This window comes from Anolis carolinensis, chromosome 2 (genome assembly GCF_035594765.1).
Source record: "Anolis carolinensis isolate JA03-04 chromosome 2, rAnoCar3.1.pri, whole genome shotgun sequence".
In the NCBI taxonomy this organism is placed as follows: domain Eukaryota; kingdom Metazoa; phylum Chordata; class Lepidosauria; order Squamata; family Dactyloidae; genus Anolis; species Anolis carolinensis.
The window spans coordinates 275,291,452-275,579,809 of record NC_085842.1 but is presented as its reverse complement, the minus strand read 5'-3'; the positions used below and the strand labels follow the sequence as shown (position 1 = coordinate 275,579,809).

At 40.3% G+C, this 288,358-nt stretch overlaps 2 protein-coding genes and 1 non-coding gene across 7 annotated transcripts; 1 reads left to right on the top strand and 2 right to left on the bottom strand.

Annotated features, from left to right (window-relative positions):
* Nucleotides 1-141,078: 141,078 nt before the first annotated feature.
* Nucleotides 141,079-187,603, top strand: rgmb (repulsive guidance molecule BMP co-receptor b). 2 transcript variants are annotated; one of them, XM_008103077.3, is made up of 5 exons: nt 141,079-141,218; nt 144,398-144,484; nt 154,069-154,301; nt 165,389-165,897; nt 183,155-187,603. In XM_008103077.3, exons 2-5 carry the CDS (start codon nt 144,480-144,482, stop codon nt 183,815-183,817), a joined length of 1,410 nt encoding a protein of 469 aa, XP_008101284.1. In that variant the 5' UTR covers nt 141,079-141,218; nt 144,398-144,479; the 3' UTR covers nt 183,818-187,603. The 2 variants fall into 2 exon arrangements, with proteins under 2 accessions (XP_008101284.1, XP_062828303.1); XM_062972233.1 differs by lacking the exon at nt 141,079-141,218 and adding an exon at nt 142,204-142,517.
* A 4,030-nt stretch (nt 187,604-191,633) lies between these two features.
* Nucleotides 191,634-248,193, bottom strand: chd1 (chromodomain helicase DNA binding protein 1). Of its 4 annotated transcripts, none has more exons than XM_008103078.3 (37): nt 247,771-248,193; nt 239,991-240,208; nt 230,034-230,235; nt 228,273-228,392; nt 226,587-226,654; nt 224,965-225,114; nt 223,694-223,959; nt 222,309-222,534; nt 220,017-220,117; nt 219,423-219,601; nt 218,942-219,069; nt 218,272-218,488; nt 214,918-215,007; nt 213,329-213,519; nt 211,348-211,536; nt 211,071-211,233; nt 209,682-209,834; nt 209,494-209,565; nt 208,750-208,899; nt 207,122-207,270; nt 206,265-206,361; nt 206,086-206,181; nt 204,489-204,665; nt 204,215-204,375; nt 203,353-203,394; nt 202,869-202,999; nt 202,112-202,250; nt 201,172-201,322; nt 200,227-200,349; nt 199,825-199,962; nt 197,910-198,167; nt 197,549-197,689; nt 196,169-196,347; nt 194,468-194,564; nt 194,218-194,275; nt 193,184-193,397; nt 191,634-192,647 (listed from the first exon to the last, which is right to left on the bottom strand). In XM_008103078.3, the coding sequence occupies exons 2-37, from the start codon at nt 240,041-240,043 to the stop codon at nt 192,302-192,304; spliced, it is 5,415 nt and encodes a 1,804-aa protein (XP_008101285.1). In that variant the 5' UTR covers nt 240,044-240,208; nt 247,771-248,193; the 3' UTR covers nt 191,634-192,301. The 4 variants fall into 4 exon arrangements, with proteins under 4 accessions (XP_008101285.1, XP_016846436.1, XP_003216425.1 ...); XM_016990947.2 differs by having other exon boundaries at nt 194,218-194,272; XM_003216377.4 differs by having other exon boundaries at nt 193,184-193,394; nt 247,771-248,192.
* Nucleotides 226,318-226,395, bottom strand: mir5419 (microRNA mir-5419). Its single transcript, NR_130019.1, has one exon. It is a non-coding gene; the product is annotated as a microRNA mir-5419 (primary transcript).
* Nucleotides 248,194-288,358: the final 40,165 nt, after the last annotated feature.

The following is a 288,358-nucleotide window of genomic DNA, read 5'->3' as shown; positions in this document are numbered from 1 at the left end:
GTATTCATTTCAGGTTCAGGACTTAGCCAGTCTGGATTAAAAATCAGAGTGGATACACTACCCCAATGACAATGGAGTTACCAACCTCACTTCACTTGGGATTAGTAGTTGTAATCCCCCCGCTATTTTGGCCATTTCTACACACACTCTGAATTCTGCAGAAAACATGGCCAAAATTATCTCTTCTTAGTTTTTCATATGAAGAAGTACACTTTACTCAAACTGTGATCAACATCTTCTGCTTCTCTCCATTGTTAACCTTTTACTGCTCTTTACCAGAGCTTGCTATAACAAGGTGCCTACAGTTTAATATAATTTTGTAAGAGGATGTCTAGAGCAAATAACAAACTTTATTTCCTTCACTAGGGCTGCCTTTTCCTTTAGTCCTTTTACATTGGCATATCTTCTAAAACAAGTTCTCTTCATCCTACCTCATTCTCCTTAAAGACCATTAAGACCAAGTTCAGGACAGCTCCTGGTGAAATTTGAGGAAACTTGGCCACCAAAGCTTCTGCACTGCTGTATTTTCCCTCACTCAATTTCCTTCCTTTTCCTCCAGCCTTTCTAAAACCATAGAGTTCATAGAATCAGAGTCACTCACTAATGTATTACAAATATCAACTTCATAGAACATTAGTCAGCCTTCCTTGACATTGAGGTCCATTTCTCACTTCAAGGCTACTAGACAGGATGAAGCAGCAACAGCAGATGCTTGGGAACAGAGAACAGCAAAGATGTTTGGAAGGCAGAGTGGGCATGCCATCTGCTCTGGGCCAGCTTGACTCCATTCTGAAGTAGTACAAGTGAAGGATGACAATTTACCACTTATGGTGAAACAAGGTTCAGCTACTAGTTCAGCCCATTTTATATATGATGAAGAGACACCAATTAGCCCTTCACTATAGCAAAGTCCAGTCGTGAGCAGAGCTTGGAAAAGTTATTTTTGAACTACAACTCTCAGAATGATACAGCAGACATGACCAAAGGCTGCTCTGCCTGGAGGATTGTGGGAATCCAAGAATAGATTTTCCAATCTCAGGTTTTGATACTGTATGCAGATGCATACAGAAATCCCATCAACCAGAACAATGACTTCCTACACCAAAATCAGCAGTCCCACTCATGGTATAAGAAGCCCTCTTGAAATCTGGACCATCTACCAAAAGATACATATGTGACCTCCTACAACTGGCCTGATTATGCAGAAGACAAGGCTTTCTTAGAAAGAGCTATGCAGCATTACTAGCCTTTGAATTACTCTCTATTTTTAAGTGGCAATCAATAAAAGCCAAGAGGGCAACATTGATGCAAAGACAGAACAAAAGGTTGTACCAGTAAATGCACAAGAATATGAAAACGGGTCTTTTTGTTCTACATTGTTAAAATGCAATTTATTATAAAGACTGATACAACGGTTTTGTGTGTCATCCCATTAAGCTGATTTGTCTCATTCACCTGTTCAGTATTTTAATCTGTATTTTAATCTTAATGTGTTTTAACTGGATGGTATTTTATTTGCTATTTGTTCTTATCCAGTTGTGATACCATTATGTTATAGCTAGGGGACTCCGGTGGCCTAGGGGATAAAAGCCTTGTGACCTGAATGTTGGGTTGCTGACCTGAAGGCTGCCAGGTTCGAATCCCACCCGGGGAGAGCGTGGATGAGCTCCCTCTATCAGCTCCAGCTCCATGCGGGGACATGCGAGAAGCCTCCCACAAGGATGGTAAAAACATCAAAAACATTCGGGCGTCCCCTGGGCAACGTCCTTGCAGACGGCCAATTCTCTCATTCCAGAAGCAACTCCGGTTGCTCCTGACATGAAAAAAAAATGTTATAGCTCCTTATACCATATATAGTTACATTCATTGATTGTTGTTTTTTAATTCTGTATGTTGTGTTCTTTGAGTACCTTTGGCATTTTATAAGGAAAAGAAAAGGGTCAATTTAAGAGTAAATAAACAAAGAAATAATGGCCAATTATTGCTCAGAGGAATAATCTTTGAAACAGTTCTATACTTTATCTTTGGATCAATGGTGTTTGTGTTTTGCTTTCATTCATCCCTATACTTCTCCATGAACGACTCCAGTGTTGGATGTAACCTTCTTTCTCCTGGGCAATTGATGATCCCATCAGCACACCATGCAACCTCCAGTTTCTTCAAATAAACTACTATCACATAACCAGGACACTACTTTTTTGTTAAATTCCACCAAGCAGCTTTCAAAGTATTTAACAAAAAAAGTCTTCATGCAATAATAGGTACATTAGGTACTAGTGATTAAGATCAATTTCATAAGTGTTCTCAGGCACTTAACTGGAGTTTCAGATGCATCAAAGAATGTTACCATTGTATTAGAATGACAATGTGCAATAAAAGGAAATGATAATAACCCACTACTAAAAGTGTTTATCTACTCTGGCAGAATAATTTTCTGTGGTAATTTTTTTTAAAGTCAAAGATTCACAAACATCAACAGGTACTGCTATCTAAATCTCCTTTAGTCTGTTTTATCTGTTGGCAATCAGCTATCTTTTCTTATAATAGACAATTTGCCTTTTCAGAAAAGAATAAATCTTGTACTGTACACTGCTGTTATGTAGTGACAAATATTCTATTGTCAAATTATAGTACAAATAAAATCTAGGAAGCTGTAAACCTGTAAACCATCAGTTATTTTCAATTTAACAAATATTTTTACAGCATCCTCATTTACACTTCATAAGAATTCATTTCCATAATTCTCTGGCTGTATTCGCTTTACACAGTTGTAGCTCTCTGATGACTCTTTTAACTGCCGTGGCTCCATTTTCTAGGATTTATCGGTTGAAGTATTGCAAGGTACTACTTAAGAAATATCTGCAGAAGGGTATAGAAGCATCTTGTGGAACTCCAGATCTCAAGATTCCATACAATGAAGCTATGGCATTAAAGCAGCACCAAACCACTATAATTAGAAATTGTAGATATGTTAAGATCACATTAATAATATTTACACAAAAGACATCAGCTTGAGTATGGATGAATAGGTTAGTCCACACACTTGCTTTTTACTGTTTTACTAAATCTGCATGTTCATTATAAGTTCAAAGTAATGTTTTTGCAGTATTTTGCTGATTACTGTGTATATAATTAATACATTTAGGAAATATGCTTGTTTCATCATGCTGTTGTTAATGGGCTCTTACCCTTTTTTTTCCATTGTTAAGGATTGATGAACACTGAAAACTCAAAACATTTTGTGGTAGGGACTACAAGTTGCCCTCCCTACCACAAAGTTTCTAAATGATCCAATTTTGAAGCATGAAATCTCGAGCACCTGAATAAGCAAATGCCAAGATACGCACTACAAAAAAAGAAAGAACTAATCTACATACTACACTGTTACGTCATTAAAAATATTATGATGAGTTTGAAAGTGTGGCACCAACAAATACATTCCACAAAAAGCATGCAATTTTCAGGTGGAAGTGTGCCACATTTCAAAGATGAATCACAGAAAAAGCAATGATGCACATTACTTCTAGACAATTGAAACCTGAAATTGGCTCCAGTTAGAAGCCTGGCTGCCAACCTTTTTACCAGTTGCAGTTTCCGGGCCATCTTCAAAGGCAGCCCCACGTAGCATGTATTTCAATAATCCAATCTGGGTATAACCAAGACATGGACCACCATGGCCAAGTCAGGCTTCTCAAGTTACGGTTGTAACTGGCGCACAAGCTTTAACTGTGTGAAGGTCCTCCCAGCCACTGCTGACACCTGAGCATCAAGTGTCAGTGTTGAATCCAGGAGGACCCCCAGACTGTGGACCCGTGTCCTCAGGGGGAGTGTAACCCCATTGAGCACAGGTTGCCACTCTATATCCCAATCAGCCTCGCGACTGACCAGGAGGATGCATTCCGGAGATCCACCCCAGAAGGATACCTTGGTTGATGGTATCAAAAGCCATTGAGACATCCAAGAGAACCAACAAGGACACACTCCCCTTGTCTGGCTCTCTGCAGAGGTCATCCACCAAGGCGACCAAAGCCGTCTCCATACCGTGACCAGGCCTAAAACCAGACTGTGATGGATCAAAATAATTGGTTTCATCTAAGAATCCCTGTAGCTGAGAAGCCACCGCATGCCCTAGAACCTTTCCAAGGAAGTGGAGATTAGAAATTGGCTGGTAGTTGTTTAAAACTGTGGAATCTAGGGACACCTTCTTCAAAATTGGTTTCATTATTGCCTTTTTTAGGCTAGGTGGTATTTGTCCCTGATCCAACGAGGCATTTATAATCCTCATGAACCACCATGGACGACAAAAAGACAAACAAGTTCCAGAGCAGATCAAGCCTGAATTATCTCTAGAAGCCAAGATAATTAAAGTGAGATTGTTATATTTTCAACATCTCACGAGAAGATTTGACTCACTAGAAAAGACAATATTCCTTGGTAAGGCAGATAGTAGTAAAAAATATGGAAAAGCACATTACAGATGGATAGATTCAGCCAAGGAAGCATGGCCCTGAGTTGGCAAGATCTGAACAGGGCTTGAGGAGAGGGTGCCTTGGAGGTCATTGTAAATGGAAATTAACTTGACTGCAGTTAACAACAACAAGAAGGTTTTGTGTACAGACTTACAGAAGATTATGTAAAAATAATTTATGCTTCATAATGCTCCAACTGGCTTAATCAGAGTTGTTTTTATACCGTTTCAAATAATAAGTCTCAGAGTCAAAAAGGGAAGTTCTCATGTTGTGCTCACTGGAGAAAAGAGTTCAAGTTTTGAAAAAAAATTAATCTCAATGAACGTCAAATCTGCCACTGCTCTGAACTTTGTGTGTTTATTCTTTTTATTAACTTTCTGCTTCTATTGAACTGATTCATCAATGTCAAGTATATCTCCATTCACTTGCCACTCATCTTTCATTCTTTTTGTTTCAATTATCTCACAATACCTTTTTATTGTTGATCTAAATCTCCCAAGTCCTCATCTGTGCAAGTCTTCTCAAGGACTAAATCCTTCATGGTGTCATCATTACTGCAATCATTGTTAAAAAATTGAACACAATGAGCTGCTAGAGCATACCTATTCTGAACAATGAAATAAGTGGATTTCCTCAATTCTATTCTTTTATTATTTGAGAAGGATGTTTCATCTTGTATTGTGCTGCTCGTAACTGGGAGATTTTCTAAAACTAATGAGCAGGTTGCATCAGCTTTTCATTGCTTCAGTTCATTGACCCTTTTTTTTCCTTGGTATTTCCTGATGCACGTGCAGATAGCTGATTTTTTTTTAAAAAAACACAAAAAAACAACTTCCAAATAATGAGAGAAGAAAGGCATCACATGTGATTGCTCATCTGTGTAACTAATTACACAGATGGAAAAGTTGCTAATCAGAAAGAACATACAAGGTAGGAGACTTTGCAGCAGTTTTCTTTTACCTAAGTCTGCAGGGAAGGGCAAAGTCTGATTTTCCCAGCTGAGTTGAGTACAAACTAATTCTGTGCTTTGGACTCAGTTTGCACTCATTAAAGTGAGCTGAGAGATAATAGGAAAGGAGGAGGAGGAAGAGGAAGAGGAGGAGGAGGAGGAGGAGGAGAAAGAGAGAGAAGGGGGAGGGGGAAGTTGCACTAGCTGGTCTACATTTTCCAATAAGGAGTTGGGAAGTTTTGGCTGACAGTAAAAATATTACTACATAATAATAATAATAATAATAATAATAATAATAATAATAATAATAATAATAAAAAACTTTATTTATACCCCGCCACCATCTCCCCAATGGGGACTCGGGGCGGCTTACATGGGGCCACGCCCAAAACAATACAATGTAAACAGCATATAAAAGAACAGCACAACACAATACAATAAACAATACAGTAAATAATATCCATTACAAAATAAAACAAGGAGACAATAAAAACAAGGGCAGACCACATTAACATTAAGTTAAAACTCGGGGTGAGAAAGACATAAAAATAAAAACCACAGCAAACAGGGTCATAAGGGAGTGGGGTATTCTGGAGGACAGATATTAGGGGGAGCAGCGGAAAAGAAATATAAAATGGTTACTCTCCAAAAGCGCAGCGAAAGAGCCATGTTTTCAAGTCTTTCTTGAAGGCTGCTAGTGTGGGGGCTTGCCTAATCTCCGCAGGCAGAGAATTCCACAATCGGGGGGCCACAGCAGAAAAGTCCCTCTCCCTTGTTCCCACAAGGCAGGTCTGGGATATCGGGAGTGGGGACAGGAAAGCTTCCCCTGATGAGCGAAGGGATCGTGTAGGCTTGTGGTAGGAGATACGGTCACGAAGGTAGGTGGGTCCCAAACCGTTTAGGGCTTTATATGTGATGGTATACACCTTGAATTGGGACCGGAAAATAAAAGGCAGCCAGTGGAGCTCCTTGAACAGGGGAGTAGATCTCTCCCTGTAACTCGCCCCCGTAATTAACCTGGCAGCCGAGCGCTGGACCAATTGTAGTTTCCGGGCCGTCTTCAAGGGAAGCTCCACGTAGAGCGCATTACAGTAGTCCAGTCTAGAGGTAACTAAGGCATGCACCACCGTGGTCAAGTCAGACTTCACGAGGTATGGTCGCAGTTGGCGCACAAGTTTGAGTTGTGCGAAGGCCCTCCCGGCCACCGCCGACACCTGCGCCTCAAGCGTCAGCACTGAGTCCAGGAGGACCCCCAAACTGCGGACCTGTGATTTCAGGGGGAGTGCGACCCCGTCCAGCACAGGTTGCCACCCAATACCCCGATCCGACGCGCGACTGACCAGGAGGGCCTCTGTCTTGTCAGGATTGATCCTCAGCTTGTTCCTCCTCATCCAGTCCGCCACAGCGGCCAAGCACTGGTTCAGCACCCGAGGGGCTTCCTTGGAGTTAGGTGGAAACGAGTAGTGGATCTGTGTGTCATCTGCGTAGAGATGGCAACACCCTCCAAAACTCCGGATGACCTCTCCCAGCGGTTTCATGTAGATGTTAAATAGCATGGGGGATAGAATAGACCCTTGCGGGACCCCACAGGTCAATGGCCAGGGGTCCGAGCAGGTGTCCCCCAGCTTCACCACCTGGGAACGACCCTCCAGGAAGGACTGGAGCCACAGCAGAACCGTGCCACCGAGCCCCATTCGCATTCATCTCTACCCCAACCCATACAGATATTCATTGGTCACAGGGCTTCATTGGGAAATCACACTTATATCCTATCAGTATCTTTATTCTACCTCTCTGATTTCTAGACATCCAAGTTAGCTGGCAGAACCAGCCTGCTTCAAACAGGATCAACTTGAAACAGTATGTTAACCCACAAGCCAGAACCCACCACCCTGGCATTGTACACATGTGATGTAAGTACCCAGATGTCTACATGTAGCACACAAACATCTATAGTTGTACATGGTGTAACTGTCTACAACTAAGCGTGAGTGTGAACAGGCTGCAAAAGACTTATTGTGGTTAATTTTTGATGACTAACTGGGTGTACAGAAGAATCATACAATATCAACTTCTGTATTTTTATTCTTGTGCTTTAGTAAGATTTTTTAAAAGTTATTTAGTATTTTTGCTTGTGAAATTTTATCTGTTTCACACTGTATACTTATTGACCACATTGTTTAGTATAGCACTTTAACTGCTACAATTCCAGCCTATGGAATTCTCAGAATTGAAATTCCAGTATTTGTACAGGATTTGTAATTTTCTGCCAGAAAGTTGTAGTGTCTCAATGAAGTACAGAATCCAGTTTCGGTAGAAAGCAACTATTAAAATGGTGCTACTGTACCATGTAGTATAAACTAGGCCTCAGTCTGTGTTGCAAGAATCCTTGTATTCCATGCTGGGAGAATGATGAGATATAAACTGAGTAAATAGTATAGCTATTTTTTAAATTTTATTTTACATCACTTCTCTCCTGCCTTTCTCACTTGAGGGGACTCAAGGCAGCTTACAAATCTGGCAAAATTCAATGCTGATAAACAACAATACATTAGAATAAAACATAAAGCAATTAAAAACAATTAAGCAATGGCAATAAAACAATATACAAATTTTAAACCTATAAAGTGCTTAAAATTTTTCATATGATATTAGGGGATGGAGCTTTGTGATTTTTTTAAATCATGTCAGAAGTGACTTGAGAACGTACTTCAAGTCGTTTCTGGTGTGAGAGAATTAGTTGTCTACAGAGACGCTGCGCAGGGGATGCCAGGATGTGTTACTGGGAGGTTTCTCTCATGTCCCTGCAAGCTAGAGCTGATAGACGGAAGCTCACCCTGACACGTGGATTTGAACCGGCAACCTTCAGGTCAATAACCCAACCTTCAGGTCAGCAGTTCACAAGGGTCATGCTCCCCCTCTATTCTGCCTTGGTCAGACCACACCTGGAATACTGTGTCCAATTCTGGGCGCCACAGTTGAAGGGAGATGTTGACAAGCTGGAAAGCGTCCAGAGGAGGGCAACTAAAATGATCAAAGGTCTGGAGAACAAGCCCTATGAGGAGCGGCTTAAAGAACTAGGCATGTTTAGCCTGCAAAAGAGAAGGCTGAGAGGAGACATGATAGCCATGTACAAATACGTGAAGGGAAGTCATAGGGAAGAGGGAGCAAGCTTGTTTTCTGCTGCCCTGCAGACTAGGACACGGAACAATGGCTTCAAACTACAGGAAAGGAGATTCCACCTGAACATCAGGAAGAACTTCCTCACTGTGAGGGCTGTTCGACAGTGGAACTCTCTCCCCCGGGCTGTGGTGGAGGCTCCTTCCTTGGAGGCTTTTAAGCAGAGGCTGGATGGCCATCTGTCGGGGGTGCTTTGAATGCGATTTCCTGTTTCTTGGCAGGGGGTTGGACTGGATGGCCCATGAGGTCTCTTCCAACTCTACTATTCTATGATTCTATGATTCTATGATTCTAGGGACTAACCCATTGCGCCACCATGGCTCCTGTTCTGTTTTTGTGCACAACTTTCAGAGAGCAAAGAAATGATTAGCTGGTATTACTCTAGGATTTTCCTAAGATCATAAATAGAGGCAATTTTATCAAAGTATTAGGAATTCATTTAATATTCTTTGAATACACACACACACACACACTCTGCTACAAGATCTCCACTTCTTACATCCTTTTGTATTTCTTTGTGAACCATGTAATGCTGATATGTACCACACTAGACTGGTAATGCACATCTGGGAGTTCAGCAAGTTTGTTTTGTCAGATGTTAGACATTAGACAGAGGTCACCCAGTGAATAATAGCACTCTTGCATACCATCCAATTTAACTGAATTGTCTAAAAGCACTTTGGAGTCTATGCAGAGCACAAGCAAAACTGGTCAACATATGGTCATAAGACTCCTGGAAATAAACCCTTTGCTCATCCTAATATGTGTTAAGTTCAGCTGCTATCTGGGGCTCCATCCTTATTTGGGCAATGCTTTGTGTTTATGGCCAAATACTTATTGTGGATAGGATGGCAACTCTATTTCTTGTTCCTTTAACTTCCATTGAGTTGTGGAGAAGATGGCAGCCCTGGCCAACAGGAAATATATTTTCCTTGCAAACGCAAAGACATATATTTCCTCAACTGATTTTTTAGCTTTAAAAGTGCTTGTTGCAAATTCAATTCAGACCAAAAGCATTTCAAGAGGGTGTTCAGAGTACCTAAGCACATATACACACCTGCCCATAGTCTTTCTCATTCACTCACTTTCTCTTTCTTACTTCTGTACAGTATTATATGCTGTAGTGCAGCTGAAAAGGCTCCCAGAGTGCCTTGCATCTCAATAAAACATACAGCAAACTTGCCCTCAGGCTTACAATTATAGATATATACTTTTAGAGGAAGAGAGATTTGATTGTAAGGAAATGGAGATAACCATTTTCTGCAGAAGTTCTATTGAAAATCAGAAGGATGTCGTTTTCTTGGTATGATCAGAACAGAAAGAGTCCCAATAAAGAAAGACTTTAGGACAAAAATCCATGCTTCTACACAGTCAAAGGCAGAATATAAATGAATTAATACACATTGTCATTATAGAGGATGTGGCCGAGACACAGCGGGTGAGGCCGTTTCACTGCCACCAAATAAATTATATATTCCTTTGCTGCCACCAATTTATATTAGATGTTTCTTTTGCTGCCACCATTTAAATCATGTATGAGTGATGGTTAATAAACAGATAGGCCCCCTCTTTATTAAGATGAACAGTAAGACACACGGACACTTGAGATGAAGTAAAAAACAGAAATATGATGTTTATTTGTACTTGAACAGAAAAGTTGTGTATTGGTTTCAATAAAATAATAGATTTTGCTTTAACAGAAAAGGGTACTTTAACTCTGGTTCCTTAAAAATATGTTCCCTCACACAGGAATATACACAGGTCTTTAAAACCTTTGAATCCTCTCTCTTGAGGCTCTAAAAGCACTCTAATCCTTAGAGGCTCACTACAATTCTTAGCACTTCTCCCTGAAGGCTAATTTAACTTTTCCCTCAAAGAGGTTTCTCAATAACAGTTCCGAAAACCTTCCTTCCTTCCTCTTCAAAACTCATACCCTATCTGACTAATTTCTGGATGAATAGCTTTTACTGTCTTCACCTCTTGTTGCTAAGCAACTCCCCCCAATTTCATCAACCAATCAGACTGCACTTCCAGAAATGAAGCTGCCAGATCACTCCTCCCTCTTAGCTTTGCCTTTTCCAAGCAAGTTTTATGTCATAAACCGTGTGCAATAAATCCCTAATCAAGGCTGGCCCTTTAGTGCCTTGGGTTCTTGCCACTGCCCTTGCCCCCTTTCCCTCCTAAATCCCTCCCTTGGTTGCATACTTTTGTCTTGAGCTGATCCCTATATGACTGTGTGGTTCAGTGGTTTATTGTAATAATCACAACTTCATTTGTATCTCACCACCATCTCCCAAAAGGTACTTGTAGTAATCATGACTAGATTATCAAAACCAAATAGGAGCAGACATAGAATAAATAAGAAGTTTATCAATATACTTATCCCACATTTGCATTTTTGCCATTTGTGGATTTGGCTATTCACCAATTTGATTCAAAAACTCTAGATCCTCCACTGTAACTCCAGAGTCAATTTCTTCCAGTCATGCTTGGGGACTTAAAGACTTCTACGGAGAAATTCAGTGTAAGTCAACCACAGAGTCTATATGTTCTTCCAGCTGATTGTCCTAACTCTATTACGAGTTTCCCTATCTCTATACCTTCCTTTTCCTATCTGCCATCAGTCAAAGACAAGCTTTAGTTATGTATCTTTCTTCTTCATAGGCTCCTCCTTCACAGCATTCTCTGAGCTATGGATGGATGGTTCCAACAAGGCTTGCTTCGCTTCTCTCTTCCCACTATACCAGGGCTGTCAAATTTATTTTCACTGGGGGCATGTCAGCCCTTTGCCTTCTAAGAGCCATTCGTAATGATAAGACTATGTAAATGTAACTATGTTGCTATGGCATTGAAAGCCATAGCTGGATTCAGCCCACAAGTCTTGCATTTGACACATGTGCACTAGACCAATGTCGAGCCCTTTTATATCTCATTAATCCAAACTGGAAAGAGTTAAGCACCAGGTTCTTCCACTGAAATACACGCAATGCTTACTTTTCTCTGGATTTAGACAAGTGAGCAAACATGCATAGGAATGAGTCTCAAGTACTACCTTTCATGAGCATAATTTGTGAGCAGAAGAACATTGTCTATAGAAGGTTGTTGCATTTTCCTTCTTTGTGCTTAAATATTATTTGACATTTGGTGATATCAGTAAGCATTCAACAAAAAAAATAAGTTTGTGCCCATGATAAAGTATTTATTAGCTGAGCCCATTAATAATGTTTATTTGTAGCTTCATCTCCAAAGGTCTGCGAAGCTTGCAGTGTTACAAGAGGGTCCACATCACATTATTATTCCTGCTCAGAATATATAATTTCCTCTGCTAAGCTTCTTTGTGCAGACCCATTTTTAGGTTAAAAGACTCCTAATGGCTTTTAGAAACTTCAGCTTCTGTTCAGACAAATGACTGGGGAATTGAGGATGTAATAAATCACTTTGATTGACAGGTCTGGCATTTCACTGAGGTGGATCTCCAGCAAGGTGCTGTGAGGTTTTTTTTTTTTTTCCTGTTTCAGACTAGAAAACTTGTCAGGAAACATACTTTCTGTCTCTTCAAACAAAACACCATACCCTGTTCCATCCACAACTAGGTCTCTCATAGTTATTTTAGAAACACAGCTGGGGGTCTTAACATAAGGAGAAAAGGTACAGTAGGAAATTTCCTTTAAGAGAAATTCTGGAATTTTTTTTATGAAGGAAAAGACCTACCCTAAAGCACCTTGATGATTTAAACAGATATCAGGATAAATAAGGTATTCAGAGCAAAGGTTACTGGGCCACAAAAATGGTCAGCTAATCAGGCAAATATATACCTAAAAACAACAATTATTTTCTTTCTTTTCCCCATCTATTCTAATCTATGCTTTCCTAGGGTGGTGCTGTGGAGGAGCTGGGCATCATGAGGATGGTGTCCCCCCAAAATTAAATCTATCATACTCAGAGACATTTTTCTCCAGTCCTCAAATGTCTAGCATTGCAGTAACTTCAGCATTCACAGTTCAGGCATTCAAAGGAAAGGGTCAGCCAATACTATAAAGGCAATGCAAAGGAAACAAATGCAAGAGTTTAAGGTGTGAACAATTTTCAAAGACTCACACTGTGCAAAGTTAGAAATTATGGGACTGGAAGAAAAGTTCATTTAGGGAATAAATTCCTCTTTGTATATACAATTCCCTCATTTTATCCATTCTATATAGTTACACCCTGTGCCTTCCCCATCCATTGTTACCACTCAGAACTTTCCTGATAGAGAGAAAATGATGAGAAAAGTTTTGAGTCAGAGCATGTCTAATCATAACTGTCCAGAAGTGAGTGCTAATGTCTTCTTATTGTCTTTTTTCAGAACTACCACATAAAATAGAGTAAATAGAGCTGCTAAGTTTTTAATTTCAAAATTTCTAGTACCAGTGCGGGTGTCTGATAAGAGAAAACAAAGACATTGGTTATCTTCAGGAGATTTGTTGATCAAAATCTTAGTGTGGAGCCAAACCATAGGATTTGCAGGGAATGGCTCCTTCCAAAGATCTATTTCTGTCTCTTAAAGTTAAACTTCCTCCCACGTGGAGTTTTTCCCCACAAGTACTACAAAGCCCATCATTGGATTTGTGCCTGGGGATAGTAGAAGCCTAGTACATCTAGTTGAAGAAAACTATCCCAAAGAACAGGATTTAGGCTTACAATCTATTCACTTCATTTAACAATTAATAAGGCGTGCTTTACTTCAGTTAGAGGGCATTGATCTACCACAAGTATTGCAATAAAAGATTAACAACAAATACCAGTGAGTGAATTCTTTACATGAAATATTTGAAAGTTTCTGAACATAAACAAAACATTTTTCTGCACAACTGAATCATTGTGGCCTCTCTGCCTTCTCTCTTCACTGCTGTCCTGTCCACACAAATTAAGAAATGTGTTTTCCAAAGAGCAATAGTAGAGCACAAATTTTTGTGTCCAGGGGGCAGAGATCCCAAATGCAATATGTTACATCTGCAGTTTTAATGTCCAGATATTGGAGAATCCTACCCATCTTTGCAGCCATCCAATCTTACCAATATAATTAAAAGTGAGGAAAAGAGGATGAGGGTTGTTAAAAGCAGAATAGGGAAAGTGGGGAAGAGAGAAAGTGAAAAAGTTAGAGAGAGAGAGAAAGAAATGGAGATTAATTTGAAGAAAAAGATTCAATTAATGGTCTAAGAGCCTATCATGGTGTGAGGAGCATATTAAAGAACTAGAAAAGGATTAATTGTAGCTCTCCTCAAATAATATTTTATAACAATTATACATTATGCTATAATTTATTATTCAAATTCTTCTGGAATGCTAGCATTCCATGGTATATATGTAAGGTTTGTTGTTGTTTTTTTTAAAAAAGGAAAATCAAAGAAGGAATATTTGAATATCATCATCACTGTAGTCAAACTGGCTTTGATGTCACTTGCAATATAACAAAACAAAGACAGTAAACATTAAAAGCAAATTCACACCTTGAATTACAATTAAGTTAAGCATACAATTCACAATCATCGAGGGTAGGGGAGAAAATACAGCATCCACTTGATCAGAAGCTCCTTTCTCCCTAATGCCTCTCCTAATCCAAAAGTTTTTACTGGCTCATGGAGCAACAACAGAAAAAGAGCCAGCTTAGCCTTTCTTGTCCCTTGGTAGGGAATTTCAGAACAGAGCAATTGCTTTCTGCATCCAGTGGTAGACAGGCCTGTAGCAAGGGGGCGGTTTTAGGGGTTCAACCCCCCCCCCGAAATTTTTCAGGTTATAAAAAAAAACCTGGTTTACTCATGAATTTTAACTGGTTAATCAAATCCCCATGCTAAGTCTATGAGACACAAAACATTAAGAGTCCCTCCAGGCACTATCTCAAGCAGATATCGACAGGTTTGTAGCGGAGCAGGGTGTGTGCAAGGGGTTAACCCCCCCTCCCCGAAATTTTCAAACCCCCCCCCCCCCCCGAAATTTTTTTCTGGCCACGGCCCTGGTGGTGGAGATATAGCTATTTGAAAACTAAGTCAAAGTTGAAATAATAACTTTTTATAATTTTATTTTTGTACCTCACCTCCATCTCCCTGAAGGGACTCGGGGCTGCTTACATATGGCACAAGGTGCCTAAAACAACACATAAAATAAACACACAGTACAATACAAAATAAAACCACTAGTATATAAAACGACAATTTGAACTCAGAACAGCGCCAATAACCTAAAGTGTCATCTGTTGCAAAAAAACATGGCCAACTGTTGTGACTGCGCCTTCGGGGATTATGGTTGATGGTGATGGAATTCGAAGAGGAAGAAAAAACCCTCGTGATGAGGGTTCATTGGAGGAGTTGCGCAGGAAGCGACTTAGAGAGCTATATGGGGGATCTTCTGAGGAAGATTCAGATGGGGAGATGGATGCTGAAGAACAGGTGGTGGCTGGGGAAGCGGGCACTGAATGGGCACAGCCACCGGAGATGTCTGGGGATTTGGGGTCTATTTATACTTCTGAACCTGGGGTTTCTGCAGGAGCTGATCCCAATTGGGATGCTTGGAGAAGGGAGGATGGTTCTTTAAGTGTTCATGGGGCTAAGTGTGGGCAGGATGATTGGGACTCCAACGAATTGCTAGGTACTCCAGATCCACGAGCTCTAGCTGTGTGGAGTTCAGACTCTGAGTAGATTTGGGACACCTGGTGTTTGGGTGTGTGTGTTTGGTCACCCAGGAGGAAGGGGAATAAAATGGGAATGTTTGGCCACTGCACTTTGCGTGTGGCAAGGTGTTGCTGAGGCGCCATTGGGATCTCTGTGCTTTCGTGAAGACTGGACTTGGACTGTGATTCGGATCTGCTGATACCATCTTTGTGCCTTTTCGTGGACCTGGTTTGGATGACTGCACCCTCTTCGGACTCTGGATTGGTATTTGACCTGGCTTCTGTCTTCGCCCTCTGACTGACTACTTTTCCCGGCTTCTGACTACTGGTTTGTCTTTTGGAATTTCTGCTGCCTCCTGACCTGACCTTGGATTCTTCTGACGACGGCTATTCATCATCCCTTTGAGGCTCTCGGCCTAGCTGCACCGTGGAAGCAGTTTTACTGCTTTTCTAGTTTGTTTATTTTCCAGCAATTAACTCTATTTGTTTTCCAAAGCTGAATTGAAGCGTTATTTAGTTTTTTATTGAATGCCAGCATGGGAAATTAGCGTGGCTCGTTTTTGAGTTACTACTGTCCAATCTACTCTCGAAACACTGATAAGTGAAGTGTTTCAAGGATATTTCCTGTGTTTATGTTATTTTTTGGCTTATCTTCGGAATAAACTCTGTTTTGTAACTGGCGTCTGACTCTTGACACCAACGGTAAACAAGAAGAAAAAAAGGGTTGTGCAAGTTGTAGCTAAGGAACAAGGGAATGAGATAAAAGTGCTGCTGAAATAGCACTAATACTAAAAATATCAACTATCAGTCTTATTTCCTTTGCTGACAAATGGCCAATTACTGTATTCATTGCTACCCATGTACAATAGGAGTTACTATATCCAAATTCTATCATGTAACTATTCAAATGACAGGTGTCCAAGTGTTATAACAATACTGCTGTCATAAGCCTTCCCTGACTGTGTGGCCTTGGGTATTCTGCTTCCATTTTCTATCCTATCACTCCCACACTGTTGTCGATGTGATAAGGAGTGAATACACTGTGCTGAAGGGAGGTAATTTTATTTTGCATGAACTCCTGGCACATACGTGGAAGACATCTCAATTAAAGCATGTTTACCACTTTGTCCGCCCTGCAGGAAACTGACTACATCAGTGCCACAAGGCAATTTAGAACACTCCATGTTTCCATGCAGATATATAAATAAGACATCGAGGAGAGATTAAGATTCCAACAGCAACAGAAAGCGAGGGGGGGGGGGGTGAATAAAAAGGAAAGAAGTGGCTCTGATTCTTCTTAATCAATACACAAACTTTTGTCTATACACTTACACACACTTTCTCTTTTTCCCATTTCTTGAAACAACTAGAATATTCGAGTAGGTTGACTTTATCAACTCACTTCATCTGCTACAACTGCACAACTCTGAAAGCTGTGATCATAATTGTACTGTAAATCCTCTACCAACTTCCCTCCATCCCCCGAACTCTAATGCAATTTTTTGAAGCCATACACATGGAGACTTTTCTAAGATCACCTTGTGGTATTCATCACAATTATGCCTCAATTATCCTAATTGCACATTTACTGACAATTAATGAGTGGTGCAAGTAGTCATCCATCAGAAATAATGTTTAAATAATGATATGCGTTCTGATGAAAGTGCTAAGAAAGGTTAGGGTTCAAGTAATATTTGAAACAATTATGGAATAGCATGTCTTTTGGGCTTGATAGTGTGGGCAGCTGAATTTTTGAAGGAAAATTGCAACCTATGTATAATGCCCAAGCTGGTCCCAAATCCATCTGACGACTATGGACCTCATCATACTGGCTGCCGGAATTGCCATGCATTGCCCAGCTTCTCTCCCTCCCACCACCACCTCATCCCATGAGGGGAAATGTCCACCAACCTGTTTCCCCCATTGATTTCTATGTAACATGGGAAGCCTTCCATGTTGCCGCCTTGGTGGCATATGCCAGTTCACCTTGGCTTTTGCAATGGAACTCTAATGGAAGTAACTCTACATCATGGGATGGGAGCCAGCAGACTCAATCACAAAAGGGAAGGTGAACTGGCATGTGCTGCTGAAAACTATCCTGTCTGATGAGGTCAAATGTCTTTAGAGGCAGTTGAGTAATCTTTGAAGAATAAGTGCAGGGATTAATCAGAAAAAGTAATGTCAATAAGAGCCACGAATAACTACTAACTAGTAGAGTCGGTTCTCTGTATCCACTGACTCTGCATCCACATGGAAATATTTTTTAAAATCCAAAATCAGTTCCAGATTGCTGTTTAAATGCTGAATATCTGCATCAGCATGACATTAAATTAACTGCTGTCTTCAAATCTTCCATTCTTGATCCCAAATGGGGATGATTTTCCCTACAGTTTCATAAAAAAACAAGGTTCTGTAACAAAAACATGTGATTTCAAAAGCAGCTATTCCTTCAAGGCCAAGGGATGTCAGAGCATGAGTGATTCATCTTTCCAGTATATGCGAACAAGCAACAAGGCAGGTGGTAGTAGTGGGAAATCTTTGTAGAAAATGAACTCTTCTTTCTTTCATTCCATCCCTTGCAGTTTCCAGGGCCATGTTTGATGGGACATATCACCTTAAGCAGGCATTTGGTTCCAGTTAATTAAATGGAAAGATTTCAAATAAGAATGGCCTTGTTTTCACAGAAAAGCAGTTTCAAACAAAAGATAATGGAAGTACTTTTCTTTCCCCTCCTGGCTGGCAAGGCAGGTGGATACCTTGTCCTGGGCAAGAGCAATCAAAGATAACCTGTGTGCAATTGATTACAGCCATTGTACCCTTTAATTACATGTTTCTCCACAGTGGCCTCGTTTCAGCCTGAAAGTGGATCTCTCTGAGCTCCTGCTAAGCTGTAGTACTTCCTTTGCTTACACGGGTAAATAATAAAGCTATTAGTAAAGCACCACCTCATAGAACAATCCCAGCATTGACTGAGCCAGAAGTTCTCTCACCAGCTATCAGTTGGGTCAGCAAAAAAACAAAATTAAAGAAATTGGGTTTCTTGACTTTCTTATTTCTGATATTGTTGCTACAGAAGTTAAAACAAACAAATGTCCAAGGCAACAATGAAAAAAGGACAACTGAACTATAAGAAAAGGGACACTACACACACACACACACACACACACACACATGGCAAATTGAAAAGATTTCATTGGAAAATAACCAATAGATCTCATGGGCAGGTGATTCCTTTCATTAGCTACTTTCTAGTCAATAACAGTTGGAGTTGGAAAAAACCTCAATTCTCTGTAAGTAAGGAATATCACATATTACTCATCCAGCCTTATGTACAGGCTGAGCCTTTATGTTTTGTTCAGAATAAATCATATGCATAACAATTTATGTACATGGGGGGGGGGAGGTTTCAAGTACAACAGATAGGGAAGAGTACAACAGATAGGGAAGAGCATTCCTGGTTTATATGTCATAATTCAACTATTCCCTTGGCCGTGATGGCCCTTTTAAAATGTCCATCTTTCATTATGAGCACTTCCATACCATATAATTATAATTCCATTTTAACAGCCATAGCATACCAACCAAACTATTTGGCAGGGACGGTCCCAAGTGATCCTATGCTGTCCCACTTTTTCAGATGCTTTTAAAATGCTCCAGTCTTGTAGTCTCAGACAAAAACAAAGTGATGCAGCCTTTCAAAGCTTGTTTATTTTTTCCTCCTTAATTTTTTTTTTCGTGTGAGGAGCAACCGGAGTTGCTTCTGGAGTGAGAGAATTGGCCGTCTGCAAGGATGTTGCCCAGGGGACGCCCGGATGTTTTGATGTTTTTACCATCTTTGTGGGAGCCTTCTCTCATGTCCCCGCATTGATCTGGAGCTGATAGAGGGAGCTCATCCGTGCTCTCCTCGGGTGGGATTCGAACCTGGCAGCCTTCAGGTCAGCAACCCAACCTTCAAGTCACAAGGCTTTTATCCCCTTGGCCACCGGAGGCTCCATTCCTCCTTAATAACTTTTGCCATCTTGATCACACCCTGTGAAATGTTACAGTGTATGCCATGGCATTGATTGCATCCCTTGGAATCTTGGAATTTATAGTAGTCCAAGATTCAGATCTCAGGGTTCAGGAAACAACAAGGTCCAAAATAAGGTTACAGGAGCAACAGAGTTGAAAACAGAATTGCAGGAACAAGGTAAAGTCCAGAGTTCTAATCCAGGGGTAACAGCCAAGGTCCAAGACACGAGTACCAAAGTACGATGATATCTGCTACCAATGAGCTATCTTGTCCAGACCCCTTTTTTATTCAGAGATGTCAGCTGCTGTTCATTTCATTAAGCCTGTGATGCACTCCTCCGGAAGGAAGGTCAGATTGACCTCTTCCAAGCATCCTGCAGTAGCCAAACCAGGCCAGACAAACTGCACTGAGATATCATTCATTAAAAATAATTCTGCAAACTAAACTCTGTATTTTAGTGCTATCTTCCCCAACCCAGAGCCCTTCAGATGTGTTGATCTGTAGTTTAGATTGTCATGATCCTCTGAGCACCCAGTGGGAAAAAGCTGCTTTGATATATGGTCTCTTTTAATACCTTCAGGAATGGTAGCATGCAAACTATGCAAGCTTTTTGTTTCAATTGCTTAACAAATTTTAAAAAAGATATAACCAGATTGATGAGTAAGACATACATGTTTAAACCTGTTAGTTCCACTTGTATGTTATATAAACACCCTATCAGTGCTACAGTGGAATAGCGATATAGTGAGATCTTGTTAATTTTCCAATAATGACTTTGAGAGATATTGCAAATTACTAAATTTGCAAGGTAGTGTTGTTCGAATAGGTACCATTAAAAAAAGCCAGACATAATGTATGCTGAAACTGCACTTTGTTCCTGTGCTATCGGGAAAGCATATATCGGTTCTCATTACTTATAACAGTATTTAATAGTTTCCTGTAGTATAGTCACAAAGCTAATAAACCTGAACAGAATGGCCGAATGGATTAACATTAGTGAAAACATTGCTCTGTGTCATGGAATCTACATCTGCTAAATAGTCTTAATTAAAACATAACATAATATCTGAGTCATCTAAAACCCTGTAAACAATCTGAATAACATGGCTAGTACTTTCAAAACCTGACCACTCCATCTGTCAAAGGATACTTCAATAAAAATAATATATTTCCCTGCTGGCAGAAGGATGATAAAGCAGAGAGGTCGGGAGACAGTGTCACCACCAAAAAGATCTTTGCAGAATCAACAAATATATCATCAATATGCTGTTCATATAGTAGAAAAATTAAATACAATTTAATATATTACAAGGTGTATGGTAGGGTGAAAGATCAATATCTTAAACCTTTGTTGTTCAATTTAGCATCAGTGAGGTGCGGAGCTTGCTTCAGCATCAGCACTATTTTTGTTGTAATGAAAAGGCAGAAATGTAACAAAATCAATCAATCACCACAATGACCTTGAGCTAAAGGAAACAAACTGGACCTTCTAGAGCAGTGATTCCCAACCTTTGGTCATCCAGGTGTTTTGGACTTCAGCTCCCACAATTCCTAACAGCTGGTAAGCTGGCTGGGATGTCTGGAAGTTGACGTCCAAAACAATTGGAAGAACAAAGGTTAGGAACCACTGTTCGAGAGGGACTTTGCTACCAGATGGGTAGCTCTTCTCTCTACCTGTGGAAAGATCTTGTGGAGAGTCCTTCCCTCCATAATGCCTCCATCAGCAGGAAGGAGAAGGGAGAGAAGGAAAAGGAGAAATTTTATCCATGTCTCCAGACTGACTACTCCAGATGGTTTCACCTGGTGTAGGCATAGCCAAACTTTGTTTCTTTTTCTGTTTAATTTGTTGTGTCAGTTTATATAAGAGGACTAATTGATTATTTTTTATAATCATCGTCATCATCATTATGTGAATGTTCAGGAGCAACGTCTGGTTTGATTTGGGGTATGTGGCCTATGTACATTGGCCTTAAGACAGGAGTCTAAAGCTTGATCTGAAAAGGAAGATGAAAGCTCTGATGCCAAACAAGGGGCTGTCTCTCGTTATCGTAGAAATCAGAATTTAGAGGCACAAAAAGATTCCAAAAAGGGATCTGAAGAGCACACAAAAGCAGCAACATGATGAATGTACTTGGGAAAGCTTTTAAAAACTGTCTCCAAAAAGGCTAGTAGTTGTAAATTCTAGTCATGCTGCTGTTATATCAACCCTCTTCAGCTCCTTTGTGTAGTTTTCCCAATGACTGGACATTAAATTAAAGCTCTTCAACTCTAGAAGAGTCAATCTGTCATCCCCGGATAGTCAAAAGTGTGCTTTGCGTTCAAAAGAATATGAAGACTAACAACTCTGTAAATTGGATAGCTATGTCTAAAAAGAGTTTGTCCTTGAAATTAGAAGAGTAGAGAACATTTGCAAGGCATAAACATTAAACAAGCTTTAGCTGTGCTCTCTTTGTGCTGTGTGTTTTTTAAAGTTTTTTGAAACTACATTCAAATCTAAGCTGAATGTTATCATATCAATTTGCAGAAGTATTTCAGACTTCTTTAAAACACTTAATGGCTAGAAGATCCTTCCTTTTCTTAGAATCATAGAATAGTAGAGTTGGAAGAGACCTCATGGACCATCCAGTCCAACCCCCTGCCAAGTAGCAGGAAATCGCGTACTGTAGTTTATTACATATTTGAAGCTGGAACTACACTGCCATATAATGTAGTTTCAGAATACAGTTTAACTGCATTGAACTGAATAATATTGCAGTGTAAACACAGATAGTCAAGTTCAATGCAGTTAAACTGCATTCTGAAACTGCATTATACGGCAGTGTAGATGGGACCTGGTTATTTCGGGATCTGGAACAAGTTGTGTCAGATGCATGCAACTTTACCCGTAAAGGAAGGTAATGGCTAGAGAGGAAAGGGACAGCTAGATGGCGAAATTTCTCAGTGCTTAATGATAGGACCAGCCCTATAGGGAAAGGTGAATGCTCTAGTTAATTCACTGGTGGCAGCAATATTTAAGTATGTTGTCGAAGGCTTTCATGGCCAGAATCACTGGGTTGTTTTGAGTTTTCTGGGCTGTACGGCCATGTTCCAGAAGCATTCTCTCCTGACGTTGCACCCACATCTATAGTAGGCATCCTCAGAGGTTGAGGGGTCTGTTGGAAACCTCACTTACTTAGTTTCCAACAGATCCCTCAACCTCTGAGGATGCCTGCCATAGATGTGGGTGAAACTTCAGGAGAGAATGCTTCTAAAATATGGTCATACAGCCCAGAATACTCACAACCCAATATTTAAGTGGCAGCTCTACTGAAGGTATCAGTCTGATTTCAGAAGATTATATGTTCCCCCTTAATGTACAATTGTAATCAAAACGAAGAAATAAAGCTTAAACATCCATGATTTTTTTTAGCCATGAATAGCAATTTTGTTTATTAAATTGTGTATTCTCTAAAAGCCGCCTATCTGGAAATGTTGCTAAGATGTAAATTCATTTAAATGTAATCAGCCACATAATCATTTGCTTAAAAGATAAGTGATTAATCAAGTAACCTTTTCCCTCAGTCAACAGATCTAAAATTGTGAGGTCAGTAAAATAATGTATCAGGATCAATCAATGTTGCAACTATTAATTATTTATAAAGCATGTAATATAGAGCTTGGCTTTGTAAAATAAATTATAAAAAAAACAAGCCAACTCCCTGCCAATGATTGCAGGCTAACAATGTCATTCATTATGCAATGCTGATGTGACCTCTACTGCAAAATAGAAATTACCAAAAGCCCACAAAACTTTGAAATTATACAGGAGTTCTAAAGAAAAAAAGACATATGGTGTAAACATAGGTATCTCTACAGAAATAAATTCTTCTGTGAAGACTCATAAAATTGCGCACAGCAAGAGGAAGAGATAATAAATACATCTGCATAACGATACAGTATTACCTATTGCTATCTTTCTGTCTGCATATTAAATTACAAACTACAAGGCTAAATTATTTCTAATTTCCATTCCTGCCAATTGATAGGGCCTTATATTACTCAAAAGGAACTCTGAATTAAAATAAAATTGAAAACACAAAGGTTCAGGTGCTGGCACTATTAAGAGGAAATTTGTAATAATATTTTTAAATGTTGAGGTCCTTCCTTCAGCAAAAGGATTAATTTTAAAACAACATGAAATCTTCAATAGGGTGAAAAGACTATCTTCATTTTGTGGGTCTTCTTGCATGTGTAGGTTGTCTGACATTTTCATCCAATTCAGAATTTTGGTTAAGCCTAGCCGTGTCCGACTCTGGGGATTGGTGCTCATCTCCATTTCTAAGCTGAAGAGCCGGCATTGCCCGTAGACCCCTCCAATTACTGTATGGTGCACCGTTAACTTCCCGCCAAAGCGGTACCTATTGGTCTACTCACATCTGCATGTTTTTGAACTGCTAGTTTGGCAAAAGCTGGGGCTAACAGAGGGAGCTCACCCTGCTGCCCAGATTCAAACTACTGACCTTTCAGTCCACAAGTTATCAGCTCAGCGGTTTAATCCGCTGTGCCAATGGGGGATCCAATTCAGAATAGCTGTAGTCAATTCAAGGCTGAGGAAGTGGAGTTCTGCATGTGGTCCCATTGCACTTGTTTCATATTACATATGGTTGCACAAATGTATTGAACACATTTCTGTTTGTTCACATTTTTGGTTGTGCAACAACACAATCAATGAGGGATGGATTGTGCAGCTGCCACATAATTCTGAAAGCAAAGTTATTGTTGTAGTTGGGCCAGGAGGCAATAATACTACTACTAGTAGAACTGCTAGCAGGAGGAAAAGGGCTAATGGTGAGCAGGTGTTTGATGAGGAACAGCAAGCAAAGCGGGTCCGGGAAATACTTATGGCTCCTTTTGAGGATGAAACGTTTGAAGGGGAGTCAATGCTGGAAGAAGATGGGTTAACAGAGAGTAGAGGAACTAAAAGGTCAACTCAGGAGCAAGAGTCAGATGAGGAAAGGGAAAGGAAGAAGATCCGGGATCTACTCACTGCTCCCATGGAAGATGAAACATTTGGGGTTTTTTCTGGGAATGATGGGTCTGGGAGTGAGATGGAAAGTGCTGCAGATTGGACTCAAGTAAATGTGTGTGCAGAGCCAGTTCCTGGGAATGCATCAGGGGATTGGCAAACTACTGATACACCAGGGACATGGGGAGATCTAAGTCTTGAACAAAGATGGAGGGACTGGAGGGATGATGGGCGAGGTTCACGTATGAGATCAAGATCAGCTGTGGGTAATGATGACAGGGCGGAGGCTTCATCATCGTCGGATAATGATGTGTAAGTTAAAAGTGGAGTTGGAAGTACAGACTCCTTGCAGAAGGCAAGGTGTTGTTTTGGACATTGGGTTGTCGCTGCCTGTTCTCCTGTTGGGCTTGGGTCCTGGCTGTACAGCTTCGTGTTCCTGGATTTGGTTTGGCTCTTGACAACAGCATCGCTCGTTCCTGGCTTGGCATTCCTAGCTTCCCCTTCAGCTCCTGAATTCGGCTTGGCTCTTGACGACGGCATCGCTCGTTCCTGGCTTGGCGTTCCTGGCTTCCTCTTTGGCTTCTGAATTCTGCTTGACTCCTGACGACGGCATCGCTACTCTCGGTTGGCTCTCCTTTTGGTTCCTGAATTCGGCTTGGCTCCTGACGACAGCATCGCTACTCCCGATTGGCTCTCCTTTTGGTTCCTGAATTTGGCTTGGCTCCTGACGACGGCATCGCTACTTCCGGTTGGCTCTCCTTTTGGTTCCTGAATTCGGCTTGGCTTTTGACGGCAACTTCGCTACTCCTGGTTGGCTATCCTTCTGGTTCCTGTATTTGGCTTGGCTTTTGACAGCGACTTCGCTACTCCCGGTTGTCTATCCTTTGGTTTCTGGATTCGGCTTGGATTTTGGACAACGGTGTCACCTGCTCTCATCACGGGTGTGCGTTTGGCCCTCTTCTGGCTTTCTGTGCCGTAGCTTGGCGTGACTATAGTTTCAATGAACTCTTGGCTGGAGTTAAGCCGGATTATCAGGCAGGATAATCCGGATTATTTTATGTTCTCACATTTTTTGCCTTTTCTTGAAGCAAAGACCTTTACTTTTATCAGGAACACTGAAGTTAAGTGTTCCTAGGTTCAGAACATCATTTAATAAACGTTTGTTATCTTTACTCATTGTGTGTGGCCCTTTACGAGGAGTCTGTGTCCTGACAGTCATGCTCTCTCTCTCTCTTCAGTATACGATTGTGGCCATCTAGTTATATTTGCATGCCACTTTCCCTCCAATATATTCAATGCCACATAAGTGATTTGCATTCTCCCCACTTTATTCTCAAAACTTATTTGGTGGGAAAAGCTGATAGAGAATGTCTTATCACCCAATAAGTTTCATGGCTCAGTGGGGAAATAAACTAGATTTCCCAAGTTCCAGTTTGAAACTATACTACAATAGTGCTTTGTATTTTGCTGCCTAAAGAGTTTGTCCTTTGTCTAATGGGAATTCTCAGTTGTATGGAAAGTGTACTTAGAGTTCTTTAACTTAGATTGTTTGAGCTTGCTCTGCCTCCTCTAGTAGCAAGTTTATAATTGACCCTTATAAGAATAAGACTCAAAACAGAAGGTCATGCATTCATGCAAACATATCATTAGCCAACACTTCACTGTCTTCTAACTTGATACATTATAAGAGAATAGCTGAATTGCCTCTGGTGAAAAGTACTGTATTGCTCATGCCATATGAAAACTCTGCCTCAGGCTTCAATTTGTCTCTGTTATGTATGAGTTTGCATAGGCATCTTCCTTTGTTCAGTGGATGTATATATCTAGTGATAACATACATGTGCAAAAGTCTGAAGAAATATCAGTTTTTTTCCCATCACCACACATCTACCCCATGTACAATGCTTCTTTAATAAAAGTAGTAAGCTCTACATTATAGCAGTGTGTGGGGTTAAGTAAATGGAGCAGGAACAAAGCAAGATGGGTGGGACAAGATGGAAATCCTTGAAATTAGGAGATTTTATCCACTAAACTTCCAAAACACAGTTCTATGTATGTTTACTCAATAAGCCCAATGTAATAGCTCCCTGTCCTGGCTGAGCTAATCCCAGAATTATAAGGCCACCAACAAAATGTTTCTGTGAATGGTACACAAAACACTTAGCATCCCTTCTCACCATGCCAGAAAAGAGTGCATTGGTAGTTAATCCAGAAAACTTGGAAGATCTGTACAGGTACAAACATTCTTTCAGAGATGCTGGTCCCAAAACATTTTGAATTCTCAAGGCCTAGATAGGGTTATAGATTAATTGGTAGGAGTAAAGCAGTTTTCAACAGGACATCCTGAAATAATTGACTAGTGTTATAAACACTTTTGGTTTTCACAAGATGAAGACATAAAATAAGGCAACATGTAGTCTGTTTCTCCTCCTATGCCATCTCTCACAATGAGAGATCTGTGCAATAATGTGCGTGCCGTAGTGATGTCATGGATAATAGTGTTATTATAACAGTTTTTCTAAAAAATATCAAAGCAAACTAATCACGGAGCACAAAGGGCACATGGGGTGATGACAATAGCATTCATGCAGATAAAGAAACAGTACCAATAACACAATTAGAGTGCAACTGTGGCAATCAGGTATCATTGCAAGTACAGTGTTCCCTCACTTATCGCTGGGGTTACGTTCCAGGACCACCCACAATAAGTGAAAATCCGCAAAGTAGGGGCACTATATTTATTTTAATATTTATACATTGTTTTAGTAGTTATACACTATTTTAAGTCTTTATCAACCAATTGTGTGTTAAATCGCCTCCTTCTCCTCCTGTTGCCACTTGGGCTCATTTTCTCTCCCTTTGGCTTCTCCTTCCTTCCTTCCTTCCTCAGGCTGTAAATTGTAATTGTTTATGATTTATAATAGTATTTTAGAGTTTATTGAAAAACCGTGAAACAGCGAATCTGCAAAAAGTGAACCGCAAAATAGTGAGGGAACACTGTGTAGTTGAAATAGTACAACATGGAATAACTGGGAGGTGTGATTAAATATTCTGGTGATGTCTATGGATTGTGTGGGGCATGAAAGGGCCAGTGGCGAAGACCCAGAAAACAAGGTGGCACTGGAGCACAACCTTCTAGATCCATCTCTCTGGGAAGGATGGGAATCAATATGGCACCATGCATCCATTTCCCATTCCTGAGAAACAATGCAGAATAATATCACCAACAGTAGTGAAAGATGCTGAGATGGTCAGTAGAAGCAACAGGGCATCACACTCTCCATTCCCTTATTGCTAAACAATTTCCAGCTGAAACCAAGGCCAGAAGCCAGATTGCAATAGATGGGTCTAAACAAATAGTGCCTGCTAAGATCCCTTGAAGCTGGCAAATTCAAAGACCAAAACCAACAGACCTAAATCCAACTTTTTCAATAATAGGTTTGCCATTGCGCTCTTCTGTCTTCCAGAAACCATATGATTTCTCAGTAAAGCATTTACTACCAACAGAGTCTATGTAGGCAGACTTCACCAACCAGTAAAAATGATCCAGCATGTATACTGAAATGTCAAAGTCCCATTTGCCTAGCTAAGTTAGTGTGAAATTGTAGCTTTCCTGAGGATATTTTTCTCTTAATATCTTGTTTTTCAGCAATTTGTCATTGGTGAAGCAGCTTAAACACATGGGTGGCATTGGGTTTTTCTGAGTTTGGTTTGTGGGCACATCTTCTGTGGTTTTTACTGAAATCTCTTTTGGGAAGAAAGCATCAACCCAGACAAACTGGAACATGTGGGAAAGTCCAAAGGTATGCTGCTGCTAAACACTGAAGATGACTGCTTAAATTATATGTACCTCAGCAGGCATGACAGTGAAAGGTGTTGGAAAAAAATATCACTCATCCAGCTAGGATCCATTTTTTAAAACACACACAAATAAATGTGAAAGGTACTTCACAAAACCTGATAATATTTAGACAAGGTGAAAGGATAGTCTGCTTCACTCACTATGTCAAGTTACAAACAAGTTCTGCCTTTACAAATCATCCCTCTTTTATATGTGCTGATGGCTGTGTCATACAATGTGATAAGATGGTGACTGATGATGATGGATGGTGAAGTTGATGGCTTGCTAAAGCTACTAGGAATGCCACATTTTACATGATGATTTTGTCTTAACACCGTTTTCAAGGCTGTGACATGGCACTTGCTTATCACTACTCTGGATTGAAACATCCAAAAGTAACTTTTCAAAACTGTATGACATATGTTCCTAACCTACTTTTAAAGCAGATCTCTAGCAGCTAGAAGCAGCTGTCAGAATACGGGGTGCAACCTGTTCTATGTGGAGTAGCACTTAATCTGAAATTGAGAGAGCACTTGGCAATTCTTCTGCTTTGATTCTGGTTTGCCCAACCTAGGCCCCTTCCACACAGCTGAATAAAATCCCACATTATCTGCTTTGAACTGGAATATATGGCAGTGTGGACTCAGATAACCCAGTTCAAATCAGATATTGTGGAATGTTCTGCTTTGATATTCTGGGTTATATGGCTGTGTGGAAGGGTCCTTAGTCTCATTCACCTGCTATGCCCTTTTCTAGTGAGGTCCGGTATAGCAATTGTGATTGACCACAGATCTCAGCACCTGGACTCTCTTTTCTGGTCCTTAGGGCAGTGGGAAGATATCTCAGGCCTTGAAAAGAATCTCTGTCTCATTTTCTTTTTCTCTGTGAGTGCATGTGTGAGAGTTAAAGAGGTTATTATTGTTGTTATTATTATTTTGTATTTAACACCTGCCTCTCCTTATGGCTTAAGGCGGGTCACAACATAGCTAAAATACATCCATAAAAGCACATTTTAAAACATATTCATACTATAATACATGAAACAAAAGTTAAAACACAATAAACATAGAATGTGATTTTAAAATTCATAGTTAAAACTCACTGGATAGATCTGCTGGAAGAGAGAGGTCTTCAGTTTTGTTTTGAATTCTGACAGCATTTTTAGCTGTCAGATCTTTTCTGACAGCTCATTCAACAGCCTTGGGGTAGCCAATGAAAATGTTAGGTATGGTACTGTGTTTTGCTCTTGCAGGCTACTTTGAAGTGGGTATTGTAGACTCTCCAAAGGGCCCATTAGCTCTCTTTCTCTCCCCTCGCTAGTGCCAGGGCTTAGGGGGAGAAAATGGTCACTAGGTGACTGTATCAAGCCATCTGTTGATTTGTGGCAATACCATTTATTCATACTTTTTGTCTCAGACAAGGAATATAAAGAGGTAGTATTGCCAGTTCCTGTCCCTGAAAAAAGTCTACATTACCTGATATTAATTGGTGGCCTTCCATTCAAATCCTAAGAAACCTTTACTCTGATTTATTTCCAAGATCAGACATGACTTGGTGCTTTTAGGTCACTACAAGAAAATATCTTCCCATTGATTTGGGTTTTAAAAAATGTATGCACTGAAAGTTATCGTTGATGTGTGCCCCTTGTGACATCACTAGAGGCTGAACTAAGTTTCAGTTTTGGTTTTGAACACTCAAGGATTAGTATAACCTGTCAACCCTCATAGTCAAAAGTACCAGTTACATCATAGTTGTTAACAGATACAGTAGAGTCTCACTTATCCAACATAAACGGGCCGGCAGAACATTGGATAAGCGAAAATGTTGGATAATAAGGGATTAAGGAAAAACCTATTGAACATCAAATTACATTATGGTTTTACAAATTAAGCACCAGAACATCATTTTTGAAATTGAAAACACCTGGAAGATCAGAGTTGGGAACACACTGATATACTATAGATTCCACTGATATACTGTAGAATCCCACATTGAGCATAGAGGAATGGCAACATTGGAAAACCAAAGTTTGCTAAACACTGATATTGGTCAACTGTCTCCAGAATCTCACCTGGAGCTGGTGGTCTGTGTTGGGAAGGCTTGGCTTGTGTCTTCCAGCCTAGCAGAATGGGGCTGGACTGGATAGCCTCTTAAGGAAAAAAGGCCAAAGTGCAAGTTGCTGTAAGGCTGTCAGAAGTAAAAGCGGGAGGAAGAGGAGGAGGAGGAAGAGGGAGTGCATGGGGGTGAAAAAGGAAGGGAGAAGGGAGAGGGAGAGAGGATCTGGAGCAAAGTGTGTGTGTGCAGGAAGCCCAGCCCGTTGCCTTGGCTTCTCTCCCCTCCATTCTTTCCTTTGAATCATGAGCTCTTTTCTCGCACTGATTTGGGAACTAGGCTGAGCTGGAGAGACGTCTCCGAGGCTCTGCATGCATCAAGAGCAGACAGAGGAGAGCCATTGCGTTTCCTTTTTTCCCTCCTCCCTCCCTCGCATACAAATGGCCCCCAATGGGGCGATTCGCCTCCCTTCCTTCCGGAGATGTGCTTTCCTCCTCCCCCCCCCTTTTTTTTTTGGGACTCTCGCCATGCATTGAATGAAGGCAAAGGGTGCAATGTTTTCAATCTGCCACAAAATGGCATTGGATAATACGAAGTGTTGGTTAAACGGAAGTCGGATAAGTGAGACTCTACTGTAGTTATTTGAAGTATGCCATCTCATTGCTGGAATGGAGACCTTCCCCCCACACCTTCAAAACTCACCAAGAGCGGGAGGGTTGCTGGCTGGGGCAGCAATACAGACCTTGTGTCCTGCATGGAATCTTCTTCCCAGGCTTTGATTGCTGTTCCTGGCTGCCCATCATGGATGGATGGCTTGCCCCACCAAATGGTTTACCACGGATTCTGTCTGTTAACAATAATTTCCCCTATTATGAATTAATTTTCTGTGTGCTGTGATTCTATTTTTTTAATCTCCTGTCAGAACTTTGCTAGGTATGGCATGGGTGCTGTGGAAGCTGGGTCTTGTAACCTATCATTCCATCAGTTCATGAATGTCCCATTAGGGCAGTGGTTCTCAACCTGTGGGTCCCCTGGTGTTTTGGCCTTCAACTCCCAGAAATCCTAACATCTGATAAACTGGCTGTAATTTCTGGGAGTTGTAGGCCAAAACACCTGGGGACCCACAGGTTGAGAACCACTGCATTTGGGGCAATTTAGGAGTATAAGCTTACAGGTAACACATGCCCCTTTCTCTCTACACAATAAACTACATGGTAGGTGTACATCCAAGTGGCTTGTTGGCTGACATCTCCAATGCCTTCTCTTGTTTTGGATCAGAAGTCTCGTTGTCTACCAATTCTTGAGGTCATATGCAGGCCATTGGTCACATTCTACCCTCTGAAACTGTGTTTTACAGTTCCCAGCCCCTCCACCTCTAACACTTGAGGGTACATCATGGAACTCTTTAAAACAATAGTGGCCAGATCAATTTAAAGAGGCAAAAATTATTGGCACAGTTTCAGCAGAATCAGAGTGGGATGGTGTATCCTTTTGTTAGTTCTTGATGTGAGATTCAGCATATAGTGGAAAAAGTTGCCCACCCCGACTAACAGATTGGGATGACCCGAGGAACCTAAAAGCTCATTTTTCTCTCACTGGAGCTGAAGGCCTCTTAAAATAATCTCCTAAGCCTCTCTTGATTCTTTCAACGCCATATTTACCAGGCTGCCCTATACTTGATAGCCTACAATTGCAAGAACTTCCAGTATAGGAAGGCCCTTGTTATTCCATTTAATAGAAGGATTCTCCACCATTTAGTACCTTGTTACTTTACTTGGACTCCAGTTCCCATATTGTACCATTCAGTATGTCCAGTGACTATGATGGCTGGAAGGATTTGGAAGCTATAGTAAAAAAAAGACTTCCATCAAATTTTAGCCTACACATACCTTTACTCAGTCAGAAGTAGAATAGGGAGGAAACACGAGAAAAAGGAAGATGTGTGTCTTGGAGATTCCAAAGTGCTTTGAATATTAGATGTTCACTTTCAAGTATCTCAATCTTTCCGCTGATTTCTGTTCCCTCCAAAACATTGCAGCCCACACCCAGTATCAAAACAGGGAGCCAAACAGTACTTCCCTCCCAATTCAAACAGGCAAGGTCAGCTACTGATTTGCTTGATGGCCTTTTGTTATTGACAAGGTGAATGCTTGCGATGTCTGTCAGTACATTCAATGATAATGGATTTAAGTCTAACAGGGTCACTTTCTTTGTTCTCATCCATCGTTCTCCACTTCACTCCCCCGCACACACATGCACACACCTTTAACCCTCTTCAAATTTACCCTGAACTCAGATTTCTTCATATTAAGTTAGTAAATTAATGGTTTTTTTCCTATTACTGATGGTTTTTAAAAATATTTCTAATGGCAAGAACTTTGTAACTAAGGATAATGCATAATGTTTTATATCACCATGGAATTCTGTCAGAGGTGTTGAAATGTACCAGCATTTATTTTTTATCAATGATCAGAACTGTTTTTCTGTACACATCTACTTATTTAGAAGAAAATACCTCCCCACAGCTTATTAGCAGAATATAACCAGACATAAGCCTTGAGGGTGTTTATAGAATTTCTTTCAAACCAATTAGGAAAATGAAAATTCAAATATCCTCTCTCCCACAAGATAGAGAGTCTTGCTCCATTTCAAGGCAATGGACTACTGGGACTTTGAAATTGGCTATTAACAAGAAAGTCCTTTCATTTTAATATCTGTGGCTCTGAGTAAGTGTTTACCATTTTAAATAAGTTGTTACTCAGACATAGATGATGAACACAATCCTTCATTGTGTAAGTATAAGAGAGCTTTCCCTTTATCTCTTTTTTCATATGCTTCTCCCCCCTGCCCCCTTTCCCAAATAAGCCTTTCTTGAGGGCTAGCGGGACCCCATGTGCTATATCTTAGTGTAGTGGTTCTCATCTGTGAGTCCCCAGGTGTTCTGGCCTACAAGTCGCAGATATCTCAGCCAGTTTACCAGCTGTTAGGATTTCTGGGAGTTGAAGGCAAAAACATCTGGAGGCTCACAGGTTGAGAACCACTGTCTTAGTGGGCTGCAGTGACATGAGGGAACCATTCCCTCACCATTTTGGACTGATGGCAAATTTTGGAGATTGACAATTCTACTGCATCAAGTTAGGCACATATACAACCACAAAGCATACCATGGATTCAAGGCCAGAAAGTCACCATAGCACAACAGATAGATTTTTCCAATAGCAGCCAGTGCAGTCTCTTTACACCAGTGGTTCTCAACCTGGAATCCCCAGGTGTTTTGGCCTACAACTCCCAGAAATACCAGCCAGTTTATCAGATGTTAGGATTTCTGGGAGTTGAAGGCCAAAAACATCCGGGGATCCCAGGTTGCGAACCACTGCTCTACACATTGTCTTTACAATTTGTGCATTACACTTGTGCACATTGTAGTTGTATGTCTCATAGTTGTGCATTGTACTTAATCATTAGCGTATGTTGCACAATGTAGCTATTCTGCATGAGAGCTGCATTGTACTTTCATAGGTTATTTCTCTTTACAAATATTTATGCTATTTTGAGGGGATGTTGAATTAAAGCCAATATTAGATATCACTCAAAAACTCACAAATTCTAGAGTGGGGAAATTGATAAATACACTGCAGATAGCTTCATGGTTCTGCCAGGGTTTGTTCCCGTTCCCAACACAGCAGGAGCTGTTCTGCCTCTTGTGTCCATGTCTGCCATCTTCTCCATTAATGACCTCAGAGTCATTAATTCTCCAAGTATTGATGAACTGCAACTCCCAGCATCCCTTATTATTGGTGATGCTGACTAGGGCTAATGGAAGTTGCAGTATAGAAACATCTGTAGAGTTTCACTTTGTTCATTCTTGAATTAAATTGGACCAATAGCAAGTTTGGAAGAATAGGCAAAGGCTATCTTTTCCAATCTTTCAGTTCACCCCCAGTTAAAGAAAATGAGAAGTAAAGCAGCTAAGCCACTAAAAAACTTGTACCAAAGTCTGCCATCTCCTGCAGTTGAAACACAACAAATATGTAGGAGACCGATCATTTCTCGGTTCTCTTTCTCTAACCTGAACCAATTCTAATAAAAAAAAACTACAGTACAATGGAACCAGTATATGCAGTTTCATTTAGCTACATCTAACAAAATAAGTTCTCTCTAGACATTTTCTAGACCCTCCAGCATTATTCTTGGGCAAGAAGTTCTTCTTTCAACAGGGCTTGCTATTATCTGCAGTTCTGCACATCCATGTGAAGTACAGTAACAGTAATATATCCCTTGCAGATATGGGGATCATACTATACTGACATCTGAGCATTTAATAGTCTTCGGAATGGTGCAAGTAAAGAAAAACTGTGATTTTAAAGGCCTTTTAAAGCAATGCAAGTAAAGAGGGAGATTAATGGGGATGCAGGTAGGATGCTTGGGGCAGGTAATCCATCATTAGAGGTCTTGTAAACACTTTTTTCCACCTCCTTAAAAAGCCATATCATTTTGCTCCTTGCCAGTTTGGTAGTTTTGTCTGAAGGTTATGTTTCAACTGAAGCTTGACTGCAAAGCGTGAGTTTCAACTTCTCTCGGCCCCAGAGGGTGTAGCTAATATCCCCCAGATAACCACAAGCAGCCGTGTGTTTCACAGCTCACTAGCCCTATATAGATTAAATGGTTAAAGTTGCCTCTCTCTGGGGACATCTGTCTGAAGTGGGTGGGAAATTGAACAATTGCTGAATAAGTAAGAAAAATAGATGCATTACATCAGTTGGTCAGGACAATAGACACCCAGATTTCCTCTGATACAAGAAGTGGCGGGGTGAGAGCTTAGGGGCAGGAGGGAGAATAACATTAAGAAACTGAGAAGGAATGGAACCAAATCCATGACTGGAATAGTTTAGCATCGTCAATTCGGCATGTCCTTCTGACTGCTGGAAGGCAAAGCACCCCATTGTTCAGCTCGCACTTTCTATCACTCTCTCATGAACACACATACTCACAACAGCTTGCTACACTCTGGAATGCTGGTTCTGAACACAACCCTTAAGGCCTCTGAATGCAGATCAGATTCAAAGGTCTGTGCCAGATTTCTCCCCTTCGAGCTCAGCTTAAATGCATCTGTTCCCGGACTGGGGAATATGTGGCTGAGATGGCTGGGAAAGAATAGCCGGTTTGTCACAGCTGCAACACAGTAGTCGGCTCTTTGTGTGGTCCTCCGAGGGGAGCATTGCACTGGGCCTCCCCAGCTGTGCCATGGAGAGTGGGTGAAGGTGAAAACGGGAAAGCGGCTCGTACAGTGCTCTTTCATACTGAATAGCTTGGGGTGGGAAGGTAATAGTGGAGAGCAAGAGGGCCAAAGGCCAGTGTGTTCCCACTAGGCTGTGAAAAAGGGGGTAGAGAAATGAAACAATTGTTCACTCTCAGATTCTTTGGAAATCAGAAGCTATGAAGGAAGGGCCGATGCATTATTCATTCCAGCACTTCGGGCTGGTCTGATAATACTACTCCAATAATTAGCTACACTGTTCTAAAATATGACAGGTGTTAAATTTCTTTTGCAGTTTCCTTGAAGAAATGTAAAGTATGTGCATATTTGGTGTTCGCTTTCATATTGGGGAGTAAAAATCAGAACCCATGCAATGGCAATGAAGTTTTATTGGGTCCAATACAATACTGATATTCATAGGGCTCTTGTGTAAGCCTGTTGTATGCTTTAAAGAATGTGAGCCTTTTGTATGAGATCAGTGTAGAAGCCTTGTATTGTATGGCCATTCATATTATAGCAACAGTCTGCATTTCATTTAAAGCCATCTAACAGCTCTGGGTAACATTCTGTAAACACTCATTCTCAGTTTTGATCCTTCCAATGAATTGACACTTATCATTCCACAAGTAGCTGTCTGAAATATTTCCCTCCTACATTTTTGTGGACTGAATTGACAGCTTTGAATGCTCTAGAAACAATGGGCATTAATAAATCCTTAAAAGGCCTCACTGTCAACGCGATTCTTGACCCCACTAAATACCAGAAGCACCTCAACTACTTCAAAAACCCAAATCTAATAGCCATAATATTTTATTGTGAAATTATCTTCCAAAAAAGGATTCATAACCTAATTTTCTAACTTGTTTGCTGTTAAAAACCTGATTTCATCTCTTAACATCAAGATATTGGTGCTGTTTATTCCAAATAATAAAGTATGACATTTTGCCTTCAATGTAACACGATGGAATCATATCTTGGTTTCACACAATGTATAATCTCTTTTATAGTTTTATAAAATAATTTAGAAGAGGATGCTATAACGTATCCTGAACATTAGGGGGGTAATCTTTCTGGCTGTAATTTTAAAATACTTACTTTAGGGGAGGTCTCATAGGTTTGCATTGTCATGACTCAACATAATCTCAATTAACTGCACATCTACTTGCACAGCTTCATGCCATTTGAATTGTCATGCCCCCATCCCAAGGAATTCTTTGATTTATAGGTGACTGAATGAATCTTGAGGATATTGAGGTAGCTTGAGAAAAGAGTGGTTGAGTACTCATTTTATGTCCCTACTGTGGGCAGGAACTCAGAGTATCCTAGAAGCACACTAGAGCTCTGTAGCACATATTTCTAACTACTAAACCCAGAATCCCAAGCACTAGTGCCATAACTTTTACAGTTAACAGCTGCTAAATTCTGTAGTATAGATGACACTTTTCAAGACTATCACAGTTTGGCCCCATTGAAATCAGTAGAGTATGGAAAAGATGGCTTAAGTTTTTCCTCCTGCCCCTATGAAATAATCTTAGGACAAAGGGGTAAAGTGAGAGGAGGGGAGAGAAACTGGGATATTTTGAAAACAATTGAAAATGCGGGACCACAATCAGGACTGTGTCTGCAAAATAGGGACAGTTGAAGGATATGACATAGAAGGGAATTCACTAAGGAGATAGCATATATATTGCTGGAAGTCTTCCCATACTTGTGCAGAGTAGAAAGTTGAATTCATGGATGCAGAATATGTGGATATAGATGGTCAACTTCATATGGGCTTAGGGAAATAAGATCCCTGCAAAACTGAAAAACTGCACACAATAAAATTATTTAAAAAATTGACCTGAGAGAACATCTAAGTTATCCAAGCACAATTGTATGGTCAACTTCAGCTGGAAATTGTACATAGAATTATACTGGAGGACCTAGAGATTAGAGAACACTTCTCCCAGAATTTCCCGATCCCTCAGCATGAGTCTGTGATCACAGAATTGCCCTGGAGGACCTAGAGATTTCTAGAGAGAACATTTTAATCAATCAAATCTGAAGAAGTCAAATCTATAAAGGTGGAGCACTACTGTAGACTTTTTTCTCCCATGACTATCAATGAGTGGGGGAGAAAAACTGCCAAAAGGAAAAATACAGGGGGAAAACCCAGTCTCCCTTCCTGGTTACAGCAAGCAAACAAGGCTTTGGATGTGGCCGTTGCTGTGCTGTGGACTCTTACCACTATCACCATTTGATTGCTTTGGGATTTTTTGTTGTGAACCGCCTTGCCTGTTTTCAGAGCAGAAAATCAAACAAAGACAGATATATTTGTTGATTAGAAAATGTACACAACACCAAAGTTTCCTGTGGCTTCTTAGATGTTGGCTACTGTGTTTGTAACGATGGATCTGCTGATTTGCCAAGGAACACAGCAACTATTGACTTTTCTTGTCTGGGAAAGTTCAACACTAAGGAGATTCAACCGTAGAGGAATCTTCAGAATGTCTGCCTCTTCATTCTACCAAAGACACACAGTAGAACTATTCTTAGGGCAGGCACGGCTCAAGCACAGGGCCAGGTTTTCCGCTCCAGTGTTTTGTTAGCGTCTGCCAGAACATCATGTAAAACCTCAAAACAAAAACAGAACAGAACAAAAAATATTCCCCTCCCCTAAATATATAAAAAAATCCTTATATGTTTATTTCAGTTTCGGTTTTGGGTGGGCACTGCTTTTATTTATTCTTTATTTTGCCCTTGCCACGTTTTTCCTGTCTGTGAGGATAGACTTGAAATGGAGACGCAGGGGTGCAAGTCTAGCCCAATAAAAAAAACAAATGAGAATTATCCCGTATGGGTGATGTGATAAACCCTTTCCCCTCCTTCTTTCAAGAGCACCTGGCTGAGAAGAAGGCTGATACCCAAAGCACACTAAGCTGGGTTTGTTTCTTCTGGAAGAAATCCAAATGTTTATAGAGGTAGGCTGCTGTTTTGTTTTTAATTGTCGATAAAAATAACATACCCTTTCAGACTGAGCTGCTATTGCTCTCTTTCTCCCTCTCTGAAGGATTTTCTCCCTTCTTTCTGGAGGCCTTGCACCTGTTTTTATTGCAAAGTTACCACCAGTTTTATTTTGTTTTAAACTTACTCTTTTTTTTAACATCAGTTACTGAGTGGAGTGGCATATTAGTCTTGATGCTGTCAGTCTGGGAAAAAAATTGCAAACTTGGGGTATGAAATTATGACATAAAGAGCTTGCTAGACTATCATTGAAGCGGCAATAAATTAATCTGAGTCATGCTTTTTATAACATGGAGGTGTAATAAAAGGAATTGAAGCCAACGGTTTATGCGGATCAGTTTCACTTTTGCAGTCCATTTGAGAAATGAATGGAACCGAGGCAAGAACAAAGTTCAAGGTGACCCTCAGAAATACATCCTTATTGAGTATTCTGCTATGTCAGTTTTCCACTACACACACAAACACACACACAAGCCAATGCTGGGCCTGAGCTTACTGATTCATCACACCTAACTATCCAAATCCTTCTGGGCAGCCTTAAGAACAGAAACTACAAAATAGCTCTGAAACAACTGCAATTTTTAAAAGCCCATAAACACTAAGGGTGCATCTACACTGTAGAATTAATGCAGTTTAACACCACTTTAACTGTCATGGCTCAATACTTTGGAGTCATGGGAGAGGAAGTTTTACCAAGCGTTTAGTTTTCTCTGCCAGAGTGGTGCTGCCTCACAAACTACAATTGCTATGATTCCCTAGAGTTGAGCCATCTCAGTTAAAGTGGTATCAGATTAATTTGATATACTGTACATCCTAAGAAGAAAGCAACAGCAGAGATAAAAACTTCATAATGGTTATTGTGGTGAATTCTGGGAGCTGTGGTGCATGAAAAAAAAATAAAGCTCTGGTTCAAGTGAAGCACTCAAAGAATGACAGGGAAATCTTATGAGTGATGGGAAAGATGAAATCTAACAAGAAAGGTAACATAGTTAATCCTGCTTCTTCAATCATAAAGAGTAATGTTCTAAAATGCATGAGAATGTTTGGGTTTTCACCTAGGGCAACGTTTACTATTTCCTTTCAGTGTTTTTTTTTTTAAAATCCCGCATTTAAAGAAACAATTTAGAGAATATGAATGCTGGTAGCTGGAATTTAGTGAAGACACAAAATATGTAATATGTAATGTGTCATTATCATCTCTTTAAGCATGCTTTTTACAGTTTAACTGATAGAGTTATCAAGTTTATTTGGGGTTTATTGAGAACTATGAAGATAAATGACTAACATGTTTTCATGATATATCGTAAGTATGCTCACTTGGAAAAAAGCCACATTGTTTTTCACTGGGGCTTATTCCAAGCAAATATGCATAAATTACTTCCTTAGGTTGCAGTCCTATACTGCCTTAAAATAAGTTTCATGGAATTTAGTGGGATGCATTTCTGAGAGGACATGAAGATTATTCTGCATAGTTCTTCTTTTCCCTTTGGTTGATACCAATTATTAGCCTTTTCTAGGCAAAATCTGCTTGCCGTTAAAGAGTCCAAAAGCATGTGGTATAGTTTTTAAAGATATAGACAATTTGGAGCAGGTTCAGAGAAGGGCAGCAGGGAGGATTAGAGATATGGAGAGAAACGTGTATGAGGAAAGGTTGAAGCCACTTGATTTGTTCATCATGGTGAAGAATTATAGTAAATGCCTAGAAAGATGTTTGGGTCACCTTCTCTGGACTTCTTCAAAAAGAGGCTGGAAAGCAACCTGCTGGGGTTGCTTTAGATGGGAATCCTGCATTGAATAGGGGATTGGACTTGATGGTCTCTAAGGACTCATCCATCTCTATGATTCTAGGTATATGTTCATTGCTGATATTAAGACACACAATGTGCAGTTTGTTCCTGGACAGGAAGCAGCTGTGACCTATGCATGTGACCTTTCATTCTATAGAAAACATATATCATTATACAACATAATGTGAATGTCACTCATAGACAGTAATAGAAAACATGACAACTTTTAGAGATAGGCTATAGCAGAAGTGAGTCCTAACAACAACCACGTTTCCACAAATGTTCCTATTGCTGGAATTGACTTTGAAATTCATTAGAAACTAAAGTGACTTTTTATTGTGTAGATTTGTGCCAAAGCATCAAATATGCCAGACTGTAACTTATACTACAATTACTTGTTGTTGTTGTTTCCTATCCACCTCTCCCCATGGATAGAAACAGAGAGCAACAATATATTAAAATCCAATATAGGAGGTATATCCCTCACAATGGAGCCTTGCAGATTATATAGAGCACAGAGCACATCTTTGTCTTTTGGAAGTGAAGGTGGCAAAGGACACTTTGTATTAGTGGCAAATTGCAGCAGTGATCTTCTTTCAGCAGTGGAAAGTGGGACATCAGGATCTTCAATAACAGCTGGAGGGGTTATCTGTTACTTGAGCCATCTTAATAATAGTATGTGACAATGTGCTATATTTATTTAGATGGACTTCTACAAGTAAAAGAAGAACAAACAGAGTTAATAGATTTGTTTTTCTAGTCAATACGTAAGTCTAAGAATGAAAATACAACCCGAGTAATAGGAAATTAGTCTGCTTAAGGATCATCAGGATGTAATCAAATTCATACCCTCCAATTGTCCTAACCTGGAGGGATAGTTCCAATCAATCCTCTGTCATACCCTTTTTTTCAACTGCTTTTAAAATGCCCCCATTTCGCTCTGCTCCTACCACTTTAGCCCTTTATCTTCAGCAAAAGTAGTTTAAAACAGTAGGCTCAGGCAAAAAACAAACTGCTGCTGCCTCTCCTAGTTTCCATGTTCTTTCTCATTAATGCTTTTGCTATCTAAACCATTCACTGAAGTTGTGTGGTCACAAGTGTCCCAGTTTTCATCCGAAGCATTGGAGGTCAATTACTACCCAGACTATTTAGCCTCAGGTTATGGCATTTCTTTGCTTTCACAGCATACCTCTTCTACATTATACTGTTGTAGCACTCTGATACCACTTTCACTGCCACTGCTCCAGCCTATGGAATCTTGAGATTTGTAAATTGAGTAGACACTAGAGCTCTCTGGTAGAAACTTTGAGATACATCACAACACTGCAGATCCCAGAATTCCACAGGATAAAGCCATGGTAATTAAAGTGGAATTAAAGTGCAGCACCCTCCAACATCTCACAAAGGATTAAACAGGATAGTCTCTGCGAAACTGGCACATCTGAAAAATATAATGGTTGTGCCACCTATGTATCCTTTGTTACAGCCCAAATTAATCTTATTTACTAAACGCTTGCATGCATTTGTGTTCATGTGAGCAGGCAATATACTGACAATGTCGGTTTGATCCCAACATTTGTTCTCCATTTCTTAAACCACTATCAGTAATTGGAAAGGTCACTGAGCAGATGTAACATTGTGTCCCAATGTCCCTTGAGTGACAGAATGAACATCATCAATGCAACTGCTCTCTCTATCTATTTTTCTTTTCTTCTTTTGTCTAATGAATCTTTTTTTCCACCCCTACCCCATCTGGATACTCAGGTAAAATCAATGCAGCTAATGATGCCTGCTTGAGGCCTGCAGTTTTGAATAAGTAGATAGGAGTTTTGATTCACCATTATCCAGGGATGGAAGAAGAACTGGAAATTGAAAGGAGCCATGGGAAGTCAGTACTAATCCTCAAAATTGCTCATCTGGGAATAACATGAGCTGTGTAAAATAGCTATTTTACTGTAAAAATGCAAAATAATAAAGAATTATCATCAACGAAAACAAGGTGAAAACTTCAGTAAGTCCAGGGCTTGCTCTTTCCCTGTGACTCTCCAGGAGCTGCACAAGTAGTCAAAATACCATATCCTTTAACTATCTGGATTTGCCAATGATATTCCCCATTCATGATCTATCATTCCACTTTTTTGGCAGGTTTTAAAAAGTCCAAATTTGTCTTGTCTGTTTCCCTCTTTTGTCCTGAGCGTGTTACAGTTGCTGCAAACTGAGTTCAAAATTTTTAAAAAGCAGTTTGTATGAAGTTTATTCAGTATGGAGGGAAAGAGATGAGGTTGGAAATCTTGTCTCCAATCAGATCAGGCAAAAGAAAACTGGTGCAGTTTCTCCTAGTTTGTATGTTCTTCCTCCAATTACTTTTGCCATCTGATATTGCTTGGCCACATGTGCCCAGAATTGTATGTATAAAACGTTGTAAGATAGTATCTGCTCTTCCCTGCAACCAACTTGAAAATATCTGGAAGTTCATTCCACTTCTGAAGAATTAGATTTTCTTGCTTTTGTTAAAGAATAAAAGAGGGCTTTATGCTGGCTTTCAAATACAGTAATTCAGGGTTTCCAGAAGTTTCCTAGGGAACCGAGGACCACAAAAACAGCTGTGCTCACACACGGCTACCCTGATCTAAAATCTTTTTCATACATCTCATCATAAAAAATATTTTTCCTGTAGTTCAGATTTTGGGTGGCCACTTTATCTTTAAGCCAGCCATGAACGGGATAATAATGTGTTTTTTTTTCCTCCTCTCTTTCTCAACTAGATTCCTCTAAGATGGACAAATGGCTTATCTGGACCTGATCCAAGTCATGGGTGGCATAAAGCATAATGCATCCAGGACTGCATGAAATGGCTAGAACAAAGAACATTTAGAACTTGTACATTTTGAGCCCTATTTGGTGATTACACCTTTGTCAAGCAGATAAGAAATGCATCAGACTAAGTTCATCTATTAATTTGATGTTTTTATGTCACCTTTCTTTACTTCATCTCTGTGTAGCTTCTTCTATTTTTTAAAGTCTCCATCAATATTGTCTGAAAGGATCTTAAAGTTTACATCCACGCTTTATGAAAAACACTATGTATTCTTGTCCCCACGGGCAATGATCTTTTTATTCAGGCAGGCTTTAGGTAGCTGATTTATTTTTAAGAAACTATTTTTGTTGATGCACGTTTCTGTTTTGTTTACCCAACGTCCTTTTGTATTGGTGTGGTCTGATAGGTGTTTTAAGTACACTGAATTTTAATTTTTGATACATTTTAGTTGTTTTTTTATTTAGGGAGATCCAGACCATAAGAGTGTTACTTTGGGATTACACATCCAACAACAACAGCAACAACAGCAATACTCTCCCAGACATCATTGATAGCCAAGGGCTATGTTGACTGGAGAGCTGTTGTGCAAACCAGTAACATTTCCAACCTCTATACCAGTGGTTCTCAACCTGTGTTTTGGCCTACAACTCCCAGAAATCCCAGCCAGTTTACCAGCTGTTAGGATTTCTGCGAGTTGAAAGCCAAAACATCTGGGGACCCACAGACTGAGAACCACTGCTCTGTACAAATCTGTCACACACATCTATGCATTCATATATAAGTTGATTAAATCAGATGTCTGCAAAGAGTATCCCTCTAGAAGTTGTTGAATTGTTATTCCCTGCGATCTTCACTATTTGTCTCTGCTGAGATTTATACTGCCATATAATGCAGTTTGGAATTGCATTGTATAGTCAGTATATAATGCAGTGAAACTGCATTATATGGCTCCACACTGACCAAACTGCATTATATGGCAGTGTAGATCCAGCCCCAGCTGTTAAGATTTGATGATGGTTGTGGCCAACAATATCTGGACAGGCATAGTTTGCTAATCCTTGATGAAATGCCTTCTTGTAGGCCTTGTTTCCATTCTTCCAAGCAGTTCAATGAACACAGTATTACAATGACCTAAATGCCAGAGGGAAAAGCTGCTGCGTGTCAGTAGTTCATCACTTTGATTTATGAACTACTAAAAGGCAACCATTTTGTGAATGGGAGGGGAAAAACTATTGCATCACCTTCTTAATAAGACATCATTATATCCACTATATTTGATGGTGGATGCCATCTCCATCCCCCAGAGTGCCCTAGCATTATAGGCAAGGAGTGTATAGGTTAATCCTATAGGTCAAGCCATGTACAAATACGTGAAGGGAAGTCATAGGGAGGAGGGAGCAAGCTTGTTTTCTGCTGCCCTGCAGACTAGGACGTGGAACAATGGCTTCAAACTACAGGAAAGGAGATTCCACCTGAACATCAGGAAGAACTTCCTCACTGTAAGAGCTGTTCGACAGTGGAACTCTCTCCCCCGGGCCGTGGTGGAGGATTCTTCTTTGGAGGCTTTTAAGCAGAGGCTGGATGGCCATCTGTCGGGGGTACTTTGAATGCGATTTCCTGCTTCTTAGCAGGGGGTTGGACTGGATGGCCCATGAGGTCTCTTCCAACTCTACTATTCTATGATTCTAATACAAAAATGGAAGCTGGCAATTAGTAGAAACTAAGAAAAACTCTTCCAACCTAGCAGTTCGAAAACATGCAAATGTGAGTAGATCAATAGGTACCGCTCCGGCGGGAAGGTAACAGTGCTCCATGCACTCATGCCGGCCACATGATCTTGGAAGTGTCTATGGACAATGCAGGCTCTTCAGCTTAGAAATGGAGATGAGCACCAACCCCCAGAGTCGGACACGACTGGACTTAACATCAGGGAAAACCTTTATTTAAAAAAAAAAAAAAGAAAAAAAAAACTCAGCCACAGCTACTGCAGTTAAAGACCTGTCATTCTCTTCAGGAAATGTTAAAAGAAGAACAATATACACTAAGTATTGCAGATTTCAGCTCAGATTTGGTTGTTGAGCATACTACAGGCACACAATTGGGTTCTTTTCAAGAAGCAAAGCTTGCCAACAAGTTAGCAAGCTTGAGCTGGGTGTTTACTCCAATGCAAATACAACTGAGAGTTTAATACTAGTAGAAGAAGGTAAAAAATGGTTACAGCAGTTTCCTTCCTTACCAAATAAACACAACTTGACCACACACATATGGAACTGTGAAGAAAAGGTCAGAGGATATGACTGACAGATGTGCCTAACTTATGAATCATACATTGCAACCTGGCAGCAAAAGTGTGACTGCCAAGTTGATCCAGCAGTTAGTTATATGCAGCCATATTTTAAAAGTTTTTTTAATTTTCCCCCCAAAATAGCTAACTTATTTTAGCAGCAATTTAAAATGAAGGATTGGAGTTCAGCTCCTCAAAAATGTCAAATGGCAGACTTTCAGCTTTTGGAATATGTGTGGAAATGTGGCTGGTGTTTGCTTTTTTCCCTTGCTATAGCCTGCCTCAAAAGGTGGGCAAGCCTTCTACTACTGTCTATATCCTACACAAAGCTATGTTCATATTATATTTCATAATAATACATGTTTTCTATAGAACTCAAGGCCACATAACTGGTTCCAATCCAGGAACTGACCACTGAGAAATATTTTTCAACTGAAATTTTGGAACACATCTTGATTGTGGGAAGATCCCTTCTCCTAGTTGTGGAGCAAGAGATTAAAGAGAATAGTGGGGTCTTGAACATACCACCCAAGGGGTTTCAAAGATTTTTACATCTCCTTGAGGTTTCGTTTCATTTTGGAAGAAACCTTACTCTGTTGTACACAGAGCCGGCCCTAGGTATTTTTCAAGTGTAGGCGAACAGAATTTTGGCGCCCCCCCAAACCAATCACTGAAAAATAAAAGCGTTGGATAAGCGAAAATGTTGGATAATAAGGAAGTATAAAGGAAAAGCCTATAAAACATCAAATTACATTATGATTTTAAAAATTAAGCACCAAAACATCATGTTTTACAACAAATCAATAGAAAAAGCAGTTCAATACATGGTAATGTTATGTAGGAATTACTATATTTGCAAATTTAGCACTAAACATTGAACAGGGATATAGGGCAGTGTGGACTTAGATAACTCAAATAGCCCTCAGTATTAAAAAAAAACTCTAAAATCAGGACAATAAATAAAGAACAACACTCTGAAAACAGAAGAAATCCAGACAGTAAACAATCAGGGACAGCTAACTCCTCCCAAAAAAAGATTCTCCCAGGCAAGAAGAAGCCAGGCCTTGAAGCCACAGGGCCATTAAATGCTAATCAAGGTGATTAATTACAACATTCACACCTGCTTCAAAGAAAAGTTCTTTCTCCCACCCTGGACCTTCTACAGATATATAAACCCCACATACCTAGCTTCCAAGTTCCTACAGACCTCACAATCTCTGAAGGCCCCAAAGGTGGGCTTGCATGGTGCGAAGGTGGGTCTGCGCTGGCCGGAAGGTCCAGCGCGGCCGCTGGAAGGCCCAAAAGAGAAGGAGGTGGAGAGTGGTGCCCTCCTCCCAGGACGATGGTGCCCCCGGGACGATGGCGCCACAGGCAAATGCCTATTTCACCTTATGGTTGGACCGCCTCTGGTTGTACACAAATCTTTGCTGAAAAACAAGGCAAGTTTCTCCAAACACCAAAAAGTAGACTACATGTTGCTCTTCTAGGCACAATCCTAATTCCAGTTACTATTTTAACACCCCCTTTTTGCCTCGTGCTATTCATTTAGACCTCAAAAAGTTTAATAACTGATACCAAGGTGTTGCACTGACTCAAAAGCAATTGACTGTGTCCTTAAAGCACAAGCAATAAATCAGCAATAAAACCATCTATAAATGTTTGTGTTCTCAAAGGTCAAGTGATAAAAAGAGGCATGTGCCTGGTAATCATTTGCTTTAAAAGAAATTGTGCATTTCTGTCATCAGTTGTAGTAGCAGCAGCAACCCAATTGTGCTATTTGCCGCACACAAATTGGCTGATGGATCTTATAAAACTTTAGCTGCCAAGGTAGCAATTCACAGGATTGGCCCATAAAAGACATCCTGGCTATATTGACAGATTTCCATTAGTGTGAATAAACATTTGCTGCTCACAGATGTTGTCTGGAGTGGGAAATTCTGTTGCACATGACTGACGCTGCATTCATACTAAACAAATTTTAAATGCCTATCAGATTTCATTTTGTAACTTGTGGCTAGTCACATGGCCTATAATGTCAGCATTAACTCTTAGCCATATATAAAACAAGTAGAGTTGACTTCATCGTATCTAACCATGCCATGCAGTTAAAAAAAAAACACACACACACAACAAATTTTCTCATTAATAAAATGTGGTTCTGGATTTCTTAGTGCACGTATGTCAGAAAATAGTGTCCACATTCTTCTGATAGTACTTCTGGGCCTTTAATGAAGGAACGAGGCACCTATGGTCTGCCAGATATTGTTGGCATAAAAGTCCTAGTACAGCCAATGGTAAAAGATGATAGGGTCCCATATAATCTGTAGGGGCACACATTTAATCCTGCTTTAAGACTGACATGGGATAGCAAGCAAACATGTAGAGTAACTTCTGGATCCATATCTCTGAAAATGATAAGCAGTCCTCTCAACAGGAAGATATGAATTAGGCTTTCTTCATATAATGTAGCTATTCAGCCATACAGAATATAAATGCTGTCTGAAATTATGGTGGGAAGTACCTTTTATCTAACCTTTACAGCCCAATCCTATGCAACTACTCAAAAGGAAAGACCTGCATGTTCCCAGGGAAGTTTCCTTTAGGATTTCAACCTTGCTTTAACTGGTTCGTTTTGTCAAAATACATCAGACTGAAATTATTTATGAGCAAATATTTTGGCTTAAGTGCTTTGTGGATCATAGCCAAGGAGATAAAAATTTGCAGCTTTAAGTGTCAGCATGCTGTCTTTGAGTGGTTTATGAATCACAGCCAAGAAGAGGCCATTTTGATCAATGAAACTAAATTACTAAATACAGTGGATTTGAAACAAATCGTTATTTCTTCTTCGAAGGCTTCTACTAAAAGTGCCTGCAAAAGTGTTAAGAAGTCAATTTGCACCCAATATTGATGTACTTGACTGTATAATCAAAAGAATTAAAGATAAAACCTTTCATCTGCTTTGAACAGTGCTTCCCTGGCTTCCAACTGTCATCAGTCAAATTCATTTACGGACTGAAACAGATGGCTTTTAAAGACAATTGCTAACTGGGAATTCTAGCACTATTGCCATTATGAACCTTTCTTTTTACTAATGGCCTATTTTCATAAGGTGAAATTTAAAGCTGTTATGGTTTCAATTTAAATAGAGTCTTTGACACATTTTCCCATTCTCTCTATATTTTGGAATCTGTTAAGCATGGGCAGTTACATTACTGCTATGACATGAATATGTCCATGTGTATATCAGAGTGCATCAGTACCCATGTAATATGTTTCTTGACTTTTGTTTTCAACAGCTGCTGCTGTGTTGCATTGAAAGCCAGGATAATTTTATAAAGCATCTATTTATCTTATTTTTCCACTCATATGTGATTTCTTACTAGAACAAACCATGTTGTTTGAAACAATACATTAAATTCAGTCAAACAAGAACATTATTCAAAGCATTACACAAACATACACCACATCAAGGTTGCAATATTTATACTATATTCTTATTTTGAAGGAGATAATTTAGAAGGGCAGAGCCAGTGATGTGTAGTGGCTGGTTTGACTGTTTGACTAAGGTCCAGAATAGCAGGATCCAAATCTATGCTTAGCCACTGAAATCTGCAACGTAACCTTGGGCAAGTTACAGTTTCTCAGCCTCATAGAGAGACAATGAGATATCACCTGTAAATAAACCATGCCAAGAAAAACCTAATAATATTTCACCTTAGGGAATTGTTGTATATATCTATGTATAAGTCTAGAAATTTTAACCACAAAAACCAACCACCAAAAAACCTAGGTTGACTTATACATGGATCAATGTAAGTACTGTTACTTAACTCTTTATTTAAAAAAGGAATTATCCCTTCTCTAAGTAGAGCAGCAAAAGGCAAGAACTTATTCCATCCTAGGAGAATTAAAAGGAGCACCAACCCCTGTACTCTCTGTTGCATTGTTGGTTCTGGCCTTTTTGAATGCCTGGATGGGAAATTGGCGCAGGCAGCAGGATTTACATGTCATGGGCACATATGCTGTTACTCAATTAATCTTAAACATTTAATTTAGCTTTTAAAAATCTTTGAAAGTATTAACAATTTCTCACATAATCAGAACCATGGATGGAAATAGAATAGAATAGAATAACTTTATTATCATTGTACACTGTACAACTAAATTAAACTATTTCCCCAGCATACATCACAAAAACAATACACCTGACCCTCCATGCTCCAACCACCACCACACAGCCCTCAATGCCACATCAGTGTGAAACCATGGAGTTCAATATAGTTACAGCTCTAGGATAAAAGCTGTCTCTCATTCTGTTTGTCCTTGTCATTGTCACCCTGTACCATCTAGATGGTAATAATTCAGAAAAAGAATGTGCTGGGTGAGGTGTATCCTTATGAATGCTTTGAGCTTTCTTAAGGCTGTAAATAGGGGAGAGGGCAATCAATGATTCTCTGTGCAGTAGGGGTGACCCTTTGGAGCACCTTCCTATCTGCCACTGTACAATTACCAAACCATGCACAGATGTAGTAGGTTAGGACACACTCTATAGCATAGTGGTAGAAAGTCACCAGCAGTTTTTCATTCAATTGTTAGCTCCTTAGAAGTCTCAGGTAGTACAGTCTCTACTGGGCCCTCTTAACCAACGCTGCTGTATGGGTGCCCCAGGTGAAATCCTCCTTAACAGTGAAATTAAAACAGATCATCCACTCCACTTGGTCTTCATTTATAACCAAGGGCTGGATTTCTGGTTCTTTCTATAGTCCACTATGATCTCCTTGGTCTTGTTGATGTTAAGAACCAGATTATTGTCCCTGCTCCACGAGAGCAGCCAATCCACCTCTTTTATCTCTGAAGGGGATGATAGGCAAACTCATCCCCTTCAGAAATAAGCCCCACCACTGTTTTATCATGTGTGAATTTGGTAATTGTACTGCTATGATGGATGGGAGTGCAATCATATGTGTACAAAGTGTAAAGCAGAGGACTCAACACACAGTCCTGTGGCATCCCAGTGTTGAGAGTGAGAGCTGATGAGGTATGATTACTTAATTTAACCCCCTGGGAACATCCAGACAAGAAGTCCATAATCCAGGAATAGACTGATATGACAATCCAAGATCCATAAGTTTAAACACCAGTCTGTATGGGAGGATTGTGTAGAACACATAACTAAAATCTGCAAAAAGCATCCTCACATTGTTCCCCTATCATTCCAGATGGGTCAGAGCAGTGTGGTGTGTGATGGCTATGATGTCCTCTGTCAATCTGTTAGCTCTGTATGCAAACTGATGTTTGTCCAATGTATGTGGAACGCAAGAAACTGCAGACCCATTTTTCAAGGTATTTCATAATAATGGAAGTGAGTGCCACTGGTCTGTAATCCTGAAAAAAAGGGAACTTTTTGGTAATGGAACAATGATGGAGGCCTTCAAACAAGATGGAATAATAGACTGAGATAAAGATCAACTGAAGATCACAATAAAACACCTGCCAATTGGTCAGCACATTCTTAAACTATGTGGACAACAATGCTGTCCAATCCAGTGGCCTTCCTAGGATTCTCAGCGCTGAAAACATGTTTTACCTCATGTTCCTCCATGATGAGGTGGGGAGCTGCAACTGCCTTATGGTTGAATTCCAGCTACCTCTGGTGGACTTTCTTCAAAGCGGGTGAAAAAGTGAGCTGGGAGTTTATCTGTGTTGGTTGGAAAGTATAGTATAACTTGTGATGGAGATCTTCCTCAGCAGGAAGATAGGCACAAAATATTGAGCAACAAGATAGTAGAAGGAAAAACAGTCCTAAGATGCTCTTAAAAGTCTAAAGCTATAATCGCTGAATCATGATACCTCATCACACATGGTCCCAAAAGTGAATTCTGGCATTGCAAACTCATCTTTATGGGAGACAGAACATACCAGGAGAGCCACTCTTTTTATCTCACCAAAGTTCACTGAAAGTGCTTTCATAATGAGCACAGTCCCTACAAACACCTAAAATATTTATTAAAATGTAAAGATGCATTTTCCCGAGTAGTGTACTCTGGGGCAGGGGAGGGTGGTGCATTGATGATTGCCCAACCTTGTTTTGGGCTGCAAGGGAATGCACAAGCTTAAACTTTTGCAAATAGACGATGGACATCTTGCAAACAGTAAGAAGATGCTTAATCAACAAGGAAAGTCCATATAAGTGCCAGGAATTACCCAATTACTTGAATAAAAAAAATTAAAAGGAAGTAAACAGGGCAAAATGGGAAGTTATGGCTTTGCAGCTAGCGGTCTTTCCCAGCTGCTTACCAGAAGCACAATGAAGAACAGCTTGAGGACAGGGGAGTGAAGCTGTAGAAAGTGATGTACACATCTGTCAAGACCCAGGCTGCAGAGCACCAATAACCATACACAGAGGCCAAAATCTATCTAATATCTTTATTGAAGGAGTATATAAAGTTAATAAAAACAAGTGTAGAAAATAGTCCAGAATTAGACCTTTCAGGAAAGGTCAAAATTAGTCCAAAGAAACAATGTCCAATATGAAATATTAAGGTCCAAAGTTGTAATCCAATAACCGAAACACTCACTTTGCCAGGCAAAGTGAGGGGAGATGACAAGGTCCTTAGTCCATGAAACTTGAGCGAGGCTATGGAGTAACTTGAAACAAGGCTTGGTACAAGGCAGCAAGGAACGAGAAGCAAGGACAAGATCCGTGGAATTACTTGGCAAAATCCGGGAAACAAGGCAAGGCTGAGTCCTGGAAAAACAAGGCTAAATCCTAGGAAACAAGGCAAGATCCGTGGAGGTAAACAAGGCTGAAAACGGGAACGAAGGCTTGGAAACAGGAGCGCGCTGTCCACACACAACTTACTCCCGTAGCTGACGAATTGACTCCGCAAGAACCCTTTGTGGGCAAAACACCTAAATAGGGTCTAGTTTTCCCACCAAAGAGCAGTTCTCTGGGGAACCAGAAACGAAAGCTAATCTCTGAGTCCAGATGCATGACTCCTTAAAGTTTCCCATGGAAAGCAGGCTTAATCAGCTGAATACTTAGCAGCTATCCTAGCACTCCTACGAGACGCTGCTTGAACTCCCCTCTGTTGTTTACAAAACTCGTGGCGAGAAAACACAGGAGATTTAGGCTCAGGGCTTGTTTGACAGACTTCTGGAAGACAAATCTCTTGCAGGTGCAAGGTTCCCAAATCTGGCTGGGAAAGTTCCAAATCTGACTGAGACGGTGAAAAACCCAAGTTTTCCTCTTCATCTGGCACTACAGTGCCAGGAATGGGACTACATGGCCCATGACTCATCACACTATCCCCCTCCTCAAGCCCCCTCTCAAACTGGGACTCTCTCCCCGAGGCGCGAGGCCGCGGCTTGGCGGGATAGGTCTGATGGAAGCGGCGGGTTAGATCAGGAGCATGGACTGTGGAAGCGTCTTCCCAAGAGCGTTCCTCGGGGCCAAAACCCACCCAGTCAATGAGCTATTGTAGGCGGCGGCGGTGAAAGCGAGAATCCAAAATGTCCTAAACCTCAAACTCCTCCTCCCCATCCACCCAAACAGGAGGGGGGGCCGGCCGGTCTGTATCAGGGCGCACACCATCCGCCGGAAGGAGCAGGGAGCGATGGAACACTGGATGAATGCGCATAGAGCGTGGAAGTTGGAGTTTGAAAGTCACGGGGTTAAGTTGCGCCACCACTGGATAGGGACCAATGAAACGGGCATCTAACTTCCGGCAAGGGCGGTGGGAGGGCAAAAAGCGAGTGGACAGAAGAACCCGGTCTCCTACCTTGATTTCGGGGCCCGGCTGGCGATGTTTGTCCGCGTGACGTTTATAGTCCTCCTTGGCTTGGTCTAATTGCTGGAGCAAAAGTTGTTGCACCGCTGCGAGTTCCTGCAGCCAGTCCTCTGCTGCGGGAACTTCTGAGGTTTCAATGACAGGAGGAAAGAAACGTGGATGGAAGCCGTAGTTTGCAAAGAACGGGGTTTCTTTAGTAGAAGCCTGGACCCCGTTGTTGTAGGCAAACTCTGACAGCGATAACAGGGAAGCCCAATTGTCCTGCTGGTAATTCACATAACAGCGAAGGTATTGTTCCAAAGTGGCATTGGTGCGCTCAGTTTGCCCATCTGTTTGGGGATGATGAGCCGAGGATAAACGAGAGTCTATGCCCAATAGTTTTTGTAGTGCTTTCCAGAAACGAGAGGTGAATTGGGACCCACGGTCTGTGACCAAACTCTTGGGCAATCCATGCAATCTGAAAACATGTTGGAGGAATAGATCTGCAGTCTCTTTGGCCGTGGGGAGGCCTTCACAGGGAATAAAATGGGCCAACTTGGTGAAAAGGTCCACCACCACTAGGATCGTGGTGAATCCACAGGAAGGTGGTAGATCAGTTATAAAATCCGCAGAGATTATTTCCCATGGGTGGGATGGAGTAGGGAGGGGATGTAGAAGCCCTGAGGGCTTTTCCCTTCTTGTCTTGGAGCGCTGGCATACTGGGCAGGTGTTGACATATTTTTCCACATCCTTGCGGATCTTGGGCCACCAGAAATCTCTTAGGATCAAATGCATAGTTTTAAATAGCCCGAAATGCCCTGCTGGCTTGCAGTCATGACACAAACGAAGTGCCTTTTCCCTGCCCGGTCCTGGGGGGATGTAAACATGATTTCTATAGCAAAGTAGCCCATCCTTAAGCGAAAAGGGAAAATGTAGTCCTTGGCGAAGTTGGTCCTGCGCCCAGGCATCTACTTGCTGACTAGCCCTGATTTCTTGAGCACAAAGGGGCCCTGGAGTAGAGGGAGTTGATTCAATGGGAGTGGATTTGGTGTTTCCCACTGTGAGCGTGGCAAAGTTCTCGGGTTGTAGCAGCTGGGACTCAAAGGTCTCCTTGCGCCCTGCAGCGTATTCCGGTTTCCGTGACAGAGCATCTGCTTGTTTGGTCTGGGCTGGGGTTACATAATGAATTTGGAAGTTAAAACGTTCAAAGAATAAAGCCCAGCGTTGTTGTCTCTGATTTAGCTTGCGGGCAGTTCTTAGATGCTCTAGATTCCAATGATCAGTATGGACTTCAATGGGAAATTTGGCCCCTTCTAACCAATGTCTCCAAGTTTCAAAGGCTGCCTTTATGGCCAATAGTTCCTTTTCCCAAATGGTGTAGTTTCTCTCTGGTGCGGTCAATTGACGGGAATAAAAGGCACAAGGATGAAGATGATCTCCCACCGGTTGTAGGAGTACAGCCCCAATTGCCACATCGGAGGCGTCCGCCTGCACGACAAAAAGGGTTTCAGGATCTGGATGCTGAAGGATTGGCTGGGACGTGAATAATTTCTTTAGTTGCTGGAACCCTTTCTCTGCTTGATCTGTCCAGCGGAAGGGCTGTTTCCCACGGATGCAGCTGGTGATTGGGTCAGACCAGCGGGCAAAGTCTGGAATGAACTTGCGGTAGTAGTTCGCGAACCCCAAGAATCGTTGCACCTCTTTCTTGTTGGTGGGCGCCCGCCATTCCAATACTGCTGAAACCTTTGCCGGGTCCATGGAGAGCCCTAGTGGCGAGACGCGGTACCCCAGGAAATCTACCTCTTGTAGATCAAAAGCACATTTTTCCAGCTTGGCATAAAGTACATGATCCCGCAATCGTTGTAACACCATTCTGACGTGGTTCTCATGTTCTGATTGTGATCTAGAAAACACCAAAAAATCGTCCAGGTAGATGATCAAGAACCGATCTAGATAATCCTGAAAGATGTCATTGACAAAATGCTGGAACGTTGCGGGAGCTCCACATAATCCATAATTCATAACTCGGGACTCGAATAATCCGAATTTAGTCTGGAAGGCGGTCTTCCACTCGTCCCCTTCTCTGATGCGAACTAGATTATACGCCCCCCGAAGATCCAGCTTGGTGTAGACCTTGGCTCCTCGAAGTCGGTCTAGTAGGTCCGAGATTAAGGGCAGGGGATAGCTGTTCCGCTTAGTGATATTGTTCAATGCTCTATAGTCCACCACCAAGCGTAATTCCCCTGACTTCTTTTTCACAAACATCACTGGGGAAGCGGCTGGGGATTGAGAGGGTCTGATGAATCCCTTGCGAAGGTTTGACTCTATGAACTCCCTGAGAGCTTCTTGCTCCGGTTCAGTCAGGGAGTAGAGATGTCCTCGCGGGATCGGGGCCCCCTCCACCAAGTCAATGGCACAGTCATAAGGTCTATGTGGGGGTAATCTCTCGGCCTCTTTTTCATTGAATACATCCCAATATTCTGAGTACTTCTTGGGCAAGGTGATAATGGGTTCAGTGTCTGTGGCATGGCAGACCTTGGCTACAAGGCAATGGTTTTGGCAATATTTTGAAGCAAACTGCAGTTCCCTGTTGGACCAGGAGATGCTTGGGTCGTGAAGTGTCAGCCATGGAATACCCAAAATCACAGGGAAATGGGGAACCTCGGTAACAAAGAAGGAAATCTCTTCCATATGTTCCCTTATCCACATTCTGGTGGGTTCCGACCACTGGCTTACGGGGCCCGTCTTGAGGGGGCGGCCATCGATGGCTTGCACCACACGGGCGTTCTTGAAGTCATGATATTGTAATCCCAGAGAGTCGGCATACTCTCTATCAATGAAATTGTTTGTGGCTCCTGAGTCTATCATGGCATGGACCATGACGGGTCCTTTTTTTGCTGACCACAAGGTAACCACTAGAAGAAACAGGACCCCAGTTGGCGGCTCTTGAGTGGGTTTTTTGACCGGGTTGGCGAGCCTCTCTACTCCCGGTCGCTGGCTTCCCCCGCCGGCTGTGCGCCAGCCGCCTCAGACGTCTTCGTCTCCGTGGAGGACGCCGCCGCCAGACGGGCGGCGGGCTTCCCTTTGGCTGGGCACTCTCTGGCGAAGTGGCCCCCGTTTCCGCAGTACCAACAGAGATTTAGGCGTTGGCGGCGGGCCTTCTCGGCGGCGTCTAACCTGGGACGCACATTGCCCAACTGCATCGGCACCTCCTCGCTCCCTCTGGGGTATGGGGCTGGTGGTGGGGGTCTCCATGCTGGACGCGGCTGGACGCTGATGGGAGCGGGAGGTTTCACCCCAGCTCTACCGCTCTGGCCTCGGACCCATTGTTTTCTGTTGGCCAGCATGACTTCAGCTCGTAAACATTGATCAATGAGTGCTTCAAGAGAGTGGGGGGGATCCACCTTGGAAATTTCCTCCAACATCTCGATGTTGAGACCCTCCCGGAATTGTCCTCTGAGGGCTATATCATTCCATCCGGTGCTGTGGGCCAGCACTCGGAACTCGGCTATGTACTGGGACAAGGGTCTGTCCCCCTGAGAGAGGCGCCGGAGTTTATGGCCGGCTGCCTCCAAATTGTCTTCGATCCCCCAAGTCGCCTTAATGTGATCCAAGAAGTGTTGCGCTGATCTTAGATGCGGGGAAACTTGGTCGAACAGTGCCGTCGCCCAGTTGGCCGCTGGCCCGTCTAAAAGGCTGTAGATCCACGCCACTTTGATGTCTTCTTGGGGGAACTCGGCATTGCGGGCCTCTAGATAAGCCTGGCATTGGCGACGGAAAACATGAACCTTAGAAGCTTCTCCAGAAAACTTGGTTGGCAATGCCAAGGCCGGGAGACGGATTCCGCGTTCCTTCAACCCCTTTATTTCTCCCTCCTGCGCATTGAGCTTATCACGGATGCGGTCCACTTCCTCCTTGTCGATGGTGTAGCTGAGTGGCTGACCTCCCGGTCCGGCTCCGGTAGACATTCTGGCCTAGGTTAATTGGTGCTTAGGGTGGCGGAGTCAAACTGTCAAGACCCAGGCTGCAGAGCACCAATAACCATACACAGAGGCCAAAATCTATCTAATATCTTTATTGAAGGAATATATAAAGTTAATAAAAACAAGTGTAGAAAATAGTCCAGAATTAGACCTTTCAGGAAAGGTCAAAATTAGTCCAAAGAAACAATGTCCAATATGAAATATTAAGGTCCAAAGTTGTAATCCAATAACCGAAACACTCACTTTGCCAGGCAAAGTGAGGGGAGATGACAAGGTCCTTAGTCCATGAAACTTGAGCGAGGCTATGGAGTAACTTGAAACAAGGCTTGGTACAAGGCAGCAAGGAACGAGAAGCAAGGACAAGATCCGTGGAATTACTTGGCAAAATCCGGGAAACAAGGCAAGGCTGAGTCCTGGAAAAACAAGGCTAAATCCTAGGAAACAAGGCAAGATCCGTGGAGGTAAACAAGGCTGAAAACGGGAACGAAGGCTTGGAAACAGGAGCGCGCTGTCCACACACAACTTACTCCCGTAGCTGACGAATTGACTCCGCAAGAACCCTTTGTGGGCAAAACACCTAAATAGGGTCTAGTTTTCCCACCAAAGAGCAGTTCTCTGGGGAACCAGAAACGAAAGCTAATCTCTGAGTCCAGATGCATGACTCCTTAAAGTTTCCCATGGAAAGCAGGCTTAATCAGCTGAATACTTAGCAGCTATCCTAGCACTCCTGCGAGACGCTGCTTGAACTCCCCTCTGTTGTTTACAAAACTCGTGGCGAGAAAACACAGGAGATTTAGGCTCAGGGCTTGTTTGACAGACTTCTGGAAGACAAATCTCTTGCAGGTGCAAGGTTCCCAAATCTGGCTGGGAAAGTTCCAAATCTGACTGAGACGGTGAAAAACCCAAGTTTTCCTCTTCATCTGGCACTACAGTGCCAGGAATGGGACTACATGGCCCATGACTCATCACAACATCAATACATGCAGGTCCCCAACTTGCTGCAACAGGATTTTTGATTTATCACACTACCTCAGCGCAATTAGAAAGTGCTTTCTACAGTCTAAAAATGAGAATCTTCCATGTATTGTAAAATATAGTCTAACAATCAGAGGCGGTCCAACAATGAGGCGAATTAGGCAGTCGCCTGTGGCGCAAAACATACGGGGGCGCAGTCGAGGCGGCTTTTTCTGTTGATTTGTTGTAAAACATTATGTTTTGGTGCTTAGTTTGTAAAATCTTAATGTAATTTGATGTTTAATAGGCTTTCCCTTAATCCCTCCTTCTTATCCAACATTTTCGCTTATCCAACGCTTTTATTTTTCAGTGATTGGTTGGGGGGGGGGGCGCCAAAATTCTGTTCACCTACACTTGAAAAATATCTAGGGCCGGCTCTGCTAACAATTGCTTGCAAACTGTTCATGCGATCACGAGCATTTCTGTTCATGGTTAGGAGCTTCTAACATGTACCTCAACCCTCACATGATAATCTCTTTGGTTGCATAAACCATGTCCTATTGTATCACTAGCTGCATTAGTAATTACAAGTACAAATCTCATACAGTTTTGAATGCTAAACGTAATTTCCATCTGAGTGTGGATGTTATCTATGTAATAATACATATTTATTTATATCCCACTTTTCTCCCTAAACAGGACCCAAAGCAGCTCACAATATTTTAAAGCAATACAAATCAACCATACATATAACAATAAAACCAACTATAAAATAAACATAAACATTTCAAAACCATTTAACAGATTTAATATACTATGTATTACCTTATATTGCATGCACATTTAAAGTGTGTCCCCATTCTAAAACAACTAGTCACACATCAGTTACATATCGTCTTAAACCTCATTACTAGAGCATGAAAATGCTTTAGAAAAAAGTTGCCTCATCACACTAGAGCATGGATCCACTTTAAATCCAGTTTCTGCCTCCTGCAGAATTATGGGACTTGTGGTTTGGGGAGGGGCAGGTTCTGGGCTTCACTAATGAGAACACAGAGAGCCTCCTGTGTTTTCTGAGCAGTGTCTGGGCTGCCAGGACGCTTCCTCTGTGGAACTCTGCTGGAAGTAGCCTTATATTATATGATGGCATCTAGTGGGCTCCATCAAGGAAACATCCTGGAAGTGTTCTAGGACGCTTCCCTTTTTGTGTGTAATGAAGTGATAAGTAAAAGATAAGCTAAAACTTACAGAATATTTACTAAGCTCCAATGACTAGCATCTTGTTGAAAGCATTTTTCCTCCCCAGATAAATATGTTACTGTTAGATTTATTGACTGCTGTAATGGCTATTCACCACACGTCTTGTGGGTGGATGTGTTTGAGAATGGCTAAATCCAGATGGTGTAGCAAGATGCTTGTTCGTTTCATGACCATTGCATCTGTGCCAAGATTATGGCACAGTTTTGTACAACAGTGCAGATTTTGAAACACTGTAAGCCAGCTCAGAACAAATCACACTGTGACAATGCCAGTTTTCTCCTGAGCACTTCCTTAATCAAGATCAGCAGTAGGTACTTTAAAAACTCAGAAATGTTAATTTGCACATTTCAACAGAGACAAATGCAAGATATTCCACTTAGGCAGAAAAAAATGAAATGCAAAGATGCAGAATGGGGGATGCCTGGCTCGACAGCAGTATGTGTGAAAAAGATCTTTGTGATCTTTTTCAGCGGCTAAAAAACTATTGGGATTTTAGCCTGAATAAATAGGAGTATATTGTCTAGATCCAGGAAAGTCATGCTACCCCTCTATTCTGTCTTGGACACACACCTGGAATACTGTGTCCAATTCTGGGCAATGCAATTTAAGGGAAATGTTGACAAGTTGGAGTGTGTCTAGAGAAGGGCGACAAAAATAATCAAGGGTCTGGAGAACAAGCCCTATGAGGAGTGGCTTTAAATAGCTGGGATTGTTTAGCCTGCAGAAGAGAAGGCTGAGAGGAGACATGATAGCCATGTACAAATATGTGAGGGAAAGTCATAGGGAGGAGGGAGCAAGCTTGTTTTCTGCTGCCCTGCAGACTAGGACGTGGAACAATGGCTTCAAACTACAGGAAAGGAGATTCCACCTCAACATCAGGAAGAACTTCCTCACTGTGAGAGCTGTTCTGCAGTGGAACGCTCTGCCCTAGGGTGTGGTGGAGACTCCTTCATGACAATCAGCCTTGTTCATTTGAAAGATCAAGAGTGTCCTTTTTTTGTTTGTTTGTAATTTTATGGTAGAAACAAAATAGTAGATCTGTTGTGATAAAGACCAACATTTGTTTCTGCTTTCAGAAGCAAAGAATCAAAAAGGGTGAGAAAGTCATTGCCTTTTACCCCACAGTTTTACAGAAAATCTATTTTATTTTTCCCATGATGGTCCTGCAAGCTCTAAAGTTGGGGAAAATGGTTAGTGGTGGGCAGAAATAGTTTGTGATCATTCCTGCCAGAAGGTGTTTTGCATGTCCAGTGGTGGGTTCCTCTTCACATGATAAAACCACAAATCATAAAATGGAAAGAAATATGCCACAACTTGATTTGTATGGCTGAAAATATTATTGCTGCCTGAATGGATCTGGATCCAGGCATTGTCCAAACCACAAATCATAAAATGGAAAGAAATATGCCACAACTTGATTTGTATGGCTGAAAATATTATTGCTGCCTGAATGGATCTGGATCCAGGCATTGTCCAACCCACATGTTGATTGATAAGTCTGCCAATCCGGCCCACTGCTGGATCCTATGGGATGACACATGAATTGCCAGCTGGGTGGAACCCCAGCATGGTCACACTAGCTGCCAAAGGGTGGGCAAAGGGTAGGCAAAATGTCCACCCTTTGCGGAACACAAACAGCTCCCTGCCACATACTCTGGGTCCCCCATGAGGGGGGTTCCCCATCCAATTCCAATGGTATATATCCCAGGTCTGTGAACCATGCCGCCGCCACCCAAACATTATGACAAATGTGAACAGAGATCAATCTAAACATAGAGAAGATAGGATGAGGCTTGGAGAGAGCTGTCTCTCTGGCTGGCTTGACATCAATTATCCCCCAACTGACTGCAGTGAAAACCAGATATTTGGGCCACTCCAGCCAAGATGAGGGACACTACCAATGAGAGCTGGCAGAATCGTTCCCCTTGGCTGGCAGCTCAACTGAACGTCAAGCAAGGTCCCCAGAATGAAGAGGTCACTGGAGGGAAGCAGCACAGGAAGGCAGCCACCATTGTGTTCCTTCCACTTCCCACTGCAACCTCAGCTGCCCAATGAATCAGACATCTCATTTTGTTCTTAGCCTGAATTTTATGTATTTTGTTTGTTTTGTTTTAAGAAGATGTGTATGAGCAGATACTTACATATTAGTATATCAGCATTCCCTGCTTAACAAAAAAAATTACATATATTTATACTCATATAGAAAAAGGAAAAAGTAGTGGAGCAGTTACAGCCCTGTGAAAGATTGGAAATGTGGATCATCTCTTAACAGCGAGGTGAGTTTGTCAATGATGGTGATTTCACTACTATGTGGCCGGATCTACACTGACCTGCTGTCCCAGGGCTGATCTGGCTTGGTGTACATTGGATCAGCCCCAAGATTGATTCCACAGGCACCCACCCACTCAGTCACTGCAGTGGTGGGAGGGAATTCTTACTACCCAACAACAGTGAATTTAGTTCTAATCACAAATGTGAATGCTCCAAAATCCGAAACTAGCTAAGATCATGAATCTTTATTTTGTGCTGGTATACAAACTGTGTTTTGTGCACAAAACTATTTAAAATATTGTGTATGAAATTACTTTCATGTTATAAGGAGAATATGTATATGAAATAAATGAATGTCATGTTCAGACTTAGCTCACTTCTCCACAATATATCATTGTGTATATGCAAACATTCTAAAATATTTTTTAAAATGCAAAATCTGAAACACTTTTGGTTCCAAGCATTTCAGATGAAGGATATGCAATACATCATAAAAAAATAATGATGAAAGCATTTTATTTGTATTTTCCAAACCACAGTCTTACTGTCAATTGCTTGGAAAATGAACCTACTGAGCACATCAACATTTTTGAAGAGACGGTTAAGAATGAAGTTCAGCATGCGGGCATCATAAGTAGATGTGTCTTTTTATGTGAAGTCATTTAATAGCAATGGTGTTGTGCTGGTTCTTTTTAACATGGTCCATTTTCCTCTGTTTATATTACAAAGATGGTGGGGGGAATCACTGATAAAGCTGTGGATATATGGTGTTTATCCATTTCATTTCAGGAGCTGGGGTGAATATTCCCTGCAATGTCACCTTGATGTTATGAGTCTTAGATCTAGCTATTTGAAATGAATAATTTGGTCATCAGAATTTATTTTGTGTTGTTCATCTTCAGTTGATACAGAAAAAGTTGATTCAATATTTCCTTAAAAAATGGAAGAAGCTGTAGGTTTATCAGAGAACACATACCTTGAAATATATGTTACACCTTTGCTTATATTAGGTTTTTCCCGCTGCAACTACTTTAACAAGACCATGAAGGCCATCTAACTAGCTTGCCTGCTTTCTTACTTAAATCAGCAACTGCAATGCAATAAATAAGACAAAGAATACAGAATTTGCTAGTTTATTATTATAGTGAGTCCTTGTTATCCACTTATTTTCAGGACCGATTTTGGATACCGCAATTCATGGATTTACAGTGGCAGAATAAAATGTATTTCTATTGGGATTTTTAAAAAAATACTTTCAAGTCATGGGTAATTAAATCTGTGGATACAGAGGGCCAACTAAATATATATAAAGCTACCGTACCATGTGTGTCAATTGACAGATCAGAGAAGGAAGAGGTGCAGTTTGTCTATGTAATATGGATTCCTGTTTCCTGTGGAAGGATAAGTATTGGCAGTATGCAGAACATGGAAGGTCAAAGTTTAATTTAAATTGTAAACAGTTCCTTGGTACTAACTGTGGAAACCTATCTTCAGAAATATTCATAATATTAGTTTTGGCAAAATATGCTATGCTCTTTGCATGAGAAACTGAGCAGTGGCCTTGTTATGATTGAGCCTCATGGCTCTGCTTCTGGCAGACGTGGACGTAAGACTCCTCGAGAGTCAGATACTCTCGAGGAGCGAGAAAGAAAGAGGCTGCGAGATATCTTTGCAGAACCATCTGACGAAGAGTCTTTTAAGGGGTTCACGGAGAGAATGGAGGAAGAGCTGGTTAGCTCGGAAGAGGATGAGATGGATTGGACTCGGGTAAGGGAGGAGTTGGGTGCCACTGGCAATAATGGGATGGAAGATGAATGGGGACCTTCAGGATTAGACCCATGGACAAGCTGGAGGGATGGGACGGGATCCACAGCTGGGGATGCTGTGGGGCGTAGTCAGAGGTGTTCCAGCTCTGATGAGGAAAGTGATGAGGAAACGCCCGGGTTAAGGAGGGCAGCTGATAGTGATGAGGATTTGTAACTGGCATAAAATGAGGCTTGGGAGCAATTGCAAATTGCGTTGGGCAAGGTAATCTGGACGAACGCTTGGGATCTGTGTGGGACGCTTTCCTGAAGACTGGTGTGTTTTCGTGTGCTGATACGTAAGTTGTTTTGGAATTTGGGTTCAGACGGCGGGAGGAATTGTGTGGGCTTTTGTTTGTGCAAAACCTCTGCTTAATCTCAATAGCTTTGACCTTCCGTCGTCTTCTTGACGGACGCCATCTGCTACTCTGGATTTACGGACTGAAAACTGACTACGGGCTCGCTTTCTCCTATTGAACTTGGAAAACTGCAAACGTCTGATTCTGCCTCTCGACCTACGGAACGAACTGGGACTACTCTACTGCTTCAATCCTTGGCTGCTGAGTTTGTATTGGAAATTTGCCTTGCTGTGTGAAGGAGTGACTCCTAGTTACTCAAAACATAGTGCTGGCAGCAGAGAGGCATCTGCTGCCAATTAGTTGCATTCTTTTGAACTCTTTGTTTCCCAGCTTCTGTTTGTTTATCCCCAGGCTGAAGCAAGCTGTTTTGATTTTACCCGGATTAAACTCCGGTTTAATCCGGTTTATCTTTTGAACGTTTTTCTTGCCCCTTTTTGTTTTTAAAGGCTAAAGTTGCCTTGCCCTTGTCTTTTACGGGCATTTTGAGTTCTGTAAATCCAATAAACTCTGTTATCTTTGATCTTGTGGCGTTCTGTCCTTGACAGATTGCCCAACGCCCATAAAAAAGTTTACTGCAGTAATAAATCTCGTCAGGAAGACGATGGATGAGTTAAAGGCTAAGTTTGACCAATTACAGGCGGCTTTTAACGTCAGTCAAGCAGCCCATGCTGTTAAAGGACATGTTTTGACCCCTGAACGCTTTGACGGATCCAGGTGCAAACTGCCAACTTTTTTGGCACAAGTTGAGCTTTATTTTTCTCAGCTCAGTGCTCATGCTTACCCTACGGACACTAGCAAGGTGGCATTTATTTTGAGTTTGTTGACTGGTCCTGCAGGACAATGGGCCACCAATTTGATTTTGGGAAATGACCCAGTCAAAGACAATTTGAATAATTTCAAGAAGCTTCTAACTGACACTTTTGGGGATCCCCTCCGTACGGAGAATGCTGGGTGGGCTCTGTATCGGTTGAAACAGGGAAAGGGGACTGTTTTGGATTACTTAAATAAGTTTAATTTGTACCATCACCAGCTGGATTGGGGGGAAAATGCATTCATGCTTTTGTTTACTGCTGGTTTAAGTGATTACCTCCAGGACGAATTGGCACGCTTGGAGCCGGCTGAAAATTGGGATGCCTTAGTAGCTAAAGTGCTGCGTTTGGACGCCAGGTTCGAGTCCCGTAAGCACTCAAAAGCAATGTGTGCGCCACCTATGCATGTAACCAAGGCACCTGTGGTGATGGGGGAAGAGCCTATGGAGCTTGGGGTCTTTAAAAAGCTGTCTACTGAAGAAAAGAACCGTAGGAGGCAGCTGGGGTTGTGTTTGTACTGTGGGAATGCTGGGCATTTTGCCAAAAACTGTAATGTGAAACCTTCCCAGCTGTCGGGAAAAGGCCAGCCCTAGTGCGACGTGAGTCCAACGCATTAGGGCTTCTAAAGCAGTCAGCTGAGGGGAAGAAGCATGTTTTCGTACCCATTACGTTATCTGTTGGGGGAAAAGAACTTGTTTCTACTTTGGCACTGCTGGACTCAGGGGCTACGGTCTCTTACGTAGATATTGAGTTTGCTAGGAAGCATGGCATTCCTATAGTGCGCAAGGCATGCGACGTGTGGGTGGAAGGTGCGGATGGGAGACTATTGGAGACTGGGGTGGTTAACCATGAGACCTCAGCAGTAATGTGGGAAGTGCAGGGAGTAACGGGAACGTTTGTGTGGGATATTACGAGCTTGCCCAGATACGATGTGATCTTGGGGATGGATTGGCTAGCCGTAGTAAATCCACAAGTGGATTGGGTGGCACGTAAGCTGACCTTAAAGAGGCAGGGTTGTTGTACTCTGAATTCTACTCAGCCTGATATGGAGGGAGTGCCTGATGAGTATGGGGAGTTCGCTGATGTATTCTGTAAAAAGGAAGCGGACAAGTTACCGCCGCATAGGCCGTATGATTGCGCCATTAAACTAGCGGAAGGTGCAAGATTGCCAGCGGGAAGGCTGTACGCCTTGACTGTACCGGAAAGGCAAGCTTTACGAGAGTTCCTAGATGAGAATTTAGCCAAGGGGTTTATTCGCCCATCTAGCTCTCCAACTGCGGCGCCGGTATTCTTTGTGGCCAAGAAGACTGGGGACCTTAGGTTGGTTTGCGACTATCGTATCCTTAACAAATACACCATTCGGGATAGGTACCCGCTACCTTTAATCTCGGAACTACTATCAAGGGTGCAAGGGGCTAAGGTCTTTGCCAAACTTGACCTGCGGGGGGCGTATAACTTAATCAGAATACGGGAAGGTGATGAATGGAAGACGGCATTTAACACGTGTTTCGGATGCCACGAGTTCCGAGTCATGCCTTTCGGACTTTGCAATGCGCCCGCGGTCTTCCAGAGGTTCATAAACGATGTGTTTAGGGACCTAATTGATCAATTTGTGGTAGTTTATTTGGATGATATCTTGATTTTTTCTAAGGACGAGAAAGAACATCGTCAGCATGTCAAGCAGGTTCTGCACCGCCTGCGGGCTAGTGGGCTCTTCGCCAAGGCTTCCAAGTGCGTCTTTCATGTGCCTGAAGTGGAGTTCCTAGGTCATGTAGTGTCAGGTAGGGAACTTAAAATGGACCCACATAAGGTTGACGCCATCAACTCATGGCAGGAGCTCAAGACCAAGAAGGATGTGCAAAGGTTCTTAGGGTTCGCTAATTACTACCGGGAGTTTATCCCGAATTTTGCCAAGCTCACGGTGCCTTTGACGCAGCTCCTGCGTAAGAAACAGCCATTTGTGTGGGGGCGGGAAGCTCACGACGCGTTTTTGCAACTAAAATCTAGCTTTCAATCAGACAACATACTAACACACCCTGATGTTGACAAACCGTTCGTGGTAGAAGCGGACGCTTCTAGCTACGCGTTGGGGGCTGTATTGTCTCAGAAAGATTCTTCAGGGACCTTGCGTCCCTGTGGATTTTATTCGCGGCAACTAACACCATTTGAGCAGAACTATACCATATGGGAGAAGGAGTTGTTGGCGATTAAGGTGGCATTTGAGGTGTGGCGGCACTGGCTAGAAGGGGCGCGACACCAAATCGTGGTCAGGTCTGATCATAAGAATTTGGAGCACTTGCAAACAGCTAAAAAGTTAAACCAGCGTCAAATCCGATGGGCTTTGTTTTTCTCCAGGTTTAACTTCAAGGTGCAATTTGTGGAAGGGAAGGCAAACTTGCGGGCCGATGCCTTGTCCCGCAAGCCGGAGTTTAAGACCAATGAGCAGGTAGTATGTCAAACCATCTTGCCTACTGCCTCTCTATGTGTTGTAGATAATGAGCCCGGGTTACATGACCAGATCATTGAAGCTCAAAGAGAAGATGTGTGGACTCAGGAACAACTCATGCTGTTGTCAGCAGGTAACCGTACAATACTGCCTCACCTACAAGACCAAGACGGAGTATTGGTACGCAGGGGGCAGGTCTATGTACCAGTGGGGGCCCTCAGGTTAGAGGTAATTAGAGCCCACCATGATGAACCCATGGCTGGGCACTTTGGCAGATTCAAGACCGTGCAGCTCATTACCAGGAGCTACTGGTGGCCAAAGATGCGGCAAGACATTCTGCGCTTTTGTGACAGCTGCGCTGTTTGCCAGCAGAGTAAGACGCCTGTTGGGCGCCCTAGAGGGTTGTTGTCGTCTCTACCTGTTCCTGAGAGGCCATGGCAAATCATTTCCATGGATTTCATTTCAGATTTGCCTAAGTCTGGGGGTTATACTTGTATTTGGGTGGTGGTGGATTTATTTAGCAAGCTGGCTCATTTTATTCCTTGTTCGACCATTCCGGCGGCCCCTACGTTGGCCTTATTGTTTACTAAGCACATCTACCGTTTGCACGGAGCTCCTGAGGTGATTATTTCGGATAGGGCTCCACAATTTGTGTCACGCTTTTGGAAACACTTCCATGAGTGCTTAGGTACTAAGTTAAACGTCTCTTCAGCGTTTCATCCGCAAACGGATGGTCAGTCGGAACGGGTTAATGGGCTCTTAGAGCAATATTTACGTTGTTTTTGTTTAGATCAACCCACTGCTTGGGTGAAGTGGCTACCGGTGGCGGAGTTTGCTTACAACAATGTGGTGCACACGTCTAGTCAGCATACGCCATTTGAACTGACTTATGGTTTTCAACCACGGGGAGGTGTGGCGCCGTCGACCAATGTGGTCTCTTCTGATCCTGTGTACCGCTCCTCGGAAATGGCTGCGTTGCATGATGTTGCCCGTCGCTTACTGTTGGAAGCTAAGGCAACGCAAAAGACTCAGGCCGACCGCCGCAGGCAGGCAGGGGAGGAGTTGGAAGAAGGGGATTTGGTGTGGTTGTCTTCCAAGCATATTAAACAGGCTGGGGGAAAGTTTGCGCCTCGGTATTTGGGTCCCTTTCCTATAGTTAAAAAGATCTCTTCCGTTGCGTTTCGTTTGCGTTTACCGTCTAGTTTAAAGGTCCATCCAGTGTTCCATCGTTCGCTGTTGAAATTGGATACCTCCAGTCGTCGTAATGCTATAGCGGAGGATATCACTGCCACCTCTCCGCCTTCGGGGGAGGAGGCCTTTGTGAGAGGGGATAGTGTTATGATTGAGCCTCATGGCTCTGCTTCTGGCAGACGTGGACGTAAGACTCCTCGAGAGTCAGATACTCTCGAGGAGCGAGAAAGAAAGAGGCTGCGAGATATCTTTGCAGAACCATCTGACGAAGAGTCTTTTAAGGGGTTCACGGAGAGAATGGAGGAAGAGCTGGTTAGCTCGGAAGAGGATGAGATGGATTGGACTCGGGTAAGGGAGGAGTTGGGTGCCACTGGCAATAATGGGATGGAAGATGAATGGGGACCTTCAGGATTAGACCCATGGACAAGCTGGAGGGATGGGACGGGATCCACAGCTGGGGATGCTGTGCGGCGTAGTCAGAGGTGTTCCAGCTCTGATGAGGAAAGTGATGAGGAAACGCCTGGGTTAAGGAGGGCAGCTGATAGTGATGAGGATTTGTAACTGGCATAAAATGAGGCTTGGGAGCAATTGCAAATTGCGTTGGGCAAGGTAATCTGGACGAACGCTTGGGATCTGTGTGGGACGCTTTCCTGAAGACTGGTGTGTTTTCGTGTGCTGATACGTAAGTTGTTTTGGAATTTGGGTTCAGACGGCGGGAGGAATTGTGTGGGCTTTTGTTTGTGCAAAACCTCTGCTTAATCTCAATAGCTTTGACCTTCCGTCGTCTTCTTGACGGACGCCATCTGCTACTCTGGATTTACGGACTGAAAACTGACTACGGGCTCGCTTTCTCCTATTGAACTTGGAAAACTGCAAACGTCTGATTCTGCCTCTCGACCTACGGAACCAACTGGGACTACGCTACTGCTTCAATCCTTGGCTGCTGAGTTTGTATTGGAAATTTGCCTTGCTGTGTGAAGGAGTGACTCCTAGTTACTCAAAACATAGTGCTGGCAGCAGAGAGGCATCTGCTGCCAATTAGTTGCATTCTTTTGAACTCTTTGTTTCCCAGCTTCTGTTTGTTTATCCCCAGGCTGAAGCAAGCTGTTTTGATTTTACCCGGATTAAACTCCGGTTTAATCCGGTTTATCTTTTGAACGTTTTTCTTGCCCCTTTTTGTTTTTAAAGGCTAAAGTTGCCTTGCCCTTGTCTTTTACGGGCATTTTGAGTTCTGTAAATCCAATAAACTCTGTTATCTTTGATCTTGTGGCGTTCTGTCCTTGACAGGCCTTGAAGAAACGTATATTGTCCTTCAGTGGGTAAAATTTAGTATAATTTTAGATCAATGGGAATTTTTAAATGGACTAAATTTGATATGAACTAATGGAGTTTTCTGCCACAAGAGAGGATTGATTGATGAAATTTCAGTCATTTTAGCATTTGAACTGGTGTTTGTTTGTTTTTTAATTCTTAGAGTTATAGTGTTTTAGTCTTGACTGGAATTCCAGATTTGTTCTCAGCATTCCAGCTCCAATTAGTTACATTTCAGATAAGCAGAGATGGGGACAGAGTCAGATATTGCTTTATTGCTTCAGTTGGCCAGGGGAATTTTCCAGAATTGATATGCTCTCCTTGACATTTTATAGACATTTGACAATAATAGTCATTGTTCTTATTGGTTCAAAGTGCATTCATTGTTTGCATGTTTTACAGCCCATGATTGTGGAATGGGTATGGCGGGAAACTTAATAAAGTGTGTATTGGAGAAAAACCTCAGTCTATCTGCTGTGTCTGAACCCCTTCCCCCACCGCTGCCACCACCCTTTAGCCTGGAGGGGGTTTCCCAGGTGGGGAATTGGGTGGTCACTGATCTCTATCGGGAAGAGTGGTCCTGGGATAATGGAATAATGAGGAGCAGGATTGTGGTGATGGGCTTGGCTTCCCTCTAGGTGGAATCTACTATAACTGCATTTAATTGATATGTCCTGTGATGATCTACATTATGATCTTATTAATGAGCCCAGAGCTCGGCTGAGAAGAAAGCTCCTGTGCTTTCTGGTAACTTGTGCCTATTATATGATGGTGGGACAAAGACATGTCAGGCAAGGCTTTTCAGCAGGAAGTGTTTTCTGCCTCTGAAATCATGTGAGATTGTCTAACTCGGGGCTCTGACTTTTCAGGGTCTGAGTTTCAGATAACAATAGTGCCCTTTCACTAAATCATTGCCGCACTATAGTTCTCAGAAGGGAGGAGAAAAGAAGGTGACTTATTTGTTGAAATATGATTTTAAAAGAAATCTACTTGAGTGTGGGAATAAAATATTGTATCCAGTACCAAGAACTTCCACAAAATAGTCTGGAGCAACAGAATTGTTTTGTTTTTTTTATTTCAAAAAGCCTGCAGTGACAAATACTGCTGTTCCCTGACAAATTTGGTTGTCTGAAGAAGCCCTCAGTGCGCTAAGGAAGTATAATGTGGTTTTATAAATAGAGATGAGTGAGGATTTCATGACCATTCATTTCTGAAAAGACCACATCAAAAACCATACTTTTCTTTATATTCAGTATGGAAACAACCTGAAGATTTTTTTAAAAAATCCGACATGAGAGAAAGTGTGTTTTCAGGCCCACAGTTCTGAGTGCTTAACCATTAAAATCCACAGTTAGAAGCTTTATTTATTCTACCATGTTTGAGCTGTACAATTAATTTTTTCACCTTTTCTCCTTTGAAATGCCTTATCTTTAACAGTGGCATGACAAGTACACACTATTTGATCCTCTCCATCCTGGGAAAGGCTATTTAGTGCACTTGGCTGGTGGAAATAAGGGAAAGGTGTGTTTAAGCAAGAAAGCTGACCAATTTCCCCACTCCTACTAGAAAACACAGTTAAACACAAGCTTGCCCTGGATCAAACAGTTCCTGTTTCCAACCTCCAATGTCTTGATTGATTATTAATTTCCAATAATATTTTGTGTCACAGCCTTCCAACTGCCCTTTCATGTGCTCTTTTATTCAAGGCACTTCAATCACAATAACCTTTACACTATCAACTTCAATCAGTTGATTAGATGGGATGCAAGAAGAACCCCATGCTGGCTTTATTGATCCTTTGTAATCTTGTCCCATAAAGTACACCATTCTCAGGAACTCTTTTAGTTCTGATTCCCTCTGTGATGAGATACCTCGAAGAGAAAGTAACTCCTTCAAAGTAGGCAGTGAAGCAGATCCTTTGGGTTCCCAATCTAATTTTCATTCTTAACACAGGTGTTAAAGATAGCTTCTCTAGGTAGTGACTTTGGGGTGAAATCAAAGGCAGCATGTGCTGGCTCTAAATCCTCCAAGTGACATCTTCCCTTTAGGAAGCTTTGATGTTCTGCAGGGTGTGAAACCTTGGTTGGGATTCATGCGGATTAGTCTCACTGGGAAAGAAGAGTCACTCTGCATTTGTTTTCAGTGGATGACCCGCTCTCTCTGTCTCTCTCTCGGCAGCAACTGCACTGAGGCATAGTGATGACTATGCTGATTTATGGCTCCTAAAGAGACACAAGTCAACAAGGAAATGCGGAATTCGCCATGAAAGGAAATATTCTCAGCCGTGCACATACATAAAGGGCTGATGAAAGCCAGGCTTAACAGTTTGCCGCAGTTGTCTGGGGCAGAAAAAAAAGAACCAGAAGGAGGGGACAGACATCATAGGCACAGCACAAAACCACTGACAGAAGCTAAAGAATGTTAGGCCCCACTGAAGAAGGTTTATGCAATACACACGGCATATAGTGAATGGCTAAAAGCTTTGGGTGGTGACATGTTTGAACTCTTTTGTCTCTTAATACATTTTAAGAAAAACTTTTCCTAGATTTATGTTAGACATGAATAAAAACATAATGCTTAGAATAAAGTGTTTTAATCCAAAACATTGAAGGAGCGTGAGAAGTCTGTAAACTTGTTCACACTGGATATATTTCTTCTGGGAATAACTAGGTACTTTATTCCCAGGATGAAGTAGTTACCTTTAAAAATAAAAACTAGGCACAAGCCTTTATAATAAGAGAGAAAAATCAGTTCTAAAATATGAATGTGGGTCCTATCCATCAGGAACCATGCATAAAAGTGACTCATTAAATAAAAACCTATGACTGGGATTAAGAAAACTAAATTGTATTGGAAAATTGACATAAGTTAGAAATAGACCTTTTTGAAACACAGACACTGTAAATAAATTTACAATAACAATAGCTACATATACCTGCTATTCATCAGACTTTATATCTACTACTTGGGTTGTCACCTGAAGTCACCAGTTTTGGTGAGTTACCTGCAGTTGACCGGCAATGATTCAAATGCTCCAATTTTCTTGGGGTGAATTTCACATGAAGAACAAGGATGAATGCAAATCCCTGATCAGGCAAAGAGTCTTCTTGCTGGTTGCTTTGTTTCCTGAATTCTGCAAACAATTGGTTTCAATACAGTATTGCAATTTCCCACCAGGAAAATAGGTTTTGTAAATGTATATAGCGTATTTGAAGATGCTGTGATCATCTATGGAAGACACTTAGGACATAACACTTATAGCCATATCTCATGACTTTATAGCACTATTATTCTGCTTTAACTATCATGGCAATAGCCTACAGAACCTTGGGATTTGTAGTTTAAAGAGGGGTATTTAGAATCCTGCACAAAAAAACTTGAGGGTCTCACTCAACTACAAATCCCAGGTTGGATCTACACTGCTATATAATTCAGTTTCTGAGTCCAGATTAGTTGATGAGTCTATACTGCCATATAACCCAGTTCAAGGCAGATAATCTGGATTCAAAAACTAGACTATATGCCATTGTAAATTGGGCTCCAGAATTTCACAGTTTGCCATGGCAGTTAAAGTGGAATCATAGTGCTATGACTGTGTAATGTGAGAGGAATCTTAATGACATCAGCAGGCTCTGCTCATAAGACAAAGCCAGGGACCATCCCTGAAGCACCTTCTACACTGCCATATAAAATCCAGATTATTTGCTTTGTAGACACATATAATTCAGTTCAAAGCAGATAATGTGGATTATCTGCTTTGATAATTTGGATTATATGGCCGTTTGGAAAGAGCCCAAGATGTATGTTTTGGTTTGGTAATCTTAAAGTTCAATATGATCCTAAGTTATCAACCCTATCTCCTACTCCATCAGGTTTGCCCATGATCCAGGTGGTCTCATTGCAGTAAACTGAAGTTAGAGTGGCGACGCATGGGCACTTTCCCAATTTTTGTTCATCTAGCTTCTTTCACAGAAACTCCCTGTTCTAGGTTCAAAGCTAGAAAAATTATTTCAGACTAGATCTTCTATCATCTTTCAGTTGACACTTGCTGGGGAATTCTGGGAATTATTATCCAAAAAGTAACATCTTGTAGCTTTGAATCAGTGTATTGATATCAGTCTCATAGGACTTCATCACATGGGTAAATTTACCCATCATATGATATTTTCTGCACAGTTTGGGGATAGAGCCTGCCAGAACCCATTAAACAATGTACAGCTACTTTTGGCAGAGCTCCATCCCCAAACTGTGCTGAAAATGTCGTACAAGGGTGACAGAGGGGAGGGTTTCCATGTTCATGTTGCCTACACCAGGGCGAGCGCAGAAAGAAACCAGGCAGCAACGCTTTCCCCCATGTGATGGGGAAGGCGGTGCTTCAGGCAGTGCGAGACACATTCCCTCACTGCACCATAGATTTGCAACAATGCCCGGTGAATCCCCCCGCTGTTGCCCGCATTAGGCAGCTTAATGTGATGAGGTCCTTAGTGATATGAAGAGTCCGTTTCAATCCTTTACCCTCCTGTTGTTTTTTTAGTCCTCAACCACTACATACACAATCTCTTCTGGGCCTGAGTCATGAAAATACAGAGCTCTCTTTTCAAAGTCTTTTCCTGTAGCTTGCCTTGGTGAAGCTGCCAGACAAATGGGGGATTAAGACAAAGTAAACCCAGCTTTCCAAGCTCACACCTGCCAAAAACATCATTTACATCACATGGTAAAATTGGAGAAGGGATTTTAATAAAAGCAGATAGATGTAAAAGAAAAATGACTGTGGAACAAACAGACAAACCTCTGAAGAAAGTAAAACATAAAAAACAATTGCGGTGTCGGTAATGGAAAGGGAATAAAATTACATTCCTGTACATCAGATATCCAGAATTTTCTATAAATAGCAAATTTATCGAGTTTGCTATTAATAGCAAAAAAATAAAATAATTAGCCACACCATTAGACTAAGTCACATATCTGTTTTGGCAGAAACAGACTCTATTAATCCTTTTCAGCTGCTTTTAAAACATCCCAATTCCTCTCATTTTCTCCAATGTTTCTCCTGCATCATACTATTTCAGTTGCTGCAAAAGGCATTCATAGTACACAAGTACAGTAAGAATGCCATATACACAGGAGACACAATTACAGATAGTCCACAGTTACTGGAAACCACAGATAATAAAAAATTAAAATGATGTATAGTCCTAGCATCCCACAGAAATGTACTGGAGGATCCAGCATTTCATAGAAAAAGTATTCTCCCTAGGCATTTGTTAGGTCCTCCAGTAAAACACTGGTAATTTCCAGGGAAATCATACCTTAGAATCATACTGGAGAACTTGACAAATGCCTATTTTCCCCAGTTTTGGCTAAATGAACACATGGATATGGTTTCTGTTGTTATGAAGTCTAACTGTAGTTTGTACTTGATTCACAAAGGGGCAGTTTCGCCCTTCCCAGGACAAACACACACTGCTGCAGGTTCTTTCAAGCCTGTATATTAATCCTCATTAATAACTCTCACCATCGTGGCCACACTCTGCCATTGTTTGGCAACACAAGACCTAGTTTGTGTCTATGAAATGTTGGAGTTTATGAACAAATCATCCAAAAGAAATACACAGAAAACACAAGACAGAATTTTGAAAATCAGTGTGGTAAGTAAAGGAGTGGCTGTCTATAGCAATGATATCGTTTTGTCTTAGAAGTACCAGTTACTAAAAGAGCAGGAAATCCCATTACAAGAAAAATAATATGGCTTACTTGTTTTATTTTGTTTGCTGACTTTAAAAAAATATTCTGGAGGCTGAGCCTGACCTCTCTTGAGAATAAAGCCAACAGCAAAGGACATTGGATTTTTCTGTCTCCATCAAACTATCAATTAACTCTCATGAAGATTTTTTTAAAGAAAATCTATTTAGTTCTAGTCTCAGAGATTTTTTATCCTAATGAGAATGTCTTATGGGATAGCAATGTGCACTTGGCCCACATGAGGTTGTGTGGCTTCAGAATGGAATATTCTGGGGCTAGCCAGATTGAGTTCAGATAGGACTTCTTTAAATTTAATTCCCAACAGATCATGAAGTTAGATGATGTACCATAAAACTCAGGTTCAGGCTGGCACTGGTTTGAGACCAGGAAGTTTAAACATGACACCTGGTCTCAAACTACTTTGCAGAGGTATTTTTTATTTCCTGCAATGCACTTCAGCAGGGTCAGGTGTCTACAATTGCTGCAGCTCCTTATTTAGCTAAACTCAGTCTTTTCTGCAACTTTAAAAAAATGTATTATATGCCCTTACATGTGCTCTGCAGTGTACATTGGCAGCATGTATTTTGTGGCCATTGCAGCCACATGTGTCGGTTTAGATGGGTCCTAAAATACCTGTCTTCTTCCATGTTCTAAATCCCAACTTTCAGCTGCAGCCATCCCTTCTCAACTCAACTATTGCCTTGATGGTGTTGGTGATGGGTGGCATTTTTCCACATGATCACATTTGGACATTCCTCCAGTGCTGAGAGCAAACAGCACTAAGGTTTGGAAGGCAAGGAGGGTAAATTCTCAACCACAATTGGTTGCAAAAGAAGGGGTTTATTGACTTAAAATATTGTGAGTTAGGATTAGGAGCATTGTCACTTCATTGTGAAACACCACTCTGCCCTTCTTATAACTGGCTCTTCTTTGTCCAATAAATAAATAAATGAATAAATGAATGTAGAAAGATTATCTTAAAGATCAACCCCCAGCCAATGCAGGAAATTCATTACTACAGCACCTCAACAGGGGGTTTCTGTATTAGGAAAGATTGAGATGAAAGCAAGTTTACTAGTTTCTGAGAGAGTCTACTGAACTATTTGTGATATCAAGAGTGCTCTTTGGTATTTAGTTAAAATTTCTTGTAATGTGAACACACTGGTTCAAATCTTTTCATTTGGACCAAGAAAAAACAAATATTATGTTGTCAAGTTATGTTAGAGAACTTCATATCCATAAGCTATATGTTCCAGGGTTGCTGTTTTGGTCATGCGAAAAATGTATTTATGTCATGTCTGATTTATGGCAACACTAAGTGAAACTATCATGGGGTTTTCTTGGCAGAATTTGTTCAAAGGAGATAAACTTGTCCAAGGTGATGCACTGGATTTCCATGGCCAAGCAGAGATTTGAACTCTGGCCTCCCAGTGTCTAAATCCATCACTCAAAGCACTGTTACTCTGGGTCTCTCAGCTAAAAGTTACTCGTAATACTTTTATCAGGCCAACAGAAAAAACACAAATACATTACACAAGCTTTCAAAGTTCACGGGTAAAGTTGCTGAAAATCATGATGGGTTTTATTATATTTTGCTTCACTTTCATATGACATTCTAGATTTTTTATGATTAAAGCAGATATTTTTGCAAAGTTGGATCCATATTTACAATGTCCAGGAAATGCTCACATTTCCACCAATGTTGCAAATAAATTAAACACTATTATTATTATTATTATTATTATTATTATTATTATTATTATTGCTCTTTCCTTTGTGCCCAGATGATGGGAGTTGTGGTCCAACACCTCTGAGAGGCATCGACCTAAGAAAAAATGGTTTATAAGCCAAGCGAGACCATGGTAAGAGTTACAAGGCTGGTTCCTTACAACAGGACTTCTCTGATTCAACCATGTCAGCATTTTCAAAGTGCTTATTTCCTTAAGAGCATGTAAAACTTTAATGGGTGGTGAAAGATCCTCACCTTCACTTCCAGATGCCCAGAAAATCTTTTTTCCAAAGAAAAAAAACTTAATTGGATTCCTTCACACTTCGTTTTGGCAATCGATTCTATGAACTATGTTTGAAAAGACCATTTGGATTCAGGGGAAAAATTTATTCAAGAACAAAAGTCTGTATGATGGGAGAAGCCTTTTCCAAAGTCGACAATGAAAAACTAAATCCTGTGTATCATATAAAATCAACATCAAAGAGAAAAACTAAGAAAAGCAAAGAAATGCAAAAATAGAGGGGGTAAAACACTGAGCAAACAAAAAGCCCAAAAAGCCTACTAATATCACCCTTATAGAAAAAATTAACGACCCCACAAATTCTCATCTATAAGTAAACAGATGGAATTAAATTAACTTGTATGTTTATTGTAAGACAAGAATACTCCTGCACGTCAAAATGATAGGAATACATTTAATCATACATAAAATTATTAAAGACTCTTATCCAAGGGTACATCTAGGTGCAGGTTATTACCTATAAAGCTCTAAATGGTTCGGGACCTGCCTATCTTCTTGACCGCGTCGTCCCTTATGAACCTACGCAATGTCTGAGATCTTCCGGGGATACCCTCCTCTCGCTTCCGCCTTCTTCACAGATATGTCTGGTGGGGACGAGAGAGAGGGCCTTCTTGGCCGTGGCCCCCCGGCTCTGGAACTCCCTCCCTAGGGAGATTAGGTTGGCGCCCTCTCTACTGTCCTTTAAGAAACAACTGAAAACTTGGATGTTTAGGTTGGCTTTTGGAGAGACAACCATTGGATGAGCAGCCTCACTATAACTCTATTCTGAATTCTACTAGGTCCCTCTTATTTGGGTATTTTAATCTAATGATTCTATTTTTATATTTATATTGCTGCTACAGTCCCCCACCTATGAATTTGACTGAATTGTATTGGTGGTTGTTTGATACTATTACTGTTGTAATAACTTTGGTTTTAACTTTTGTTTTTATTACCATATTGTGTTTTAACCTGTGCATATTGTGTTAATGTATGTGTGTTGTTCTTTTGTAACATTGTAAGCTGCCCCGAGTCCCCACGGGGAGATGGTGGTGGGGTATAAATAAAGTTTCATTATCATTATTATTATTATTATTATTATTATTATTATTATTATCTAACTGAAGGATGGGAAAATATGTGGCTCCACAGAAGTTGCTGGATTCCAACTTCCATCAGAATGGGAAATGATAAGTAACGATGGGAACTGTAGTTCATTTACATCTGAAAGACTGCAGGTTCCTGACTATAAAGGTGATTGTATGATAGCAAAGGTGTGTGCCCTTTATTCCCGCCATTAGAGGGTCAAAACCAGAAATACTTAAGGTGAATCTACATGGTAGAATTAATGCTGTTTGACACCATTATAAAACTGCCATGGCTCATTGCTATGGAATACTGAGAGCTGTAGTTTGGGTGAGACCACAGTATTGTTTGGCAGAGAAGGCAATTCAGGTAAACCGTGATCTGTTTTGGTGTCCTGGGTTTCAGTGGGGCCCCAACCCATTTTTTTGGGTGCCTCCAGAATCTGGGAGGGCAGAAATCTGTTTTTGTTCTGGGGAGCCAAAATATCCGGCCCATTATGAGGAGGGGGCTTTCCATGCTCCCCTCCCCATCATTTTAGGCATTGAAGCTGCTTCCTACTCTAGAGAAGGGGAGTAGAGGTGCTGCAGGCAGACATGCTTGCTTTCTCTCCTGGGTGCCACACACTCTTTCCAAGGCATTTAAAGAAGCCAAGTTCTTAAAGCTGTTTCGTACTATAGAGGAGGAAAGGCACTGCAGGCAGGCATGCATGCTTTCTCTCCTAGGTGCCATGCACTCTTTCCAAGGCATTTTAAAGAAACTTCCCACTTCCAGATAAGGAAGAGTGATGACCTGCTGGAACTATTCTCCCTGGGCTACCTTTAAAAAACCCTCTTTTTTCTTGGCATGCTTTAATCTCCTTTCTGCATTGGTTTTAATGCTTCCTTAGAGCTGTTTCTACTTTCTGGTAGAGGAGAGGTAATTAGGTGGTAGTAGTTTTCAGAGAATGAGGGTTTTCTTTTTGTTTGCTGGAATTAATAAAAAAAATTAAACTGTGATGCCGAATAGGGGAGGAGGAGCCAAGATCGGCTCCACCTTGCTTTCATTGCAGGCGGGTTTTCATATCGGCAGGGCCATTACCATTACATACTCCTGAAGGTACCAAAGGAAAATAAATCTATCCACAAGTCTACTCACTTTCCATATTTGTACCATTTGCTACAACTGTTTCTTTATTGGTAAATCACTGTAGACCAGCATCTGATGGTTCATGGACCAGTCAATGGACCACCACATTGAATTTTAACAGATATGGCTAATAATTTACTGCTACAAAGAGCAAAAATGTATACACAAAGGTAGCTGCACAAAGTACAGGAAAAATAAGAAAGCCAGGAAACAAAATAATGGGCAAAAAAATCCTACATCTCCAAATGCTGTAGCAGAGCTTACCAAAGTAAACTAGCCATTAAGACTAAATGTAACACTTTCTTTATTCAGGAACATATTCTCCTTGAATCTATTTAATTTTGCACTGTATTCTGTCATTCAGTGGGGCATCGAGAAAGTAACGAGGGTTCATTAGGGTTCCATGCTTTGTCTGTAAAATAGGAAAAACACCCAGATCTATGAACAAAAACCCCAGATCAGCCTTGGATGGCACTGAAATGCAACCACCCATAAGCACAATAGGTGTCGGTACTTTGCGTCCTTCCTTATTTGAAGCTCTTTGGATAAAATTGCTAGTCCTGTAAGCTTTGCATTTGATGTTTCTGATTCCTATTATAGTCAGCCTGCTGGAGGGGTAAAATGGGATTCCTATTTAAGAGCCTGACTCTTTTGCAGCTGATGAAAATGTGGATGATGTTCCCCTTGAGAGAGAAGTGACAATGTCACTCAGGATGAGTCTATTGTGAAAAAGAAAAGAGGATAATTTTCTAGCCTAATAGGATCCCTCACACGTACATGCTGCTGATTTTTTAATAAAATGCACTGAATCACTCATATTAATGTAAGATCACTTTCTGCAGTGAGTGAGGCCCAGAAGATGACTGAATAATCAAGAGCTGATGAGGGGATGACAATAGGTGTGTGCTCCTTGTAAATCAACCCATCCCAGGGGCATTTAAAGCATCCCCGGCAGATGTGGCCCTACAGTCAATCAGACGTGTGATTGCATCATGTAAACGGCACCCTCCGGACTTCCCTTATTTGCTCTTATGAATTTCCTGTCAGTTTTTTTGCATAAATAATTCAAGCAAATGGCTTTGGCCATTGCGAGCTGCCAATTATTACAATGCCACCATTCACCATCACTCATTACTCTTATGTCAGCTCTTCCATTACCCATCCCTGGGTTCCAGACTTAAGAAAGCTATTATTCTATTTTTGCTCAAGGGCACTTATTTTCCACCTTGCCTGTCAGCCTTGGAAAAAAAAGTAGATTTTAATTGTCAAAAATATACTTTGCCTCCCTGCCTTTTTTTCTTTCTTTCTTTTTTGAAGACTTGCATGCAAGGCTGTATGACAGTCAGGAAACCGTAACAGATGGAAACCAAAATTTGTTCGCTCCATCCACACTTAATCAGACTGAGTTTATGGGGTCAGATGACTAATCATCTTCCTTTGGGAAGAACCACACCCAATCTTGGCTGTCCAACATCTGAGCATTCCTACTTTGTCACAACTCAGATAGGAAAACAAAGTTAAATTAATAATGCCATGCTTCTCTTGTGTGATTTCATTGTAGTACCATCACTGAAGCACATTACACTATAAAGATTTTTCACTGCCATTCTGTTTATGGTTGCAGAAAAAAATTCATAAGTACTCACCAATCTTCTAGTGATGAGACTCACCATACTTGGCAAAGCTGGCCATTGGAGAGAGGACATACAGTTTGCCTCTATGACTAACAAACCAAACCCGATCAACTTGATCAAACCTGTCATTGCTTTTTCTCTACTTATATACCATTCAAGAGCCTGGAGTCAACTCTACTCCATCACAATATAGAAGAGTAGGCTTTTATGGAATATAACATTCATTCTGAAAAAAGTCACAATGGTGAAAGTGAGCAATTGTTCAGCCAATCTGATTCCTGAACTTCTAGAAAGTAACTACAGGCAGTCCCCAAGTTAGGAAAAAGTTAGATTCTGTAAGTTTGTTCTTAAGTTGAATTTGTATGTAAGTCAGAACAGGTACATTTCTTAAGTTTAACTCCAGCCTAAAATATACATATATTAGTTTTGGGAAGCATAGGGAAGGGTTAACCCCATTGTGGCGTTTGTTCTGATGTCTGTGTCCATGTTCAAAAGATTTCACCTCACTTTCTGCCCCTCTGACAATTGGATTTTGAAAAAAAAATGGCTTGTTGTGGAAACAAGGATTGGTGATAAAGCTTCAACTGAGACATCTTTTCCCCATGATAACTCTTCTAAGAGTGAATTTCACTTCTGAGGGGTAAATTTCTTTCACTTCCTGTTGTCTCAGCCCTGTTCTTAACTATGAGTTGTTTGTAAGTCGGGTAGGTGTAACTTGGAGACTGCCTGTATATAAAACAACTTTTGTTCACAAGAAAGACTAAGGGTACTTCAGAAAGGATATTTACTGTCCTGTTGTTTTAATATGTTCCAATATTTGTTGGCGTAAGTCATCAGACAACTTGAAGGCAGGCACATGCATGCATGCCTGCACGCACGTACGCACACACACTCATGCATACATACATCAAGTGAACAGAAAAGATGGAGTTGTGGATACCAGTCTCTCTTGAAGCATTCGTCACTGTCTGTGTTAAGTAGGGACATGTGTAGAAGGCTTCTTCCCACATCCAAATGAATATTGGAAAGCTTTCTTGAATGTGTGGAGCAAGAACAGTATTTATGCTTCTACCTGTTGGGATAATATTATTGCTTGTGTATTTGTAAACAGATGAATGATTCAGAGACATTTTTAAATGTCTCCAGTGCTCTCTCTTCCAAAGAAAACTTGCTCTGGACTCCATACCTCAGGGCCATGGGGAGTGCCTAACAGTGCTTTCATCTGTTTTAATCTATTAGGAAGAAATGTTATATAGGTTTTTCTTTTTGTTACTTGCCCAGACTTTCTAGATGAATCAGGCCAGAATTTTTTATTCATTAACTAATTCGTCCACTCTAATTCCACAAAGAAAAGAGACACTAAACATAGAAGGAAAAGAGAGATTTGTGGGCAGAGACAATACCATACTTTTATTTTTCAATCAACTTAACTTCACAGGATTGCTATCAGACACAACTGTACTTTGGAAAGTACTATACAAGCAATTACCTGAACTGATTGAATGCAATGAAAAGAAAAGCAGTGTGATGGGACCGTGAGCATCAGACTTCCTGCAAACTGCCAGCCCCAATACTCCAGGATAGTTAGCAAAAGGCTCCTGTAGAGTAGAATGGGAATGGAAGAACTTTGTTAGAACTTCCTGCTGTTTTGTTTCGAACAGACACAGAAAAGACCTTGTGGATTTACTTCATTGCATTCTGATAATAAATACTAACCTTCCCACACATAAAAAGAATGGTCTTGTATTCTGCTTTGCAGATGACAGTGTTTTATTGGAAGGGCTATCAGAGGACAGCCCTTTATTTGAAGGTCTGTCTAGTTTCTTTGAAGGTCTGTCTAGTTTAAAGACTTATAAAGACATAGTACAGTAAGAAAGCAGAGCTGCAGGGGTCTTTACATTTCCCCAACAACATTTAGCATGTAGACAAGAAGACTGAGCAGACACTACAGGTTGCTTTCCCACTATGCTGTGATGCATTGTATTTCCATTTGAATCATTTTCTTGTTAATCAGAGACAAGTCAGCTTGAACTCTATGATTGACAGACCTCCAAGATACTTTGTTATTAACTTCCTTGCAAATCTGTCCTGTTTTGTCCTCTTTGTTGGTGGTATATTTTCTCTCTTTTGTTGGACCTTATCACATCTGTTGAATGTTAATTGGTCTTGAAATGATGCACTTTTATATGACCACCCCCATTTTATCCATCAGTGATGATGCTTGTTTTTTACCTCATTTTATATAATAACAATGGTAGTATACTGTATTCTGTGTTTTAACTGTAATTGAATTATTTAATTGTTTATTTTATTTGATTGTTGTGTGGATACAATTTTTAGTTATTGATACTTGTTTTAACTTGTTATGTTTCGTCCCTGTTTTGGGCTTGGCCCTTTGTTAGCCGCCCCGAGTCGCTTTGGGGAGATGGTGGCGGGATAGAATAATAAAGTATTATTTAAATAAAGTATTATTAATGCAGAATCCAATCAGAGCATTCCTGAGAGTTTCCATTTAAATATATCCAGTACAGCAGAGTCCAATAGCTCCTGAGATAGTTTGTTCCAATGTCAGATAACTCTGTTTTAAATATGCTGACAGCTTTCGTGATTGATGTCACTGAATATCTTAAGATAATTATATATTTATCTGCCATTTGCACAATGTATAAAGCAGTCCTTACACTCAAATGACTATAATTTCCCATCAAATAGAGTAAGCAACCACCCTGCTTTTGAACAGCTCATCACTCCCCTTTCACTTTAGCATCCTCAGATGACAATGATAAAAAGCCATCCCACAAAGTAGGTCCTTTAAGAATCTAGCTTCTGAGAAACTTGCTTCTGCTAATGCAGCTCTTCCTATTGAAAACATAGAACAGAATAGACTTAATTGGCTTTAATAACTCCAGTTATAGAAAATATATGGAGCTGGGTTTTTGTTGTTATTATTGATGCAATCAGGCATAATAGAGCAGGTATGCTGCATTTAACTTTGTGCTTGCTTAGGATGGCATGCAAGCGTGAGCAGGACTGGAGTTTGAATTAGTCATTGACCTTTGTTCCTCAGCCTGAATTGTTATTCTGCAGCGATTAAATGATGCTTTGCTGGTCACTCAGTCAGAGCTGGTCAATAAGCTATTAGTGCCATCATTGCTAGTGTGTCACACTCAAGCCTGACTAGTGTGATTAGTTCCATTATCAAGACCTTAGCAGCCCCCTTGTCAAAGCACACTCTGCATTTCTGGAAGATTTATTTTTGTTGTACTATTTTTTTTTTTAATGGTAGGGCTTTTGCAGCAGCCTGCATTTAGCTAGCCCAACAGATTTTCCACATCCATTATGAGAATTCAGATTTCATCTCCTTGTCAGAAGTCATCTATATTGCCTCTAATCTTTCAACTGATGAATTCTTTGGATTGTGTGCTGAGTTTCCTAGGTCGGGCAGACATTTTATGGCTGGCTTTTACTTGCCTAGCTGAGTTGGAACTAGCCCTCAGTGCTGAAAATGTGCAAACATCTCTGCTAGAGGATATGCTTTACTGGTGGTAAATTGATGCAGCAGGTAGTCTGCAATAGAGAAAAGCCCCACAGACCTTTAATTGTTGGCTCTTGGCATCTCTTTATAACAAATGTTATCATCAGGCCACCAAACAATAAATTCTGCCTTGAATATCACAGAGCCAACATTGCAAATCCCTATGGGTGGATAGTAGGTTCCATGAGGTAGTTGCACACGCCCACTTGGTGAAGCACCTGGAAGATAGCTCTTCACATTTATACAGGGAAGGACCAAAAAGGAAACTAGTCCATGTAGGCATGATCTATTTGCCATCGTAATAAATACAATGAATAGTACAGTAGAGTCTCACTTATCCAACACTCGCTTATCCAACGTTCTGGATTATCCAACGTAGTTTTGTAGTCAATATTTTCAATACATCATGATATTTTGGTGCTAAGTTCGTAAATACAGTAATTACTACATAGCATTACTGCGTATTGAACTACCTTTTCTGTCAAATTTGTTGTCTAACATGATGTTTTGGTGCTTAATTTGTAAAATCATAACCTAATTTGATGTTTAATAGGTTTTTCCTTAATGCCTCCTTATTATCCAACATATTCGCTTATCCAACATTCTGCCGGCCCGTTTATGTTGGATAAGTGAGACTCTACTGTACAAGCATATTGTTAACAGGAAGACTTATTCCCTCGGGGCCCTTTCATAATACACAATACAAAATTATCTCAGTATGATTCCATATTAACTGCCATGACTGCATCCTATATAATCCTGGTGCATTTGATAAAACTGCAAATTCCAAGATTGTTGACATGGCAGTTAAATAGGAATACAGACCTACCTCACCTTACCAAGCATCTAAAGTGATGTCTTTTCAATCCACCCACCTCCCTATTTTTTTTCCTTTACAGTAGAGTCTCACTTATCCAACATAAACGGGGCGGCAGAACATTGGATAAGTGATTACGTTGGATAATAAGGAGGGATTAAGGAAAAGCCTATTACACATCAAATTAGGTTATGATTTTACAAATTAAGCACCAAAACAACATGTTTAACAACAAATTTGACAGAAAAGGTAGTTCAATACGCAGTAATGCTATGCAGTAATTACTGTATTTATGAATTTAGCACCAAAATATCACTATGTATTGAAAACATTGACTATAAAAATGCGTTGGATAATCCAGAACGTTGGATAAGTGAGTGTTGGATAAGTGAGACTCTACTGTATCTCTGTCTAGCTGGAAGTATTTTAGTAGCATCAGGACTGAGGGATGGTAAAGGAGGTTCAAAGAAGCACAGACATATGGTGTTAGGTTGCAGCAACATTAGACAAAACAATAGAGCATGATCTTTGAAAGATCCTATTGTAACTGTCTATTCAGAGCCGGCCCTAGGTATTTTTCAAGTGTAGGCGAACAGAATTTTGGCACCCCCCCCCCCCCCAAACCAATCACTGAAAAATAAAAGCGTTGGATAAGCGAAAATGTTGGATAATAAGGAGGGATTAAGGGAAAGCCTATTAAACATCAAATTACATTAAGATTTTACAAACTAAGCACCAAAATATCATGTTTTACAACAAATCAACAGAAAAAGCAGTCTTGACTGCACCCCCGTATGTTTTGCACCACAGGCGACTGCCTAATTCGTCTCATTGTTGGACCGCCTCTGTTGTGCTTGCCTGTAAGTGAACTATTGTAGTTGTTTATGTGCCTGCCTACAAAAGACAGGGTAAGCAGCAGCATTGTCCCTAAAGCTCATAAAGATTCTAGAACCCATCTTTCTGGTGGCAAGAGTCCATCCACTACAGATAGGCATCAAATGTTGTTGCTTCTATGAAGCTAAATAATTTGGGAGAGAACTGACGGGTCAAGACAAGCATGAGGGAAGGGATGGGAAAGGAAGTTGGAAAGCAGACACATTGTCTCTGATCACCAGAAGCCCTGCTCTATGGATCTCTGTTGGTTTCCATGTTTTCAGCTGCGCTGTTATGATGAGGAATATACATATTTTTGCCTTTTGAAAGCAAGGGTTAGAGCTTATAAAGCAAGGTTTATCATTCCCAAATCACTGTACTTGGCATGCATTTCCATCAGCGTTTCTCTTTTCTTACTATTTTAGACACAGGACCTCATCACATGAAAGTGGAAAAAGTGGGGGAAAGCAGTCAAGGTTCCAGGCCTTTCCATCTTCAGGGATGGCAGAAATGCCATGTTCTTTCCCATCTTTTCCCCATTTCTCTCCAGCGTCTCTCTGGCTTTTCTCATTGGGAGTTGGGAAGCTTTTTACATATTTAGGCTATCCCTCATTGTCTGAGTATGATGGCTTTCCATATGCAGTGTCTTGGCAGTGACTGTAGAGCCCTATTCTTGACCTGCATGTTCTTCCACAGTGAGGACATTGGTTTTCAGGTGGAAGGTGTTCCTGATCAGGGTTGGCTTGGTGCGCCTTCCTCTTGGCATTTTTCTCCCTTTCTCCCTCCATTCATGGCTCTTTGAATCCCACAGCACTGCTGGTCATAGCTGACCTCCAGTTAGAGAGCTCAAGGACCAGGGCTTCCCAGTTCATGATGTCTATGCCACAGTTTTTAAGGTTAGCTTTAAGCACATCTTTAAATCTCTTTTCCTGTTCACCAACATTTTGTTTTCTGTTCTTGAGTAGGGAATAGAATAACTGTTTTGGGAAATGGTGATTGGGCATTCAGACAACATGACCAGTCTAGCAGAGTTGATGGCATAGGAGCATCGCTTCAATGCTAGTGATCTTTGCTGCTTCCAGCACGCTGACATTTGTCCACCTGCCTTCCCAAGAGATTTGCAGGATTTTTTGTAGGCAATGCTGATCAACTCATTCAAGAAGTTGAGTGTGATGCCTGTAGACAGTCCATGTTTCACAGGAGTTGGGTAGCATCTGACTCCTAAAAACAATATTTCCCCCTGTTTTCCTGTGCTGCTGCAACAAAGTCCCACAGGCAACCACCAGAAGTGGCCTTGCATCATGTGATGGCCTCAATGGGACTCCATTTTAGCAATAAAGAGAAACAAACAGAAGACTGTGTGTGATGAGGTCCTTAACTTCTTTCTTTACTGTGGTGCAGATCACTGCAGGGCAGCATCCGTGTAGCAAAAGGTCCTTCTGATGTCTGTGATATTTGTGATGGGTAGCCAAGAAGAAGAAAATTCTTACTATTCTTGAACTGAGTCACTAGAGAAATGTTCCAGCACTGCTGATTTGACTGCTGCAGGGACTCACATTTTGTTATCAGTAGGTCTTGATAAAAATTACCATTTTTGTCCCAGAAGTAATGAAGTAGGAGAGGAAGGCGAAAGTCCAAAGAATGAGCACTGAAAAATAAGGATCCCTGTTTGCATCTGTAGTCTACATATTCTAGACAGTCACATACAATGCTGTCAGCAACATCACTGGGAACAAGAATAAAAATGTGCCATCTATTTTATGCATTAACTTTTCTTTTTTAAAGAGAAAAAGCTGCTCATCCTCAGAGAAATCCAACATACAGACAAGCCCCTTTTGGGACACCTTCAAAGTGTCTTTTGTCAGAAGTGTCTCATTTACCTTGTCAGAATGAAATACGAAGCACGCTCAGAAACTCAGGGAGCACCTTTCTCTCCAGCTCGCCAGCAATCCCCTTAGCAATAATTGACAATGGACACACCATGTAAGGCAACTTTACAAGAAAAGAGCTAAGAAAGAAAAACTCTGAACAACGACAACAAAAATCTTTCTCTTTACTTTATGGCTTTGAAATAGATGTTTAAAAAATAGTGTATGCGTGTGAGAGTGTTCCTCTTGGGGCTTCTTTTGTTTGCTTCACACTCCATTGTTTTCTTTCTCTATAGGCTTCTGTTTTGGTTTTATTTGGAATCTTGTAATGAGAACTGACAGTTTGTCATGGCAGCTGTCAAAAATGTGTGAGGAGAAGACATTTGCCTGGAGGACAGTGGGCTAATTTTCTCCTTGAAATGTGTGATTAAAAGGTGATAAAACTGTGACCAGTTTGTTGGTTTGGGTTGGTTAGGCACCAACAGGTTTGGATGGTCCAGTATTTCAGGAGGAAAACTATCTTCTCTGTTTAGTGGACAAGTAGCATGGTAAAATGAGGACCAGGCAAGAGCCCTTCAATTCATGCCTTTCAATCTGGAACAATTAAAAAAAATCTTTGGTAAGAAAGACCATTCTGTAATCAAGACCATTTTATAAGTACTGGGCAAACATAGGTTTATAATCTCATTGAGACCTATAAAATCATAACTGAGGTCTTAACTAGACAGGATATAAACTTATCAGGATCTATTGTTAAAGATTAAAATGGCAGTATCAGCTTAAACCCTTTTCAATATGGAAAAACCACTGTACATATATTTACTGAAATCTCCATCAACAGAGAGCAACATTTGGCTTAAAGAAACATAAGAACCAGACTAAATGGACTTTTGAAGAGATTGTAGATTTGCTCCTGTTAGTTTCTGGCCCCAAACATGATTGCTAGCATGTTCTGTTGGCACCAAGGCTTTCCTTTTAAAGTTGCAGTACCAAAATCAAAAACAAAAGCAAAGAAAAAAAACACAGTGACCTACAAAAATCTTTCAAAACACAGTGGTACCTTGGTATCTGCTAGAGTTTGATTCTAGGCCCCTTATGGATACCAACATCTGTGGATGCACAAAACTTAGTATATATGATAGTGTTGTAAAATGGTAACCCTTTTATAAAATCATGATATCAAGCTTGAGTTGTGGATTGTTTATAAAATAAAATAAAATAAAATAAAATAAAGCCATGGATAGTAACATCCATGGATGCAGAGGGCTGATTGTAAAGCAATTATTTTTTATCATCTAAAAGTGAAGTCCAAAAGGATTCAGATAAACTTCACATGGGAAGACATTTCATATCCTCCCCATGACTGTCAAGCACCTCTCTACCTAGTTCATTAGCAAGGGACATGAAGTAAAAATCTGTTGAGATTGATATGGAGCAGAGAAATTCATGAAATATTTTGATCCCAGGCTATTTTGTATAGATCAAAACCGGAATCATGAATTCAGCCTGGTGGTTGTCTGACACAAAAGAAGGATCAGATATATTCTGATTTGCAAAGAGATGTAAACTAAAAGAATTTTTAACATTGCCTTCAAGTGGGGAAAAGCATATTTTTTTCTAATCTATTTAATCTGAAGATAACTAGAGGATGAATGGCTGAGGCCAATTTTAGTTCAGAGATGAATTTAGGAGAATATCCCCAGTTATACTTACCGATGGTAATAGAAGACTATTTCAAAGAATATGGAGCTTGAAATGTTAGACATAGCAAGAACCTTTAAAGTACCTTTTTATTTGTCTTTAAAAGAAAATTCTGAGAGAAGCTAGTTCTAGTATTGGTTAGCCTTAGAAGCCACCCATGCCTTCTATGTATTTGCCAGTCTTTGGCTAGCTCAAAAAACTCACTGAATGAAATCCCAGTACTCACAATCCAAACATGCTAGTTCAGTGGTTTTCTGTAATTCAAAGCAAAGTCCAGAAGAACAGGTTTAGTTGACACAAATTTGTTTTGTTTTATCTGCAGTTGTTAGTGTGAATTTGGTCATCAAGCGAGCCCACAATTTAAGTCTCACTTTAGCTCTTAACTAACCCTATGGACTTGCTCAAACTGCTGTACTTTTTTTTGGGAGGGAGGGGGCAACATGTGGACCGGAAAGACTGACTACAAAATTGTTGTGTGTGGTGGGTGGGCACACATGAACCATACTCAGTCCACAGTAGAGATGGAAAATATTTTAAAATATTCTGTTAATGGATTTTTAAAAAGGTTTACTGGGTGCTGGGAAATCATCATAAACAGAATTCCCCCAACCTACACAGCTTCGTAGGTCTGGATTTTTTTGTAGAATATGTTTATTATGTGTTTTATGCAGAAGACTACCTTTTCATGCACAATATGGTCCAAACTATCAAAAGTCAAAAACGTCATTGTTTTTAAGAACTTTCTTATAATTAGGAGGAAGACAGACAAAATATTTGTGTTTTACATACAGGGAAGACACTTGCAAGGAATTATCTTCCCAGTCCATATACTTCTTATAGGAGCTTCCTTACTAAAGTCAAATCCTACTGAAATAGCGCATCCTTCTGATTCTTCTAGAAGGTGCACATCTTTGAATAATCTGTCACACAAAGGGCATGCAAGTCAAAAAATATGTCATTGACACCAAGTTGGTGTTCTATGGCCATTGACAGCATTTGTTGTTTCCTCCTGCCACCTAAAATCTTATTGCAATCCCTAACAGTACTGAAGCAACCACTTCATTCAAAGACATCTTGAACAATGCCAGGGTGAATCAGTCATCATGCCACAAGAACAATAAAAAGAAAGCCGTACACTTGAAGACTGCTGCCTTCTTTTATGCAATCAAGATTGCTTTCAACAAAGCATGAGATGAATGAATTAGAAAAATTCTGATGCCTGCTCCCCAGGATATCTACCTTTAAATGAATACAATCTGTTGTAGTTGGGCCAAGGGGCAGTTCTGGTACTACTGATAAAACTGCTAGTAGGAGGAAAAGGGATAATGGTGAGCAGGTGTTTGATGAGGAACAGCAAGTAAAGTGGGTTCCGGAAATACTTATGGCTCCTTTGGAGGATTAAACGTTTGAAGGGTTCTCTAGTGAAGAGGAGTCAATGCTGGAGGATGATGGGTTAACAGAAAGTAGAGGAACTAAGAGGTCAACTCAGGAGCAAGAGTCAGATGAGGAAAGGGAAAGGAAGAAGATCCGGGACATACTTACTGCTCCCACGGAAGATGAAACATTTGAGGGTTTTTCTGGGGATGATGGGTCTGGGAGTGGGATGAAAGGTGCTGCAGATTGGACTCAAGTAAATGGGTATGCAGAACCAGTTTCTGAGGGTGAATCAGAAGGTTGACAAACTATTGGTACACATGGGGAGATCTAAGTCTTGACCAAAGATGGAGTGATTGGAGGGCTGATGAGCGAGGTTCACATATGAGATCAAGATCAGCTGTGGATAATGATGACAGGGCGGAGGCCTCATCATCATCGGACTCCGAGGTGTAAGTTAAAAGTGGAGTTGGAAGTGAAGGTTCCTTGCAGAAGGCAAGGTGTCATTTTGGGACATTGCTTTGTTGCTGCCTGTTCTCCTTGGGTCCTGGCTGTACAGCTTCGTGTTCCTGAATCCGGTTTGGCTCCTGACGATGACAACGTTCATTCCTGGTTTGGCGTTCCTGGCTTCCCTTTGGCTCCTGAATTCGGCTTTGGCTCCTGATGATGACAATGCTAATTCCTGGCTTCCTTTTGGCTCCTGAGTTCGGTGTTGGCTCCTGATGACGATAACGCTTGTTCCTGGCTTCCCTTTGACTCCTGAGTTCGGTTTCGGCTCCTGACAACGACCACGCTCGTTCCTGGTTTGTGTTCGCTGGCTTACTTTTGGGTTTCTGGATTCGGCTTGGCTCCTGACAATGGCGTTGCTCGCTCCTGACTTGGTGTTTGTTGGCTTCCTGCTGGTTCCTGAATTTGGCTCGGCTCCTGACGACGGCATCGTTACTTCTGGTTTGCTCCCCTGTTGGTTCCTGAATTCGGCTTGGCTTTTGACGACGGCATTGTTACTCCCAGTTGGCTTTCTTTTGGGTTTCTGGGTTCGGCTTGGCTTTTGGACAACGGCATTACTTGCACTCACTACTGGTGAGCGTTTTGACTCTTCCTTGGCCCTTTGTGCATTAGTGGGGCGTGACTCTAGTTCCAGTGAACGTTTGGTTGAGGTTAAGACGGATTATCAGGCCAAATAATCCAGATTATTTTCTGTTCCAGCTTTTTGCCTTTATTTTGCAACACTGACATTTACTTTTGTTAGGAACAGTGAATTTAAGTGATTCTAAGTTCAAAATATCATTTAATAAACATTTGTTAACTCTACTTATTGTGTGTGGCCCTTTAAGAGGAAGCTGAGTCCTGACACAATTCTGACTCCTGACACATGAGTTTGCTCATGTTAAGTATAGTGATAGTCAAACTGGATTCTGATGGCAACACATTTGAGCTTAGATGAAAAGCTATTTCAGAACTCATTTACACCTGATAAATTGTTACACTGGGTATATCTAGTCTGACCATTGAGACTTGCATCATGATGAACAGCCTACAGATCTGCTGCTACGGTCAGCCCTTTCCTTGCCTCTTCCTCATATTTCTTTTCATAACTTAATCAAATCTGCCTTCACAATGACTTACAGATATCAAAATATAGGAAACTGCCAGATACTGTTTCGGGCCATTGGCTGATCTGTCTCCGTATCATCAACAGGAGAAAAATTTCAAATTATCAGCAAGAAAGCTCTAGTGCAGGCATGGGCAAACTTTCTAACTTGGGAGCTGCATAGCGGTCCAGAACAGGGTGGGTGGTCTGGGAGGGAGGCGGTTGTCCCCAAATCCCCTCCCTGCCCTTTTCTCCCCTTCCTCTTCTCTTTCAGAGGCCATAAGTGAAAGAAAGACAGGAAACATTTGGATCCCAAAAGGGTTAGCCTTGGTCAGGATGAGATGATGGATGGGAGGGGGAAAGTGTATCCATAACACCCTGTATTGCCTACTCCTGATATAGAATCCTAGAATCCTTGAGCTGGAAGAGATCCCCAAGGATCATCCAGTCCAACTCCCTGCCATGCAAAGCCTCAAGAGAAGGAGACTCCACCACATTCTGAGGCAGCCTATGCCACTCTCCAACAGCTCTTACTCTCAGAAAGTTATTCCTAATGTTTTCAGTCAAATCTCTTTCCCTGCCATTTGAAACCATTGCTTCCCTCTCCCCCTCAATGGGACACCCCTGTAAATCTTGAAACGTGGTTTTCATGTTCCCTTTCTACTGTCTCTTCTCCCAGATAAACATCCCCCAGGAGGAAGGGAGAAAGGAAAAAGAGAAGGAAGGAAGGAAGGAAGGGAGGGAGGAAGAGTGGAAGGAAGGAAGGAGGGAAGGAAGGAAGGAAGGAAGGAAGGAAGGAAGGGAGGGAGGGGAAAGGAGGGAGGAAGGAGGGGCAGAAGGAAAGACGAATGAAAGGGTGGAAGGGAAGGGAAGTGGGAAGGAGGGAGGGAGAAAGAGGGAGGGAAGACAGGAAGGCAGAGGGGGAAGAAAGAAGGAAGGATATGATGGTGTGAGAGAGGAGGATCTGGGAAAAGAGGCCAAGGGCCACATCCAGCCCCTGGGCCTGGGTTTGCCCATTCCTGCTCTAGTGGCTCACCACATTACAAATTCTAGGATTCCATAGAATGTTGCCTTGACAATTCAAGTGGAATTTGGCTGTTATTTGCGATCAAATCTTCTTTGACTTATGGCAACCTTATGAATGAGAGACTTCCATGAACCCTGGTCATCAACTGCCCTGCTCAGATCTTGCAAACTGGGAGTTGTGACTTCCTTGATTGAATCAATCCTCCTTTCTATTCTCTTCTACTTTCCCAAGCATTATTGTGTTTTCCAATGAGTTGTGTCATCTCTTAGTACTACAGCTTCAATGTCTATGTCTCCTAGCAAGAGTACTGGCTTGATTTGCTCTACAACCTATTCCTTTGTCTTTTTTAGAAGTCCATGATATCTGTACAACTTCTATCCAGAACCACATTTCAATTTCTTTTTGTTCTTTTTCTTCATTGTTCAGCTTTCACAATAATAGATAGAAGTCAGAAATACAATGGCCTGGATGATTCTGATCTTGGTAGTTAGTGATAAGTGCAATATAGCACTATAATTGTGTAGTGGAGAGATTTTTTTTCCACCTGGAGGTGCAGAAGATTGAAAATTGCACTTTCTGTATGCAAAGTAACTGTACCAATGTAGAGGTATTAACCCTTTTCACAATGCAACTCCTCTTCTTTCCAAAGATCATGGGGAGTGTCTATAACATGATCCTGTTACATACAATCCTAAAATTTGACCTCAACATCCAGACTGATCTGGTCATATGAGTCTTCCTTATTTGTGGCAATGCTATTCTTCCACTACTGCCTTGGGACACTCCATCTCACATTCTTCCAGAAGCTCCTGAAGATGATTTTGGGAAGCAGAAGTGAGAAGAAATTCCTTTCCCTCTACTTAGAGCCGAATATATAAGTTGCATGTTGTTGATGTAAAATAGGAATTACAAATGCAGCTGGTCTGTTGTCATTAGCCTGGTTGATTCTATTTTGACAATAGCTGACATTTTACCAGTGGCCTGTATTGTTTTGCTGAACTATGCCATTTGTATTCTATTTTGGATATTCGTATGACATTTTCTTCTTCTCAAAGTATTTACTGGGAACCTCTGGCATTACTTTTCATTCCTACTTCTCAGGGCAGTTTAAATTGACCCAGCATTTTACAAAATGAAACATATCTATATATTTGGCAATCTGTTTGCATCATTCCAGAAATAACTAAAATGGCCACAGCCAGTAATATAGAACTCTTGTTTCTAGGACATGGATTCAGCAAGGATCAAGCAAGGGAAAGAGGAATGTCAGCACTAAAAACAAAGTTATTATAATTTTCAACTAGTTTAATACTGATAAATCACTTAAATACTTTGATTAGAACTCCTGAATAATAATAATAAAATGTCCTGTGGAAATTGCTGAAAATTGATTTCTAAAATGTTGTGTGAGGGAGAGAAGGAAGAACATAAAGGTGAGAGGGAGGGAAACCTAGGATATATTTTGATATAAATTTTTATTGTGATATATGAAAAAAGAAAGATACAAACTTCAAAATGCAACAATCCAAATACAACAAATACATGATACTTAAAACATGAAGGGGAAGAAAGCTTGTAGGAAGAGGAATTAGTTACAAATAGTTGGCGATTTAGAACTAATTATTTCAAGTCAGCCTCTAATATGGTTAAAAGCAGATTCCTACTGCTGAGTATCCACAGAGGTTTGGTTGCCAGACACATATACACACTGTGGGTACCAACATCTGGAGATGCTCAAATCCTATTATATATGGTGATATAGTAAAATTATGTCCCTTATAATGGCAAAATTAAGGTTTGCTTTTTGGAGTTAAAAAAAAGTATTTTCAAGGCTTGGATGATTGAATGCATAGATGCAGAATTTCTGGATATGGAAGGCCGATCGTATTCTTAAACTTCAACATTCAGATTGCAATATGCAAATAACTTCCTTCTTGTATGTCTTCATGGCCAAAATAATGTGTGCTCATCTCAGTTGCTGCAGTGAGTCCATATGATGCGTAGGCTGAATGCGGAGCACATCCTCTGCATTCAGCCATTAATCCATATCAAGGGAACACAGGATTTACTCCAAAGCTTCCTGAAAGCTCTGAAGTAATGCTGCCTAAGGCATATTATTTAAACAGCATTTCTAGCCTTGGCTGTTACTACAATTTTGATCTGTCATATATGCCAATGCTTTAAGGATGACAGTTTTTTAAAAATTATAAGCAGTATCAGCCTTTTTTGGAATTGTTCCATATAATCCTTACCAAATGTCAGCTGTTCTAAAATCCAATATGCTAAAAAGGTATCAACTTCTAAAGACATTTTTTTTAAAAATGACAGAAGGGATTTGTTTACATTACCATATTTTATTTAGAAAAAAAACTTGACAGAACAAGTCAACTACGGTGGGTCGTTCCAAATTACTGCTGAAGCCACAGCTTTCCTTGCAATCCTTTTTTTTTTGCTTTGATTTCCAGCTCTAAGCAAACTAATTCTTTTTGTCCATGGTATTATTAATATCCTGACATTCTTAAGCCCTAAATGGCCACAGTGTAGTACATCTCTGGGTCTCCCACTGTCCCTTTCTTCAAAGCCAGGCTAGAACTTTTTCCTATTCATGGCAAATAATAAAATGGAATCCCATCCCCTTTCCAGAGTCACACTCTGTATCGAAATTTAACTCAATATGGATGATGGAACAACATCCTTTACCACATCAGAAGCATGGGATTCGCTTGGGAACATAAGACCAGGGTGCATGTTACTCATAACTCTGATACCAAGCCAACAATTCCAACTTCCTAGAAGCCACTATATAAGGTAGCAGAAGCAGTCCAACACAAATGGAGGACATCAAGTTGGAGTTGCCTTATCCACAAAATGCAGGAACTTGAATATGGCATAGGGTTTTTTTATTTTACTGTTTGTTTTCCACAGACTCATGTGTCATGCAGCATAGAGCTATGTTTATTGATGAGTGACTAGAATAAAAAGATTTATAAGAAGAAAAATGGTTCTAAAAATTAAGAAATGGGCCATCATCCACATAATGGTCCTCTCTACAAGGACTTGCACTTTTTCAAGGGTTGTGCAGTAATCATGAAAGATGAAAAACCAAGCCATCTCTGTCATTGTCTAGAGGGAAAGACTTCCACCAGTATAGAACTCCAAACAGCCTGTTCCTACAATACCTGCAAGGAGGATGTCTTCTAAAGGTAAATAGTCTGGAAATACCAGCATGTCATGGAACAGGTAAGGCCCCTTCCATACAGCTGAATAAAATCCCACATTATCTGCTTTGAACTGGAATATATGGCAGTGTGGACTCAGATAACCCAGTTCCAAGTAAATATTGTGGGAATTTTTTTGCCTTGATATTCTGGGTTATATGGTTGTGTGGAAGGACCCTGAGTCTCCAAGCATTTTCAGTACAACTAAACCCCAAGAACACTCTGCCCTCATCTAGAAGGTTGACATTGGATCTAGCAGCCTTCCCCTCCTGACACCAGTGCTATGTCTGCCTTCCTTCAGTGTTAGTGTGCCATTTTCTTTTTCATTCTGCTGTCACCATATTTTTGCCACCTTCTCCATTATGTTTACACCTGTGTGTACTCAATAGGATCCCAGTCATAATGTCACTAGTAGAATGATGACACCAGACTCTATCAACCTCATCACATGAAGCACTTTTTGGTGGCATGAGCTGCCTATACTTTTGTGACAGCCCACCAGCCTCCATCTCAAGATGCAGAGCAACTTCCAGTGGTCTCTGCTGCAAAAGTCTAGACAAATCAGCGTATGCTGCCATAGCGGCAACATGGGAGACTTCCCATGTTGTATTGAATCAATGGGAGAAAGCTGGGTGGTTGATGCTTCTCCTTCCCCCTGCTCCTTGGGAATGGGGCAATGAGTAAGTCGGGCAATGTGGGGCATGGGGTGATGGGTTCCCCATGCCCCCGGATGTGCACTGCCAGAATCACCACACATCATGGTATTCCAGTGGTCCACCTGTTGAGGTCATATTTTTCTATTACATCTGAATTTGGAGAAGCTGTACCTGTACCTTACTACACCAGAACATGGAAGTGGGGTAAATGAAGCTCAACACATTGAGGTTAAAATCTGATAAGACTGAAACTTCATGAATGTGTGGTTAAATTATTCAGGATTTGTGTGTTAACATCTATTGGATGCTTTTTGAATTTTTAAAAAATTTGAGACTCTGGCCCTATCTACACTGTCATATAATCCAGATGATCTGATTTGAACTGGGTTATATTGCCACATAATCCAGTTCAAAGCAGATAATCTGGATTCAAAAACTGGATTATATGGCAGTGTAGATCCAGCGTGGGATGACCACATTGGCAACCTCATGGTTGGATTACTGTTATATACTCCCTATGTGGAAATGGGACAGAACACTGTGGTGGAGGTGCTAAATAGAACTCCAAGTTGTGAATCTATCACCACCATGTTGAACAAACCACATTGACCATCTATTTGCTATTAGGTCATCTTCTAGTGTTGTTAAGGTTTAAGGTCTTGCTGGTTTTCCCCTTATAAACTGTTGATCAGTTCACCCAATAAGGGAGATTTTATTAATGGCCCGTATTCTTGCAGATTATTTTAGTGAAGTGACCAAAAGAAAAGCATATTCCATGATCAACTCTGTATTCAGCAATGACTTCTGGTATGTTTTATGTTTTTTTAATCTTGATTTTATATATATATTTAATCTTGTTGCATTTGAAAATATGGGGAAACTGTTCAGAAATATTTTAGACAAATAAAACAAGGAAACTTTTAAGAGCATCTAACTACTTCGCAGCTACTGCTATGATGACAACAGTAACCTGAAACATGATAAATTCATATTGATATTGTTTAGGCTCCCTCTTTGTTGTCTTGACTTTTCTATTCAGGCCAGCCATCAGCAACTAGCTAACTTAGAATGTCTCATCTTTTAAAAAAGGATATCTTGAACATTTTAATATTTACAAATTACCGATTATTACTGCAATATTTCTAGTCTTTTAAATTACTTCTTACTATTATAATATGTCCCAACTTGCCTTATGATACATATAATTTATTGTGTTTCTATTGAAATCTTTATATGCATCACAACCCTGAGAAAAACACAGGCTATAAATTAAACAAAACAGATATAAGTTTTATTATATCAGTTACTATTGCAACTAATCTAAGGAATATTATATTGTCAGAGTAGAATTTTAGAGGAAGTGTTGTCAATGGAGGTAAACCTAGGGTTTCTAAAATATAGTTACTCTACAGTTAATTGATGCCTATAATGTCATTTGTCCATCTTTCTAACTAATCCCCGGGGAGTGTTTGATGGTAAATATTTGAACAGCTGGAAGACCCAAGAACAAGGCATTTGTCTGAGCCCTAAGCTAAAAGAACAAACTTGAGAAGCAATTTTGATGGAAATCTGATTACGGAATTATCCAAATTAAATGGAAAGATTATAAGTGATGAAATACACAGGGGTTTGCCTCATTTAAAGTGACAGAATGGGCAAATACGAAAGGTTCCTTTCTATGAAGCTTAACTATTGATTTGACTGAAACACAGTTTACAAAAATACATAAAATGTACTCCTTTGCCTAGCATCCCTTGTGAACTCTATACCCCAAGAACAAAACAATGGTCTAGCTCAGCACAAAATATATTATTTAGTAACACGTTGCAGAGTGCTCTCTGAAGTGGACAAAGCATGTTACTTGTTCAAAATCTGTCTTTATTTTAGCCTGTGTCATGAATCTTGCCCCTCTTGTAAATCTAATTTCCAGTCAATTTATTTTGACTTACATATCATGAGATGCATCTGAGGAAATCAATTTCCAAACATAGGATTTGGAGGAATATAGAAAAGGACCAGGGATCGTTCTATCAGTTTCAAAGGTGTCTCCTTTATCAGTAGTAACAAGGAACAGGAAGAAGAGCAGCAATCCTCAAAGAACATGCTGGGGACCTTGGAAGCTTCAGAACATTGGAAAAGCCCCTGCTGATACTCAAAGGCGTGTGATGGTGATCGGATCTCTCTACTGAGGGGTACCAAAGCATTAATTTGTGGACATGATAGGATGCCTTGACGGGTGTACTGCAAAAATCTATACTTTAGTATAGGACTTTATCACAGAAAGGTGGCAAGCAGGCAAATAAGCAGGAGCATTGCCTATGGTGCTTATTCCAATCGCACGGCAAAGTGTACAATCAACTGCCAATCTGCTAACTTCATGTGGCAAACCCATTTCCAGATATCAATGGGAAAAACCTGTCAAAAGCCCCTGAATGTCTCACAGTGCCACAACTTACCTAAACTAGCTGGCATTAACACCCCCCCACACACACACACCCCCGATGTGTGACAGGAAGTTGTTGCCAATTGTGAAAGAAATAAGGCTGAACACTGTGAAAGCCACCCACTCTATGGCTATCAGTCTCCTCCCAGTACACTTAAATCAAGGAAAAGTTTTATGAGAACCATCACTCCTCTAAATGTTTTTCTGGAAACCACAAGAATATCCCTATGGGCAGCAAAATCAGGCAATTCCAACTGGTTGGCCCTTCACAAGGGTCTTCCAAGAATGACCAACTTGGAAGTCCTTTAACATACTCAGAAATGGAGTTGGCAGATCTAAAGACAACCTGGCAAAATGGCACTACCTAGAAGAATCCTCCACCCTGCCTCATGCACAGAGGAAGAACTGTTTAAAGCTACAGACAATGCAGTCGCTGTTGCCCATTTTTGGTCTAAAACTATTTAGCAGCTTGTGATCCCTTTATTTTATCAGTTTTAAACTTACCTATGTATGCAATGCTTTTAACACAAAGTAAATAAATAAATAAATCTAACCTGCTTCTGTCCTTTTCTCCCACTTTCAGTGCTGTAATTGATATAATTATTTTTTTTTAAAAAAACAATCCTTAAACTTCACCACAATTCCTTCTATTAAAACAAAAAATATTTTGAAATGGGACCTCCAGACCAGTGGAACTGTCAGGGCAGGGTTCTGCTACTATCCAGGTTTTGAAAAGTGTTGCAGTAGTGCGACACTCAGAAACGTATGATAGTGAAGGTAATTATTTTGGTAAGTTGCTCCTCTCCCTAGTTGCGGGAATGCTGTGGGATAGCGGCTTCAAGTCCCTTAACGCCTGACAAGACTCATCAATCTCATTGACTGTTAACCCCTTCCTTTTGGTCCATGTGGGAACTAATCATACTACAAGGCACAGAGAGAACAGCAAAACTATGTTAAAGAAGATGGGGAGATTAGAGCCACATGCGGCTAACATATACAAAAGTATGAAGAGTCTGGGATGTTCTTTCTTGAATCAGTCAAAAAGTGAGGAAAATGGTTTATTTTAGGACACTACTAATGATCTCTTTATTTGAGATTGAGGATAAGGATCTGGCAAATAAAGACCTCATATCACTTATTCTAGGGACCCCTGATGGCACAGTGTGTTAAAGCACTGAGCTGCTGAACTTGCGGACCGAAAGGTGCCAGGTTCAAATCCTGGGAGCGGAATGAGCGCCCATAGTCAGCCCCAGCTCCTGCCAACCTAGCAGTTTGGAAACATGCAAATGTGAGTAGGTCAATAGGTACCGCTCCAGCAGGAAGGTAACAGCACTCCATGAAGTCATGCCGGCCACATTACCTTGGAGGTGTCTATGGACAATGCCGGCTCTTCGGCTTAGAAATGGAGAAGAGTACCAACCCCCAGAGTTGGTCACGACTGGACTTAACATCAGGGGAAACCTTTACCTTAAACTATCACTTATTCTATGTGCAGCAACCTCACAACCTGTGAGGATGCCTGCCATATGCTGGTGAAACATCAGGAGATAATGGTTCTGGAACATGACCAAACAGCCTGGAAAACTCACATCAACCCAGAAGCTAATAATTGCCAAAATTGGAAGGGAGAAGGGGATTAGGTAATTTATCAATAAGGAATTGATTTAAAAATGGGCTCCAGCCCTAACAGAAAGCTTAACATATCAAATAAGAGCAGTAAAAGGGGAAATGAAAGACTTATTTGACATTTCATGAAAACCGTTAGATGTGCCAAAACAATGGCAAATTTAAACCATGAAATGATCAAGTGAAATTTTGCATTTATAACCAGATAAATACCATTATTATAAAATGCTATGAAAGATACTGAAAATGCAAATAAAAATAGTATAATGCACTATGCAAAGCCCCTGCCCTGAAAATGATCTGTCTAGCTTTGCCTGTGGCCACTCTTTAGAAGGAAGCACACTTGCTCTCCCTAACCTTTTAGTAAACAGACGAAACAAGGGAGACAGCTGCTGTTACTTTGATGGCTGTGTAGGAGAACTTCAGCAGGTGTTGTGTGTCACAAAATCAGGTAACAAGTAAGAGCTGCAGAAATACTCTCTTCTACACAATAATTAAAGATACCAAGGTACTTGCTCTTATTTCACATGATAGTTTTTTCAGGGGAAATGCTCTATGGTGTTTGTTATTGTTAAATATGTGATATTCCTTTGTTTTAAATTTTTTGGATTATTGTTTAAATCTGAGATGCTTTTTAATTTTTGAATAAATTTTTATTGCAAACATTTATAATCATGTGGTTTACAATGAGATGATGAAGATTTGACAGTGACAGTAAGTGAATACATAACCCCAAAAAACAAAACAAAACAAACAAACAAAAATCAAAAGAAAATCTGTGCTAAAAGAAAACATGAATCTAATCAAACAGACAACTTTGCATAGTTACATGACCAAAACACATATTTAATTGTAAACCAGCTTAGGAAGGTGAAAGCTGGGTAAAAAAAGTATTGTATTAACAACAAGGCAATAACAAGGAGGAGGAGGAAGAGGAGGCCCACAAAAAGTCATCAATTCAGCAAGATGTACATATATAGGCATTTGTATTCAATCTTGGATGTTTGCATTTTTAGAGTAGCTTCAGAGTAGCTTCCATTCTTTTAAGGTTAATTTCACTATTACTGTCATACACATGCGTAGACAGACATATATAAACAGAAAACATTATGATATCTGATATATACATGATATCTGATATATCACTGAGTGCTTTTATTTTTGGAAGGCATAGACCTAAGTCTGCTGCTGCATAATTTAATTTTTTGCATCATTAAAAAGGGTGAAAAAGGAAGATATTCACAACCTACTGACCTTTCCAAAACAGCAGCATATGAAAAAATAAATAAATAAAAGTTTTGACAGACCTTCTCTCATCCTTACCTCTTGCTGTGTGATACGTAGTTAGGAGTCGTCCATACTGCAAAACTAGCCCTGTTCCTATGGTTACAACATAGCAGTCACCTACTGTGGCTGGCTTGAGTTCTCCTTTTCTAACATCCATTTCATTAATTTAATTTTTTGTAGTTTGACATTAATTGGACAGCATTGACTTTAAGGAAAATGACAGTGCTGCACTGGAGATGTTTCCAGATGATGGTGTTCAAAATTTGGATGAGATCTGGAAAGTTAACAGCAATCTGAGTCTCATGAATGTCACAACTGATAAAAATGTTTGGTATCTTTTACGAGGCTGTACAAAAGGAGGAGAATGAAATGCCAACACTGACCAACCGGATCTCTAAGGCAGACAGTAAAAGGAGTCAGAAAATGAAGTAAGGAACATAAGAAGAGCCCTGCTAGATCAAACCAGAGTCCTTTCTAGTCCTGATCCTGTTTCCCACAGTGGCCAGCTTCATATCTATGTGAACGCCTAAAGCAAGACATAAGAACAAAAACCCAATTCTTCTCATGTTCCCCACCAACTTGCATTTTTAGTCATGCCGTTAGTGTCTTATCCTTCACAAATTTATCTGATCCTTTTTCAAAGCCATCTTTTATTTGGCTGATGAATGTACCATTTTGGTGATTGTTGGTATAAAATCATTAAAACGATGAATAAATCTGGGTGAGCTTCAAGCAGGGCATAAAAGAAAAAACACAGATCACAAAATAATATTTATCAGAGACCTTATCTTGGCACAAGTGTCCATTTAAGTTCTTATTAATTCAATGGCTTTTTTTCTTGAAAGTGGGTTGTCCTTTCCTACTCCAGAGGCAATGATGCAAAACAAGAGATTCAAAATACAAGAAAAAAAACAATCTGCCTAAACATTAGGAAGAATTTTCTGGCGGTAAAAGCTGAAGAATTGATTGCTTTTTTAGATATCTTCCAACAGTGAATGAATGGCTCTCTCTCAGGAGTGCTTGAATTGTGTATTCCTGGATGTTAGGGGACTGGACAAGATTTTTCAAATCATGTCAGAAGCGACTTGAGAACATATTGCAAGTCACTTTTGGTGTGAGAGAATTGGCCATCTACAAAGACGTTGCCCAGGGGATGCCTAGATGTGCTGCTGGGAGGCTTCTCTCATGTCCCTACAAGCTAGAGCTGACAGATGGGAGCTCACCCCGTTTTGCGGATTTGAACCGGCAACCTTCAGGTCAGCAACCAAATTTTCAGGTCAGCAGTTCAGCCGGCACAAGATTTTAACTCATTGTGTCACCGTGGTTAATTTCCAGACTAGATGGCCCCTGTGATCCCTTCTAACTCCATGATTACAGCATTTATTTTGAAATTTTCCTTAATATCCTACATCAGTGATTCCCAAAGTGGGCACTACCGCCCCCCGGTGGGCGCTGGAGCGATCCAGGGGGCGGTGATGGCACCTATTAGGACACAGGGGCGGGGCCAAGGGAGGGACGGGGCCTCTTCCCAAGTGCCAGAGACAGGGCTAAGCACCTGAGTCACCTGTTAGGACACACAGGGGGCGGAGCTAGAGGAGTGGGTGTGGCTTCTTCCCAAGAGCCCGAGACAGGGCTGAGAATCTATACCTTTCCTGAGGCGCTTGTTGGGACACAGAGGGCGGAGCTAGGGAAGGGGGCGGGGCCTCCTTCCAAGAACCCGAGACAGGGCTGAGCCTCTATACCTCTCCTGAGAGGCCTTTTAGGACTAAAGGGTGGAGGTAGGTGTGGGAGCGGGGCCTCTTCCCAAGAGCGCAAGACAGGGCTGAGCCTCTGTATACCTCCCCTGAGGTGCTTGTTGGAACATGGGGGTGGGGTATAGAGGTTCAGCCCCGTCAGGCACTTGGGAAGAGGCCCCACCCCCTCCTCTAGCCCTGCCTCCTGTGTCCTGGAAGGCACTGCAGGATAGGGATAGAAGCTCAACCCTGCCTCAGAGCTCGTAACTCCGCCCATCCCAGTCCTAGCCGTCCATTTGTGTGTACTTCAATGGGAGGTGGGGGCCTGCTTTTGGCTGATGAGAATGCCAAGTTAATTAGGATTGTTGTTGTTGTTTGCCTTCAAGTAGTTTCAGACATAGGGTGACCCCAAGTCTATTGTTTAGGATGGGGGGTGGCAGGTAAATGTCCTTGGAGGGCCACATCTGGCCTGCAGGCCTTAATTTGGGGATCCCTGCACTAAGGGAAACACCTTAGAGGTAGAAGTATCCAGATTTGCTGTCTGGGCATCATTCAGTGATATGTTATACAGTGCAATGTTGAATCAGTGATGTGCTAGCGATGTACTTGACAGAGTTGCCTTGCGGTAACACATCAGATTTGACACCAACTGTTCTTGAGCTTGGGTGAGCACATTTGTGATGCTTACTTAGGCTTATGTTGTAATTCAGATTGAGTTGTTCAACTCCGAACAGCAAGCCTCACAATCACTGAAGTCTCTGAACTCACTGTTAGCACTTCAACAGAAAATTGTGATAGGCCATGGAAATTAACTGCCCAAGTTGTTATCGGGAGGCTTACTTGAAAGCTTTGGAGAGTGTACCGTTTTATCTGCAGATTACTAATGCACAAGGCCACTTTATCTATCTGGGTTAGTCCTAACATCTTAACAGTAGTGCAAATATGTTCTCAAAATCTGTTAAATCATGATAAGGACAATATGCTTGGTTTTGCTTTTTTCAAAGGCAAACTGTACGTGTGTATGTGTATGGCTGAGCTCTTGCATTTTGACTCTTATAGTTTACATAGCAGCTGCCCTAGACAGATCTTTCAGGAGTTGCTGATAGTATGGTGCCAAACTGCTTATGTCCTGCTCACAAGATTGTTGCATGTCACATTTATTGGTCTTTTATAAAGAATCAGGCACAAGGGCATGATGGTATGGTTCTTTATACTCACAGTTCCTGTTAGGTTTTAAAGCTTTTTTTTCCCCCATGTCAGGAGCAACCTGAGTTGCTTCTGGTGTGAAAGAATTTACCGTCTGCAAGGACATTGCCCAGGGGACGCCCGGATGTTTTTGATGTTTTTACTTAATTTATGTCATCCTTACAGACAGTAAATGACAAGAACTGTGTATAAGGATCCAGGAATAAAATATTGATTTAATAGAAAAAGAGGGGAAAAAATAGTAGGCTTAAAATAGGGTATGTGTAAACCTATTTTAATCATACAAAGGCCTAAATTGTCCTGGTTAACCACAGGATTTATTATGTTTCCAGTCACTATTTAACAATTGCCTTTATTGGTCTATTCTAGTTGGAATTAACCAAAGGTGCATCAGCACTGTAGAATTAATGCAGTTTGACACCACTTTAACTATTATGGTTCAATGTTATGGAGTCACAGGAGTTGTAGTTTTAAAAGGTCTTGATCCTTTGCTGTCAATGAGTCATGGTGCCTCACCAAACTACATATCCCAGGATTCTATAGCATTGAGCCATGGCAGTTAAAGGGATATCAAACTGCATGAATTCTATGGTATAGATGCACCCTAATGCTTAAAGGAGGCAGATTTCAACCATGATGTAGACTCACTTCTGATTTTCAGAATAATATAAGTGCAGATCAGATCATCCAAGTTCTTATTGAGCTTTGGCCCCTCTCCCCAAGAGAAGAAGCAGCGAATGCACCAAGCAGGGGCCTGGATCCCTGACTAAATAAGACCTACCACCATGTTCTTATTGTCTAAACATGTTCTTTTCATTATGTGAAACAAGCTTATAAGTAGACATGACATCGGTATGAGTTTGGTATATTAATTATTTGCATCAATAATGTACATAAATATTTGTATGACTATGAAAATGTGTGAACATGAATAGTCAACAAGAAGGTTTTACACATTTTTTAGAAGGGGGGGGGGAGGAAGGAAATTACATGGATGTTTTTCCCCTCAAATATTATGGACAACTGCGGATATTTAGATCATTCTCACACCAGCCCAGCCAGTAGTGTGAAGCATAGGATGGACCCTCCCAGCTCAACTGGGTTAGAGAAAGCATGGCGCAATAGTGACTACGTGACTCAATTTGGGCAATCTGTAATACAAGGATTTGTTAACTTACAGCATGAGCCAGAAAGATGGGGCGGGGGGGGGGGGGATGTTCTACTTTTCCGCAGCCTGGTATGTTTTTAGTCAAGATGTAAAAACATTGCCCATATTTTCAATCATAATGTCAATTAAATTATTTTCAAAAGCCATCAGGGAGACAAAGAGACTGAAATTTCATGCTTGCCTGCCCCTTCTCTCTTTCACTATTGTTTGGAATAATCCTGTCTTTTTTATACTTAAAATATTTTTATTACTAATACTGTAAGAAGCTGTGTCTGCAGAAAGGTGAACCACTTCATACTTAGAGCCTGTTGTAATGGGTTTATTCCTGGATTTCAGCTGTGAAAAAAAGAATGTTAACTTCTCTCCAAAATTTGGAGACGGCCTTGATAATGTCATCTGTATAGAAGAGAGGAAAGGGTTGTTGATTTGATGGGTCCTGTTCTTTCTGTTTCTGGCATCTTTTCACTTTTTATTTCTTTTATGTTTTTAATTGTACTTTTGTTTAATTTGATTTTATTATCATTTTTCTTCCTGAAAGACTATGTTCTCTCCATACAAGCTTGCCTGGGCTTGAGATCTTCAAGTGAGGTCTTTCTCACCATGCCACCATCCGCAGACACATTTCTGAAAGTCAAGTGCTAAATTGGACACAATTACAAATATAGCATGAGAGCAATTATTTACGATACCACTTGTTCCAACTGTATGGGATTCCTTCCAGCCATTGCTGTCTGAGGATATAAACAAGAGTTTGGAAAAGAAGAGGTGAACATGTGTTGTCGAAGGCTTTCATGGCCGGGATCACAGGGTTGTTGTATGTCTTTCTGGCTGAGTGGCCATGTTCCAGAAGTATTCTCTCCTGACGTTTCGCCCACATCTATGGCAGACATCCTCAGAGGTTGTGAGGTATGGATAAACTAGGCAAAGAAAGGAAAAATATATATATCTGTGGAGAATCCAGGGTGTGGCAAGAGTCCTTTGTCACTGGGAAGCCAGCATTAATGTTTCAGTTAATCACCCTAATTAGCATTGGAAAGGTTTTGTCTCTTGCCTGGGGAGCATCCTTTGTTCAGTCATTAGCCGTCCTTGGGGCTCCTCTGCCCTCAGAGTGTTGGTTCCCATCTACTGTTTTGATTTTAGAATTTTTTTAATACTGGTAGCCAGATTTTGTTCATTTTCATGGTTTCCTCTTTTCTGTTGAAGTTGTCCACATGCTTGTGGATTTCAATGGCTTCTCTGTGTAGTCTGACATGATAGTTGTTGGAGTGGTCCAGCATTTCTGTGTTCTCAAATAATATACTGTGTCCAAGCTGGTTCATCAAGTGCTCTGCTATGGCTGATTTCTCTGGTTGAATTAGTCTGCAGTGTCTTTCATGTTTTTTGACTCTTATTTGGGCGCTGCGTTTAGTGGTCCCTATGTAGACTTGTTCACAGCTGCATGGTATCCGGGAGACTCCTGCAGAGGAGAGAGGATCCCTCTTGCCTTTCTTTGTCTTTCTCCTTGTTTGGCTAAATTTTCAATGTCCTTAAAGGAAAACATTACAAACACATCCCATTAAAATCAATGATACTTTCCCTCCTTGGATTCTCTCATACATACTCCATCAGGGATTCTGAACTATGTCAGAATGTTATTTTTTTTAAGTATACCTCCGATGGTAAGTTAAGCACAGCTGTAGGAGCTGAACTGGCTGGGGCAGGAAATGTGTTTCTTTTCTCAGCCAACTCATACAAACCTTTGGACTACATGCTCAATGATAAATCTTGGAAAAGGTCCGGAGCTTTGTACTATTCCTCCCTGTGTTCAAGAACTAGTTAGAGCAGAAAAAATGCTCTTTGGTTGGCCAGCTGCACATCTGGACTGTAGGCGTATGTTTCTCGAGAGTACATTCCTCACTGCTGCAGTTATCCTCCAAGATGAATATCCTCCAATATTCACACAGTCTGTGTGAAATCTGTGCCAGAGGAAGGTGGGGGGGGGGGGAGAGAGAGAGAGAGAGAAAACCTTTTAGATTCTAATTTCAAAAAGATTACCCAGATTTGTCACACAAAAGAATTCTTATCAGGATATCTAGCTTTGTACAGACACAATTAGACTTGATTTATGTGTTTCAAAATGAAAAGATCAAAGTTGGTAGATGAGGAATGAGAATCTATGCCGCTACAGATAACATTGGTCGATAACTCCTTATACCGTCCAACCCTTCCATTTTGCCAGAGATAGCCCAAGGTCTACCATCCCTCTTTCTTAGTTATATTTTTTTCTCATCCTTCAACGGGATTCAATGGGCTGAATCCACATGAAGCCTGTATCCCAGGTCCAGGGCACAGTATCCTGCCCTGATTTGACCCCATTGGCATCAAACTCACTCATTTTAATGTAAACTCAAACTGGTCTTGAAAGCCAAATTGTCAAGGACAGAACGCCACAAGATAAAAGATAACAGAGTTTATTGGAGTTACAGCACTCGAAATGCCCGTAAAAGACAAGGGCTAGGCAAACACTGGCCTTAAAAGTAAAAAGAGGCAAGAAAAACATTCAAAAGATAAACCGGATTAAACCGGAGTTTAATCCGGGTAAAATCAAAACAGCTTGCTTCAGCCTGGGAATAAACAAAACAGAAGCTGGTGAACAAAGAGTTCAAAGGAATGCAACTAATTGGCAGCAGATACTTCTCTGCTGCCAAAACTATGTTCTGAGTAACTTTAAAGGTTACTCCTCCACACAGCAGGCAGATTTCCGATACAAACTCAGCAGACGAGGGCTTAAGCAGTCAGCAAGGTCCCAATCCGTTCCGAAGGTCGTAAGGTAGATGCAGACGTTTGTAGTTCACCAGGTCCAATACAAGTAGGAGTATCCGAAGCCGTAGTCAAGCAGTCCGTAGGTCCAGTACAAGCAGATGGCGTCCCTCAAGAAGACGACGGAAGGTCAAAGCTATTAAGATTAAGCAGAGGTTGCACAACAAAACCCCACACAATTCCTCCCGCCGTCTGAGCCCAATGTCCGAGATAACTTACGTAGTCAGCAAACGAAACACACCCGTCTTCAGGAAAACTTCCCACACAGATCCCAAGCGTTCGTCCAGATTACCTTGCCCAACGCAATTTGCTATTGCTCCCAAACCCCATTTTATGCCAGTTACAAGTCCTCATCACTATCAGCTGCCCTCCTTAGCCCAGGCGTTTCCTCATCACTTTCCTCATCAGAACTGGAACACCTCTGACTACGCCCCACAGCATCCCCAGCTGTGGATCCCGTCCCATCCCTCCAGCTTGCCCATGGATCTAATCCTGAAGGTCCCCAATCGCCTTCCATTCTATCATTGCCAGTGGCACCCAAATCCTCCCTTACACGAGTCCATTCCATATCATCCTCTTCCGAGCTAACCATCTCTTCCTCCATTCTCTCAGTAAACCCTTCAAAATCATCCTCGTCAGATGGTTCTGCAAAGATATCTCGCAGCCGCTTTCTTTCTCGCTCCTCGAGAGTATCTGACTCTCGAGGAGTCTTACGTCCACGTCTCCCAGTAGCAGAGCCATGAGGCTCAACCATAACACAAATAGTTGCCCCACCCTGAAATTACAAAAGGGTGTTCCTACCATGTTCATGGCTTCGCTGTATTGGATTATTTATACATGAATTGTATATAAATACATTTGCATATCATACAAACCAGTAGCCTTTCTCGTTTTCCTGTTACTTTTACCACTCTCCTGCACTCCTGTTGGCTGGCTTCTATATGGTTTTCTTCCTGACCCCCCAGACCCTTCGTTCCTTTCCTCTTTCCTCTGAAATCTCAAGATCCAGCATATGCGTATAAATGTGTCTATTGGAAGAGTGAAACACTTCATCATTCAGTTTACGCCACAGCACTTAAAGTTCCCCACATGATCTTACTTCAAGATTAGCAGAATTTAACTGTTGGAGGAAAGCTGAGGAAGGGCCACAAACTAACTGGAAAGTCCCACCCCATGACTCCTCTCTTGCATTACACTAAGATGGCTACTGCCATGTTATGTAGAGTTCATTGTGTAGCCCATGCATACATCGAACTTAGGATAGCCACCTCATGACCAATGTCAATTCTAAAATCATTCATTTTGTTGATCATAGTAATTTCTATGAATGATAATTTCTTAGTTTGCAGGAGTCTCTTTTTGGCGTCTGGTTCTAATTCCTCTGATTTAAACATCAGGATTTTCTGTTTTCATTTGGAAAAATGCCTTAGACTGCAAGACTATATGGCAAGAAATGTTTGTATTCTTGGAATTATGCAGCATGATCATACTATTGAGGGAAAGTTCATACAGTGCCAGTGGCTCCACTCAGACAATCATCCAACCGATGGTTGGATGTTTAGCAACATAGTGTACTACATGCTTTTATGTTTCCTCCTCACCACTCTCTTATGTCCTGATTCCTTCACCTGTCATGGTCTGATCTGAAATCTGTTTTAGGGAAACCAACATCAGGATCTGATGTAATAGTCTGAAGCAGTAACAATGGTATATTGATTCTCTTCAATGTCATGGCAAAGTATCTTAGAGAAGTGGAAAAAAAATCTAGGTAGAAAATCAGCATGTGTTCCTGAGCTGTTAAATAAACCATTGGTGAGTAGTACATATACACACACACTCTGAGGATGGATCTGCACTGCATAGTAATAACACAGAGTTATAATTCACTCTCCTGAATTCCTAAGGGGCCTAGGAAAGAGAGGATTGTTGTTGCTACTGCTGCTGTGGTTGTTGTTGTTATTCAAGTCATTCTAATTTATGATGACTCTGAAGTGAACATTTCACAGTGTTTTCTTGGCAGGGTTTGTTCCCTACTCATCCATGAAAACCCACTGGATGACCTTGGCCAAGTTACACACTCTTAGCCTCAGAAAATCCTGTGATAGGTTTTCCTTAAGGTCACCATAAATTGGAAATGAAAAAAAGTACACAAGTCATTAATCATATCTGCAATCCAGATGACATGATTCTTCAGGAGACCTCCAGAGATCCTAGAGCAGTGTTCTCAACCTGTGGGTCCCAGATATTTTGACCTTCAACTCCCAGATGTCCTAGAGTTGGTAAACTGGCTAGGATTTTTGGGAGTTGTAAGCCAAACACCTGGGGACCCACAGATTGAGAACCACTGTCTTAGAGGATGCTCGTCATTATGTGTCCCATTATAAAAACATAACCTGGCAACTTCTTCACCATGCCTTTATGACAGATAATAGAAGTGATGTGGGAGAGGTGAGCAGTAGCAGCTGAAAAGTCGGCTTAGGGAGGAAGCAGGAGGCGATGTATCTGTTTACACTTTACAATATTTTCCCCGATCCATGATATCAACCATTATTTCTAAACCATGCTTTAGGGAAAACACATTGTAACTTTTTAAAAAAAACCCATAACTGAACTTTAAAAAAAATGATCTGAGGTATTCTCTTTTAGCATTATGTTGGGGAGAAGGAGAAAGAGGATAATGCTTTATCCTTAACCCATCCACCCCTCGTGACCAATACACACAATATTAAGCTGTCTGCTGAAATGTTCAGCCAAAGGAATTTATTATAGATTCCCATAATACTGAGCAATGCACATGCATACACACACAACCTTCCATTTGCAGTGAGATTGCTGCCTGTTGTTCTCCAAAGACTTCATATTGGGAAATGGATTGCACGATGAGCTTGCCTTTGACATTGCAACCAATACTCCAACTTGAAAAACTTCTTCTGTCATGTAGGAACTCTTCCCAGTGTTCATTCTCAAGGGAGAACTGAACATGCTTTCTCTTCCAAAAAGGTTCAGACACTTTTCAGATCATAAAATGTCCCTCTGCTTTAAAATCCCTATTAAGTCGAATTATTCAGAATGGAAAAAATCTTCAAAGCGCCTCTTCTAAGTCGTTGCCAAGGGGAATTTCAGGAAGGGAGGGGAGCTTCCTCTCCCTCCCACCAACACAGCAGCATGTTTGGCCAAGGATGACAGCAGTAGGCATGACAAATTCAAAGGGAAACATTTTAATTTCCCAGATAACCTTCACCGCCTCATTGTTCTGGTGTGGCAATGTTAACTGATAAGTTTAGGGCTATTCTAAAATGCAAAGGGCCTTTGCTGATGGCATTACCATACAAAGAACAATCAGTCCTATCTTATTTTATCACTCAGATGGGAGGATAATGGGAAAATAAAAGGGCATAGTTATATTTGTTTGTGAGAGGAAACACAACAATATGTCTCATAGTATTTGAAGACTCCATTTCTTTGTATGGTTGTGAAAGCTGGACAGTGGAAAAAGCTGATGGGAAGAAAATTATATGACACTAGAGGAGAATCCTTGAGTAAATCAAGCCTGAACTCTCCATAGAAACTGAGATGAGTAAACTGAGGCTGTCGTACTTTGGACCTATCATGACGACCTGACTCACTAGAAAAGATAATAATGCTTGGTAAGTTAGAAGGCAGTATTAAAAGTGGAAAACTACATCACAGATGGATAGACCTTATCAAGGAAATTATGGATCTCAGTCTGCAAGTCCTAAGCAGGACTGTTGATGATCAGTTGATTTGAGGGTCCCTCATTCAAAGTGCCACTAACAACAACAAAAATAATTCAGGTTTTAACTCCTTGGATACTCTGTATTTTTTGGAAGTAGTGGTTATTACCAGGAAAGGTATCATGGGGTTGTGAGGAATATATTAATGGAAATGTTACCTCTTCATCAACAGTAGAAATAGTAAATTCTGATCCAGCAATGTTTTCTCTTTTATGAAATCTAGACCTTCAAGGAAGCTGGCTACCTAATTAGCTAGATACTATAAAAGCCAGTCTACCAAGAAGGAGACAAAAATGTGTATGAAGAATTAGTGAAATCCTATCAAAAACACTGGGAGAGAGAAAGTATAGCTGAAGAAGCTTTTCCAAAATCTGGATGCCACAACGGAACAGGCCTTGAAGTCCCTGAGTTACAAATATCCAACTTACAAGCGGCTCATAGTTAGGAAGTGAGAGAAATCTACCCCTCGAAAGGGAAATTCACTCCTGAAAGGGTTATGGGGAAAAGGTGTTTCAACTAAAGCTTTCTCATCAGTCCTTTTTACCACAAGTCAATTCTTTTCAAAAGCCAATGATCACAGGAACAGAAAGTGAGGCACAATCTTCTGAACAGGGGCACAGACAGCAAAACGAACACCACATACGTAGTAACCCTTCCCTATGCTATCCAAAGCATGTGTGTGTGTGTGGAGAGAGAGAGAGAGAGAGAGAGAGAGAGAGAGAGAGAGAGAGAGAGAGAGAGAGAGAGAGACTTAAAATGTGGAGGCCTCGGTGGTGCAGTGGGTTAAACCACTATGCTGCTGAATTTGCTGACCAAAAGATTGGCAGTTCGAATCCAGGGAGCGAGTGAGCTCCCACTGTTAGTCCCAACTTCTGCCAACCTAGCAGTTCGAAAACATGCAAATGTGAGTAGATCAATAGGTGCCGTTTCTGTGGGAAGGTAACGACGCTCCATGCAGTCATGCTGACCACATGACCTAGGAGGTGTCTATGGACAAGCTCTTCTTTTTAGAAATGGAGGTGAGCACCAACCCCCAGAGTCGGACACGACTAGACTTAATGTCAGGGGGAAAACTTTACCTTTACCTTAACACTTAAAACGTACCAGTTCTGACTTACAAATAAATTCAACTTAAGAACAAACCTACAGAACCTATTTTTTCATAACTTGGGGACTGCCTGTAGTTACATACCTTAGCAATACTGCGGAGTATTGTTATCAGTCTTCACCTAACCAGAGACAAGCCACAGTTTTCTTAGCTCCAGCCATGTATCTTCACTATAGGTCACTTGTCAGTCTATCTATCTATTTTATATCTCTACCTTTTCTCTGATGTGGCATCTGCATATAGATTAAATATAAATCATAATGTTTAAATCAATGTAAAATGATCAAACAATCACATTAAAAACAAAGAAAATATTAAAAGAATTTGAAAACATTTCAAATATAAGAACGGGGGTAGAGATGTATATTGTATAGTTTGATGTGTAATTGTTGATGTTAGGTATGTCTGTGTTTATTTGCATTTTTCTGTTTTAATTTTTAATTAAAAGTGTTGGGAAAATAATAAAATAAAATATAATGAGGAAGGAAAACATGCAAGTTTCATCTTTAAAAATAATTACAAAAGAAGACAAGTTCAAAAGGCCATCCAAATAAGAAAACTGTTGTGTGCCACTGAAGGGAGAGCAGAAAGGCGCCAACTTGGCCTCTCATGGGAGAGAGTTCCATAGTCTGGCAGCAACTAAGAAAGTCTTCTCTTCTGTCCTCACCCAAAATATATGTAATAGTGATTGATGTGAGAAAAAGCCTTCCCTACATTGTCTCAGAACTCAGAAAGGATCATATGACAACATATCACCTTGAGATAATCTGATTCTGAACTGTATAGTTATAGAACGTGTTGAGTATTTTGAACTGTGCCTGAAATGAAGTGGTACCTCAAGACCAGCTGCCAAATTATTTCAGATACCCTTGTTATGTATCTCTTTCTATATTATAGAATTTGTTTCCCCATATATTCTACTAGAAGATGTTTTCTTTTTCTCTCTCCCACTCCCCCCCCCCCCCTTGCCATCCTCATGGACTAATCTAACATTTCATGTTTTAGGAGAGCTGCCCAATCTGCTGCATTTCTGCCCCATTCATTATAATGTCCTTTGTTCCAAGACGTAATGTCCTTTATGCCAGGCAGGCAGTTGATAATAAAGTGCTAAGAATTTTCCAATAATCTTTGTGTCCTGAACCTGACAAGTACTGATCCAGGAATTTAGTGCCTCAAAATTTCCGTTCTATTTCAGCACTTAATTTGCTATTTCTCTGTGTGTGTGTGTGTGTGTGTGTGTGTGTGTGTGTGTATAAGAAAGAGAGAGAGGTTTAGGTCTATCTGCCTGCCTTCCCGCTTGCCTCTCTTTCACAATCACAGAGAGAGTGACACACTCTACATACAAATATAACAGTCTTTTGATGATGCAGAACATTATGAATTATTAACAGATTCATATATAGCAACCCGCTGTGCTAAGTACTAATGTGCATACCTGAAACTGAACAGACACACTTTGTCTTTGATTGTTCTATAGTGCTGGGCTGCCAAGAAACCCTCATTAAAAAGCGAAAGGGGATGGAATCATAGTGTTCTTAGGCTATTATTTCAGAACAAACATTTTATTAATAAATCTGCTTTTATGAATCTTCCTTTACAAGCTAGAAAGAAATTGTAACAATTGCAATAGGTACAACAGCCAAGGGAGACTTTAAGGGCAAATCAGCATTGCTAGAGAAATATGGTTCAATGAGGGATCTTGTTGAAATGTGCATAAGAGAAGCAAAGCATTTGAAGCAGGGTAGTTTCTATTATGCTGAATTTCTTAACTGAAGATACAGATCTACCTCCCTTAACTAAGCAGGCATATTTTGGGCATTGCTTCCTTAATGAAAAATTTAATGCCAGAGGCAGAAATCATATGGAAAGTATAGGGATAGATTCCTACCCCACCAAAAAGAAGAGCAGTTCAATAGATTTAAGCAATGTTTTATTCAAAATTGACAATATGTTTGTGGAAAATGAAACAATAAGATCTGGTGAGCTTTACAGTAAGTAAAAAAATTAAAAATTCAACTCTTTAGAGATTATATATAGGCTTCTTCCACAATCCGCCCAGGGATTACTTTTGTTGGTTGATTTGCAGTTTTGTTTGTTTGTTCACTGGCACCCACCATTCCGTTGATTTTAATTTTGTTTGCTAGACTTAGATATCTCTATTTTTTGACATTCTGTGAGTAGCTGCTAATTGGTCTCTCCTTTCTCCTGTTTTGCTCTTGATGTATCAATAAGAATTTCTGGAAGAGGATGCCATTTAACTTGCCAGTTGTGGACAGGCACACATGGCTACAGTAGAATCAGCTGCAGAAAAATCCAACTTTTCCCTTGCGCAAGCTTTGTTTATTGCATATTTTACTGCAGACCCACAACTGCACGCTTAAACTAAAATTCTGTGTTTTTCTATCTCTCCTTCAGCAAACTCCCAACACTGGTAAAAAAGAAAAGACATTTGAGCTACACACTGGGTGAAGAAAATGGGGGGTAGCAAAGCACACAAAGACTTATGAGAATATAAGTAAACCTGGGATCCAGAGAACTCCCTAGAAAATAACCACATAGCTATAGAGAGAAGCACTCAAAGAACATAGTTTAGAAAAGTAACTTCTTGTATTCAAAGAACCCTATTTGAGAGGGTTTGGGAGGAATGTGGGCAGGCCCTGCCATGCATAGTGTGATGGTGCACAGCAGGCCCCATCCAAGCCGCATATAAAAGTGGCAAAATGAGGCAAAAATGCCCCATGTGAAGAGGTTCTTGATTTTTACAACCTAGATGGCAGGCATGTATAATGTGGTTCCTTGCCATCCTGAAATTGCTGTACCTATTTAATATATATATATATATATATATATATATATATATATATATTAAAACCCAGATTGGAGATAATTTCCGTTCAGTTTCCTATTTAATGGGAATTCACCAAAAATGTTCAAATCACATATTCAAGAATGGCATTGGTTTATATCGGGGTGAGGATCATGAAACCCACTAGATATTGTTGCTCTTCATCTCCTGATATCATTGGCTACCATGTTTCCCCGAAAATAAGACAGTGTCTTATATTAATTTTTGCTCCCAAAGATGCTCTAGGTCTTATTTTCAGGGGATGTCTTATTTTTCCATGAAGAAGAAGAACTTACATTTATTGTTGAACAAAAAAACCCGAACATTTATTATATACTGGTGTTCTGTTCGTTGGGCATGCTTCCAAACAAAAACTTTGCTAGGTCTTACTTTCGGGGGAGGCCTTATATTTAGCAAATCAGCAAAACCTCTACTAGGTCTTATTTTCTGGGGATGTTTTATTTTAGGGGAAACAGGGTATGTTGGCCAGAGCTTCTGATATTTCAATAACATCTAGAGCAGTGGTTCTCAACATGGGGTCCCCAGGTGTTTTTGGCCTACAACTCCCAGAAATCCCAGCCAGTTTACCAACTGTTAGGATTTCTGGGAGTTGAAGGCCAAAAACATCTGGGGACCCCAGGTTGAGAACCACTGATCTAGAGGGACACATGTGTCCTTAATCTAACTCATAATCGCAATGAGAGTAAAGAAATTAAATCTATGGGAATTCTAAAAAACATTTGTGTAAATGCTGTTAATTCAATGGCTCTATGTAAATTCAGAGTACTGGCTGGATTTAGGACAAGAGTAGGAATCATACAGTCCTCTAGATATTTTTGAACTGGAACTTTCAGTAACAGTAGACAGCAATTGAATGGTGAGAAATGCTGCATCTTATAGCTCAGTAACATTTAGAGGGCAACATGATTCCTATTCTTCATTCAAGTCTTGATATTTAACCATCCCTGCATATATTTATTCAAATCAATGATCAGAAGAAGAAAAAGGGAACAAAATACAATAAGTACAATGAAATGGAATAAAATACAATACTAGAATCAACATCTATATATATAAATGAGTGATGGCATCACGGCGACCAACAAAACAACAAAACTACAGGCCCCCCAACCTCGAAATTTGACAACACAACCCATCATTCATGCCTCTAGGTTGATACAACAAAAAGAAAAGAAAAATAAAGTCCTAATTAGAGGGAAAGGAATAATTGTTTTTATCCAATTGCTGCTAGTTAGAGGACTAATCTCTGCCCACTTGGTCCCCTAGCAACCAACATGCCTTTCATGTTCTTTGACTCTTGTTTGGGCGCTGCAGACTAATTCAACCAGAGAAATCAGCCATAGCAGAGCATTTGATGAACCAGCCTGGACACAGAATACTATTTGAGAACACAAAAATGCTGGACCATTCTAACAACTATCATGTCAGACTACACAGAGAAGCCATTGAAATCCACAAGCATGTGGACAACTTCAACAGAAAGGAAGAAACCATGAAAATGAACAAAATCTGGCTACCAGTATTACAAAACTCCAAAATCAAAACAGTAGATGGGAACCAACACAATGAGGACTTGACTGAACAAAGGATGCCCCCAGGCAAGGGACAAAACATTTCCAGTGCCAATTAGGGTGATTAACTGAAACATTAATGCTGGCTCCCAGTGACAAAGAACTCTTGCCACACCTTGGACTCTACACAGATATATATTCTTTCCTTTCCTGACTTAGTTTATCCATACCTCACAACCTCTGAGGATGCCTGCCATAGATGTGGGCGAAACGTCAGGAGAGAATGCTTCTGGAACATGGCCACACAGCCCGAAAGACATACAACAACCCTGTGATTCTGGCCATGAAAGCCTTCGACAACACAATAAAAATAAACTTGATTTAATAGCCACACCCATTGCAATATTAGGTAGGGAATCAAATCCAGAGTGGGTAGCTCAAAAATTGGTAGAGATCCATATCCCTTAGGGTGAATTTCCTTTATACTCTGCTCTATTTTCAAGAGGTATGTTTTATAAGCATTAAATTATCACACTTCCAGATCTCATGGAAAAGAATTATATCTTGGTGTCCAATAAAATCATGCATTAAATGGTCTTACTGCACCAACCTGCAAATTCCAATATAGGAATGGTAACAATGATGAATATATACAGTAGAGTCTCACTTATCCAACATAAACAGGCCGACAGAACGTTGGATAAATGAATATGTTGGATAATAAGGAGGGATTAAGGAAAAGCCTATTAAACATCAAATTAGGTTATGATTTTACAAATTAAGCACCAAAACATCATGTTATACAACAAATTTGACAGAAAAAGTAGTTCAATATGTGGTAATGCTATGTAGTAATTACTGTATTTATGAATTTAGCACCAAAATATCACAATGTATTGAAAACATTGACTACAAAACATTGACGACTAAAAGGCAGACTGCATTGGATAATCCAGAACATTGGATAAGTAAATGTTGGATAAGTGAGACTCTACTGTATGGAGAAGAGGGGCTTGTTTATATGGGTTTAAGTGGCTGAGAAGTTGCTCCTGGAAGTTTACATGTTGTCCAGGGATGTCTGGTCCTCATTGTTGAGTAAACAGGTTTAACTAGTTTAGACCTGTGCTAAGGAAAGTCAGGAAATGTTCTAGAGTTTGCCCGAGAATCCAGAGTGCCCTTGTACTTTGGACACAGTGTGGACAACAAAATCTGGACTGAAATAGACTGATCCAGTGTCCACGTGGACCACTGCCACCATCCCCCTTTTCCTGCACTGATGAGGGGATGGATTGGGCCCATGTTGGCCCTATCTCCATTGCTGATGGTCATTGATGTTAGGAATTGCTCCTCTCCATCACAGGTGCCCCATGTTGACATCTTGTGAACGAGGAAAAGGAAAAGATTGCCTCTCCTGTCCCCGATTGTGCCAACTCATGTCAGCTTGTGGTGCCTGCAATAACCAGGAGCTCTCCTATAATTTTCTGACCACTAGGCACGAGAGACAGGGAAAGGAATGTGATGGTCTGGTGGGGCTGAGCCATGTAATCTCTGCCCTGCTACCAGGTCTAGTCTAGAGAACTACCATACTGCTCCAAACTGGCTGAGGATTAAGGAGCCAGTGTAGGTACATCCTATAACTCTAGAGACCAGGGTTTCAAGTCCTGCTCAGTCATGGAAACCCACTGGGTGACCTTTGGCAAGTCACACTATCAGCCTCAGAGGAAAGCAAAGACAAACCTCCTCTAAACAAATCCTATTAAAGTTCACCTTAGTGCCATCATAAGATGGAAGTGAGTTGAAGGCATAATAACAACAACACAATAGACTTAGTTTTGTGTGTGGATATGACTTGGTTTCTTAAATCAGTATATGCAGAGCTTGTAACCAACTCATAGGGTCTAAATTGTTTTTGTGTTGTCAAAGGCTTTCATGGCCGGGATCACAGGGTTGTTGTATGTCTTTCGGGCTGTGTGGCCGTGTTCCAGAAGTATTCTCTCCTGACGTTTCGCCCACATCTATGGCAGGCATCCTCAGAGGTTGTGAGGTATGGAGGTTGTGAGGTAAATTGTTAGAAACACCCCAGATTCTCTTTTCCCTGTGAATTTAGCTAAAATCCTCCCTGTTACGATATATTTCAATGCAACCTTGTTTTAATATGATGTATTCTAAACAGGTTCATTTTGAATAGGCAATTGAAAACCATTACCATTACAAAAAGCCTAGAACTATTAACTTTGAGGTAGTTTTTTCCCAAGGCTTCTCAATGCAATGACTTCAGAACAGAAGCTTTTTCTATAGAAAATAATTCTCTCTCTCTCTCTCTCTCTCTCTCTCTCTCTCTCTCTCTCTCTCTCTCTCTCTCTCCCTCCCTCCCTCCCTCCCTCCCTCCCTCCATATATATATATATATATATATATATATATATATATATATATATATATATATCAGAAAATAGTATTTTCTACTTGTTTGTATGCAAGCAATTTGTTTTCTGTGCAGAAAATGACTGCAGTTGCACCTTTTACACATTCTGCAGAAAAAGCCCATTGTCCTAGTCTGAGACTTGGATAGTTTATCATAATTTTAACTATGTGTCTTACTTGTGAGTCACCATTTCATTATTAATTCTTTATCAGTGAAGCAATGATATGAATACAAGGTAATGGATACAATTATGTGTTTAGTGGTTTTTAAAAAACCAAATTTTGAGATAGGGTAAGAAATTCAATTTCAGAGTCGAGCCCACTCCTGGTCTTTCCAATTATGAGAAGATTTTGCATTTTGAAATGGTGTAGTCTCTCACTGAACTTTCGGTAATTCTGCCTCAGGCAAAGCCCAAAGACCCATATCACTTTCTAACTAAAACTGTAATAAGTTGGAGTAAGCATTCTGAATGTAAATCAGCCTACCACAGATTATCTGAAACTTAATCATTTTAAATCCAGTTCCATCAAAGAAAGAAAGAAAAATGAAAGTAGCCATCATTAACCAGAGTAGGAAAATATGAATTGCCAAAGCATCCCATTTTTATCATCAGTGTGGAGATGAACAGGAATCCAGTTCAGCAGTTTGAAGGAACATTGAAATGAACCTTAAAATGTAATTTCTAGTTAAATGAAAAGTAAATGCACTTTAAAAGAAATCAAAATATACTTGCAAATGTACAGAAGTCGAAATAAAACTGTATCTACTTTGTAGAATTAATGCAGTTTGACACCACTAATTTCCATGATTCATTTCATTCCTATGGAATCCAGGCAGTTGTAGTTTGGTGAGGCATCAGCACTCTTTGACATAGACATTAAAGACTTTTTAATACTACAGCTCTCATGATTTCATAGCATGATAGTTAAAGTGTGTCAAAAACAATTAAATCTATTGTGTAGATGCACCCTTGCATCTACGTTTTACATGAGGAAAAAGCAGTAGAATATTGGACAACTTGCTTCTGCTATTGGTATTATAACACATAAGGCAAATTTAGCCTTTACCTTTCATGCACCTTTCCTGATATCATTTAAGGTAACCTTGCTATCATTTTCTAAATGCAACCTCAATGTCACCTACACTTAATCTGTGTAATATGAATGTTATTTGAACTGCTATCTCCATAAGACTCACCCATGGAGACGGGGCTTACAATTTTTTGAAAAAGGAAAGCATCTCAGGTTTTATTGACTTTATGAGCAAATTACCCAGCATTGTCTTTAATTATTGTTATACGGCCTTCTTCTGCATTTTCCAAATGACTGAGCTTTATGAACATTTTCATGTTTCATTATTGTTTTGCGAAGAATTTAGGGAGGAATGGCCCTGCAGCAGTTTCCCCATCAATCTGTAACAACAGCTAGAACTCAGTAGTGTACTTAGCATATTTTATTTTTAAAACATTTTAATTTTTTTTAATCACACCCCCCTCTCTCTCCAACAAAATTATTTTTGGAAATAAAAATGAAATATAATGAATACTCATGATGGCCAGAAACAGAATACAATTAAAAATGCTCTATATTACTTTAGTTATACAATCATATCAGTATAAATAGCCTCTGTGTGTGTCAGTGTGTTGTTTGTCTAATGGCATTGAATGTTTGCCATATATGTACATTGTGATCCACCCTGAGTCCCCTTCAGGGTGAGAAGGGCAGAATATAAATACTGTAAAGAAAGAAGTATAAACAAACAAACATGTTCTAACCCTTCCTTTGCACTTTCTTCCTTGTCTTTCTTTATTAGTCATTGCAAATCTTTGGTATTTCTTGCTGGTAGTACAGTGTTATCTGCATGTCATGATATTCCTTCTTCCTATTTTCACATTTCCTTCTTTCAAATCTAATCAAGCTTTGTTTTATTTTATTTATTTATTTCGTGTCAAAAGCATTGCATAATAAATATGTTTAAAAGTGATGAAATAAAGGAATCACAAGCAGCTAGATAGTTTTAGACCAAAAGTGGGCAACAGTGACCGCATTGTCCGTAGCTTTAAACAACTCCTCCTCCGTACATGAGGCAGGACATTGTGGGCAAGCATACATATGCGGAGTTGTTTGTTCTGCTCCACAGTCACACAAGGTGGAGGATTCCTCCAGGTAGTGCCATCTTGCCGAGTTGTCTTTTGATCTGCCCACTCCGCTTCTGAGTCTGTATAGGGACTTCCAAGTTGCCCATTCTTGGTTTGACCCTGGAGGCAGACCCTCATGGGGGGGCCATCCAGTTGGGATTGCCTGGTTTAGCTGCCCAGAGGGACACCCTTGCTATTGCTAGGGGAACATCAAGAGGAGTGGTGGTTCTCATGAAGCCCTTCCTTGATTTGAGTCTGGTGGGAGGAGGCTGATAGTCACGCAGTGGGTGGCTTTCACAATGTTCGACCTTATTTCTCTCACAGTTAGCAGCAGCTTCCCGTCAAACGTCGGGGGCGGGGGGGGGGGGGAATGCCAGCTAACTTGTAGAGTTTATCAATCTGACCGTGTGTTATTTTTGTCGCTTAAATATAATAGGATGATAAAATTGAGCTTTTCTTGACCACTTTGCTAATTCTCTATATACATGCTTACTTGACAGTGGCCTGTTGTCTTATGCATAAACTATGCACCAAGATAATAAAAATGTGGCGGTATATATCAATTTATTTGATATTGATTTATAGTTTTTTCATGAGGCACCAACCAGTGGCTTTGCTACAATCTATAAAGCACAGGCTAAGTTTCTTCTGAAATTCTTTGATGTGCTTCATTGTCCAATGTTCATTTGCAATATGATCTTTAGTGCTTCTTCCTTTCCTAATCCCAATTAGGACGTTACATATGTTCAAAGTCTTTTTGTTGTTGTTGAGGAATTGAATGTATATTGAGTATTTCCAGCCATTGCTTTATTTTCCATATATGTGGCTAGATTTTAGTTCAAATTTGAGTCGATTCTATCTATGTAGTTTAAGATAGTTCTATTGTTATGCCATCTTTTCATGGTTATTCCATTTTCCAAAGTGCATTTAGTACAATGTCTACTTCACTTTCTAAAATTGTCTTCTTTGAAATAATCTATCATCTTTTCATCAGTTTTATACAGTTTCTCAGTGTATTGTTTCTAACATTTTTTGTTGTGTAGTAATTCTCCCTACGGGTTATGAAGCACCCTCACACTTGGCTCACATTTCCTTTCATTTCTCAATACCTTTCTGTTGTCTTCTGTTGCCCTGCACTGGCTATTATAATATTTTTCTTTGTCCACTAGTTTTACAGTTACATTCAGGATTCTGATCCTATTTTTGTCACCTTTTACTTTTGTTTGTATTCTACCTTTAACTGTTTGAAGCATTTCACTGGTCACCAAATGAGACTTTTCTTTCTTTTTCTGGTTGGAAATAGGATCTTTTGCATTCCTCCTTTACAATGTCCTTTACTTCAGTACAGAGTTCTTCTACTTCTCAGTCAGTTAGACTTAATAATATATATTTATTTTTCTGCAATAAATTTAAATTATACATGGACATTCTTCACGTTCCATTTTGGCATGATGATTGATGTGTTCTTCTTTAGTTTTACTCTAAATTTCTGATATTAACAGTTCAGGGTTGATGCCACATCTATTCCTGATCTTTTGTTTGCAGAAATAATTGAATGTTTCTACCTTCTACTTCCAATTTCAATTACAACTATTCGATTTCTATATTGACCATTAGGAGACATCCGTATATAGCAGGGGTCCCCAAACTAAGGCCCGGGGGACGGATGCGGCCCACCAAAGCCATTTATCCGGCCCCCACGGCACAAGGGCTGAAGGGGGTTGGGCTAAATGACCCAAAGGTTCTCTTCTTCTCTTACAACCATTATTATTATTATTATTATTATTATTATTATTATTATTATTATCATTAAGGCTGGGTGGCCATCTGTCAGGGGTGCTTTGCTTGTGCTTTTGGTCCACAGAGGCAGAAGGGGGTTGGACAAAATGGCCCAAGGGGTCTCTCCAAGCCTCTTTATTATTATTATTATTATTATTATTATTATTATTATTATTATTATTAACATTGGGGCTGGGTGGCCATCTGTCAAGGGTGCTTTGCTTGTGCTTTTGGTGCACAAAGGCAGAAGGGGATTGGACTCAATGGCCCAAAAGGTCTCTTCCAACCCTCTTTTTATTATTGCTGTTGTTGTTATTATTATTATTATTATTATTATTATTATTATTATTATTATTATTGCTCGGTGGCCAACTATAGTCCGGCCCTCCAATGGTCCGAAGGATTGTGAACTGGCCCCCTGTTTAAAAAGTTTGGGGACCCCTGGTATATAGTATACAGTCATTTTTTGGTTGCCTGAAGAATGTGCTTGCAGTGAACAAACTACTGATGTCAGAAAATTCAATTAGTTGCTCTCCTGCACCTTTTCTTGATCCTCAACCAAATTCTTCACCAATCTGTGCTTCTACTCTGTTTCCTAGTTTTGCATTCCAACCCCTATGATTCTCAACATATCCATTTTAGGTGCGTGATCAACTTCCCTCTGATTTTCACCATTGATTCTTTTTATTTCTCCCTCTTCTGCTTCTGTAGGTGGGGCAAAATCTTGGATTATAGTTATATTCTCTTTATGTTTTTAATGAAATATTAGAATCTGGGCTAGCTGATGGCCCTGATAGTTTCTGGGTGGAATTCCTGGACTATGGATTGAATATGGTTGATGCAATTATGAGAGTCCGGCAATATGGAAAAGTGAGAAAATGAAATTAATAGTTTCACTCATTCCTAGGATGAGTCGAGGCTTGATCCTAGATCTCATGTTTTCATCCAGTACACCAGAGTACTTCTTTCACATGAATTGCTTATCAATCTATCCATAACTGTAATCAAGCAATTAGAGATTAAATTGAGGTGGGGGAAGGACTAAACTGAGATCAATTAAAGACCAATTAGTCACATATGCTACTAGTTAAAACACTACTATGCTATTAGGAATTGTTGCCTAACTGAGGAAGTGATTATAAGTAGCAGCTGCAGGATTCCTGTTGGTTCATACATTTCAAGGTTACTGCTGACACCCATCAATTTTAAAAAGTTTATAGCTATCAAATTATTCTGCTATAGGGGATAGATGAGATGACCCACGAGAAATCACTGCCCTATCAAATGATATAATGGACTATTTGAGTTGAAATTAATGAAATGCTAACATTGTTGCATGAAAAAAGTATTAATATTCATTGCTTATCTGACATTCACAAACTGGAGAGGAGGAAGAAACTGTCTTTTGAGCACCCTTATCAATCTTCCCAGGTGTCTCCTGCATAACAAATGGATGCAGCATAATTTGGAAGAGAAAAAGAAAGTAAACATGGAGGATGGTGGAGAGAAGTTATGCAGCACATGCTTCATCTTTCCAGGTGAAATGTCATCAAGCGGCTTGTGATAGGAGATGGATGCCTTCAGCGAGAGAAAACAACATTATTCCATTCCTCAGTAGGAATCACAAAGCTTCTCTGCCTGACTGAATCTCATTTTGCCAACTTTATGGGGTGGGGGTATATCTTAGGAGTAACTCATTACAAAGTCCAAGTTACTTTTGGTCAGAACTGGTTACATTGTTTTGGAAGTAACCTATTCTTGTTACTTGTTGCAAGTGTTGTAAAAATGTAACTTGTGACATAATTTGTTGCATTGATTTTCTTTGAGTTACTTTTTGGAGTGGAAGAATCTGAGGATATAGGAGAGAATAGCATAAAACTTCAAAGAATTCCTGACAAGTTGTCCTTTAAAGTAAATGGAAATCATTACATGGTATGTCAGTATGGTCATTAGATTATATTCCATATATGATTTCATTATACTGTTATTCCCATCATCACAAGAGTAAAAAGTTGCAGGTAGATATTATTTGTTTGGGAGTGCTTGTGGTCCTGAAAATATCTTGGGCTAGTCCTGATGTATACAAGAATACTCAATATGAACACAGCTGGTACATTCTCTGAAACCAAGAGAAAGTCTTTAATGAAGTGTCCTCTGATATGCCATTTGTGGACCCTGGGTGAGTTTAATAGTGGTTTGCTGGTTTACCAGTGAGAAAGAACAATAGAAACATCATCCATAGCAACTGTGATCTACTATCTGCTCTTATAACTCCTTCAAATGCTTCAGTGGATTGTTCTTCAATAGCACAATGAAAATGGAAACATTACATACCAGTGTTCAGCCATCTCCCAGTGCTGCTCAGTAAGACTACAGGCTGGAGAAAGAGTTCAGATCAGAATGAAAAGTCCCAGATGAAATGTTGGCCCTCTGAAAGCTATCCTTAAAGGGCTGGATGTTGCTTTCAGGCTTGATACAGACTCCTAATGTCTGAAGTAGTGGTTGAACTTATTCCGTCAAAAGATTGTGTAAGCATGAGCATGTTGAGCTCGGGGCATCCAGTAGATACAAACAGATGCCTACAATTTAGTCAATGAACCAAGAAGACAAATTCAGATTAGGGACTTACTTATTTATTTTGTGTCAAAAGCACTGCATAATAAATAAGTTTAAAAGTGATAAAATAACAGAATCATAAGCAGTTTTAGACCAAAAGCGGGCAACAGCGACCACATTGTCTGTAGCTTTAAACAACAACTCCTCCGTACATGAGTCAGGACATTGTGGGCCAGCATACATATGCGGAGTTGTTTGTTCTGCTCCACAGTCACACAAGGAGGAGGATTCCTCCAGGTAGTGCCATCTTGCCAGGTTATCTTTTGATCTTCCCACTCTGCTTCTGAGTTTGTTTAGGGACTTCCAAGTTGCCCATTCTTGGTTAGGGACTGAAATAGTAATAAAAGGTTTGGAATGAAATTGGACAGAAATAGCAGGTAGACTATAGTAATCATTAATGTTTTTTAAAAAACATTTTTTCCACAAAAAAATTGTAACAAAGCAGGTTTTCCTGTATGCTCTAAAATGAGAATGAGATTCTGCAGATGTTCAGAGACCAGGGCTTAAGTCCCAAAGAAAATGCAAGGGATCAAAAGTTTAAAGCTGCATAAATATCATGCCATCTGCCCTGGAAGCTCTGCTACTTAATTTGATTGAGAGTACAGATTTGCAGCGACATTACTAGGGGGTGCATGGGGTGTGTAAACCACATGGGGTGACACCATCCAATGGAGCAAAATCCAAAAGACTATCAAATCTTATGCAGTGTTTAAGCAGAACTTTATTATTTTTTATAAGAATATCACTGCAGCTAGTTATAACCACAAAAACCATCTTACCTGTACTGTATCAATATATCTAGAAGGCTAAAATGCCATGCTAATTAACTTTCTAATGTATGTGTGCTCTGATCAGAGCTGTCATTATTACCCAATTAGAATTATGCTTACAATCACATGGTTTTGCCTATACATTTTACAAGCACATGTTTTTGTTTCTGTCACTGCTGCTTTTTTACAGTCACTGATTTCGCCAAATGTATTAGTATAAATTTTGAGTAACATTAGTACAAAAACATTACATGAGTTACCGCACTGAGTGACACCTACCCTAGTGATGTCACTGGAGGTTTGTGCTTATTACTTGGGGGTTGGAGGAGGAAGTTTCTCCAACCCTCAAGTCCTCCTAATCTGCCTTTTCCCCTCTCCTTGAACTTGCAATAATAATAATAATAATAATAATAATAATAATAATAATAAAGTGAAATCAAAGGCAGAATTGAAAAGCAACTGGAAAAGCTGACTCGATACAACGATTTAAAGAGCAAACTGCAAAGACTCTGGCACAAGCCAGTAAATATGGTCCCAATGGTGATCGGCACACTGGGTGCAGTGCCTAAAGCCTTGGCCTACACTTGAAAACAATCGGCGCTGACAAAATTACCATCTGTCTGCTACAAAAGGCCACCCTACTCGGATCTGCACACATTATTTGCCGATATATCACATAGTCCTAGACACTTGGGAAGTGTCCGACGTGTGCTCCAAAACAAAGTCAGCATAGTGATCTTGTTCGCTGTGTACTCATCTTGTTGTATATCGTATAACAACAACAACAACAACAGCAATAACAGCAACAACAACTTTATTTGTATCCAGCCCCATCTCCCCGAAGAGACTCTGGGTGGCTACATGGCAACACAATGCAAGTGAAATACATAAAATATTCACAAAATATAACCAAAAACAATAAAACACCAAGTGGCAAAATTTATGACAACATTTACAACAACAGGAGTTAACATAGAACACATCAATTGAAATAAAATGACAATAAAACACAGTAATATATTTCAGTTAAAACAACTATACAAACCAAGTTTACTGTTTTCTATAGGTTGCACCATCCACAAGGAACAAAACAGCAAATGGCTGGAAGTTTTGGGAGTGAATGGACAAAACAAGGCATGGAGTTCTATTACTGCTTTGTTCTAAAAGAGAATTACAGGACTATCCTTTGAGGATAATGAGACTAGTAATTCACATTCATCCTTCACCCCCACAGATTTCAATGGGGGAAGTGTAGGAAGGGGATACAGTCAACAAAAATAAGGGGATAACCCCATGAAACCTACCAACGTAGAGGGTTCAGAAGGACTTTTTTCTTAGTTACTCGATTGGGGATTAAATCATTATTGCTTCAATGTTGAAATCTGGTAGAAAACATTTTTGAGAAAACTAGGATATAGGATATGTGTAAATTTGTGTATAGGAGAGAAGAAAGAAATCTCCATCTTCAATTTAAAAAACCTTGGTGTTGTAAAAAAAATATGTTCAGGGCGGAGGGTGGAGAGGAGAAAAAGCTTCTTTGCAGAAACATTGGGGTTTTTTCTACACATTAAAACAATGATCTAACAAATATTTTCTTCATAGTTCTCCCTAATCTCAGAAAAAGTCATCTGAAATCTTAAAACTCTTGCATTAGAGGATTCAGTGTTTTTACGTTTACTGTGTGCTCTACGTTTATTCTAATATCTTCTAGAAATTACTGCAAAGCAGTAATAGAAAGAGGTCCCTATTTTGTAATCCTCTGCTGATTACAGCATTAACCAATATCATAAGATCTGAGGCTGTTTTTTTAAAAACCAATTCTGTATTTACAGATAGAAGGACAAGCTGTTTTTTTAAAAAATCTGCAGAGCTAATAACTTGTGTAAATATATTTGCAGAGCTCTATTCATTCCATTTTTTTTTCCTCCTCAGTCTCAAGGTCAGTACAGAAACTTCCACATTTCAATCATTTGAATATGAATATGGACACCAAGTAACAATTTATTTAAGATGTCATGGTCTTAACTCCAGTGGAAATGAGAATAAGGCATATGGGAGAGCCTGTTTTGTTGTTAACTGCTCTCAAGTCCATTTTTTACTTATGGTGACGCCGTGAATGAGAGGCCTTCAAGTCTCCAAATCAACAGCTTTGCTCAGTCTTTAAGATCCCCGGCAATTGCTTCCCTGATTGAGTCTATCCATCTGGAACAGCATCTTTGTCTTTTTCTGCTAAAATCCAATTTATCAAGCATTATTTTCTTTTCTAATGAGTCATCTCTCATGATATAGCCAAAATACAACAGCCTTCATTTACTAATTGTAGCTTTTATGGAGATGTGTTCTAGGACCCATTCATTTGTCTTTTTGGCAGTCAGTAGTATCTGCAAAACTCTTCTCCAGGACCATAGCTCAAATGAGTTGATTTTCTGCCTGTTAGCCTTTTTCATGATCTATAAAAATAAAGAATACAATGGCAAGGACTATCTTAAATCTAGTATTCAATTCTATGTATTGATACTTCAGGATTTTGTCTAGTACTTTCATAGCTGGTTTTCCAAGTTCAAGGCTGTATCTACACTATGAATGCAATACAGTTTTGACACCAATTTAACTGTAATCAATCAATGCTATGGGATCATGGGATTTGTAGTTATATAACGATGCACCCCTTCTTCTGATATCTTACTGCAGCCACCACCCTGATTAATGACTGTACTAAGTTATGGAAAATATTGAACTATTTCAATGTCTTAATCATGGACTTAGGAGCCCCCGGTGGCGCAATGGGTTAAACACTTGTACCGGCAGGACTGCTGACTTGAAAGTTGGGTTGCTGACCTGAAGGTTGCTGGTTCGAATCTGGGGAGAGCACGGATGAGCTCCTTCTGTCAGCTCCAGCTTCCCATGTGGGGATATGTGAGAAGCCTCCCACAACGATGGTAGAACATCAAAACATCTGGGTGTCCCCTGGGCAATGTCCTTGCAGATGCCCAATTCCCTCACAACAGAAGTGACTTGCAGTTTCCCAAGACGTTCCTGATATGAAAAAAAAATCACTGACTTTAAAGTTATGTAAGTTGTCTGTGGTTAGGGTCTGCATCAAATACAAAATGTACAGTAACTTTCTTTACAGATGGTCCAGAGTTTAGAAAATGGTTATCTACAATTTTTTGACAAGTTAAAAAGCTATTTGGGTGAGTCTGGTAGATGTAGTCTGAAACAAACGACTTTACCAAACTCTGAAACAGATGTTTTGTTTCACTCTTAAATTCTGTACATCAGAATGTTGAATTAAGGGATTCTAAGCAATGGGACAAGTATTTTGCTCACTCTCACAAGCCATTGTATGCAGAACAGCTCAAAGAAGCTGGTTCATTATATTAATGCTAATCTCATTGTCAGTTTAGGGTTTTGTTTTATTTTGGGCTTAAACTTTGAAGGGTAGCCAAAAATATGGACAGATTGTATTGCATCTTCCTTTATGGTGTTTCCAATTCCTTGAAACCCAAAGGAAATCCCATAGGGATAATTCTTCGAAGTGTCAGAAGAGCTGGAAATCAGACAAAAATTAGCCCAGGACAGCTGCCAAAGCCAAGGTCCCCTGAGCTGAAGGGGCCAATTCTGGACTAAATTACAATGTGTTTATTTCATTACTGTGTTTATTTTAACCCTAATAAGATAAGTACTTAGACATGTTGTTTAATCTTCCTTGAGAGAAGGAACAAACTACTCTCCTCTTGACTGAATTCTCATTTTTCCTTATTTTTCCCAGGCAAAACCTCAACCATGAGATCAGGAGAAAGAGGCTGGAACTGCATTAGAATACATCCTCTGAGGCAAGGTTTCTGGAATGGCTTTGAACTCTCCCTCATTATTATTTTATGTGTCAGATCTGTTTTACGCTTACAACAAGGGAGGGAGGAGAGAAACAGACAAAAGTTGCCTTTAGGATTTCTAATCAAAACAACTACCCTCCTGGCTGCTACCATGAATTTTCAGACCAAGATATTGAATTATGGGTGTTTTGTGTGTGTGTGTGTGTGTGTGTCTTGTCCCAAGCATTTCAGTGAAGGGATACTCAACCTGTGTAACATAAAAACCTACATTCTGCTGTGACTCAAGGTATTTTGCTACCTGACCTGCAAATGAAAGCCATTCACCCAAATCAAGATGCAGAGTACTATTTTATTTATCTCTTCATATTTGGATTCCCATCTTCCATGCAAACACACCCAGAATAAAACTAAAATGAAATGAAAAAAATCAAAACACTGTTTAAAACAACTCTAACATTATAAGCAAAATTGGGTCTCTTAAAACTGTAATATGCTGGTCAGCTGCATTCTGCATATGCAGGAACCCCCAAATGTAGAACAATTTAGAGCACATGACATTAGTCTAATTTATGAGACCGGGATATGTTGGACCAAAGCATTTCCTTTCCCCAATAGGGGTGCAACCAAGTCTGATAAATGCCAAAGCACCTCCATAGATAAATGATCCAGGAAAATTCCTAAGTTGTAGACTTTGTTATGGGGAGGTGGTGAAAATCCATACAATACCAGTCTCATACTTTCATACAGATCAGAAGATTTTTCTATCTACCATATCTCTGGATTAAGCATCACTTTTTGTGGCCTTGTCCCCTCCAAAACCACATTCAGATACTTGTTCAACGATTCCACAATATCCCTGGGACTATCAGGTGGAAGTGAGAGGCAGAGATGCGGCTTATAGTAGCTAAGGTCAGCTAAATTAGTTTGGCAGATGAGCCAGAAAACCTTCCAAGAACATTTTCCAATCCCTGGGATGAGTTAAAAACTAACAATAATAAAGTAAATAAGTAACGATTAGCTGCCCTTTCATATCATGCAAAATCTGCAGTCTCAATCTGGCTAATTGTAGGAGTGTCCCTGCCTTGACTGCTTTTGAAGAGAAATCATTAGAAATGATAGACAAGGAAGAGAGGAAAAGGCAAAGATGCATTCAAAATTTCCATTAAAATGAAAATGGGCTGATTATTATTCTTTCCTTATTTACCATCAACCTTTTCAGATGTGATACATACATTTAACTAACTGCAATAGGCAAGTGATCCACAGTGATTCATTTCACCATGTTGCAAAAATCGAAAAAGTGGACTTTAATGTTGGCAATTATTTGGCTTTGTTTTATTAAAATACTTACTTTGGGGTTTTTTGTTTTTTGTTTTAAATGATTTTCTGCAGATCAACACAACCATTATGTCTTGGTGAAGTACTCCAAGGTAAAATGAAACTGTCCTTAGGATGAGACAATATTAATGTATCTCTGAGCATTTGAGATTTATTGGAGCTCAAAACTGCTCCGTTTATGCTTTCAGCTTTTATGGTATTTTCTTACAGCGCCATCATGGGTGGTTTCTCAAATTAGAGAACCTCAGTGACCTACTAATGAATCAATTTATGAACCTGGGGTTTCAGGCCTTTTAGTTTACTCCTAAGTGCATTTGGAGATATATGACAAAGAGCTAAAGATCTGCTCTCTGTCCACTGCTGGCTTCTTTTCTTGCCTCTTTGAACACGGAACAAGATGCTATACTTGAAAAAGCTGATGTTCTACCTTTCCTATTGAAAGCAGCTTTGCAATTTCCTCCTTTGCTGTATTGGAAAGTGGGGGCAGAACTATAGAAGGGCTATAATATCTCAAAAGGTATTTTTCTGAGAGAAAAAAATGAAAAAAAAGGTCCCTTTGTCATATAATCTCCAAATGACAAATGTCTGTGGATTTCGTCCCCAGTCCTCAAAACCATGCAAGGACCATTGTGGAAGATACAAAATGGTGGCCAGTTTGTCAACCCAGTGATTTCTCAGTGATTGCAGCAGCTGCCAGTAAATCATTGAGAAACATGCTGTATTGTTGCCACTGCAAATGGTAAGCCACAGTCATGAAGATAATGTTGGAGACAGTCTCCTCCTCGTAAGGGAAATTTGATAAATGTGATGCATAATATAGCTAGTCAGCCAAGGTTGCATGTTGGGGGGGGGGGGTGCAAAGCATGGCAGTTTCTCCCAGTTGTCACATGACAGTGTCTTGTTTTTTAATCTCCCTGTCTCCAGGTTATGTTTTACTGGTGCTGGGGACAATCAATGGGTTGGCAGCAGCATGCTATACACTATTCGGCTGGCAGCCCCTGCTTTGTCATCTGGGGTAGTCTAAATGTAGTTTTCACTTCCAGTAAGGTGGTTGAGTTTTTGTTCCCATGATGGAGTGCACGCTGATTACTCCAAGCTTCATTCCACCCACCTTTCCTTTGTTTTATGAGGATATGTATTCTAGTATTCTACTTTGTTACAACTTTATGGAGTGGTCTTGAATCCAATTGCCTAGTATTGGATTGCCAATACTAGGCATAGGCTTGTGTAGGGGTTCCAAATGGAGGACTCAGGGAATGTGGTTCAGAGTCAGTCTTGCTTATCTGTAGATGGAAGCTTCCCCGAAACACTGGCAACTGAGAAGCTATGATTGGGTTTGGCCCATTTGGTACATCTCAGACCATCTCTAGAGGGTTCATCTATCAGCTGGTGGTTGGTTGATGACTGGATCTAGACCCATGTATTTGCCAACCCTTTATTACAGCTGTAACCAAATAAAGTTGTGGTATTATTCTGTATGGCTTTTGGGTTTGGTGGGCAGAACACATCTCATACCTGAATATGCAAAATGGCCCCACTCCTTTTAATGTTTTTAGAGCAGTGGTTCTCAACCTGGGGTCCCCAGATGTTTTTGGCCTATAACTCCCAGAAATCCCAGTCAGTTTACCAGCTTTTAGGATTTCTGGGAGATGAAGGCCAAAAACATCTGGGGACCTCAGATAGAGAAGCACTGTTTTAGAGTAGAAATGTTTAAGAGGCCATTTGCAGATTGATTTAGCACAGCCCTGCAAAACCTGTGGCCTCCAGGTGTTTGGGACTCCAACTACCAGATGCCCTAGCCAACTTGTCCAATGGTCAGGAATTCTGTGATCTGAAGTCAAAAACATTTGGAGGGCCACAAATTGTTCAGACCTGATCTAGCAGAAAATATGTCTAACTGTATTTAGTTCAAAATCTATGGTGGCATCAAATACGTGTGTGTGTGCGCGCGCGCCATTGCGCGCATGCGTATGCATGGTTATACAAAAGGGACGGGGGGAAAATGGGACAGAATAGATTCATAATGAGCAAACTCTATCTCCTTCATCTCTAAACATTGCTTGCAGTTAGGAAAGAGAAGATTTGTCCCTTAGATGTTTTGGACTAGTGTTCCCATAATTCCTAGCTGCTGGTCAAACAAACTGGGGCTTCAGCAAAATTAAAACATCTGGAAGGGCCCAATCTTTTCAATAAGATTTATATTCAAACAATCATATTGGAAATCAGAACTAAACAAAACAAAGGGATTGTCCATGTTGTCCTAGAAAAATCACCTCCTCCTACGAAGATGCAATTTACATTGGGAAGAAAGATCTTATTTCCTATTTTTCCCTTCTTTGTGCATGTAACTCAGAGGAGAGACAAATACAGGCTAACTGATGATGATGATGATGATGATGATGATGATGATGATGATAACTTTATTGTTGTATCCCGCCTCCATCTCCCCGAAGGGACTCGGGTTGGCTTACACAGGGACTAGCCCAAAAACAATAACATACCATTACATACAACAGTAATTAAAACAGTAATTTAAAATAACATAACAAAGGTATAAACAACATAACATAACAGATACTTTAAAAGCCTGTTGGGTTATGACTTCCACCAGTCCAACCGATGATAATGAATACTAGGCATTGCAATCCAGCCAACCTGAAGGGCCACAAGAGTCCCACCGCTGTGTAGACAAAGTGTCTTTCATTGCCTATGACAGTCCTCATTTGAGCCTTTGATTTTAGAAGGGAACCATGTTCGATGTAATGGTGCATGTCTTTTAATGTATAGTTTCACCCTTGTCTTAAAAAGGTAAGGCTGCAGATAATTTTTTTGAAAAAAAACCCCATTTATTTGGTTTCCCAGTTAATTACACAACAGATCTAAGGAAATGGAAAACCTCAGTCCTTGAATGCTACATACCGATAAAGGTATAGAAGCTCAGACGAAGGGGGAAAATATGTGGCAAACAAGATAGTGTGTTTTATCAGAAGTGCTTTAAGATATGATTATGTAAAATGGATTGAATACTTCATGGACTAAGAAGGTGAGCTTCTCAGCCACATGATTAGGTTGTCCTTGGAAGAGGACTCAGTAGAAGCATATAGATCCCACACCAGTCTTGATTAAATCACTTCTTAAAGTACTTAAAGCTCTGTCTTTTTTATTAATGTCATGATAGGAGATAAGTCTGTTTGTATACCTAAAATCTCATTCTGACCGCATTCAGTCAGGCTGTGAATGATAAGGAACTCTGGTAGATGACAAAACTTTGGGATGATGTGATGAGTGACTTGCCCCTGATGATGCATTCCGGTATATATCTATTTGAAGATAAGTACCATAGAGAACAATAAGAGTTAACCCCCACTGAAGTGAGGAATTGATTAAGACTTACAGAAATCCACGCATGCCGCATTGTGGATGCTCAGTATGACCAATCCTTGGAGGAAAGACCACAGGGGTGACCAAGGTAAGATAATTGGAGCTCTTTGAGGAAGATAGAATTGGAATCATATGGACCTTCACATGTTCTTGGACTGTAGGTCCCAGCTGCCCTAGCTCACATGGGTAATGATATGGAACACTGGGAAATGAAGTTGAACCACATCTAAAAGGTCACAAGTCCCGCCATTGGCTCTGAAATAAATCTACTCAGAACATAATTTGGGCTAGGGGAACAAGTCATCATGCTCAGTGGTTGCACTCTGGAGTCTTTGTTTGTGTTGTTCAATCCATCTCAGTATTTATTTTATATTGTGTATTATTACAATATGAAGGGATTGCTCAGTGAAGTTCAAAAGAGGCATTCCTTTGGAAAATGTGCTGAGGACAACAAAAAGGGGGGCATTTGTCAACTGTAGGATGATGAATTAGTAGGCGTGTGATTATATAATATTATTTAAAAGGAGTAGTAGATTAATAAGTGATACAAACTCAGACAGTATGAGATTTGAACATCTGCCTTTTTGTTTGCTTAGTTTTTGCATGTATGTTTTGTTTTTGTGTTTATGCTCTGTTATTTTTGATAGCTACTTAGCTGCAGGTGTGTAGTAGTAGTAGTAGGTAGCATGTAGTTCTGTAATTTTTTTTCATATTAAATATGCCAAAAGGTGTTACAGTAGAGTCTCACTAATCCAAGCCTTGCTTATCCAAGCCTCTGGATAATCCAAGCCATTTTTGTAGTCAATGTTTCCAATATATCGTGATATTTTGGTGCTAAATTCGTAAATACAGTAATTACAACATAACATTACTGCGTATTGAACTACTTTTTCTGTCAAATTTGTTGTCTAACATGAAGTTTTGGTGCTTAATTTGTAAAATCATAACCTAATTTGATGTTTAATAGGCTTTTCCTTGATCAGTCCTTATAATCCAAGATATTCGCTTATCCAAGCTTCTGCCAGCCCGTTTAGCTTGGATTAGTGAGACTCTACTGTAGTTTGTTTTATAATTACTATTCTATTATATTTTCTTTCTCTCTTGAATAAAGAAATTACTTATTAAAAAAGAAAAATGTGCTCGGAACAAAGTCTCTCCTTGCTTTTGATAGGCAAGGAAAGCATTTTCAAGACATTCACTGCCAAAAATAAGTAGCCCTTTTGGATACCAGAGAGGTGAGATGCTGAAAGTGAACGACTATCATTCCACATACAAACCTCTAAAAATGGAGCTGAAAATGATACAGTTTGGACTCATAGTAACAAAGCAAAGGATCAAGAAGGATATTGACAACAGAAGGGCGACTCAAATGGTCAAAGGTCTGGAAGCCAAACTCTATGAGAATGGTTCAGGGAGCTGGGTCTGTTTACTTGGAGAAGAGAAGGATGAGACAGGACATGATAACCAATGTTTAAATACTTGAAAAGATGCCATATCGAGGAAGAGGCAAGCTTGTTTTCCACTGTGCTAGATTAGGATATAGAGAAATGGATTCAAATGGCAAGAAAAAGATTTCCCGATGTTAGAGCTGTTTAACACTGAAATACACTGCTGCCTTGGAGCATAATGGAGTCTCCTTCTCTGGAGGTTTTTGACCAGAGGTTGGATGGCCATCTGTTAGGAGTGCTTTGATTGTGTGTTTTTTTTGACCTGGTGAGATGTTTCCACACTGGGCATACATATTCAGCAGCAGAGAAGCAAAGCACTGTGTGTGGTTGCGACCCCCAGATTGTGCCAATCAGCTTTCGTATGATGATATTTCTAGAACCCACTTTTTGCTTGATAGTCAAGCAGTGCTTCTTGTAAGTCAGAGCACAGTCCAGGGTAACTCCCAAGTATTTTGGTGGGCTGCAATGCTCCAGTGGGATTCCTTCCCAGGTAATCCTCAGAGCTCAAGATGCTTGTCTGTTCTTAAGGTGAAAAGCATATGCCTGCTTTTTAGATGGATTAGGAATCAGCTGGTTTTCCCTGTAATAGGCAGTAAGAGCATCTAAAGCTTCGGAGAGCTTCTGTTCAACCATTTCAAAGCTCCCTGCTTAGGTGGTGATGGCACGATCATCAGCATAGATAAACTTCTCTGTCCCTTCTGGCAGTGGCTGGTCATATGTGTAAATCAGTGATTCCCCGCCTTTGACCAGGACCATTCTCCAACATTAGTACCAAAGGGGTTACAAATCTGTTTGTGGTCAACTTTACATTTGGTTTGGTTATTTGGGGTGCCGATCCAGAAAATTGTATTGGATAGACCACATCCGCTCTAGTTTCTGATACAGAACCTATGCCATCCAGTAATCACCCACAGAATTTAATAATCTGCTTTTAGGTCAATGGGCCACAGCTCACAGGTTGGGAACCACTGGTTCTTTCTCCCACCTTGGACATCATTCCACAGATATATAAACCCCACTTGCCTAGTTTCCAACAGACCTCACAAACCTCTGAGGATGCCTGCCATAGATGCGAGCAAAACGTCAGGAAAGAATGCTTCGGGAACATGGCCAATTGGCCATACAGCCTGGAAAACTCACAGCAACCCAGTGAATAGATACACAATTTGACACCACTTTAAGTTAATATGGCTGAAGGCTGTGGAATCCTGGGATTTGTAATTTGGTGAGGCACCAGCACTGAAGACCTTACTGAACTACATCGCCTGTGGCTCCATAGCTTTGAGCCATGGCAGTCAAAGTGGTATCAAACTAAATTCATTCTGCAAGGAAGATGCACCCTATGATGAGTCTTCTATGAGCACCTTTTTCCTCCTGAGCTCAGAGCAGAGGAAGGAAAGAAGGAGGGAAGGGAAGTAAGGAAAGAGAGAAGGAAAGAAGGAAGGGAAGAAAGGAAGGAAGGAAGGAAGGGAAAGAAGAAAGGAAGGAAGGAAAGAAGGAAGGAAGGAAGGAAAGAAGGAAGGAAAGAGAGAAGGAAAGAAGGAAGGGAAGAAAGAAAGGAAGGAAAGGAAGGAAGGAAGGAAGGAAGGAAGGAAGGAAGGAAGGAAGGAAGGAAGGAAGGAAGGGAAGAAAGAAAGGAAGGGAAGAAAGAAAAGGAAGGAAGGAAGAAAAGAAGGAAGGGAATAAAGGAAAGAGAGAAGGAAGGAAAGAAGGCAGGAAGGAAAGGAAGGAAGGAAAGAAGGAAGAAAGGGAAGAAAGAAGAAAAAAGAAGGAAGGAAGGAAAGGAAGAAAAGAAAAGAAAGAGGAAGGAAGGAAGGAAGGGAGAGAGGGGGGAAAGCAAGCAAGCAAGCAAGCAAGCAAAAAGAGAAAGCAAGCAAGCTGCCAAAAGAGAAAGCCTTCTTTGTCTGCAAGGGCGAGAAAGGGCTGGTCAGTCCAGCGGAGGGTCCAGAGGCGAGGCGCCTTCTCCCGCTCTCCGGCAGGGGGCAGCAAAGGCGGTGGGCGGGAAAGCCAGCGCCGACGAGGAGAGCCTTCCTCCCGGGTGTTGGTTGAGCTTCCGAGCCGGCAGTCGCTTCGCTCGCCCTCCTTGATCCGTGGCGACGGCGGCGACTCCGCGGAGGAGGAGGAAGGAAGGAAGGAAGGAAGAGGCGGGAGCTGCACTTGGCGGGGAGAGGGAGGAGGAGGAGGGCGGCTTGAGGAGTGGCCAAGGCAAAGGAGGGTCGCCTGCCCGGCTGGGCTGCTGCGAGGAAGGCGCCAGCGATGCGATGCGCCCGGTGAGTGCCGCTTGCTTCGTAGCCGAGGAAGAGGAGAGTTAGGACAGAGATCCCGTTTAAACGTATCTGGAGTACATCTACCCCAGGCACGGGCCAACTTTGTCCTTTCTTCAGGTGTTTTGGACTTCGACTCTCACCATTCCTAACAGCCTCAGCTTAAGCGGCTGAGGGGGGAAAGGAAGGGTCCTGAGGCTGTTAGGAATGGTGAGAGTCGAAGTCCAAAACACCTGGAGAAAGGACAAAGTTGGCCCAGGCCCGAACTACACAGTCACAGCCCTTTTCGCCTACGTCCTCAGAGGCTGAGAGGTCTGTTGGAAACTAAGCAAGTGAGGTTTATTGCTGTGGAAAGTCCAAGGTGGGAGAAAGAACTCTTGTCTGTTTGACGCACGTGTGAATGTTGTAATTGGCCACCTTGATTAGCATTGAAAAGCCGTACAGCTTCAAGGACTGGCTGATTCCTGCCTGGGGGTTATCCTTTGTTAGGTGGTGTTAGCTGGTCCTGATTGTTTCCTGTTTGGAATTCCCTTGTTTGCTTTATTTACTGTCCTGATTTTAGAGGGTTTTTTAAAATACTGGTAGCCAGATTTAGTTCATTTTCCTGGTTTCCTCCTTTCCATTGAAATTGTCCACATGCTTGTGGATTTCAATGGCTTCTCCGTTTAGTCTGACAGGGTGGTTGTTAGAGTGGTCAAGCATTTCTGTGTTCCCAAATGATATACTGTGTCCAGGTTGGTTCATCTAGTGTTCTGCTATGGCTGACTTCTCTGGCTGAATCAGTCTGCGGTGCCTTTCATGTCCCTTGATTCGTGTTCGGCTGATGCTGTGTTTGGTGGTCCCTATGTAGACTTGTCCACAGCAGCATGGGATACGGTAGACTCCTGCAGAGGTGAGAGGATCCCTCTTGTCCCTTGCTGAAGGTAGCATTTGCTCAGAGATGATGTTGTCAGAGAGAGAAAGAGAGATAGGGAGGGTGTCCAATGAAGCTTGGCGCTTCTCCTGGGACCCTTCCCCGTTTGGAAGTGAGCTGCTCCTCTTTCCGCGGGTGGCGTTCCTTCCTTGACCCGCGTGATCCGTGGGCGGCGGGGAAGGGGCCGAAGGCAGGCTCAGTTTGGTCCAGATCCGGGAGGTCCACGCCGTCAGACCTTCTCTCGCGGTGGGTCCCGCTTTGTGGGGCGTGCCACAGCTGAGATTTTGCAAGACGGGAGGGATCCTTCTTTGAAAAAGAAAGCCCAGAAGAATGGGAGTGACGCTTTTGGCAGCACCGGGCTGATCTTTGTGTGCTACCCTGGCTAAAAAGAGGTACCGGTAATAATCCTAACAGAAGAAAAACATTATACAGTATCTGTTGTGGAAGGTATTCATGACCGGAATCACTGGGTTGCTGTGAGTTTTCCGGGCTGTACGGTCAGTGTTCCAGAAACCTTCTTTCCTGACGTTTCGCCTGCATCTATCACATGCATCTTCAAAGGTTGTGAGATCTGTGGAAACTAGTCAAGTGGGGTTTATATATTTGTGGAATGTCCAGGGTGGGAGAAAGAACTCGTGTCTACTAGAGGAAAATGTGAATGTTGCAATTGATAGGCATTGAATAGCCTTTCAGCTTCGAGCTCTGGCTGCTTCCTGCCTGGGAGAATCCTTTGTGGGGTGATGTTACCTGCCCCTGATTGATTCATCTCTGGAATTCCTGTTTTTTTGAGTGGTATTCTTTATTTACTCTCCTGATTTTAGAGTTTTTTTAATACTCAAAAATACCACTCAGAAAACTGAGGAATTCCAGACATGAATAATTTAGGACCAGCTAACACCTCCCAACAAAGACCTTGAAGCTGAAAGGCTATTCAATGCCAATCAAGATGGCCAATTACAACATTAACACCTGCCTCAAACAGACAAAGTTCTTTTTCCCACCCTGAGTATTCCACAGATATATAAACCCCACTTGACTAGTTTGCAACAGACCTCACAACCTCTGAGGATGCCTGCCATAGATGCAGGCAAAACATCAGGAAAGAATGCTTCTGGAACATGACCATACAGCCTGGAAAACTCACTCAACCCAAACATGAAATCACCATCTTGATTTGACTGAAAGGTGTTTGAGACATGTTTTGTGAGTTGGTTTAACAAAGGGCCGAGGAGCCCAATACTGGGAGAGAGAGAAAAAACCCACACATACCCTCATTATAGTCTGAGAAGCACTGCATTAAGGGGACTCTGAGATTTGATTGAAGACCAACTGTATAGTGGACTGAGTGTTGAAGTAGGACTTTGGGAGACTCAGGTTTGAGTCCTGCTTGACCAGAAAGCCCCATATTCTCAACCTCAGAGGAAAGCCAAGGGCACACCCACTCTGTTGTGTTTGCCTAGAGTCGCTCTAAATCAGGAGTGACTGAATGTACACAACAGTAATGGGAAGGAACCTATTGTGGGGTTCTTTTGGCAAGGTTTTTTTTTTGGAGGGTTATTTTTTTTGGTGGGGGGGGGGAGTGCCTTCTTTTGAGGTTGTGCCAAGGTCACACTATGGACAAGCATACTCAAATCCCTCAAAGGTTCCTTCTCCTTGTTGTTGTTGTTTCCGAATTATGGTGATTCTATCATGGGGTTCTCCGAGACCCAGGTTGCATCTAAGCTGTAGAATTAATGCAGTTTGACCCCCCACTTTAACTGCAGTGGCTTTTTGTCATGGAATCCTGTAATTTGCAGTTCAATGAGAAGCCAGTATTCTTTGGCAGATAAGGCTAAAGACTTTGTGAAACTACATCTCCCAGGATTCCATAGCATTGACCCACAGCAGTTAATGTGGGTGTCAAGCAGCACTAAATCTACACTGTTGTAGATGCACCCTCAGAGTTGCCCAAGTGGGCTTTCATGGCTGAGGGGTTTGTATAAACTGCTCAGGTTTTTATAAATGGGAAATAACTTGAAGTCACCTACAACGACAATAGGGTCCAGAGTCAGGACTGGTAAAGAAGTTGTGAACTTTTGTTGCGAAAGATAGAACACCTCGGTTTCATGACATAAATGGGCAGAAAATGCATGCCTGCCCTTTCTCTTGCAAGGGCTTTTGGCACCTGCTGCTCCGCCTCTGCCCAGTCCAGGGCTTCCGCCCTTATCTAGAGCTTGCTTTTCTTCAGTTCTTCAGCCTCAATTTCCCTTTCTTTCCCCCAATGAAAAAACAGGTCCTGAGCGACCCACCCGAAAGGCCCAGTCTTGGACAATGTGCTTTTGACGAAGGAGCTCTCTCCGCCAGAAGGCTTCAAAATGATGTGAGTAGCCAAATATTTCGAGACAGGGCTTTTATTTTTAGCCTCTCTCCCTGTTTATGCACCTACATTTTAGAATTAATGCAGCTTGATACCACTTTAACTGCCATGGTTCAATTTTTTGGAATCCTGGGAGCTGGACTTTTACAAATTCTTTAGCTTTCTCTGCCAAAGAGTGCTGGTGCCTCACCAAACTACAACTCTCAGGATTCCATAGCATTGAGCTAGAGCAGTTAAAGTGGTGTCAAACCACATTTGTTCTGGAGTGCAAATACATTCATTCTCAAAGTGACCTATCTCTGGATGATTCTTGGGCTACACAGTAAAATGAATTAAAGTTTGATGCCCTTTTAACTTTCCTGGCTCCATGCTATAGAATCCTGGGTGTTGTAATTTTACAAGATCTTTAGCCTTATCTGCCAGAGCGCTGGTACTTCATCAAACAACAACTTCCAGGATTCCATAGCATTGAACCAGGACAATTAAAGTCGTATCAAATTGCATTCATTCTATAGTGGAAGTCTTGCTGGATTTTGTGACTCCCAAGTATGGCTAATAGGATCCCAGCCTGAATCAGTGGAAGACTCTTGGCACCAAATAAGTTTCCCTAGAATAACTCCCTCTCCTAACTTTCCATGGAATCCTTCCCTCCCCTCACTCCACCCCAAGATTTTAACTTTGTTGTTGCTTTTGTGTTCCTTCAAGTCCTTTCAAACTTATGGCGATCCTGAAGCAAGTTTATCACAGGGTTTAAGAGTATGCAACTTACCCAGTGGGTTTCCAAGGCTGAAAAGGGAATTGGACACTGATCTCCATTCTTCCATTCTTTTCAGAAGTTATTAATACTACATAATTATTCATACCTCACCCTCTAACTTTAGTACAACTTGTCTTTTCCCTAAGCAATACCTTCTAATAATTAAAACCAAAAGTAACCAGGGTAGTTGTTTGCAAAAGGTTCATAAGAGGATTCTAGTTTTCTAGAAATGTCATTAGAGGAGCTTTCTCTAATGAAACAAGTTACTTTGTCCATTTTTGCTAAACCTATCAATGTCATGGAATGTTAAAATCTTTTTTAAAGGTTTTAGTCCGCAAATTGCTCACACTGTCCTTCTATGGCTATTTCCGTTTTGAAATATAGACATGGTTTCCAAGATGTTTTTGACTTTCTTTAGAGCTCCTCCAGTTTTTGCTAAACTCTAAGTCTCATAATGCTTGTCTTGACTGCCTTGGTTAGGGATGATGGGAGTTGACATCCAACAAGATTTGGTTCTTTGCCTCTGGATTGGCACATAAAATGTGCCTGTTTCAGGGCAAGTGAAGCAGAACTAGCCAGCAAGTTCTTTCCAGTTTATTGCTTTGCTGAATGTTTAAATTGTATATACACACACAAACTTGTTAATCTATTTTAACATGCCAGCACTTGATCAGCTTCCCACACTTTTGGCCTCAGAAGAACCACATCCAAAAGTTCATTGGGGGCAAAAGGCAGAGAGTTAACATTTATTTTAGGGAGTGTTTCTATGAATGCCAGTATTTCTAAACATTTTCCTACCGCTGCCATTTATTTCATTGTAAAAGATGGAAATAGAAAGCATTAAATTCAATTTTCTCAGCCTTTGCAAGGGAACAATAAAAGCTCCTTTTGGGGAAATGTAGCTTCTTTTTATGAAAGCAGTAACATTTCATGAAGTGAATGTTTACAAAACGCAAGTGCGCCCTCTACAGCATCAGGGACATCATGCAACTCCAGATTTCTGAATAGGAATTTCACATTTAATAGTAGTCTTAATGAGATAACATTTAGTAGCCTTAATGAGATACATTTATGCTGTTAAAATTGCCTGGATTTGGAGAGTAAGACCTCTCCTGCATTTGTTTATTGGTTGCCAAAGAAGAAAAGAAATACTTGTGATAGATTTCTGGCTTTGAAATATCTGTTATATTGAACTCTTGACATATACCTTGTAAAAGATTATGTTCTTTCATCGACACAGAGTCTCCTTCTCTGATCGTGCTTTAGAACTAAATAATTGTTTTAAGGAAGGTGGAGGGACATAACAAAGTAAGAACTGAGTCTCAGGGGAAAGATTGTAGCACTTTAATGTAAGTTGAATGCAAGTTGAATTGCCTGGGATAAATAGACATTGAACTATAGTTGGTGGGTCCCTGGACAAATACAGAGCCTGGAACAGTTATATTTTTGGACTGCAACTCATGAAATCCCTCAACATAGCCATTTAATTTACGGTTCATATCGACAAGTGTATTCAAGCCCCCTTGAGTCCAAGCATATTAGGCTAAAGATTGTTTTGTAAGGGACCATGCAGCCAAACCCAGATCTGTCTGTATATCTATCATCTAATTTATATTCAATTTGTCTTCCAGAGTAGGGCCTAAAGTTTATTACAACCAATTAAAACAAGGCATAGCCGAAAAGATGTGAACCAGTGCAGCAGTGGTAGTAATAGTAGTAATAATAATATAAATTTTATTTGTTACTCGCCTCTCCTCGTGGCTCGAGGTAGGGTACAACAGTCAAAACACATCAACATAAAATACATCCAATAAAATGCATATATTAAAACACATAGTGTAAGGATTAAAATACAGTAATAATAGAATGTACATTTAAAATTAATGGTTTAAAATCCCATAGTGTTGCTGCAGCCAATGAAAAGGTCCAATCAGGTTCTGTCTGGCTGGAGAAGATGCCCCTCAAGGGACCTAAGTGTTCTAAGGGGAGGATTGTATGGGAAAAGGTGTGCCTGGACCTAAGCCATGTAGGACTTTAGAGGTTATAACTAATACTTTATGCTTTGTCTGGAAATCAATTGTCAACCAGTGGAGTGTGATGTGCTCATTCCTAGATGTTCCTGTCACCCAGTGGTTCTCAACCTGTGGGTCCCCAACTGTTTTGGCCTACAACTTCCAGAAACCCCAGCCAGTTTGCCAGCTGTTAGGATTTCTGGGAGTTGAAGGCCAAAACATCTGGGGACCCACAGGTTGAGAACCACTGCTATAACCAATCTGGCTACAATGTTTTGAACTAATCGAGTTTCCAAACAGAGTTAGTCTGACATACAGAATATTGCAGAAGTCCAACCTTGAGGTTACCAGCATGTGCACACTATAACCCGCCTCAAGCCACGAGGAGAGGTGGGTAAGAAATAAAATCATTATTATTATGCACTACCATCAGCTGAAGGTAATAAGCATTCTTGACCATGGCATCTATCTAGGCTGACATTTGGAGAGACAGATCAGGAGTACCTGTGAACAAGACATTCAGGGGCAGGGGAGGGGGGGTAACCCATCCAGAACTGGATGACACACCTCCATCCCCAGGTTTTAAGTCGTAGTCCAAAAATATAATTGTTCAATGTTGTGAACAAATGCATTTGTCTAGGAACCCTTGTTTTATTTGGATTCAGTTTCAATTTGTTTCTCTTCATTCAGCCCACTACCTCTTCCAGGCTTTGGGTAGTGTGGTACTTTGAGTATTGGACTATGACTTTGGAGACCAGTTTAAATCCTCACTCAGCCATGGAAATCCACTGGGTGATCTTTGGGCAAGTCACATTCTCACAGCCTTAGCAAGAGGAAATGGCAAATCCACTCAGAACAAAGAGAAGAACCCATGATAAGTTTAGCATAATGTCACTATAATATGGTAAAGAACTGAAAATCCAAAGGTTTTTATGTCTGGATTAAATCAAATGAAACTTGCCAAGGATTGTAGTAAAGGCTACCTTTTTAGATTACAGCTCTCAGGATCCCTAGCCAGAATTCTTCCAGGTTCTAGGAGTTGTAGTTCACATTAACTTTCTGAAGCTTTGGAGATAAGTGGTGGAAAAAGCTTTGTTCCTTAGGTCTGTATTATTCAAGACAGTTCATAAAGGGCACAGGTTTGGAATATGCAGTGTCCTGTGGTCTACGACTTAATCCGCTTAACTTCTCTTGAATCCTCCTAGTAAAGTAAATTATTTTCCAGTGTGATGTAGTGGTTTGAATGTTGGGCGACCCTTGCTTGGCCATTAAAAAAAACACTGGATGTCCTTAGGCAAGTCACACTCTCTCAGCCTCAGACAAAGGCAAATGTCTTCCGAACAACTTTTTCCAAGAAAACACTGTGATAGGTTCACCTTAGGGTTACTCTAGGTTGAAGCAGCAGCAAGAATTGATTTACAACTTGAAATACTTGAAATGTTATGGCTTCAGTAGAACATAGAAGCATAGAGCAAGAAGAGACTTCAAGAACCAATACAGACCAACCCTTGCCATGGAGGAATCCTCTGCTAAACTATTTTTGATAGTCACCCAACCTCTGTCTAAAGACCTCCAAAGGAAAATTGAAGACCTCTGAGGTCATCTGCGTCACTGGCAAACCATTCTTACAATTGGGAAGTTCTTCCAAAGGTTCTGAGTGGAACTTCTTTTGTAATTTGAATCCATCATTTCATGGATGGTGGCGCAATGGGTTAAACCAGGCATGGGAAAACTAAGGCCTGGGGGCCGGATGCGACCCCTTGGGTGCTTACCTCAGGCCCCATCATTTTCCCTGTCATCTCAGCATGAGGATAGGGGAGGAAGGCAGGCAGCAGCTGAGATCCCTCTGGAGCACTCTCAGCCAAGAGGAGGACAGCCTGAAGATCGGGAGAGAAGGATTGGGGCAGTCGCCACATGTCTCCTTTTCCTTCCGGCATAAGGATGGGGCAGGTAGACTCGTCCTCATGCCAGGAGGACAACATGTGGATGACCCGGGCCCCGCCCCGCCCACTCCCAGCCCCGCCCTCTCACAGGCCCTCCCCCTCTCAGGCCCATCCCACCCAGTGTGTGCCCAGCCACCCTCCCTCCTGGCCGGGCCCACAATGCATCCCCAAGGTCAAAAAGTTTGCCCATCCTGGGTTAAACCCTTGTGAACTGCTGACCTGAAGGTTTGAATCCTGTGAGATGGGGTGAGCTTCTGTCTGTCAGCTCTAGCTTGTGGGAACATGAGAGAAGCCTCCCAGTAACACACCCCTGGGCAAATTCTCTATAGACCAGTGGTTCTCAACATGTGAGTCGGCAGATGTTTTGGCCTTCAACTCCCCAAAATTATTATTTCATAACAGCTGGTAAAGTGGATGGGATTTCTGGGAGTTGTAGGCAAAAATACATGGGGACCTACAGGTTAAGAATCACTGCAGTGTAGACAGTCAATTCTCTCACACCAGAAGCGACTTGCAGTATGTTCTTGTCACTTCTGACAAGATAAAAACATTTAAGGAATTTATTTTCAGATGGGACTATTTGGGATGGGTACACCTGTTTCTCAAGGCTGGTGTTTTTACTAAAGAGCCACTCCCATTGAACTGGGTGGGCTATCATTCTGAATAAACATTTCAAAGGCTTAATTGTGCATATGTAGCTACATTGTGGTCAGTGTGCAAATATGTTCTTAGAAAAGGTGGTGGCAGTTAATTAAAACAACTTGCCGAAAATTATCTCAGGATTAAGTTAAAGAGCATTGTTAATATATTTGCTCCAGTGGTTTAATCCCATTTACATTTGTGGAACAGGGCTTTCCTCACAGCAATCATTGATGCCTCTTTTCTGTTTAAAGGATTAGATTATTTTTTTTAAAAGGGGGGTGCATGAGGACAATGTATTTTGATACGATTAAAATAAACCAATTTTAGCATGGATTTGGGCGGATTACAAATCATTTCCTCAGATGAATTAACAGACTAAACCTTAAACAGAATTTAGGGGAAAATAGATATTTATACTACATCTACCAGAATCCCCATCACCATGGCTGAGGGTTCTGGGATTTGTCGCACAGAAATCCAACTTTCCCAGGCTTGGGAGAGGCTAAGTTTGTACATTTTCCTTCAAAGACTGTGTACATTTATAAGGCTGATGAGAAGTTTCAAGTTCTGTATAAAAACTATCCCAAGAAATAAATTTATAGCTGTGTATGAAAGTTAGTAAAACCTCTGCCATGAGTAAGGAGCTGCGTATAGGAGCTGATGAACAGGAAAGTGTATTCAAGTGTTAAAGCAATTCACAAAGATTAGATTCCACTTTACACTTACTGATAAGGAAATTGGATCCTGTTAGCTTCCCTCCCCCAAGAGTGTGTCTGTTCTCCTCCCTTCCATAGGCTTTTGGTGTGTTTGGTGGCTATTGAGGAAATGCACAGAGCAAAACAGAGAGTGCTATCAATGTAGTTGTTTTCGGTTTCAATTTATAGTGACTTGAAAGACCTCAAGCACCTCCCTTCAGGTCTTGCAAACACATAGAAGTAGCTGCCCAGATTGGTGATATTAATAGCCAAATCAAAACCTTGAAAGCTAATTTTAAGCAGATTGTAATTTTAAAATTACAATCCATGCCAATCCCATCTTGTTGAACACAAGTTAGGGCGCATTTCACTGTAGAATGAATGAAATTTAGCACTGCTTTAATGCTATGGAATCGTGGGAGTTCTAGTTTTATACAGTTTTTAGCCTTCTCTGCCAGGGTCCTGATTGCGTTGTTGAAGGCTTTCATGGCTGGAATCACTGGGTTGCTGTGAGTTTTCTGGGCTGTATGGCCATGTTCCAAAAGCGATGGAACCACAGACGTTGTAGTTTGGTAAGGTCTTCAGTGCTGGCGCCTCACCAAATTACAAATCCCAGGATTCCACAGCCTTCAGCCACATCAACTTAAAGTGGCATCAAACTGTATTCATTCAGTGGGTTGCTGTGAGTTTTCCGGGCTGTATGCCCATGTTCCAGAAGCATTCTCTCCTGACGTTTTGCCCGCATCTATAGCAGGCATCCTGAGAGGTTGAGGTATATTGGAAACTAGTCAAGTGTTGTTTATATATGTGTGGAAGGTCCAGGGTGGGAGAAAGAACTCTTGTCTGTTGGATGCAGGTGTGAATGGTGCAATTGGCCACCTTGATTAGCATTGAATGGCCTTGCAGCTTCAAAGTCTGGCTTCATCCTGCCTGGGGGAATCCTTTGTTGGGAGGTGTTAGCTGGCCCTGATTGATTCATGTCTGAAATTCCCCGTTTTCAGAGTGTTGTTCTTTATTTACTGTCCTGATTTTAGAGGTTTTTTAAAATACTGGTAGCCAGATTTTGTTCATTTTCGTGGTTTCCTCCTTTCTGTTGAAATTGTCCACATGCTTGTGGATTTCAGTGGCTTCTCTGTGTAGCCTGACAATTGTTAGAGTGTTTCCAGCATTTCTGTGTTTTCAAATAATATGAAGCAGGAAGAAGCCAGACTTTGATGCTGCAAGGCCATTCAGTGCTAATCAAGGTGGCCTATTGCAACATTCACACTTGCTTCAAGCAGACAAAGAGCGGACCTTCCACAGATATATAAACCCCACTTGCATGTTTTTTTCAACCTCTGAGGATGCCTGCCATAGATGTGGGCAAAACGTCAGGAGAGAATGCTTCTGGAGCATGGCCATACAGCCCGTGGTTGGTTGCCTCACCAAAGGACAACTCCCAAGTTAAAGTGGGGTCAAACTGCAGTAAATGTACAGTGTGGATAAGACATGAGCAAACTTGGGCCCTTCAGGTGTTTTGGACTTCAACTCCCACAATTCCTAACAGCCTCCTGGCTGTTAGGAATTGTGGGAGTTGAAGTCCAAAACACCTGGAGGGCCCAAGTTTGCCCATGCCTGGTGTAGATGCACCCTCAGTTGCAGTGGCAAAATCGGTGGCAATCCGCAGGCGTCTCTCCCTTCCCCCAGCATTCAAGTTCCAGCCGAGTTTTTTGCACTTAGGAATCCGTCTAGTTGGCGCTCGCATGATGTGTATGTAACCTAAACCGAGGTTCCATGGGTCACGTGACACAATGGGGTGCATGCGTGTGCGATTTTTTTTCCCTCCCTTTCCCTATTCTTCCCTCCTCGCTCCCAGCCAATCATATTCCCAGCCTGGCCCAGCTCAGTGCTTTTGGCTTGGGACTCTGGCAAAAGCCTACGTTCCAAATCGGAATGTTGGGGCAACGCGGCGGGCGCTGTGATTGGCTGTAAGAAGTACGGCGGAGGGCCGAAGGAGTTGGCCTGCGGGGCTCAGACCGCGATTCCCCTTCTTAAAGGGAAAGTCCCGAATTTTCTCTAACTTGAGATGTGTTTTAAAAATCGCTTTTCCCCGGGGTTTTTAAATAATGACTGCATGTGTTGTCGAAGGCTTTCATGGCCGGAATCACTGGGTTGTTGTGAGTTTTCCGGGCTGCATGGCTATGTTCCAGAAGCATTCTTTCCTGACGTTTCGCCTGCATCTATGGCAGGCATCCTCAGAGCTTGTGAGGTCTGTTGGAAACTAGTCAAGTGGGGTTTATTTATCTGTCCAGGGTGGAGAAAGAACTCTTTTCTGTTTGAGGCAGGTGTGAATGTTGCAATTGGCCACCATGATTGGCATTTGAATAGCCTTTCAGCTTCAAGGCCTGGCTGCTTCCTGCCTGGGAGACTCATTTGTTGGGAGGCGTTAGCTGGCTGTTATTGATTCAAGTCTTGTGGTGTTCTTTATTTATCAATCACCTCTCAACAAAGGACCCCCCCCCCCCCCGCCAAAGGCAGGAAGCAGCCAAGCTTTGAAGCTGCAAGGCTATTCAGTACTAATCAAGGTGATTAATTACAACATTCTCACCTGCCTCCATCAACCCAGAGTTCATTCTCTCACCCTGAACATTCCAGATATAAAAACCTCACTTTCTTAGTTTCCAACAGACCTCATTATCTCTGATGATGCCTGCCATAGATGTGGGCAAAACGTCAGGAGAGAATGCTTCTGGAACACGGCCATAGAGTCCGGAAAACTCACAACAACCCAGTGATTCCGGCCATGAAAGCCTTCAACAACACATCTGTTGAATCCATGGGTGCATTTACATGGCTGATTCACACTGTAGAATTATTGCAGCTTGACCCCACTTTAACGGCTATGGAGTAATGGGAGTTATAGTTCTGCAAGCTCTTTAGCCTTTTCCTGCCAAAGAATGTTTGGCAAAGACCAAGCTACAAATCCCGGGATTCCATAGCATTGAACCATGGCAGTTCAAGTGGTGCCAAACTGCATTAATCCTACAGTGTAGATATTTCCACCCTTAGTGGGCCTTCTCTAGGAGCTGGATTTTGTAATCCTCGCCCGATTCAGTTTTGTTTTGAGTTTCACCATCTAACCAACCCCACCCACTTCTTAAAGTGTAAACACCCAGACAAGCCACTGGGCTCTTTGGCAAAAGTCGACTCCAATGTTTTTTTTTCAAAGGAGGGGGAGGGAAGTTCCGGCCTCCTATGAGAGCCGCCTTTGTTTTGTTGGAGCCAATGGGAGCGCAGCAGGTGGGGGGAAGAACCAATAGGGGCGAGGTGGGCGGGGCGGGAGCCAATGGGAGCGCGGCGGGAGGGGCGGCGGGCGGGGAAGAGCGGAGCCGAGATTGCTTCCAGCGAAGAAGGAAGGCAGGAAGGTCCGGAGGGAGGGAAGGCAAGGCGGAGGAACGGCGCTCCCGGATCCTGACTCGCTTTGTGCCTCTGCTTTCTCTTTCTGGCTCGGCGATGCTGCTGCCTTCGCTGCCCGTCCCTGGCTGGGGCTGATCCTCAGGAGGAAGAAGAGGAAGCGAGGAGAAGGAGGAGGCCCGCCCGGCTGCTCATGCACCCGCCCCGCCGCCGCCTCTCCGCTGGAGCCCCGCAGAGCTGCATGGACGGGCATGGGGAGGGCGGGCCCGTACTGCGCATGCGCTGAGGAAGAGCCGCAGCAGCAGCAACGCCGCAAACAGCGCCAACCCCCGCCTCTCCTGGGGCTCCTCGTCGGCCTCGGGCTCCTTCTTCACGCAGGTACCGCCCTCGTGCGCTCTCCTTTGCGGGTGTAGACTGTAAATGCGCTCTTGCACCACTTTTTAAACCGCCATGGCTAAATGTTATGGGATCCTGGGAGTTGTAGTTCTGCAAGGCCTTGAGCCTTCTCTGCCTTAGCAAACTACAACTCTCAGATTTCCATAGGCTTGGATGCTGCAGTATCAACGCAGCTTGGAACCGCTCCTGCCATCCTTTGGTGCTGTGGAATCTGGGAGTTGTAGTTTTGCAAGGCCTTGAGCCTCTTCTGCAAACTACAACTCCCAGGTTTCCATATGCTTGGATGGAATAGAATTAACACAGCTTGGCACGGTCCTAACTGCCACTCCTCCATGCTGTGGAGTCCTGGGAGTTGTAGTTTTACAGGATCTTGGGCCTTTTCTATAAATTACAACTTCCAGAATTCCATAGGCTTGGACGCAGTGGAATTAAGGCAATTTGGAATTGCCCCTAACTACCATCCTCGGTGTTGTGGAATCCTGGGATTTGTAGTTTTGCAGGGTCTTGAGCCTTCTCTGCTTTAGCAAGCGACAACTCCCAAGATTCCATATGCTTGGATGCAGTAGAATTAATGCAACTTGGAACGGCTCCTAACTCATCCCTCGATCTTGTTGAATCCCGGGAGTTGTAGTTTTGCAAGGCCTTGAGACTCTTCTGAAAACTACAACTCCCAGGATTCCATATGCTTGGACGCAGTGGAATTAATGCAGTTTGACACTGCTCCTAACTGCCATCCTCTATGCTATGGAATCCTGGGAGTTGTAGTTTTGCAGATTTTTGAACCTCTTCTACAAACTACATCTCCCAGGATTCTATAGACTTGGATGCAGTAGAATTAACGCAGCTTGGAACTGCTCCTAACTGCCATCTCTCGATGCTGTGGAATCCTGGGAATTGTAGTTTTCTCAAGGGGTGCACCTACACTGTGGAAAGAATGAATACAGTTTGACAACACTTGTAATTTGTACGGCTCCATGTTGTAGAGTCCTGGGAGCTGTGCCTTGTCAAACTACAACTCCCTGAATTCCATAGCATTGAGTCAAGGCAGTTAAAGTGGTGTCAAGTTGCATTCATTCTATAGTGGAAGCCTTGCTGGATTCCATCGCATTGGGGGCATCTACCATGGCTCAATGTTATGGGATCTTGGGAGTTGTAGTTTTGCAAGACCTTAAGCCTTCTCTGCCTCTTTGGTGCCTCGTCATACTACAACTCCCTATATTCCATAGAATTGGGGGCATCTACCATGACTCAGTGTTATGGGATCTTGGGAGTTGTAGTTTAGTAAGTACTTGAGCCTTCTCTGCCTTTTTGGTGCCTTGTTAAACTACAACTCCCTACGGTCCATCGCATTGGGGGCATCTACCATGGCTCATGTTGTGGGATCTTGAGAGTTATAGTTTTATAAGTTCTTGAGCCTTCTCTGCCTCTTTGGTGCCTCGTCAAACTACAACTCCCTACGTTCCATAGGATTGGAGGCATCAACACTGTACAATTAATGCAAGTTGTCACCACTTTAATTGCCATGGCTTAATGGTATGGAATCTTGGGAAGGATACATTTTTAAATCCTCATTTTTGTTGAGAAGTGAAGGAAGAAGCAAAAGAACAAAGATAATACAAAGAAGGCACTATAGTGTTTTATATAACACATAACAAAGTGTAATTCTAACACACACTAACCTAGCACCTACCAACATTAATATACACCTATTTAACAAACAATTGCTAAAACTATTCTATCAATCTTACACTCACTGTCTGTCAGGATTTAGACATTATCACCTTCTTCCTTTAGATAATTCCATATTTCAACTTTTGAAATTATCCCTCTAATTTATAAAATCCAAGAGTTGTTCCCATCCTTGTTTGAAGTTGGTCAAAGATTTCTCCTTGATCAGCACCACCGGTTTGCCCATCTGTGCTACAAGGGTCTCCAGCCTTCTCTGCCAAAGAAGAGGACTGGTGGTGCCTTTTCAGAGCCGTAGCAGTGTAAACTGGTGTCAGACTGGATTAATTCTATAATGTAGGTAGAAAGGAAAGAGTGGAGGGCGTTCTCCTTTAGACCCCCGAAGGCTTTGCTTATTTTGGTTTTTTTTTACATCCCCAGAAGAATCAAAGTGAAAATTGGCCGGTTGCACAACAAGCAAATAAAATAAATAGAGGGGTGTGTGTGTATCTTGGGCTACAGAGTTTGGGCGTTTGGCTGGCACCGCTCCCCCATCCTGGCCCTGGTATGTTTACTAAGGCAGCAGTGCTGAGATCAGGTTTCACTCCTCTTGGCCTCCTTCTCCTCCTCCTCTTGGTTTTGCTAAACTGCAGCTGGCGCTGAAGGAACTGTGGAGGGGAAGGCGAAGCTTTTCTCCGCCTCCTTTCTTTTTTGCTTTTATAGGAGCTCAACTGGAAGCCGGGTCTGGTTTGGGATTGGAAAACAAAGCTTGGCTTGGAGAAAGTGGCTCCTACAGGTGTGTGTCTACGCTGTAGAATGAATGCAATTGAACACCACTTGAAGTGCCAGGATTCAATGTTATGGAATCATGAGGGTTATAGTTTTACAATGGTCTTTATCCTTTTCGGCCAAAGAGGTAGTGCCATTCCGTCCTGACAAGCTACAGTTCCCAGGAGTTTAGCATTGAGTCCTGGTAGTTAAAAGTGGTGTCAAACTGCATTCATTCTACGGTGTAGATGCAACTCACAGTTCTCCGAATTGGAAAAAAAAAGGGCTGGTGAAAATTACTTCTGTGGGACAACAACTCCCAGTGGATTATTTCTCCAGCCCTTGTTTTTTCTGTCTGCTCTCTGATACAACTTGATAGGACTTGCCTGTCCTCTTTCCTTCAAGCTTCTTTTCTCACATCTGAAAAAAAGAACACACACACACACTCATTTATTGCTTTGCTATTAGCCTTACTCTGTTGGATCAGATCTCACAGTAATTTTATAAGGTCTTTGTCCTTCTTTGCCAAAGAATAACTGCATTACTTCTACAATGGAATTGATCTTTATAGGATTGTTCAGGGAATGAGATAAAATTTTGAATGGGTGGTTCAGGGGTAAAAGAGACCTTTTCTCAAAGTAGAGTTAGGAAACTTTGTTATGTGAAGGGAGAAACACCCAATGTACCCACTGTTTTTCTTGTCATGCTTCTCCAACATAAAGGGGAACTGTGCCAGTAAAGCTTTGGTTTTCCTTGTCTGCACATTGCCTGCCCAGTGTTGTTTTTCAGTATCGTTTACACAGCTTTTCTGTCTAAACATTTAAAATAATGCAGCTTTTATTTAAAAAAAATGCTTCCCAACTCTAAAATCAGTTATTTTTAAGGGTTGGAGGTATTAAGTTAGACACATATGTTCTTGGTACAAACCCAGAAACCCAGTAGGAACTGTATTTGGATGTATTGAGTGAAGCATTGCAACTCGTTTGAGGATGTTGCTGCGTTCAAGTGATCCTTTTTTCATTGACAGATCATGTTGCAGGAAACAGGAAACAGTCATAAATCAAAGCAGTCTTCCAGAAATGCTTGATTCTACTTTTGACCCAATATGGCTTAAAATCTTTGGAATTACATTGTTCAACTTCTCATAGAACATTAATGTACCTCCTCAGAGAAACAAAGAGACTTCTTGAATTTTAAGGTGTTCTAGCAAACAGTCACTTGTTCAAGTCTGAGTGCACCACACTTCAGGCAGAGTTTGGAAAAGTTACATTTTTAGGCTACTAGAATCCAGATAGCATGGTCCCTTATGTAGTTCGCTTACATTGTGGCCATGTTAGCTAGGGGATTCTGGAAGCTGTAGTTTAAAAATAACTTCACTAAGCTCCAAATTTAAGATAAGAGATTTAAAATGATTTCAGTATGTTTCTTTCTCCCTTGTGTAGCTTATTCTTGTGTGTACATCAGCAAAAGAAGTAATGTGGAGATTTAGTGGCTTTTGTATTTACAGAGGAGGAATAATATTGACAAATAATAAATTCTCCTTGTGACTTCCTTTGTTAAATATTTAGCACATAGTCCTGAACAAACAGTGAGTTCACCTCCTTGGCTTCCTTTATAACACATTCATGCATTGTTGCTTTAGAGTCTGAATTTCTGTTTACGAGAAAGCCCCAGAGTAAGGTACAGATCTCTGCTGGGACTTTGTCTTAAGAACCAAAGCCTACAATGTGGAAGAGAACTAGATGCAATCTCCTGGGTCATGCCCCTGTGTATATTTAATTCAGCACACAGCGTAGGGTTATGTGCTGGGTTTGGGAAATGCAGTTGTAGTTCTTGGCCTTTGATTAAGAGTGATGAGCAAAAATAATGCATCCTGTTTATCTTGGCAGTCTGGAATGAAAAGGCCTTCAGCTATAGTTCATGCCCAATACTTGTATTGCAAGTAATCCAGTGACCTGAATACATGCACTCAGTGTTTGGAACTAGGACAGACTATAGCCTGATAAAAGACTAGTTTTCCTTTCCAGTCAAACTAGTTATTTACAACAGTTTCTTTTGTTCATCAGATTGAGTGTTGTTTGGCAGTTCTTGTGTTCTGAGTCATTTAGTCCAATGGCTCTTTGGTTGTTGTTTGTTTACTTTTGGTTTGGATTCTGATCTGGTTTAAGCCAGTAGAAGTTTAGTTAAGTAATTCAGTACTTCCCAAGAGACTGGTTTTATTCTTGATTGGGTGGGGAAACTTGAATGTTCTCTTTCTGATGCTGACTTGATTATATTAGATGGAAAACTCACTAGTCCGTAGAGGGACTAGTGCAAAGCATCTAGATTGAAAAGCACACAGTGAATTGGAATTGAGCGAGGAAGAAACACATTTATTCTGGATTACAATTTGAAAATGTGTGAATAGAGCCTTCACTGAATGACCATAACCATATTCTTGCTAATTCGCCAGTACATCCCATATTGTCAGATCTCTCCCTTGACTGCTTTATTTTGTACAAGTCTCCCAGACCTAACTAGATTAGATACAGCAGAGTTCATTCTACCCTTTAGGTATTGCTGGACTCTGTAACTGTAGTTAACATAGCCCGGCAATGAGGAGTGATGGGATTTATAGTGCCAACAGCATGCATACAGTTTCTGCTCCCTGCCCTAAATGGGCTACTTTATTTAAAACTTGGAAAACAAATTTTTAGTTTGCAGCACCAAAAATCCCCAAGCCTAGTCAGTGACCATGCTGATTGGTAGATTTTGAAAGTGTAGTCAAACAAAACAATTCTTCTAAGTTTTTATTTATTTATTAATGCCTGACTTAGCATATTCTCCCCCCCCCCCCCTTCAATTGGAAATAAGAAACTTGTAGTTAACTTATGGGAATATAGGGCAAGAACCCTTGAAATTTATATATGTGTATATATTTTCCTCATTTGTTAAATCTGTGTTTTTGTTTGAATGGCATACTCTGTGGAACTGTGGCTGATGGTAATATATCATGCTTAATGATATTGCTTGTAACTTTCCTTTGTGATATCAGTAGGATGTTCCACCTGTGGGGGTGCATGACATTGTCCCTATATCTCCGGTTTTTGCCTTGAAATTTCAGGACCTAGTATAGTTTTGATCTGGCAACACTAATGGTTGTTGAAGTGAAAAGCTTTCAGATATTAGGTTTTTTTTCTATTTCATGGAGTGGAGGTGAAGGTAGATACAATCCAGTTTATGACTGGATTTCTCTAGATTCCCTGCTTTGCATGAAGGCAGGTGGGTAAGATGATGTATAATATTCAGCTTCAGTCCAATATGGTGGAATACAAACAAGCTAGCTGTACTAAAGCAATGATTTTTAAAATGGCCTTTTCAGTTATAATTAGAATTCAGGTAAATGTTACTCTATATCCAATAGAAGTTGTTGAAAAAAATGACTCGTATGCCACCCAGCTGCTGCTGCCTCTTTTTTTGTGGGTTCCTTCTGAAGTGAGAGTGATTTCTTGCAGGATTTTGCAAGGTCGTCATCCGAATGCTTTTCCTCTTGCAGGTGGTTAGGCAGGCATATGTTTTATTACACCCACATTACTTATTTCCTCACTCATGCAGCTTTTAAAACTCCTCTCCATTTCTCTAAACAGCAAGCCACACTAATAAGGATATTGGAAGAACAGGCACCAGTGCGGCTGAAATTGGCAATCTTGTGGTATTGCTTTCACGGTGGATTTATAGTTCTGTGAACACTGCCTTAGTGGTGCCAAGTGAACTTCAGTTTTAATTTTTCGGATGCAACTGCTCAAGCCATTTTAATTGTGAATGGGGAACATTCAAGCCAAACTTCAGTCAGATTGCAAGGCAAATCTTCCTAAATCAGTACTGAGTCTTCTAGTTAACTTCTAGAACTGACCTGACATCCATTACTTGGAAGTAGATTCACGCAATTCTGTGTAAACAAGAGGCAGTTCTAGATAGATGTTCTCCTAAAAGAGTCGGTGAACTCTGAAGGGAGTGGAAATTATCTTCCAAGTTAAAAATGCATAAAATTGGGGCTGTCGGCATATTTTTCTCCTTTTCCTGGCTTTGTGACAGGCCACCTGGAGATTTACTTGAATTATCAGGGCTGAACCAGTCCCTGTTCTTTTATTATAAAGGCCAAAACTAGAATTCCTTATCCTCAAATCTTCCCTCCTCCCCCAATCTCGGAGGCCTCAGACTTTTAACAAACAAAGGTTTTGATTTTTAAGCAACCGGAGACTGGCTACTTCTTCCTTCTGATTGAAGGAATGAAACAGATCTGTCTATAAACGGGATATAAAGCTGGTAATACTGATGTACTCTTTCCCTCTTGTGAACACTGAGAACAATAACACAAGTTAACATCACATAGAGCTCTTATTTAGGTTTTTACTCCCTTGTGCCCTTTTTGGTTTGGTCTTGAGTTTGAAAACAACCACCATTGCATTCGGGTGTCCATGGAAACCAGTTAATTATAAAGTATGGAGGAAACAAATGCAGTGGAAGGAGGATCAGTGGGACTGGGAAGAGAAAGCTGCATTTAAAAATTGGCATTGTTGATGTATTTATTTTTTGCATTGGTCACAGATGCCGTTTTCATGGCACAGGCTCTCCCCCTTGATGTTTTCAGTAAAGTTTGGAAATTGCTAACGAACTTCACAGCTTGTGAATATATTTTATAACAACTCCAAATAAGCATGGCACTTTTCCTTTGGGAAGATGTAGCATGGGTGCCACCTGATGCCATCAGACTGTCTTGCTAATAGTAAAGTTTGGACATGCTGCTGTTTTTGGGCTTCAGTTCTAAGAATCCATCAGACAGTAACAACAGTTTGACAGAAACCTTTGGTTTATAATGCAGCCAGAAATGAATCATTGACTGTACTGATTTCAATGGAAGAGGGAAGGAATTGCCTTCTTTTTTCTTATCTTACTTTATTGGTATCCAAGTTAAATAACTTTTCTAAGCTCTGCTGAAGTTCCCTTATACATGATCCTATTTTGCTCACTTTATCCACTTCGGGTGGTTTACAGTTCCCCAAAGAGCATTCTTATTAAGAGAACAAAACAGATTGTAGCATTTCTTGGAGATGCTCCAGAGTGCTCTGAAGTGAAATCCTGCTGTATAGCTTAAAAATATCCCTTACTTATACGAGCATATACTTCACACACATGCAAAGTCATTTAATATGGCTGGCTTTTTTTTTTTTTTTGCTAGGCAGTGTAATTAATACTCTTTTGAAAAGTGGGAAGGCTTTGTGTATGGAATGCTGTTTCAGGCTCTTCAGAAGTTTATCCTGGCTGGAATGCTGGAGAGTATGAAAAGACAAGTGTTCAAGACATTTGAGACCATACGCTTTTGCTGGGCCGTGTGCTTGTTAAGAACGGCATTTAATTATGTTGGTGTATAGTGCTCCTAGAACACAGATCCACAGTGATTTCAGTGAATGCTTTATTATTAAACCTGAGAAGTTTCCCAAACTAACTTATAACTATTTTGTCCCTTCTATCACTTCCTCCTTACCTTCCTAGAAGACTGAAAACTTCCAATTTCTACTTATGGAGCCATTGACATTCCCTCCTTCCTGGTCATAAATTTGTTATATGTTCATTATCCAGGTTTATTATCAGTTTTTATCAGCTGACAGTACATACAGATAACAAAGTAGTGGGTATCAGTCAGAGCCTAGAAAAGTTACTCTGCTGGTGTCCTAGACTCCAAATGGCCATTTTGGAAATGTAATTCAAAAGCAATTTGACCATTCTGGTGTCCAGTACAGTATGGATGATATTTGGGGGGGGGGGATCTAAATTGCTTTGTTCCAGAGTAGCAGGAGGGAGGGAGGGGAGAAGTTAGATTGACATCATATATTCAAGGATACTGCTTCTGGGGTTTTTTTCCCAGTTGTATCAGAAATTAAATCTTTGCTGTTTTGGGGGTATGAAAATTAATCTTGAAACTCTCTTTCTAAGAGTATAAGGGTGCAGATGAGCCAACTTTCAGAAATTTTAGTCCTGATGGTTGAAAGTGGCATTTTTTGTGTGTCAGGAGCAACTTGAGAAACTGCAAGTCACTTCTGGTGTGAGAGAATTGGCTGGCTGTAAGGATGTTGCCCTGACTCCCAGATGTTTTACCATCCTGTGGGAGGCTTCTCTCATGTCCCTGTAGGGGAAGCTGGAGCTGACAGACAGGAGCTCACTCCACTCCTTGGATCCAAATCACTGACCTTTCAGTCAGCAGTCCTACTGGCACAAACAAGGGTTTAACCCATTGCACCACCGGGGCTCCTGAAAGTGGCATTGAATTCTCTGGTTGTAAAATAATGGAACAAGGTGGAAGCCACTTTCTCCATTTCTTTCACTGTGATTCATATAAAAATATATCTCCCCCCTCCCAATATCCACAAGTTCATTACTCTCAGTTTCAGTTACCTACATCTAGGTTCACCAGGAAGACTCAAACGGGAGGAACTAGCAATTCCAAGCATAGCATGTGAAGCAGGGCAAAAGTACAAATTGGAATGTCCCACTGTGGCCTTTCCCAACAAGATGTCTTGAACTTCAACTCCCAGCAGTCAGCATGGCTATTAGTCAGGAATGCTACAGATTTTAGGTCCAAACCATCTGGAAGTCTGTCCTTTGGTACTGGTTTTACTAGAATTCTGCATGAGTTGTGCTTTCAGCTGAGTATGGTTAAGAAGTTTGAACAGATTAGTTGGAGGGAGGGCAACAGGGAGTCCTTTTATCAGCACCAATTCCACCAGCTCCCCCCCCCCCTCCCAGAAGCCAGGCAATCATGACGTAGTGAGAAGCTAGTGGTGTTTGGAATTTTTTTTAATGGATTGAATTGTAAATTTGCCACCTGCCTGCCATGGCCCCCTCTATCTCGCCCTCAGGCTACGAGGCATAACTGCACTGTGTGGTTTTTATGGTTAATACATATTAAGTACAGTTTTGAATAATTGTGGGAGGCTGGATAGAGGCCCCATCTTTCTATAAGGAGAGCAAGCACTTGGGTTTCAGCCAGGAAGGAAGTCAAACTGGGTTTGGGGCCTGCATTTTTTTTTTCTGCCAAAAGGTAGCTTTGCACGCTCTGTTCCTTTCAATTTCATTGAATGTGTGAGAGTTTATGTGCAGTCTGTGTTGTGGTATCACTACACTAACACAGAATCCTGGAAGTCATTGCACTCTTTGAAATAAGAGGTACAGAAGAAAAAAAAACGTTTATAAATTTAGTGGTGTTTTAGTGGAAATTTCTAACGATTTAAATTAGGGTTGAGAGTTAGAAGTTTGCCCCTCTCTGGAAAAGGAGGATTCTGGCAATCTTAGTCCTAAAAAAGCAACATTTCCAAATTATGACTTCTCTTTTATGATTTCTCTCTTCACCTTTGTTTTCCCAGTGCTCTTGCTTGCCATGTTAATACTATTTCCATGATCGGTACCTGCTAATTATTTTGGATGACTATTCGTTTATAATATCCCTGTGTGTTATATAAATCTGAATCATGAAGGGTAAATACAAATAATAATTTGTCAAATCGTGCTGTTGTTTAATTCGGATGGTAAAATTTTGACTTCCTTGCTATAAAATGTCCAAATTTCTTGGGCAGTCTTTGGGAAAGGAGCGGGCCATGAAGGATAAACACAGCTCTCGTTACAAAGCATTGGTTGTTATTTTTAAATTAAAAGCAAACAACAACAACATCTTGGTGTGTTTGCCTATGGTCTTTGCGCTTAAATCCAGTTTCGTCTTTGGAAATTAAGTGCTGCATTAGGCACACTACTTTAAAACAAACAAACAAAAAGCCCAAAGTACAAACCACTTTTGGCAGGGCTCCTAAGCATACTTGCTGGAAATAAGACCCATTTATGGATGCCAGAGATTTTGTTCCAATAAAACATACATAGGATTGAGCTGCTGGTCGTCTTGGGACTTAGGAGGCTAGCATTAGCCAAGTTAAATGTTTGTTGACCTGAGAGTGAGACAGCAATCCTATGCACATTTGTTTGGGAGTAAGTCCCACTGAAATTGGTAGCACTTGCTTCAGGTGTTTATGAAGAACTTGGACTCAAAATCATGTGAATGCTGTCGGGATTGGGGGAATATGACGCTAGAGAGACCTATTTGTATTCAAGTAACATATGAATTATTTTAATGTGAGGCACATAACTTCTGAAAGTCCAGATGCCATTTTTGCCTTCCCTGAAATTTGCAGTCTGACCTTGTACCCTTAGAAAAGTTTGAGAATGGCAAATTGTGTTCCTGGTTGAAGTGTGCTTTGTTAATGTAATCCACCTGGGCTTTTTTTTTTTTTAATCTCCAGAGGGTATTTTCCTAGAAACTAGATGGGACCAGCCCAAGGAAATAGGATAAAATGTGTACTCCAGAAGCTTTTGAGGGAAAAGTTGCCTTTTCTAAGTCCTACATTGGGAGAAGGGTGGGATCGAAATTACATACATTTTGGGTTTTCCCCCTGCACATGACACCCATGGCATATGGGAATGTGGAGTACATGGAGACCCAGAGAGATTCATGTAGATTGCCCAGTCTTAACTTGAAAGGACACCATTTCCTTATTGATTCCTAAGAATGTTATGCCACAAGCTAATGTTCCTTTTCTTGCTTCTCCATTTAGGTGATTGCCAGTTGCAGACGCCATGTCGCATCCAGAAATGCACCACAGACTTTGTATCGTTGACTTCTCACTTAAATTCTGCCATTGATGGCTTTGATTTGGAGTTCTGCAAAGCCCTGCGTGCCTATTCCGCCTGCACCACCCGCAATTCCAAAGTTTGCCGAGGGAACCTGGTCTATCATTCTGCTGTGTTGGGGATCAGTGACCTCATGAGCCAGAGGAACTGCTCCAAGGATGGCCCGACATCCTCAACTAACCCTGAAGTCATACATGACCCATGTAATTACAGTGGACGCCAGGGAGGCAGAGAACAACGTGGAGGGGAGCAGACTCCTCCTACATACTATTTCTGTGGCTTATTTGGAGATCCCCATCTACGGACCTTTAAGGATCACTTTCAGACATGCAAAGTGGAAGGGGCATGGCCTCTCATAGACAACAACTACTTGTCAGTACAAGTGACGAATGTGCCTGTGGTCGCAGGATCCAGTGCTACTGCCACAAATAAGGTGCGTATGGTCTCTGGCACCAACTCTCCTCTGTAATGCAAACTTTGAATCCAACAGTAAAAAGGCATTGTCAGAGGAGATGTTTAATGTTGCTTTTGATCATGGAGTGCAGTCCATAGTGAGTGGAATGCGCCTGAGTCTTTAAAACATAGTTGATCAATAGTATCTTCTTTAATGATCCCATACTACTCTAAGTGGGCCAGTTGTTTTCCCGTTTTATAGGTGAAGAAACATTGGTGTTATACTTCAATGTCCGATGCTTAATTCTGAATTTCAAAACTGTTCTCATGTAGCAATGAGACAGTAAGCATGACAAAGATTGAGGCCCTTTGGGCACTGCTTATCACATCATACCCTTGGCCCAGCATGGAGAAGGAACAAAAATATATGACTAGGGGATACAGAGGCAGTATGAATAAAAAAGGGCCATAAGCTGTAAAGGTGTTTTCCAGGTGATTGAATATAAAGAGCTGGAAAGTCACTGAAGTAAAAAAGGAATTGGAATCCTGCAGCACTTCCAGTGCTATTGAACTGTAACACCATTTGTCTATGCTAGCGATAGATGCTGAGAATTTTAGTCCAATAACATTCAACCCACACAAGAAAGCATGGTGATTAAAGAGTTGTTATGTGATGGACCAAGGTGAATTGTTACTTAGGAGCCACTACAGCAACTGATCTGCCATGGTGAAGGCAGTGGAGGACCTCATGGTCTTCTGCACACTGGTCAGTGGCCACTGAATGGATCCATGGGAGAGATTGTCAATATAAGATCTGGAATGGATAGTGTATATGTGAAACAAAGCCCTATTACAATATCTAAATTGAGCAGAAAGTAAATTAGGGTTGCTAATCAATTTCTGATGAATCAGTTTGTGTTTCTGATTGGGATTATTCCTTCAAAAAGTAATATAGGAGATAGATCTTTTCTGGGTGAACAAGATGTTCTTGTGTTCAATGTGTTGTTGAAGGCTTTCATGGCAGGAACCACTGGGTTGCTGTGAGTTTTCTGGGCTGTATGGCCATGTTCCAGAAGCATTATCTCCTGATGTTTCATCCACATCTATGGCAGGCATCAGAGGTTGTGACGTATCATGTGTTGTGTTGTTAAGGATAGATCTCACTCTATATAGGAGGTTCTCAGGGCAGCGTACAGTAAAATCAACTTAAACTGTTAGAAATAATAACAATTTAAGAGCTAAAAGCATTTGGCATAAGAAAGTTTAAATTCAGTTAAAACAATGTAAAACTATTTAAGTATGGACATTTGGATGAAATTAATCATGACCCCAAAATTTAAGAAACAATTAAGTTCTTACTTGGTGCTGGAATGTCGGCATCATTGATGCCATAAGAGGTTATAATTATTTGTCAGAAAACAAATCAACAAAAAATCCTGGCTGCTTTCATTATCCATTAAAAGCCTGTTGGTTGTTTTAAATTGACAGGTTCTAAAGACTCCTATCAGTTGATTATGTTAAGAAATTATGCGTTTGTTGTGCATTCTGAAGCCTCTATTTTATGGGAAAATCCTTCTGAACCAAGCAGTGATAGATCTTATACTAAATCTCATGTTAGCCCTATTAATCAATTAATGGGATTTGTTAATTACAAGTGGCTTAAATCCTATTGGTTTCAATAGCTCCATTTTAAGTAGGATTAAGAATGGATTTAGTACATAAACTTAATCTAGTTATCTGAGCTATTCATGTCATTAGACTTTCAAATCCCTGGGACACATTTTTTGCACAGTCGCTCATATGAGATATTAAAATGTGAAGACTAAAGCAATTAAAAGCCTTATTACACCACACTAGTATAGCACTGTATTCCATTTTAACTGTCATGCTATCATCCTGTGGAATCCTGGGTTTTGCAGTTTAGGGAGGGAGGGGCATTTAGTCACCAAGAGTTTGAATTCCCTCTTGGCCACTGGAACCCACTGGCTCATCTTGGGCAAGTCATACTCTCTCAGACCCTTCAACACAGCCATATATAGTTCAGATTTTCAAAGCAGATAGTCCACATTATCTGCTTTGGACTGGATTATATGAATCTACACTGCCATATAATCCAGTTCAAATCAGAATCTGAATTTTATATGGCAGTGTAGATGGGGGCTCAGCTTCATATAGCAACCCCCCCTTTGAATCATGCTAAGATTCTGTTATTGGTTCACCTTACTATTGCCGTAAGTAAAAAAGGACTTGAAGACACACAGCAACAAACTTAAATTTTCCAGCCGGAGAGCTTTTGAGCCACACTAAACTACAAATCCCAGAATTCCCACAGGCAGCTAAGGTGAAATAATGTAGCATAACAGCGTAGCTTGGTAAGGCTCTTAGTGGTGATCTGTGAAGATCCCAGAGTGAAGACATCATATGCAGTCTAGTAAACAGGAGTTCACAGGAAGGTAAGGGAGATGGGCTTTCATTAAGACATTTAACACGCAGTCAATGATGTGAATATTTTGGAATATAAAATATATTTAAAAATGCTATGCTTACAAAAGAGTGTATTATTGAGTCATATTCCAGAGAAGTCAATTGACTGCAGCTTCATGATCAGCATATACTTGAGTTTTACTGTTGCATTGATGTGTCCTTTTATTGGCTAGTTGCGCTTCAAGATCACATAGTACAGTAGTTAACTGGCACCCATGGGGATTGATAGATGCTAGATAAACATAATTTCTGGTTTCTTGAGAGTTGTTATAAAAAATAGGCCTAATAAATACTGTATCCCATACTGTGCAATACCATAAACTCTGTATTAACTTTGTATTATTATTGAAATAGAGTAATTGAAGCAAATGGAGACAAATAAAGATAAATGTAACGTAATGTGACACAGTTTAACTGATTTTTATTTTAAGTATTTTTTTCCTTTGTTGGTTGCTTCAGAGTTGCAGTTGTTTGAGTTCAGGTATATTGCAAGTCTTCAGTATACTTCGCTCCATACGGAATTTGGAGTTTTCATGGATTTGGAGGAAAATAAATCTTTGCTTTTTTCAAAAGGAAAAAAAATAACCTTTTAAAAGTCTGTTTTCTAGTCATAACCCTTTTTTTAACTCCTACTTTTAAATGTTTTATTCTGGCAAGATGGTTTTCTCCCACTCAGTGGATGAACAGGTTTGGAGCTGTTAGATAATAACCAAGGTGGATGCTGTCCTGGGTGTTGGGTTCTCTTGTTTCCACTTAGGCTGCTTTAAAGTTGAGTTTCCTTCTCACCTTGGCCCACAAACCTGTTAAAAAGTGCTGTGTTCACCGCCCTTCCTTTTAACAACAGCAGCAGAAAATACAACTGGATGTTAAGAGATGATTGATCTGAACTGTCATTCTGTATCCACAGGGAGGTTACAGCGGGCAGAAGCAGCTAATGGTGTGTGTATGTGTGCAGAGGATTTTGCTGTAGGATGCTTGAAAGAGGTTTTTTGGCAGTGGTGGCTCTGTTGGAAGTGTTGCAGCCTTGAGGTTTTGCTTCCACTGCCAGGCAGTAATGCTTTTATCAGAACACCTTTGTGGGAATTCATGCACCACTCTGGCTTTCATGGCTGCTGCCCGTGACAAAGCCTTAATGCATTAGTTGAAGCCTGTGCTTTCTGAGCTGAGACTTTTTCTTTTTAAAAAAGATGTGAGATGGAAAATTCATTGCCTTCTAGGATTATTTTGTCAGTTCTGTGCACTGTGTCATGGATATGGCTTCTTCCACTTAATAGGGAAGGCTTTTTAAAGTCTTGACACCAAACATTTTGGAATCATATTGATTTCTCCCTAGTACTAACCAAGCATACTGATTATTCTCCCTAGCAAGTAAGAGTAATACTTAGGAAGTAACCATTTTATATACTGTTTTATGTGCTCTAATGCAAACTCATTCCCTTGAGAGTCTGCTTAACTCTAATTTAGTTAGAAATATTTTCTTTCTAATAGATAAAAAAAAAACCAGCAAAACAATTTAACTCATGGTTGTCAAACTCATTATCAGTGAAGGCTGCATCAGCCTTCTGGTTGCCTTTAAAGGGCCGTTAAATCCACAGAGAATCTGTGTACAGAGGGCCAACTATATATATATATATATATATGTGTGTGTGTGTGTGTGTGTCTGTGTCTGTGTGTGTAATGGTTGATGCTTTTTAGTTTTTACTCAGTTTGGGTCCCCAGATGTTATTGAATGACAACTCCCATCACTTTTTATTATCTGTCATGAGGACTGAGGATAATGGGATTTGTAAGCCTTGTATTTCAGTTTAAACTCCACTATATTGACTAAACAGAACAAACTGCAAACTTCCAGATGCTACTGTATCACAAGTCTGATCAGCTCCTCTCATAATGTCTAATGATGAGGAATACAGGAGTTTTAGTCCAGCTTCTAGAGCAGTGGTTCTCAACCTATGGATCCCCAGGTGTTTTGGCCTACAACTCCCAGAAATCGCAGCCAGTTTACCAGCTCTTAGGATTTCTGGGAGTGACGGCCCAAACAGCTAGGGATCCATAGGTTGAGAACCACTGATCTAGAGGGCCACATAAAATGACATGGAAGGCTGTATTTGGCCCGTGGGCCTTGAGTTTGACTCATGATTAAATAGTGGAGTAAGGGGTGACAATAACTCTCCTTTTAATATATATCAGATCAGATTACAGTATGATTTACAACTTCCATGTGTTTTTTTTTCAGAAGTCACAGAACATACAAAATCTGTGGGACAGCGGTTTCCCTGTAATGAGTTCTTCCAAAGCAATCCCTTTTTCAAGTACAACAGTGCTTTTGATATGGCTTTATTAGTCAAGGGAACAAATCTGTGTTAGTATTAGAGAGCCAATGTTGTGTAATGGTTAGTATTGGGCCAGTACTTAGGATATGTAGATTGAAGACCAGCTGAGTCATAAAGCTTTCTGGATGAATGTGGATCCAATACCCTGTTCAGCTTGACCTGTCTTACAGGGTTTTTGTGAGTATAACAAGGGGAGGAAAACAACCACAAATACTGCCTTCAACTGAATGGAAAAAGGTGGGTTGTAAATGGGGTGTACTAATACTAGTGATGATTAGACTTCAATTTAATGTGAAGCCTGATGTAGCCTATGGAGTATCAGTTGTAGTGATCACTGAATATCTTTCTCATTATGGTGGTGGATGACTTGTTTTGTTGTTTGCAGGAGGCTTTTGATGAGCATGTAGCAGGCCTGTAGTCAATTCTTCATCTTTCTGAAGGAGTAATCCAAGTATAGGCTACTGTAATGCAGTATTTAAGACCACTGTTTCATTCTGTGGTAATCTGTTCCTTGACACCCTTCACTGTGACGGCATCAAAAGCAAGCTTTGTTACAGTCTGCAAAATGACTTCGGTTGGATTGGTGATCTGTTAAATTTACTTTACTCCCTTTCATTATGAAGGCATGCAGAAGTCGGTTTCAAGATCTTTGGGATTTTTGTTGATAATTGTAATCAAGTCAGCTTTGACTTATGCTAACCCTAAGAATGTGAAACCTCTAAGTGACCCTATTAGATCTTGGAGACTTTGCTGCCCTGATTGAATCTGTTCATCTGGAATATGAGATGACCCTCCACTTTACCAAGCATTATTATCTTTTCTAGTGAGTCTTGTCTTCTCACAATATGGACAATGTACAACAATCTCAGTTTAGTCATCTTAGCTTCTAGAGATATTTTGCAGCAAAAATCTATGACATAGCATGAGTCTTCACTGAACATTGCTTTTTCTCTTGTTCTTTTTGAGCGGCCTTATCCTGCAGGCTCTTACATTCTTTTGACTGAAATAATTCTTTATTGCATTGGGCATATTCCTAGAAGGGTCTAAGTATGCTTCCCTCTTTTAATTTGTGCCAAACTATTGTCAATATAGGTTTCTCTCTTTTGGTGTGTTCTCTGTAGTGGTTTTAATATAAGAAAGATAATCACATCCCTGAAGTAGTTTAGGCTGAATAAAGTTCTTCCTCTAAGTTTCTTAGTTAATTTTAACAAACCTGCCTACTTTATTTTAGACCGGGGTCCCCAAACTTTTTAAACAGGGGGTCAGTTCACAATCCCTCAGACCATTAAAGGGCCGGACTATAGTTTTTTTTAAAATGAACAAATTCCTATGCACACTGCACATATCTTATTTTGAAGTAAAAACAAAAAAACCCCACCAAAATGGGAACAAATACAGCCTCAATGTTAATAATCATAATAAAAATAATAAAGAGGGTTGGAAGAGACCCCTTGGGCCATTTAGTCCAACCCCCTTCTGTCTTTGTGCACCAAAAGCACAAGCAAAGCACCCCTGAAAGATCGCCACCCAGTCTCAATGTTAATAATAATAATTATAGTAATAATAATAATGAGAGTTGAAAAGACCCCTTGGGCCATTTAGCCCAACCCCCTTCTGCCTTTGGGCACCAAAAGCACTAGCAAAACACCCCTTAATAATTAAAGTCATTTATCTGCCGTGGGGGACAGAAAAATGGCTTTAATGGGCCGCATGTGGCCTGCGGGCCGTAGTTTGGGGATCCCTGTTCAAGACCACTAAGACCACAGGGAGCAATGATTTAGAAAACTACTTAGCAGTTACTGACATGGTTAGAATTTGTGGTTTAATGGGTACAGTTTATTCATTCCTTCAGAAGGGTTAGTTTGAGGGATCAAGCTGTTTTCGTATTTTTAAGTAATACATAGCTAATGAGTGATGTCACTTTGGGGCAGGGAAGGAAAAGCAATGTTAATGTATGAGCTTTTGGAATAATGAGCCCTTTCACACTACACAAGTACAGTATGGCACCTTTATCCATGGATTCAGTATTGACGGCTACAATTACTCACACTCCGGAAGATATCCCCACCACCACCACCCAAAGTGTTTGTATTCTTCTCTAACTCCTGTGTGTGCCTAAAGCATTGACTTACTAGTTAGTTTAACTGGGTCTGAAGTACCCTATCCTTTCCCATGTTGATACCAAAGGGTGTGTGTTTCTTTCTCACCTCCTAGGACTGCTTTGCTTCATTGACCATTCTGTGAAGTTGGGACAACATTTCTGACCAATATCTATCTGAAGTTTCTTCTTCTACTTGAGAAGAACCATAATCTTTTTTGTCTGTGTTTCGATTGTGAGTAACCTTTGAGTGGGGCAGTGATGAAACTCAGAAGTGAACATACCTAAGACTTGCTGGATCTACTTTGTGTGTTATTGTTGATTAGTACTCTGAGACCCACCCACTAGGAGCAAAAAGCACGCTCATGGACTTTTCAATTTCAATTAAGGCACGCAGAACAAAATCCTTTCACTGTTGCTTTTTTTTCCTATGCAGCAATATCATTTTGTTGCGTTTGTTAAGTGTTTGAGAATCAGAGACCTATTACACTAAACAAAGCACTGTATTCCACTGTGAATGCCGTAGCAACATCCTGTAGAACCATTGGGCTTGGTAGTTTGTCAGCGCACCCGAATGCCTTTGATGTGAAATCTAAATTGACGATGTTATGTACTTCAAGTCATTTCTGACATATAGCGACTCTAAAGCAAACCTATCATGGCTTTTCCTGGCAAGGTTTTTTCAGAGGGGGGTTGTCATTGCCTTCCTTTGAGGCTCAGAGGGTGGGATTTTCTCAAAGTCAGTGGATTTCTGTGGTTATATGGGGGTTCGAACCCTGGATAGCCTTCTGTGGTTATGTGGGGTTCGAACCAGTGTCCTAGCCTAATACTAAAATCATCACACTGCTTTTCCCTAAATCCTTATACTGCAAATCCCAGGCTTCCATGGGATAGAGTAATGGCAGTTAAAGTAGAATATAGAATGGTTTCTTATAAATGGGCCCCCATGCTGTACTGCTGCAAAATATCCAGACATTTTTCAGTACACTTTCATCTTTTTTCTGCTCATCCCTGATGTCATCAGGTAAGCCAGAAACCTGGATTTACACGTTTATATTGAATATAAAGGCAATGGAGGCTTGCCTTAGTTATAGGTGCTATGGGAGGGAAATTTCAAGGTGACAGTTTGAAAATGACTCTAGGAGAACTTGTTTATTTACATAGGTACTAGGAAGAGAGAGGATATAATTTGGCTCTATTGGGAGATCAACAAATTTGATTCATAATGAAAAGTTCATTTAAGAGCCACTGGTTTTTCCCCAGAGACCAATAGGTCAGGACCATGACACAGGGCAAGAATGTGGTTGATGAGAGGTTCTGGTCTAGGATTTTTTAAGGCTCTGTTGGACATAAATTTGTTGGTGATTGGCATTAGTATTCAGTTGAAAAAAATACCTGAAGATAGGAGACCACGACTTAAGAAAAGCAGAGTTCGAGGAAGGCTTTTTGGGAGCTTCAGAGTAGATGAACATGGAAAGAAGGAAGATGTGATGTCATGGTGAACTTTTAAGAAAGCTGCAGAGCCTGCTTAAGTAATCCTAAAGCAGAAGTCACTCTGAAGGGAATTCAGTAATTGTCTTTGAAACATCTGAGTCATCCTAGAATCATGAAGCAGAGGAAGGTTGCTGTACAGCATCTGTTCTTGGTTGTTGGCATGAAGATTAGATAGATCTGGTTTGAGTAGATCTGGTTTGAGGGAAAAGCTATTACGAGTTTAATTAGCTGCGGAAGTCTCCTGTAACTAAGCAGATTTAACCTACCGACTGTACGTTTAAGTTGTCTTACTCATTCATTTGGAAAGCAAAACTATTCCCTTATGCAAATTGTTCTCCTGATTAACATCTTGATTTGTTTCCTCTTATAAGTTTGTGTCTCGTAGTAGTGCCAATCCCATTACTGAGTGTTTATAAATGGCACTTATTTTTGGCAGCTTTATTGGTAAGAGGGCATCCACCTGTACCTCAGAGAAGACCTTTTGAGATTTCAGGTCAGAGTGTCTTTTGCCCTTTGTTGCTAAAGGAAAAGGAATTCGAGTATTTTTTACAGAATAATGGCAGTATGGATCATAGTGACAAATTTGTAAGCAACAAAGAGACATATAGGAGGCATAGAAAAGGGGTTTTAGGACTATGTGTTATTCAGCCTGCGTTAATGAGTCTATAATAAATACAACATTTCATCATTGTGAGTGAAAACCTCATTCAGTTTTGTAGTAGGGAGTTCCATAGATCCAGATCTTTAAACCCAGTTCTTAAAACCTTGATGGGTTAGCCTCATTGTTTAGTCATACTCCCAAAGCCTTATATTGCCAAGATGTTCTTACCTCACTGCTGTGTGGGACTTCAAGTTTTAACTGAGTGGACTGTAAATTAGGACTTCCCCAAATCATTTGTTCTCTGTCACTTGTCTGTCTCTGGGTTTCTTATCAGCAAGACTTGACTGAAATGATGACTGATGCTAGTTAAATCTCCCTTCAAATTTCCTCCAAAAGTTGCTGAACAGTAAATAGGAAAGGCTATTATTTCCTTTAAATAAATTGCAAGAATAATCAAGTAAATTTGACCCTAGGGCTGTGTGATTATTTGCTTTGTTCTCTTTATACTGGTTTTACCTCCTTGATTTGGAAACTTGGTACAATGGAAAGGTTGTCTGGTTTCTTTGTAATTTGTATCACTGGTTTTGTTTGCCCTTATTCAGAGTTCATAGATCTTGGTGATCACATATTTCCACCTTCCTAGAGACTTTTTGACTTGCTTATATCAGAGCTTATTAAATCTGATTTCCCTCCTTATTTCCTATTGTGATGTATCTGAAGTTTTATTAAATCCAGTTAATTGTTGTTCCCATCAACAGCATCTGCAGTTTCTGTCATCTGAAATGTAGTTAGTGAAGATATGTCTTTTCAAAAGTCCTGTGTTAGAAAATGAAAGATCTAAAAATAGCTAAGAGTGTGCTTTCTGTTGACTCAACTTGCTAGTTCAGCAGTCTGCATGACAACCGTGCTTTGAAAAGGTTTATAGATATGCCAGCTCCACAGACCTGTTGGTGGATTGTATTGCACTTGCATGCCAATTATAGTTACAGATGACAACTTGCTATAGTGACAAAATGTCTATGGAAAAATCCTTTTCATGTTCATCAATATTGAAAATACTTTCAAAAGGTGTCTGAGTAATTATTCCTTCTTCTGTCACTTATGTTTTTCTGTTTCCTACCATGGCAGGCTGAGAATAAAATTGGTGCAGCTTCTCTCAGCCCTCTTGATTCCTCCTATCCTGAAATGTCATTGATACTTGTGTTGCTGTTCTGTGCCTTCAGATGAACTCCAACCTATGTCATTTGATCATATTCCAAAGCAAACCTCTTAAGCCTGTGGCCCTCCAAGTCTTTGGGACTTCAGCTCCTAGACTCCCTGACCATAGGACAAGCCGGCTTGGGCTTCTGGGAGTTGGTGTCCACAGGAGTTTTTATGAAAAGATCTGTTCGGAGTTTGTTTGCTATTGCTTTTCCCTTAGGCAATGGCTTGCCCAGGGCCACCCAGTGCATTTCCATGGCCATGCAGGGATTCAAAGCTTAATCTACTGGAATCCTAGTCCAACACTCAAGACACTATACAGTAGACCTGCTTATTATGTGAGCTCTTGTTGCACATATTGAGTCCTGAGCACAAAGTGTTTTCCAGTAGATGTAGAGGAGATCATCCTGGCATCTCTTTTATTTATTTACTTTTCTGAGCTACATTTAGGACTACCTGAAGAAAATCCGGGTGGATCTTACCTGTTTTGAAAAATCAAACCAACGTATCCTTTTAAACATGGGAGGAGCTAGCTCAAAGTATGACAGAAGACAATTCATGCCCTTTCTTTTAAAGTACAAAGATTCTCAAGTATGCTTAGGGGTATCATTTTCTGCCAGGGTACGTTTCCTCTACCTCCCGTTCTTATTATTTGTGCGTGATGACAGAAGAAACCAGAACAGCCTCTTCATCTAAGCAGGAAATTATATTGTCTTGAAAGTTATGCTGTTTAATGAAAGTTGCAAATCCACATCTGCGCCCCAGCATTCAAAAGTAGAATATAAATAAAATGACTGATTGGATGACTACATTTTGCATCAGTGGTGCAATATAAACAATTGGAATACTATGCACTGATCAAAGTCCCAAATAAAAAGTTTCCTTCATTCAGCAAACAGGCAGAATGGGTTATTTCCTTTCGCTGTTTACCTGATCATCTTCAAGAGCCAGAGCCAGATTAATTTTTTTGTAGGTGGTATCATTTGTTTGTAGTCATTGGGTAATGAAACTCAGGAAATGCTTGTGAGTAATATCCATTAAGTGCTCAGAAAACAGATCTCTTACATAAGATCACACCCTTCTATTGTGTGTTAAACAGATCAAGAAAAGTTACCATTCTGGTTATATTCTTACAGTAGAGATTTTTGTGCCAGATGTTTTTTCTACTACGTTATCTCTCTGTAATCCCCCCCCCCCCCAATTTTCACAATGCTGTTTCCAAACCATGTCAGAAATCCTAAAATAATTGTGATTAAATATTTTCAAGTGATAACACCAAGAAGACATCCATATGGACAGCTTGGTATTTTAATGGTACCATATTTAGAGTTTTGGCATGGTAAAATCAGTTGAACAGTTTATATTGTTCTTGTTCTGAAAAAATGGCTATAAAAGGAAACAGCATTTTCTTGAGTTGTCATATCTTTACAGGCTTCTTAATAAAAATGAAAGGATTTTCAAATAAAATTTTGTATTTATTTTGGTTGTGACATGTTGGAAGTAATTCAATTTTGCCACTAAATATATGGCCTGCCCCCATTGATTCCACCCTCCAATTTTTATCTATTCCAGGAAGGTGTGTTTCTTTGTTTTTCTTTCTTTTCCTTTGGTAGATTCATGTAGAATCTGAATGAACATTTAGAATCTGAATAAAATTTAGAGTGTCTCTATGGAGCTACATGGATTCCACTCATACGTACTGAAGGTCTGGGATGAAAATAAGTAAGATGGGCAGACTCCAGCCTGGCAATATACACTTGTTTTTACCATAATGCCAAGATTACCAACCAGTCATACACAAAACAGATGCCCTAGTGACGAAGTCATATGTTGAGATGTTCTCCTGGTACACTAACAAATTTTAAACCCCTGTTTGACCATGGAAACCAACTAAATTTGGAATAGCCTCAGTTTCAGCCATAGAGAAAGAACAACCCCTCTGTGAACAAAGAAAATCCCATGATAGGTTTGCTGCAGGTTGCCATAATTCAGAAAAGACATGAGGAGCACATAGCTATAACAAAGATGAAAATACTAGGTCTAAAGCAACAACTGGTATCCCTGTTTTACTAAGTCAGAGATACTTTTTCCTTATGATTTCATATGCTCTTGTAAAATGATGGGGAGTATAAAAAAATTTAAGATCTAGTGCAAATTCTTTAGAGATGTACCACTAGATACTGACTTTCCCCATTTAAAGCCCAAGCAGTAAATCTAAATTTGAAAGGTATGCATGGAGTGTAGAAATCAAGTGTTTCTTTTGCAGGTCATCCCTGGAGAGATGGGCTTTGATAGCAAGTATAGATCACTGGTGAAATGGGAGGGATTGAGTGGAATTGAAGGATTAAAAATGAATGAGGAGGGCCAAAGTAGTTTAGGGGAAGAGTTGGCAAAGTGGGGCAGGGAGGCGAAATCTTTAACAAAGGCATTGATATTTTAAATGGAACATTATCTATTAATAATAAATGGTGTGGTGTAGAGCAAATGTGCCAGATAAGTTATTGCAGTTTATGGATTAGGTCAGGAAAGCAAAATAACCAAATGCAAGTGATGTTTGGAGGTTCAGAAATTTCAGAAAAGTATTTCCTTGGACCTATTCAAAGAGAGGGGGTGTACGAAAGTGATGTGTTGAATGGATTTTCTTCCAAAAAGGTTTTAAGGGGCAGTAATTGACAGCAGGAGTCTGGTGTGTGGCAAGAAGGAATTCTCCTCAGCAGATAGTATTCTAGGATCAGATGAAGAAATGTGTTGCACATTGTCGCTCCCTTGCACTTGGGCAAAGGGCAGAGCAAAGTAAAGTTGGCATTTTGGACTCTGTAATACCAAGAATCCCAAGCTTGCTGGGGATTCTGGGAGTTGTAGTTCCAAAAGTAGCATTTTAAAGTTTGAAGGATGACTCTGGAACTGGGTCGCCTGGCATTTTTTTCATAACTTTGAGAGTAACAAGTTGAGCATCACTTATTCTGGAAAATCCAACATTGTCTCCATGGATGAGTGAGATAGAAATACCTTCGTTTTCTGATGGCTCTGTGTACATAGACTTTGTGAAAAGTAACTGGGGTGCTGCTTCCATTTTAAGAAAAATAATTAGTGTTTATTGGAATGGTAAATGAAGTTGGTGCAGCTTTCTAACTTCATGAAGATAGATGGTGCTGAGGATCATTAAAACACTAAGTACAGCAGAGTCTCACTTATCCAACATAAACGGGCCAGCAGAACGTTGGATAGTCAAAAATGTTGGATAATACGGAGGGGTTAAGGTAAAGCCTATTAAACAGCAAATTACATTATGATTTTACCAATTAAGCACCAAAACATCATGTTTTTCAACAAATTGACAGAACAAGCAGTTCAATACATGGTAAGATTATGTAGTAATTACTGTATTTATGAATTTAACACCAAAGCATCGCAATGTATTGAAAACACTGACTACTAAAAAGCAGACTGCGTTGGATAATGCAGAACATTGGATAAGCGAGAGGCTACTGTACCACTATTTCCCTGTTTCCTATTTTAGTTGTGCTTAAAAGCCTTCTTATAAATCTTTTCAACACAGACTGAGATTCTAGTGTGAGCCCATATAGTAGAATGCCATGAAATTTTGGAGAGAGCTGGAGTGGCCAGACAGATGGAGTAGGGCTGAGCTTTTCTGAGCATCATTCCAGGAGCACTATAGACTGTTGTGTTGCCTGAATGAGTGCCTCAGACTGTTTTGTTACCATAATGAGTTGCTATCTTTCTCTTCATCCTCTCTTCTCACCCCAACCCCTCCTCCTATTTATTTCTATCCTGCTTTATCTTTTCTAAGCAGGGGTGTCAAATTCACTTTCACAGAAGGCCACATCAGCCTTATGGTTGCCTTCAAAGGGCCGTTTGTAATTGGAGGACTGTATAAATGTAACGACTCATAACATGCTGTTAAAAAACCTGAAACACCATATCACTTGCCATTCTCATCCATTCATTCTGGTCTGAAAATGACAGCAAACACAAAATGTAAGCACAACCATTCAAATGTTTTCAAATCCAAGTTTTAGAAAAATGCTTACCATTTTCCCGTGGACAGTTGGTTATACCATTGTGGGCCAAATACAGCCCGCGGGCCTTGAGTTTGAGACGTGATCTAAAAAGAGACCCAGAAATTTGGCCAGTTATATATCTAGCCATAGTTTCCTCCAGAGGGGGAACTGGGTTTTAATTTAATGAAAGACACAAGTCCCTCAAAATAAGAACACTTGTTAGGGAGATGTTCTTCTTTATTGTGTCCAATGTCTGATTTCTGTCACTTGGAAGAAAGAAGGTTTCAGTGGTTGGGGGAAAGACAAAGAGGAAGAAAGTCTTCTGCGTCTCATTAATAATAATTTGTTGAGTTAATCTCTGCGATGTGAGCAGACTTGCATGGAATTCCACTTTCAACATGGCTGCCAAGAAACTTTCCCTTGCTGAGTGGCTGCAGTGCCGAGTGCTGCGTCTACGTGTGGTTACTCACAAGATAAACTGTATTTCCTGTCCTGTAGAAAGCAGCTGTTTCTACATCCCTCTCCCTTTCTGAGAGCATTTGCAGGGAAGAATTGGCAGCACAACAAATCACTTGTGAGACAGCCTCCAGAGCGTGGTCCTGGGGGGATTCTGAGCTGAGCGAACATGATTAATACTGAGGAGGAATTGTGGCTTTCTCCGGTGGAGTAGAAAGGGCAGGATTCTTACTTAAATCCAGACAACACAAGAGCAGACTTCCCCTCAAAGCCCCGCAGTCCCAGCTCTAGCTCAGGGCTATGCGTTTAACAGATTGCTTGACTGCAGCTGGCCTCCAGTTAGAAGTGGAAGTGATTTAAACTGAAGAAACTGTTGGAAAATTCCAGTCAGACAGCACTGGTGGGAACATGTGGAGTGAAAATAATGAGGAGTGTATTAGTCGCAGTGGGGGTGGAGTGAGGTGAAGAATGGCGGGGCTGTGGGGAATATGTCAGCTATAGTAAAGGATGTTGAACCTCCGTTTTGTCTTGTGTTCTTTGTGTGGTAGAGCCGTTTCAACAGATTTTCATCCTTCTCCACATGAACATTTGGGGCTGCTCTTCTGCAAAGGTTCAAGGAGGCTTTGCAAATTCAGAGACAATCTGATTCAGTGCTTTTGTGCCCAGCACGGTTTTATTTTTTTGGATGGCACAAATCAGGTGGTGAAAAACAAAGTAGGAGAATTAGGTCTCCTACAATATAGGAGCATTTTGCTCCTACTTATTTTCTCATGCGCCTGGTCCATGTACTTGTTGCCACAGTTGTCCATGGGATGCGTCTTTAAGGAGGAGGAATGTGCAGTCTTCCAAATAGTTTCAAACTGTGTCTTCCAGTGTTTCTTGCTATTGACTGTGGATTAATAGTGAAGCCTTTGTGGCAATGGGACACATGTGGTCTGCAGGCATTGTATTCTTGTATCTTTTTAATGGGAAGGCTATGAAATGCTCAGTACAGTTCTGTTTTTCATGGGCAAAGAAGATTGGAAGTGTGGCAGTTGGGGAAATCGCAATGTCTCCAATCTACCCCTGAAAAAACATATGCCAAAGTACTTCAAGCATTTTGCAGCCTTCCGTTAAACCTTTTCAGAACCTTAGTTTTAGGCTTTGCCTGAGCCCCACCCTTTTTGGCCATCCTGGTTTTTGATGCCTACCTGTTTTATCTCCTCTTCTTCTAAGATAGATACCAAACCAGTCAGGTTCTAAGATGCTCAGTCTGCATGACTGCTGTACAAGGCTATAGCTTTCAACCTTTTGGACTTCAGCCCTGACAAGCCTCAACCAGCATGACCACTAGTTAGGGATACTGGGAACGGAAGTCCTGAAAATAACTGTAGACCAAAAGTGGAGAACAAAGCACATGTGTGATGTCTTTTCTATTGCAGATGGTCAGCATTTCAGTGCATCACATCTTCAATTGAGGTTCTAGGTTAAAAATTTACTGAAGTTTTCCTTACTGTATAGCTTCAAATCTGATGTTACAACTGTCTATACTTGATATGCCTCAATAATACTTCCCATTTAAATCATTGATGCATGTTAATACATAGCAATGAGCAAATCTACTTTTACAGGTATATGCTCATGCTGGAGTACACCGGATGTTTAAAAATTAAAATGTTCAACTCTTAAGGATATTATATACTGGCGTGTGTGGATAGTTTTGTTTCACTACTATGATTGCTTGGAAGGGCTGTATTCCAGAAATGTAGGGTAGAATTTTTTCAAAAATATAAAATTTTCCATTGGTCTATTTTTCCATGGAAAATTTCTCACCCAGCCACCCATGTTTATCCATAGTTGTCTTAGCTATTGTACAACAATCAGTCATGTTAGGATGATCTAAATAAAGGATATGAACGTCTATAAACTTTATTACGTTATTTTCTCAACTTGAAATGAAACTATAAGTAATTCAAAGTGAAAGATACTTCCGCTATATCTCAGCAATAGAAAGTTAACCTGTTGGTATAAGATACCGCTGGTATATCTCTTTCAATGCATCCTGAAATACAGTGTTTTTTCAGATCTGGTCGTTTTTATTACAATAGAAGAGAGGTGTGTTGCCTTTACAGTATTATAAATAGTCCAGTAAAATAATGCCATTATTAATTTATATTGTATAAATGTTTCAATATAACACTTTAACTTAAAATGGTCAATCTGGTAATTGCTGGAAAATTTTCCAGTTCTGCTTTTTACCAGAAAACCCATATCAGTGTTGTAGGCGAAGAGTTGCACTTCAGTTCTAATAATAATGTTCAAAGTATAGTGGACCCTCACTATAATGATGTAATAAAATGGTGTTCCTTGTATAAAACGGCCAAATCAGAGTTTGCTTTTTGGAATTTTATTGGAATATTTTGAAGCAGTGGTTAGTTGGATTTGTGGATGCAGAATCTGAAGATTGTAATGTGCTTCATTGGGCTGATTGTAATGACAAATTGGTCCTTTTAATAGTCACTTTCAAGTCATCATCTTCATGGAATATATAAACCCTTAGATACCTATCAAATATCTATGAGATAGATTGTCCTGATCTAAATGAATCCTTGTTTCTTTCCTCTTCACAGATCACCATTATCTTCAAATCTTACCAAGACTGTACAGATCAAAAGGTGTACCAGGCAGTGACCGACGATTTGCCAGCAGCTTTTGTGGATGGAACCACAAGTGGTGGTGATGGTGACACCAAAAGCCTACGTATCGTGGAGCGAGTGAGCGGCAAATATGTGGAAATGCATGCCCGATACATTGGGACGACTGTGTTTGTGCGCCAGCTAGGCCGCTACTTAACGTTGGCCATCCGTATGCCAAAAGAGCTAGCCATGGCTTATGAAGAGAGCCAGGACCTGCAGCTCTGTGTGAATGGCTGCCCCTCAAGCGAACGCATTGATGACAGCGGACATCTCCCTTTGCCAGTCATGGGGCAGCTCCTTCCTCCTGGCGCTTCGAGTCAGAGCCGGTCTGTCTACACGCTGGAGAGTGCCACAGCAAAGTGCCATGAGAAGATGCCGCTGAAGGACCTCTATTTTTACTCTTGCATCTTTGATTTGCTCACCACCGGGGATGCCAATTTCACAGCCGCTGCTCATAGTGCCTTGCAGGATGTCGAGGTGCTGCACCCCAGGAAGGAGAGATGGCACATTTTCCCCAACAATGGGGCTGGGGATTGGGGGAGCGAGTTGTCTCTTCACCTTGGACTTGTGTGTTTGATGCTTGTTGTGTTTTTGTAGGTTTTTTTTCCTGTTGTGGTTGAGAACAAAGGGTTTAAAATATATATTGTCATAATATATTGAGTAAAGAGTATATATGTATATACCATGTATATGAAGGGATGTTTTTTTCTGTCCTGGGATACCCAGCGGATTGTATATATTGTGTTACCAATTTTTTCCCCATGTATGTTGAATGAAACATTCTTTTTGATTGTAATTTTTTTCCTTGCTTTTTTTGCTTTGCAGTTGGTGAAATGTTTTATAATGTCCTTTCATCAGGACCTGATAGAAAGCACTTTATTTTTTATATATTAAAATATTTATATTTATGTGTACTTAGGTAATATGTACAGCTTATATCTTTGTGTATATATACCATACCCAGTGCTCCCTCTAAGTATTTTCTAGCTTAATCAACATACTGATGATCCTTCCCTTTCCCCTCTCCCATTCCTTTGGCCAGCTAAGCCTGGCTTAGAATTCTTGTACAGATTTGAGAAGAGCCATCCCTTCTAGTTGGAGCAGCAGTGAGCAACAATTAGTCCTCCAGATCTTATTGAACTGCAGTTCTCATGGGCTGTGCTGCCTGGGCATGCTTGATGAGAATTGTAGTCCATATCTAACTGGAGGGGCTGCAAGTTTCCCACCTTTGCCTGGACGTTGGGCCAGTAGTCTTTGTTTCATGAAACAAAGATCTTCCTTTATTGTTGGTTCTCATGTTCACAGCAGTCAGAACTGCATCTTGGTTTTCCCCCCCTTGATGCAGATAATCTTTGCTTCCTTTACTTAAGGACTACTTTTATCTAATTATTTTGTACTTGGGTTGTAATGCACAAGCACAAAATGACATACCTTGTAATGATTTGTATGAAGGGCACATGTACAGAACATGAGTCTTCCCCACCCCCACTTCCAAATGTATGTGAGCAGGGCCCAAAGCTTTGGGGGGTGATTTGGATACAAGTCTCTTTAGTATATATTGGTATATGGATGTCTTCAAGTTGTTTGTATTAAATGTGTAGCCTATTATAGTAGTAGGCCTTATCTGGTTCATTTCTCTCTTTTTCCCCCATTTCCAGTCTATAAATCTGTCCACCCAAACTGCAGGGTATGTTTTCCGAGTAGCCCCAAATATTCTGAATTTTAGCATCCTGAATTGTCAAAAATAATAATAATAAGAGAGGCAGAAAATTAAGACTTTCAGTAGCTTAATCTCAAAACTGTGTGTGCGTGTAAGTAACCGGGATAATGGCTCTCATTGTCTGATGGGTAGCAGGAGTAGGGAACATGCTGTGCACTGAATGCTGTTGGACTAAAGTTCCCATTGGCTCTGCTACCTGATTTGCAGCCACAACGCCTTGGAGAACCACGTTACCTACCCTTGCCCTAAAGAAAACTGGCATAGTTTGATCCACATGGTCAGTTCAATTTTTAACAAGTTTCCCATTTGTGACATCTTCCACAGGGCAGCCATGTTAGTCTGTTAGAACTCACTCAACCCTAGAATCGTATGATGCCTTTTAAAGACCAACAATGCCAGCTAAAGTGTCTATGTGTAATGCGCACTCTTACATGAGTAGGAGGTTGGACTAGATTGCATTTAGGGTAATGTCACAATCTATGATTCCATAAGCCCCATTGAGGAAGTCAGCTGTACCTTGTGAAAATGAATGCCACAAGATTGTTTTTCTATCTTTTTATATAAAGGAGCAGATCATAGGCCTACTTTGTATTCTATTGCAAAGTAACTCTCTTCCAAGTTAGGTGGAAGATTTGGAGATTTAAGATCCAGAAAAGGTAACCTTTTTGGAGTTGAGGTGCCAGCCGCCTCAATTCAGAAGGAATATACGATAGAGAGAATAGTAATTAAGGCTCAGATATGGAAATCTGTGGTCTGCCCAGTTGTTGGACTCAAGTTTCCACCAGTTCATGCATGAATATATTGCCCAGTGGTGTCTAGAGGACCCTAGGTTTCACCTCCCTCTTCTACTTCTAATGAGAAAAGAAAGGCACCATGTCATGAATGTGTCCTATTGCTTTGTACTGCATCATGTTACTAGTTCATTACCTTAGGCCCAAGTAACTTGTGGCTCTCAGGATGTTGGACTATAGCTTCCATTGGGCTCAGACTATGTTGTCAGTTGGGATACTGCAAAATGAAGTTCACAAACATCTGGAGAAGGACAGGCTTGTTGCAAAGCATAGATTTTTGTCTCCTTTGCCAATGTTCCTTGGGATTTGAGCTTTCTGTCATCTTTGTGTGTTGTGCTACACCTTTGATCTGGAGTAGAGCCTGGTTGGGACTCATTATGATCTATGAATAGTTGCTAATTGGGATTGAATTGAGGGTTGTTGACATATAGTGGTTAAATCTATGTGCTGAGGAGTAGTTGGTGATGTTGCAATAAAACACTTCCATAAGACCTAGTAATATTAGCCTCTCTTTGGTGGCTCTTCCAGAGATAGTGAAGTTAAACCCAAGCATCTGACAGTGCTTTGATTTAGTGATAGAATCTAAGAAAATACAGTCATCCTTCCACATTTGCGGTTTTGACTTTTGCAAATTTGATTTAAAATGTTCTTTCTAGGAATCTTTTAATCCTCCAGTAGACCCCATGGGCAAATTCCTCTAGTCATGCTGGATGATTTAAGAGATTTCTAGAAAACAACTTTTTCCAGTGCAATTCTGTGTTTAGCTTCCTGTGGATACTAACAATACAGTTGTGCTGGTGAACCTAGAGATTCCTGGAGGATGTTCTCTCAATTTTTTTTTTAAAAAGGCAATTTATTTATTCATGTTTTTCACTTTCACAGAGTTTTGGGCCCCTAGCCTCAGTGAATGTGGAGGTCTGACCGTGTATCATTTTATAACTTGTCAGTGCAGGAAATGGGCATAAGGGCAAAACTGCAATTGTATGAAGTCAAAATGGTGTCGAGACTAGGCTCCCATTTCCTAGTCTCATGTAAATTAATTCATGCAATCCCGAACTGTTTTGCTTTACGGAAAAAGAAAAACACACTGCCTTTAATTGTTTCGGAAATGGAGTATTTGAAGCACAAAAAAACCCCTACCCCATCCCTTGGTTTTGTATGGAGAGAAACATGACCTTAGAGTAGTTGAATTTTACCTTTTTTGTGTGCCAAGTGGTAAGGTATTTGTGGAAGAAGTCTGGTAGACAAGTCTAGAGTTGTTAGCTGCAATGTGAGCCCATCGTAAACAACAGCTGCGTGCTAACTAATTTCCTGTGTTCCCGAGCCCCACAAGTGTATATGTACGCTAATATCTAAATCATGAAGTCCAGAGATAAGTAATATTTCAGAAATGTTAGTACCTGGAATGTATGTATGTTTCTTTTCCATTTTTTTAAAAATTAGTTTTTAATTTTCTTGGCCCCGCTGTGGGATTTCATGAGAAAATGTTATTTGCACATGTCAGCTCTTGAAGTCCCCCACAGTTAATGCCAAACATATGGATAGTTTGAAGCTGGTGAGTGGTCTCTGGGGAGAACTTATGCTTAGAGGGAACACTGGTTTTCACAGACACTCCAAATGGCTGTCTCTCTCACACAGAAGGCTTCAAGCTGATTTTTATGCTTTGAGAGGGAGGGAAAATGAATCCCAACCCCACTGTGTGCCCAGTTTTTTTCTTATTGTTGTTGAAAAGCCCTTTAGATGTGGTTCATGGATATACTAATAAGTATATGTTTGTGTAAAAAAGAGAAAGGAAAAAAAAGTGACCGTGCAGTGTATAAATATTTTAAATTATTACAATAGAAGAATAAAGTTACATACCATGCTGTGGAATGTTTGCCTTGTGCTATTACTGATCTCTAGTGGCTGCTTGTATATGACATCTGGAAGATGGGAAATGCAATTCACAGGTTTAATGAGGAGGCTGGGCTTCATTGTTCTCAGATTGCTTTTGCCAAGGTACCTTCTGGAATATAAGCAACTGACTTTATTCTGAGTCAGATCATTAGAAGACTGAAATTCTTGAAGCAGAGAGATACACAGGGACACTTGGCATCTCTGGGCAATGCCACTATTTTGTCTGCTTTCCTTTCATCATGCAGTTGTTTCTCTGAAGGTCACTGCTTTTAAAATTGTGGATCCAGGCCCTAAATGGGGTCCCCTTAGCTCAGTGGTTCTCAGCCTTCAACTCCCAGAAATCCTAATAGCAGCTGGTAAACTGGCTGAGATTTCTGGAAGTTGTAGCCCAAAACACCCGGGGACCCACAGGTTGAAAAGCACTGTCTTAGCTTAATGGTAATATAAGTACTTTTGTTGCATTACTCTACACCAAGGGGGCGGGGGTGTTAAAAAGTTGGTGCTCCCTTTCTTTAGTCACAATTTGAAATTCAGTAGCTATTTTAGCTTATCTCCTGAATAAACTAAATACGCCTGGCTTGACAGCAGTACGTGTGAAAAAGATCTTGGGAGCCTACAATGTGATGCGGCGGCAAAAAAAGTCAATGGGATTTTGGTCTGCATAAATAGGAGTATAGTGTCTAGATCCAGGGAAGTCATGCTACCCCTCTACTCTGCCTTGGTTAGGCCACACCTGGAATGCTGTGTCCAATTCTGGGCACCACAGTTGGAGGGAGATGTTGACAAGCTGGAAAGCGTCCAGAGGAGGGCGACAAATGATTAAAGGTCTGGAGAACAAGCCCTATGAGGAGCGGCTTAAAGAGCTCAGCATATTTAGCCTGCAGAAAAGAAGGCTGAGAGGAGACATGATAGCCATGTAAATATATGAGGGGAACTCATAGGGAGCAAGCTTGTTTTCTGCTGCCCTGGAGAGTAGGATGCGGAACAACGGCTTTAAACTACAGGAAAGGAGATTCCACCTGAATATTAGGAAGAACTTCCTCAGTGAGAGCTGTTTGGCAGTGAAACTGCCCTGGACCATGGTGGAGGCTCCTTTGGAGACTTTTAAGCAGAGGTTTGATGGCCATCTGTCAGGAGTGCTTTGAATGTGATTTTCCTGCTTCTTGGCAGGGGGTTGGACTGGATGGCCCATGAGGCCTCTTCCAACTCTATGATTCTATAATCATTGACGGTCTTCACAGCAGATAATTATACAGAGAGAGCAGAGAAGTTTTTAAATCATTCTTATATGCCTCCAAGTAATTTCGGACTTAAGACAACCATAAAGTAAACCTATCATGGATTTTCCTAGCAAGATTTTTTCAGAGGGGGCTTGCTATTCTTTCATTTGAGGCTGAGTGAAGATGGCTTGCCCAAGGTCAGCTAGTGGGTTTCTATGGCGAAGAAAGGATTAGATCAGGCATGGGTAAACTTGGACCCTCCAGGTGTTTTGGACTCCCAACTCCCACAATTCCTAACAGCTTACCAGCTGTTAGGAATTGTGGGAGTTGAAGTCCAAAACACCTGGAGGGCCCAAGTTTGTCCATGCCTGAATTAGAGTAACCCTGATTTCCAGAGTCGTAGGCTACTTCTACATAGCCGTTTAATCAGTCATGACATGGATTAAAGAGAACCTGTTCGCTGCAGAAATGGCTCCATAAATAAGGAGGTAGTCTTATCAAATATAGTAAACATTTACTGCTTACAACGTGTAGTAGTCAAACTCAACATTTCACAAAAGGATTGTTTTCCAGAATGAAAAAAAATACTTGTTCAGATCTCTGCTTTGAAAAGCTGTAGTCCTGGGTTTACTAAAGGGCAGAAGAGTGTGACTTAGTGATACAGTAGTTAATCCAACTTGCATTTGCTGGAAGAAATCAACACTTTTAGCCCAAGAACAGGCCTTTTAATAAACTTATTAAAGGAATGCACATCAATCCAAGATGCAAAAATAATAGTGGATTCTATAAAGCTGCTTGCTTGAGTTGTTGAGGTTCTGAAATATCTTTTTAGAAGTTCCTACAGTCTACAGTATCTAATGGAGCAGTGCACTAATTCATTTATCCTAATAACACATATTGTTAGAAAATCCATATCCAAGATTAATGCAGCAAATACTATTACACTCTTTAGAGACAGACAAGTGCAGGAGATCAGAGGGCAAATTTTCTGTCCCAGGGCTCAGTGGGCTGCGGACTGCCAACTAAAAAACAGAAATGGCCAGAACCTGTTTCCTTTTCATTTTTAAAAGTATGTTGGATGCCTACAACCTAAAAAGAGGAATAATTCAGCTTGGAGACTTCTAGAAAAGGCAATTCACTCTTTTTTCACTCAGAAAAAAGCAGTTTGAATAGGCTGAAAATTATAAAGCATGTTTCTCCAGGACTCTGCTCACCCTTGTAACAATGGCAACCTGGTTTCTTTCTTTCAAACCCAGTTAAATTGTAGCAATTAGGATGATAAACACAGCAGTGAACACTGTACCTAAGAAATGGATCAGTTCAAGAGGTACTGAAACTGATTTTACTTCACTTTTGGAAACCTGTGACTCTCCAACCATTGGCTGCCAACTCCCATCATCCCTAATCAGCCTGGAGAATAGCAGTTTATCATTGGGAAAGCTGACATTTACCCACCAATTTCACAAATTCATTATGGCAGTAATAGTATGGAGTCAGTTATTTTCAAATAGAATCTAACAACAAATGTGTAATTAAAATACTATTGCTTGATGAAACAGGTTTCGGAGATCGCATTTTAAAAGTAAGACCAAGGTATAAAGTGTATAAATTAACATTTTCTATCTCAATTTGCATTTCCAAGTTGGCTTCCAGAGCTAGGAATAATGTCCTATCACTGCAACAGTTGAAAAATGAAAATTATAATTACTTGTACATTGTTAGTTAAATGTCATTTATAACATTGGTATTGCCTGCATAAATTGTTAAGTTTTAGCCTTCCATAAATATAGTGCAATTCTGATAATGGTCAAGATCTTGCAGAGGTATTGCGACAATAGGGCTGCATCTACAGTATATAATTAATGCAGTTTGACATCACTTTAACTGCCATGGTTCAATGGTATGAAAATTATAAGAATTAGAGTTCTTACTCTTTAGCTTTCTTCACCAAACTGCAAATCATAGAACTCCATAGCATTGAGCCATGGCAGTGAAAATGGTGTCAAACTGCATTAATTTTAGTGCAAATACACCAAGTCTCCTGATCTGAATCCCTCCCCCCCATCCCCGAGTAGGTTTCTGCTGCTGTTCTTTGAACTGTGGCGTTCTAGTGGCATCGGGGCTGGATGCATCCCATTTACTTTTTGCACCCCATTTACTAGGGCTGCAGAACTTCTTCAGTGGATATGCCTACCCAGCTTTTAAGATGGGTTTGGAGACCATTTCTGGTTGTGGCAATGACCAGAAATGTGAACAGTATTTGAGGTTGTAAGTCTTGTTGAAATACGAACAAGATTCCAGCCGGTGTTTTCAATGATGAAAATGAATTGCCATTGCTACATGCTTTTCCCTTAATAGCAGCTGGGATCTCCAAATCTTTCTGCCCACTATCCTGGGATGTCCTAGAATCATCGCAGTTAGCCTTCCATCTCGAGTCATTTTCAATCCATTATCAACCAAGTTTTGGATTTGTTGCTATGGATTTTCTCTCCACGTTCCCACCAGATTATGTTAGGTTCGGTTATGCTACAAAATGCAGTGTTCCAAGATCCATCATTAGTAAATTAAACTCAGGTTGTCAAAATATAAAATTATATATTTTAAAAAACAAAGAATATACTTTTTACCAAGTCATCCAATAATTTAAATATGCTATGTCATTACAAGCCACTGGTAAAAGAGGTTCTGTCTTCTCATGCTTATATACTGAACAATAATTCCATCAGATATTTTTTTTCAACGTTTTTCCACAACTCATCAAGACAAGGTGAGTTAGAAAGGAAACCTTCAAGAGGGGGAAGCTCATTTAATTAATTTACAATAATTTACAGCCATTTTGTAAAAAGGCATTGCAACTGATCAAACCGGAGAATGCCCAGCTATTTTACAATTATAGGTACAGAATTTAAATATTCAAGCTTATTGATGAAAAAGCGGCAAGATGGTTGCAGTGTACAATGTAAACAAATAGCTTTGGAAAGTGAACAAAGTCCTTGAATCCTTATGTTATGTTACTTTGTTTTATTTTTCTTTTATTTTTTAAAAAAACCTCTTGATTTTTTTTTTCTGAAACATGATCACAGGCTAACATGTGAATGATCCTTTACAAACATAATTTAAATTGTATTCAGGATAAAACCACTTTGACAAGGAGTTGAGATTAAGATCCAGTCTGAGTGGGGCAGTGTTGAGGTCCCTGTAAAAAGTAAACATTTTTTTTTCATTTCTTAAAAAAATGTGCTACAACATTTGCAGCACAGTGCAGCATTAAAACTTTTAAATACAAAAATATCTCTTCTTCTGTTGGGATAATAGGTTTAGCATATTGGAAAGTAATAACAATACTGCTACTCATAGCACATCCGGTCCATGTCTTTCAAGTCATGTAAGGCAATTGCTGTGTTAGTTTATTGTGTATGGCTAAAAAAAAGAGTCCAAGAAACATTAGTCTTTGCTATGTTTTCCGACTACTCCACATATGTTCTGGAGTACTTTTGTGATCTGTTGAATGTTCAAATGGAGATCTGTGTCCTAATGGAGATCGCGAATCGTATGGAGACCTCTGATCTAAGGGTGACCTGGGGCCACTACTGGAAGCTCTGTGGTCCATTTGCCAGTCTGAGTGATACCGATAATCCCTGGAAGATTTGTGATGACTGTAGTCTGAACTGGACCGATGATCTAAGGGCATCCGATGATCTGAGTGTAATCGACTGTCTTTTAAACTTCCTTCCAGGTTTGACCTGTGATCTCGATTCCTGTGGTCATCTAGTTTTCTATGTTTACTTTCACTGTAATATCTGGAAAAATATGAAAGAAAATTGTAATAGCAGTGGATAAAAATGTAAAACACTACATCTTGTAGAATGTGCATCAACAATCATTTCTCTCTAAAAAATATTTAGGTTCCTTAAAGTAACATTTCTGCTTTCTGCTAAAACAAAGGTATGAATTTTCCTACCTTTACAAATCACCAGCACATACAATTCCCCTTTCCTATATAACTACACAGTCTTTCAGTGCTTGAACTTGATTACCTATTACATCAAATGGAGTGATCTGGTATTTATATTGTGAGATAAGGAAACGTGTCAGATATAGGCAAGTTTGTGATTTTTCAGGGGAAAAACAGCAGGTAGCAGGGCAACAGAGACAATGTGGAGGGGAAAGGGGTGCTGTCCTGACCCTTCCCCCACCCCACAGTTCTCACTGTTAAAGAAATCAAATATGCTGACCACATGTAACGTCAGACCTGTTTTTCCACTTACTCCAACCAACATTTTAAAGAAATACTGAGGAAATGAAGGATTGAATTGATAAATACCACTGAACTCACCTGTTATCCTGTTTATAATGATCCCAATCCCTATGATCCTTCCCGTTGCTGAAGGAAGAATAAGATCTTTTCCTAGAATCACTTTTTTTATAAGCGTCCCCATGAAGTCTGTCTTTGTGATGATCATGATACTGTGATAAGTGTCTGTCAGATGAATAACTGTCTCTGCTGCTATCATCATGATTTGTGTTCTCTTTCAGCCGTTCCACTTCTGCTTAAATAGAAAGACAGAGATTTCTTAGTTGTAAGTACAGGCAGTCCCCGAGTTACAAACATCTGACTTACCAACAACTCATAGTTAAGAACGGGGGCAAGACAACAGGAAGTGAGACAAATCTATCTCTAGGAAGGGAAATTCACTTCCGAAAGAATGATCATGAGGAAAAGGTTTGTCACTGAAGCTTGATCACCAATCCTTGTTTCCAAAACAAACAATTTTTTTCAAAATCCAGTTATCACAGAGATAGAAAGTGGGGTAAAATGTTCCAAACAGGGACACAGATAGCAAAACAAACACTACAGGGACGTTAACCCTTCCCTATGCTATCCAAAGCTATAGATAGATAGGCTGGAATCACCCTTAAAAATGTACCTGTTCCGACTTACATATAAATTCGACTCAAGAACAATCTTGTTTGTTACTTGTCAAAATTGATAACTGAATAAATGGGCCAATGTCCCAGATTAAAAAAATCATTCAAAGAAGTGCTTTCTTTAAAAACAGGAAAAATAAAATACCAAAAACAGGTAATCAAAGCTTCAAAAAGGGGGAAAACTGATCTAAAAATGATAAAAGGCATTAACCTGTCTCTCATTCCTAATATTTCATCCTTTCACTAACTTAGAAAACAGTAATAAAACTGGTCATCCAAAATGACTGCTTGTAGTTACTAGTGTAGAAATACAATCACAGTTATTATGTAGGCTTCTCTCACAAATATACCAAAACGTCTGTTTGACTTGGAACAGTGCACATTAAATTTACATAGAAATTGACTATTTAGCAAGTAAGCATTCAAAGTTGAGCTTCTTACCTGGGTTTCTGATTATGTGTGTGTTCATACTACTGCTGATATTCTGATCATTATGCTGCTGAAATAAATAGGGAAATTATTACTCTGATTTAATTTTTAAGTAGTCAAGTTCCCAGTAAAATTCAGTTCATGAAGTGACATTTTTTTTAAAAAAAGACAAAAACACAGATTATATCCAACCCATCAGGATTGCTCTGCATTATATCAATAAAAATGTAGACTTTGAAACACACTTTTAAAAAGCTGTTACCTGAGTTTCCTGGCGTTTTTTAATTGCATGTTTGTACAATTTATGTAGCTTCCTGGCATCAAATTCTGTAAATTTCGAAACAAAAATCCAGAGATTTCTAGAATTGGAGAAAAGAAGAAATTGATTTAGATCTCTATTCTTATGAAATGCTAATCATCTTCCTGATCCTTTTGTATACTGGGCTTTTGATATTCTTTAACTGCCATGAAAGTTGGTATCAATTTATGGTGGCCCTATGAATGTGAGACTTCGAAGGCATACTGTTATGAACAGCCCTGATGTAGTTTTGCAACCTCAAACTTTGATATTACACTTTTTATTTTTTATTAGATCTTGTTATAGAATGAATGATATTGTATTCCAAATAAAAACAATTAACTGAAAAAACATTTTTTTAGAGTAAGTGCACAAACCTAAAAGCACATAGGCAGATACAGCTCAAATTGTATGAGGTGCATTTACTTTTTACGTTTAGTATAATGGAGTGAAGCTTCCATCTAGTGGTTATAGAAGGTATAAACCAGCTTTGTAGGCTCACATAACAACTTTTTTGTCTGGCAGTATCCTTCAGCTGTCACCTTGTAAGAGAGCCATATAGAATGATAATGATAATATTTTTATTTATTTCTTACCCGCCTCTCCTCACGGCTCGAGGTGGGTTACAACAGAGCCATACAAAACACCTTTTTATATTACAGACAAATCTGTTATTCTATTGCTTTTTCTCTTCACAACTGGACATGTCCAAATCTCAAAAAAGGGAGGGTTAAATTCTGAACAAATCTGGCAATTGATTTCCCCATACCTTCAATTCAAAAGTCCAAGCACACATCTTGCTTTTCCTGCTTGTGTATAGGACAACAGAACAATCTGTAATGTCTGTTGAGTAGATGCAGCCTGACTTTTTCAAGTGTTGTATTACTGTATATACTCGAGTATAAGCCTAGGTTTTCAGCCCTTTTTTTAGGGCTGAAAAAGCTCCCCTCTGCTTATACTCAAGTGAGGGTCCTGGCTGGCTTCTATTCAGGTTGGCTTATACTTGGGTATATAGGTATTCAGAGTTGGACAGTCTTATCTTATTAAAGTCTTATTATCTTAAATTAGTTTCATATAAATATTCAAAAACATCTAACCTACTGATGCTTCAAATAATGCAATTTTATTAATATCTATTTTTATTTTTGAATTTGACCCGTAGCCGATGCATTTCCCACCCTCGTCTTATACTCGAGTCAATGAGTTTTCCCAGATTTTGTGGTAAATTAGGTGCCTCAGCTTATATTCGGGTCGGCTTATACTCGAGTATATATACTTTTCTTTTAAATCAATAATTTTAATTCTTTTTATTTTATTGAGTTTAACATGATTTTAATCATAACTTTTTTGTATATTTTAGGTACCTCTATTTTTACTTGCTATCACTTTTGTTTTGTAAGCCACTCTGAGTCACGGATTTGGGGGATAAGTGGGTACAAAAAAAGGAACAAAAACAGAATAACATATGGAGGACCACCACAAACATGTTCAGATCAAAAAGCCCATGGCACAGAGATGGGAATCTTAACTGGGGTCCAGGGAAAAGGAATTTTAATGACACCAAAAAGAATCACTAGGTTTAGAAAATGGTTGACTTCTCTCCATCCCAGACAAACTGTGAACATATATGATTACGCGAATATTGCCATCTTTGAATATACTTACTTCCTCCATTGCTTGATTTGTTCAGGATTTGTATATTCCTTTAGACATTCAGTTATGTGATCTCCTATTTTGATAAGACATTGTCTTGTATGTTCCAGTTGTTCCCTTTCTGAAAGACCTTTTTCTGGCCGATCCAGCTGCTTCAAGGCCGCTTTGACAGGCCTCATTCTTTCCTTGCACTGCAAAAATATTTTCAGAAAATGGAGCCTGAAATTGTGTCAATTAACCCCTCAGCTCAATGACACTTACAAACATACTGAATAGCATAAAGACACTAATTGCTGCTTTCTCTTACTCCCTCTTTTTGATAATTACGCAAATTAAACACCATTAAAAATTTGATTTTGAACATCAAACTTAAATATTTAAATATTCTAAGACACTCTGTCCAGCACCAATCCACCACCATGTATTACTCCTTTCCTGTTTATTAAATAACCTAGATCAGGATTCTCAACTTTTTGAGCTACATAAACATATTTTAGGTTTTGAGAAAATATTGCAAACATCTCAAAATGACTGCCAGGCTAACTGCAAAATTTACTACTGGGTTTCAGGTCTAAGCATGAAATTCATTTATGTTTCATATGCACATTATATGCACATAGTCTGATGGTAATTTTATACAATATTTTAAATAGCTTTGTGCATAAATGTTTGTGCAAACTGAATAATCAGAACAGCAAAGATGTCACATATATATAATTTTAGATAAAGTCAACCTATAGTTCCTTAATTTATATGCTGTCTTTCTCCTGGCAAAACAAATTACAATTAAAAGCATAGTAATAGAATATATATTTTTAAAACCATTGAACATTGAATGAACCATTGTTTAAAAGCTGAAAACTGTTGAAAAAAAATCAATCTGTCACTCAACCACAGTTTAAGAAGTCCATGTATAGAATTGCAGCCTAAATGTCCTAAAAATAACAATAAAATATTATAGGTTGACTATCCCTTATCCAGAAATCCAAAATCGGAAATGCTTCATAATTGTCCACAGGACTGACTGAGACAATGTTATTTTTGGTTCCTGACATTTCATGCACAGAATTAAACATAAATGATTTTCATGTTTATATGTAGGTTCCATCTTCAAGATATACTCATTATGAACATGCGAATATTCCAAAATCCAAATAAATCAGAAATCCGAAACACTTCTTTTCCCAAGCATTTCAGGTAAAGGATATTCAAACTATAGTTTGCATTTCTGAGAAAAGACTGACTTCTCCCTATATTAAATACAATACACAAAACTGCCATACTGCCCTGGCACGTTTTGCCACAAAGGTGCTTTGAAAAGACAGTGAGATGATGTGTAAATCAATCTTCACAATGACTTAATATAAATCTTAAATCCTCAAAATGTCTTACTATACTGAATGTCTTCTGATCCAACTCTTCAGATTCTTCAGATATAGGAACTGGCTCGCTACTCGCTGTTATATGAACAGGTGTGTCAGCTGAAGGGACTTTCTTGCTTTTCTCTTTGCTGTCAGGTTTGGAGTCACTAGTCTATAAATAAAAAAGTTAGGTTTCTGAAGTGATGTGGTACAGAGAGTGAACTACATTGGGCAGGGCAACGTTTTACGAAATGAAAGAGCAAAATACAGGAGACACAAAAATGTTAATGCTCCTTTGGCAGCCAACTGCAGACGACAGCAGACAAACTAAATCAAGTGCCTGCTTAAAAGAGAGAAGGGATAATTGTCCTATATAGTTTCCACTTAATTACCTTTTCTTCTTTCAATTCCTTTTCTCGCTGTATATATTCCTTTGTTTTGTTTTCCCTCTTCTCTTTTATGTCTTTTTCCCGCAATTCTTTCTTGTCCTCTTTTTCTTTCTTCTCTCTTTTAAGCTCCCTCTTGTTTTCCTTAGTCTCTCTTTTCTCCTCAGCCTCCTTTTTCATGCCAAGATCTGCATCAAGGTTTTCTTCATTTTCTTTTTCTGCTTTTATCTTTTTATTTGAATGTTTCACAGAAACCACTTCATCCTGGAATAGTGAAGCATACATCATGCATACAACAAAAACATTGACAACAGTCAGATGTTACTCTTGAATCCAACCAACCAATTGGGATCAACCAATCCATGACCAGGAAACACTACAGAAAATTCTAACATAATTTTTAAACTCTGAAGCTTTACTCTATATTTATTTATTGTTTGAAATAATTGTTCCTTATTCACTTAAACATTTCAAAGGAGCAGAGATGTGGGCTATGTGGAAGTTAAGGAGGATTGATTGTTTCCTTGCATATTTAATTCAGTTCTCAGGTATTTTTGGCTATTGATAAAATAAGTAACATCAAGAGTGCTAAAACTTGTATATTAAACTGAACATAAATTCTGTATGCAGAACTGCTCTCCCAGCAACGAGTACAAATGTAGCAAGTCAAGATGCTTTTATCTGAACATTTTTCAAATCAAATAATTTTTCTCTTATATCAATTGCATTGGCTTCTAATTCTGTTCTTAGTCCAACTTATGGTGCTGCTTGTGTTGTTATATGCTTTCAAGTAGACAATAATTTATGAAGCTGCTAAGATGAAGCTACCACAGCTTCTTCCTGGCATGATTTGTCCATAGGGGGTTTGCAACAGTCTCCCTCTGAGGTTGAGAGTGTGTCACTTGCACAAGATCATCTCTTGGGTTTCCATGGCTGAGCAGCAATTTGAATTATGGTCTCCCAGAGTCCTGGTCCAATGCTCAAACTATTACATCATGCTGGCTCTAAAGGTGCTGATTCTAAGGTCCTAAATGACTAAATGCATGGATGCCTGAAAGACAGCCTTCCCACAAACATGATCATATGGCTGATCTCACTCAGATTTTTTGATGACTGGTTGGCACAAATGTGAGAAACGGTGATGTTGGTGGGGTAGAGGTTGGATTGCTCATAAAATAAAGGGGGCATTCTGATCACGTTGCAATGATCCAAGTCAAACATGGCATCGTAAGTCACAAACAGAATGCCAGCCATTAATTTGATTCCACCTGGACTTTAACTATGTTTAATTGCAATACCAAATTACAATATCTGGATCTTTAATCTCTCAATTTTTAGAAATGTGGAATGCTTTATTTTTATTGTATTGTAAACCGATTAGGCAAATTTGGTTAGGGCTGAATGGTGGCCTAGATTTATTATTTTCATTTTTACTATAGATGGAAATACGTATGAGATTTATTTGATAAGCAAAAGTTTTCCAAGTTTTAAAGAAGTGACCATTTGCAATTATATGGCAAAATAATACTGCTAATAATAATTCATTTATATACTGTCCTATCTCCCTGAAGGGATCAGAGAAGTGATATCAAAACCAATTTCTGGACAAAAGTAACGTCTAACAAGAAGTACATCTAATACGACAGAATCATCTATAGAAAAGTATGATTTGCCCAATCCACTATATTTTGCCAGCATTGTATGTGTTTGTTTCAGATCATGCACTATATTTATCATACTGTGTAAAATAACAACACACCAGAAATCATCACATGACATCTTACCCAGGCTCATATAAATATATTATTATTACTTTAGGAAAGTGACAAAACTTCCGAATAGTTCATATCTGAACAGCCCTTTCAAGACACAGACACCATAACTTAAGAATGATTTTGTAAAGGTAAATATCAATATTCACCTTGCTGTCATCCTCTTCCTCTTCTTCAGATTTATCCGATGCAGCTGGTGATGTATCACTTTTTATCTCCTCTTTTATTTTTGCTGCTTTTATGGACTTGCTCTTCTTGGATCTCATTTTCCGTCTCTTTGAACCTCCCTGCATATTAGAAAGATTTTAGAAGTGGACTACTAATACTACTGTAACTATTATTTATAGTACAAGTTCAAATAGTTGCATTCTTCTAAATTACATACGTTGTAAGAAAAAGAAAAAGAACTAGTTAAAAAAATCATGCTTACAGAATTGATTTCCCCTTTTTATGAGTATTTAATTTAATTTAATGATTTGAAAAAGTCATGCACATAATTATTAGGTCTATACTATCAACGGCACCATCCTACTGTAAACAGAACAACTTACTGCCCCAGAAAGCCTTTGGGCCTCCTTCCTTGCAAGATCCTTATTTAGTAATTTTATGAGGTAGTCTGCACGTGTTTGCAACTGCTTGGCTTGGGGTTTCTTATCTGGATCATCCGGTAGAATCTGAAAGGGCAATTAGGAATAGTTTATTTAAATTACACAAAAAACATGAATATATGGATAAAAATAAAGTACAGTATTTGCTAAATTGGGAAAAGGTTTCTGAACTGGACTTGTTTCAGCTTAATTTTCAGCTCACATATATTTTAAGGACTTTATGGTTCAGGTCTTTAACACTTCTGTAAATTCCGTCTTCTGTGTTTAATATAAATGTTAACAAAATAATTTTGAATGGAGCAAACTGCCAAGTAGCATTATCTGCACAGCTCATTTTAACATTTATTTACGAATACATACAAAGGCACATACTTATGTATGAACAATCTCTATGCATACACACGCATGTGTGTAATATATAACTAGATTGGTCAAAATGATAAAATGGGTTCAGTTCTCAACAACTGTACTATGAAAGCAAAACCTATATACAGTTCCTGATATTTTGTCTAATAGACATACATTGTGTCTCCTTCAAGTGCTGCTATAAGCCCAAATCCACTTTCCACACACCATCGTGACAGAATTTACTGATATATATATAAATATATGACTCAAAACAATCGCAAACAGACACTCATTTTGGCGAATAATGGTTCAGTAAAAGGGACAAAGAATCTTAAGGACCAAAGTCCTCCTACAGTATTGTACAGACAACTAGAAGTACAGGAGACAAATGAGGAGATGTGGTGTGCAGATAGCAAATGAAATGAATTAAGAAGATTTGGTATGTATCAGTTTCTCTCTTGAGTTGTCCCAAAGATGCTTGGCAACATTGTTTTGATCTCCTGAGCTATGATATATTCAACAGATGGAAAACAGGCTTACCTTGTGTGTTAAATTGAGGTCTGGGTCCATTTTTATCATTTCCCAGCTACCATATCCATATTCATAGATGCCAATTAGAAGATTGGAATCATCTTCCCTTCCCCAGTCCATATCAAAATGAGCAGCCTTAGTGTGACAAGGAACAGCGTATCTACACAAAAAATAATAAGCAACTTTAACAGCTCTTCATGGGATTTCAAAACTAACCAAAGACGTAAATATCAACAAACATTGATAAATAATAGCATCATCATCATCATTATTATTATTATATCCTTCCACCAAAGAGAATGCATTGTTCTTCCCTCACTTTATGTTTAGGACAAATATGTGAAGTAGGTTAGACTGGGTATAGCTGGGTTCAGCTCAGTGAGTCTCATGGATGAGTAGAGGTGCCTGAGCTACCCAGATGTTGTCAGGCATCTCAGTGACTATATTATACTGACTCTACTCTTCAAGAGTTTGCACTAAAACTGTCTAGCTTATTAAGGGATCAGATACCAATTCAGGAAAATTGTGGTAAAAGCAGAGTATGGTGTTATGCAATTGTGAATTTTCTAGACTTGAGATGGGGAAAACATGACTCTTGGCCCTATTTTGCAGAACCTAATGTTCCAGGAGACCCCAAAGCTCGCAAATTCCCCTCCTCCAAGTAATTTCATTTAGTTTGATTTCTGGACAAATTATGCCTCTTAATAATTTGAACTGCCACAAAAATGTGGCAAGTTAGGATTTCTTGCCTCCTCCAAGAGCTGTTTTCCTGCCTAAAGCTGACACAAGATGCTTTATCACTTCCAGTTGCACTAAGAGCAATGTTGAGCCCCAGGGGTACATGTTGATGTGTATTAGTCCTGCTTCGTTCATAGCTGTGTTTTGCTGTAAAGATAGAACATTAGGAACTCCCCAGTATAAATATATGCTTAAAGAAGAACAAACAAACCTCTTCCTTTCCTCTGGATCTGAAGGAATTGATTTATGCAGCGATGCTAGCTCTTCTTCATGGGCTATGACTAGTTTGGCATTTACTTGAACTCCTGATATTCTGAATGTTGGGCCTTTAACTTTTCCAAGTCTGCCCCCTTAAAATAAAAATACAAACCAGGCAAGTATTACATGAGTTTTATACATAACTGTTCTATGGTCTAAACATCTAAATCTTCAGATGAAGTGATAATATGTCCTCACAGATACAGCACACATAATGAATGTAAACCTTATCACAATATTATCTAACCCAATATCATCTATAGTTTTAAGCTGGTTGTATGACATGTTATTTGCTTATGTGGTTATCATGAAACAAATAATACTACCCCAGAAAACAACATGCCTTATATGACTTTCAAAAGTTAGAACAAATCATCTAGTACAGTGGAGTGAGAGGAAACTACTCAGTTTACTCAATTTTATTGGTCTAGATTGTTCCCAGGAATGCACTAAGAAAGACAAATGTAACATATGAACTGGGCAACGATGTGTGGCTGAAAGTTACTGCTAGAAACAGTACTGGAATAATAATGGGGACTGTTATGAGTCGTAGCAGTTAAAGCCTGTTTATAACACCTATCTGTTGACTCAGTAACATGCCCAACCAAGACTAGAACTACAAATGTGGGCAGAAAAGGTACTATGGAACATTGTCCTTCAGCACTTTATATATGTTGTAATTCTTCCCATTTTAGTCAAGCAACTCATACCTGCTCTTTCTGGAACAGATGAGCTGTCTTTTAGAGCTTTGATGCATCCACTATGTACCAGTTCTCCAAGGCGTCTGAGGTCTACCTCAGATTTATCCACTAGTTCAGCGTCTCTAGCTATGGCATCTAACCTGTAAGAGGGCACAAGCATTAGGAAAACTCTACTCTCAACACACATTTCTTCATAGCAAAATGTGTGCTAGCTTTAGGTATTTATATACTCTTCTAATATTAACTTATTCTCAATAATCAGCTTTGGTAAAAGTTCCCTTTCCAATACCACATACACTGGGAGAAGTGCACGCATAGGATTGCCAAACATACATACTTTCTTCTAAACTTGCCTGGTGTTTTGGCTAACAAGATTTGCTGCAACTCCCTTGAATTCCTGTCACTGGCAATATGACTTTTATCACATAGCCACTGGGACATCACTCTTTTTCCTAGTCAAATATTGGTGGAGAAAAACACGACAGTGACTCACCTTTCAAGAGGGCCCCCAAATTTCTTGTAACTCTTGATAAACCTAATGAAAACAATTTGATAGGTGATGTGCAAGCTCTTTCTATTATATCTAATTTAAAATGAAATAGTAAAACATACACAGCGCATACAAAATAAACTAGATAAATAACACAATGGAAATACTGATTTACTTCAGTGAACAGAGATAATGGAAGCTACATGTTTGTGACTGGAAGTGGTGTGTAAATGAACTAAAAGTAAGATTGTTAGATACACAGAAAAGTTAAAAATTGAACAAATATCCTATGATAAATTAGCAGTTATTTCAGGAAGTGGTTTTATAAAATAAGGTAACAGAAACAGCACAGTTATTTTAAACTGGGAAACTAGTTTAAAAACATGTTGATTCATTATCATTATCTGTTTGCTATGAGACACAATGGAGAGGATCTTAACAAAATTAAAAGGTACGTTAATAAAAATTGACCGTTAAATTTGTTTTATCTAAATTGTAAGTTTTAAAAACATGCACTTAATATAGTACAGCTGTTCTCTTTCCATTCAACTTAAAACTGCCCACAAACATATCTATAACAATCAGCAGGTCCCACATATTATTTTTTACTGAGGGAAAAATATTTCAGAATGTATATAAATTAAAAACATCTATCACTAATTACACTTCAGATACTGCTTAAGTAATTTTAACACTGTGAATTTTAATATTGTTATGTTTAATTCTCCTTTGAGAGATAAAGTGAAGTATAAATAAACATAATAATAATAATAATAACAACAACAACAACAATATAGGTGCACTTAAGTAATTTGATAGCAGTTATATGGAATATCTCCAACAGAACCTTCTTCCTGTTCCTTACCTCCGAATCTCTGCATCACTAAATCCTTTAATGTTTTCCCGTGGAATAGTTCGTGGCCTCCCACGTTTTTTGGGCCTTTTCCTATCTGATATGGAATCACTGTCTGATCCAGAATATCTTCTGTTCCTAGAACGTCTCCCTTCACTTCCATTAAAGCTGATCTATTTAAAAAAAAAAAACTGTGAAAGAGCTGTAATATGGCACTAAATTATATTCAGCATTAGGAAACCAAAAAGAAATGAGGGGCAAAATACATTTCAAGGACAAAACCTACTTGTTTTGCACAGTTTCTCATTCGGGGAAGTAAATAAATTTCTTCCAGTTCCTTTTGCCTTTCCTCTTCTTCTAATCTTCGCCTGTGCACTTCAGGGATGATTTCTTCCCAGTTTCTTGAGTTCTGTTCAGGTTCCAGTTCAATATCATCTTCATCCATATTTGAAAAATTAGCCACCTGTTGAAACATTAGTTTTGCTTCAATTAGAAATGCACATACAATGGGTCCTCATTATCTGTGGAGGATTAGATCCACCATGGATAACAAAAATAAAATGCTGACGTCCTTATTACAAATGAGGTAGGGCAAAAGTGGAGCTGGAGGACCTGCTAGCCATCCATCTCTGCGTTCAAGCAACTTCTGCAAAGGACTGAGCAGGAGTGATGCCACTGCTCACCCTGGCAGCTATTTGCTGCCTTGCAACAAGTGGTCCTGCACAGTAATTTGTGAAGAAACAAGATCCCCACCAATATAAATCTCAGGGTGATTGCAGTGCACTCCAGTGGGTTGAATTCTTGGACTATGAGCCTGTATATATGGTGGGCCCACTATACTACTCTTTAAAAAAAAAAAAAAAAAAAAAAAAAAACCAAAGAAGGAAACTCTACGACAGCCCGAGGCAACATATTCCACTGCCAAACAGCTTCAAATTTTTTGCATGGAACCTCTTTTCCTGTAGTTTGAATCCATTCCCCTGTGTTCTAGTCTCTAAGGCAGTAAAAAACAAGCTTGCTTCACCTTTCAGTGTAGCAACCTCTCAAAACTTTGGGCACAGAATGTGATCTCTTAACCTTCTCGTTTTTGTCTCTCTAAGCCGGTCTAGATCTTGTTCCAAAAGAAATGAAAGTATTGTGTCAGTAGGTCTGAGAGCAGACCAAGCCTCAATTCCCACTAGGTGCCAGGATGATTAAACTGAAGCATTAAACTGTATATTGGAAATAATATGAAACAACAGTAGAAATGTGAAATCTCAGGGGGAAAAAACTAGAAAAGATCAGGCAGAAAAACATTCTTTCTGACTCCCACCTAAGAAAAAAATGAATGATGCCATATTGTCTTTTAAAATGATGAATAAAATGTGAAGACAAAATGCTCATAGATTTACTGTCCTATTTATAAAAAAATCTGTCTGCTCCTCCATCTGACAAAACCAAGGAGATTCTTACGTATAGCTTACGTATTTCTTGTAGTTCAGGACCTTGCCACTTGATACATAGCAAAAAAAAAAAAAGATAAATAAGTTCAATATCTAATTCTATTTCCAAGTGAGTGTTCACAGGATTGCACTGTCAAATTGTTATCTATTTATTTAAAAAGAGAAAAAAACACAAAACAGTTGCAATTGAAATATAATTTCTGAAATGAATAAAATGCAGGTATAAATATGTAGGGCCACCACAATTTCCTAAATTTTTATAGTTTTTGAAGTTCAAATATATTTTATAAATCCTGCATGTTCCACAGGTGACATCTAAATATATTTTTTAAAATGTTTAAAGAAAATGTTAGGTACAGCAAAGGAACAAACATCTAAAAAAAGTAAATTGTTTCATGAGTATATTTAATATAGTTGATACAGAATGAGAAAATTTGGTACCTTAAACTGGGAAAGCAATTCGTCTCCCACACTTAATGGGCCAGTTTCATTTTCCCGTGTTTCAGCCCTCTTCAAAATTTCATCTATGTCCATTTCCTGAAAAAAATAAAATCAAAAGATACAATGAACACATTGCTTTGAAAAGACTAGTAAACCAAGGGAAATTAAGCTCTGCTTACCTGTGGCTCCTGTTCTTCTCCTTCTGGCTCCTTAAAAAGTTCCTCAGCACCAAATTTTAAAATAGCTGACAATTCTTCTTTGTTAAAAGGAGTAGAGCTGAAAATGAAAGGAACAGTTTTGATTTTGGCAAGGAACAGAAAAATTATTACTCACCAATTCAAGAAAGTTTCTGAAATCTTTTTAAACCAATTTTATATTCGTCTGAATATAGCCTACAGCATGCAGTATTCTTTGGCGATACACCATTTAATAATAATGATGATGATAACAACAACAACAACAACAACTTTATTTTTCTATCCTGCCACCATCTCCCTGCGGGAACTGGAGGCGGCTAACAACAGGGCCAAGCCCAAGAACAAATAAAACACAGTAAAATACATATAAAACAGCATCATCAATCAAATTAAACCAAACACATTAAACCAAATAATACAATGTAATAACAGTACAGTCACAGTAAAACCAATTCTAAAAACATAAGATGATGACATAAAAAGATCATCATTAGGAGAGAAAAGGTACAGTGGGAGGGCCATCTGGCAAAAGTACAACGGTGTAAAATTATGGTGGCATTTGGGAGTGTAGAAGGACAAAGTACTTAAATATTCTCAGGAGAACTGGAGTGAGGTAAGACTTCAAGTTACTTCCAGGGGAAAAGTAGAATAAGGTGGAAAATATAGTAAGAATCAATTAAATAAAGTTTTGATCATGGGGACTAGATTATTCAAAAGAGCACTGAAAGAGCCACGTTTTTAAGCACTTATTGACCCTATATAGCTTTTAAAAATCAAATGGAATTTGGTGAACTGAGTACTTAGGCGCTTTTAAATATAGTTCATCAAAAATAACATACCTAGAAGGTGCAGAACCTGTATGCAGTACGGTTTTTCCTGTAGTGTCCATTCTCTGAATGACTAGGTGATCTAGAACCATCTTCTTTTTTGCTCTTTCCAAGATATCTTCTTCTACTGATCCTTTAGTGACTAGACGGTAAATGTTAACCTATGTGTAAACAAACAAAAGTAATTTTGAAGGATTATCTAAGTGAATGTATGTTAATGTGTAGTTTTATTCACAAATGCATTATACTGAAAAGCAGTCAGGTTTTTATTTTTCCTCATGATATAACCAATTAAATAGCAATTCTTCTTGATATATGTAAAGGTTATTGAACTGGGCATCACAGTTCAAAAGGGCTATTGACAAACAGAAGCAGGTCCAAAAAAGGGAAGCCAAGGTGATCAAAAGTCTGGAAGCAAAGCCAGGGTGACATAATATAACCATCATTAAATATCTGAAGGAACTACATGTAGAAGATGGATCAAGTTTGTTTTATGCTATTCAAGAGACCAGACCATGAATTAATGGATTTCACAGTTAAATTAAGACCTTTTTACTGTAAGAGCAGTTACAGCAGTGTAAAAGATACTTGGAAGTCTTCAAACAAAGGTTGGATGGGCATCTTTAAGGGGCGCATTGGTTATGTACTCCTGTATGGTAGGAGTTTGGACTAGGCAGACCTTATTGTCCCTTATATTATTCTATGATTTTAAATAAAAACAGCATATTCCATCGGCTGCAACCCTCAGCAAGCAATCATGAATATTCACATTGCCAGACAAATAAAGCAGTTTTTAAACAATAGGAAGTTGAGCAGAAATGAGATGGTGAATCCCGGAGTGATCCTTCCACTTAGCATACACTGACATTCCTAAATACTACATAAATGCATTTGAAAAATGAAAATATCAATGGTGTGACTACAGAAAATGACTTGTTTATGGTCATACAGTGGTTTCCATGGTCAAACAGAACTCAAACCAATCTATCCTATCTATAAAATTCCTAACCAGCTATATCATTTGTGAAGTAATATTTATACAGCAGAAAATTAATTACTAATTAAAATATAAATTGGAATAGAAACAACAAGCTATTTAAATTTAACAACCGTTTAGGGAATCCAGTGCCTTTTTATAGACAACTAGTTGCATTTCCTTTCTATATCTGTCTATCACAGGGTGATCTGAAGTCTGTCCCCTTTCCCTCACTTGTGTTTTGCCTTGGAAGGTTGCATACACAACACTTTTGATTCCTCAAAAATGCTTTCTCCATTTTCTAATTTAAAATATCCAAACCCTGTGCCATCTGAGATGTATGGAGGGGCAAAAAGTCCTAACTCTTTCCCAGGGTGCGAAACATATTGAAATTATTCCCACACAAGACGGCATGCAGTCCAGCCTAAGTTTTTTTTAAATAGCCTTGGGATAGCTGTGACTCAGAGTAAGGTGTGTTCCCTACCTTACTCTTAACACATGTGCATAATTAGGTGTGTAGCTATATAACCCATGTGTAGTTGTAACAAATCAGGTTGAAATAATAATTAAAGACTCCCCCAAACATGCTGTTATTTTAAAGTATTTTGATCTTACACTGAGATACCCAGCTATTGGATTAGAATTGTAATTTAAACATACATACCTGCTTCTTTTGTCCAATCCTATGAGCTCTAGCTTGAGCTTGCAGGTCATTCTGAGGATTCCAGTCAGAATCAAATATAACTACAGTATCAGCAGATGCCAAATTTATACCCAGACCTCCAGCTCTGGTAGACAGTAAAAAGCAGAAATCCTGGAATTAAAAGACAGGGATACATTAAATAAAAAATCATTCAAAATTCACATAATAAAGATATTAAATCATGCTGACATTATGGACCAACTAAGGTCAACCTTAATATAGCCATAACTACATATGAACTTTGATCCACAGTATTTAAATAAAATGTAAATATTGGCTCTACTTAAAATAATGAGAACTAAATAATGACAAACACAAACTCCACTGATTTAAACTGTGTTACTCTAAGTATGGTTTAACTCTGAAATTGAGCTACTATTTATATTCCACCCCCTTTCCAAAAGGTGCATTATTTTAGTCTAAGCAATGTAGATTAGGACAAGTTAAATGAACAAATACCACTAAGAAATAAAAGAGGAATTGAATAGCAGAGCTCTGTTCTAGGAAATTGAAAAGAACCAAATGGAGTCTAGTGGCACAAAGCTTAGAAACAAAAAGCCAAGTAATCCCCGTTTTCCTAGGAAACAGAGAGTTAATCCATTGTTTGATGCTTTGTTAAATCCAGTTGAAAACAGACAGTTCTTTATAGCTCCCAAGAGAAAACAGAAATAAATGAAAAGGCTTTGCAAGCAAAGAAAAGGTTACCTCAGAACCTTCTGCATTAAAATGATCCAGTGCTTGTTTCCGCAGTTCTCCCTTTATTGAGCCATCTAGCCTCTATAGGGGAGGAAAAACAAGTAAATGAAAACTGTGCAAAGGATGTGAATGGTAAGAGATCAATTAATAAATTAAAACGTGTGCATAGTGACATAGTTTACAAATAAAGTTCTTACTTGAAAAGGAAACTGACGATATTTCAAATATTCTGCTAGGATGTCCAGCATCCGTACCATCTGAGAGAATATAAGCACTCGGCTGCCACGTTCTCGTAAGCGAATCAGCAATTTGTCTAAAAGGATTAGCTTCCCACTACTTCGGATTAAATTCTTTAAAAAGGAAAAACAAGATATTGGGACTTTACAAACAATAATCTGAATTGAGCAAATTTCTGTATTTAGTATTACACCAGTTAGATAAAATGACATATATTTTAACTGTTCATTTCCAGGAGGAAATCTGATATAGATGGCTCAAACGTCTGGATTTATTAATTGTGGAATACAATCAGACATTATGCTTTTAGCTTGGTAATGTCAAGCATCATATAATGTAATAGCCAGAGACAGACAGGAGAAAATGAACTGAGTTTACTTCTGTCCACAGAAGGAATGCTGACATCTATGACTGGGCAGATAATTCTAATGTTTAAAACTATGCTATAGGGCAGTGGTTCTCAACCTGGAGTCCCCAGATGTTTTTGGCCTACAACTTCCAGAAATCCCAGCCAGTTTACCAGCTATTAGGATTTCTGGGAGTTGAAGACCAAAAACATCTGGGCACCCCAGGTTGAGAACCACTGCTATAGGGACTCATAGCAAGGCTATTAAAAAATAAGCTGAGGAGGATGTCAACTAAAGGTCTGTCCCTCTTATGGCAATCATTTTCCCACAATATTTTTGGTGTCAGCATTACTACAAGTTCCTCTGCTGCATGGTCCCTCTTATTGGAAAAGGAATCATGTGACTTTTTGAAATGCCCTCTTTTCCTTGTAATTCCTGCACCTCAAATCTGCCCATGGTTATTGTCAGAAACTTCAAAAGAGAATGCATGACTGTTTAGGGAATTAAGAGGAAGTATAGGTTGCTTACCTGTGCTTACATTTCTTGGGAGTGGTAGTCTGTGAGATTTGCACATATGGGTTTTGCTGAGCATGCACAGGGAAACCCATGTGTGCGTATTTCACAGACTCCACAAAGGAGAACAGGAACTGCAAAACATGCCTACCTCCAAAAAACTCCACTGTCTCAGACAGTAAGGGGACAGAACCTTGTATTTGTCGTGTCAAGCAAATGCATTATTATTCAGCTAGGTTTCCTCATGTACTGTTTTGAATATACACCGTTATCCAACCCTTGTACCTTTCCTTGTTGTTGTTGCAAAATGGTTTGGAATCATTACTGAAGTAAGGTATGGAGCACTTTTCAACAAACAATTGTCAGTTGTTCTACAGTTACATGAAAGGGTATCTCAAGTCACCGGCAGCAGGAAAGAAGTCATAGTGAACTAAAACCCAAGTCTGTGGTACATACAGAGCAGTTTAATAGCATTATGTGAAATTTTACCTGTAAGGCCTCCTGTTTGTTATAGAATTCATTATCATCTGGTGGTTTAATGAGGTAGCAATGATTACAGCATTTTTTGAGCTCCATCATAATATTCAGAAAGCCTGAGGTACTGCCCTTTGACCCTTTGCTTAGGGCTTTGTAATTCCTAGTTAAAATCCACCTGTGATATAACAAAATATTGTCAACCATGGGAAATAAAGAATGTTTATCAGGCAAGTAACTGACAACAACACATTTCAGCTGATGCTGCAGAAAACTTAATAAAATCACTTACTTGTAATATTGCTTTTGCAATGCACTCATTTCCATTCTTAAAATTTGTTCAACCTTGGCAGGCAGAGATTTTTCAACATCTTTTTTAACTCTCCTTAGAAGAAATGGTTCAAGTTCTTTGTGAAGGCTTGCATAGCCAACTTCCCTTCCTTTCCCATGTTCCTCTTCGAAATCCTCCCAAGAAGAAAACCTTCAATAGAAAACATGGCGTTGTCGAAGGCTTCAATGGCCGGGATCACAGGGTTGTTGTATGTCTTTCAGGCTATGTCGCCATGTTCCAGAAAGACATACAACAACCCAGAAAACATGGAATTTGAAGCTGATAAGATTTTCAAATACATGATCTATTAGCGAGTGAATGTTTCACTTCAGCATAAAATCCTGGAGATTAAAAATAAACATATAAGAAATGCCAAGATAAGAAAAACCCCGTATTATTTTAGTCTTGTAATGGCACTGATTACAATATGTAACAGATTTTAAAAAAAAAAATCTGTTCCTGGTTTGAAAGTGTTATTTCCTGTTTAATTGTGAGGTACTTACTTTGAAAATAATTGTTATATCCCAGAAACTTTGTTTTTGTGGCTGCCACAAACCATGTTGAATTTATTGAGACTCTATGAGATATTCATTGAAAAACTATAACCAAATATGCTGCAGGATGGCCTGCAAAACCAAGGTGTTTTGCAGTTTAATAAATTTTCCCATGTTTTTATGATAGAACCAATTAGGAAATGACATTTATAATCCAGGAACAAAAATCGTGTTACAAAGCAATTCTTTACAGGAGGTCAATATTGTAGCAAGTCATCCAATGAATGACTAGCTTGACACCTACTAAAGATAGCTGGGTTTTTCTGTTGTTGTTTTAAACTTTATGTTTAAATACTTTGTTTCTTATGTGTTAAATGTGTTTAATTCTGTAAACTAAACATTGTGTGTCCTCCCTAACAATTATTAGGAATGTTTCATTAAGTGGCTATTTTAAGCAAACTAGATTGCAATTGTATTACATATTTTTGTTTTGTTTTGTGTGAATGTCTTTAATTCTGTAATCACAGTGATGAACCTGAATCTTCTCAGAAGCTATCTACAAAGCCCTCTATGTAACTTTTCAAATTCTATAATGATCCATCATTGCTGTACTATCTCAACTCTTTGTGTTCAGATACATGAATGCATTAATAAATGGTAGTGAAGTTTACAGATATTTTTAAAACATAATGACAAATGGACAGCATAACAGAAGTATATAAAATTATGTCGAATGGATAAAACAAACAGGGAGAGGTTTTCCTCTTCTCTTGTAATACTAGAATCCACGTTTATGGTGATGATGCGAAGGCAAATTGTCCTAGGGAAAAATCCTTTGCAGAGTGCATAGTTGAAAAATGAAATTTGCCAAAGAAACATGTAGTGATTATTCCCCAAATTCCATTTTTAAAGGGGATTAGGCAAATACATTGTTTAGGCTAACAATGCCTACTAGTCATAATGGCTATACATTATCTCAGTTATTATCTCTAGCATCGGTGGTGCCATATTTCAGTACCAGATCTTCCAGTTACATGAATACAAGGGCACTATTGGGTTAAGCCCTTTGGTGGCTACACTTTTAATTGTGTTCCTTAAAATAAATGTATTTCCTCTTGAATCAACAGTAAGGGACACTGAGCATAAATGTTCTCCTTCTCCCTAATAACTATTAGAAATAATGTTTCTTTAATGAGACTCTTTTAAGCAAATAAGCATGCAACTATATTCCATTTTTAACAAGTTCATTCAAGTTCTTGCTTGGCTAATACAAGCATTCTGAAAAATTAAAATCTTGATACTCTGTTGGCACAATATGCAGAACATAAATACTATAGTTTTCAAATACTAGTAAAAAACAATGAACCCACTACCAAAGTATTGTACATTTTTGAAGAGGGCTGCTGAAATAAGACCACTTATACATTTAATGTAGGGCATCTGCTTACTTTTCTGGCATAATGAAGTGCAGTAAAGACCAAAGTTCTTTCAGGGAGTTTTGCAGTGGTGTTCCAGTGATAAGAAGGCGATGATTGGACTTAAAGTCTATTAATGTCTTATACAGGAGGGAATCATCATTTTTTAGTCGATGGGCTTCATCCACTCCTATAAAGGCCCAGTTCAATCCACCAAGGAATGACTGAAAAAAAAACCATCAAACAAAGAAAACTATCATTGTTTGCTTCAAAAATGAAGTATTTAACATGGTAGTTTCAGTAAGTTATAGTTTTGCAAAATCAATTTTCAGAATAGAATAGCTTTATTGTCATTGAACTATTTCACAATGAAACTAAATGCCTTCCTTAGCACACATCACAAAACAACACACCCATCCCTCCACACCCTAACCGCCACTGCACAGCTTCCAATGCCACAACAATGTGAAACCATGGAGTTCAACATAGCCACAGCTCTAGGATAAAACCTATCTCTCAGTCTGTTTGTCCTTGTCTTTGTCACCCTGTACCATCTGCCATATGGCATTAATTCAAAAAATGAATATGCTGGGTGAAATGGATCCCCAAGAATGCTCTGAGCTTTCTTAAAGCTGCAGGACCTATAAAGGTCTTTCAAAGAGGGCAACCAATGATTCTATCCTATCTGCCACTGAGCAGTTACCAAACTATGTGCAGATGCAATAGGTTAGGACACTCTCTATAGCACAACAGTAGAAAGATACCAGCAGTTTTTCATTCAGTTGTTGGTTTCTTCGAAGTCTCAGGTAGTACAGAGTCTGCTGGGCCCTCTTAACCAACACTGCCGTTTGAGTGCCCCAGGTCAGATCCTCCTTAAGAGTGACACCCAGGAACTTAAATCTGGCCACCCACTCTACTTGGTCTCCATTTATGACCAAGGGCTGGATTTCTGGTCTGTTCTTTCTGTAGTCCACTATAAGCTCATTGGTCTTACTGATGTTAAGAACCAGATTATTGTCCTTGAATCACAAGAGCAGCCAATGCACCTCATCCCGATAAGCGGACTCATTCTCTTCAGAGATAAGACCCACCACTGTTGTATCATGTGTGAATTGGTAATCATATTGCTATGGTGGACGGGGGTGCAGAATACTCCGCACACAGCCCTGTAGCATCCCAGTGTTGAGAATGAGAGTTGACAAGGTGTGATTACCTAATTTAACCCTCTGGGAATGTCCAGACAAGAAATTGATAATCCAGGAACAGATTCAATATGACAATCCAAGATCCATTAAGTTTAGACACCAGTCTATGTAACAGTGCCAGCAGACAACACTGAAGGCAGATGAATCCCTAACCAAAGACTAATGTTATAACATAAAGGGATAAAATAAATAAGACATACACAGAAGGCCTAATACTATTTTTTTGTGAAACCTGATGCACCATACCCAAAGTGTCATAAGTTAACCTAGTTATGGGGAACATAAGCATCTTGTGCAAGCCTATTCCTAACTATATCACTCTACATACAATTTTCAATACTATCAAAAATTATTTAATATCTCACTCTAGGCAAGAATTTTATCCAGATACATCTAGAAGTGAATGATGGGTCTTACCTTATCCTTCAACAAAATTTCGTAAGTTGTTAACAGGATGTTAAATTTTAATCGTTTGGTCTGTGGATGCATCCATTCATGCATTCTTATCTACAAAATATACAAGGATAAGAGATTATATTTTTAATGTATTTATTAAACATAGTAACAGTGTTAACTTTTGCCATTTCACACTCAGCTTGCAGATGTGCATATAAACATTTGCTATGCACAAGCAAATGTTTATATGCAGGGCTGTAGCCAAGGAGGGCAGTTTAGGAGTTTAGCAGTTTAGGAGTTCAACCCCCCCTCCCCCCGCGTAATTTTTTCAGGTTTTTTAAAAAACCTGGTTTACTCATGAATTTTAACTGAGTAACTAAATCCCCATGAGTGTCACTGACGTTTATCGATGGAGCCTGATTTCTAAATTATTATTTTGGAACTATTCTTCATGACTCGCTAAAAAAAGCCCCCCTCCCCTATCTATTGCTACCTCAAGAGATAGAGATATTGGCTTGGCCTTGAGTATATGTGATATATACAGCATACAAGTAAGTATAATCTCCTTCATTCCCCTTGACCAATCTGGTCATTCTAATCTTATATGAAGGAAGGCCTATTTCAGCAAAAGCCTAAACAACTGGATATAAGCCTTTGTACACAATTTACTTGCAGATCTTCATTCCTCTTAACTAAGCACGTTAAGAGGAATGAACCTTTTGGAATTCATTCCCTCTGAGATGACAGGAAACAAGAGTAAAACTGATTCTTCTGTATGTTGTTGGACAAAAACCCTATCACACACTATACTGCCTAGGGTTTATGGGTGTTGGGAGCACTATATCAGTCAGCACGCTGCTAAGATCTATTATGCTTAAATCACTGTTGATTTTAATTATGATTTGTATGGTTCACAAAAAGTAATGTTATTAAATATTATAATTAATTATCATGATTTATAATACATTTGATAGTTCAAACTTAAATTCTTGAACTCAAAGAGTTAACCACCTCAAAAATTGTAAGACTCATTTCTTAAACCAGATAATATAATAAGCTGTCTATTGTGCCTAGTTTTTCTAGCATTGTAAATGCTTAGGTACATGTTCAGGTATTCTTCCCTTATTGAACCAAACGTAAGGAATAATGTATTATCTCTAAAACAAATATATATGTAAATGTTTTGATCATAATTCTCTTAACTTAAACAGCAAAACTACTGGAGCAAATCACACCAAATTTGGCAACAAAAGACATAGTCACCCGATCTGTGTTTTTACATCAAAAAAACAAAAAAATATAATCTGGAAATACCAAAAAAACAAAAAAAAAAACAAAAACAAAAAAAACCCAAAACACAAAATTCCTTACAGCACATGCGCAGAACATCCCCCCCCCCAAAAGAAACAACTACGTCACTTTGAGGCTTACGCAACACCGCAACACTGTGTGAAGTCCGCAACACTGTGTGAAGGGGAATTCCAGGCAGGAAACAACCAGGGCCAGCTAACACCTCCCAACAAAATATTCCTCCCAGGCAGGAAGCAGCCAGGCTTTGAAGCTGCAAGGCCATTACATGCTAATCTCAAAGTGTCTAATTACAACGTTCATTGTTGCTATTCAAACTGGGCAACCAATGATTCCATAAGGTAGAAAGCAGCCAGCCTTGCAAGCAGCAAGGCTATTCAGTGCTATTCAACCTGGCCAACCAACATTGCATTGCATTATACTCATAAAACCCTCCCTGATGCTCCATTCCAGTTTTTGACTTCAACTCCCACAATCCCAAACTGCCTTCCTGCTGTTAGGAATTGTGGGATTTGAAGTCCAAAAGACCAGGAGGGCACAGCAAGATGGCGCAAGCCCCTACCGTCTTACATAACATTATAATATAGACCAGGCATGGGCAAACTTTGCCCCTCTCGGTGTTTTGGACTTGAGCTCCCACAATTCCTAATACCTGGAATTGTGGGAGTTGAAGTCCCAACACCAAGAGGGCCCAAGTTTGCCCATGCCTGGTAATTACAAATCAAATATACACAAATATATCCACAAAACTTGACTCCCAGCAATAAAAAAACAGGCCAGTACATAAACAACACTCTGAAAACAGGGGAATTTCTGACAGGAAACAATCAGGGCCAGGTAACACCTCCCAACACAGGATTCCCCCATGTAGGGATCACCTAGGCTTTCGAGTTAAAAGCCCATTAAATTCTGATCAAGGTGGCCAATTGACTACACCGCACCAACACGTTATGAGAAAATGCTGGTCAAGATGACCTAGGAATTGTGGGAGTTGCAGTCCAAAACACCAAGAGGGCCCAAGTTTGCCCACTTCAGCCTCTTCCACATTTCTTATAAAATAAAGATTATCACATTTGAACTGGAATATATGGCAGTGTAAACTCCAGGCCCTTCCATACATCTATATAACCCAGAATGCCAAGGCACATAATCCACAACATCAGCTTTGAACTGGATTACTTACGAGTCCACACTGCCATATAACCCAGTTCAGAGTGGATTTTATACAACTGTGTAGAAGGAGCCTCATATACTCCAGGTCTAAGCAGATAATATAATATATAATAATTGGGGGACCCACCTCAAGGTGTTTTGGACTCCAACTCCCAAAATTCCTAACAGCTGGTAGGTTGTTAGGAATTGTGGGAGTTGGGAGTCCTAAACATCTGGAGGGAGGGTCCAAGTTGGCCCATGCTTGAACTACAGCTTCCAGGACTCAACTTCCAGAGAACTTTTTACAGTGTAACTCCAGTTCTGTGTGTGTGCGTGAGAGAGAGAGAGAGAGAGAGAGACCCCCCTGGACAGATAGGGCAGGTTATATATATGTGTGTGTGTGTGTGGCTGGAATTGCACTTTCAAAATGTCCCTGTTCAGACTTACAAATTACATTTGTCTAAATTAACAATCAGAGCCAGCTAACACCTCCAAACAAAGGATTCCCCCAGGGAGGAAACAGCCAGGCTTTGAAGCTGCAAGGCCATTACATGCTAATCAAGGTGACTAATAACAGCATTCATACCTGCTGCACCGAGACTACTCACTGTATTCCAGCTCACCAAACAATTCCCATAAGAAGAAAACAGCCAGGCTTTGAGGCTACAAGGCTATTCACTGCGATTCCACCTGGCCAACAAATGATTCCCAAAAGCCACAGCAATGCGTGGCCGGGCAAAGCTAGTTCTTTATGATCTTGCTGCTCCTCTAGTAGCTAGTGTGGTTATAAACGTTGTAATACAAACAAAAGTAACAAAAATATCCTTACAATAATATGAAATCACTGTGTAAGCACTTCAAATATCAAACAAATTTCTTTAGCCTTTTATTCCCTTAACATACAGATGAACTTACCACATTTCTGCTAGTAATATCTCCCAAATAAACTACAGCATTCATCTGAGGAGCCCATGTCTGGATTTCTCTTTGCCAAGATGTCAGAGTGGAAAGTGGCACTACCAGTAAGAAAGGCCCATACAACTGATGTTCATGGAACAAGTAATTTAGAAAGGAGATTGTTTGTATTGTTTTACCCAATCCCATTTCATCTGCAAGAATGCAACTATTGCCCCTGAAAAGTGAGAGACAATGTGTTTAAATATTATAGTCATGAACACTTTATATACAAACATCAGTTAACAAGTCAGTGTTGGTTACAAGAAACGTACTCAGATTGCAATGTGTTTACAATGTAGGTGACAACTGCAATCACATCAACAGCAAAACATAAATAACCCTCTGAAACTATGTATTTTGTAACTATTTATATTATAAAAATATGGAAATGCTACACCAAGAGAAATGGCAATTCATTAGTTACACATCCAGAATGGGCAATTTCTGAATTATTCCAAGCTTAAGAAAGCTGTTTTCTAAATCACTGTATTCAGTCTGAAACAGACTGTATTTGTATGGTATAACCTGAATGGATATGGCTGTCTTATTTGAACATACTGTAATAAAATAAGGAGCATATTTTTTTTAAAAAAATCATGGAACTACAATATTTTATTTAGGAGCTTACTTGCACCAAGAATGAGCCAACCAGTTTAATCCATTTAATTGATAATCTCTTAGCTCCAAACTTTCTTGTCCTCCAATATAAGATGGTTGTTTCTTTAGGGCTACAAATCTGGGCCTCTGCTTTAAAACCTGGCAAAAAGTAAAATAAACATGATCAATATTGGTAAATTTTAGTTGCATACACAAAATTGAAAGGTTAAATTTTTGCTATTCATGAAGTAACTTATACAAAAATAGATTGTAAAAGCAGCAAAATATTATTCAAGATCATGTTTGAAAGATCCTTTTTACAAAAAGGAAGTAACATAACACTCCAGGGAGTAGGTTTGATCTAATAGTTTTCTGTGCACAAGTTTAGGCCTGTTTCTTTTTGTTTTGAATTATGTTGATGGCAATTCAATGTACTCCTGTTAGATGTAAGAAAATAGTACAACCCAAATTACTGACTGTGGAAAAAATCTATTGAAAGAATATATGTTTACCTTGCATTCCTTAAAAGGAGTAGTCTTGGACTGGTTTCTGCTAAAATATTCATCAATGCGTGACTGAAACTTTTTTGCAATGAGAGCACCATCTTCCCAGCTGCACTCTGAATAAGGAAGACCCTGCCATTTGCAGTAATAATCTGGATAGCCTGCTGCTGACTTCTGATTAGAATGAGCTATGGAAAGCATGTTTAAAAAAATGAAGTTAACATATTGCTTTATTGTTCAGGTTAGGCTTAAATAAGAAATTGAGTGCTTAACTCAGGAATAACCCTCTAAAATCTATGATGACTCAAAAATAAATTCTTTGTAAAGGTAATATGAAATACAAATTGTTTCCAATTAAACAACACTGCTAAACTCAAAGCATAAGAGAACATCATTCGACTTCCTTCCCCTGTTCTGGGTTTCTTAGCATTCCCAGACTTGTTTTGGGAAAACACAAAGAGCTGCAATGGTAAGGACAGCTAGCCCATCTCCTGTTTCCACTTTATTCTGCTGTTTTAGCAGCAAAAATTCAGCAATAGATGCTACCTAATGATGCACTTTGCTGTCTTGTCATCCTTGTTACTTCCACGTTCTGTCACTTACCAATTATTCGCTCTACTATTTGATACTGTTTATGTAAATCATCTGTGAGTTCTTGTTGGCAGTTGTAATACTCCACATCTTCTGGAGAAGCATTTTTCAACCTGAAAAAACATTACATGCACTATAATAACATCACTGTACAAGATATAACAAAGTGATATTAGAAATATTCTACGAGTTTCTGTTCGGAGGACTAAGAGTCCATCTACACAGACCACATACCTTGAGGCTGATCCAGAGTGGGATACTCTGGAGTAGCACCATGGCAGTTCACACTGTGTGGCAATGAGTTGATCTCGCGTTTGGACGGAGTCTGTACGGCTCAGAACTGCTAAACCTAGTTTGATGCTACCAGACCACACTTACATGCCCATCTTCTCCTTGAATTATAGCGACCTCCGAGCATGAAATTGCTGGCCAGAGCAACATAGAAAAGGGGGAAGAGAGAAAGGAGGAATTGGCCAGTCTTCCCCCCTCCCTTCTCTGTACAGCATCAGTTGGTGTGATGAACAACAACCACAAGTATGAGGAACCTTAGAAAATTTAACTGATTGAAGTTGCAACTTTTATCAGTTGGCATCAAAAAAGCAGCATGGTCCTGGAATTGTTTGGTTTACTGACCCACTGTATGCTGTTGTACAAGCCACCCTCTTCCCCCACTCTTTAATTGAGAATTAATGAAGATGAAAAGATGGGAAAGTATTGTTTTGTTTATTTAATACATTTATATGCTATCTTTCTCCCAAGACATTGAAGCACATTAATTCTAAAAACAAGCAAATTTTATAGAAGCAAGAAAGTAAAATCTAAATTCTCTAAGATCAGTTGAAGATTGATTTGAGAAACTGATGACGTGAGCTCTTCTGCCTTCCTTAAGGCCAAAGGAGTCTTATACTGGCCCAGGAAACGCAGGGAAGAGGAATAATATAATAATAATAATTTCATTTTTATACCCCGCCCTATCTCCCCAAAGGGACTCGGGGCGGCTTACATGGGGCCAAGCCCAGGCTAAACAGACAATGTAAAAACACAACAGTAAAACAAATCAATAAACAATAAAATAAATCATAAAATAAAGTCGCATAAAATAGACATACTTGATAAAATCCTGGGATGGCTCCTAAAAGGAACTGGGCCAAAGTGTCAATAGGAACAGCTACTCTAACAAACTCCCAGGCCAATTAATGGTTCCTTCAGGAACTGATGACATGAAAGTCTTGGGGTGCACATCCTCACTTTTACCTTCCTTCAGAGTACAGAATCTTAGCTCACAAAGAAGGAATAGCAACGGAAGTGGAATTTACTGGACATAAACCACACTATTCAGCAAACTGCACTTTTTCTCAGTGTTGCACAACACCAGTGTGTGTGTGTGTGTGTGGTGGTGGGGGGGAACCATCCTATCACTATGCAGAGAGAAAGCTGTTGGTTCCGAAAAGCTTATCTCTGCAGATCTTAGCTCCTAGGTTTTTTCAAATCCTAAGGTGCTCTAAGAAGGAGTAAGCTCTCAGAAAAGAAAATATAAATAAATGTACAGTTATACAATTGATTTTTATTGTATCCCCCCCCCCCCCCGGGTGATGAGGTCTGATGTGCTTAATTTGATAGTCAGGAGACCCTTCCAATTATCTTCCTTTTTAAAAAAGAAATTCTTAGATTTTAAAAACAGATATAACATATTACAGATAATACTCCAGTCATATAGGAAAAAGGAACATTATGAAGTATCCCACATAGTATAGTAGTACAGTACTCTCATTACCACCTGAAGACAATTTTCAGTCTATGTGATTAATGCTGTCACTCTGTTTCCTTTGATCAACAGAATAAAAAAAACATTTAGAAAGATGTGATACTTACTTTCAATCAAGACATAAAATAAAATACAATACTCTCATGGGCTCCGGATCAGCTATGCTTACTCCCCCCCCCCCCCCATTGGCAGGAGGAGGAAGTAGCATCGCGGTCGCTAGGCGGCGCTTTGGTACCGATTACCGGGCTGGTATCGGTCGCGCCTTGGATTTGTTTCTGGGATCGGGCAGCACTGGGCTGACCGATTAGTGATCCAGGACCCATGCATAGCAGCCAACCCTTGTTCCTGTATCCAATAAAATGTTGTGGCCAGTTTATACCCAAACATACACAATGTGTGGTGTCGTTTATTGTGCAATAACATCCATGCGGAGCAGGTTGCCATACCCAAGTAAAATGTAAGACGGTGCTATCAAAATACTTGAGAATTTTCATGCTTGTAACATAATTTTGTAACAGACAGTTATACACTAAACTCACCATCGTTTAGTTTCCTGGTCCTTTTTCTTGTAGTTGTCCAGTTTCTTCATTCCTCTAACATTTTGTTGTTTCAGAGTCTCTTCAGTTTCCCATGTGTTATGGATGTGGGACCAACCTTTCCATTTAATTAAATACTGCACATCACCAGGTTCTTTTGATTTATCAAATTCTTCATTGGGATCTCCATCAGCTTCAACTGCATAGATAGTTGTTGTAGCACCAGTTGCTGAAGACAACAAAATAACCTCAAGATCAAATGGATTCAATACTAATTGTATTGTTTAATAAGCAAGACAATGAAATAGTACTGAAGTTCCGAGTGTCATTAAGGATTTAACCACAAACTGCACTACTGTATATACACATATAATACATCAGAAAAAAACTGACAAAAATAGCTGGAATAGGGATCCAGTATGAAGGCAGTGGCAAGGGGCAGAGGTGAGAAGGATGAGAGTGCTCTTTGTCTCTGTCTCTCAGCACTGCTTTTGCGCTGGGTTCCTAATTGCTTCCCCCCCCCCAATTTTTTCAAGCAGCATGTTTGTCCTTTTTCCATATCTATGTTATATTTCTATCTGTATTTGTACAGATGTAGACATATTAAGAGCAACAATGGAATTTACCCCCTTTCCAATTGTAACCTCTCAAATAAAATGATTTTCTCCTTCTCTTCCTAATTATGTTCCTGCTAAACATTTTAAAAGGAGGGAGAAATTGCCTGTTTTGCTGTTGACATATTTATTTATTTGCCATATTTATACCCCGCCCTTCTCACCCCGAGGGGGACTCAGAGCAGCTCATCATATCCTCAAGTCAGAAGAACCTGCCCCCAAATTTTACATGATGTCAATTTATACACAAGCAGGTAAAGGTTTCCCCTGACGTTAAGTACAGTCATGTCTGACTCTGGGGGTTGGTGCTCATCTCCATTTTTAAGCCAAAGAGCCGGTGTTGTCTGTAGACACCTCCAAGGTCATGTGGCTGGCATGACTGCATGGAGCGCCGTAAATCAAAGAAGAATGGAATAAACCAACATATATATATATAAAAAACTACATCACATAAAAAATTAAGGCCTTTGCCCTGTGTTGCTTTTGCATTCTGAAACATACCCTCCACAAAATTGTAATCAGTTCCCACTTTAACTACATTTAGGAAGTGTGCGAAAAACTGTCCATTTAAACTGTTTTGACATTAGTTAATTCTTCATTGAGGTGTCTTATTTATTTCTTCCAAATGTTATTAGTTCATATTCAAAATAGGGAAGCATTTGAGCAGTAAGATAATTAAAAGCATCAGTTATTTCATAATTCACAATGTAAACATTTTTCAGAAATTTCACACAATCATCAACTAGAGATTTTACAAAACTAAATTAAAGTCACCTCCTTTTCGTCCAATCCGGCTATCCATAAATTTCTCAATGGTTTCAAATTCATCTTCTTCAGGTTGTGGGACATCCTCTCCACAGACTTCCAGCAGATCATCTGAATCTGTCTTTGCTTCTTCTGCTTCTTTGTAACTAACATTTACAGTTGCTTGACGGCGAGATCCTCTTTTATCATAATCATCATCATCTGATGACGATGATGATGATTCCAGTTGTCTTTTTTTCTGCCCTGTACTTTTCTTCCCACTTTTCGGTTTTATTCTTAAATATTAATAAATAATAAAAAATATTTAAAACACTTGAAATAAAATGCTTTCAAACAAACAAGAAGTGAATTATGCTTAGAAATCTCTGATTAGTATTAGTGTATAGACTTTTTCTAAAGCTTGTGAAGAAGACCCTAGAGTTGCCTCATAACTCTTTCCAGTCCATTCTTTGCTCAGAGGGACAATTCCACCCTACTACCAAGAGCAAGCCTTTTACCTAAGATTTTTGTTTCCCACAAATGCAATTACCCTCGTATCCCCATGCCACAGCCAGAAACTATACCATTCCATAAAACTAAGCATCTGAGAAACTGAGCATAAGACAAAGCTGATGTTGATCAGATGCATAGAAGCCCCACTGAAATGAATGGGTCATTAGTCAACAACTAACTTACATTTCACTGGCTTCAATGAATCTACTCTAGACAGGACTAACATTCAAGTTAGTTAATTAGTCACTAAAACAAGAAAAGGTGGTTTTGAAAATACAGCCATGCCGCAGCCATGGAAAAGGTAAGATGCTAGGGCTGGATCAATCTATGGTGACTGAGCTATGAATGCATGCCTTAAAACCTTATTTACCCTTCTTGAACCCTTCTTAATAACAACAGCATTAGTAATTTCTGTTGCTATTCTGCTATTTACACTATACTTCTCAAAGGCACAGAAGCAACTATAAAGCTGGCTCTAGCCATGTTTAATACACAAAAGCCACAAAGAAAGAAACTCAGATCAACAAATTTCAGCAATTTTCCATCTTACTCAGTTTAGTCAGCAAACAGACATTTTGAGCTGAACTACTTTAAATGCTTGTGCCACCTCCCATTACCAATGAAACCAGAAAAAAAGAGCATCTCTAAGGTAAAAACAGAAAATACTTACTCAGCCAAGTCTTTCACATCCTAAAACAAACCTTGACCAAACAGAGAGAAATTCACCTAGCATTCATGCTATATTGGATGAAAATCCAATATATTTTTCATTTTGAATTGTCACATACCTTCTTGGAGGCTTCCTGCTTTTAACCTTGATTTTTGGCTCATAATCAGATTCACTCGCTTCACAACTGCTTTTATCTCTGCTTTGTTCCAAATCAGAATCTGAAGCGGTTCCAGAGACAGATCCTGATCCAGACATTTGCCAGTCTTCACTACGTAAAATCAAAATGTAAGAAACATATGTATATATGCATTTAAGTAAATGAAATAAGAATGATCTTACTAACAGACACAGTTAAGACATTTCAGTATCATGTTTCAAAATATGTGAGTGTCAGTTTCCTAACACATTTTAGGAACAAAAGGTTGAAACTATAGAAAGATTAGCAATAAATTTAAAGTAAAAAAGGATGCAACATTTTCTAAAACAGAGAATATAGCTTACAAGTAATTGAAATGAACCATCTATTAAAAATATTTTAGCTAACTCTATGGCTGAAATCCTGCATTGACGTTGCACAACACAACATGTGTATTGATTGTGCTACATGACCCTTGTGTTGAATTGTGATATTGTGCAACTGAGTGTGTGATGGAAGAAAAATACTGCCAATTTCATCAAGAACAGATGTATATGCATCAATCATGAATGCACATCCATTATTGTGCCCCATGCAAGACTCTGTTTCTGTGACCTTTGAATTCAGACATTGGGCACCGGACAAAATATCCAACTACATCTACAGAGGACCTTACACTTGCATGACACCAACAGCATTCTGATCTGTTTCTAGAGCTTTTCCAGCACTAGAAGCATTACCTGGCATAACTGGAAAATAATCAACATCTAATGCTAACTAAATTACTGATGTTAGTACCTTGAACATTAATCATTTCCACTGTGGCATGTGTTATCATTAACCAGATTTACACATCAGACAAATTAAGCAATAAAGAATCTAAATCTAACTGTCAGTCTCAGTTAAAGTGAAAAAAAAACACCCCACTGAATCAATAAAAAGATAGTAATTTTATGGGTATATTACCATTGGGAATAAGAAATGGATTTAAGTCAATGAATTGACAAAAAGGGTTTCTGACTGGAGAAATGTTTAATAAAAACATCTACATTTTCCATACTTTCTTCTCAGTTTAAAGAGTTTTGCAGAAGTCCACAGATATGTTATCCTTGAGGTGAACTTGTCTTCCCACCTCTAATGAACCTCTAAACTTTGAACAGGAGCCATAAGGTTATCCTCAAAATAGTGGTGTTTCCTGGAGACACCATCAGAACTTTAAAAGCAGAGCATAACTCTGAGATAATCCAAAGAAGAATGATCAAGGCTAAGGAACATCCAAAATAAGGTACAGTGCAAGGGCAGGCTTGCCTCTTCCCCAGTCTCTGGAGCATAACAAAGCAGATTGTCTCTATAAAATCATACTACACTCCTAAGCATTCAAGAATGTAGTATGATTATAGAGACAATCCGATTCCTCTGTTCTCAGCTGCAAACTTTGGAGAAGATAACTGCATCTTTTGATGTATTTCTGAAATATTTTAAGTGCATACAATATAATACAATATCAGAGACATGACCTTACAACTCCCCAAGCACAGTGAGCTCCTCTGAAATAGAAATTTTAGTTACCTGCTGAAACCAATAAATTATTTTAAAATATTTACTCTTTATGTTTTTTCCTCTTAACTTCACCAGATGAGTCCTCTGCAGAGTCTTCACTACTTGATGAGTCCTGCATACAAAGGCAAAAAAAAGATCTGTTTGGATGTGAACAAATAGGTTCATTCTGTCTAATACACTGCAATATAATTTCAGAATCAAAGTTTACTCTCATTTATTAAAGTATAACAAAAGGCTTTGTATAACAAAAAGGCTTTGAAATAAAATCATTTAAACTATTTTATATAATGACAGGAAAACACTGTAAATATGTAAAATGCAGTTTTCATAGTAGACTGGAAAAATATGATCCAGGTAGAAGAATTTGAGAAATAAATCTAAAAGGACTTATAGAATAAGTTAAAATACAATCAAAGAATCAACTGAAAACCATCCATATCACATGAGATAAGTAGCTGCTTTACTTAAGATGAAAGGTTAATAGTTGCATTTTATAATATATTGTCTTAGTTGGAAAACTGTGCTTCTGGCCAGGAGGGCCAATGCTCAGGCATGATAGAAAATTGAGTCCAGCAATATCTTGAAAGCCAAAGATTTCCTACTCCTATCATCGAAATTACTGGTGATTTGTTATAATCTAATAGTTTGCATTTGCAATGTAAAACTTTGAAAGCATTCTTAGAAGACACCGAAATTGTTTCATTAAAGCAAACACACAAACGTTTACACAGCAATCACATGTCTACTCAAAAGTAAGCACTATTAACTTATTTAACATTTATTCTCAGATATGTAAATACTTTCAGCTTTTAACGGATAATATATATATATACACACACACACACACACACACACACACAGCAGAGTCTCACTTATCCAAGCCTCGCTTATCCAAGCTTCTGGATAATCCAAGCCATTTTTGTAGTAAATATTTTCAATATATCGTGATATTTTGGTGCTAAATTCATAAATACAGTAATTACAACAAAACATTACTGCGTATTGAACTACTTTTTCTGTCAAATTTGTTGTATAACATGATGTTTTGGTGCTTAATTTGTAAAATCATAACCTAATTTGATGTTTAATAGGATTTTCCTTAATCCCTCCTTATTATCCAAGATATTCGCTTATCCAAGCTTCTGCTGGCCTGTTTAGCTTGGATAAGTGAGACTCTACTGTAATACTATTTAGTCCACCCTCCAAATGAAAAACAGAGAACCTGGAAAATCTGAGGTAGGCTTGGTGAAGCTGAAAGTGTTTTATAATTACAATGAGTGAAGATTTGGGATGCTAAATTTGTTTATGTCAGTTGTTCCCAACCTGTGGATCCCCAGATGTTTTGGCCTTCAACTCCCAGAAATCCTAACAGCTGGTAAACTGGCTGGGATTTCTGGGAGTTGTAGGTCAAAACACCTGGGGACCCAGAGGTTAAGAATCTCACGTTGAGAACCATAGGTTTCTGAGATATGGGGAGTTTGATCCACAACACATTTCTGTTTCATACAAGGAGATACAAAATGTTTTGGATACTGACAGGTAAACTGTACAGTCTTTAAAAAGCAATGATCTTCAGTAGAAAAACAGGTAACATCAACAAATTAATACAATAGATAACTGATTTGAGGTATCTGAAGAGCATCAGATTCCATTTTTTTCTTATGTATAGGCTAGTGAAAACTAAATTCCATGCTTACAAGCAAAACATCATCTTATAGTTTATTAATCACCTCTTCTGAGCCACTGTTTGAGGATGCCGCTTTTGATAGTGGTTGCTGTTGCTGCTGCTGCTGCTTCCTAAGCATTGCGGATCTCTGTACAGCCAGAATACTTGGGTTTGATTTCCAAAACTAGAGTGGAATTAAAATTAAAAGATTATGTAGCCACACTTACTAATTAATAAATGGCTCAGTAGAAATATCACAAGTAATAATTTGTATGAGGTTGTTAGAAAGCTATCCTTATACTGGCTCTAAATCTAAAGTAAACACACAGAGAAAATGAGAATGGGGACATGTGAATGAGAATGTGTTTTCCATCACAACAGATAAAGAGCTTTCAATTTCAACCTGAAAAATTTCAGTCTGGAATTTTGGAATTGGTAGTGGCATGAAGATACTACCATGGAAGACCTACACCCATACAGATTCCAAAGCCACATTAATTAATTTATTTTTGTAAAAAAATAATCCTGACTTTGATCACAAGAACCTGGAGCAAGTCACAACAATCCAGGAACAAGTAAAGTTTAAAAAACAAAGAAACAATTTGTTGTCAAAGGCTTTCATGGCCAGAATCACTGGGTTGCTGTTAGGTTTTTGGGCTGCATGAACATGTTCCAGTTGCATTCTCTCTTGACGTTTTGCCTTTATCTGTGGCAAGTATCTTTGAGAGATCTCTGAACAAACCTTTGAGGATGCTTGCCACAGATTTAATGTTTGGGCACTGGGAGGGGGGAAGGGCAAGCAAGCAATGGGGCAGGCATACAAGTGGGCAAGTGAAGGGGAGAGTCAGGGCGAGAAGCGGGGTGCGCACACAGGCAAGATGGCAAGTGGGAAGGCATGTGTGCCAGGAGAAAGAGCTTTCAAAATTACCACCACCATCTCAGTTGTTTCTCTGATTAATGTCCTACTTGCCTAGTTTAGCTGGACAACCTTCTGTAGGTAGATTTAATCCAGGAAAATCTTCATAGCTTGTATTTTTTAAAAAGAACACCGATGGGTGCTTCTGGTCTCATCCAAGTACATCTTAAACCAGGCCTGCACAACCTGGCACTCCAACTCTGAGAAACCCTAGTCTGCTTGTTCAATAGACACAAATTCTGAGAGCTGAAGTTGAAAACACCAGGAGGGCCGAAGGGTGTGCAGGCCTGTCAATCAAATATTCCAGGACCACGGATACATCTTAATCAGTGGTTCTCAACCTGTGGGTCCCCAGATGTTTTGGCCTTCAACTCTGAGAAATCCTAACAAATGGTAAACTGGCTGGGATTTCTGGGAGTTATAGGCCAAAACACCCGAGGACCCACAGGTCGAGAACCACTGATCTAAATGGTAGAATTAATGCAGTTGGACGCCAGTTTAGTTGTCATAGCTCAACGCTGTTGGGTCATGGGAGCTGTCACTGTACAAGGTCTTTAGCATTCTCTTACAAGGACTACTGATGCCTCATCAAACTACAATTCCAAGGCTTTAAAATGGTGTTAAACTGCATTAATTCTAAAATGTAAGTACACCCTATGACCAATTTCCCTGAACCCCCAACTCAACCCAATTTTTCTGATTTTGCAAAAAGTGGCAATGTTGGTTAGCCTCAACTAAAATTGTACACTAGAAGTTTCTAGTAGAAGTTAAATGTGGGCATCAGTAGAGTACAACTTCATTTGCATTACCAATTTCCCCATACAAAACCACTGAAGTTTCTAGGCAGATGCTTACTGAAAACAATACTGATTTAAAATGAAGTCAGTTACACATAAGAATTCATTTTACCTCAGCTCCATCAACCTTTGGTGGTTTTGCTTGCACTTTCTTCTCTTTAGATGTGTCAGACTCTGAATCTGATTGACTGGCAGATTCAGAACCAGAGTCTGAATCGCTGCTTCCCGATTGGCTGCTACTTCCATCGCTACTGCTTCCAGAGCTTGAACCAGATCCAGAACCTGATGCTGAACCAGAATCATCATCTGACTGGCTGCAATGACAAGGCAAGTATAAATGTTATAGAGACTGTGAAAACGCAACAACTAAACCAGGGGGAGGGGGGCACATCATGCAGTCTTAGGGATGCTACTGGATTGCAAGTCCCAGGAACTACAGCAAGCATACCTAATGCTGAAGAATACTGGACACTGCAATTTGGTTTTGGAGGGTTCAATGAGCTAAATTCAATCCCAGATCATCCTAAAGTAAACTCGCATAAATCAATGGGGCTTAAATACATTGCATTTAGGAACTATGGGGCAAAAGGTTTTCATAATATAAATGTCTGGAAAGTTCTTACTTCATAAACTCCAGAAATTCCAGAAAACTGTTTTCATTCATCATAAATACCACTTAACAAGCACTACAAATTAATTGGACTAGCACTGCATTTAGCTCCCAATGGTTATGCATCCTTCAAAAGCTCCTTAGTGCTTGCTTTTAAGTAACGAATGATGAATGTTTACCCAAATATCCACCTGATTCTAAATCTTTCTAACAGTACTTACAACTACAGGCTAACCTTTTCAAGGGATATATAAGGAGTGTGAGGAGATTTGAGAAGGCTTTTGTCGCACATATTTAGAATACAGACCAATGTACAGGGTGGAATGAGCTTATGCCCTTAATTGCTGAAAATCCGAGCAAGCTGTACCAAGGAATGCTGAAATTTCCACATCCCAATCACAATTCCCCAACTTTAATCCATCTGGACCATATCATGTAACTTAAAAGCTGTGGACTGATGCTGTATGATAGCTGATGTTTTGGACATATTTAGTGCTTTCTCAAAGACTGATCGAATGCATTTCAAACAAATATTGTAAGTAGTAATTTGTTAGTAGCTGCAAACAACTGCATAAAAGTCCATATAAGTAAGACTGTTCATTTCTCTTCTGCTAGCCTTCTTGTTAGAAATCAGTAACTAGCCAAGACGTTATTGGCTAATGTTTCTATGTTCATTTTTTGTAATTTCTTAATTCTTGTGGTGTGTTTACAAGGTTGTTTCAAACGTCAGGCTCATGTATTTAAACGTAGGCTAGCAAGAGTGATTTAAATGCAAGTATAAATCACAGGATTCGACTGAATGCACTGATCATTCAACTGCAGATTGTTTTTTTCAAGCTGTTTTAGAAAAACTTTATCTCACAGAAGTCTGAACACCTATTCCATACCTTTAATAAACTTGTGCTGCTTTCATGATTTAAATCAGTGGTTCTCAACCTATGGGTCCCCAGATGTTTTGGCCTTCAACTCCCAGCAATCCTAACAGCTGGTAAACTGGCTGGGATTTTTTGGAATTGTAGGCCAAAACACCTGGGGACCCACAGGTTGAGAACCACTGATTTAAATACATTGCCCAGCCAGAAATAAACCATGCACGTATGAAAAAGAAAAGAAAACATAACCTTTGCTAAGAGGGGGATGGAATCAGAAACTGAAGGCAAAGGATTTGATCATTTTTGTTCTTTATAACTTACATTTTTATAAAATTCTGTTAGTGATAAACAAAATACAATATCCCACTTCAAACAAAACCAAACCAAACTCAGAACAGAGACATGCTATGACATTTTTCACCTTTGTTACAACTGGTTATAAAGATTTCACTTTGGGAGAAAACAGTGTTGTTGTATTAAACTCAATACACTTAATAAGTTACAGATACAGCATTTATACAACTGTAGTTGCTGCTCTATAGCATGGATTCAATTATCCATGGCTTGAAAATATTCAGGAAAAAAAATCTAAAAACAACTCTTGATTTTGTCATCATTTTATATAAAGAGCACCATTTTATTATAACATATAAAGAGACATGAGCATCCATGGATTTTGGAACTAAACTCCAATGGATATTAAGGGCTCACTGTACTCAATAATGTTGGCATTTTTGTTCAGTATGTGTGCATGTGTCCTGTTGACAAAATCATGGTTTCTTAAAGCAGAAACATGTTATATCCCCCTACCAACCCCAGAGATTACTTCGGTCCAAAGACCAAAATTTGCTTGAAGTCCCTAACATACTGACTTAGCATTTGTCTTCCACTAGGCAGAGAGCCTTCTCAATTGTAGCCCCTCATTTATGGAATGCCTTGCCAGGTGAAACTCGAACTATCCGAGATCTACTTGCCTTTCGGAAAGCCTGCAAAACCTTGCTCTTCCGACAAGCTTTCAATGGGTGAAAAACTCGGGGCTATGTCTGTTTTTATTGTTGTTTTTATTGTTATTTTAAAGCTAAGTGTATTGTTTTAATCTATTTCTGTAAACCGCTCCGAGACAAACTGGGAGTAGTGGTATACAAGTCTAATAAATAAATAAATAAAAATGAAGGAAAGACATACATATTCCTCACATATTGTAAAACACACTGCTGGCACACAATAGTCTGATTTCGACGTATGCCTCCAATTTGACCAGAACTGCATGAGATGGATAAGCCCAAGGTCTCTATATCTTCAACTACAATTTTCATTCCCACCTCCATAGCTGACCCTCCCCCCCCCCCCACACATACATTACTAGTCAAGTATTCAAATATGAAGTAATGAGACATCCTGCAGAATTAATGTTTTAGATTACTAGTGCAGCAACCTGCTCACTATAAAGCTGTCCCACTGATGAAGAAAACATAGACAAAATATGTTGTAGTTGGGCCAAGGGGCAGTAATGGTTCTATGGGTGAAACAGCTGGAAGGAGAAAAAAGGCTAATAGAGAGCAGGTGCTTGATGAAGAACAACAAGTAAAGCGGGTCCAGGAAATACTTATGGCTCCTTCAGAGGATGAGACGTTTTATGGGTTTTCTAGTGATGAGGAATCCATGCTGGAGGATGATGGTTTCACAGAGAGTAGAGGAACTAAAAGGTCTACTCGAGAGCAGGAGTTGGATGAGGAAAGAGAAAGGAAAAAGATCTGGGATATACTCACTGCTCCCACGGATGAGGAGACATTTGAAGGGTTCTCTGGGAATTATGGGTCTGGGAGTGAGATGGAGAATGTTGATTGGACTCAAGTAAATGTGGATGATGAGCCAGCTCATGGGGCTGCATCAGGGGATTGGCAAGCCTCTCATACGCCTGGGACACGGGAAGATCTAAGTCTTGAACGAAGATGGACTGGAGGGATGGGAGGTGAGGTCCACAAATGAGATCAAGATCAGCTGTGGATGATGAGGACAGGGTGGAGGCCTCATCAGCATCGGACTCCGGTGAGTAAGTTAAAAGTGGGGTTTCAAGAGCTATTGCCTTGCAGAAGGCAAGGTGTCGTTTTGGGGACATTGTTTTGTCATTGTCTGTTTTCCTTGGGTCCTGGCTGTACAGCTTCCTGATAATCTGGATTGAATCTTGCTTCGGTGTTCCTGGCTTCTGACTCCTGTTCGGCTCCTGACAACAACGTTTCCCGTTTGGCATTTCCAGTTTGGCGTTTGCTTTGGCGTTCCTGCTCAGGCGTTTCCAGTTTGCCGTTTGCTTTGGCATCCCTGCTCCAGCGTTTCCAGTTTGGCGTTGGCTTCAGTGTTCCTGCTCTGGCGTTTCCAGTTTGGCGTTCGCTTCGGCGAGCCTGCTTCAGCATTTCCAGCTTGGTGCTTGCCTTGGCGTCCCTGCCTTGGTGCTCTTGCTTTGGCGTTTCTGGCTACTGAACCCGGTTCGACTCCTGACTACGTCTGTGCTTCCTCCTGGCTTGGCGTCTTTAGTTTCCTACTTTGGTCTTTGAAACTCGGCCTGGCTTTCGACTACGCTTCTGTTAGTTGCCTTTTGGGAGCGTTTAGCTCCTCTTTAGGTCTTTGAGCCACAACATTACATGGCGTCAGCTTTGGTGACATTTGTGTTATGTTTGATGCGGATTATCAAGCCAGATAATCCGGATTATTCTTTTGTTCTTGCTTTTTGACTTCTTTTGAACTAAGACTTTTACCTTTTAAAAGAAACACTGCAGTTAAGTGTTTTTGAGTTTAAAACATCTAATAAACATTTAAGAACTTTTATTGTGTGTGTGGCTCTTTAAGAGGCGGCTATATCACGACAAAATAGGTCTTTTCTCTTATGGCTATCATTTGCAGGACATAGAAGTATAACATTTCTAGTATCAAATGAAGAAAATATCCAATCACTCCCATATGTCCGCAGGGTTATGAAGGGGAGGCAGAGGAAGTATCTTTTGTTTGAGCCCACACAGTATTTCAGAGAAGAATCAAATGGTTTGGTTTCTGTTCAATGTGAGAGAACTGTATAGCTTTTTCCGGACCATATGAGGTAAAACAGGACCTAGACACTCCCTCCAGGGTAGGGAAAGAGCCAACAGCAACAGAAATAATGGGTGGTTAATAGGAAAAGTAAAAAATCTCTACTTCTCAAAACAAACATGCTCCACAATGGGACATCTGTCTTATTTTCTGTGTTTTATGAAGTATTGAAAAATGCACTGTATTTTGAAAAGTAAAACACAGGGGTTAAAAGTGAATGCAGTGCGTTTTCATATTGAACATTGCATCGCATATATTAAGGAGAAAAAAAATCAAGACCTTGATCTGACAGAAAAATCATTCCTAAATTTCTAGAAGATACATGTGTTTACTCAATAAATAAATGATAATAAAGTTTTTACAGTCTGAAGAAATCAAGTTTAAGTTTTCTATAAAAAAGCTGATTTATTTGATAGTAAAGATTTTTACGAAACACTATAGCTTTTCTGCCCTTCCTCTTTACTGAGGCTTATAGTATAAACAAGAAAATAATCCTGCTGCAACAGGAATTGGAACAAAAACAGATATTTTTAAAAGATTTTTCTATAGCAACAGAGTGAGGTTGTAATACAAGCTGTTTCTATAAAGCTCAGCGAAAAGAAAGTGAGTTATTATTCTAGAAGATAGTAATCAATTTTTAAATCCTTGGTTAACTATTTTAGTATACTACCACTGTCAAAATAATGCTATGCAGGAGCATTATGTAAGTATCTTATATGTTTTCAAAATAATTCTGCATGCGGTACTATGTAAGATTTACAGTGTTGCATATTACTATAGTTTATAAAGCAACAGTATATGTAGATATGTATATGTATTTTATATGTCTATTTATATGAATGTTTTAATGTAATTTAATGTAAACTGAATTGAAATGTAATTGTAATTGTTTATATATATATATATATATATATATATATATATATATATATAAATATTTGTAAGCCGCCCTGAGTCTCCTTAGTGGATGAGAAGGGTGGGGTAGAAATGCTGTAATAAATAAATAAATACACTTTCATAATATTTATACTATTTTAACATTGCTTGCTTTGTATACTGGCAGTGGAAATTATATAGGAATCCTTAACTATTAATAAATAATACTGGCAAAAAATTAGCAATGTGAGGATATCCTGGGCTTGGAGTCAAGTAGGACACTAATATTCCTGGTTAACTATGGTTTCTTATAACATGGTCTTATCTCCCATCTTAACTGAAAAGGATTAAGTGAGATATTTTATGGAAAAAATATTACAATACACATTATAATAAGCATAGTAGTGCACAGGCAGTCCCTGAGTTACAAACATCTGATTTACAAACAATAATAATAATAATACTTTATTTATACCCCGCCACCATCTCCCCACAGGGACTCGGGTTAGGGTTAGGCAAGGCCCGAACAATTCAACTGAGCAAAAACCACAGCATAAATACAATTCGCAATATAAAAGATAAAACGGTAATACAGTAAGACAAGAATTTACAACAATTAAAATATCAACCAACCAGGTACAGTTCTTTCGTCTACACAGGTGAAGGAACTACAGCAGCCATGTAAGAATAACATAGTAAGTTAAAATACATAACAGGGACCTAATACAATTCTGGATAGAATTATAATGCCATCTGAGACTGGTCATCCAGTGACTGTCTCACCGAAGGCCAACCAGAACATCCAAGTCTCCAGTTGTTTCTTGAAGGAGGATAGGAAGGGAGCAAACCTAATCTCCCTGGGGAGGGAGTTCCAGAGACAGGGGGCCACGGCCAAGAAGGCCCTCTCTTCTCATCCCCCAGACGGAATTGTGAAGAAGGTGGAAACGAGAGGAGGGCCTCCCCGGAAGACCTTAAGAGATTGATTTACAAACAACTCATAGTTAAGAATGGGAGTGAGAAAACAGGAAGTCAGGGAAATCAAATTCAACTTAAGAACAAACCTACAGAACCTATCTTGTTTATAACTTGGGGACTGCCTGTATACTAAAATAGTTAACCAATAAAAATGGCATATCTCAAAAATGGGATGTAACGTGTAAAAATCAGATGTTTGAAGAGCTCTTTTCACTGGATCTTATTTGGCCAGTCTGACCTCGTCTAACAACTGTGGCAACATCTTAAGCGAAGGTTGGATAAGTGAGACTCTACTGTATTTAAGTATCATTTTATTTCTCTCACACAGCTATACGAACACCAAACAACTGAGTAATTAATAAAATTTAAGATGACGTCTTGAAAGGACAGATAGTAAATATGCTGTCTCATGCATGACGTGTCATTTGAGGCCAGCAGGAGGATAATATGGGTGGAGTGAGGCAAGAAGGATGCCTGGATAATGTCAACTCCACATTTCACCAGACTGCAAAAACTAATACAGTAGAGTCTTATTTATCCAAGCCTCGCTTATCCAAGTTTCTGGATTATCCAAGCCATTTTTGTAGTCAATATATCGTGATATTTGGTGCTAAATTCGTAAATACAATAATTACAACATAACATTACTGAGTATTGAACTGCTTTTTCTGACAAACTTGTTGTAAAACATGATGTTTTGGTGCTTAATTTGTAAAATCATAACCTAATTTGATGTTTAATAGGCTTTTCCTTAATCCCTCCTTATTATCCAAGATATTCGCTTATCCAAGCTTCTGCCGGCCTGTTTAGCTAGGATAAGTGAGACTCTACTGTACCACCAAACTTCATTTTAGGCTTCATGTTGCTGCAGCAAGCCACTATATCACATACCAAGCCACCATAGTTCTGGTCCATTATCTTTGCTCAAATAGCTATGGATGAATGAGAACCGTCCTCATATTTTGTATGACACAACCAAGAGAGGCACATTTTATTGCCAAATACTCACATATAAAATGTATGTGTGTGTTATAATACATTTACAGCCTGCACTTTTTGTCTTCAGGATGTATACTGATAGCTGCTATTAAAGGGCTGATAGAGGTAGGAGGTGACTGTAGTCTTCTGCCAGTGAGTCAAATTCCTAAACACCCACTACAGCTTCAGAGGGTTGGAAAACCAACTGCATTCGATTGTGGGGGCATGTGAGGGACGAAAAGACATTGATGGGGGAGGTAAACTCCTATTGCAGTGACAGAAGTCGAGTCATGTAATTAATACAAATTGATTAGTAGTACAGTGGGCCATTAGATTTGATTCTTGAACTCCATTTCTTATATAATGAACAACTCAAACAAGTACTATACACTTTTTCCCCCTGAATATTTTCAAACTATGGTTGGTTGAATCCACGGATGCAGAACCCATGAATATAGAGGGCCAACTGTATATTTAAGGTTGAAACAAAATCATTCCTAATGCACTATATTTAAATAATTTAATGTCATACAATCGCCACAATCTCATATAGTTTTAAAGAAGTGTTAAGACAAATTCACTGCAGGTAGGTGTATATGACCATGAAAGTTAAATGAAGCTTTCAAGTCCAGAGCAAGTATGCCACTAAACAGTAGCTGTTAAAAGGCAACATTGAAGAACGGCTGTCCTTTCCACATTGCTAGTGGTCTTACCAGAAACATTAAGTATAAACAGTCATGCTATAAAGCAGGATGCTGAACAAGGGTGTTCTTGTGTTCCTAAAGTCTTCCATTTGTAATATGTACAGTGTTTCAATACACACATAGACAGTTGGGAATTACTCGATTTCAAAAAGAGATAAATCAATCTGAATATAACTACTGCTACTGCTCAGATCTTACTGATCACCACTAAGCTAGAAAGAGTTCTTACATCTAGCTCCTAAGAGCCACTGCTCAGAATTGCACTATGGTATCACCAACAAATAAAACTCCACAAAACTTATACAGTATATCTACTCAGAAATAAGCTCCACTAAGTTCAGTGGGTTCACTCCTGACAAGAAAGTATAAGATGACAACCAATTTTTTAAATCTGAAATTTAAATAAGCTGTGAGAATCTTTGGAGAATCTTTGCAGTTTACTAATGTTATTCTTAATATGTTTATGTAAATTTTTCGGAAAATGGCTAACAGGTATCTGTAACAAATATTGAATAAAACAGGATTTTTGTATGTATGGCCATGTTCCAGAAGTATTCTCCCCTGACGTTTCGCCCACATCTATGGCAGGCATCCTCTGAGGTTGTGACTTCACAATGAGAGAATACTTCTGGAACATGGCCATACAGCCTGAAAAACATACAAAAACCCTGTGATCCCGGCCATGAAAGCCTTCGTCAACATATTGAGTAAAAGTTCTTTATAAAACTTCACTATTTTCTATTCACCTTCATGTGTGTGTGCCTTCTAGTCACTTGTCAACTTATAGCAATGTCATAAATAATAATAATAATAATAATAATAATAATAATAATAATAATAACAACAATAATAATAATTTATTTATATATCGTCCTATCTCCCCGAAAGGACTCAGGGCAGTTTCCAATCAAAATAACAACATCCATTACATAGTCAGCAATTGAGAGAAAATATTAAAACAGATACAACTATACAATTAAAATAGACAATAAAAAACAATTACAAACCAGCCATAATCAAGAGGACAGGGATCATTAGCCAATTATCCTAACAATAAACTCCATGTTTTCTTATCCCCTGCCACTCATCCTGCGACGTGTTTTATTGCCCAATACACCATTCTTTTATATCCCTTTCTAGTCATTTAATTTAAAAATAGTATTGAAATTTCATTTAGTTTTAGAGTGGCTGGGGGTGGGATAAATTTTGGACAGGAATGTAACAAAAGACAAAACAAAAGATATATTGAAACTGAAAGTGGGGGTTAGAGGTGAAGACTAGAGCAGAATTTTGCCTAACAAAAGAAGAAAAAAGTATCATAAAGATTACTATATCCTCCATGAGAAGATATATGTTGTATGTTTTGGGGAAACTGTATATCAGTAATAAAACAACACTGTCAATACAGGCATATACATACTAGTAAGTTAGTAGTATAGTAGAGTCTCACTTATCCAACATAAACAGGCCAGCAGAATGTTGGATAAGCGAATATGTTGGATAATAAGGAGAGATTAAGGAAAAGCCTACTAGACATCAAATTAGGTTGATTTTACAAATTAAGCACCAAAACATCATGTTTAACAACAAATTTGACAGAAAAAGTAGTTCAATATGCAGTAATGCTACATAGTAATTACTGTATTTACGAATTTAGTACCAAAACATCACAATGTATTGAAAACATTGACTACAAAAACACTGACTACTAAAAGGCAGACTGCATTGGATAATCCAGAACATTGGATAAGCGAATGTTGGATAAGTGAGACTCTATGAAGTAAATAGATTACACACAAAGCTTAGGTTTTTCCTTTCACATTTGTTACTAAATACATTTTGTTTCAATAGAACTAATCTGAAAGTAACTAAAATTGGTCTGTTGTCTCAAAAGAAACAATACACATATACACATACTGTATATGTAGCTTTCACAAAATGTATGAATGTAAGAAAAAGTTACAAGTTCATACCTTGATTCTCCACTACTGTTCCTTGCACTTTCTTCATCGCTGTGCCCATTCATTGTAAATATTCACCAAGATAAAAATATAAATAAAAGTTCTTCCAGTTTGCAAGCTGGATATAAAATGTCCACTGAAGAGGGTCCTCTTCCTTGGAGTTTAGGTATTTCACATAAATCTTGTTCCACTGTGTTCAGAAGTTCATTTTCCTTTTTTGTTCACGTTACCTTTTAAAAGAAAGAACATTAAGATGCACTTGAAATGACTGCATATCTGTACAGACTTCAATGACACTACAATAAAATAGACCCAATGATTACAGTTTACTGTATACTCATGTAGAAGTCTAAAAAGTTTAATCAAAAATTGACACCCCTCCCCAAAACAGGACTGACTTATTTGTATGTTAGCATACTTACTGAACCTTAACTATTATCAAAAAAGGAATAATTCTCTTTTCTGAAAGTCAAAAGGTGAGAGCTTAGTCCAACCAAGGTAAAGGTAAAGGTTTCCCCTGACTTTAAGTCCAGTCGTGTCTGACTCTGGGGGTTGGTGCTCATCTCCATTTCTAAGCCAAAGAGCCGGCGTTGTCTGTAGACACCTCCAAGGTCATGTGGCCAGCATGACTGCATGGAGCGCCGTTACCATCCCACCGAAGCGGTACCTATTGATCTACTCATATTGGCATGTTTTCGAACTGCTAGGTTGGCAGAAGCTGGAGCTAACAGCGGGTGCTCACTCCGCTCCTGGGATTTGAACCTGGGACCTTTCTGTCTGGTAGTTCAGCAGCTCAGTGCTTTAACACACTTCGCCACCGGGGCTCCTTAACCCAACCAAGGAAAACCAAAATAAAGACTAAGCCCCTCTACTCTCTGACATCCTTTGAAGGGAAGCTCTAAAGAGCCACTACCATCACCCTTTCTCCATCTAGGCTAGAAATGGTGCCACAGTGGGGAGCGTCAGGGTGTCTGTTAAGATTATTCTGGGATGGACTTAATTCTTACCTTTTACTACTCTATTTCAAGAGATGAATGCTTCTTTTTATTATTCATTAATTATAGTTTAACACTGAACAAAAAAGGAATCTTCCCGTTTTCTGAGTAAAGTAGCAGGTCTTTTTTGAGTGCCTTGGCAGAAAAATGGCAGCCAGCCTCCTAGGGTGGCACAGGTACTTTTCCCTCTCCATGCAACGATCCTCAACTTATAATGGGTCATATTGAAGTCTACAATTTTGGACCCCAAACCTGCCTTGTACATGAACATATATGGTAATGTATTTATTTCATTATATCTTTCCTTCCCCCTGCCCCCGCATCCTATCCCATTATTCTTTCAGTAACTCTACCAGATAGGGTTTAACCTAGCATCATGTTCAATCTAGAAATTATAGCACTCTGATGCCAGTTTAACTTTTATGGCTCCATCTTATGGAACCCTGGAGTTTGTATCTTGATAAGACACTAGCGTTCTCTGGCATTTAATTTTAAATACTAGGCTTGAGCGATCCACGAAAAAATTGATTCTAAACTCGTTTCAAAAGTAGGGGGGTAGCGTTTCGTTTCTGATGTCATTTCCTAATTTTGCCCCCCCAAAAAACCGAAATTAACGAAAATTCGTTAGTTTCAAAAGTAATTCGTTAATGGCAGACGCGCATGCGCAGTGGCCCAAAACAGCCTAAGGCTTTTATGGTGCTCTCCTGCACTCATTTTTTTCAGCTATACTGACCAAATTTGGTACAGTGGGAGAACACAATCCACCCTGCTTGCTCGCTAAATTGCAGAGCGTTTGCCCTTTCCTAAGATTTATTACGTAATTTCATAGTTCATATTAAAAAACTTTATTTAACAATTGCAAAAATCTGTTCCTGCTTTTGAATTGTTATTTCCTGTTCAATAGGGGTTCCTTCACTGTGAAAGTCCTTCAAATACAAATAAACAAATTACAAAAACAAATACACCCTCCCTTTTGCCAAAGCCAAGTGGTATTGCGGAGGATGATGGGACTTGCAACCTTTTGCCAGACTTTGCTAGGGTTGATAGGAGAAAGAGATTTGCAGCAAGCCCAAATTGAGCAGCTCAGGGAAGAAAGGAAAGAGAAAACAATACACCCTCCCTTTTGCCCAAGCCAAGTGGTATTGCGGAGGATGATGGGACTTGCAACCTTTTGCCAGACTTTGCTAGGGTTGATAGGAGAAAGAGATTTGCAGCAAGCCCAAAATGAGCAGCTCAGGGAAGAAAGGAAAGAGAAAACAATACACCCTCCCTTTTGCCCAAGCCAAGTGGTATTGCGGAGGATGATGGGACTTGCAACCTTTTGCCAGACTTTGCTAGGGTTGATAGGAGAAAGAGATTTGCAGCAAGCCCAAATTGAGCAGCTCAGGGAAGAAAGGAAAGAGAAAACAATACACCCTCCCTTTTGCCCAAGCCAAGTGGTATTGCGGAGGATGATGGGACTTGCAACCTTTTGCCAGACTTTGCTAGGGTTGATAGGAGAAAGAGATTTGCAGCAAGCCCAAATTGAGCAGCTCAGGGAAGAAAGGAAAGAGAAAACAATACACCCTCCCTTTTGCCCAAGCCAAGTGGTATTGCGGAGGATGATGGGACTTGCAACCTTTTGCCAGACTTTGCTAGGGTTGATAGGAGAAAGAGATTTGCAGCAAGCCCAAATTGAGCAGCTCAGGGAAGAAAGGAAAGAGAAAACAATACACCCTCCCTTTTGCCCAAGTTGTTTTTCGGTGGATTATGGGGAGTTTTGCCAGACTTTGCAAAATGAAAATTGGAATATTTGATTTCTTCTATTTGCAACTCACTTTAATGCCTATGCAAATAAAAGTTTCCTAATCAAACGAAAGCCCACCCCGCACCCAGGCAATATGGCGCAGCAGAAAAATTGGAGGGCTGGTGGGCAAATGGCAAATGCCAAGCTGGTGGGGAAAAAAAGCCCACAGGCCCTTTGAAAAAACACCCTAACCCACCCGTTTTCCTCCTCAGTCCTCACCCACCCACCCTTTCTCCCGGTCTTCTTTAGCTCAGCCAAGGAAGGAAGCAATCTTGCCTGCCTGCCTGGAATCTCAGTCCCAACCACCACCCTCTCTCTGCAGATCCCGAGCCAAATGAGCCACGAGGCTCCCTGTGCTCGCTCTTTTCATTCAGGACGTACAAGCCCCTCCCCTGGGTTAAACGTGCTCTCTGATTGGCCACAAGGTGGAAACAATATCTAGGTTGCCCCAGTGCACTTAAACAAGTTTGGGTGATTTGCAAAACCTTGTTTTCCTAGCGAAAAAAAATGACAACATTAGAAAAAGGGCCTATCGCGGTTTGAAACCGCGGGATCCACACGAGTGGACAATCTAGGTCGAATATTGCTTCATAAGTTACAAAACTAACGAATTACTAACGACAAACGGGGAAATCGAATTATTTGAGCAAGCCTATTAAATACCTCATGAACTATGAATCCTAGGATTCTGTAGATGCAGCCATTACATTGAAAATTGAGCCTCAGAGTTATAACTGTGTAGCATGAGAAAGATGTAGAGTGTTCCCCCGCTACTTCGCGATTCACTTATTGTGGACTCGCTGTTTCACGAGAAATGTATTTATTAACCCACCTCATTGCTACATTTAATAGTTACATAAGTGGCCTTTCTCGCCCTTGCAAGCCCCAGGGAGAGTGAAGCCTTTCTTACCAGTGCTGGCGAGCCCCTTGCTTGGTGCCTGCCATGTTGCCCTGGCTGCCTCTGCTCCTGGAACCAGGGAACAAGACAACCACTTCACCCGATAAGCGAGCAAGCGAGGGAAGGTGGGTGGGTGAGAGAGTGAGGGCGGGCGGCAGCAGAGAAACCTGGAAGAGGCGGCCAGGCTCCTTTTTCTGCCGCCGCTCCAGCTGGGCCATGCTGGGAAACGTGGAGGACTCAGAAGAGGGACTCAGAAGTCCTGCCCCCTCTACCAAGTCCTCCATATTTCCTGGCATGGCAGGCTGGAGCGGTGGCAAAAAATGGAGCCTGGCCGCCTCTTCCAGGCCCTTCTGCTGCTGCCCACCTTCCCTCTCTCACCCACCCTCCCTCCCTCCCTCGCTTACTGGGCAGAGTGGTGTCTTCTTCCCTGGCTCCAGGAGCAGAGGCAGCCAGGGCAACATGGCAGATACCAACCAAGGGGCCTGCCGGCGCTGGTAAGAGGCTTCACTCTTCCCGGGGCTTGCAAGGGCGAGAAGGGCCACTTAATTATTAAAATGTTTAGATATTAAAATAAAATAGTGTCCCTACTTCGCGGATTTCCACCTATCGCGGGTCATCCTGGAACGTAACCCCCGAGATAAGTGAGGGAACACTGTACAACAATATAAATTCACTTACTCTTACAGCAGTTCAATATTATTATAAAGATGCAATCGCGCACATGAGAAGATCTTGTTTAAACCACCTCATATAAGTTCAAAATATTCAGGTAGTTTTTTCCTACAACAATGTGAAATGCAGTTAAGTTGCAGTCCTAAACATAGTAGTGTGAAAGTCCTTTTGAACATGGCTAGACTTAGTAAATACTACCCTAGGATCCAACTGCCTACATGAATCAACCATTTTATAAACTGACAACAGCAGTAATATGTCATGTAGAAAACATTCCCTGACATCATAAAATTATAGTATGACCCCTGTATCTGCAGGGAATACGTCCCCTGACATTGCACGGATACGTAAAAGTGGAGTAACAATGAACCCCATTATTTTCAATGAGATGAATGACAGAGGAACTGAGAAGAGGTTACAGCTTGTAAAGAAGGGTAGAGTTAATAGATGAAACTTTTGAGTATGTGAAACTGCATACACTGATTTTGCAGATATGGAGTGGTACTGTACAGTTCACATTCTGCATGTACAGAACTGAACTATTCCTCAAAGGAGTGTCATACAGAATCATCATACCCATACAAGTATGTCTTCTGTAGTTTTGACCCTTTAAAAACAATGCACAAGGAGCCAGGTTTTCCAGCTACTTAACAAGAAACTAGTTTAAATAAATTAAGCTGTGGAAAGGTGAAACAATATATTGATTCTATAGATATTGGGTTATACCAAAAAGTCTACATCCAACAAGCATGTGGAGCACTTTCATATAGGATTATTATAAGCATACAAATATGACTTCTGTAATATTGTCCCTTGAAAAGCAATGCACTCGGAATCATATCTGTTAACAAGAACTCCAGGTGTTCCAGCATATGAACAAGAAACTAGCTTTAAAAAATGAAGCCCTGGGAAAGTGTAACTGTGGATATCGGGCAGGGGGTTGGACTGGATGGCCCACGAGGTCTCTTCCAATTCTATGATTCTATGGGTCATACCGTACAGTCCAAATCTGGTAAATAAATATGTGCAGCATTGGGTTGTCCATCAGATGAATTTCATAGAGATTCATAATGACCATAGAAGTATGACTTCTATAGTATTGTCCCTTTAAAAACAATACTCTAGGAGCCAGATCTATTTATACAAGTTCCGAGTATTCCAGCAGCTGAACAAGAAACCAGTTTCAGTAAATGAAGCTGTAGAAAAGCGAAACTGCATAAATTGATTCTGCAGATGTTGTGTCATAGCGTACAGTCCAAATCCAATAGTTCTGTGCCATTATTATTATTGCACTACTCTGTTTTAAAGGAGACTCATAATGGTCATATCTAACAGTCCAAATCCTGTAAGGAAGCATGGATAAGACTGAACTGTGCCATGTAGGATCATAATGACCGTACAAGTATATATACTTCTATATTATTGTCCTTTTAAAAGCAATACACTAAGAGCCAGATTTGTTAAGGTGAGTTCTAAGTATTCCAGATCCTTAACAAGAAACTAGTTTTGACAAATGAAGCCATGGAAAAGTGAAACTGTGTACACTGGTTATGTGGATAATGGGCCATACCATACACTTCAAATCCAGTGTAAGTGAACATGTATATAATGGAACTGACTTCCCAGAGGAGTTTCATATAGGATAATAACCACTCAAGTATGTCTAAAGGTTTTCCCGACATTAAGTCTAGTCGTGTCTAACTCTGGGAGTTGGTGCTCATCTCAATTTCTAAGCCGAAGAGCCGGCATTGTCCGCAGATACCTCCAAGGTTATGTGGCCGGCATGACTGCATGGAATGATGGTACCTTCTCACCAGCAGTATCTACTGAGCTACTCACATTCGGATGTTTTCGAACTGCTAGATTGGCAGAAGCTGGGGCTAACAGCGGGAACTCACCCCACTCCCCGGATTCGAATCGCTGACCTTTCAGTAAGCAAGATCAGTATTTCAGTGGTTTAACATCCATGTCACTGGGCGCTCCTCAAATATGTCTACTATAGTTATATCCCTTGAAAGCAAGCATGGGCAAACGTTGGCCCTCCAGGTGTTAGGAAAATTGTGAGAATTGAAGGCCAAAGTTTGCCCATGCCTGCTTTAAAAAGAATTGCAGTAGTTAGCAAGAACTCCAAGTCTCGCAGCTACTTCCCAATCATCCCTAATTGTTTCCACAGGATTTCTGAATATCACAGCAGGAAAGAAGATAACAAGAGATAACCCAGTTTATTCGAGCTCTGGATAAACATTTTTCCTACCGTTTTGTTGTATTTTTTTTTACTCCAGGAAGCCAAGCAATGCAAAGGCGGAGACTTGCAGACGGAGCACACGGGCCCCTCGCCTGGCAGCCAATGAGGAGCGGGCCTCGTGGATTTAGTGGGTGCCAAAACAAATGGGCTTCCTTCCTTCCTCCCTCCCCTCCCCCCAACGTGGTGGGTGCCTCTGGATGCTCCACGCAGAGCGCTTTTTTCATCATTATCATCACTATTATCGTCATCACTGCTGCCATTCCTTGGCCGGCTTCGACCTTCCCTCCATTATTACTACTAATAATAACTTTATTCTTATATCCCGCCCTATCTTCCTGAAGGGACTTGGGGCGGCTTACATGGAGACCAAGCCCAATGGAACAAAATTAAAATACACCACCATAAAATACATGTACATTACCCTTTCCCTCCTAACAGTAAACAAAAGGAGATGGCGGGGGTGAACAGAGAAGGAACAGCATGGTTTTGAGTCTACACCAGGCCTGAGCAAACTTCGGCCCACCGGGTGTTTTGGACTCCGTTAGGAATTGTGGGAGTTGGAGTCCAAAACACCCGGAGGGCCGAAGTTTGCCCATGCCTGGTCTACGCGGAAGGAAAAAAAGAATGCACTTTGGCACCACTTTTTGGGAACTGCAGGGTTCTGGGAGTTGTAGTAACACAAGGCCTTTCGCTTTCTCAGCGAGGGAGCGACAACACCTAGGGTTCTGTCTCATTGAGGAGCGAAAAGCGGTGTCGGAACTGCATCAATTCTAGTGTGGATGCACCCAGTGAGGGAGGGAAGGGGGAGAATGAGACACAGGCAGGCGAGGCTTGAACAAAAGCCCCGCTTCTTTCTTAATTTTGTGAAGCCGGGCCTTCAGCCGGCGCCGGGCCTTCCCTTTCCCCTTCTCTGCCCGAGTTAGGGCCCTTCCACACAGCCATATAACGCAGAATATCAAGGCAGAAAATCCCACAAGATCTGCTTTGAACTGGTTCATCTGAGTCCACATTGCCATATATTCCAGTTCAAAGCAGATCATGTGGGGTTTTATTCCGCTGTGTGGAAGGGGCGCCTTAGCTTCCTTCCCTCAGCAAATCACTGTCCTTTCGGCTGCGGCCTACGCTGAAGCTCCCGCCAGTCTCGCCTCGCCTCCAGCCTTGACCCTCTGCTTCCCCGCTGTTGTTGTTTTTTTTACCTCAGCGTTGCCGCGAGGCCTCCTCTTCTTCTTCTTTGAGGGAAGACACGCGAAATAATAATTAAAAAAAACCCGAGAGAGAGGCCTGCAGGGGAAGACGAGGCGGCGAAGGAAGGAAGAAGCGCTCCGGGTCCGGCCTGGATTGCTCTTCGCCCTCTCTGTCTCTCTCTCTCTTGGCTTCGGCCTAGGCCCAAAAGGGAGGGAAAGGAAGCCCGAATCCCTCCGAAAAGGGAGGGAGGAAGGAAGAGAACGGGTTAAAAAACCGAAAGGGAGAGGAAGCGGGGCCTGAGGTGCGCGGGCAGGCGCCGTTGCTTAGTTTAAGCGCTCCCGGCGGCCGCCATCATCACGCCGAGTGTCACCTCCTCTTTCTCCTCCTCCTCCTCCTCCTTCCTCTCCCTCCCTCTCCCCGTCCGATGGAAACCCCGGGCGTGATGTCAGCCCTGGGACAGAGCGGGAAGGAAGGAAGGAAGGAGGAGGAGCCAGCAAGGCAGGCCGGGAAAGAGCAGAGGGCGAAGGGGAAGGACGGCCGCTGTGAGGAGAGGAGGAAGGAAGTAAAGGCAGGGAAGAGGGCGCCAAGTGAGGGAATTCGCCTCCTCCTTCGCTAGGCCTGCTTTGGGGCCTCCACTTGCATTGGCCACTTGCGGCGCCCAGGCAGCGAACTCCCACAAAAGCAGGCCTGGGCAAACTTCGGACCTCCGCGTGTTTTGGACTTCAGCTCCCACAATTCCTAACAGCGATGGCTCAGTGCTATGGGAACCTGGGAACTGTAGTTTGGTGAGGCACCAGCAAGGCCAAAGGCCATGTAGAACCAGATCGCCTGTGATTCAGTGTAGATGTGCCCGCAGGAGATATTAAAATCCATAGATACTCAGATTGCATTGTATCTACATCAGGGGTCCTCAGACTTTTTAAGTGGAGGGCCGGTTCATGGTCCCTCAGGCTGTTGAGGGGCCGAATTATCATTTGAAAAAAAATACGAACAAATTCCTATGCACACTGCACATGTTTTATTTGTAGTGCAAAAAAACAAACAAACAAAAAACAACAACCCAACAACAACTATTTATTTATTTATTTACTACATTTATACCCCACCCTCTCTCACCCCGAAGGGGACTCAGAGCGGCTTACAAGTTGTATGTACATACAATATATCAGGGGTCCCCAAACTTTTTAAACGGGGCCAGTTCACGATCCTTTGGACCGTTGGAGGGCTGGACTATAGTTGGCCACCGAGCAATAATAATAATAATAATAACAACAACAACAACAATAATAATGAGTTTTGGAAGAGACCCCTTGGGCCATTTAGTCCTATCCCTTTCTGCCTTTGTGCACCGATAGCACAAGCAAAGCACCCCTGACAGATGGCCACCCAGCCTCAATGTTAATAATAATAATAATAATAAGGGTTGTAAGAGAAGAAGAGACCCCTTGGGTCATTTAGCCCAACCCCCTTCTGCCCTTGTGCCATGGGGGCCGGATAAATGGCTTCGATGGGCCGTATCCGGCCCCCGGGCCTTAGTTTGGGGACCCCTGATCTACATACACTGCCAAAGTAAAATGGTGTCCCAAATATGATCAAGGTTTGATTTTTGGATTATTATTATTATTATTGAAAAGTATTTCCAAACCGTGGATGGTGGAATCTAGAGCAGGGCAGGATACAGGGGATGGCTGCATCTAGAGCACCGCAGACACAAACAGGAAGTTTGCCCAAGCTTGCACAAAACCCACACGAAAGGAAGACCTCTGTGTCATCGCCATCCAGGCCCCACATTGGGACCCAGGATCTATCCTTGCTTTCTTCCATGCCATATTTATGGGGCTCCCATTTGTGGTGTTGTACGCAGGCCCTTGGTATCTTTGAGTTTGATGATATTTTGGGGGGAGGGGAGAAGAGAGAGAGAAAGAGGCCATGGGGTGTTGTGAGTTTTCTCCTGGCGTTTCGCCTGCATCTGTGTCAAGTATCCTCAGAGATTATGAGGTATGTTGGAAGCTAGCAAGAGTCTAAGAGTCTACCATATACCGTGCAGCTGTGGACAAGTCTACCAAATGCAGCATTGCCTAAATACGAATCAAGGAACATGAAATGCACTGCCGACTAATTCAGCTGGAGAAGTCAACCATAGTAGAGCACCTGATGAACCAACCTGGACACAGCATATTATTTTTTGAGAACACAGAAATGTTGTACCACTCTAACAACCACCATGTTAGACTACACAAAGCAGCCATTGAAATCCACAAATATGTGGACAATTTCAACAGAAAGGAAGAAACAGAAAATGAACAAAATCTGACTACCAGTAGTAAAAATAAAAAAACCCTCTAAAACAGGCAGTAAATAAAGAACAACACTCAGAAGACGGGGGGGGGGGGGGGGGAATCAGGGCCAGTTGACCTCTCCCAACAAAAGATTCCCCCAGGCAGGAATCAGCCAGGCCTTGAAGCTGCAAGGCTTTTCAGTGCTAGTCAAGGAGATTAATTGCAACATCCACACTTGCCTTCAAAAGACAAGAGTTCTTTCTCCCACCCTGTACCTTTCACAGATATATAAACCTCCCTCCCTAGTTTCCAACAGACTGCACAACCTCAGAGGATGCCTGCCATAGTTGTAGACAAAACGTCAGGGAAGAATGCTTCTGGAACATGGCCATGCAGCCCGGAAACCTATAGCAACCCGCCGGTAGGCTGCTAGAAATTATGGGAGTTGAAGTCCAAAACACCTGGAGAGCCAAAATTTGCCCAGGCCTGCACAAAACCCACACAGAAGCAAGACCTCTTTGTAGTTTTGTGTCATCGCCATCCCGGCCTCACATTGGAACCCAAGATCTCTTATAGTCCTCGTCACCTTCCTTTCTCCCATGCTTGTTTGATGGGGCCCAGAAAGGCTCCCATTTCGGGTGTCGTACACAGGCCTTTGGTATCTTGGAGTTTGGTGATATTCTGGAGAGAAAGAGAGGGAGAGGGCCCTTCCACACAGCTGAATAAAATCTCACATTTTCAGCTTTGAACTGGAAGATACACAGCCATATAACCCACAATATCTGCTTAGAACTGGAATATTTGAAATATGCCATATATCCCAGGGCCCTTCCACACATCCAAATATCCCAGAATATAAGACAGAAAATCCCACATTATCTGCTTTGAACTCGAATATATGGCAGTGTGGACTCAGATAACCCAGTTCAAAGCAGATATTGTGGGATTTTCTGCTTTGATATTCTGGGATATAGGGCTGTGTGGAAGGGCTCTCAGTTCAAAGCAGATAATATGAGATTTTATTTGGCTGTGTGAAAGGGGCCCCAGTTCAAAGCAGATCTTGTGGGATTGTCTGCCTTGATATTCTGGGTTATATAGCTGTGCAGAAGGGTCCAGAGAGGGCCCTTTCATGGAGTTTTAAACCAGTTTTGAAGAAAGCCATTTTGAAGTGCCAGCAATTGCAGGCAGTCCCCAAGTTACAAACAAGATAGGTTCTGTAGTTGAATTTGTATGTAAGTTGGAACAGGTACAGGTACATTGGGAGAGATCATCTGGAATTTTGGAGTTCGGTATCAAATTTATGCTGATGACAACCAACTTTATTATTCCTTCCCACCTAATGCCAAGGCTGCCGTCCTGCCCCTAAACCAGTGCTTGTCATCAGTAATGGACTGGATTAGGGCTAATGTTGAAATTAAATGCAGACAAAAAAAGGTGCTCCTGGTCAGTTGGTGGGCAGATCAGGCTGTGGGATTACAGCCTGTGTTGGATGGCTGAAACCCCACACTCCCCCTGAAGAAACAGGTTTGCAGTCTGTGCCGGAATCCTGGACTCTTCACTGACTCTAAAACCCCAGGTGTCAGCGGTGGCCAGGAGAGCCTTTGCACAATTAAAACTTGTGTGCCAGCTGTGCTCATACCTTGAGATGCCTGATCTGGCCATGGCAGTCCATGCCTTAGTCACATCCTGTTTGGACTACTGCAATGCTCTCTACATGGGGCTGCCTTTGAAAATAGTTTGGAAGCTGCAAATGGTCCAAAGATCGGCAGTGAGGTTACTGAGTGCCACACAGGGAGAGAACCATTTTGCGGCAGCTCCACTGGCTGCCAGTCTGCTTCTGGGCTAAATACAAAGTGCTGGTAATTACCTATAAAGACCTCAACAATTTGGGTCCAGACTATTTGAAAAACCTTATCTCCATATACAAACCAGAGCACTGCGGTCGACAGGGGAGGCCCTCCTCTCGGTCCAGCCCCCATCTCAAACATGGTTGGTGGTTACGAGAAAGGAGGCCTTCTCTCTGGTCGCCCCCTCTGGAACTCCCTCCCTAAAGAAATAAAAACAGCCCCCACCCTCCTCTCCTTTAAAAAGCTTTTAAAACTCATTTATGCACTTTAGCATATGGAGAGGATGAGGACTAGTACACCTTTATATATATCCTCGCCTAGATATTGGACACCTACTTCAGCCTGTAGTAATTGTGTGTGATGGGTTATATTATGTTTATTTTAAGTTCAATTATGTATTATTTTTATTTAGTTTCATAAATATTTTGAGATTATTTTATCCACTGTTTTGATTTGATTTATCATTGCCTGTTTTTGGCATTGAATGTTTGCCATTTTGTTATTTTTGTTGGAAACCACTCTGAGTCCCCTCGGGGAGATGGGAAAGGGTACAAATAAAGTATTATTATTATTTTAAAAGTGTAACTTTAGCCATATTTTCTTTCTTTAGCTTTGGATCACATAGGGAAGGGTGTTTGTTTTTCTGTCTGTGATGCACTCAAGGTTGTTGTGAAAATAAAGTGGAAAGAAAGAGCTGACTGAGAACGCAAACATTTGGAAAACTTATTCTTTGGACTACATCTCCCAGAATCCCTTGGCCACACTGGCCGAAGAATCTGGGCCTTGTAGCTCTACCATTCTGTATGGGAAAAGTCAATTCTAGAGTTGTAGAGGTCAGAGCTGAAATTAGAAAGCGAGGGAGAAAATGTGAGAGAATCACAAGGTGAAATGATGAAGATTAAAACTTTAACAGATAAGACATATAAAAGTTATTCATATTTTAACTAGTCCTAGTGGAAGTACAAGAGAGTAACTCTAAAAAGGAGAGATTATCAAAGTCCAGTCATTATTTCTATTAGAACACCAGGTAAATATTAGCTGATGTTTTAATTTGCTTGGCAGACGTCATCTAAACGAATCTCCTTCCCCTTTGTTGTACTGTCTGCAATCCTGGTCAGAGCTTCTAAAATTCCCAAACACAGGCAGTCCCCAAGTTACAAACAATATAGGTTCTGTAGGTTTGTTCTTAAGTTATGTTTGTATGTAAGTCGGAGCAGATACATTGTTTAAGTGTAAGTCCAGCCAAAATATATATACTTTAGCTTTGGGTCACATAGGGAAGGGTTAACACTCCTGTGGAGTTTGTTTTGCTGTCTGTGCCCCTGATTTCACCTCGCTTTCTGTCCCTGTGAGAATTGGAGTTTGAAAAATGTGGCTTGTGGTAACAAGAGTTGGAGATAAAGCTTCAATGGAGACATCCTTTTCTCATGATAACTTTTCCATGAGTGATTTTCCCTTCCTAAAAGTAAATTTCTCTCATTTCCTCTTGACTCACTCCAGTTCTTAACTATGACTTGTTTGTAAGTCAAATGCCTGTACATTCTTAGGAAATCGGGAACCAGTTTGAGGCCCGCATGGTCATTATACATACACAAACCACAGAACACCGGCACATTAAGGCTTGTCATTTGTTATTTGGCCACTAGCTTCAAACTAAATTAAATAGCCAGTGTAGATGGGGCCTGCATTGTAGAATTAATGCAGTTTGACATCACCTTGCCTCCATTCTACAGAACTCTGGGATTTGTAGTTTTGATCAGGCACCAGCTTCATTTGGGAAAGCTACAACTAGGATTCTGTAGCATTGAACCACAACAGTGAAAGTGGTATCAAACTGCATTAATTCTACAGTTTCAATGTACCCTGAGAGAGAGGCCCAACCCCTTCACAGCTACCACAGATGTTTCTGTACAATGGGCCCTTTGTATCTCATAGGGATCAGTTCCAGGACTTCCATGGATACCAAAATCTGTGGATGTCCAAGTTACATTATATACAATTATGTAGAAAAGGGTGTCCCTTACATAAAATGACCTGCTTTTTGGAATTTATTTTACTTTTTTAAAAATCCTTTCAAGCTGTGGATGGTGGAATCTGTGGATATGGAGGGCTGACTGCTTTATTGTTGTGCTCAGTGTGTGGCATGCAGTTGAAAATGCGTAATAAAAGGTGTGTCTGTCTACACTACAAAATTAATGCAATTTGACACCACGTGAACTGCTCTGGCTCAATGCTATGGAAATGTGAGAGTTGTTTGGTGAGGCACAAGCACTCTTTGTAAAGCAGGCTAACAATGTTGTAAATGACAATTCCCAGGATTCCATAGCATTGAGCCATGGCAGTTCATGTGTCAAACTATTAATTCTACAGTATAAATGCACCCATAGTGAACTAACTCTGCTTTACTACCTATGTGCCCGAGAGAGAAACTTTTGCTTACTTTCTCAAAGTGGCCCCAAGTCACCTTCCACCAGCAGCTCACAGCCTGAAGCCTTTGTCTCAAGAGACACATGTGTGTCTGTTAAGTATGTGTAGTACTAGTGGTTTCAGATTGCGGTTTTATGTAAGGAAGAACTGACTCACTGAAGGCAGAGGGACTTCCCTCTCTGAGTAAGCCTCCATAGAGAGCCAGTGGGATGTAGCAGCTTGAATGTTGAACCTCCCAAATCCCTCGAGTCATCAGTAGTGGGTTGTATAAGTAGGTAGTCTGCTGTGTTATTATAAAGGTTTGCAATTAATGCTGTGTCACAGACAAATAAACTTTAGTTGAGTGTTGGACTAACTACACTCTGGAGACCAGGTTTGAATACCTGCTGGGCCATGAAAAAGCACAGGGGCTGCATCTACATCAGTGGTTCCCAAACTTATTTGTCCTACTGCCCCCTTTCCAGAAAAAAAATATTACTCAGGGCCCCCTGGAAAGGGGGTGTGGCTTAGAGGGGTGGGCGTGGCTTCTGCTCAATAGGGCAGGGTTGAGCCTCTCCCCTAGTCCAAGATGCAGGGCTGGGAGGAGGAGGGGAGGTAGGCGGGGCCACAAATGGGCAGCCAGGACTGGGATGGGCGGAGTTACGAGCTCTGAGGCAGGGCTAAGCATCTATCCCCATCCTGCAGCCTGCCAGGACATGGGGAGCGGGGCTAGAGGAGGGGGTGGGGCCTCTTCCCAAGTGCCTGATGGGGCTGAACTTCTATACCCCGCCCCCGTGTTCTAACAAGTACCTCAGGGGAGGTATACAGAAGCTCAGCCCTGTCTCACGCTCTTGGGAAGAGCCCCCCCCCCCGCCCCAGACCTGCCCTTTAGTCCTAAAAGGCCTCTCAGGAGAGGTATAGAGGCTCAGCCCTGTCTCGGGCTCTTGAAAGGAGGCCCCACCCCCTTCCCTAGCCCCGCCCTCTGTGTCCCAACAAGCGCCTCAGGAGAGGTATAGATTCTCAGCCCTGTCTCGGGCTCTTGGGAAGAAGCCACGCCCCTCCCCTGGCCACGCTCCCACATCCTAATAGGTGCCATCACCGCCCCCCTAGATCACTGCAGCACCCATCAGGGGGCGGTAGCGCCCACTTTGGGAATCACTGATCTGCATTGTAGAATGACTGCAATTTGACACCACTTTAGCTGCCATGACTCAGTGCTATTGAATCCTGGGAGCTGTAGTTTGGCTCAAGGACTGTTTAGCCAAAGACTTTGTAAAGCTATAGATCCCATGATTCCATATTCATATGACTAAGCATATGGCAGTAAAAGTGGTGTCAAACTGCAGTAGTTCTACAGTGTAGATGCACCCTCGATCTGCTAATGTCCACCAAATAAGGCCTTGAGCTTTCTATGCCAAAGAGTGCCAGTTCCAAGGATGACTTAGCATTAGAGGTTTGACTTATCTCTCTTTTCAGCAGCAATATACCAAGGACCCTATTTATATCCTAAAGTGGTGTCAAAACTGCATTAATTCTACAGTGTAGACACACCCCTAGTGACCTTGGGCAAGGCACACTCAGCCTTAGAAAATCACATGATAGAAATATATTAGGGTCGCCCTAAGTCATAAACAACAGCACACAACAACAAAGCATACACAGAATTTGGACTGCTTTCTTTATGTACTTCCTTTGGCTGTGTGCATTTCAAGAGAGTTTTATGCTTGCTGTTCCTAATGCCACAGGCAAATGTCATTTACCAAGTACAAAACACTTCTGAAATGTGCACACTTATCTGGGCATTAAATAAACGCTATATTGCCTTCCATTTTCTAGAGGTACTTCTTTACACAGTAGTTTTCACTGCTGGAGCTCTTCTGTTGAGCTTATTTGACAAGTAGGTGAGTAACAGGATAGTTATGTAGGGCAGTGAAGTGTGGTTAAATTTCATGGAAGCCGTTATTAACACTGGGGAAAGTTTAGGAAATCCCAATTTTGGTTGAGAATACAGCTTTGTGTAGCATGGAAGTCTGATTTAAGTGGGTATTCAGGCTCAAGAACTCAAGTATGTTGTAGTCCATGCATTTTCCCCATATACAAATGTTCTCTGTTGCTTTGTGAGCAGAGCTGTCAAGTCGCCTATTGATTTATGGATTTTCATAGGCAAGGAATACTCAGGGATGGTTTTACCAGTTCTTTCCTCTAGCCTGCTTCACTAATATAAAGTGGCTGTTTCACATAAAAGTACTAACCGAGATCAAACATGATCCTGTGCCATTAGGATGTTTAGGCTTCATCTTAGTCTTACATTGAACTAAAAGAAGAAGGGGATGAATTGGAGCTTGGAATGCTTGTTTTATAAACTACAATTCTTAGAAATCCAACATTCAGCAGGGGATTCTGAAAACTTGCCCACAAAAGATTCCCTATTGTTTGCCATTCATCTTCATCGATATATTCCCTTCAGTATCAACAGTAATACACATCTAAGGTCCCATCTACCCTGATCATTTAATACAGTTTCAAACTGGAAGAAAGTGGTTTTGCTGAGCAGATGATTATGTAGGAAATCTGGAACCAATTTGATGTCCAGATGGTGATAGCATAAACCACAGAGCACTGGTATACATTGAACTGCATGGAATGGTTAGTGTAGGTGGGGCCTAAAAGTATAGAATCTGATACCAGTTTAACTGCCATGGTTTAGTACTATGAAATTTTGGGACATGTAGTTTGGAGAGGCACCAGCACACTTTGGCAGAGAAGCTTAAGGACCTAGTAAAAGTTTCCATAGTATCCAAAGTTTCCATAGTATTGAACCATGACAGTTAAAGTGTTATCAAGCTGCATCTACAGTGTAGATGCACCTTAAGTGCCCTTTCATACTTCACAATCATCACTATAAAGTTCACTTCATGTAGGATATTGGGATTTTTTGTTTTGTGAGGCACTAGAGCTCTAAAGCAGGGAATTCTAAATTCCTCTCCCTAAACTGCAAATTCCAGAATTTCATAGGAGTAAACCATAACAGTTAAAGTGGAATCAGGGCCGGTTGTTACTAGGCGGCCGCGGACGCGGCCGCCTCGGGCGCTGGCTGCTAGGGGCGCCATTCGGGCCTGACTTCCTGGTCGCGGCCGGCGATCGCCCGGGCGGTCGCCGGCCGCGACCAGGAAGTCAGGCCCGAATGCCCTAGCTGTGCTGTGCGCGTGCGCACAGCACAGCTAGGCCATTTTGCCCTTAGTAACAAACTAAGGGCAAAAATGGCTTCTCTGGCTGTGCGCATGCCAGAGAAGCCATTTTTGCCCTTAGTTTGTTACTAAGGGCAAAATGGCCTAGCTGTGCTGTGCGCACGCGCACAGCACAGCTAGGGCATTCGGGCCTGACTTCCTGGTCGCGGCCGGCGACCGCCCGGGCGATCGCCGGCCGCGACCAGGAAGTCAGGCCCGAATGGGCTATCTGCGCTGTGCGCACGGGCACAGCGCAGATAGCCCATTCGGGCCTGACTTCCTGGTCGCGGCCGGCGATCGCCCGGGCGGTCGCCGGCCGCGACCAGGAAGTCAGGCCCGAATGGCCTAGGTGTGCTGTGCGCGTGCGCACAGCACACCTAGGCCATTTTGCCCTTAGTAACAAACTAAGGGCAAAAATGGCTTATCTGGCTGTGCGCATGCGCACAGCCAGATAAGCCATTTTTGCCCTTAGTTTGTTACTAAGGGCAAAATGGCCACGCTGGGCGGGGGCGGGGCCAACTGTGGCCCCGCCCCCCCTCACTAATCGCCCTGGCCCCGCCTCCCACGCAGCGTGGGAGGCGGGGCCAGGGCACGCTGGGCGGGGCCAGGGCGCGGGTGGCGGGGGCGCTTTTCAGCACCCCCGCTTCCCATTAAAAAATATCTCCGGCCGGCCCTGAGTGGAATCCTAATGCATAATTGTATAGTGTGAAAAGGCCCTGGTAGGTATCTGATAGTTAATTTGTTGAGTGCTGTGTAAACAAATGAAGAGTTATAAAAACCTTTTTTTGTTCTGTTAGGTCACTTTGTATTTATTATAAAACAGAGGAAAACCCTCAAAACCTGTGTGTTTCATCCAGATTCTTCCCTTACCACTACAATACTTTATGGCCACTGCTATGTTTAGATGTGTAACTTCAACAAGATATTAATGTTTGTAATGTATTTACTGACATTTGAAGGGGGAAGCAAATAAATGATTCATTATCCAGTGTAAATTAGTTATTCCATAACACTAATTTTGTATTGCTTTCCTTTTACTTTTTTATATTTTGTACTTCCATCCAGTTTTTATGTATCTGTATACAACAAACTTGAAATAAAACTGTTTTGCCTTTTGGTTGAGTCTGACATTTGCAGAATAGATGAAATTAGATCTTAATTTATATCAAACGTGTTACATTTATTGTCCCCTCTTTTTAAAAAATCCCTTTAGAAGAAACAGTCATTCTTTTTCAGAATACATTTACTGCATACTCCTTATGGTTTCTTATAATTTTAAGTCATAATATGGTGACTTAATTATCATAGAATACTCTTTGATGATGTGGGAGGTTGCATCATCAAAACACATAGTCAATATACTGTGTTTTAGGAGCTCAAAAAGCAAGAATTCTTGAAGAAAAAACATGGATTACGTATAAAATAAGTGTATTTAACACAGAAATGTTGATAGTACTGAAAGGCTGCATAAAATAGCATGTGTATATCCAAAGGGAAGAACACTCATCCATAATTAGCCTTTTCAGCATTCAGCAGACATCTATGCAAGGAAGTCTGCATTACCACTAGATTTTAGTTTGTTTGAATGACCATCACTGGGGCAATTTTCAGTGTCTGTAATATGTGTGGGTCTTTTCTTTCTGGCCCATTGATTACAACAATCCATTAGAGTTACTCTGAAGTAAGCATGATCCTGCAGATGTGTTGGACTGCATTTGAAGAATTTCAGAAAGGAAAAGAAAAATTACAGGATACGTGATTCCACCTAAACATTGGGAAAAACCTTCGGGCAGTAGACAATGCAATACGCTGCTTCAAAGCATGGTGGAGTCTCTTTCTTTGGAGGTTTTTAAACAGACTGGATGGTCATCTGTCAGGAGTGTTTTGATTGTGTGTTCCTGCATGGCAGGGCCTTGGGCTGAATGGTCTTGGGATCTCTTCCAACTTTTATTTAGGTGAAAGAAACATAAGACTGCATAAGGCCTCAGATCTTCAAGGAGGGCTCTTTTTTCTCACACACAACCCCCTTGGGGTGCATCTATACAGCAGATATAACACAGTTTGACACCACTGTAACTACCATGGCTTAATGTTGTAGAACCATGAAAGTTGTAGTTTTATAAGTTCCTTAGCTTTCTCTGCCAAAGACTGCTGGTACCTCACCAAACTACAACGTCTAGGATTCCATAGCATTGAGGGTAACTAAAATGGTGTCAACTTGCATTAAATCTACTATGTAGTAGATGCACCTATAAACACGTCTAGTGGAAATATAAAATCAAGTGGCTGTGTTTCGTCTCCGGAATTTCCTTATAATGGCTTGCAGTCTTTTCATTGGTAAACTAAAATATCTCTTACCTTTAAAAAAACCGCCTTTATATTTTGTGTTAGCTTTTGTATTTTTGATGGTTGAGTGTATCTTTAAAGTGTAAATAAATGTTAATGTGTTTGTACTGTTTGATTTAATGTTGAATGCTGCCTTGAGTCCTGTCTCTCTTTGGTGGGAGCAAGACAGGATATAAAGATGATAATATAGGGATGCAGCTGTCAGCATTCCTAGAGCTGATTATTAGTCCAACATCTGGAATGTGACAGCCTGTCCAGCTGCGGAGGTTAAGTTCTTCTTATAAATTGGCTGGATAAAGACATTTTCCCACCATCTATGCGTGAATCTGCTTATTTGTCCTGGGATGATTTAATCACTTCTTTCTGTTAAATGGCTGCAGTTAAAACACAATTCAGTGAGTAGGCTGAATCCTACCGTTGCATGAAAGGTTGCATAAGGGGCATCACAGTCTTGAGTTCTGCTGTCATGCAATGGCCAGTTAGCTCCCTGTCCACCAAATTGACTATGTATATGTGAGTGTCTGTAGCAGCTGAGTATGTCTCAGAAGGAAAGTGTGTGTATGAGAGAGAAAGGTGTTTCCTAAACAAACAACTGTTCTGAGAACAGTGCTTACATAATCCCTGGGGGAAATACAGCTCATTGTGTTTTTCTTTTCTTTTTCTTTTCTTTTCTTGCAAACTTAGTACTCCAATAGGATTCTTGCCTTTGTAGTCCACATAACCTCATGCCAAATGTGATTACTATTTTATGTATTTATTTAGTTCATTTATACTTCACCTTTCTCCCAGTAATGGGACTCAAGTTGACTAGCAATATCTATAAAATAATACAAGTTAAAACAATATAGACTCATTAATTAAAGTATAATTATGATATTTGAAAAATCCAATTAAACAATTTATAAAGTTAAACCATTAAACATCTTAACGTTCATTACAGTCTATGTACATACATTAAAAACAACTGCACAGCATTAAAAGCACAGCCCTGCAGAGCATTATGAAAGCCTGATGACACCAAATGTTTTGCCCACAGAAAGAGTATTGCATCATTTTCAATTCTGCAATAACTTTGAGACTGAGAGTGTAGCAGACCTTTCTCAGTGGTTCAAATCATGGCAGACTTAAGTTACTTCCTAGTTATAGTTGGTTCTCAGTATGTAGGGAAAGTGGCTGAGGAATCTCTTCAAATACCAAATAATATGAATGGTCAAGTCCCTTATATAAAGGTACTTTATATAAAGCTTGAGTCATTTTGCAAAATGTAATTGAGCATCTAAATTTTGTGTTTTGGTATTCGAATAGGGTCCTACTGTCTTCTCTCCCCAGCTCCTGCACACAAGCTTGGAGAAGAGAAAGCTGAGAGGGGACACAATAACCATGTTTAAATCTTTTAAGGGATGTCACATTGAGGAGGGGCAAGTTTATTTTCTTTAATTTGTTTTAGGAGCCCCTGGTGGCACAGCGAATTAAACCGCTGAGCTACTGAACTTGCTGACCAAAAGGTTGTTGGTTCACATATGGGGATTGGAGTGAGCTCCGGCTGTCAGCCCTAGCTTCTGCCAACCTAGCAGTTCAAAAACACGCCAATCTGAGCGGATCAATAGGTACCACTCTGGCGGGAAGGTAACGGTGCTCCATGTAGTCATGCCAGCCACATGACCTTGGAGGTGTCTATGAATAATGCTGGCTCTTCAGCTTAGAAATTGAGATGAGCACCCAACCCCCAGAGACAAACACAACTAGACTTAATGTCAGGAAAAAACCTTTACCTTATTCTAATTTTTAATATTTTATTTTCAATCTGTGGTTTGTTGAATCTGCAGATTCACTAAGTCCACTGAACTTCCAAATAATAACATTGATCAAGACCTTAAGATAATTTAGTATAATTTTATGGTGTCATGATGCGGTGTATCTGGTCATCTATTTTGACAACATTTGAGATACAAATAGGGTATGTCCCAGAACTTGTGAGAAATGCTCATTCCACTAGCAGGAATTGTATGTTGTGTGATAAATTTGACTCTGCTTATGCAGAATTTATTACCCCTTTAACTGTATCCTGAAATGTTTTTAAACTTATCTTCCATTGCAATACCTTCACATTTTTGTACCTGCTCAGTCTCATTTCAGGCCACAATCCTGGAATTCATTCCAAGAAATTAACTCTTTATGGAAGTTAGTAACTAGGTTCATGAATAATTTCACAAACTGATGAATGTCAGCTGTAAAAATATGAGCAAAACTTTGATGATTATTTTTTTTAAAGTTTTGCATAGTTGTAGAATCTGGCTCCCTCTAATGGAGAAATATAATTGAAGACCTATAGCTGAAAGAGATAAATTATTCTTCAGAAGTAGTTAACTCTTCTGTTTGTTGCATATAATGTCTTTATGTGAGAAATGAAGTATAACATGACAGATGTATGTGCATGCAATATATGGTGCTATATAGAGCAAGGAACCTCTTCCTATAACTCTGTTGCCAGAAATTTTTATTATCTCTGTGTGGTTAATGTGGCTTGCACAAATCAGATGTACTAAATGAAGGTCTTGATTCTTCTTTCACAAAACCTTTTGCAGGATGCCAGCAATACCCATGCCCTATTCAAATTGTGTGCTGTTCTGGTCGAAATTGTTTGATAAATTTAGACAGCAGGCAAAAAATAGATGGCAGATGATCATGTTTGAGTCCACACACTACTAACCGGAGTTATATATTATGTAATAAATTTGACAATATATATATATAGAATTTATTAATCCTTTGAATTGTATCTTTGAAACATTCTCAGCGGCCCCTCGTCTGTGGAACTCCTTCCCCAGTGAAATCAGATCAGCTCCCTCTCTTCTCACCTTCAGGAAAAAAAAAATTAAGACGTGATTTTGAGACCAAGCCTTTGACCAGTAATTGGAGCAGTACAATAAATGACTACGAATGAATGTGATTGACAAATGAAATGGCCCTGGATTATGATATGGATTGTGTGGTTTTAACTGAGTTTTTAATTGTTTTAACTGTTCTCCAGCTTTTTTAAAAAAATTGTAAACACCAGTAGAATAATATCAAAATCCATCACCATTTCAATATACATTAAGATAAAAAGTGGAACTAAACAAGGTTGTCCACTCTCCCCTATTCTATTTGCTTTGGCAATAGAACCTTTAGCAAATTTTATCAGGAATAATGACAAAATTAAAGGCTTTAAAATTGCAAGGGAATTAATCAAAATTAACTTATTTGCGGATGATGCCATGGTTCTAATGGGATCACCAGTGGAATCTATAAAAGAAGGTATTCATACCATGAAGAAATTTGAGAATCTAGCAGGGTTGGCCATTAACACCCAAAAATCAGAAATTCTACATAAAAATATGACTTTGAAAGAGTTAAAAGAAATACAGACCATCTCCAGGATAAAATTAAGTGAGAAGTTAAAATATTTAGGCATTTATATTCCCAAAATTTAAACAATGTAATTCAATTAAATTATAACCATTTATGGAAAAAAGTAAATAATCAAATTAGTAATTGGAATAATCAGAACTGGGATATGTCAAACAAAATTAAGATAGTTCTGTAAAAATAACAGCTGAATATATTGGGGAGGAGGCATTGCTTTGAAGATAGTTCCACTTCTCCAGTAGGTTCTGCTTTATTACCGTTGGGATCTGTGCTGAGTGGTTTTACTAGGGTTTATGACTGGGTCTCTTCCAAGGGCGGTTTGCCCTCTTCAAGGGTTATCTTCAGTGTACCATCTGCATTACAGCATTGAAAGCATAGCAATTTGCAATATTTCCCACTGAACAGACTGACGTGCAGTTCATCTAGTAATGAAGATTGTAAATCGCAGAATGGAGATACTGCTAGCAACTTGGCTGTAATTTGACTTCTGTCTTTAAAAAGGGAGGAGGAAACACCATTAACCTGCCTTTTCCCTTTCTCTAGCCTTTTGGAAAGACCAGCTGTGTATATAACCTTTGTTTTGAACTTGAGAGTTGTATTATTTTAGAAAATGCCTCCTAGCAGTTGTTAATATATACTTGCTTGAAAATGGTTGTTCTGATGTGGTTGTCAGATGTTACCTGGGGCTGTACCCTGCAGTGATAAGAAATTATGCTGATATTTCCACCTTATGTTTCCCCAGCCTTTGGCACCCATCCACTCTTGACTCTGCCTTTGTTTCCACATCCTGTGGCAAGCAGGGCTCCAATTTTACTTGCCAGTAAGTGGCAGAGGGTATCTGAGCAGACCTGGGATAAATAGTCAATGGAAGAAGTTGTAGCTGCCTTTCTCCCACTTTCTCAGCTCTTTATGATCTTGTGTCTGTCTTGGTTAGAGGGTTACAAGAGGGATAAAATCCTCCCTTCTGTAAATAAAGCCATGTATTCCAAAGGGACTAACAGCAATAAAGGAGTGACTTCCTCAAAGACCAGTCATTCTGAAAAGAATTGCTGACCTGAGGTGCTTTCTACTCATTTGCCATTAATCCTCAGGAAGTTTCCTGTGTCTCAGTCATTAAGGTTTAATTGCTAGGTTAAGCTTAACTATATCAACATAATTGTATGTCACTTGTGCTTTTTAAGTGAGAGGTTAATGGTCTTACTCCACTAATTTAAGGCACATGGGATTTTGTTTAGCACATAAGATGTAGATTAGCTGGCTAGAGCTCCGCCACAGGAGCAATATTATAGTAATGAGTCTGCATGTTTCCCCTCTCTCCACTGACTTTACAACTCTGTTGTGGTCGTTGGCAAAAACACTCAAACTAGGGGTCATCTCAGAAGAGCAAGTTGAATAGGTGAAGTAGTTTGCTTCAACTACTCTGCTCTTTGCGGGCAAACTCCCATGATAGATTTGTCTTGGGGGTCACCATAAATTGGAAACGATTTGAACAACGAATTATGGTTTTGGTTTTTTCTTCCCAGATTTTCTTTCTTAGAAAATAGAGAAACCAATGATAAAAGTTAGCTTTTATCATTAGTTACATGCACATGCAACACCCCATTTTATGCAGCAGGTGCCATTAGACATCTCATTTCACCCCAGGTTTGCAATCTGCTGAAGCAATGAAACGTGCCTTACCTCAAGCAGAGTACTAATGTAGCATTGGGCTTGAACAGCCAAGTTTTCAATCCAGTCCTATAATGGATGAAATAATATGACTTTTGGCAAAAGATCTTTCTCAAACTAAACTCTTTTGTAACAATGGGGATGACTGGGAGGGAAGGGGAGCAAGTACTCCCTGAAATACTTTCTGCTTCCCCAGCTTTTGATCACAGATAGGGTGGCCATTTATGCATTGCAAAAAGGGAAACAAACACAAACATAGGTTTACATACAATTATGATTGCTCATGTTTAGATGCTTGCTGTTGATGGAAAACATCAAAACCTCCATAGTACTGCTTTATATGTTTAAACTAGAGTTTGAATACAAATAGACTGTCTCTCAAAAGGATGGTACATTAGCATCCTTTCTGGACCTCAAATTAGTTTTTCTAGAGTTGCCAGTAGAGATAAATGTTGTTATTTATATTTATAACATACCAAGGAATGGAGAACAATTGCGGGTTGTTGCAGATTTCAGCACTTGTTTAAATCCTGGTTAATCCTTAAAAGACTGTCAATGAATACCATGTGCTATAGGCTGTATTTCAGAGGAAGGAACTGGCAAAATATCTCTTGGGTATTTGTTGCCTAAGAAATACCTATGATATTCATGGAGTTCCTGTTAATGTGTGTATGTCTGAAGGTGCATACACATACACACAATAAACCATACTGAAACCCAGTTATGAATTTGTTTAAAAGCATAGGCGGGAATTTTGTTGTTTCACTACTCTGACATGACTATACCAGTGTTGTTAATTTGTCAAGCAGGACTTTGCTGAGACATTTTAAACAAGTGGTTCTGTTCTAAATGAGATTGGAATTATTTCAAGAATACAGAAATATTAAATTGTATCATATCTTTGAAAGTACTGGGTCTTAATCTTCAGATTCCACGTGAGTTTCAGAATCCTCCACTAGTTTATGCTTCCCACCTGATCCATCTGTAACATTCATTGAAAGGTTGACCTTTCTGAAATTAGAAAGCTTAGAAAGCATAGCCCTATGTCCTTGAAAAACATAAATGACAGTGAATAAGAAGCCTTATGAGAATTATCCCTTGACTGTTCTATTGTTGTTAAGGAACCAGACAAAGCAGAGGCTATCATAATTCAGGACAATGAGTCCTTAATGTAGGTTTACTGAACAGTTAAATTTTTGGTTCATATTCGGCAATAGTGTCTTTTGTATCTTATTAGGAGGAGAATTATAACTGTTCTCATGAATTTTTATAAGTGGATAAATTCTAGGGAACATTGTTACAAATTGAGCTCAACAGCTCTATAATCCAGCTTGCATGTGGTTTGCTGATCATGGTGAAATTGAGAGGATTCAAAAGAAAACGAAGGCTGAAAATTAAGAAAGAAGGAATGATCTCTCTGGTTTGATATGTTAACTGATTGATGTGAACTTAATGTAAAAGAAATAGTAAATAGATATACATTTCAGAGTGCGGTGTATACAGAAATAGTTTTGGAAGGGAGAAAAAAGAAATAAAAATAATTATGCTAAAAACGATTTATAACAAAAACATGAATACAGTTCTCTTTTGTAGACAGTGGGAAACACAACTTGTGTTATGACAGATTGACAGAAAAGAGAACAGGAGATATACTGAGTAATTTAAAATATTTGTAGTTAAGAGGCAAAGTGATAGGAACAATAATTGAAGAGTGTTAAGCAAAGTTTACTAACACTTTTTAGTATGTATATGCATTTGTTAGGCTTTGTGTAAGGACAATACAGGCAGTTCCCAAGTAACAAACAAGATAGGTTCTGTAGGTTTGTTCTTAAGTTGAATTTGTGAGTACAGTAAGTCAGAATAGGTACATTTTAAAAGTGTAACTCCATCCAAATACATATACATGTGTGTGTGTGTGTGTGTGTGTGTGTGTGTGTGTGTGTGTGTGTGTAAGTTTTGGATAGCATAGGGAAGAGTTAACACCTCTATGGTGTTTGCTTTACTGTCTGTGCCCCTGTTCAGATGATTTCACCTCACTTTCTCATCCTGTGACAACTGGATTATGAAAAATGTGACTTGTGGAAACAAGGATTGGTGAGAAAACTTCAGTGGAAACACCGTTTCCCCATGAAAACTCTTTCAGAAGTGAATGTCCCTTCGGAGGGACATATTTCTCTCACTTCCTGTTGTTTCACCCCCATTCTTAACTATGAGTCATTTGTAAGTCAGATGTTTGTGACTTAGGGATTGCCTGCACATGGCTTTTGGATTATATTATTAGTTTTAAAAATTAAATTACTAAAATTTGTACTTTAGAAAAGAGACCAATGATTTATTGGGTAAACATTGAAGGCTTTATAGATTAATAGAAGTTAAAACTGCTGTCGAAAAGATTGAAAGTTACTTTTGTCTTTCCCTCCCATTTCTTTCTTTTGTATCTTTTTCATTTTAAACCACTTTCCTTGTTGTGTTTTATACATTTTTGTTTTAGTTTATATGGATTTCAAAATATTAGTAATTTTTTTTTAAATAACTCATTTTTTAAAAACCTAAAGGTTAAAAAAGGACAAGGAGAGATCAGCCCATTTCCAACCTCAACCCATTCTCAACCAATAGAAAACACAGAGATGTCAACAATTATCTGTGAATTGACAGCAGATCTATCAGATTTATTCTCCACTATTGCATTTACAGCAAGTAATGTTTCAAGGGCTGTAAAAAGCAACTGTTCTGAATGTTTAAAACCAAACAAAATCATAACCAAAACCATCAAGATAGACCACAGGACAACTGTCTCTGTTTATTGCCTTCAATCATGCTACTGGTAGTTTGGGGAGGGGGGGGGGGGGTTAAAAAAAACCTAAGCATTGGTACATAGTCCAATACATGGCAGGTTGTCAGGAAAACCCCCTATTTCCTTTAAAAGAAGTAGAAACATTAGCAATATTTGAGTTAGTAGCAATTTGAAAGAACAAAAACACACATCAAGCAACTGTTTGATGGCTGTAACCACACCCGTAGGATGGCATCACTATGGCCATTGTGTCTATTTCATGTACAGTTTCAGGATTTATAAATGATATTAAGCAACAGAGGCACACGTCACCATTTGCAATAGCAGTTTTGTTACCTCTATTATTCAATGCAAGTGTTTAAAGACATGTGGGAAAGCCAACCAGATCACTCAAACACATATGGGAACAGCTTTGTAATGAAGGAACAAACAAGAGGTGGCTTTAGGAATCATACTGTAATGCAACATACTTTAGTAGTAGAAAGGGGATGAGAGAATTCTTCAAAAGAGGTAGTTCTGTTTCTTACTCTAGAGGAGATGGTCTGCTGTAGGCACTGGCAGGTGCACATGCTTTCTGGGCCTGCACACCACACAAGCTTTTCCCTTATGTGTTTCTTGCGGGATCTGGTTGGCTGTGCCGTCGCGCCTGGGGCTGTAAACTCTTAGTGAAAGAGGCATGGACGTGACATCTTTCCCCAGGGGATTGCTTCTTGCCCTCCTTTAGAGAAACTGGAACTCCCAAGGACCAAAACACTGTAGATAACTCAAAAACTGGGTTTATTCTTCACAAAGGGGGTAAAAGAAAATATACATTACAGTCTTTGGTTGTTTAAGTCCATGAAGCTTGTCCAGATCCCTCTTTCTCTGGCTGTGAATGCCGGAGCAAACTCAGCCTCAGTCCAATGACCTATATCTGAAGACAAGAGTCTTCCTCTGTTGCCAAAGGACTGATGTGAAGGCGCTTGAGACTCCTCAACGTTGTTCAGGTTGGCCCTGAACATGAAGTGTGAGTCCCAAGGGTAAGAACCTCAGAATTGGTGCTGAGAGGTAACTTTTGAAGGGCTTTTGAGCCAAGCCTCTCTTTCACGTCCATCCGATAAGAGAACTTGCTGATGGAATGAAAAGGAGGAAACACAGTCCTACTCCAGGAAGAGGTGGAGCCAAATAGTTTTGCTGAGTGAGCAATATAACAGGTACAAACAACATTGATTGACAGATATAAAAAACCAATCCAACTACATTTACAGGGTAAGGGCAAAATCAGGCATGATACAGCAATTCAAATCTTGAAACTTATAGTTTGACATATAAATGGCGCCACTCACGCCGTCACATTGGCTTTCCCACATATATATTTAAACACAAAAAAGGGGGAAAGTGCAACTATTATGTAGTGAAATATGGTAGGTATGCATAGGTACTGTACAAATGTCATACCATCATTCATTGTAATATGGTTTTATATGTAATGACAGTTTGTCTCTTTTCATGATTTTATAGCCTCTAGACAAGGCCTTTGAGAATATAAATGGGTCAAAAATTGGACTTTTTAAAATTAATAAAACATCAAACAATTGAGGGCCTCATCATGTGTCTGGCTTTTTTTCTTGATGGATGTTATTGTGCGCTCTCTAGTTTTTGCTTCCCATATAGAAAGGAAGGAAAACAAAACAAAAAACAAAATCTGCAAGTTCAAAGCATCCAGTTTTTCCTTCCTTTCTATATGGAAAGCAAAAATTGGATGCTTTGAACTGGCAGATTTTCTCTCATAGAATCATAGAATCATAGAATAGTAGAGTTGGAAGAGACCTCATGGGCCATCTAGTCCAACCCCCTGCCAAGAAGCAGGAAATCTCATTCAAAGCACCCCCGACAGATGGCCATCCAGCCTCTGTTTAAAAGCCTCCAAAGAAGGAGCCTCCACCACAGTCTGGGGGAGAGAGTTCCACTGCCGAACAGCCCTCACAGTGAGGAAGTTCTTCCTGATGTTCAGGTGGAATCTCCTTTCCTGTAGTTTGAAGCCATTGTTCCGTGTCCTAGTCTGCAGGGCAGCAGAAAACAAGCTTGCTCCCTCCTCCCTATGGCTTCCCCTCACATATTTGTACATGGCTATCATGTCTCCTCTCAGCCTTCTCTTCTGCAGGCTAAACATGCCCAGTTCTTTAAGCCTCTCCTCATAGTCTCCTTTCCCTTGCTATCCCTGCATAACCCTGGTAAAAATGTAACTATTAGTAATTTAAGCAATCAACAAATCCAAGCTTACTGAAATTTACTGAAACAATAGAAATGTTTGGTGCCTTCATGGCGTAGAGTAAGCTCTCTGTATTTACGGGGCTCATATTTGAAATTTCGAGTGACTACATATCACACCCCATATTAGAAAATGTCAGCGACATGAATGTGGGCATGCCGAAGTATGTACGTTCATATTGCCAGTATGGCCCAGAACTGAATCCCCATGAATATAGTGAGCCCAGTGTATCTTATGTACATCACGTAGTAACTATACTAATTTAAAAAAAATTCAGTTAAAGATGGGAATACAAGAAAAAGTGGAAAAATCCAGAGTGTATGGATATTTCTCCAAGACACTGCATGATGCTTCTTTTTGTTCTATCTGTAAATATGTACTGCAGATTATTTAAGGTATTATCTATATGAGTCTCTTAAAGAGATGTACACTTATGCATTTTTGTTTGGGTTGCATATCAAAGCTAGAAGAGAGCTGTGATTAAGATCTTGTAGAGATCTTTCTTCCATCTCCATTATGGATAGTTGACTAAAGGCATGTGTATTTAACAGCAAAACATTAAATATAGTACAGTATATTCTAAAGCCACTTCATTGCACTGGTCACTCAGTTTAGGTAGCAAGCCATTTTAGCTGGGCTTCCCACAAACATGCTATTGCCCAAGACGTACTGTATAGCAAATTGGTATGATTCTCGCAACTTTATGTGGCAATGTAAATACGACATACTTGTCTCTACTGTTGACAAATGGGTCTTACAAAAAGTAGTTCCAGCTAAACAAGCACAACCTCTTTCCCATTCTTATTAAGGACATGTTCTTATAAAGGAAACAGTTATTTCTACGAGCTGGGACAGTTTTCCTGTCAGTTGGGGTATTCATGTATCTTCAATAATTTCTGCCAGACTGTTGAATGCATATGAATAGGAAAACACCTGCATTTCTGATTGTATTTCCGAGCATATTTTGTCATGCTAATCAATGTAGTATTGCAGATTATATTGTCTTTCTTAAATAAATGTTTTTTTCTTTCTAATTTGCCTGAGGCTTTTAAACAAACAGCATTGCTAATGATTTGCAAAGCAGAAGCCTACACTCATCTAGAAAATTAGCCCCTCTCCACAGCAAATAACTGTGTTGCAGGTGCTGGGTTTTAGGATCAAAATATAAGGGTTATTAATTTTACAACAGTTACAATTAAGAAGTAATTAGATAAATCTCTATGTTGCTACCAGCTCAGTTTCACTGGGATGGCTTCATATGAACTATCAACTCATGTAAAATAATATAAATATTTAAATGGTTGATCTCAGCAGGTGCATGGACTTGTGTGTTTTCAGTTTTAATACTTCAGAATAGTTGATGTGTTGCCAGTTGTTTATGTAGGATTTTTGAAAGATCTCAAAGGCACAGTTGTGGGCAGAACTAGACAAGATAGATTATGTTACACTAGCCACATATTTGCAAGCCTTTGGGGAAGAAAATGTTTCCTGGAATGACTAATTGATTGAGAGCTAGGTAGGCTGATTCCCTCTTTCCACCACCATTTTTTTTAATGCTTGGGAATAATTTCTTTGCTTACCCATTGCACTGATATTTTGCTAGATCAGAAGATAAGTTAATAAATAAGTTCAATTCATAATTATTGTGTAACCAAGGCATTGATGCTCTGCACAGGTTTCCACTTCCATTTATGAAATATAAAATCTTGGTTGTCACAGAATAAAACAGGAGCCCTCTACACACATAGGATTCTAAATTATACCCATCGTGTTTCCTGTCCTACCTTTGTTCAATTGTGGAGAATAATATACAATCGGAAATATGTTTTTGTGTTTTCTCACGACGGTCGAGTTGAGAGACCAGAGCAGCTTCCAGTGTGACTAGGTTTAGCAGCCTAGGAGGCCTTGTCGACATTTGACCTGCCCCCTCTCAGGCCCTCTCTTTCTTAAGCTTCAACTCATCTAGAGGTGAGTGGATAGGAAGCAATCATTTTGCCAGTTTCACATTGCTCTGGAGCACACAACTTCATGGTGTTGGATAATGGTAAAATGGCAAGTGACTTCCTCCCTGCCTCTTATCGTGTACATCTTCATCTTTCCATTGTCACTATTGTCTCCATTTGGTGGAATGTTAGGTTGTGAGTTCTGTGCCCAGAGATCTGTCTCCTTGTTTACATAAAATAAAATATTGTGCATGCTGTTGTGAGCTGCTCCGAGTCCCCTCGGGGAGATGGGACGGGATAAAAATAAGGTTTATTATTATTATTATCTCCCTCTTTTTATACATGTATGGTCTGTTTACACAGATATATATGTATGCACTTTAAAAACATTTATGGGTCTTTTACATCTTTTGCACTGAAATTACATTGGAGCAGACGCTAATTTTTTGGTTTGTCTGATTACCTGTAACCAATTGGAAAACAGTTTTGCAAGGCCTGCTTCTGTATATCTTATTTGACAGGTAAAATTGTGGATCTAGTGAAACATCACTGAAGATGTTGGAGCATTTCATGAACTGTGGCTAACCCTGTGTGTAGTAGATGCTTCTCCGTCCCCAGCATCCTTCTTATATACATATGTGGTTGATGCTTTTCAGAAAAGAATCTCAGAAATCTTGAAGATGCAAGAATTAGTTACTAACATATGTACCCAGCATTGCCTGGGTAAAGTATTTTGTAATGCTAGTTATTGGAAATAGTCATGGTTTGGTTTTGGATTTTATGAATGGCTGCATTAGAAAATGCCTAACTGTTTATAATATCATAGAGCCAATGGGATGCAACTCTGATCATCCCAAGACGTAGTCAGGCTGCTACTGTCATCAGGTCCAAATCTGGCCAGCTTTAATTCTCATTACTCCCAAATCTGGCAGAGTGCAATTTCCATCAGCCCCAGATCTGTCCAGCATTAAATTCCCATTAGCTGGAAACCAAGGGCCTCACGCTATTCCCAGATGTCTGCCACCCTTGAAGAACTGACTCTTTCCTGCTCATTTTTAAGTCATTGTCCGGTTGTTTCACATGTTCACAGCAGTTTCATTTTCTTTGCTTTTGGGGGAACTTGTCCCGGAGGGGTGGGGTGTTTTTTAGGCATCTTGATAAAAGATGCAGAATTATTTTTCATTATGCTGAAGCACAAACCATTAGTTTTTTTTGTCCTTCAGATACTTACCAAACTGAGCTGATTTAGGTGTCCATGGCAACCCTTTAGTGACTTCTTCAGGTGGCAGCTAGCTCTTTCCTGCTCCTTCTTCATCACATTGTTTGCTTCTCTCAGGGTAATCCATACTCTCTTTGCTTTTGGAGTAACTTGTCCCTTGGTGTTTTCTAAAGGCATTCTGCTGCCATGAAGCTCACTCAATGACTTTGGGTGACTTACACTCTCAGCCTCAGAGAATGACAATGGTAAACTGCTTCTGAACAAATCTTGCCAAGAAATCCCTACAGCAGTTTTGCCTTAGTGTTGCTATAGGTCAGAAACAACTTTAAGGCACACAACATCAACAACATAATACATTTTAAATTTTGGTATACAGGTTGAGTGTCCCTTCTACGAAGGCAGACAAAACCAACAAAAATTGTGGTGAGCTTTGATCTGGGTCATTGTTAATTGTCATATGAGTGTAGTTTCTTTCTTTAAATCTCTATTTATGTTGCTGAATAGCCTCCCTTCCTCTTCTTTTTAAGTTTGTTAATTTGTTTATGTATAAAATATATAAATTAATCCAGTTACACTTTTGAGACTGATTGGAGGAAAGACATTTCTAGCATTAACTTTTATGAATTTCTGCATGTTCTTTAATGCTAAAGCAGACTAATACAGATATGTATTTGACTTTGAATGTTTTAGGTATCTGCATGTATTTTACATTGTGAAACGTATCCCCTATTTGCCTCCAGACATTTTTTGGCACCTGAGTAATTGTTTTCTCTGTATGATTCATTTCGCAAAAACATATTTCTCCAATTCATTGTGTGTGCATGCACGCAATTTTGATTATCCATTAAACACATTACTTAACTTACAAAGCACACATATTTTTACTATTACATTGCCTATGTAATTCTTATTCTGAAAGAAAATAAACATTATTCCATTATACTGTATTGGTTTGAGGTGAAAAAATGAATACATTTAATTGCTATTAGTTTTCCTCCCTGGTTGAACTTATATATCACTTATAGTTTCAGTAATCATTATTCCCATTACATCTGATTATTAGGTTAATTAAGTCAAGAATGAGGCATCTCCAAAATAACAATACAGATCCACATGGTGTCCTCATAAACAAAGGGAGGCAAAATATTTTGCTTTTATTTATTATTTGTATCCCTCTAATTATTGTTTCATGTTTGTTTTCCCAATGTGTGTTATTTTAAATCATCTGTCTACACTGTGATGTCATGGGTTGGTATTTGAAAATGATGTTTTGATGTGTTGCTTATATGGAGTCAATAGCTGTGGGGAAGGGGAAAAGAATGTAATATTCAATTCTGATTGGTGGAATATTTGGAAGTTCTGCCAGAAGGTATTTTCTAGATCTTCCAGAGCAATTCTATGATATGCTTTGGCCGAAAGCCCAATATTTATTTATTTTCAGTAAGAAAAATAATAGTACCAGATTACATTAAAATCCTAATACATGAATGGTCCCAGAATGAGGCACAGAGGCTGCTCCCTTAAAGCCCTAAAGCCTTGTACTTTGGTGCTAGCACTCCCTCTGGCTCTAGCTCTTAACTCAAAATGCTAAACGTAAGCGAACTCAGAGCCAATGGACAACTCTTCACTCAAAATGCTCTTAAGTTGGGATGCTTAAGTCGAGGTTCCAATATACATAATCACCCTTTCAGGCACTGAATCTGGAAAATAAGGGAGGAATGGGAGGGTGACAATATGGGTGGACTGATTAGTTCTCTGATGAGTTCTCTGTATGTAAAGATAAAATTGATCATGTCACATAATGCAGGATATTTAATTAAGTTCCCTGCCTTTGTTCAAACTAAAGCAAATAAGGTGCTTCCTTGTCTCAGAGACTGCGATTCTCATGATTTACTTCATTTCCTGTCATCTTTTTCTTTATCTCCTATTAGTTATACAGCTAGAGGAGAAGAACTCATTGTCTCCTTCTCTGTGAAGCATGCATTTCACTTCAATAAAACTTTCTCTTTAGTGAAGATGCCCATTAGTGATGAATCCAAATACCAGTTTCCATATTTGCTAAGGGCCATTACAACAGAATGGCAAAGCAGAGCTGTTGACCTTCTTGACACACAGAGTCCAATCAACCAAGTTTTGGAAAGTTGTCTTCTCTCATTTTAAGTTCTTCTAAAGTCATTTTCATGACAAAGTACATTCCAATTTCTCGAAGTAATGAAAGCAGAAAAGGGAAACATTTATGAAAGTACTTTAATATCCTAAAGCCTAAGGAAACAGTTTTAACTGGCCACAGTTTCATTGGGAGTTGATTACAATAGCAAAAATGGTGAGTTTATCTCCTCTTCAAAATGCTTTAGCATACTACAGGTTCCCTGTATTATATGATACATATCTGGATTCAGGATAGAATCCCAAAATTTAAAGCCCACTGATCATTTTGAAATTAATTCTCTGTAGTAAGAAATATAAATCATGAGAGCAAAGCAATCTGTACATGATGCTTAGAAAGCAATGCATCTATTTGCATTTCAAATAATTACTCAGGCAGGCTAGAGTTATACTCAAAGAGGAAAAAAAGTGTGGAGTAATTTTTATCTGGAGGAAAAATTAGGAAGTAAAACAATTTATATTACGTTTACAAGAGCTTGACATATAGTGGTTAATTTTTTTTAAAAAAATTGAAGTCTGCATATTAATATGGTATGCCACTTAAGTCAATGAGCCAGATCAAGCATCTCTCCTCGTATGCATAAATACAAAAAGAGGAGGGAGACCATCCAGCTGTCTTAATGTTTTATCCCTGCCTATCTATGTGTGTGCAGTTCATTATATGTGGATGAAAATTATCATAAATGGCAGCTCCATGTAAGCAGAGAAGTGACTCTTCTCCAGGTCCTAGTCTAAACTTTATAGATGCTATCTCAGACTACATCTTCCTTGCAGAATTAATGCAGTTTTCACCACTTTGACTGTCATGGCTGAATGCTATGGAATTTTGGGATTTGTTGTTTGGTGATTCACTAGTACTCTTTGACAGAGAAGGCTAAAGGTCTTGTAAAACTACAGCTCCCATGATTCCATAGAATTGAGCTATGGTAGTTAACATGGTTTCAAACTGCTTCAATTCTACAGTGTAGATCAGACATGGGCAAACTTTTTTGCCTTGGGGCCACATTGTGGGCCTAGTTGGAAAAGCTGGGCCAGGAGGGAGGATGGCCGGGCATATGCTGGATGGAGTGGGCCCAGAAGAGGGCAGGGCAAGGGTCATCCTCAGAGTTGTCCTCCTGACATAAGGAAGGGGCTGCCTACTCCATTCTTATGCCGAGAGAAAGGTGAGACACACGTCAGCTGCCTTGATCCTCCTACTCATCCTCCTCTCCCAACCCTCTGGCTGTCCTCTAGGCATTATGTTGGGAGGAGAGTAAGACACCTGGTGCCTGAGAGAGCTCCAGAATGCTTTTTGGCATAAGGACGCAGCAGGTCACCAGGTCCTCATACCAAGAGCACAAGGAAAATGAAGAGGGCCTGAGGTAAGCGCCCAGGGAGCCGCTTCCGGCCTCCTGGCCTTAATTCGCCCGTGTCTGATGTAGATGCATCCTAAGATGCTCACCCTGTTTTGGAAATACCTTAGATTACTCTTTCAAAATTTATTTTAAATTGTGGCATAAACAATGAATTCACCACTCCATTGAAACAGAAATTATCAACATCATTCTGGATAAAACAAATTAACGTGATGGAATTTTTTTCCACTCCTTCCTTCCTCAGCAATTAGCATTGGAATAAATACAATATAAACAACAACAACAACAACAACAACAACAATGCCATTAGCTGCACTGATGGAAAACTGTCTTCAGAGCATCTCGCAGATCTCTGCAGTTGGTTTTGGGGTGTTGCAAAAAGGAGATGCAAGGGGAAGAAGACTGCTTCCTTACCATTAGCACTGGTCATAGGCAGGCACATCAATGGAACCTCAAACCACCAGATGCTAAGTCATATATTTAATCTATTAACTGAATATTCATACTGGCAAAAGCTGCATTCAGATATCCCATCTATGTCAGGCCTGTAGCGAGGGGGGGGGGGTTAGGGGTTCAACCCCCCCCCCCCCGAAATTTTTCAAGTTATAAAAAAAATCTTGTTTACTCATGAATTTTAACTGGTTAACCAAATCCCCATGCTAAGTCTATGAGATGCAGAACATTAAGAGTCCCTCCAGGCACTATCTCAAGCAGATATTGACAGGTTTGTAGCGGGGAGGGGTATGTGCTAGGGTTTCAAACCCCCCCCCCCCGAAATTTTCAAAACCCCTCCCGAAATTTTTTTCTGGCTACGGCCCTGATCTATGTGTCTATAGGCAGAAATGGTGCAGTAGCTGGCACGAAGAAATGGGTACACTTGTTTCCTTGCATGTATGGATAGATAGCAAGGACACTCATATCCTGGAATTCAGCTTTATGTGATACTGATAATAAAATAAAATATTGTCGTCTGTAGAGTTCTTCAGTCCCCCAAAGTCTAAAGTCTTACAGTAGGTTTTAAAAATGTCAGCCTATAATGTAAATCTTTATTTTTCCACAATATTTCCAAGAGGAAACAAAAAGGAATGTAAAATAATGTAACTGAAATGATTCACCAAAATACTAATTTAAGCACTAATACAGCTCTACGGGAGAAACCTCTCATAATTTACATAAGCAGAAAAATTAACACCCAGAAAAAAAATGTGTTTCTTTACTCATCCTTTCTCTGGTAATGAAAAAAATTCTCTCCACTTGTCAGTAGATGTCCTCAGTTGCATACTTTATTACCATTCCCACCTACCATCATTGTCCTCAAATTACATTTTGCCTGGTTCTGTACAACACATCCAATTCCATCAGCCAATTACTTGCAATTAGCTAGATCACCTTCAAATTAGTCCTTGTAGAAGTTACTTTCAAGTATCATAAAGGCAAATGTAAGTAACAAAGTGCCCAGGATGATATATATTATTCATCATGAGTAGCATTGGAACTGACAGAATAGACAGATGTAGTTTGTAATGTAGTAGCTTGAGTATTGAACTTGGACACTGGGAGAAAAATCCCTGTGTCAAATCCCCATTCAACCTTGGAAACCTGCTGGGTGCCTTTGATACCTCTCAGCCTTAAGCCATTTCTACACAGCCTTAAATTCCAGAAGAAAGTGGGATAAAAAGGTGGTTGGCTAGATGACATGCACTGAAACTGCATGCTGGATTGTGGGATGGCATAAAAAGGTTCATTTAAAATCCATAATGGGATGAAAAAAGTGCTGCTACAGAGCACTTTTTATCCCTGCACTAAAAAAAAAACTTGAGAAAACCTTGCAATACACTAGTGTAGACTGCTCCAGCACTCATTTTATAATCCTGAACCAGCTGGTGAAGGACGTAAACAGATGGAGCCAAATGGAAGCACGAGAGGAAAGCAATTCCCATGGGAACTCTCTCCAACCATTCCTTTGCTCTCATATTTCTGAAATTAAATTTGCACAGTGGGCACCAGCATGGCAGGCAAGTGGACCCAAAGGAAAATGGGGTTCCAGAGGGTGTATTTAAAGGCACCAGGTGGGTGAGGTGAGACGATGACAGGTGCACTTTGTTATGTCTTTACCAGGGCTTATAAGGTGCAGTGCATCTCGGAAAGTCAATAAGAAGAAAAAAGTAAAATAAATCTTCCAGCGGATGTACCTTTGTAGTTCCTTTCAATCTGCAATATCCAAACTTTTCTGGATGCCATGAAACCATTTCCCAGGACTAATGGCTTTATGTGAGGACTCTCCTTAGGTACCAGAGATTTTAATCTTACTTTCTTACTCCTGATTAAGTGCCTGTCTAGAAGGGCTCTTAGAAGAAGGCAATGACAAACCTCCACTGAATAAATCTTTCCAAGATAGGGTTACCATGAGTCAGAATCAATTTGAAGTCACACAACAGCAACAGTATAGCCTTATATTTATAGGCAGTCCAAGATACAAACATCTGACTTACAAATGACTCATAGTTACAAATGGGTGTGAGACAATGGGAAGTGAGAGAAATCTACCTCTTGGAAAGGAAATTCACTTCTGGAAGAGTGAAAAAGTGTCTCCACTGAAGTTTTATCACCAATCTTTGTTTCCACAACAAGACATATTTTTCAAAGTCCAATTATCACAGGGACAGAAAATGAGGTTAAATCTTCTGAACGGGCAAGGACAGTAAAACAAACACCACAGGGGTGTTAATTCTTCCCTATGTGATCCAAAGCTAAGAAATATATATTTTTGGCGGGACTTACACTTAAACAATGTACCTGTTCCGACTTACATACAAATTTAACTTAAGAACCAACCTAAAGAACCCATCTTGTTTGTACCTTGTGAACTGCCTGTGTTTGGGAATTTTAGAAACTTTGACCAGGACTGCAGACAGTACAATAAAGGGAAGGAGATTCATTTAAAGGATGTCTGCTGAGCAAATTAATATATCTATCAAGTAATAATTATCTGATGTTGTAGTAGAAAAAATAACTGGACTTTGATAATCTCTCTTTTTTAGAACTATTTTCCTGTACTTCCATTTGGTTTAGTTAAAATAAGAATAATTTTTATATATGTCTTATCGGTTGAGGTTTTAATCTTCACCTTTGTGATTCTCTCACATCTTCTCCCTCCCTTTCTATTTTCAGCTCTGACCTCTACATCTCTAGAATTGACCTTTCCCACACAGTTAAGTAGAGCTATTTTTTGGACTACAATGCCCAGATTCTCCAGCTAGTGTGGCCACGGGATTCTGGGAGATGTGGTCCAAAGAATAACTTTACCAAACATTTGTATTCTCAGTCAGCTCTCTTTCTTTCCACTTTATTCTCACAACTCTGGTGCATCTATACCAGGCATGGGCAAACTTTGGCCATCCAGGTGTTTTGCACTCCAACTCCCACAATTATTAGCAGCCTATCAATTCAAAACACCTGGAGGGCCAACGTTTGCCCATGCCTGATCTATACTGTAGAATTAATGCAGTTTGGCACCACTTTATCTGTCATGGTTTAATGTCATAGAATCCTGGCAATTGTAGTTTGACAGGACACCAGCAGTCTTTAGCATAGAAAACAAAGGACCTTATAAATCTACAACTCCCATTATTCCATAGCATTGAGCCATGGCAGTTAAAGTGGTGTTGTACTGCATTAATTCTATAGTGTACTTCCAGTGAAGTAAGTCAGGCTGAGAGAGAAAGTTACTGGCTTAAAGTTATCCAGTGGGGATTAAAATGTGATCTTCCAATACTCTATCCAAACAGAAGAACCCAAGGTATAAAACATGCACACTGCAGTCCATTCACATTATACCACTATAAGTACTTTAACTGCCATGGTTTCCTCCTATTAAACCCAGAGTTTGTAGTTTGGGGAGGCACTAGAGCTCTCTAGCTGAAAATTCTAAATGGCTTTTTCTAAACTGCAAATCACAAGAGGATTAATCCATGACAGTTAAAATAGAATTGTAGAGTTATACTTGTGTTGTATGAAAGGACCCCTGCTCTTGTCATACATACATTGCTCTGTCAAACAAGAAACTTTATCTCAAAGGTTGTGTGTACAGAACAACCATGCAGCAGGAAAAAAACCTTTCACAAGAACACATTTTTACACCTTCTAATTTTGGTTTTGGTGCCCACCTGAAAATTTAAAATTGATCAAGCTAAGATATAGTCCCATCAACTGAACAGATTTCCTGATATATAGGTCTAGGACATATATGCCATAATTCTATGTTTCATTTATACATCACATATTGTGTAATTGCAAACAAAAGAGAAAAATAACTTGCTTTTAAACATAAATGTCTAGAGGTGGCTTTAGTTTCTGTTTCTGAAGTCTGTTGATCCCACCAAATGCATAGATGTTATTTTTGCTTGGAGATGCAGGATTTTCCCCATTTAGAAAATGGTTTCCCCTTGGAAATGGAATTAGGGGTTTGTTGTCATGGCAACAAAGATTTCAGTACTTCTGTTTCCTACAACATATATCTCCCTGGGTTGCAGCAATTCTGGCTTTTATCTGTGTTTTATCCGCTGAGTGAGCTTGTTGGTACTGACATGTAGAATAAACTTCAAAGCAGTGACCTGGGATATTTTTCGAAGGATCAGGGCAGCTGTCGCTGTCTCCCAATTATGCTTGAACATCATATCCAATTGTTCAACAAAATACAATTAACCTATAAAACCAGTTTTTCCCCTTATTACAAAGGTTTAAATGCAAGGAGGCATATAGTACCTTGTATAATATGTGGCAGCAGTGCAAATGTTGACACTTGCTGGCTAGAGCAACCTGTAATTGCAAAAATATTGAAACATAAAAACATATATTTTAGCATGATTTCAGAGCACTGAAATAACAGCACTGACACGAGATATTTAATCATTTGTACTTATTCCGTGGTGCCACAGCGGTTCCCAGTATGAAGGCCACACATTATTTGCCATTTTTTCCAGCAGCTTTCTCAAGAATATAATATGTGAAAAGCAGACATATGAGTTCTCCATGGAAAGATATGTACCTTTCACGTAGTTGTGTGGTGTATCTCTTTAGCATGTTCTCCAAAGGGTGTTTCAACTCTGTAGAACTACTCTATGAACTAATGTATAAATCAAGAGTAGGTTTTGGGGCCAAAATTATCAATTTTGAAGTGACCTGTGCATAAGTCAGGAGGCATTCCAAGGAGAGGGGAAAGCACTAGTGCCGTCTTAAAAAGGGCGGAAGTCACTCCACAGTGGAAAGAGTAAAGGAGGCCTGTGCTTTCTTTGGTTTCCCCTGGATGGACAACGCTCTTTCCTTTTGCCACTCAATTCAGAGAAGGGGATGGTTCCTTTTTTTGATAAGAATTAAGATACAGTACAGGTTACGAACAAGATAGATTCTGTAGGTTTGTTGTGTGTTTTCCATGTTCCATGTTCCAGTATGGCCATGTTCTAAAAGTATTCTCTCCTGACGTTTTGCCCACATCTATGGGAGGCATCCTCAGAGATTGTTCAAAGCAGTTCAAAGCAGAAAATGTGGGATGTTATTCAGCTGCATGGAAGGGGCCTCAAACTGCATTTATTCTCCACAGTGTAGATGCACCTAAAGTCTGTTGGTTCACATTTCACATTGTCTATTCTCTACAACAGTGTTGTCAAACTTGTGGCCCTCCAAGTGATTTGGACTTAGCTCCCAGAATTCCCAGCCTTTGGACAAGCTGGCTAAGGCTTCTGGAAATTGGAGGCCAAACATCTGGAAAGCCACAAGTTTGACACCTCCGCTTTATATGATATATAACATTGGTGTAACATAGTGAACTTAGTGCAGAGATATGAAGTAGTTTTGAGGGAAGACCTTCCCAGTGAGATGCTGCTATTTCACAGTGAAGCTGAAATAGTTTTGGCCTTTGTGATGATCAATATGGGGAAAAATGTAGAACTTGCTAGAAAAATACCACCCGACTGCCTTCACCTTCTCTAATAGTAGAAGCTGAGAATTCCTTATTTGCAATTCCAAAATCTGAAATTCTTTAAAATCTAAAATCATCCATATGGTTTGCTGAAATATTGTCACATTTGCTTGTAAACTTTGCTTAAGGTAAAGGTTTCCCCTGACGTTAAGTCCAGTCATGTCTGACTCTGGGGGTTAGTGTTCATCTCCATTTCTAAGCCGAAGAGCCAGTGTTGTCTGTCAGCTCACCACAGCCGCTCCTGAATGAACACACGAGACTCTCTGTGATATCACCAGAAACTTTTACTGTAGGAAACATGAACATCAAAAAAGCCAAGAATGGGAGGCTCCGGCCAACCATCCTTTATATACCCTCCCCCTCATTTGAAAAGTCTCTTCCCGCTCAGTAAAACCCCGCGCAAATTCCCCGCCAAGTCCAGCAGCCGTTTCTTCTCCGAGTCCTGAGCCGCAGGTGTCTTATCAATGTCAGTGACCCTGAAACTCAGAGCCACATACAGGCTCTAGTAGCAGGGTTCTGACATGGCATCCTCCTCCCCTTCGTCCTGGAAGGAAAAGATTAAACACAACTATTCTTCTCCGCTGTCCAGAGTTCCTTTATACTTTTTTAACAGGCTGCAATGGAATACCGGGTGTACCTTTCCTAGGTCCTTGGGTAGCCTCAGCTCATAGGTCACTTCGTTTATTCTTTTTGCTACCCTGAACGGCCCTATATAGCGTGGAGCCAATTTTTTAGATGGGAACCCCAATTTCAGGTTTTTTGTGCTCAGCCAAACCAGATCCCCTTCGCCCAATTTGTCCCCCTCTCGGCGCCTACGATCTGCAAAGAGCTTGTACTTCTTTTGTGTTTCCCGCAATGCCTCCACCACGGTCTGCCACCCTTGCTTAATTTTGGCCGGCCATTCCTTGTCGGTCTGGCCCTCTCCTTCCTTCCACTCGGGTAGCCTGGGGAAAGGTGCCACCTCCTGTCCGTATACTATTTCGAATGGGGCACGACCTGTGGCCGAATGTACGGCCCCGTTAAAAGCCATCTCAGCAAACGGAAGAAGGTCCGCCCAATCATCCTGTCTATAATTGGTGTACATCCTCAAGAATTGGCACAGTGTTTGTTGGGTGCGTTCGACTCCCCCGTTGGTTGCGGGATGAAAAGCCGAGCTCAGGTTCCTTTCTGCTCCTAACAGCTGTAAGAATTTCCCCCAAAATTTTGCAGTGAATTGGACTCCCCGGTCGCTAATTATTTTGTCGGGACACCCATGTAGGCGATATACATGCTTCACATACAAATCAGCAAGCTTTTCAGCCGAGGGGAGTTTTGGCAGGGCCACAAAGTGTGCCTGTTTTGAGAATAGGTCCAATATTGTCCAAATGTATCTGTGGCCTCTGCTGGGGGGTAGTTCGCCTACAAAATCCATGGCCACGCATTCCCATGGCCTCATGGGCTCCACCACCTTCTGCAATAGCCCCTGGGGCTTCCCCGGTGGTGTTTTTCCCTCTGCACATAATTCACACTGCGTGACGTACCCCCTGGCGTCTTTCCTCATTCCGGGCCACCAGCATTGTTTGGCCAACAGTTTAATAGTCCTGGTGGGGCCTAGATGACCCGCACCCTTGTTATCGTGGCACTTCCTTAACATTTCTCGTCTTAAACATTCAGGAATATACAATTTCTTATTTACAAACACCAAATCCCCACACAATTCTCCCTTTTCTTTGTTAGTTTGTAACCATTTGTCCATTCCATACGCTCGTTTCAACTCTTCCTCCCATATTTCTCCTCCCCCCGTGGAAATGGCAGTACGTTTGTTTTCTTTGGCCGCTTGTGCTCGAGTTAGTACTGCCAGGCCCCATTGCTTATCTAGGAACAGGCTCCCTTCAGATTCCTGAATTCCTCCCCCGTGCTGAGGCATCCGAGAGAGAGCGTCAGCGAGTATGTTATGTTTCCCCTGGAAGAATCTGAGTCTGAAATCAAAACGGCTGAAATATTGGGCCCATCTAATTTGCTTCGCTGATAGTTTACGAGGGGATCTTAGATACTGTAAATTTCTATGATCAGTCCACACCTCAAACGGTGTTCCACTTCCTTCCAGAAAGTGTCTCCAGCACTCTAGTGCTTTTAGAATCGCTAAGGCTTCTCTCTCCCAAATCGGCCAGTTTTTTTCTGTATCGCTAAACTTTTTTGACAGATAGCCACATGGCTTCAGGTTCCCCCCCTCGTCTTTCTGCAGCAGAACTGCCCCATATGCCCGGTCTGACGCATCGCAATGTAATACAAAGGCCTTAGACATATCAGGGTGCTGTAGGACAGGTTCCTCAGTAAAACGCTTTTTAAGGGCTTCGAAAGCTTCCTGGCATTCTATTGTCCATGTCAGTTTGGCCCCTGGGGCCTTCACTTTGGCTGTTTCTCCCCTGCCTTTAGTTTTTAACAAATCCGTTAATGGCAAAGTGAGGCGCGCAAAGTCCTTGATAAATGTTCTATAGAAGTTTGCGAACCCTAGGAAGGATTGCAGCTGCTTCCGTGTTTTGGGGGCTTCCCACCCCCTCACGTCTTCCACCTTCGCAGGGTCCATCGCCACTCCCTGGGAGGAAATCCTATACCCCAGAAAGTCTATCTGGTCTTTATTGAACTCGCACTTGGCAAGCTTCGCATACAGTTTCGCTTCCCTCAACTTTTGTAGGACTTCCCTGACTAGTTCTACGTGTTGCTCCTTAGTCCGAGACATTATCAATATGTCATCTAAAAAAATAAAGACTCCCTTGTACAACAATGGATGCAATACTTCGTTGATTAATTGCATGAACGCGGCCCCTCCCCCGCACAAACCGAAGGGGAGCACACGATAATTGAATAATCCGAATGCGCAGGAGAAGGCCGTCTTCCACCTGTCCTCTGGTTTGATCTGCAATTTATGGTAGGCCTCAATTAAGTCCAATTTAGTGAATATCTGTCCTTCCGATAACTGGGCGATCAAGTCCTTCACTAAGGGTAGGGGGTATTTATTTACAGTACTGATTGCATTTAGGCCCCTGTAGTCAATGCAGAGCCTCAGCGTTTGGTCCTTTTTCCGCCTGAACAACACAGGCGCCCCTAAAGGGGAATTTGAAGGCTCTATGAAACCCCTCGCTAGGTTTTTATCAATGTATTTTCTCAGTTCCTCCTTTTCCCTAGCTGACATCGGGTATATTTTTGCCTTGGGAAGCTCTGCTCCTGGGACTAGCTCTATTTTCACTTCAACTCTCCGCTTCGGTGGGAAATTGTCTGCTTCCTTCTCATCAAACACGTCCACAAAATCCCGATACTCTGGGGGTAATTTATCTGCCAGATCTGCTATTCTGATAGAGTCTTCCTCCCCCCTTTTCCCTGGCTCCCTCTCCCCTTCCTGGCTCCCTTCTTCCAAATTCATCCTGAAGATCATGCTCTTATCCTCCCAGTTGATTTGCGGGTTGGCCTGCCCCAGCCACGGCATGCCTAGTATAACATTATAGCTGGCTATTTGTGATATCACAAATGACACCTTTCCTTCCCAACTCCCTATCTTACACTTTACATCTTCGGCACTGTACTTAGCTAACGATCCCGATGCTGTGGATCCGTCCAACTGCGAAAAAGCTATTGGGGATTCTAGGTTCGTTCTTTCGCATCCCAATCCCTCGGCTAATTCAGGGGAGATGATGTTCCTGGAACATCCACAATCCACAAATGCTTTGCAGGTTGCTTGTTTGCTGCCATTTTCAAGCTGAATGGGGACCACTATCATAGCTTTGTCCTGACTTACCAACCCCCCCGAGTGGTGCCTCATCGGTGGTTCTTCCTCGGCGCGTTTCCCTGCCACGGCTCTTGGTTTGGGCGGGCCTCCGCCTTCCCCTTTTCTCTGCCAGCACTCGGCAGCCCTGTGGCCCAACCGGCCGCACACAAAGCAGCCACTCCTGCTGGCGCTCACGTTCCCTGTCGGCTCCGTTCTCCTCCCGGCTGGGGTTGATCCCTCCTTCCGGCTCCCCTCTTTCATCTGCGGCCGCTGCTGTAGCCCTCCTCGGTGCCTCCTCGCCTGGGCCAGCGATGTCTCGACGCGCCCCGCCAGCTGAATCCATCCGCGCAGTGTGTCCGGCTCATCACGATGCACCGCCCAGGAGAGGATCTCCCGCCTGAGCCCCTCTTTGAAGAGTTCTATCTTTGTTACTGCAGACCATTCCGGCACCTTTTCGGCGAGGCATTGGAACTCCTCCGCATACTCAGATACCGACCTCTGCCCCTGGGAGACGGTCTTCAACTTCTCCCTCGCCCGGATCTGCTCCAGTGGATCTCGGAAACGGGTCTCCAGGGCCCCCATAAAGCGTCGGAGTGACCCCAGACATGGGTCGCGCCGCGCGTGCAGCTGAACGTACCAGCTGGCCGCTCCCCTCTTCAACACTGCACCAATGGCCCGTATCCGCCTGGATTCCGTTCTAAAAGTGTGAGCATTGTCCTCCATATAGCCCCTCACCGTGGTCAGGAAAAAATCCAGTTCAGAGGACTCTCCCCCAAACTCGATCCTTAGTTCCTCTCGTCTTGGTAGGGGTCCCTGTGGTGGCAATCCCCAATTCTCCGCCCGTCGCAAGCCCCCTTGCGGACCAGTGGGCCCCGCTGCTGCTTCTCTTGGCCCTGTGCCACGCCCGGCATTCGCCAGGGGCACCAGGGTCTCAGCTGGGAGCGTAGCTGGGATTCTCAGAGGTTTTTCCCCTTCGTCGTCACTCTCCTCCACCCGCGTCAGGCTTGGTTGGGTCTTGGGCCGGGCGCCGGGCTCCTTTCGCATTTCCCTTCCCTTCGGTGCTGGGAGGTCTGCAAAGCCCTGGCTGCTTCCCACGCTCACGTCCCACATTGAGCCAGCCCGAAGTTCCCTTCCTCTCTCTGGCTCCGCCAAAAACGCCAGGCGCTCCATCGCCCTCGACATCACTGCCAGGGTGGTCTCCATCGCCGACATCCTCTCCTCCAGAAACACCATCCTTTGTGGGCCTGGGGAAGGTGAACCTTCCTCTCCTCCGGTGCTGTCTCCCCGCACCACTCCACGCCTCTGGGTTACCCCATTTGGCTGGGCATAAGCGGTGGATGACGCCAGGGCCGCCAGCTGGTGGAACTCAGCGTCCGGCTCGGGAGTGGCCCTTCCCGACCTTCCTCCTCCTGCGCCCAAGAGCTCTTCATCCTCCACTTGCATGTTACACCTCACCGCTACAGCGGGATGGTGTCCGTATTCTTGGCTTAGTGTCAGCTCACCACAGCCGCTCCTGAATGAACACACGAGACTCTCTGTGATATCACCAGAAACTTTTACTGTAGGAAACATGAACATCAAAAAAGCCAAGAATGGGAGGCTCCGGCCAACCATCCTTTATATACCCTCCCCCTCATTTGAAAAGTCTCTTCCCGCTCAGTAAAACCCCGCGCAAATTCCCCGCCAAGTCCAGCAGCCGTTTCTTCTCCGAGTCCTGAGCCGCAGGTGTCTTATCAATGTCAGTGACCCTGAAACTCAGAGCCACATACAGGCTCTAGTAGCAGGGTTCTGACAGTTGTCCATAGACACCTCCAAGGTAATGTGGCCGGCATGACTGCATGGAGCGGCGTTACCTTCCCGCCGGAGCGGTACCTATTGATCTACTCACATTTGCATGTTTTTGAACTGCTAGGTTGGCAGAAGCTGGAGCTAACAGTGGGTGCTTACTGCGCCCCCGGGATTTGAACCTGC

What these genes read in the sequence shown, in the direction of transcription:
- rgmb (XM_008103077.3), top strand. An exon ending in CGGGCTCCTTCTTCACGCAG is followed by an intron (nt 154,302 to 165,388) that starts GTACCGCCCTCG and finishes TTCTCCATTTAG; the next exon opens with GTGATTGCCAGTTGCAGACG. An exon ending in GTGCTACTGCCACAAATAAG is followed by an intron (nt 165,898 to 183,154) that starts GTGCGTATGGTC and finishes TCCTCTTCACAG; the next exon opens with ATCACCATTATCTTCAAATC.
- chd1 (XM_008103078.3), bottom strand. Translation starts at nt 240,043, where the DNA reads ATGAATGGGCACAGCGATGAAGAAAGTGCAAGGAACAGTAGTGGAGAA. An exon ending in AACAGTAGTGGAGAATCAAG is followed by an intron (nt 230,236 to 239,990) that starts GTATGAACTTGT and finishes TTGTCATTGCAG; the next exon opens with CCAGTCAGATGATGATTCTG. An exon ending in ATCAGAAGACATTCAGTATA is followed by an intron (nt 196,348 to 197,548) that starts GTAAGACATTTT and finishes ATATTTTTGCAG; the next exon opens with TGCAAGGAAAGAATGAGGCC.